This window comes from Sarcophilus harrisii, chromosome 4 (genome assembly GCF_902635505.1).
Source record: "Sarcophilus harrisii chromosome 4, mSarHar1.11, whole genome shotgun sequence".
NCBI lineage: Eukaryota > Metazoa > Chordata > Mammalia > Dasyuromorphia > Dasyuridae > Sarcophilus > Sarcophilus harrisii.
In genome coordinates, this window is record NC_045429.1 from 371828876 (window position 1) to 372085857 (window position 256982).

At 33.5% G+C, this 256982-nt stretch overlaps 2 protein-coding genes across 15 annotated transcripts; one reads left to right on the forward strand and one right to left on the reverse strand.

Moving 5' to 3' along the window:
* Positions 1-14079: 14079 nt before the first annotated feature.
* On the reverse strand, positions 14080-191954 carry ARID4B (AT-rich interaction domain 4B). Of its 12 annotated transcripts, none has more exons than XM_031966923.1 (25): positions 191869-191954; positions 190916-190973; positions 117396-117506; positions 113203-113268; positions 109035-109125; positions 108018-108097; positions 95442-95533; positions 90010-90148; positions 85682-85761; positions 82670-82746; positions 80916-81070; positions 73478-73550; positions 66809-66903; positions 66121-66218; positions 64280-64520; positions 63284-63459; positions 59073-59339; positions 42187-42271; positions 40385-40580; positions 32247-33452; positions 29440-29553; positions 26661-26879; positions 21078-21224; positions 18501-18557; positions 14080-15831 (listed from the first exon to the last, which is right to left on the reverse strand). In XM_031966923.1, the coding sequence occupies exons 2-25, from the start codon at positions 190919-190921 to the stop codon at positions 15701-15703; spliced, it is 4002 nt and encodes a 1333-aa protein (XP_031822783.1). In that variant the 5' UTR covers positions 190922-190973; positions 191869-191954; the 3' UTR covers positions 14080-15700. The 12 variants fall into 12 exon arrangements, with proteins under 12 accessions (XP_031822783.1, XP_031822782.1, XP_031822785.1 ...); XM_031966922.1 differs by lacking the exon at positions 191869-191954 and adding an exon at positions 191699-191740; XM_031966925.1 differs by lacking the exons at positions 29440-29553; positions 191869-191954 and adding an exon at positions 191699-191741.
* Positions 191955-192403: 449 nt separating this feature from the next.
* On the forward strand, positions 192404-234525 carry GGPS1 (geranylgeranyl diphosphate synthase 1). 3 transcript variants are annotated; one of them, XM_003767801.4, is made up of 4 exons: positions 192404-192834; positions 211989-212084; positions 227354-227424; positions 233276-234525. In XM_003767801.4, the coding sequence occupies exons 2-4, from the start codon at positions 212015-212017 to the stop codon at positions 234032-234034; spliced, it is 900 nt and encodes a 299-aa protein (XP_003767849.1). In that variant the 5' UTR covers positions 192404-192834; positions 211989-212014; the 3' UTR covers positions 234035-234525. The 3 variants fall into 3 exon arrangements, with proteins under 3 accessions (XP_003767849.1, XP_012403398.1, XP_012403399.1); XM_012547944.3 differs by having other exon boundaries at positions 192404-192756; XM_012547945.3 differs by having other exon boundaries at positions 192404-192730.
* Positions 234526-256982: the final 22457 nt, after the last annotated feature.

Consider the following 256982-nt stretch of genomic DNA (forward strand, 5'->3'; position numbering starts at 1 on the left):
TTTGCTGATAAACTTTTTTCAGATTTTTTAAAAAAGGATGGTCCTTGGTTAGAGGGTTGAGGAAAAGAAGACATTCAGAAATTAGGGAGATCTAGAAACAAAAGGTATTTATTAATGATTATTTTTTAAAAGATATTAAGGAAATGGGCAGTTGTTGTGGAATAAGACTGGACCCAACTCACCCCATCTCCAAGAAATCCAGACACTGATAAGCCAGCATCATTGTTCTACCTGTAAACTGCAGCTTTGATCAGGAACTTTAGAAGAAATTAAAAAGGGTCAAATTAACAGGCATTTATAAAATGCCTACTATGTGCCAGACACTGTACTAAGCTCTGGAAGCAATGAAAAAAGGCAAAAGCATCCCCTAGTTTCAAAGGAGCCCACAATCCAATGAGGGAGGCAATTTGAAAGAACCAACAGGTTACCATTAAGGATCAATTAAAAATAATCTCAAAGGGAAGGCTACCAAGAGTAAGGGAGATTTGGAAAGGTTTCCTGATAGAATTTGAATGGAGAGGAAGAAAGGCAAGGGGCCTGAGATGAGCAGGGAGAGAATTTCAGGCAAGGGTAGAAATGAACAGAACTCACAAGTAGAATATATAGGGTGAGGAACAAAAAAGAAGCTATGCCATATGTAATTAATGAGATTTATTTCTAGTTGGGAAATCACTCTGTTGTTTCTTATTTGCCATGTCAACCCCATTTATTTTGCCTAGTTTCCAATATCATCCAACTGAAAACTATTATCCAAAATTACCAATGATCTTTTTTTTTTAAGTATACATTTTTTTAAATTACTTTTATTTTATTTTACTTTTTTGGTCAATTTACAACTATTACTTTTTTTTCCCTCTCTTTTTTATAGCTTTTTATTGACAAAACATATGCATGGGTAATTTTTCAACAATGACCCTTGCAAAAACTTCTATTTCAACTTTTCCCCTCTTTCCCTCCACCCCCCTCCCCTAGATGACAGGCAGTCCCATACATGTTAAACATGTTAAAGTATATGTTAAATACAATATGTATATACATAATTATAGAGTTATCTTGTTGCACAAGAAAGATCAGATTTAGAAAGAAGGTAAAAATAACCTGGGAAGAAAAACAAAAATGCAAGCAAACAATAACAGAAAGAATGCAAATGCTATATAACCATTACTTTAAACAAATTAAAAGAAAAACTCTCATAATACATTTACATAGTCAAGCAAACAAATTTTTCATGTGGATCAAGTCCAAGAATCGCCATCATTCTGTACTCTGATCCATCCCTGTCAGGAGATAGGTACTATATTTTGTCCCATACCTCTGGAATCTTGGATAATCACTGGATTAATCAGATTTCTAAATCTTTTTACTACAGCGAAAGTATGATAGATTTTGTTCTAGCCCTTATTTTAATTCTTTGCAAATCTTTATTGTCATATTGTTGAATTGTGTCTTCTATGCCATTTTGTTATCCTCTTCTGTTTTAATGGTGTTATCCCATTCCCATTCAGTTATGATTGTTAATTCTTTTTTCCTCCTATTCTTTTATATTTCATATTCTCTGTTTCCTTCCCTTCTTTATATAAAGAAGAGGGTGCTGAGAGAAAAGGTGTGTGCTTGGCACCAATATTATAGGTTTGGGGAACTCGCCTTCTGCTTCTCTTTCTCTCACCAGGAATGCAGTAATCTTATTCTTTTATTTTTAAACTCCTTTTTGCAACTGAAAAAGGAGTGGATGCCCATCAACTGGGGAATGGCTGAACAAGCTGTGGTACATGAAGGTAATGGAATATTATTGTTCTATAAAAAATGATGAACAAGCTGATTACAGAAAAGCTTGAAAAGATTTACATGAACTGATGCTGAAACAAGCAGAACCAGGAATACATTGTACACAATAACAGCAAAACTGTGTGATGATCAACTATGAAAGGCTTTGTACTTCTGAGTGGTTCAGTGATCCAAAGGAATTCCAATAGACTTTGGACAGAAAATGCCATCTGCATTCATAAAAATACTAAGGAGAATGACTTTAAATCAACACGTGCTATGTTCATTTCTTTTTTCTGGTTTTTTTTTTTTTTATCTCTCATGGTTTTCTCCTTTTGTTCTGATTTTTCTCTCCCAACATGATTCATAGAGCAATGTATATTAAAAATAAACTTACTACAATAAAAAAAAGTTAATAAAAAAATAAACTTTCTCTTTGCAATGTATCCCTCTGAGTTGGAGTTCATTTTGTTTAGGATTAATCCTTCCCTTAATCTGTCCTCTCTCTTATTCTTCTCTTTAACTTCTCCCCTTTCCCAAATTCCCTGCTGAAAGGTATTTTTGTACCCAATTCTTGTGTGCAGTTCAGATGAAGGTGAGGTTCAAGTGTTGCTGACTTCCCCCACCTTTCCTTTTTGTAGAATCCTGTAAAAATTCTATGTAAGAATATCTCATATAACTTCAAACCCCAATTATATGACATACTTTTCCCCCTCCTTTCTCCCGCCTTGCCCCTCAGTATATTCCTTTTCCTTTCCTTTCTTTTAAGATAATCAAAAAATTAAAAACAAAAATCTTTCGGCACCTCTAATTAGGCACTCTCTGTGATCCTTGATGATAGAATTCTGAGGGTACAAGAATCATCTTTCCAACTTAAAAGAAAGGAATAAGCATTTATTAAATACCTACTATGTGTCAGGCACTATGCTAAGTACTTTACAAATATTATCTCATATTAAAATATAAACAGTTCATTTAATCTTTTATGATTGTGTACTCATGTTTTGACTTTTAATGTTTCTTTTGGTTCCTGTGTTAATAGTTCAAAGTTTCCAGAGAGAAGCTAAATCAAGATGACAAAGTAACAGCATTTTTTTTTCCCAATTCACCAAGCACACTTCCTCCATGACAACCTAGAAAATGTATCAGACTGAATTCGGATCAGGAAAACCAAGAAAAATTCACAATAAATCATTTTTCTATTCAAGGATTCTAAGGAAGATAAAGAGGATGAACATTAGGACAGAGGATGGCAGGATGCAGAACAGAAGGAATAGGGACAACTTTAGTGGTCAGGAAGTTAAAGAGACTGAAGCTGAACACCGGGACAGAAAGTATCAGGGTATAAAAAGATCCCTGCATTAGAAACAAGTGCCAACTGACAACTCTGTCAACCATTAGTCAGTTCCAGGTTACAGTTCCAGAGTGGAGAGTAATGATCTCAAGGGATACAAGCTCGATCTGTAATTTTAAAAATCAAATGAGAGCAATAAAGGGGAAATGGGGAAATTAATAAGAGCTATACATGTTATGAAAAGAGCATTAACAGCTTAATAAAAGAGATATATAAAATAATTATGAAGAAATTAATTTCTTTAAAGTTACAATTGGCCAAATGGGAAAAAATTACAAACTTTATTGAAGAAAATAATTCCTTAAAAATTAGAATTGGCACCAGACTAGGTGGTGCAGTGGATAAAGCACTAGCCCTGAAGTGAGGAGGACCTGAATTCAAATGTAACCTCAGACATTTAACACTTCCTAGCTGTGTGACCCTGGGCAAGTCACTTAACCCAATTGCCTCACCAAAAAAAAAAAAAAAAAAAAATAGATTGGCCAAATGGAAGCTAATGATTCCATGAGACATCAAGGAACAATAAAACAAATTGGTTTTGTTTTGGTTTTGGTTAAATGACTTTCCTAGGGTCACACAGCTAGGAAGTGTTAAATGTCTAAGGCCAAATTTGAACTCAGATCCTTCTGATACCAGGGCCAGTACTCTATATCGATTATATCTAGCTACCCCTCAAAGGTTTTAAAAGATTGCAAAAATAAAAGAAATATCTCAAGGCAAAACTACTGACCTGGGAAATAGTATAAAGAGTTAATTTTAAAAATCATTGTACTAACTAAAAACCATGAACAACAACAACAATAACTTATTCATCATAGTTTAAGAAATTATAAGGGAAAACTCATATATCTTAGAACCAGAAGCCATAGTGGAAACTGAATGAATCCACTGATCACCTGAAAGAAATACAAAAAAAACCCAAAAACAAAAACAAAAACAAAAAATCTCAGGAATATTACAGCCCAAATTCAAAACTTCCAAATCAAGAATAAAATACTATAAAAAAAAACAGAAAGAAAGAATTCAAGGACCATGGAGTCATAATTAGGATCATAGAAAATTTATCAGCCTTCAATTTTAAAACACTAAAGGCTTAGAATATGATATTCCAGAATGCAAAGGATCTAAGAGCATAACAAAAAATAAACCAACCAGCAAAACTGAGTATAATCTGACAGAGGGCAAAATGAAACTTTAATGAAATAGAAGAGTTTTAAGCATTCCTGATGAGCAGACTAGTGCTGAATGGAAAATCTGATAAACACAAGATTCCAGAGAAATACAAAAAGGTAAGCATGAGTAAGAAATCAAAGAGATTAAACCAAGCTTAGACATTTTTATATAGAGGAAGAAGATCTATCTCTCAAACATTATCCTGGGGCCTGGAAGGAAGGTTGCTTAGAGGGAATCGAAATAGTGGGTCTGAGTATGATTCTATTATATTAGGATGATCTCAAAAGAAGAATGGAAGGATAGGGAAGAGGAATGCACTGAGAGATGGGAGCCAGAAGAGAAAGAATGGGGAAAATTATTTCAGATAAACACAACACACAGAAGTTTATATAGTGGAGACGGTTGTGGAGTATACCCATAAAACAAAAGATAACAGAATGAATTAGAAATTAGAATCTAACAATATGTCATGTACAAGGATACTTCAAACAGAAAGATAAACAGAAAGTTAAAAATAGGGCTGGAGCTGAATCTCTATTGCTTCAAACAACAAATTACATTAAATGATTGTATATTTGTAACCTTTATCAGATTACTTACTGTCTTGGGGAGAGGGAAGGTAAGGGAGAGAGGGAGAAAATATTTGGAATTCCAAATCTTACAAAAATGAATGTTGAAAACTACCTTTACATGTAATTGGAAAAATAAAATACTATTGAATTTTTGAAAATACATTTCATTAAGATGATGACAAAAGTAAAAACATATATCCAAATATCTAGGAGATAGCAAAAGCAACTTAGGGTTAAATGTATATCTTTACATGCTTATGTCAGTAAAAGAAAAATCACATCAACAAAATAGGTGTGCAATTAAAAACAAACTAAAAAAAATTTAAAACTTGTAATTAAATATTAAAATATAAGTTTTGACAAAATCAAAAAAGAGTAACAAAGTTGAAAATAATTTTTAAAAACCCATTGAACTAATAATAAATAAAACTAGGGGTGGGAAAAATCTTAAGAACCTGTTTCTGGAAGACTCGTCATGAGCTACTGTAGAAAAATATCTTTGGAGAAGAGGTAGAACAGCATGCATAAGCAGTCTATAATTGTTTCAGATTAGCTCAATACTAGTTAAGGAGAAAACTTTGTGATTGGATGCAGAAGCATTTAAAAAAAACCAGTCAGCTTTCTTCAAGGATTTTGAGGATTCATTCGATTAATCACATTCTTTGGAAAGGGAATACTTAGGAAAATTATAAACATGATTAATCATATCAATAACAAAAATAAAACAAATTATCATATCAATAGATGCATAAAAACATTTTGACAAAATAAAATACCCATTCCTATTAAAAATACATCAGAAAGCACAGGAATAAATGGAGCCTATCTTAAAATTATAAGTAATATCTCTCAAAAACCAAGAGCATTATTTATAATGGAAATAAACTAGAAAACTTCTCAATAAAATTAGTGGTAGAGCAAGGATGAACAATATCATCACTAATATTCAATAAATAAGGGAAGAATTTATAACCAAACAAAAGACAGAGAGGAGGTTTATGGGAAATAAAATGAATAATATTACAGGAAGCTAAAAATGTTTTTGTAGAAAAGCAGGAAACTGGGGAAAATATTTTTATGCCAAGTTTTTGCCACTCTCTTGGGAGTTTTGAAAAGTGAGACAAATGATATATAGGAATCTGGTCGTCAGAGTGCAGGCCAAGTAATACAGCTAACCTGGAAATGCCTTGCTAATGAGTAACTTTCAGGCAAACTTAAGGGTGATAGCTGAGTGATAGCTGAGTCTCCTGAGACTGAGGTAGTGTAGGGGCCAGTGTATTTATTTTATTATACACATATACACATACATTACATTGTATTTTTATATTTCCCAACAAACTAAGTAGAATATTTGCATTTTTGTGTGTGTGGTTATTATGTCTTTAAATTGGATAGCATCAGCCAGTGGCATAGTAGACAGAGCACTGGGTTTGAAGTCAGGAATAGCTGATTTCAAATCTACCTTTAGACATTTACTAGTAGTGTGACCTGAGCAAGACACTTAATCTGTTTGCCTCAGTTATCTTCAGATGAAAAATTAGGATAATAGCACCTAGTTTGTAGGGCTGTAATGATCAAATAAGATAAATTTATAAAAAGTACTTATATAGTAGCTGGTATATTGTAAACATTATATCAAGTTTATTACTTTCCTCTTTCTATTCCCTTTTGAAGTAAATATCCTTTTGAAAAGAAAATTGATATTGAGGTTAAATGGAATTTGGATACTAGTCATGGACCTCTAACAATGGATGGGGTCAAAATTGTTTGGGACTTGAGCAAATAGCACTGAAAAAAGAGATCATTTTAAAACCTCAGGATGCTCTCTGATCCCCTGAAGATCAATGTAGCAGGTTTAGCTCTGGGAGAGGGGGAGCCAAGTCCGTCCTGATCCATGAAGTGCTCCATGGAATCTCTGGAGCCCTGTTAATTTCCTTTCTGAAACCTACTATATTAGGGAAATTGATAGTTACTTTTTTTTTTAAAGCCAGGCCCAAAGTTCAAGGAAATTCTTAGTGAGGAAGCTATTTCTATCAATTCATATTTAAAATGATTGTACAACATAAGGTTTAAAGAGTAGCCTATGGAATGGAAAGTAACTTACCTAGAATCACCTATTTCAGAAGTAGGAGTTGAACCCAGGTTTTTCTGACTCCTAATTAATCAATCAACAAGCATTTATTAAAGACCTTGCATGTGTCAGACACTGTGTTGGGTACTGGCGATGCAAACGTAAAGAATAAAACAATCCATACACACATGAAGCATAAATTCTGGGTAGGGGAGAGGAGTTTCCAACTCTGTGTGTGTGTATGTCTATATTTTTAAAAGGCAGAAAAAAAACCAATTACTTATTAAGTGCCTACTATGTGCCAAGCACTCTGCTATGTGCTTTACAAATATCTCATTTGATCCTCATGGCAACCATGGAAGGTAGACGCTATTATGAAGAAAATTAATTTTAATGCTGTATCATTTGACTATTAATATTAATTTATTTTCTCCCCTTCTCTATTGAGAAAACCTACTTGGCCCATTCTAGCTGAAGAATGTCATCACATTCCTGCTCTTTCAAGGAAGAGGCTAGGTCTTATTGTTAGCCCTGTAAATTAGATGGACCTTCTCAAGAGCTACCCAGAACAATTCCTGTGACCTTATTCCCACCATTAAAGTTTGGGGGAACAGCTTACAAAGGAGAAATCACACCAGAACAGAGTGGTTTCTTCTTCCCAAATTGTTGGAGGCTACTAAATCTCACAACACGATCTCCCTCTCTTAAATATAAAATAATGGGGAGGGACTGAGGACTCACCACCCACTCTGGCATTAAGTGTCTATCAATCAGGATGGTTTTTCATTTATTGGGGAGGTCCCTCTCAAAAGGAAAACACCTGATTTAAGGTCGCTCAGAGACTCTCTTTTTTGTCTTTGATCACCAAAAGAGATCTCTTGACCATCAATAATTGACTAATGATTAACCCAGTTAATAAATTGAGTTTTAATATCTGGGAATTTTTCTTAGGATTTCATATGCTACAATTCATTTTGTAGTTGAGGAAACTGAGATGGGATTAAGTGGCTTGATCAGGGTCACATGGTAAATGTCTATGGCTACATTTGAACTCAGCTCTTCCTTACCCCAGAACTAGCACTCTTCCCACTGTGACAACTACCTGCCTCAATAAAAACAAACAAACAAAAAAATCATATTAGTTAAATATAATTATCTGCATAGGAACAATAGCTATCTCTATAAAAGTGGATGAAATAAGCAAGAAAAAAAGGAGGATGCAGGCAGAGCTGAAGAGTACATACTAACAAATAGGAATGGACATGGAGGGTGATGAATGAATGAATGAAGTAACATTGATAAGCGCTTACTGGGTACAAATCAAGTCGTACGGGGTATCTAGGGAGAACTGGAGCCTCTGGGGTGAGGGATTACTGAGCCTTTTCAAGGCTCTTCATCCACTTTTGGTGTTTGTGTAGCACACACCTCTCCTCTATGGCTCTAAGAAGCTGAAGTCTGGCTGTTGCTCAGACTGTTGGTGACTGGGGGGATGCTTATCCCAAGCAGGTTAAGATTGCTCCCAGGAGAATAGGCAGATGAGAACCATTTGCTCCAATAGCCACAAAGAAGCAGGCCCTGGGGAGCTCCTAGAACACAGTCAGGCAGCAAAGATACCAATATCACTCACTAAATCACAGACCATCATCAGGGGCCTTGACTTTTGTCCTGCTCTTGGACTTTCCTCTCTCTCTCTCAGGAAGAGACTAAGGTCTGCCTCCTTTAAATCTAATTTCACATGTAAATCAAGATGTCACCTGGGATATCACTGATTCTCTTCAGAAAGTGAAGGATAAACAACAGTTACAAATTAAACAGTAGTTACAAATCACTGAGTTAAGTGTTAGGGATATGAATACAAAAACAAGACAGTTACTGTTCACATCCACATCACCTACTAAGAAGGGAAGACAATATATGTATGTAGCCTTCAGTTACAGATCGGATGGAAAGGTCCAGTGGTTCTTAGCATATGCAGCTAAGCAGATGGTCATGTATCTTCTTTAATGCCATTTCGGTCAATATAGCCATTTCCGATGCTGAACTATTTGAAAATCACCAGGTCTTTGGTGGCAAAGATTTGTTTCTAGGTCTTCAAGAGCTGTGGTGGGGGCTGCAGCACCTGTAGAGGAAGTTGACAGGTCATAGCACAAAAAGCACTGCTTCCCTAGGTAATAGTGACCAGGCTTGAAGGAAGGCAGGATTGGTGGTTTGGAAAGCTGCTGCTCCTGGGGCTCTGGGTTACCTGAATATCAGTGGCACATGGTTGGCAGTTGGTGGTGGTAGTGAGAGCTTTCTTCACTAGAATTGCTCCCCTCAGTGATGTCTGTGGAGGCCGGTGGAAAGCAGGATTGCTAAATCTGTAGGGTGCTTCAATTCTAGGACTCTGGCCCTTGAGCTACCTCCACTTGGATCTGAGGGGTAATGATGTTGATCAAGCAAAGGAGACTGAGCCAAGACTAGAGGTAGGAGCAAAACTGGGAAAAAATCATGTCACAAAAATCCAGGGAGCATAAATTAGGCAAAGAAAAGATCACAATGGTCAATAAAGAGATCATTAGTATCCTTGGATAGAGTAATTTTATTTGAGCTATGGTTGTAATGTAAAGTAATTGTTATAACACAAAATGTAATATATGAGTGATTGTTATAAAAAGAGGAAAATATTGAAGACAAAGGAAATAGATTTAAGGAGTTTATTTAGACAGTTTTTTTCTAGAAGTTTGACTGTATGTGAGGGAGGTAGTAGGATAAAGTTGTTGTTTTTTTGTTTTGTTTTGTTTTTAAATGGGGAGACTTGAACATATTTGTGGTCAGTTGAGAAGCAGCCAGAAAGATTGAAAATTGGAAGTGAAAAAAGATATGGGATAAGTAAATTGACTAGGGCTATCTTTTCATGAGACTTGAGCAAAAGAGACTTGGGGAATAATGTCAAGGAATTTTGAAATACAGACCAGTGGGAAAAGAGAAAGCTTATGGTAAATAGGTTCTATTTTCACAGAACCAGTTTGAAGGGGCCCCAAAGCCATCTAGCCAAATCCTCACTCTAACATATCCAATAAGTGACCATCCAGTACCTATTCTTTGTAATCACTTCTCTTTTGGGATATACACCAACTATCTAATGTTATAAAATGTTCCTAGGTATTTTTTAAAAGTTATAATCTCTAGTCTGCAGCCTCTGTCCCATTTTCTCTTTTAAAAATCAGGCCACTGCCCTTTTCCAATATGGTAGTACCATTCTCCATTTCCCGAGATCTTTCAAATATTATTTGTTTTCTTTTTCTTTTTTTGCTGAGGCAATTGGAATTAAGCGACTTGCATAGGGGTCACACAACCAGGAAGTGTTAAGTGTTTGAGGCTAAATTTGAACTCGGATCCTCCTGAATTCAGAGCTGGTGTTTTATTCCCTGTGCCATCTAGCTGCCCCTCTTTCAAATATTATTGAAAATGTATGCAGTCATACTAACCAGGTCTTCTGGTATTTAAGGATGTAGTTCTTTTGCCCTATGTGACTTCAATTCAAGGGCAATTAGATGCTTTTTTTTTTTTTTTTTTTTTTTGGTACTAGCTTTCTAGTTTTCTATTTATGTTAGGCATCAACTATTAGCCATTTTCCCCAGTTTCACTTCCAGTACGGAGAAAAAACAATTAAGAATTCAGCAGCTCCATATCTTTCTCATAAGTTATTATTATCCCAAATACTCCAAACGAGGTCCCATCCAACAGTGTGCTCTCTAGATGAAAATACATACACATATTGCATTTTAACATTTTCTCTATCACATTCATAAATTTATGTAACAAAACATAGATTAAACCTTGATTTGTAGTTCACCAATTTCTGAAATATAAACATTCACACAAAAATTTTAATGACTAGCTTCAACAGGCAAAGCTGGCTCCAACACTGGTCCTATCCTTCCTTTAATAGTCCTTTTTCTAACCAAGGAAATTTAAAACTTATTTAAAACCTATCTCATCTGATTTCCTATAGCTTTTATTTTTCCTTCTGGGGTGATCTTTAGAATTTCATTCTTAACCATTTTCAATCCCTTTTGGGCTGACTTCTCATTACAACAGTTTAGTCCATCGGGCCATTTACTTTTCCTTCCAAACATTTGAAATCTGTTTTTGTAAAACATCATGATGAGTGCACATCAAGACTATGCTTGGAGTAATTTCCTCTCTTTTATTACACCTTAGGTTAAGAGTAGTCCTTTTCCTTGAGAGTTTCCATCATTTATTTCCATCTCAACATCCAGGGACCAATTATGAGAACCAAATTAGGGAGAACAAATCCAGAATAGAATTTCTCCTTTCTAGTTCCTTCACATTTTGGAGGATGAAATTATCTCCAGGGCAAGATAAAATATTAGCTCTTGGGAGAGAGATGTTAGTTCAAATCATTTATCATTCTTGCCTGTGACTTATTTCCCAAATTCTTTTTTTCCACTTTCTGGTCAGGTTGTGTGTAATATACTTCACTGACAATCAGTCTTTTTCTTTCTCAATGACCTACACCTACATATTCTCTTCTATCATAATCCCTTCCCATTCCCAGATTTCCTCTCATGACGTCTTAAATACACAAGGTACTTCTCCACTCTGCAAATTCCTTAACTACCACCACCACCTTTTAAATTTATCTTGTTTTTCTGATTAAAATGTGAGATGAGAGTTTCTCCCTAAGGGGTTATGAGAAAACTCAAATGCCTTCTCATCTTTTTTTTTTCTTTTACATTCTTCAAGGGTAGAACTTATATTGTTTTAGAATCTATATAGTACAGTACTATTACTATAGTGAATATTCCATATAATACCAAAATGAAAAATAATTCATATTGTCTAGGGATTTATATTCTACTAGAAGATAAAAATTTACACAATTAAAATGCAAGTTAATTTGAGGAAGCAGAAAACACTGACAACTATAGCGGTATGATAAGGAGAGAGCTTCTAGAGGAGATGATTCCAGAAATGAGCCTTGAAGGGGGTAAAGAATTCTAAAAGATAGAGATGAGGAAGGAGTAGTTCTAAGCATGGAGAACAGTCTTTTTCAACATTGCAAAGGTAGGAAATGGAATGCTGACTTTGGGGGGAACAGCATATAGATAAGTTTGGCATGTAAATATACTACATGAAGTGAAATATGAAGTAAATTGTGAAAGGATGATGAAACCAGATTGTAAAGGACTTTCAAAACTAATTTTTCTTTGACTCCTGAATAATTAGAAAGCCACCAAATATTCTTTAAGAGTATATGTTGCTTTTTGTTTTCTCTCATTTTTCCTCCTTTTTTGATCTGATTTTTCTTATGCAGCATAAACATGGAAATAGAAGAATTGCACATGTTTAACATATTGGATTACTTACCATCTAGGGGAGAGAGTGGGGGGAAGGAAATGAAAAAAAAAATTGGAACAAGGGTTTTACAAGGGTGAATGCTAAAAACTATTTTTACATATATTTTGAAAATAAAAACTATTATTTAAAAAAAAAAAAAGGATACGATCACATTTGTGCTTTAAGAAGATTAGGGTAGCTGGATAGAATACGGTTTGGAAGGCAGAAAAAATATAAGTATTGAGACTAGTTACAAGGATTGTAATGATTCAGATGAGAGAGGTCCTGAACTAAGATGGTGGCTCGTCAAGCAGAGAGGAGTAAGGTATGAGAGACGTTGTAGAGGCAGAACAACAAAGATTGGTAGAAATAGAGAATAAATGAGAGGGAAGAGTTGTGGATACAAAGTCAGTAGAAAGGGTGTTTTTTGGTTCATAAATTTTCCTTTGGAGATTGCAGAAAAAGGAGAATTTCAGAAGAGCTAGAATGGCAAGGGACTAAATCACAGACCAACTCAATCAACTTATAGATGAAAACAACATAGGTGACTTAGCCATTGAGGAACACAACTAGTAAGGAGATGTGCCAGCACCTGAAATCAGGTACCCTGACTCCCAAAATTCAGTGTTTTTTCTACTACTCCACACTGCCCTTTATAGGATTGGGATAATCTAAAAATGAATTGTGGATGTGCAGGGAAGAGACACTTTGGTAAGGTTTTTTCCCCCCTTTTAAGTTTCCCTATCAAAAAGAATCGACTTTGGAACAACATGTTAATCCTAAATGTTTGTTCCATAGACATTTGTCACATATTATAAACTCATCTATTAAAAGCTAGTTTAAGAGACAAGGAGTCTTATCCATAGGAAATTCTCAGAAAGTGTGTGTGTGTGTGTGTGTGTGTGTGTAGATAAGATTTGGGAAGAACATGAGAGCTGAAAGTATCCCAAACAAAACAAGTTTGGACTCAATGCTGCAGAGAGCTAAAAACACACCAAAGAGAAATTATTTTAATTGTTTTCTAAGAAGAAAATGTGAAATAAAGTAGATTCTTTAAATAAATGACAGGGACATTTATAGAGCATTGTTTTAAGAAGGCTGCCCCTCCTAGACACATACAACTAGAGATAATTATACAACTAAGAATTCCTCAAAGTCATACTAATGTCAGAAAATTTTAGACACATCTAAGACTAACAAGCACAATAAATAAGCAATTATGGGAAAATTAGGGGTAGATTTATAAAACAAAGGGGAAAAAAGTAAACACCTTGATTTTTTAAAAAAAAGACAAACCACTGCTTAATAACAGAAACATTTTCACAACAGAGTTAGGCAAATGAAAAATACAGATAGGAGAATACTCAAATACCTTACTTTCCACTTATAATACAGTACTTAAATTTTTTACAAAGGCAGCATGGTGTAATGCACAGAGGGGCCAGCTTTAGACCTAGGAAGTCTTTGATTGATATCTTGCCTCTGAAACATACTAATTGTGTGATTCTAGGCAAATCACATAACTTCCCAGTACCCCATGCAAAGCTCTCTAGGATTAAAAATACAGGAAACTGCTGTTTTACATCCATGTAGGAAGCTTCCACACACATTAGGAGTTCCCTACACTGTCAAAATAACTCTGGGGATACACAAAAACTTTCTGGAGGTAGGTTTTTCCCTGGCAATATTTTCTGATTTTGAAAAACCAAATCAATTTTAGTTAGGTATATTCTATAGTTTGTCATCACTTATAGAAATGCACTAAAATTATTTAATTAAACTTTTAGAAACATAATCAGGGATTCACAAACTATGGCATTTTATTTCAGAGCCTTTGCTTACATTTGTACAATATATTACATAATTCTTCATTGTCTGAATAACCTAATATATGCTCTATAGCTTTTTTCTATAAGCTTTTCCTTCAATGTTTGTCAACAAATTTTTACAGTCCTGTACAAATCTGAGTATTTTGAAACCATTTTCAACAAAATCAGTTACTGTGAGCACACACTACAAAGACTGAAAATGCTTTTCTTAGAAAAGTTGAATGTAAAGGATTCTGACACGTTAGCATCTACAAACAAAACATTTCAAAATTCCCACATGTTGTATTGCCAGAAAAAAAAAAAAAACATGCCAGCCCCCATCCAAAAAAAGTACACAGAACTACAATTAAAACAGTAAAACAGTCTGTACAATAAAGTACTGTGTATTAACAGTGCTAGGTATTAAATAGCTTGAATGAACACTTCCGCAATATACAAATGTCTTACAAAGGTGTATAATTAAATATACAAGTGCCAAACAGAACAGATCTTGGGATCATACAACATAAAAGTCAATACAAGTGAAAACAGTTTGCGTTCATTTTTGATTTTGTACAAGGCATCTTTATCTTAGTAGACCTACCACTCAGAGAAGCTATAATTAAAACTATCATTTTGTGGTAGTGTTCATATAATCAATCATGAATTACACATGAACACAGCTTACTTGTTTCTGAAATCCTGTTGTAGCTCATAATAAAATAAGCATTACAAATGAAATATCTGTTTTAAAGAGAAAAGAAACATTTACAATAAAACACAAAAATATAACTGTTATAATCCATTATGAATAAATATACACTTTAAACTGGCTAAGTACAATTTTATACATTGTTTAAGATTTAATATAGTTTGTTAGCCATTTTCTTCCATTTTCACACAATGTATTATATCAAAATTAAAAAAAAATACTGATTCGTAGAAAAATGGCAAAGTACAGTAGTTCCATTCCAATTGATGGGTCATTGAAAACCCATTGCAAAACCATTTAACCTAATTCAAACCTGTAAACATTGTCAGTCTTTTTTTAAAAGAGAAACTTATTTGGTTACCAGGACTGATGTCTAATATCCTGTGACCTGCAGGTTTTGAATTTATTACATGTGCTTGACTTATACAATTTAAAGCCACTTTAAGGTGACTTGCATTTAAAAAACAATTAGCTTGTACAAATGAAAATAGGTTCATATTTTTCATAAATAAATGGAAAAATATCAAATGTTCCAGCTTTAACAAAATACCAGGGAATACATGTACAGTAAGTTGTTTAGACATGTTCTCGCCCACCCAATAACTATGCTTTCTGTATTGTCTCAGCAGGCAGTGAAAAGCCTCCATTTGCCACAGTGGAAGGCCTTCAAGTTACCAGACATACAATTCCCAGACAAGTTGGAAACAATTATTGCTTGAGGAAAAGCAGTTCATTGTACTTTTTCTTCATAAAAAGTGCACTTAAGTGCCAAGTCAGCTTGTCAAGAAACAATTTTTAAATATAAAATAGTGCTTGTCTGATTTTGTGTGCCACTGTGCAGTATATATAAAAAAGGGGCCCTCAACAGCCATTAAGTGCAAAGTGCTTTGGGAAGTCCTGCTGTCACCTGCACTCCACCGACATTCCGGGCTGTGATGCACTGGACATGGAGGGTTCTGCTAAAGTTAACATGACAGCAGCTGTGATAGAACTGGATGAAGGGGAGGAAGAAGATGATGAGGATGTAGCAGCACCTAAGGAGAGTAGAGGGAAAACAAAACAGGTTAACAAAAACAGGATGCAAACAATGCTAGTGGCTGACATTTACACAGCACTTTAGGGTTTTTTCAAAGCACTTCATATGCATTATTTTATTTGATCATCATGACAGCTTTGTAGGGACTACAGCTCTTAGCATCTTACAGATGAGGAAATGTGCAGGTGTGACCATATCACCACCACCCCAATCATTCAGAGTCCAGTGGCTCCTTCTTACCTTCAGGATCAAATCTAAAGCCCTCAGTTTGGCAATTAAAGCTTTTCCCAACTTGGTGCTATCTTCCTTTTATAGTGTTCTTATACTTTATTTCCTTTCCTTCTATTCAGTGCTTTAATAACAGTGGCCTATTTATTTGTTCCTCATTAGACATTCTATCTCCCAATACTATGAGTCTCCAATGAATGAAATTAGTGGCTGTCCCCCATATGTGGAATGTTCTTTCTTCTCACTTCTACCTCCTGACTTCTTTCAAGATTGATCTTAAATCCTACCTTTTTTTCAAGAGTTCCTTCCCACTGCTTAATGTCTTTTCTTTAAGACTGCCTTCCTTTTATATTGCATTATATCATGTATGCACAAACTATCCTTGGGATTTGATTGACTCAGAGGACTAAGGATTGGGTTTGATGAAGCTTACTGGTTGGCCAAATACAAAAAAAGCCGCCCCCCCCCCCCCAAAAAAAAAAAACAAACCAAAAAAACCCCATAAGTTCCTGTGGGGCCCTTAGACTTTAGATCAGTAGCAGAATGATCAACATTAATTCAGCTCAACTGCATCAATTGTATACTTCAGTTATATATTTTACTGGCTTTGAACATCCTCCTAATATGGCTAAGTAAACCAGTTTTTACTCACTGTTAGACTACTGAGCATCATTTAATTCTAATCTCAAATTTAAACTACCAAACATATCTGGTCAACTTTGACCTACTGAAAAGCATTTGCAAATTTATATAAGCCACATTTTGTGGAAAATTGCTGATAATATGATCAGATTATTCTATTTATTTTATTCCCACAAAACCATTCACAGGGTAGGTACACCTAATATATCTTTGTGGATGAAAAATGTGGATGATTTTTTTCTTTTAAGTAAGAATATTACCTGATAATAAGTGTAAATAGTAGTTAGTAAACAAGGAAATGCCAAAAAGAAACACTGTTCCTTTATCACCTTGGAAGGCTTTGTGTATATTCTTCCTTTTTGTTGTAATTGGGTGACCTATCTCAACCACATTGGAAGGGGGATGGTCACTCACACATTAACCTCCAAAGCTGATCTGTATGGAAGTTTTGACTTGCTTCATTTTCCACCTAGGCTGATTTATCCCTTTTTATGCAGTTTGGTGGTTTTAACTCTTGGGAGCTCATAATTTGGTACCAAATTGAGTGGAGTTACCACACTGTTACCTCCTGAATCTCAGAACTCTCAAGCTCAATCAATCAATCAATCTTAGCCTCCCTAGCAGAAAGAACTATAAGGACAACATCTAGCTAGCAGATTTTTTAAAACATTTTTTAAACCTATAAAAGGTGTGTTTCATGATTCTCACTCCAATAACTAAACAACAAGTTATGTCTTAGTAATGGGAAAAAGATGAGAAAAACAAGCAACTAGGGATTAGGAGTATAGAAAGATGCCTATTCAAGTATGGCAAGGATATGCAAGGTATGGGAACTAATGAGATAACTGGATTTCACTTTAAAATTGGCTTCCATTACCTTCTACTTGCCTTTGGTAGGGCAGAAATTTTCTGATTGCAAATTAAAGGCAGTTAAGTAGAGAGTGCATTTTCCCAACAAATGAAAAGGTAGGAAATATATATATATATATGCAGGCACTTTTCAGGTAATCAAGATTCTCTTTGAATTTTGAAATATTCCTTGAAATGGAAGAAGAGGAAACAAAGGAAGAGGAAGAAACGAAGAAGAGAAATTACGCAAAGAGACAGAGGGGAAATCCTAATTTATTTCAAGAGGCTGGAATAATTTTATAGAATGAAGGGAGGGAAGAAGAAGGACCAATAAAGATACAAAAGAGCTCAATTAGCAGCTTCAACTTGTATATTCCTTTTCTGGCCCATTGCTAGGTGAACTCCCATTTACTGACATCTATAGATACTCCTCATTACAATACAAATGCTTTCTGCAGAAACTATTATTTTCCCCTTTCATGAAGAACCTCAAATCTACTACTTAGCTGCAAATATACACTAGCCAAAAGAGTCAGAAATATTTTGGGAATTGAATAGCTGTCTAAGAAGGTAGCATCAGAAAATGAGATTTTTAAGCCACAGCTTGGCACAGAAGAGTTACAGACTTTTGACAAGGAATGGAATCTATCACTGGTCTTTTAAAAAAACATTTACCTAAAATTTTAGGAATTTAACTGAGAGAAAAAGGAAAAGAGAGAAACTACCCTCATAAATAAACTCATTACAGGGAAATTGCAGATACAGTACTAGAAGAGCTGGTATTCATGGAAGACAACATCCAAGAAGAAAAGCCAGAGATAAAGTCCATGGCCTTAGATGTCAACAATATTAAAAAAAAAAAAAAAAAAAAAAGCACAAAGTATGGGTCAATAAATGGTGTCAACTAGAAACCCTAATATAAAATGGCAAATCTGGCACAATAATTACCACTGAGACTTGATGCCTTGGGATTCATTACTGGAATACAGCTCTGGATGTGTATACCTTATGAAAAAGGAACAGAAAGAAGTGCATTATATTGTTAGAAGATTACTCATATAAGGAACTCAGGAACCATAAAATGAAGTCTGGAGAGTAGTTGAGTCAAATTTGAGAAATAGAAGTGAAACTGTTGTCAAAGTATACAATAACCAACTATACAAAAAGAATGAGACAAAAGAGTTAAAGAAATCACAAATCTGGTAAGAGGGCATAATATTGTAATGATGATGAGGGAAAAGGACTATCCACTTTCAATTGCTGCATTCTCTGCAGCCAAATTTGTAATCTAACTTACTTTCATCCTTCAAAAGGTGAAGGAAACAATAAAGCAAACGGTAGAGACATGATCTGGATTAACAAGGAAGAACTAGCTGTGAAGAAGAAATGATAAAAACATTGGAGAGAAGTCCATCATGGAATTTACGAGGAAGAAGAAAACTAGAAATAATTTGATAGGAATCCTAGATTTTGGGGAGGGCAGATTTCAAAGGGTTTAGATCGAAGAAAAGTGAAATCCAATGACCTAATAATTTACTGAACAAGTATCATTAGGAGGAACTGAAAATGTCTTTTTCTTCTTTTTGCAAGGCAATTGGGTAAATTGCTAGTTACTCAGACAGCTAGTAAGTATTAAGTGTCTGAAGCCAAACATAAATTCAGTTCCTCCTGACTCCACAGCCAGCATGCACTGTGCCATCTAGTGACTCCCAGGACTAACTTCTGAGAAAATTTTGAAGACACAAGTAGAAATGACTTCAATTAAGAAGAAAAAGGAGAGCTGTTAAAGTAATTACACAGGGAGTGCATGGACCAATTTAAGATTTTAAATAGCTAGTATTTATGGAGTGCCTACTATGTTCCAGCACTGTGCCCAGAGTAAGCCCTTTTCAAATATTATTCATGTACAATTATTTATCTTCTCAAGGAAAGGATATTAGAAGGCAGAAGAGAGAATTTAATTTTTTTAAAATGATTGTTAAAATTCTTTTACATGTAATTGAGAAATGTTGAATCAAATAAAAATATAATTTAAAAATTTGAAAGATATATTATCTCATTTGATCTTTCTAACAATTCTGGGAAGCAGTTATTATTATCCCCACTTTAGAGATGAGGAAACTGAGGCAAAGTGAGAGCAAATGACTTCCTCAGGGTCACACAGTTATTAGTACGTGGGTAGGGTTGGATCTGAATGTAGATCTTCCTAGTTCCAGGATAAATGGTTTATCCACTGTGCCATCCAGTTCTGCACAATAAAAAAGACATGAATGGAAGCAAGAACTAGGATAAATGCAAGAGAGATGGATGGTCCTCTAAGAATGTCAGAAGCACTAAAGACCCAAATGAGATAAGAATGATGTGAATAATCAAAAAAAAAAAAAGAAAAGAAAAGAAAAAAGGATAGTAATGCTGCTTAGCTGAGGTGGAAGTGTTGCTGATAATGGAAACAGTGAGAAGGTTGAACTCTACTCATCCTTAACCATGCTCCTGTTTTCTCTGATAAAAATAACTAACTTTGGACCTAAAAGGATAGAACAGAAATGGCTAAAAGAGTGCTGAAACTAATTAAGAAGATGTTAATGAAAACCCCCAAGTACAGTTAATGAGTTCAACTCACCATACCCACTCCAATTGTCAACATACTCTATTTCTAAGGTATATAAAAGACTGGCACATTGCTGTTGCGGACCTCTTTAATAGACACTGGAAATAATGAGAAGTGCCATGTAAAAAAAGACAAATATTGTCCTTATTTTCAAAAAGAAGATTCTTTGGACATCCGCATAAAATAAATGGGAATCCTGCAAGATTTGTAGAAAGCTCATTTCTTGAACTGTATGACATGATCATATACAATTTTGTCAATACCTACATAATACACAAAATACATTAAAATTAAAAATACATTAAATTAAAAAGTCTAGGAAGTAATAAAATTCAATAACTTTAGTAGTTACACCTCAATTTCAAAGACAAAGCACAGAGGTACAATGGCTATGGAACTACCCTTTCAGTAAAGAAGACTTAGTTCAAAATTCTCCTACTAGCATATACTAGCTATGGAGCCCTGAGGAAAATTACTTATTACTCTCAATATCTCAGGTTACTTCTTAAGACTATAAAATACAGAGCAAGAGTCAATTTACATAATTACAGGGAAAACACTGGCAGGAACAACCAAAAAATTTAAATTAAAGCACTATGTTTTTCTGGAATAACAAAAATATATTTTAGAAAATTGATAGACTCTTTTTGTTCTTAACATTACCTTTATTTTCAAATCACCCCCTCTCTGGGACATTTCCTATACTTTACAATAAACAAAAAAGACAGGGAGAAAATTGGGAGTTCAGCAAAATTAATCAACATATCAACAAAGTCTAAAAGTGAAAGTTTTCCAACTCAATAAAGACAGAAGGCAAAAGACATTTTTGTCTTTTACTTGTTTAGGATCAAACTTTGTTAATTATAATTATACAACATAATAAGACAACATTTTATTAAACAGGTGAAAAAACTCACTTTCTCTTTCCTTCTTCTTTAAACGTTTTCTTCTTCGATCAATGGAAGCCACTTCAGATTTCAATGATAGGTAATGTTTCCTGATTTCTTGTAGTTTTTCTTGAAGGATGGCAATGCGCTCTGCACTTGTCATATTTTCCAGGTCAGCTATTGGTTTAAAAGACTCTAATGAATATATGTACTTTTGGGAAAAAAAATTCTACATATGAAGGATCTAAAATAGAAAACTATATAATCTGTTCTTTATAATATAAACATATTCAATAATATATAAAAATAATACAAATATCATTTTGGTTAGAGAAAAACATAATTAGAAAATAAACAAGATATTAACAATGAAATTTTCAAGCTATTCTTATTTTTTTCTGCCTAGTGAACATCTGTAAATAATTAGTTCACAATTTTAAGTCTCACATGCTAGATATTTCAACTACTCCTTTTTTCTACATCTCTGGGTAACCAATGTTTGGATTTTAGGACTCTATCCATGAGTAGGACCTCAAACACCAGGCCCCATTTTTGTCTCAATGTGCCCAGAATCTTATGGTTGTGCCTCATTCCCCATAAATTTTGTATGATTCAAAGGACCTGGTATTTGAATGTGACATCACTGATTCAGAATAATGGAATTCTTCTCATATTCTACATCTTTAACCTACTCACTCTCTTACTGTCTAACTACTCCTAAATCTATTTTATGTCTTCATTAAAAGGGTCAACTACTCCTTTCCCTCTCTGCTTTCCTACCCTGGTTTTAAGCCTCCCCCTTGTCCTTCCTTCACAACTTGAATCTTATATTTAACCAGTTCAACTATATACATTCTTATATATCCCCATTCTTAAATTCCTTGCCCTGTTGTCATATCATCACTTCATTCCAGCCCTGGGTCACTCTTATCAGCTATCTTCTCTATATCTATTCTTGTAGAGCTTTGGGAAACAACCAATAAACAAACCACCAAGTATTTCTTAAGCATCTTATTAGGTTCCAGGCACTATGCTGAGCAACAACAGAGGGAAGGAGAGTGCAGAACACAAAACATAAAAGAATACCTGCATTTTAATGGAAAGACAAGTACATTTATAATTATATGTATATTATCATCCCCATTTCTATAGATAAGGAAACTGAGCTACACAGAGGTTAAAGGATTTGTCCAAGGTCACACTGCCAATAAATGTCTGAGGTGGCATTTCCAACTCCAGCTCCAAGAATCTGTTTCACCATGTCACTTATCTGACTCTAGATAAATAAATAAATAAGTAAAATAGTTTTGGAAGAAAAATAGTAAGGGTTGGAAGGATGCAGACAGGCTTCTTGCAAAAGAGTTTTTAAGTTGGGTTATAAAAGAAGAGGACTCTATGAAGTTATTGTAGGAATGTGGAACAGTTAGGAAAGAGGCATGGAGTTGAAAGATGGATTGTCATGGGTGAGGAACAGAGAACATACCATTTGGATGGACTGTGGAGCAAGAGGAGTAACATCCAACGAGTCTGGACACAGAAAGTGAAAATTGATTGTGTAAGGATTAAAAAACAAAACAGCAGAGTACATTTTATCTAGAGGCATTAGAAAGTCACTGCAATTGATAAAGTAGAGGAGTTACATAGTCAGATCTACACTTAAAGAAAAGAACTTTGGCAGGAACATGGAGGAAGGATTTAAGCAAGACCAATTAGAAGGCTACTGCAACACTCTAGATGAGAGATGACAAAGTCTTGAACTAAGTTGGTAGTTCCATGTGAGCAAGAAGATACTAGAGGTGAGAGATGTTTTGAACGTAGAGATGGAAGCTATGATATTTGAATGGATGTACTCATTATAACAGAGTAAGGAGCTGGAGACTATACAAAATTTACAAACATGAAAGATTAAAAGGATGATGGTGCCTTCAACAGAAATAGGGAACCTATTGAATATGAGCTGTCTCTGGGCCATACAAAGTATCTAATAGGCAACATGTAAAGAGCTGGCCTTGGTAAAAAGGATCAGTTCTTTTTCAAAATTTGAGAGAAAGGAAAAAATAACTGGGAAGTATAAAAACATTTTGAAATGATGAGAATGGGAGGCAAGGAAGTTTCTATAAAATAATCTCAATTTTCTCATTAAAGCAAAAGGCAAGATTTTCCTCTTAAGAAAAAGGAGTGATGAAGGTGTAGGAGGACTGAGGAAGGAAGAGAAGATTTGCAATAAGTTTCTTTGGGACAGAAGATAAGAGACTCAATTAAGGATGAATAAAAGGACTGCTTTCTCTCAGTAAAGATTCTAGTAAGATTAGATAATATGAATTTGTAATGTACACAATAAGCAAGGTTATGAGACTTCAGATGAATTCAGTAGCTTGTGAGTGAAAGAATGCAAATATTTAGAGAAATCCAGGGCTGAAATCCAGGACAAAAGATGAGTGTCAAGAGGACAAAGGCGGGGCAAGAGAATTGAGAGCAGAAGATAGAAGACAGTATTAAGTTAAAACAGCTATTAGGTTGACATTAGTGAGAGATAATAAAGTGAAGTTAGAGCAGGGATAAGAAAGTAAAAAGGAGTAGAAAAAATTAGAAGTCTCTGTGACATTTAAGAATAGATTTAGGAGAAGCATAGCACAGGGGAAAATATAATGAGAAGGAAGTCACAGTTACTATAAATTTACATCATCTAATCTGGGTCCTCATCGCTACACAGCAAACCTCTCTGTTCTTCCTTGATTGACTCTTTCTTATACTCCCCACAGGGGGCAAAGGAACTCATATTACTCTGTTACGAAAAGAGGCTATTTGTCATGAAATTCAACCTCTCTATTTTATACCTTCAAAATACCCTGTATATACATTTTCTTTTTTTCTTTGCTTTTTTTCTTCTTTGCTCTGTTCTCACATTTAGAGTCAGATCTTCCCATCTACTTATCACCTTGAATGCTCCTCCAAGACTGCACTCTTCCAACAGTCTCATATGCAAATTCTCTTCCTCTATGGACTTTTCCTGCCACTTAAAAATACACCAAGGCTTTCTATAGCCTTGAAAAATAGTTCACTTGTCTCATGCCTGTCAAGTTACTGTTCTTTCTCCATTGTCTGTTCCACAAACTCTCAGAAGCTTCCTATATATTAATTGCTTCTACCTTACTTTACATTCACTTTTTAACTCTTTATAATCTGGCTCCCACCATTACTCAAATTTAAATTAATTTCTCCAATTGAGTTTCTCCAAAACTCAAGACTTCTTGACCTCTTTGTAGATTTTTCATCCTATTGAGCCTCCTTTCCACCTTATATCTGACCATGGCTTTCATTATTATATTCTCTCCACATTTTCCTCCTATCTATGTGACCTCCCCTTTTCAGGCTTTTTGTTGGGTTTTCACTTATGTCCCACCTCTAACTGAAGATAATTCTCTCAAGACTTTGTTCAAGGTCTCTATATTCACTTCTTCTTTGGGATTTCATCATCTTTGGAGGATTCAGTTAACATCTTTGTGAAGATGACTGTATATCCACATCTATATATCCAATATTCACATCCAAATCTATATATTCAATTCTCATCTATGTCTTGAGCTACAGGTCTATATCATCAACTGTCTGTTGGATATCTCCACATGGATGTCCTATAAAGTTATCTTAAATTCAGTGTGTCCAAAAAAAAACTCATTATCTTCTCCCTTAAATTTGCCTCTCCTCTAAATGTCCTTATTGCTATTGAAGGAAACATAATCCTTCCAGTTACCCAGATTCACAACTTGAAAGCCTTAACCTTTCTTTCTTCCTCATCCATCATATCCAATAATTTGCCAAATCTTGTCAGTTCTTCCTTCAAAACATCTCTTGTATTCAGCCTTCCTTTGGACTATTCCATTAACCTATAAATTGGTCGACTGGCTTCTGGTTTATTCCTTTACAATCCATTTACCATTCAGCTGCCAAAATAATCCTTCTAAATGACAGCCCCAGAAACTCAACTTGGCAGTTAAAATCCTTTAGTCTAGCTCCAGTCTACCTTCTGAAGTAATTTCATCTTATTTCCTTTTATCTACTCCATGTTCAAACCAAACAGGCCCACAAATCATTCCATATCCTGATCTTATGCTTCTGTAAATGATGTCTCCCAACGGCGAGAATGTACTTCTCTCCTTAAGTCTCTTCTTGTCCCTATTGGAGGCCCTCAATAAATGGAGACATGCTGAATTATTTATATAATTTAGATTCCCTTATAACCAGAGATTTTTATATTTGTCTTCCTTTTTCTAGGATACAATAAATAGTTAATAAATGCTTGTTGAAAGAACAGAGATTGTGTGTTATTCAGTAAAGGAAGCCTTTCCAGATTGTCCCTAGTTGTTAACTGTCTTTCTCCTCAAACTGCATTTCTCTTTGCAAATGATGTATCCTATCTCCAGCATTATACAAGCTTCCCTACACAAACATACACACACACACACGTGTATATATGTATGTGTATAAGTATGTATGAAAAAATAATGTGTATTCTATACCGGCACCCTCAGTGTCTTATACAGCACATCGCCTAAGATGGATGTTCTGTTGAACTGAAAGTGAGATTTGTTTTTTAAGTGTATTTCTTCCACTGATTGAATATGTATCAATTAACAAGGTTTTATTAAGTACTTCTATATAACAGATATTAGATACTGGGGACACAATAAAAAATGAAAGTCACTTCTATCAAGGAACTTACATTCTACTGAGGAAAGATATTTTTATATACATGAACATTCACACACGTGTATATGTGTATAATAATATATAAAATGCATATATAGATAGATATATACACATATTAAAGTGACACATGCATTTTATACAATGCTTTAAGATTTGCAAAGTGCTTTACTTGTCTTTCATAACCTAGAAGTAAAAACTCTACTGAAAAATCTAACTAAATTTAACTAGCCAGCTCACAGATGACAGAGTCCATTATTATGCCTATATTCAAAGCTTTTTCAATGTGTTAAAACCAATCAATAGTTATACTTTGAGAATAAGTTCTTGTCAACTCCATTCCATAGGAGATATCACTGTAGAATTTTAGTGAAAGTTATCCCAGAAATAGAAGACCTAAAAATTCTAAGGCTACCTAGGCACATGATTTTAGTAAGCACTAAAGAACTAATTATCTTATTGTTTATATATAGTTTGAAAATGCATTAGTACTTGTAATGGGCTGAGGCTTGAATTGATGCACTGAGGTCCCAAGTACGTGAGGCTAAATAGTAATTGGACTATACTCTATTAATTTACATGATTGGATAAAGAATGGTCCCTGTCCACTCTCTGTGCAAGTCCTGATGTGTTTGTTGTACAGGAAATGACGATTTTAGTGGGTGGAGGCAGAGACAGGAACAGGAAGAGAAGCTGGGAGAGATTGGGCCTGGGTCCATTCTCCTGGCTGCTGGTCCTGTGGCTGGTGATCTAGCAGCTTCTTGACTCAGCTGCACACATTGCTATCGCCGATTCTCTTCCACCTCCGATCCTTCTTCACTGAGAATAAAGACTGACGATTTTCCCCTAACCTGAACTCCGGACTCCTGCTGATTTTAAAAATACATGGTCTTCACAAGTACTTACACATTTGAAAACTCCATTTGTAAACTTTGGGTAATCGATTACTATGTTCCTTGAGCTCAGAATCCTTATCTCCATTCTTTCCATTACACTTTCCTGGAGATTGTGTCCTTGCTGGAGATTTGGTATTATGAGACTTCACCCCAGTGGTAACAGATTTAGCTGGCTGACTCTTAGTCACACTTTCACCAGCAGAAAGTTCTTCACTATCACTACTGTTTGCTGATATACAAAAAAAAAGGACAGAAAAGTATTAAAGATAGAAAACTAACAAATTCTGCCAGTGATTTTAGATGACTAAAAAAAAAAATAGCTGTTTTAATTTATAAATGCTAATACTTAGTAATTTGTTGACACTAGTAATCTAGTGACTAAAAACAGCACATGCATGTTCAAATCATCACAGTTAAATCGTTCATCCAAACCCATCACCTTAAAGAAAACTTCTTACCTGAAATGCTTGATAATTAAGAAAAATTTTTAAACATTCTTCTACCATGCCTTCCATACTCAAAATTCACAATTATATTAAATGATACTTTAAATTAGGATCACATTATAGGATAGATTACATGAGCTTTTAAAATTGTCTTATCATTCTAGCGTTATTCCTCTTACCCCTGATTTCCCTATTCCTCTTACCCCTGATTTCCCTACTATATACATGATATAGATAGAGATCATTGCTATACACTGCAGGTCACAAAGAATGTTCAACTAAGGATCATAGAATTATCCATTTGAAACAGACCTTGGAGGTCACCTAATTTGCAGATGAGCAAACTGAGGCACATAAAGGTTAAGTGACTTGCCCAAAATCAGACAACTTATGGCATAGCTGAGATTTGAATTGAATACATTTATTATAGACTATTTATAAAATATTCCACATAACTTTAAAAACTCAAAATCTTGATGAATATAAGAAGTAATTTTTTTTGTGTCATTCTTAGACCTAATCTTGCTCAGATTTCTCAAGAAAAGACCATGTTAGCACGTTGTAAAGAAATTAGAAATCTGTGTGGGAAATGCATTATATCACCACCTGTTTGTTTCCTTACAGGGAACCTGCACACAGTTACATTATAAAAATCAATGGAAAAATTTTAACAGGCAGTGTGCTCTATAAAGGAACAGATAATGGGATCAAAATCACTTTATTGTCAAATTACCTTTACCAGGATATAAAGTGTTAACATTAGAATCCTGAAAGAGGTAATTTACACTATTAATTTATTCTCAGAGAATAGTTTACTCGTTCTGATTTACCATAGCTTAAGCCCACTGTGTATAATTCGGATAGGAGAGTGCATTCAACTGCTGTATCTCCAAATTATATGAAAATTGACTTGCTGAAGATGCGAGTCCTCTCAGGAAAGGCTACTTAGATGGTAAAGCCTTAAAGACAAAAAATCACAGTGTAGAAAAAAGTTTCAAATATCCTGTTAAATATACCAAATAGATTATGATCTATTTGGTATATATGTATTGACTATATTTACTCACATAACAGCCACCACAGTATAAAAGCCAAATCTAAGTTTGAGATCCAAAAGCCTGGATATTTTTTGATTAGCAAAGGCACATACCAACTCCTCCCCCATTATGTTTTGAAAAAAACAGGAATTCCTTTGGCCCCACCGTTACTTAATACATACCCTTGCCACATCTAGTCCCCACCCTTCCCCCCAGTGCTGCTCCTGAATCCCTGCAACTCCTGCCTATGGCTCACCACTGCTGCCACCCATGGCTTGGCCCCACTCCGATACAGTGGACTGACTCAGCCTGGCTTCACATGGCCCTGCTGAGCATTGCCACCTGGGTCCTGAGGGATGCCATATTCACCGCATGGAAGTCATGTGGGCTCAGCAGAACCTCGGGGAGCTGGCCGATTAACCCTTTCTGCACTGAAGTGCAGCCAAGCCGGCTGATAGCAAAGGTCAAGCAGTGGAGGTGGCAGGAGTATCCTGGAAAAGCAGCAGGAGGTCAATGTGGGGCACCTGAAAAAAAATTCTTTACATATTTTCTGTTTCCCATTTTGAGCCTAAAAAAGAGAGATAAAATGTGCAGCTCTTATGAGAATAAATACAGTTATCTGTATACTCTGTATGACTGTGGAGATATTTTACAGAGTTAATGTTATATAGTAGAAATACTGGTTTGGCAAACAGTAAAAAAAAAAAAAAGTTTAAAAAGGAGAAGAAAAAGACATAATAAAAAGGACCAAATAAGGCAAACTTAGGAAAGATGAAAGCTACAACCTGTAGGTCACATAGCTTAGGAAGTCAAGAATATAAGGAACAGAGTTTGTAGAATTGTAGGTTAACATATAGGTTCCTCTTAGTTGATCGCACTCTTTTAAACTGATTGTCCAAGAGAATTATGAGCAAAACAATCAATTCAGCAATGGCAAGTTTTTGGGAAGAACGAATAAAATATAGTTGTAGTGACTTACATGTAACATATACATGTACACAGGTAACTTTACAAACCTCTGGAAATTTAAATTGATATTTAAAAAAAATGTTATTTGGATACTTCCCTGTATGTATAAATCCACTATTTAATGAGAAAGGCTTACCCTAATCTATAATCTGGGTTTATAGTTGAATAAGATGAAGTTTAATATAGATCTCTAACTCCTCCTATAAATTTTCTCTATGACTCTTAAGGCATGGATCAAAGGGCATGGAACTATCCCATATTCTCAGCATGAACTTTTTCATCTGGAGAGAAATTTTATTAGCTGGTATTTTTTTTTTAATTGAGATAATCTACTTACTGGTTTTGCCTTTCTTTTTGTTGTTTACCACTGATGTTTTGTGGCTTCTTTTCTGCTTTTTTGATGAACTTCCTCCCCCCTGAGCATCTTTAACTCTTTTCTGACCTGTACAGACTATAATGGGGAAAAATTCATTAAAACAAGATAAAAACAAACTTGCCCTTAACATGCCTCAATTTTTAGTTTTAGAGACATATATTTACTAATCTCAAAACTAAAAGTGGGTTTTTAACATAGCTTACATTTCTCATAACCTATCTATAATGGGGCTGAATTTTCTACTTGCACATGTTAGCAACTGAAGTAAGGAAAAAAATCAAATGAAGAACACATATATCCATCCTAGAAAAGCCAGGTATAAACTGAAGATGGTTCCTGAAAAAGCACCTAGAACACCCGAATTTTCAAATGAAAATTAGCTACTCATTCTGAAAACAAATATGTTAAGATTCATTAAAAAAAAAACTGAATTCTAATTAGCCCTCAATAATATTAACAGGAACACTTTAGAAGCAATTCACACTTGGGAAAAAATAAACCAATGAATTTATAATACAAATTATGTGGATCCCAGGGCATTGGATAACACACATCATTTACAAACCCAATATAGTAATTTTTCTGTTTAAAAAAAGTTTTGTCTTCTTCATGGAAAAGTTTACTCAAGTCCTATATCTAAAACCTATTTTTCCTTACAAGTTCAGCCACACATATTCTTCACTGACTGAGTAGTCTATCCACTCAATTATAGCAATTACTTTCTAGTCTGCTAATTAAACTTTTAATGTAGTCAACTATGTATTTGTGTGTGTACATATATATTTAGTGTATATATCATATAACTAGACAATAAGCTCCTTGAGGACAGGGATTGTCTCATTATATCTCTTTAGATCCCGTGTATCTAAAACAGTGCCCTATGCACACTTGGCACTCAATAAATGTTTGTTGATAATACTAATTCATTTTGTTAAAAAAAAAAAAAATGAAACTCTGTACTCTGAATACAACTTCTCAGATCATGTCACCAGTGGTTAAATAAAGCAAATCTATATAGTGGCACTTTGTGCAAAATTCAACTTTTTCAAAAAGTATTTTATGGGTCACAGGTTGTTCAAAACTTTTTGTTGATGCTACAATATTACAATGTAAAGAGAAGAAAAGGTGATTTTAATATCAACTACTCTAAAACACAGTATCTTAAAATTTAAACAACTGGTAAATGTCTCACCAAGATTTTTCCTTTCATTTGGAACCTTTTCTTCTTTTAAAAATTAAGATTGAAAATACTGCTTTATAAAGACAGCAAGCAAATCTGTATGAAGAAGCTAAAGATTTACATTTTCATTTTTAGTATATAGCATAGCTCCTGCAATATTTAGTAGTCAACAAACTACATAAAAAGGAGACCATTATTTTTGAAAGGGAAATAATTTCTTAAAAAAAAAAAAAGGCCAGAAATGACATACATTTTTTAATAAAAATAGGAGCATACTATCATGCTCTATATGTTTTATATATTCAACAACAAAACCAAGAGGGTGTTGCTAATTTACAAAATACGAAGTGTTCATATATTTTTTTTTCCAAAACTAAATGATTTTCAGAAATTTAAAAAAAAAACTATCTCTCAGGAATTTAATTAATTAAAAAATACCCTTCTAATGTAATTACATTGTTATTGGAGCAAAATCTTTCCTTTTGTGTCAAAGATTGTTTTGTTTTATTTATAATAAGTCATGCTCATATCTATATGATTCAATTCTATGAGGTACTATGAATGTACCAATGTCATTAAACAAGGTAGCTATACATATAGATGTGGGGAACAGAAAAAAATCATTTATCAAAAAAAAAAAGGTATAAATAATAATTTGAGTAAGAAAATTTCTTATTTCAAGTGATCTAAGGTAGAATTTGTTTGGCCAAAATAAAATTGATAAACTAAAATTTTGTGGGTCACATATCATATAGAAGCTAGTGTGTTATCTTTTTCATAAAATTCTTCAAAACCAAGCTGTATTATACCAAATTTCAGCCCACAATACATATCTGATTTACAGATACCTGAACAAAGTGGTTTATAAGGAAAAGGATGATAGAAGTATAGCTACTGTGTCATATAAAGACTCTAAAACTTTTAGAAAGTACTGATTTGAATTTCCAATTTTGACAACTTCACTTGAGAAAGGAAAAATTAAAAAGGATTACTGTAGATTATTAACATACACATTGGTCCTTCAATTTGGGAGCTATGCATCTAAGAAAGCATCAAATTCCTTTACAAACTCACACAAGTTAGCCAGGCTTGAAAATCAGTTTGACACGGTTGTCTGAGGAAAGCAGTGCCTGGACAGTTGGTTGCTCCAAACCCCTACATACAGTATTTGGTTAAGGGTGGAGGGGTCTGTCAATAAATCAAAATGTTTGTGAGAAACTGCACATCATATCTGCAAAAAACAATGTTACAAAAATATATTCAAGCAGCTCATGCTATACAGTCAACCACTGTTTAAACGAATAAGCAAATGAGTTTGGTTTTGGGGTGCAATTTCCAAGATTCATTCGGGTGCACTGTGAATTTCATGGACTGCTCAAGAAAAGAACATGAAAGCCTTCTTGGGCCATTAACTATATTTTGTTGTCCATTAGTAATACACCTTTCAATTACCAGTCTTTCCATGTTCACACTAGTACTTCCCTTAAATGTATCAAGCTATAGCAACAATTATTGCAAAAGCATTAAAAATTTAAGAAGGGAAATTCTAAATAAGTTAGCATTTTCAGCTCTCAGTTTTCTTCCTCACCTTTTCCAGGATGTTCCAGTTCTGGTTGATTACTACTGCTGGAGCTGACACTAGCATCAAAGCCTGTTGGAGAGATATTTCCTTCAGACTGGAGGTCTTGGAGCTCCCCTGCAACACTATCCACCTCAATTGTGCTATCAGTTTCACTCTTGATACTGCGTACCTCTTCTTGATTTGGGGCCAATGTTTCTGACACTGTCACAGTTGATTGCTGCCTACTGGTTTCTGTTACAGTTACAGATGAAGGCGATTCAGGTGTTGTAGGAGGGGTATTTAGCACTGAATTACTCCCACTGCTTGGAAATTCTGATTTCTTATCATTCACTTCAATGTTTTTTTCCTCCACAGGTTTAATATCTAAATTGACAGGTAATGGTTTTTCTAACTCAATACCAAGGGAACCATTCTCTTCTTCTGCCACAGTCTGTAACTGCTCCTCTGTGGCCACATCTTCAGAGGAAGCATGTGGAGGCGAAGCTGCAGCCTCTGTGTCAGAGTCTGAAAACAGTTCTTTAAGTGTCTTTTTAGGCCATTGTCCTTGAATACTTGACCAGACATCTTTTCGATCTTTAGCTCTGCTGTTCTGAAGTCTTTCATCAGAGTTATTTAGCAGTTTTATCCTCTTTTCTGCCACTTCTGAAAACCCTGAATAGAAACCAGTTGTCCTTAAATTTTTCCTTTTGTCCTCCAAGCCATTGTATTTCTTAGTTGGCGTCACTTTTGCTTTGGATTTATCTTCATCGTCATCAGAAGAGCTGTTACTACTGTTTTCTAAACAAAGGGATTCTTTGCTCTTAGATTTCTCCTCTTTTCTGCTCGGTGACCCAGGCTTTAAGCATTCTTCGGTATTGCAATGCCTTCTCTTACCACGTTTTACTTGAGGCTTTGATGCTTTATCTGTTGTCTCCTTTTTGATTTCCTTTCTTTTTATTGTGACTTCATCTTCATAATCAGTATCTTCAGATATGTCTTCTAGGTCTTTTCTTAATCTTTCTGGAGATTTTGATATTGACTTGGATATTAATGAATCTGTTGGAATTCTGTTTTCTTGTGGCACAGATAAACTGCTCTGTTCCTCTTTTGGACTAAGCTCATTTTTGTCATGGCTTACAGTGTCAGCCTTAGACTCTTCCTTGCCATTATTATCTATGTCCTGAGTCCTTGCCTCATCTTCCTGCTCACTGTCTTCAGCAGAACTTTCAGAAGCTATTAAAATAAGATGACAAGACCAGTTATACGAACACACATAACACAGATATATTAGAAAACCATTCATTTTTATTCAATATGAAGAAATATTTTTCAGAAAAAAAACTAGTCTTATTACAAAATAAAAGCAAGATTAGTGGTTATATTCCATTTATTTTTTACACAACAAAATTCTATCCAAAGATAATGCAAATGATGGATTTCCATTACTTTATTTTAAAACTTCAAGTTTAGGATTATTAAAGTTTATAAGAAGCCTGTGGCTAATATAAAATGCCAGGCTATCTCCGAAGGGAGAGTAATGTAGTTATTAAAAAAAAATTATAGTTGGATTCCTGAGGCTTTGGATAGATTTTGGCTACAGAATTTATTTATGGTATGACTCTGGACAAATCATTTAACTTCTCTGAGCTTTAGTTTTTAAATGAGAATAATAATACATTTATAAATTAGAAAATGTTTTATATAAAATATAAAATGTAAAATGAGGATAATAATATATTTATGCTACTAACCATTGGGACGATATAAAGTTCAAGTCAGATATTCATAAAACATTTATTAACTATAAAATACCATACAAACAGTAGCTATTCTAGAACTTTATCTTAAGGCATATTATGATGCAAACCTAATGAAGTATTTTAAATATAACAATGATTTTATTACATATTACATATATATGTAATATATTGAATCACACTTCTTCAACATTTACTTTTTAAAAACCATTATTTTAAATGCTAGAGAAATACAAAAAAGCAGGAGTTGATGAAATGTGGTCTCATCCCTCATGGACCAAACCTACAATATAAGTCTGAAAAATAACTGTCCATGGAGCTCCCCATTTCCTAAGAGAATAAGGGTGAAATTGTAGACCTTAAAAAAACCAAAAATTTTACATTGCACAGGAAGCTTTTCTATACAAAATTATTATCTACTAAAAATATTTGATAGAACCCTATAGAAAATTCACTGGGGAGGAAAAAAAAAAAGGTGTGTATATATATATATATATATATATATATATATATATATATATATATATATATATATATATATATATATAAATATAAAAGCAGGTAGCTTGATGGTCATAAAAATTGAAAGTCTAGACCTTAAAAATGATAGCTATTGGTTCATAAACTAATGAATTCATTAAGTTAACCAAAATGTAACAAGGCTGGTAATTTGTGTTACACTGAAGATACATTTACACAAATCTTTTTGAGTTATTGAAAATACAAAAATTCTTTGAGAATGGAATTCTTTTACTTTATTTGATGATGCAACTGTCTTAACACATGAATTTGTCCCAGTTGCTATCCATCTTCCCAAGATGGGTTGTGGAAAAAATTTAGAAATCACACATAGGCTTATTTACTTATTGAATATATACACACATTATAAATACATACATAAATATATAGTATGTGTGTATACACATATATGCTTAACAAATAACTATGTTTAAAACTTTTAATACAGATCCCAAAAGAATATTTTAGGGTCAGCTCTAGGATAGTAATAGAAGTAGATTTTCATTAATCCAAACATCCATTTGTTAAGTGGTCAATCTATAAAAGCCACTATTCAAACTGTTAAGGGAGACACAAAGATAAATAAAACACAGTTCTTGCCCTCAAGGAGCTTACAATCTGATAGGACATTGTGAACCATGGAATAGAGTAAAAGCAAAAGGTAACTAGTTGCTGATTATCAGACAAATTATATCTCCTAACTTTGGGTTTTATGATGTTCTTTTATCATTTTATGGATTGCCGTATTCTCCCTAATTGGGATTCAATAATTATATTCATTTTAAAATAATTGATCAATCATTTAAGGCTGGAAAAAGGCCTTTCTTTTTTGGAAAGGATTTTTTGATGCCAGAATTCTTCCTCTTAGTACCAGAATCTGTCAAATTGTTACCAGTTAGCCATATAGTTACCTTCTGAGTATCAACCCCATCTTCAAATCCTATTTCCTCGATTACCCATTATTTAATAAAGACAATTCTATGCTTTCTTTCTTCTCAATATTTGGCACAAAGAACAAAAAGGAACTATTCCATACATCTGATTAATGTTATAATTTGTTTTGTCTTACCAAGAATGCATCTACAAAAAATTTAACACTTCCTACAGCATTTATTAATTTCTCAATAGATTTTGATTTCACAGACAGGGACACCATCTATGGCTCATACTATAATCCTAATTTGACTCCAGGAATCTAAGCTTTTTCTAAGTCTGCATCATAACATTACCATCAGAATCACAGCAGCCATAAATATTTATCACAAGAAATTTCTATTATAAACATTGTGTACTATCCCTCTCCTTTTTACCTTATATTTTAATAACTTGAAATTGCTATCAGATGAATGGGATGTATAGACTCTTGGGAAAGCTAAAGAAAGATAAGCAGCCTCTTCTGTGCTGGTGACAGAATTTTAATACCATGAACCTGAAGTAGCTTTAAAAAGTAGTTGGTTAATTAAATTAAACTCAAGTCAACAAACATTTATTAAGCACCTGCTATATGCAGACACTAGAGATACAAAGATGAAAAAAGAAAGTCACTAGCTTCAAGGAGTTTACAATCCAGTAGAAGGAAAAAAGACATATATATAGACACAACTATAATACAAGTTAGATTATAACGAGTACAAAGGAGGGTCAAGAATGGAGGGAAAAAAGTTATTTCTTGGTGGAAGAGATAAGGAAAGACTTAATTGTCAAAGGTGGCACATAATCTGCGGTTAAAAAGAATAGAAGGAATTCAATGTATGAGGAATACATTGGATACATGTATGAGGAAAATATTCCCAGCACAAGGGGAAAAAAGCATAAATGCATGAGCTCAGGAAGGGAGTGTACTGTGAGATTAGGGAATGGCAAGGAGTCCAGTCTGGTAATAACACTGATTACATGAAGGAGAGAATATGAAGAGAAGGTTAGACACAGATTGTGGAGGGGGCAGAAAATTTGGCTAATGGATCTGTATTACATTTAATAGGTGCTATGGAGGCACTGAGTAGGAGAGTAACTATCCAAAGTATATGTTATTAGGAAAATAATCTTGATAGAGATGTAAAGGATGCCTTCTATAAGGGAAGATATTGAAGAGCAGGAAAACCAGTTAGATTGTCAGTACATTAGGTTCAGGTAAGAGCTAAATAATAAAAACCTGAGTGGTGGGCTGTGTGAGTAAAAGGAATGGACAGATACAAAAGATATGGTAGAATCAAAAGGATTGGGTCCTCAATTTTATGTAGGAAGTGAGAAAACAAATGTCACAAATGAATTCAAGTTTTCAAGTATGAGTAATGGGAAAAATTGTGGTGCTATCAACAGTCAAATGGAAGTTAAGAGGAAAGGCAGGTTTTATGGGTAAGATTATAAATTCAATTTATATTGTGGGTATGTAGTGTGTAACATCTATTTGATAAATGTAAATTTAAACTATAAGTTCAACAGAGTAAAGGTAAGGCCAGAAATAGTTTTAGGGTTTATTGGCATAGAAGAGACAAATGAAGTCCCAAGATAGATGTTGAGAGTGATGAGAGGGCAGAGAAAGAGGAGAAGAAAGCAAAGAACAATTAAGAGAAAAAGAAGGAACCAACAATAGAGTAAGAAGGAGTGACTAAAATGAAAGGAGGAGAATTTTAAGATAGTTGTGTCCAGGAGCCAGATGGTAGGCATATCAGCGAAAGACTAGTCAGTCGTATGGTCTCATAAGGAGAATTGAGAATTGAGAAAAAGTATTAGAATTGTTGATTAAAAGACCACTGTTGGATTTTGGAGAAAAAAATTTCAGTAGAGTTTTGAGAAGCAAATCCAGATAGCTGAGGAGTATTTAGAAGGGGAAGTAGCATGTATAGATAATTCTCAGTAGAAAGAATGCTTAAACATTATATTAACTAAAGGTCAGTATATCTGACAAACATTTTCCACATTATTTACTTTAAAATTACTAAAATAATTCCACCTGCTAGTGCAATTTAGCTAACTACTTAGGTGTGTATTTTGCTACCTCATCCTGCCAAGTTAGTAAAGATGCAGTTCCTCTCAAAACATGTTATACTAAAAGGCCCATACTGATATTCTTGAATGATCATAGTGGGTAATTGCTAACAACTGTACTTAATATTTTTTATATACAAAATGTCTCTTCTATGATTTACAGAGTTACCTCAGTCTAGTGCTTAAACAGATTCAAAACCTATTTTGAGAAAAACTTCAATCACTACAGGCACCTACCTACATATAAAGAATGCTCCTCTATTTGGATGAGAACATACAACAAGCTTTCACCAAAGAAAAGCAATTTCCATTATGTACATCTGGTAGCAAAAGCAAATAGACTCTTCTTTCATGAACAATACAATATGGCTGTTTCAAAAAATTTAGTCATGAATTGACTGGATTGTACCACATGCCCAAAACTAGTAAGCACTGGATATTTCAGATAGACATACTAATGGATAGCTTCACCATCGGTTTATTTCTAAGCACCTATTAATTGAGTCAGAAGGCTCTATAAAGGATGGTATTATGTTACTTCCCTAAAAAAAATGCTTTTTGTGAATTAAGATTATTTGAAGAAAGTTTCCATACCATTTGCAAAATTATATTTGGAAACAGAGTACAACATGTTATTCAGTATCCATTATGTAAAGATTCGTAAATGCTATCAGTCAGATGACCTGGGTTGTAGGTTTGGTTTTATTATTTTTTATTAATTTGGGCAAGTCACTTAATTTCTCTTAGAAACCTCAATTTTCTCATGTATAAAATGGTTATACTACCAGCCTCATTGGATATTGTGAAGAAAGTAATTATTAAATGTAGAGCTAAATAGAAAAGATGTCTCAAAAATTTCCATGCAGTTTGAAGCTTTAAAAACTTCAATTTTTTTATACTTTATTTACTTTTGTGAATTCCAAATAACATATTTTAATTTTAACAAGATGGGGGACTCATCATTATACATTGTTTTGTGTAATAGTTTCTGGATAATGCTTTCTCAGACTGGAGGAGATCCTGTTCCTTGGCCATCTCAGTAACCTGATCTATTTCCTTTTTTTTTTTTTGTGGAGTCATATCAACAGTGTCATATATATATATATAAAATTTGCTCTTTATATGATTTTAAGGTTAGAATTACAAATATAATCCTTTCAATCACTGGTTCAATATATAATCTAAGATTTTAATTGGAAACATCAATATTTAAAATTTTTAAATAATTAATCTTTCAAATATTGCTTTAAGTAGTTTTATAGCATTTATGCAGCTCACCTGAAACTTAAAACTAAGATTTCTGGGACAGATTGTATAAGTTTAAGTTATTATTATTCATGTTATAACTCCTCCTAAAACAAGAAACAGGGAAATGTGGATTTCTCTTCAGATGAATTCAAACGCTTTCTTTCATCAGATAAGAAGTATATAATTTTTTCATTTAAGTTGCCAAAAAATTCAGAGTTAAATTTTTAATTGATATGTAACATCTTAAATTTATCATACATCCATTTTCAGCTTCTTTTAATTATGCTATTTTCATTTTATGTAGAGGGCTGAAACTCGAGTTATTGCATTGAGGTCGGTTCAAGCACTTAGGGCTAATTACTGATTGGACAATACTCTATGGGCATATGCTTGGAAAATGGTCCTTCCCATTATCCTGTGCTGGCTTAATGATTGGTGTATACAGAGGATTGTAGGAGGGACTAGAGGGTGGAGTAAGACCAGTCAAAGTCACTCTTTGCGGTAGACGAGGAAGAAGGCGGTTGCAGAGATTCTACTTCCATCCTGTTCACTTCTACCCCTAAAGACCAAGAATAAAGACGAAAGACTTTTGCTTATCCTGACTCTGGATGATTCTGGGGTGTCCTGGGTGCTAGCGTGATCATCACAATTTTAAGTGTCCTCTTTTCTAGGCATTAAAAATTCTAAATTACCAAAAAACAAGTGGGGCATGGGTCATATAGAAACACAGCAACATATTAGCTCATCAAAGACATACCAGACATGTTTATATATCACAAAACTATAGAATGGAAAGAGCAATGAACCTGGAATCATAAGAAATAGATTCAAATTCTAATGCTGCTAATTGATGTCTGTGTGATCTTGGGCAAGTCAATTATCCTCAATCAGTTTCCTCATGAAATAAAGATGATACCTGTATCCCTAACTCAAAACTTTTCTAAGAAAAAAGAGCTATCTAAATTTCATCCATTATTGTCATTATTATCCCTGATCATTATTATCTTTTTTTACACCTTCATGGATTTGAAAATCTCATTAGTGTGAATAATTTATATAATAATGAAGTTCATAACACATCTAAGTTGTTTGACCCTTTATATTTTTTTGTCCATGTACTCATAAATCTAAACACACTGAATATATTGTTTGCAGTTACAGGTTCTGCACACTTCTGCCCAACTCCCTGCCCTAAAGTTCTAGTTTTGAAAAAAGCTACAATATTTTAAAGAAAATTAAAATATCCTCGTCAGAAAAGTAAGTCAAATTTTAGTCTTTTTTTTGGCTGCTTCAGATACTTAATGAAGTCACAAACACATGACTGTGTATATCCCAGTCATTGGGATATACTTATATATCATTGTACTACTAAGTCATGCCAAATCAAAAATGGTCTGGATAATCTCAGAAATGACCGGATACTAGAAGAAATACAGTATCACTGCTGGGATTTTATTTCTTAAAATTTCCTGATTACCTCTGATTTCTTTATAACAAAAACAGATTTAAATCTTGGCCAATATCTCACTTATTTCAAATGATATTTGATGCAAATATATTTAGAACAATCCCTCAAATTACCTTATAGCAAAATTATATAATTGAACAGGATATATATATATATATATATATATATATATATTTTTTTTTTACCTTGAAGTCCATTTAGGATAGAAGTAATTTCTACAGATTTAACTTGAAGTTGTTCAGAATTTTTGGTTTCAGTATCCAGTTTAGATGCTATTTCAGGTGGTGTATTCGCTGGAAAAGGTGATTTTGATAGGCGGCGAAGCTTACAGTTTTTTGGAGAATATTTCTCATCTTTCTCTTTTTCTTTGTCAACTTTATTCTAGGTGAAAAAAAATTATTAACCAAATTGTGACTTATTTTATTTAAAATTAAGTTTGCTGTAAAATATAATTTAATTTTTAAAACATAAAAATATAGAAAACAAAAAATATGGTTCAACTTTAAAACAAAAAATTTCTTGTCAACAACAGTCTTTGGTAATCTTTGTTCTTTCATGGGTTCAGTAGTTTCATAAAAGATGGGAAAAAAAGATGGGAAACTTTTGAATTTTATCATTTCCATTCACATAAGGAAAGTCATATTAGTATCAATTCAAATTACTTTTTAGAAATTACTTTTAGTGTATTACTTCTAAGCAATCTATAAAAACTGAATTTGTAGTTTCCTCAACTGCAGAGTTTAAAAAAAAAAATCTTAATCCTTGTTATTTAGTCTACAAAGTTAGCACTTAAGGTAAGAATGCAGATTATCTATGCCCTTGTCTTTTTTCCTATTATAAAGTCTTTTAATACTACTAATAATAGATAGAATGACTAAGGCTATTGCTTTTTTTTTTTCAATATAGTTTTAAAAGCAAAGATATTTTGTGCTAAGTAAGCTATTAAACTGGCTTCTGACTCCTGTGATCAACTAATCAATTACTATTTTATGACATCCAGAATAAACCAATAAGTTGGACACTGGATTATAACGATTGGCATATTATTCTTCCAAAAGTTCTTATATATTCTTAACATCAGTACACTATATAGCAGTATTTCTACACTTAACATAGCAAGGATAAAGATGGCTGGGGCAAAGATTCAAGTCTGAAAGTCTCAATTACCTTGTGATAGAATTGTAAAATATTTGTTTGCTAAATACTAAGGGAAAAAAACAAAAAACAAAACAAACAAACAAAAAAAAACCTGGGACTAATTTGACACTGAGAAAAAAGTACTTGATCTTGTTTGGGAAATACCTCTACTATTTCAGGTCACTGAAGCATTGTTTAACATACTAAAAGGCAAGTTACTAAAAGATCTCATCTTGAAAGTGAGAGACCAAGTACTTTCTACTGAAAGTTTCAAAAGAAATTATAAACAATTAAGGCAACAATAACACTGAATAACAATGATACCCAGAGTTATTTTTAAAGATAATGGTCATATTAACAATTTAGCCCAATTTCTTAAAACTTTAAAAGAACTCAAGAGAATCATTCTATTTTAAGTATGTCCCAAATAGTAAATTCTGAACATAGTCTAAATAATGGACTATTATAAAAAACAAGAATCTGAACCAGTAATACAGGTAAAGATAAATTTATGTTCCTCTGTCACTTTTGCCTTTCTTTAACATTTGTACACTAAAGTAAATAGGGATAATTTTATCTAATTTCAAAGCAACTATGTTGTGGTTGAAAGACCTTCTCTGAGGATATTCTTAGTGGCCAACTACTAATGGGCAATGTTAAGGAAAGGGGAAGACTACCATATAAAATGACAAAATTAGCAGAAGAATATATTTTTACAAGATATCACATAGTCTATGAAGACTGAGATACAAACCCATCATTAAAAAAGGTAGGAAAGATAAAAATTTCTCTGATTTAAGTACTACAATTACCAGCAAAGCAGAATTAATTTGGAAAAGTATTTGCTTACCTTTATTTTCTTTCGATGTTTTATTTTTGGTACATTTTTGTCAGCAGGTCTTACTATCTTATCTGCCTTAATCCATTCATCATACCTAAAAGTAAAAGTAATTTGTTATAAATACACAAAACCCAAGTCCTTGGAAGCACATATATACAATATCAGAAAAGAAACTAATTGGAAACAATCATGATACTAAGCTAGAAAGCTAGTTTGTGAATCAATTACTTCACCCTAAAGTCCAGGATTCTGAATTTGACAGAAATTTTGCGACCCAGTGACATTGTTAGTATTAGATGCAACAAAGCAGTTTTCCAGGCCAAAGGATTCTTGGCCTTATCACTTTGAGGACAAATTACTTCATATAATGCTAGACACATAGTAAGGGTTAATAAATGTTTTTGAATTTATTCACTAATTAATCCTATATCAAGCTTCTGTACCTTGTAGAAAAAAAAGAAATAAACCTTTTCGATGAATGGCACAATTGTTTACATACAACATTAGTAAAGTTGTACATATCCCCTTCTATGATGTTAATTATAGTCCTACCTGAAAGTAAATTTGATATCTAATAATCAAAATATATTAACTTTGTTTTTTAAAAGACAAAAAAGTATGACAAATTAAAAACTAAGAAAATAAATTGCTTCTTTTGGGGGGTAAGATTTTTCTACAATTGAATTTCCTTAAAAAAGTTTCTGTAAGATGTAAGTTGTTTAATAATTAAACACTTCTCTCTCCTTACCCCTTTCCTTCTCCCTCCCTTTCTCTCTCTGTTATGTATGCACCAGGGGTTTCTTTCCCAAGTCCAGATTTTTCACTTTGCATGCATTTCCTATGAAAATGGTAGAATTGGGTTTTCAAAGGAACTAACAACACAACAAAGTGGCTTCGTTAACAATCACAATGAGATAAAGATTTTTTTAAAAAGCTGATACATGTAAAATAGGTGCTGTATCTCAGTGCTTATGCGAAATAAGGAAATGGTTGAACAGAAGTTAAAATAACTCAAGCTCTCAAATCAGACAGTTATTGCCTTAGTAACTGAGTTAATAGATTATTTTTACTCTTTCAGGCTTGAAACTTAGTCAGCATAACACCTTGAAGGGCTCATGTGGGGCACAAGTGGAAAAAAAAAGACAGACTATAAAAATGTATTTAAAGGTTCTACTAAAACCTCAACTCTTATTCTTTAATTAATACTATATGTATGGAAAAAAATACTATATGTATGCTCATTGCTATTTTTAGCTCTTCCATTAAGATTAAAATCCTCTGAACTTCATTCCACTAAATTCCATTATACAAAAGAAGAAAATTTTTTATTTTTCTTCTTAAAATTTGGAAGAGAAGGAAAAAAAAGAATTTAAAAAATGTATCTCAAAGGTTCAAAGTAAACTCCTGAAAGCTTATTCACATGAATAAGATGAAAAAAAAAAAAAATAGGAATTTAAAACATGTCACAATAGACTCTGCCCTTTCTTATTTAACTAGAATTTATTTAATATCATTTATTTAATGTTAAGGGACAGGTCAATTCTCCGAGAGCCTCCACAGAATTGTCCCTTAACAATTTAATATTATTAATATTAATAATAATTATCATTACTGATCAGCATTGAAACTCATCCAATTAATTTAGCTTCATGACCCAAGTAAGATTTGAGCAAACATGAAATTCTAATATATGGATCTACTAGTTTTCAATTTATCTACAATTGCCACTATGCCACCAATATAATATGCATTAAGCAAAAGATATTTTCAAGAGCTTCAAACTCATTCACTATAGTTAGAATTAAAATATTTATTGGAAGAGAAAAAAACTATAGTCCAGTGAAACAGTTAACAATATTGGCTATTGCTCTGCTGGACATGGCAAGGATCAACGGTCACTATCAATGCCAGGGTACCTTAACCACAATGAAGATGCCACTTGATATATGTCCTAAGAATTCCCCATTTAGAAAGTTAAGAGGACTAATCAGAGGAAAGTATATCGTGGGTGATGGGCACAAGGTACTTGAATTTAAGAAATTTTAGGGAAGACATTGTATAAATAATCTTATAAATTTTAAGGATATTAAATTTCTCCTATACAGCTAGGAAGCATTCAGTATCGAGGCCAAATTTGAACTCAGATCCTCTTGACTCAAGAACCAGTGGCCTATCTATTGTACCATGTAGCTGCCCATTAGATGACTTCTTTAAAAATACAGCAATATAAAAAAAGATTCCATAGGGAGGGATACCAGAAATTCTTGACTTCATAGAGTCATATGAAATACATGCTCCTTCTAAATATACAGCCCTTTAAGTTTTTCTTGTCCAGGCTTTTCATTTGTAATGCTATCCATCTAGCTACATTTTATCCTGCTCCTTTTCACATTTTAAAATACTTTATTTTATTGCATGCATTGTTTTTAAACCATAAAGCTTACAGGGAGTCATATATATCATTCTTGAAATAAGATAATTAGAAAAAGGCTTTTTAGTTAAAACTAATGAAGCAACAAAATACTTGGAGTACAGTGTGGTAAAAAAAAATTTAGTATAAACATTAGCAAAAGCAGATCAGCAATTAAAAATATCTTGTAAAAAATGTGAAGTACAAATATTTTCACAAACACATATTACAATGACTTTACCAAAAAAGGTCGATTTTATCCAAGAAAACATTAACTTTTATGGAAAATAAAGTTATAACAAAGTGTGTTACTCTACATTACAGATAGCATTTTAAATCACATTTTGCACAATAGCTATACAAAGAATAAGAAGAGCACATTTGAAAAAGGTATGAAAAGGTAAAAACATGCAAGAAAATCTTAATGTTTCTTGAACTATCAATGGGTATCAGAAAGACAGATCTAGTTAATTGACAAGAGTACAACTGAAATTATAAAAAATATTATGGACAGTATTAACAAGCTTGATATCATGATCAGTATTTCAGCACCAAAGCACTAAGTAGCAATGATGAAATGTACATGGACATTTATAACTAATAGAAAATACTACAGTATAATTCTTAGTCATCTGCTCAGAACCAAGACTTTTTTTAAGGAGACGAGGTCACTAAAAAAAGCCAGTTTAAATCAATTTTAATTTAGGTATGGACAAACTCTGGCCTCAGGGAAAACATGTTATTTTTCTCCACCTTATAAGAATTTTGTTGTTATGTATGATAGTGACTGAAATTACAATTAATGAAGAAGATTCTGATTCAGTAGTCAAAGAGAAGGGAATGCTACCAAGAATCAGAATGCTAACTCTAAATCCAAAGTTTAGTGTTTCTGAAAATCTGAAATCTATTTTCAAAGTATCTAATAATGACAAGTGTTAAAAGTATAGCCAGAAAACAGATTTAGAAATAATATGAACATTAGCTGTACTATCAAAACTTTTAGAGTTGGTTCTGAAGATATGTGTCTTGGTTTCCTGAGCAAATCAACATATTAATGTTGCACTTGAAAATTTTCTGCCTGAAATATATAAACAATTTTAAGACACATACATATACAACTAAACAAATATTAGTTACGAGCCTAAGTTACCAAATTAATTTGAAATCTATGTCAGAAATGTAACATATGCCAATAACATCAATTGCATGGGTGCATAATTACAACTCATTGCAGGCAATGTCCAGATATAGCCAGTAAATAAAAGTCTCATCTTCTCATACGATTAACTTTTTTTTTTTTTAACCAGAATTAACTATTTTATTTTAAAATTATATTTCACTTTTTCCAATTAACCCAAATATTCCTTTTTCCCTTTACCCCACTTCAAAGAAAGTAGAAAAATCAAATTATTGAAATATATAATCAAGCAAAATAAACTCCTCCATGGGGGGGGGATCTCTCTCTTTCCCCTCTCCCCCACCTTCTCTATATTGTGTGTGTGTGTGTGTGTGTGTGTGTGTGTGTGTGTGTCTCAAGCTGCACTCTGATTCAATTATCTCTTTCAGGAGGTGGGTATTTTGTTTCATTATAAAAACTGATTTTCTTTATGGTTTCCCAAACAGAAATTCATACTATAAGACAATTTGAAGTGTTTTTCTCAGAAACTGATCAGATTGGGGGGGGGGGAGGGGGAGGGGAAGAAACTTCTAGTAGAAGAATATAAAACATCAAAATGGAGGTTACAAAAGGAAGAAAATTCAAATAATAACGAAAAGCAAAATTTTAAGAGTGACTTATTAGCAAGATTATATAATGATTAATTCTGATGGATGTGGCTCTTTTCAATAATGAGATGATTCAGGCAAGTTCCAATGGTTTTGTGATTAAGAGAGCCATTTGCACTCAGAGAGAGGACAGTGGGAACTGTATGTGGATCACAAAATAGTACTTTTACTCTTTTTGTTGTTGTTTATTTGCATTTTTCCCTGATTTTTCTTCTGCAACATGATAAATGTGGAAATACATATAAAAGAATTGCACATATTTAACATATACAGGATTATTTGCTATCTGGAGAGGACTCGAGGGGAAGAGAGGGAAAAAATTTGGAACACAAGGTTTCGCAAGGGTGAATATTGAAAATTATACATATGTTTTGAAAATAAAAAGCTTTGATAATAAAAAATAAGAAACTGATAGTGAGAATTATAGATTCTTGTAAATAACCATTTTGAAAATATTCATCCATATTTTTAAAAAATGGTTTTTAACAACCTTGCATTGAGGTTGCATGTGAAATTTTATTTATTTGTTCTTGAACTCGAAAATATTGAAATTAATCTCTTTTTAAAATGTTATTAAAGCTTTTTATTTACAAAACATATGCATAGATAATTTTTCAACACTGACCCTTGCAAAACTTTGTTTGAAAATTTTCCCTCCTTCCCCACATTCCCTCCCCTAGATGGCAAGTAGTCCAATACATGTTAAATATGTTAAAATGTATATTAAATCCAATATATATATATATTTATACAGTTATCTTGCTGTACAAGAAAAATTGGCTCAAGAGAAGAAAAACAAAACTGAGAAAGAAAACAAAATACAAGCAAACATCAACAGAAAGAGTGAAAATGCTATGTTGTGGTCAACATTCAGTTCCCACAGTCCTCTCTGGGTGTGGATGGCTCTCTTCATCACTGAACAATTGAAACTGGTTTGAATCATCTCACTGTTGAAGAGAGCTATGTATTGGAATTAATCTCAAGAAAAAATTTACTTAATGTATATCTTGTGTACAGCAGAAGTAAAAATTCTGATATATAAGAGGAAAAAAAATGATGGAAAAAAGAAGAAAAAGAATAAGAAGCTTATTAGTAGTTTACTATTTTGCTGGAGGTTGTGGCAAATGCCTACAAATCCTGCCACTAGACAGACTAAAGCTAGTGAGCTTGAATTTAGGAGTTCTGAGCTGGAGCAGATTAAAGTAGATTATGCTATGTAGACTTAAATCTCACCAGTATGGTGGGGACCAGAGAAGAGTGGATTTAGGGTAGGGTGAAGGAGAATAGGGGTTACTGCATTATTTAAAGATAGGGGGAACTCAATCAAGTTGGAAATGGAACAGATCAAAGCTCCCATGACAACTAGTTGAGGGCCTGGGCCTGTGAGCAACCATACTACTTCTAGTCTAGGCGAAACAGGAAGACTCGGTCTCCCCCCCTCCCACCTACTCAAAGATAAAGAAAAAAAGAAGAAAAAATGTACACATTATTTTTAGCTCATGTGGCAATGATGAGTATGATCATTAAAGAGAAGCAAATATAACATGAATTAGAAATATCTAAAATGAATATTGCTATTAGATGGATTTAAAGAACTAGTGCATACATGTATTGACTCATAAGCAAAATGTGACCTATTTGAAAATGAACTTCCCAAATTCTAAACTGTCAAATGGGAATGAATAAATAAGAAAAATTTTGATGTATAATTTACAATAAAGCAATTAAGTTATTCTGTAATGATAAAAATGATTCCCTCAAAAAGCCAAATTTATAGGAGATCAAAAGAAATAAAATATTTTTGCAGTGGAAAAAGTTTTAGAGTTTGTACTATTTTAAAACTCACAATGTCAAAAGCTATTTTAAAATATTAATTTAAATATTTTTGTATTCATTTATTTTTAAGTTCTAAAAAACAAGTTTTTGGTTGTTATTTTTTTTTAAATAATAGTCTTATTGCTCCAAATTTTTCATTTGCAAAATGAACTATTTTCCAGAATTGAAGCTTTACACAGATCATTTTAACTGCATTATATAGTATTTTCAAACTCAGATATGCTGTTAAGATGCAGTTAAGTGGGTTCAAATCCTGCCTCATACACTAGTTCCGTGACCCTGAGCAAGTCACCAAGTCTCTATTAGTTGAATTTTCCTCACCTGAAAATAAGGAATTATAGTAACACCTATCTCATAAAACTATTGTAATTACCAAATGAAACAATAAATGTAAAGTACATGTGAAACCTTAAAATGCTACATAAATATTAGCTTCTGTTATTATAGGATGATCAATAAGCTGAAATATACTTGGAAGGCAGCTAATACATTTAGGTGATTTACAAAAGATAAACAGAAAATTGGGTTATCAAAGGAAATGGGAAAGGAAACAAATGGCATGGGTGATACAAAAGAAATGGAAATGGATTGAAAAATGAGAAATGGTGCCCCAAAGAGTTGGGGCCATATTTCAAAGAAATATTGTGGCCTTGGTTGCATCTTAATAATCTTATTTCAAAAACAGATTTGGATTTTACTATCTCCATGATCCCAAGGAACTCATTTAACAAAGTTTCTGTTTCCTCATCCATAAAATGGGGGATACTAACACCTCACAGGATTATTGAGGATGTCTATAAAGCATTTTGCTACTTAAAATGCTACATTCATTATAAATGTAGGGTAGCAAGGAAACACAGTGCCCAAAGTGCTGGGCCTGTAGTCAGAATGATCTGAGTTCAAATCTGGCCAAAGCTAATTAGAGCTATGTGATCTGGGCAAGTTATTTAACCTCTGTTTACTTTAGTTTTCTCAACTATAAAAGGGGAGAATAACAGTACTTACCTCACATAGTTGTGATGATCATATGAGATAATTGAAAAAGGTGTTACGTATAAAAATGCTTATTCTCTTCTCATTTCCCCTATTATTATCATTATAATTCTTGAAAACTAACTGAGGCTGTTAGATTCAAATCAATCTCCTCTTTTTCTTCAGAGAAAACCAGCTACTCCTCTATATGAGGGAAACTAAACATTACTAAGGACATCAAGTGATAAATAAATTCAGTGTATTTGTTCAGGTCATACTACACTTGACTTCCAAAATGGCAATTACTTTTATAGAATTTCAACAAATTCTCCATTTTCGTTTTGTGAAAGGTTAGTGTTAAAGACAGAAAATGGCTGAGGAGGTAAGGATAATAATTATCAAATTCCTGTGACTGTTATCTTTTCTTATCAGAAGGAATTTAAGGAAAATTTAAAAGTAATGGTAGTTCTGCAAGCATGGTTGACAATTACCAAGGGAATCAAGACGTTAGAAGGAATCAAATGCAACAATAAAGAATTATAAATAGATGAACATATGAAGTTAACTAGAATTCTGAGCAAGGAGATGTCTTGGTTTAATATAAAGAGCCAGGATTTGGGACTAGAAGACCTGGGTTCAATACATCAAGACTAACTATGATGAGACTATGGGTAAATCACTTAACCTGACTTCAGTCACCATATTCTTTTTTGGGAGGGAGGAGAGGGTAAACTCATTTTTTGGGAGGGGATAACTCTAGTAATCTAATTTGTATACCTTATTTTATTTTAAAGTATATATGAAAATTTATTTGGATAATACTGATGCTACCCAGCTTGTTTGCTTCCCCTCCTATACTTCCTTCTCTAATTTTTAAAAATGTTTCAGAGAAAGTAGCACTTGGACTACTTTCATTAGAGGGTCAGTGTAAGGAAAAGTACCTTGTAAAACAGTGATGTGTTTTAGTGAGTTACTAGTACTGTTAGCTATTATTAATAACCATTTAAATTATAAAATTAATGGATTACATTAATAATTCATTGGTATTACCAAAAATGCAAACAATAAAACTGGGTAAACACATTTTAATAGTCAAACGAGAACAAATCAAAGAGTTTAAAGCTAGAAAAAAGTTGAGCAACTATTTTAAATGAGGGAAAAAAGGCAACAGGAAGGAAAAAAAAAACATTGGAAAAAAATAATAACAGCATATAAACAGTAGTTTGGGTATACAATATCTGCATAACTTTCTTTTTCTTTGAAGTAACTTGTAATAATTGCATTACTTTGTCCCTTTTCTTCTTTTTACCACTGTTTATAGCAACAGATTGAAGTCACAGAATATTAGAGCTATTAGAACTGTGATTCTGGGAACTCCCAGATAGAGCATCAAAGCTCAATGAGATTGTAAGAGATCGCATCTCTCCCCTATCTTATGTCTGAGACTCTTATGATGGCCAGGGAACTAAAGTGCCTGCTGTTAGGTCATACTGTTCAATCAATACAGATATGACTAGAAAATGAATTTTCCGATTACCAATCCATTTGTGGTTGTTTAGTCAATTTCAGTTGTATCCTGTGTCTCTGTGACTTCATTTGGAGTTTTCTTGGCAAATTTACTACAGTGGTTAGTCATTGCCTTCTCCAGCTTATTTTAAGAGGAGGAAATTGAAGCAAACAGGATTAATGACTTGCTGAGAATTGCTGCACTACTAGCAACTTCTATCAAAGATTAAATGGAGGAAATTATTGCTCAACTCCTTCCCACAAATACCTGGAAACTGGCTGCCAAAGAATTAAAGTCATTAAAGGTTTTGATCATATCCCTTTTCCAACGAAAACCTTTCAATGACTCTGTTATAAGAACAAGTTTAAACTTTATTCTACAAGTTAAGACTTTTTAACAATTTTGCCCAATCTATTTTGCTATTTCCAGATTTATCCTCTGATATTCCCTTTTTCAATTATCTCATATGATCATCACAACTATGTGAGGTAAGTACTGTTATTCTCCCCTTTTATAGTTGAGAAAACTAAAGTAAACAGAGGTTAAATAACTTGCCCAGATCACATAGCTCTAATTAGCTTTGGCCAGATTTGAACTCAGATCATTCTGACTACAGGCCCAGCACTTTGGGCACTGTGTTTCCTTGCTACCCTACATTTATAATGAATGTAGCATTTTAAGTAGCAAAATGCTTTATAGATATCCTCAATAATCCTGTGAGGTGTTAGTATCCCCCATTTTATGGATGAGGAAACAGAAACTTTGTTAAATGAGTTCCTTGGGATCATGGAGATAGTAAAATCCAAATCTGTTTTTGAAATAAGATTATTAAGATGCAATTGTAAGTTGTAAGAGATTTTAACATAAACTGATGTCTAGCTAAGGTATTCTCCAATTCTAGAACCTCAGTACCTCTAACTGAATTTTTAAAAATTAAGCACCTATTGTGTACAAGTAAATATAGTAGGTGCTGGGGTTCAAGGACAGAAATCAGAAAGAGGGATACAATATCTACACAGACAAGGTAATACAAATATACAAAGTAATTTGGAAGAAACCTAAGGTTATTGACATCTAAAGTTCAGAAAAGATTTTGTGTAGGACAACAGGGCAATTGAATTGGACCCTGAAAGGATTTTAAAAGTGGAAGTGAGGAGAAGGGCCTGTGCAAAGGGAAGGAAAGGGATATTATATGTGGTACTAACAAGGGCAGTCTGGCTTGAACAGAGCATATGAGAAGTAGTAATATGAAATTAACCTAAAAGTTAAGTTGGAGCTAGTTTTGAAGGGCTTTAAATGTCAAATTAATAAATTTATATTTTATTCTTAGTGAAAAGAGTGAAACCACTGTAGCTTCTTAAGCAGATGGAAGTGATACGGTCAGATATATTTTAGGAACATGAATTGGGGAGTTGACTAGAAGATTAACTATAAAAAAAGAAGACTGGCCAGGAAGACCAACTAGGGAATTATTTTAACAGCCTAGTTGAGAGGTGATAATGGTCCTGATCTAGAATGGAGGTCAGGTGAATGAAGGGAAGGAGACAGATGTTGGAAAGTTAGAAGTGACAAGATTTGATGACTGATTGCAGTGGAAAAGGATAGAGATTAGGGTCAAGGATTATTAAATGTTAACTGGATGAGCAATGATGATGATATCTTCAACTTTAATACAGAAACTACAAGGAGGGGAGGGGTTAGAAGGGAGGAAGATGATGAATTCTGTTTTTGGGTATTTTGAGCTTGAGATGAATATGGAATATACAGGGAGAAATGTCCAATATTTGTGATGCAAGGAAGAGCTCAGGAGAGAGATGAGGATTGGATATGGGAGTTATCTTTAAAGGGTAATGATTAAGCTCATGGCAGCTGATAAAATCAACAAGATAGAAAGAAGTAAGGGGAAGGAAGAGAAACAAGGAGAAAGGGAGGAAGAGGGAACCAAAGTAAACCTTCCACTTATGCCCAAAAACCTTTATTGATTTTTATTGATTTTTTTTTTTACTGCCTATTGATTAGGACTTTATGATATAGCTCCAACAAAGCTTTTTAAGGCTCAATTCATACTAGCCTCTGTGCAGGTTTAGAATATCCTTTCCCAACTCCATCTCTTGACATTCTTTCTAAGATACCCCAAAAACTATTTTTTCCACGAAGTTTTTCCTCCTGCTGTAATTAAAAGTGATCGCTTCTTTTTGAATCTTTTGGCCTAATCTTTTAAACCTTTCTTAGGTCCTTAACTATTTTTAACATATTACAGTTATATGTTCATATATAGGAATATATAGGGTGTGGGTGGTTGGGAAAGGGGAAAAAAAGAAAGCCAGAGAGAGGCAGAAAGAGCTATATGTCACAGAGCTAAGATGCTATAGTTTTTCACTTTTATATCTCAACTGCCCAGTAGTATCTTATTAATAGCAGTCATTTAATAAATGTTTAACTGAAACTAAACTTTTCTGTCATAAATGCTTTTCCTATTCTTCCTGCCCATCTAAATCATACCCAATTTAGATAATCATTTCTATGTAGGTAATTCTCAAATCTATTTGTCCAGCTCTAAAGTTTATCCTTATCTCTAGTCTCACATTTCCAGCAGCCCAGTAGACAACTCAAAACAGATGTTCACACACTCTTTAATTTAATGTCCAAGATAGAACTTACTATCTTTCCCCCCATTTCCCCTTTACCCAAACTTCTATATTGCTGTCCAGTGCACAACTACCCTCTCGGTCATTCAGTCTCATAACCTAAGTATCATCCTTGATTCCACATTCTCTCTCACCTACTATATTCAATCAGTTGCACAGCCCTGTATATTTTATTTTTATTATATATCTTATATATGCCTCCTTTGACACTGGCATCACAATGGTACAAGCTGTCTTCACCATATAGCTAAACTAATGTAATAGCCTATTGGTTCATCTCCCTAATCATAAATCTCTAGCCTCACTCTAGCCCATCCTCCCCTCAGCTGTCAAACTGTTCTTTCTCAAGCACAAGTCTGACAAAGTCAAACTGTCCCTTCCCTCATGCAATAAGCTCCAGTGGCTCCCTATTACCTATAGGAACAAATATAAAATTTCCTATTTGGCCATTAAAGCCCCTTATAACCTGGCTCCTCCCTACTTTTGCAGTCTTATTACACAATTTTTTCCCATATATAGTCTGAATCAATGACAATGGATTGACTCTGGTATTCCTCATCCAAGTCACTATCTCCTTACTTGGCATTTTCATGGTCTGTCACACAAGCCTAGAACTCTTATCTCCTCATCATTACCTCATGGCTTCCCTTGCTTCCTTCAAGTTTCAGTTAAGTGCCATCTTCTGCAAGAAGCTTTTCCAAGTTCTTAATCTTAGTGCTTCTCTCTTGAGATTATCTTCAATTTATGTCAACTGTATCTTGTTTTTGTTACATAGTTATTTACACACTGACTCCTCCAATAGACTATGACTTAAGAAGAAGGACTGTTTTGGGGAGTTTTCTTTGAATTACTAATGTTTAACATACTGCCTGACACATAATAAATTAATAAAATGCCTGCTGACCTGATCCACTTCCTCTAAGAAACCTTCTTATGACAATTTCAGTTAAAAATTATATAATCTTTTCAATTTATATAGTATTTATGTGAAGACTTCTATTGCTGGTTATCCATCTGTGTGTTTATATCTTATCTCACCAATTAGAATGTAAGTTCCTTTAATGTAGAGACCAATTATAACGCTTCTTCATTGCATATAAATTATTCAATAATAAATTAAATTATTAAATGTGTATATTTAAATTAGTGGTAGGGGCTACAGTTAGTATGCACCAAATATTAATTAACAAGAGAAAGACCATATAAATAATTTTAAATATTTGCCTATAATTCAAAATTAGTGCCAGCATACAAGGGTCATAATTCTGACTAAATCAAGTAGAAGGAGAGTTATTTTAATTTTAACTCTGGTAACCTTAGTTTCTTGTTGTCTAGGACTTTGATTGCATTGATTAGGGTGAAGTTCTGATACACACAACTCCTTTCCATTAGCAGCAACTCTTCTGAAACATAAAGAGTTGACTAGATAACTTAGAAGTTAACTGATTTAACAAGTCACAAGCTAATATATGTTGAGTAGCAGAATTTTAATCTAGAACTTCAAGGTCAGCTATTTTGTCTCACTTGGTAAGTTTTAAGGATAAGAAAATTTATCATTTCAAAGAGAGCAATAAATGAAATTTCACTCTTACATCATTGAAGACAATCTTTTACTTTATTGTACTAAAAAAAAGTATATAAGTCAATCATCCTTAAGCCAACATTGGCAGATTTTAAACAATTTGGTTTAAATAAAACCCATCCTTGAAAGAAAGATTTTTTTTTTTTAACTGAGGCAATTAGGGTTAAGTGACTTGCCCGGGGTCACATTAAAAATGTTGTGTCTTGAGGCCAGATTTGAATTCGTTCTCCTGACTTCAAGGCTGGTGCTCTATCTACTGTGTAGCCTAGCTGCCCCGAAAGAAAGAATTTTAAATTAATTTCAAAGTTAAATATTCTCCAAACTTAAAGCCTGGGTTCTTGCTTTCATGTTTAGGGTATCTGAAAAAAACCAGAAACAAAAAAAATGTTTTTTGCCTTAACTGTTTTAATGTGTCACAAGAGATATGCTTGAAATGTGAAAAGGTCATTTATTAACAATATGGCATATCTTACAATTGTCTGTGTCTCTGCTGTCTCTCTTGTAGAGAAGATTATTCTTGATTCAACTCTTTCTAAACAGTTCATATTTCACCACAGATATACCAAACAGCAAATTTTAGCTAATAGTTTCAAGCACTCTTTCAAGATTCTGACTATGAATACAAACAAAACAAAATTATTACATCAGAGAATAACTTCCCCCATTGATAGAATTTCTATGTGATAGGGATATACACAAAGGAAGGTAACAAAAGGAATAAGCAAGTGGGTGAGAGAGGAGGAAGACAGAGGTAAAGGATATTTGATTTCACTGGCATTCAAATTCCTTTCACCAGAGAAGACTGGCAACTCATCTGATTAATTTATAATTTAGACTCTTTGAGAGTTGCTTGGAGAAAGAGAGATTAAAAGATTTGCCCAGAATCATAGAATTAATATGTGTCAATCACAACTTTAACCTTCTTGATTGCAAAGCTGCTTCTTTAGCCATTATGCCCTGTTGCCTTTTTTACATTTTTAAATCTTTAAGAATGTTATTAATAACCATTGATTTAAACAATGTATCCTGGTGTCATGTTGCTTAGAACATTCCACAACATCTACTATGTTCAAACAAAGCACTTTGCTATTATACTCACAAAGGAGCCTTAATTTATATAGGTCTTTATACAAAAATTCAACAGTTAGGTCAATTTATAAACTCTGAAATCTTACTAGAGTACTCAAAGTAAAATCACAAATCTTATAAACTGAAGAAAAGAAATATTTGCTATTTATACTTTGTATAAAGAACCTAACAACTTTATCAGGCAAAAAATGGACACAAATTAAAATGATAGCAACAAATAGCAGTATTAAAGTTACTTTCTAGAAATTAGGAAAAAAACCAGCCAATTAACTTGGAAATATATAATTATTATATAATCACAAAAACCATAATCAATTAAAAAATCCAACCTTACACTAATCAATCTATGATTTTTATATTCAGATTAGAAAACTACAATTTTTAGGTATGACAGAATCTCACATGTACATGACGTCTCATTCTGTAATCTCTAACTAATATTTCCTTGTTCAAGTTAACAACACAACACCTTCAGTGAAACTCAGTATTACGAGGAAAGGAGATCCATAATTTCTTATTTTACAATGTTCGTACTTCAAATAGATGCTATCAAAGAAACATCAACCACTTGTACCTTCACAGAAGAGGTCCATATTTCTGATTGTCATCTCTTTCTATATATATATTTATAAACACTATCCTAGGCCCCCAAAATAGGGGAAGAAATTGAAAAATGGCTGGAGAGCTAATGAGATTTGTTACAGTCATCACTAGATATGATTAGGAAAAGGAATGGCAAAAATCACAAAATGATAACCTGTTTCACTTTATATTCTAGTTACTACTGCATAGAAGCAAATGATTTTTTTCCCCTAACAATATATGATCAAAACCTATTTTGTTGAATCCTGAAATGTTTCTATATGATGTTGAAAGAGCCATCTACCCAATGTTCCATTTTATTTTTCAATAAAAACCATGCTTTAAAAAAAATTTAACTGATTATTAAAAATGTCCTATCATCTTCTCAGTGATGAATTACAATAAAAGGCTATCTTGTTGAATTTTGTCCTAACTTAAAATCTTAAAAATACTCCAACCTTCTCCATATAAAGGAATAAATTGTACATTTATTTCCATTACCTTAGCATGTTCCAAATCACATTTGAGAAGAATAAAATTTCTAAGCTGAAAAATTGTTATATTAACCTTTTAACTGCTATTCAAAACTTTGAATATTATGATTCATTACTTAATGAATCAATATTTAAATAGCAAATATTACAAATTATACCATGTAAAGGTTAGAGAGCCCTCTAACTCCTCTTATCTTCTTCATTAAATTAAGGACCAAGATACAGGGGAGACACAATTTTTTATTATAATTTAACCACTAGTGAAAATTTAGGATGGGGGTTGAGAAGAGAAAGAATGAAATGCTTGAGAACTGACATGAGTGATTAGATAATACCTACCTATGGCTATCTTGTATATGATATTTAGCAATTTTTATTTCTGGTAGTTCAATTTAATCTTCCTGGTTAAACCCAGTATTTTATGGTTGGCATGACAGAGAAGCTAGTTACATTTAATTGTCTTTATAAAGTCCACTGTTTAAAATGATTAATTATTAAAAATTGGTCAATGTATTGTTACAACATCTATCAGCTCTCAAGGAAGACTTTCAGAAACCAGCCTTTCATTTCTGTCTGAAAGACAGAATGCTGTCTTTCAATTTAGACAGCATTAGGACAAATAGTGTCTAAATATCTGATTTATATACAGTGTTGAACTGAGAAACTATTATTTCAATATCATCTGAAACATCCTATGATTCTGTACAACTAATGCCATTCTGTTAAATCTGTGAATTGACGTAGGCACTTTAAATTCCGGAAATCTTCTTAGTTTGTAATGAGCAGAATGAATCCCAGACAATATTCTTGAGGTTTTCCTTAGCACTGGAGTTGCTATGGTATCCCAAACATCAGGATGGATTGAAATTATAATTTTCACAGAAAGAAAACAGTAAGTGGATTAGGCAGTGCCTCTAATCCTTTCCACTTCTGGAACATGACTGAAAAAACCTGCTTTTAAGAAGTCGAGAATTTTAGATGAGGTCTTCCTGACAACACTGCCATTAGCCAGAACCATACTCTACAAGGAAATGAAAGAATGACAATTCTCTTTGAAGTACCTTAGAAAGGTATTCCTAACAATTTCTATCTATATTACTAAGATGACAATATTTATATTACTGGCTATATTTATGTTCTAAATACAATAATGAACATTCCAAGAGGAGTCCATTGGTTAAGCAGACAACTAAAGTGTCGGATCCCAAAATCTACTGTCTATTTAAGTTTCATAAAGGTTGTATTTGGAAAAAGGTTGGCTATATAAGCCCAAGAGACTACTGGTTCAAGATAAGAATTGTAGCATAAACCAAGACTGAACTTCCCAGGTCAGTGGCAGCTGAAAAGTGCCATCCAACTATTTCTTTGAGTAGAGTTGAATTCTTTCAGTTATGATGTTTGCCAGTGTAGGAGATGGTCCAAAGAAACTTCTGTTGCTGCTGAAATGAAGTTATAATGCAAGGCCTGTTGATGAGGAGATAACTGGAGAACAAGGGCCTTCTTGAAGAAGGTAAAGTTTTCAGAATCTCATCCCTGACTACTGAACAAATGAAATAAAGATGACTTAAGAAGATTACGAAGAAGATAATGCAGCAATGCAGTTGAATATGCAAAAAAAGCAGATGACCTGATAACTGGCTTGGAGATATTGAGAAGTTCAAAAGTCTTTACCTTTTCAAAATTATCTTCTATCACTGTACCAATAAATGTTGTTTTTCTTAAGTTACAGATGTTACCATAAAAATTGTCAAGACTTAATTATTTTTCTTTATGCTATAATCTAAGGTGGAGTATTAAAAACATTAAGAACTCTATAGAAAGTCACTAAATGTGGAATTTACATGCTAAAAATCTAAATATTTTTGATATGGTACAATGACCTTAATAGAATATTAACAAGTCTGTAATTCAACAATCAATTCGTTTTTAAAATAGAAAAGTATTTTAGAAGTATTTTTAGGTAGTAATCACTAGCTAAAACTCAAGTTACCTCACATTCCATCCGCAGTAATGCACCAAGTAAAGGACCTCTCCACCTTCGACATCAGAATCTTTAATACTAGCTTCATACATTTTCTGATTTTTCCCTCGTCCATACCGCACTTGAACTTTCATGCCTGGTGGATAGCATTCAAACTCCTCTTGCTCATTGTTGTCATCGTCGTCATCTTCCTCTTCCTCCTCCTCCTCCTCCTCCTCCTCCTCCTCCTCTTCTGCTTCTTCCTCATCTTCATCTTCCTCCTTATTCGTTTCATCTCTTGAAAGGTTTAAAAAATTGCAGAGTTAATAAAAGACACTTGATAAGTTTTTCAGTTCCAACCCACATATACTGATAAATATTGTGGATGCGATTGTTCCTGGGAACAGCGGGTTCCAAGTGCATGAATTTTTCTGATTTTCAAATTAATATTATCACTAAAAATGGTAGCGAGAAGCTTTGACAGAAAGCGAAGAGGCAAAAATGGCTTCTTTTAAAGAAATTTCCATCAACAGCTAGAAGAACTGAAGTGGTGGTGTATACAAAAGAACTAGTGAGATTGACTGTAACAAATTTTATCTTTTTCAAATGTTTACATATTTTGTTTAACATTCATTAGACTCCACAGTCATTTTTTTTTGTTACATATTTCCCTTTCTCACTTAGATATTTCTTGGTTTAGGATAAAGCAAACCTATAATCAAAGCTTTCACTGACAATTCTTCTAAGATCTTTTAACCTTAAAACTTCTGCTTTGGTTGTAGTCAAATATGTTAACCAACAATGTATTTTTTGATCTTATGCAAGCAAACAATTACTAATTTCACTAATTCCTCTATGTACTGTCTTACATTTAATTTCTGGTTTATCTATGCCCACTTTGATGTAAATTACGCTTTTATAGAATCTACCAAACTTAAAATTCCAACAAAACACATACATTGAAGATTAATTCCAAAAGTCACTCCTTAAAAATGAAACAGCTATATACAAACATAAAATCAGTTTGAATATTTTCAGCAATGTACTGTTTTTTCAAAAATATTCCTAGCTTTTACAGAAATATCTCTACAAATCACCACATAAAAAACATATAGAAAATACCTACATTAGCATAAAATATCACTACTATACTTATTTCAGAATTAACAGGAAGTAAATTCAATATGAATTTAAAACTACACTAAATACTTCATTTTTTAGTCTTCTTTATAACAATACTACACTTAAAACAACTCATTTCTCTCAAAGAGAAACACTTTCAAAAGACAAATAAAAGCCTAAATAGGAAAATCAACAACACATCTATTCCAGACATCCTTATAGATACTGTGAATAAAATATTCTTCTGACAAACACTACTCTAGAGATAATTTCAATCTTACTGCATTATAGATAATACTTAACAATTAATCTATGGCTGTGTACATCGTGCACCATGTATGGAACACAGAGATATGAACAAAATGGATAGAATTTTTTTGGTTCCTTTCCATTTCCATCCATTTTCTAAAGAAATTCTTAAATCAACAGGATTTATCAGTCTTAGTAATTCAATGTTCACAAAGCACCATTCTCAATTCTGTTATAAAATACAGCCTAAGTTTCACAGCTATTTTTTTCTTTCACAAAGTCATTCACCAAATACTATGTAAGTCATAAAACAACAACGACAGCAAATTGAGTTTTTTCTCTCTTTTTAAATAAAAAAAAGTACCCAGGACCTTCCAGTGACAGTATTTATAACAAAAAATTATTAAAGTAGTTTTATTTCACACATTAGGATTAGGATACTCAATGACATTTCTTAATGTAAAAAGTTAAAATCAGAAAAAGTATGACTTCCATGAATACTAGCTAAAATACAAAAGTGTGCTTTAGAGTACACTTTGTTACTATACATAGAAAACTCAGTGAAATCATATAAAGTCCTAAGTACAAAACAGATTTTTTTTCCCATTTATTATCATTCGAAGTGAAATACAAACCATTTTGTACACTGCCCACCATTTGATTAGGAAATCAAAACATAGGAAGGAGTACTTGAAGTGGCTAAAATACTCAAGAAAATGGCAGCAGAAATAATGGTGGGGAGGCACAATAATTACTGACTTAAGATTATATGCATGGAGAACAAAATAACAATCCTAAGGTTTCTTGTATTGTTGAAACCATTTGATTGGAATGCTAAGATTATACAGCTGTACTTCACTGATGACAAAGTATATCTGGTACAAAAACAAGTTTAATCTTTGAGCAACAAATATCCTGTTACTAGATCTCAGCACCATTAAATTAAAAAAGGAGGGTATATAGTGCTAAGTCCAAATTCTTCTTAACAAAAACAGCAAATTAGATCTTACATACTACTGAGCATACTTGAGGTATTCCACAAATGTTAACATGAATAATAACAACAATAAAACAAAAACCATAATGATGTTTAGGAAGCAGACTGGGAAAAACTCTTACTGGTTGTGAAACAACTATTAATATTCTATATTAGTCAAGCAAGTCAATCAAAATGAAACATGAGATCCATTTAACGTCAGATAGAGATACAGACCGAATGAATTTCATTCAAATAACTCATGGAAGTGAACAAAAGCAAACATGACAATTAAATTATTGGAAACCAGCCAAATTTATGATTTCACTGCTGTATCCAACAATGCAGTGGGAAAAATCAAAAGCTAGAGAAATAAGAAGTTGAAAAAAGACCAGATGCCCCAAAAGACAATGTTTTCAAATATAAAATGAATTGCAATAAGTAGGTTAAAATAACAGATACATATATATATATACACATATGTATATACATACATATATGTGATATATGTTGATACATACATATATTGAGTAACACTGACCTATATTGAGATACATTTCAATGTCATTTGATATAATACATATGTATATGCATATTCATTTCAGTTTATTTTCTTTAAAAGTGCCACATTTTGGGTCAAGAGAAACACAAAATACTCCAACAGATCTTTCCCAAATCTGAACCCAAACTCTTAATGTTTTTCACTTCTTAGAGAAAGAATAGATAGAAAACTAGAGTTAGTAGCCAATTCCATAGGCAACAAAAGTTTAGAGAGAAAAAAAAAACAAAAACTAAAACTCAATAATGCTTTAAAATTTTGTTTTTAGATAACTTATCAGTAATATTCATTAATATAAAATTAGTGAATTCTTTATATTATATATGTCTATAATATATTATATATAAATGATGTGTAATCGTTTTCAAATTTTATAATTAGCTTTCTTTAAAAGTAAGAAAAAGAAATCAGCAACATATTTAGTTTTAGGGTAAAACAGCAAGAATACATATTGGAAAGCAAGAATAATAAGAAATTGAAATGGCTACAAGGACAAAAATCTATGAAATTTTTTTAAGGAAATCCTAAACATATATATGTCCCAATGGAAAACTTCAACTACATTCTTTTTCTGCTACTTTATCCCATCATTTCCCTCATCTTGTGTCTTTTCATGTTGGAATTTTGGCTCAGTCTCTCATGTACAGAGACTGGAACTGAGATCTTAGAAACAGAAGAGTCCAAGGCAGACAGTTTGGACACTTTGTGGGCAAAACACTGACTTGAAGGCCTTTACATACTAACAGGAATTCCTAGATTATGCTAAAAAACAAGAACAAAAACAAAAACCCACCATCTTTTGGAATAGACATTATTGCCCATTACCTCATCAGCATTTTAATAAAGAATTAGGATTTTGTATCTTCATTGTTGGATTATGGTTTCAGAATTCAAGATATCTAATTCCTCTCATTAATTTTAATCCAATAAATAAAAATTTGGGCCACAACACATAATCTACAGACATCTAGTTTCCAATAAACAATGGGATTGTATCTATCACTATCTAGCAAGATGTAGTCAATAAACACATTAAGCAATAAGAAACAATTTCATCTTTGTAAAGTTTCTCATATTTCTGAGCCAAGAACAAGAGAAATAAATCAGAACATTTCCTATTTCCTTGCCATACAATGACATTTGGGAAATGTAGACCATGCAACATTTCTAACAATATGAATCCAAATCAGGCAATCATTCTGTATTTGCTCTTATTTCTCTCTTTTGGACAAACTAAAATACATTAACAACTTGGAAAAATGAATCCAACCATTTATTTACATAAAACTAACTTAGCTTTTCAAAATTATGTTTTACCAAAAACAAATGTCTTACCCAGATTTTGCTTTTTCGTCTTCTGCCTCTACCTTTGTGTTGAGCATTTCATCTACCTTAATTGTCTCATCTTCTTTAACTTCTAGATTTTCATTCTCTTCTGTTTTTTTATTGTTAAGTTCTTTTTCCTGATCAGACTGTGTATGTGTAGGTTCTGACAAATTCTTTTTATTACCCTAGGAAAATATTAGAGAGACTAAGCCAAAGTTTAAAAAACTAACATATATATATATTTATATCCATGGTCTCTGAGAATAAACCCAGAAGAATGTATATTCCTTATGAGTGGGGAATAGTGGTCCTATTTATCTTCATAATCTTAGAGCAAAGCTCATAGTTGGGGATTAATAAATGCTTGCTCAATTGGAATTAATCTATAATTACTAGAACCTATAATTGCTAGCAACATAAAAGCTTTTAGTATTATTAATTTATTACTTAACTTCATAAATACAAAAAAAAAAATGTGAAAATAAAGCCAAGGAAAGAAGTGAGATAAGGCAAATCATATTTTTATCAAAATGTCATATGTGCATGGCCTGCATTTTATGCCAAGAAAGGCAATTCTGGGTAAATACAGCATGTAGGCTTTTTGTCTACATTTTTTGGGGGAAAATTGTTACATAGCAGTATATAGACATACTATTGATGTTTAAACAACATTTAAATTATCCATTAAAAATATTTTAATAGAGTTTGACATTAGTTCTTACTCTATTAACATACCAAGAAGTCATTACTTTAAAAATAAAAAGGTAAAATTCTGAAACTCAAAAAAACTTCAAACCAAACTAGGCAAAAATAATTAACTACAACTTTTTGTGATACAAAATATAGTTAAAATACATAAAATTAAAGAGCATATTGGTGAGGAAGCATCAAATCACAGTAATGGAAGGTCTATTTTGTACTGTGGAAACTTTCTACAGTTTCTCATTAAGGATTTTAACTCAAAGAATCTACTAACAAGTACAGCACAGATAGAATCTAGTTTACCAGACAAGGTTTGATATTTTCTTTTCTTTCAATTTCATCTTCAGCAGGTTTCTCTTCTTGTAATATATTATCTCCCTCCTCTTTAACCTCTGCTTTTATCTCTGACTCAGGTTCTTCCTTGTTTTTTGTTTCTTTTGCATTTTCACATTCCTTACAAGGCTTGTTAACCATCTTCTCTGGCAATGCCATTTGAAATTCAATGTTGGCTGATCTACAATATTCTTCAAAGCCATACAAATATCTGTAAATAGTAAAACAAATTATTATTGATAAAAAGACTCAATCTCTTGTTATGCAGATTCATGTCACGAATACAATGGTAGATGGCTTATGAAAAGTCATTCAACTCTCAATCTGTGATTCTTAAACTGGTGAAAACTGGATATAAAAATATGTCTACTCATTTAATTCTTAAAGTACAAAAATACAGCTTCATAGCAGCTAAGTGACACAATGGAGAGAGTACTAACATGAGAGACAGCCAGGGAAAATGTAGTCAGGAGACAGAGGGCCTTGTGTGAGTTATGTGAAAGATAATAAGTGACCAATGGAGCAGTAATGAACTGAACCAGCTATGCCCAGAAAAAGAACTCTGGGAGATGACTAAAAACCATTACATTGAATTCCCAATCCCTATATTTATGCCCACCTGCATTTTTGATTTCCTTCACAAACTAATTGTACAATATTTCAGTGTCTGATTCTTTTTGTACAGCAAAATAACGTTTTGGTCATGTATACTTATTGTGTATCTAATTTATATTTTAATATATTAAACATCTACTGGTCATCCTGCCATCTAGGGGAGGGGGTGGGGGGGTAAGAGGTAAAAAATTGGAACAAGAGGTTTGGCAATTGTTAATGCTGTAAAGTTACCCATGCATATATCCTGTAAATAAAAGGCTATTAAATAAAAAAAAAAAAAAAAAAAAAAGATAATAAGTGAGGAAGGACTGGAAAGGTACGAAGGAGTCATGCAATAAAGATAGTTAAAATTTAAATGGAAGATTTTATATTTGAACTTGGAAGTAATTTAAAGCTAATGAATGAGTAAAAAGGGTAATATGGTTAAATCTGGGCTTCAAGAAGATTGTGATAGTTGAACAGAAGTGATACTGGAGTGGGAAAAGAGACTTGAGGCACAGACACTAACTAATAGGTTAGGAATGAAGTGATTAAGATGTTGTGAAGGTACAAAGGAAAAGACTGGACAATTCAGTAAATACATGTGGTGAGAGCACATAGTCAGGGCTAATATCCCAAACAAATTGAAAACCTTAGTGACTAGAAAGATAGCAGTGTTCTCAAATAGTAACACAGAAGTCTGGAAGACGGGTGGGTTTAAAGGGAAAGAAGTGAGGAGATCTAAGAAGCAGATCACATCTATATTGGTCTACTTAAATTTTGTATGATTCACTATTCCACCAAAAAACAATTAGTAAGTTTAGGTTGTTCTCTTACTTCTTGATCCCTCTCTAGAGGAAAAAGTACACCACCAGAGGATCAACTTTCCAAGGTGATATGTTGAGGTAGGAGGAAGTAGGGTGAAAGTGAGGGAGTTTTTCCACTGGTACCTGCAAAGTTATTGCTATGGGCATTGCCTGGATACTGGCATGGTTATAACTGCCCTTATGGGCCTATACCCAGCAGAAAAAGGAAGGTTGGAAGCTACTGCAGTACAGGAAAGAAATTGAGGGAATTGAGGGAATAATAGTGGTTGTACTAGAGGTAAAGCCCACAACACTTCCTCTTCTATTTTCCTACTCTCTGATAAGTTGATCACATTCCCATGAGATCAAGACAAAGTCCCCTTTTGGGAGACCACTGCTTTTAACACTTACTTTTTGTAAGCACATTTAACATTGTATCCTGCAGCTGAATTTAAAACAGGAATTCCAAGATCTTGATAGACTTGCTTCCATACAGCTCCACTTTCAATCTATAATGAAAATATAAAATAAAAACTTGCATCAATGAATTAGAAAAGCACAAATTTTAAAAGAAAGTATATTTTTCCACAAAAGAAATAAAATTAAGAATTGGAAGTGATTTTCAAAAAAAATTACTTGATAAAATTCATTTCTAACTAAAAAGACAAAATTTTACTATCATTCTCTTCTAGAAACTACCATTCAAGTAAGATATTTTAAATTTAAAAGAAAAAAATAAATAAATCTAAAAATTAATAAATTAAGCATTAAAATTTGTCATACTTAAAAAAATCAGATCTGCTCAATTGAACTCACCAGACATACATTTAAACAAAGTATTTAAAAGATATGATTGGTTTTCATATCAAACTGAAGGTAATTTCTAAGGTTATGAAATTTACTCAGAAACTTATGTTAGTAAATTTGAAAGACTGAATGAAAAAATAGTACAACCTTGAATTCTTAATAAAACCACAAATATGGTACATAATAGTGATACTCTGAATGTAAAAAAGTAACCATTCTTCTTTTTTTCTTATTCATAACTTCTCAGTCCTTTAAAGTTTTGCCATACTTCACTATTATTTTTAATACTTACATTATCAAATCCTCCAAGTTTGTGTACAAGTCTAAATAACTTAAAGAGATTCAAATTTCGGTATCCGAGTACAGGTCTTTTATTAATAGGTGTGCCTATTAGCAAAACAAAAATTATTTTAGAGACTTTTTTTCAACCACAAAAATTTAAATTTTTGTGAAGTTGCAATTGTTAATAGAAAAAAATTAATAAACTCTTTTCAAATCATACTCTAGAAGGTACATAGGCAATATAGTAAATCAAATTAACATTCTTCCTAAACCAATGCATTTGCCATTAATTAATTCTATTTCTACTTTAAGCACTTTACATTAGTAAAAACTAGTTAAATTTCTAACACAGCCAAAAAAATTCAAATTTGAGTATGATTAAAAATAGAATTTCTGATACCATGCATTGCACACAAGTGATACAATGTTCTTGATCAAGATATTTCTGAGAAGACAAAGTGCAAAAAGTGCTAGAACTGGGAATCAAAGAGCTACTGGTCAAAACTTGCTTCTAATACTGGATAATCTTGGGCAAGTCATAACTTTAGTCTTATCTCTAAGTAAAATGAGGAGGCTAAAATAGATGACTTCTAAAATCTCTTTTATTTCAACTGATTCTATGACCCGTTAGATCCTACATGAGTACAAAACTTCAGAGAATGTCTTATTTTTTATATGTAATACTGAAAAAATATCATAGATGAGTCTGTACTGTACAAAGTCAGGTACAAAGAAAAATCTTTTAATAATTAAGTATGGAGAAATTACACAATATCTATTTCAATTCACATTTCACTGTGATCTATGTTTCAAAAGAGTTTTCAGGGATCTTTATTAACAGTTATTTATTTTCTCAGAGACCTGATATCTGGAGGAATAGCAGAAGTAGGTAAAAATGAGTAGTGACAGGACAGCTGATGGGCAAGAATACAAAGAGTGGTAGAAAAGAACAACATAAAACAGCAACCATATCCTTTATCAAATTATCACTCAAAAGTGTTTCACTTTTATGATCACTATAAAATTCCTTTATTTGATCAAAACTTCCTACTCATCCAAACCACTTCCCAGGGATCACCAAGAGGAATTTGAGAGAAAACAACAACATAGAACTAAACTGGTTCACCAAGGATGGGGAAAGCCATTGACGGGAAGACTGACTGGGTAACTGAGATTTGGAGGGAATGAAGGACATATTGAAGACAAAGAACCACCAATGCCCCTCTTTCTACTGTCTTCTCAGATTAGTATGTGGTTTACCTGTATTTGTATCCCCAGAGTTTAGCACAGACCTTGTCACACATTAAAGCTTAACAAATGCTCTCTGACTTGAGCTATTTATCTACCCAAATCATTCCATTTCCCTATGCCTCTTCCTAAAATCATTCTTCCTTCTCAGTGTGAATTCCATCCCTTCCATACCTCATATTAATAAAGTCACTAAAATTTGAGACATCTCTAATCTCAGCTGATCCTTTTACATCTTCCACTTTGATTCCACTTTTGATTCACTATCACACTTAAAAGAGAGACAATCTAAGGCTCTTACTATACCCACTTTTCCTATCCAATGAGCACAGGACTTCATTTAATACAAAAGGAAATGGTGAAGGAAATGGCAAACCACTGCAATATATTTGCCAATTTCAAATGGAGTCATGAAGAATTGGGTGACTAAAAAAACAAAACAAGGGGCCATTTGCTGTGAGTGATTTCTGCATTTCAAAATGCCTTTATTCTAGTCTGATGAAGAAATGAAGAATTTCTCTTTGGAAAGCCAATTCTATTACCTTTAAAATATATTTTTAGTTAACTTTGATTTCAGTCTCCAATGAAGTAAACATTTTCTCTCTGGAAGGCCAATCCCATTACTTTAAAAAAATATTTTTATTGAACTTTATTTTAAAATCGCCAACTTTTCTAAATGTATCCCACTAATCCGAGTGCCATTTATTAGGACAAAGAGAAAGAAAAAAAGCAGAATAAAAATAAACAACATATTCCCCCCCCCCAAAAAAAAGTTTGCTATTATATCAAGTATTCCACATCCATAATCCCCCACTTCCATCAACAATCAATAAAAATGTATTAAAGTGCATTATATGCCAGGCACTGTACTAAGCACTGGGGACACAAAAAGAGGCAAAAGACAGTATTCTGCCCTCATGGAGCTTACAATCTAATGGAGGAGGCAATATTCAAACAAATATACGCAAAGCAAGCTATTTACAGGATAAAAAGGGGGAAAAAAACTGAGAGAAAATACTGTATAACACAGATTAGGGAAGGTTTCCCATAGAAAGAAAGCCAGAAAGGTCAAAAGATGGAGAGAGAGAGAGAGACTTCTAGGCATGGGAACCAACCAGAAAAAATGCCCAGAGCTGAGAGATGAATTGTTTGCTTATTTAACAGGTTATTTAATGTGGATTGAAGAGAATGTCAGGGACTGATCACAAGAAGGCTAAAAAGTCATGAAGGGGTTAGTTTATAAAGATTTTTTTAAAATACCAAACAGATCATTTTATATTTGTTCCTGGAGAAAATAGGTTACTAGAATTTAACAGGTGTGAGAGAGTTGGAGCATTTACATGGTTTACATGTGCTTTAGGAAAATCATTTTACTAGTTAAAAGGAGAATAGATTGCAGTGGGCAAAGAGTTAAAGCAGGAAGATTCACTAGCAGGTTACTGCAGTAATTGAGGTGTGAAATAATAAGGGCTGCATTAGAGTTGTGGAAGTTTCAGAGGAGACAAGAGGATGTTATTTTGAGAGACGTTGCAAAGGTGAAGTCAGCAGGCCTGGTAACAACTTGGATACAAAGGCTGAAAGATTATGAGGAATCTAGAAAGAGTCCAATGTTTTGCGCCCAATGGACTGGGAGGTTAGTTTTGTCTTCTACATTTGTAAAGAAGGTAAGAGATGAGAAGGGGCTTAGGAGGAAAAACAAGTTCTGTTTTGGATATGTTAAGTTTAAGATATTTACTGGACATCTGTAGAGCAGCTGGTAGTTCACTGAATACAACTCTGCCCCTAGAGTTAAGAAAACCTGAGTTTAAATTCAGCTTCAGATACTTCCTAGCTGTGTGACTTTGACTGTACTACAAAAGGATCTGCTGAAGAAAGAAAAGAGAATCTACTCAGTATCTTTGCCAAGAAAACCCCATGGACAACTATGGTTTATGGGGTCCTACAGTCCATGAAATCACAAGAGTCAGACATGATTGACAACTGACCAGTTACAAAAAACGGACATCTTGAGATGAAAAAAAAAAAAAAAATCTGGAGATGCAAGCTTGGTGGTCAGCAAAGAGATGGGGCAGGAAAGGCAGATCTGAGAATCATCAGCATATAAATAAATGATAATTAAATTCATGAGAACTGGGTATCATCAAATGAAGTAATATATACAGAAAAAAGAGTTCAGATAGAACCCTATCTGATGCCTATAGTCATTAGGTGTGATCTGGGTGAGAATCCAGCAAATGACTGGTCAGATAGGAGGAATGTGTCTTGAAAAATTAGACAGAAGATAATATCAAGTTGATGTTGATGGTTATGAACAGTGTCAAAGGCTGCAGAGAGATTAAGAAGAATGAGGACTGAGAAAAGGCTGTTGGATTTGGTAACTAAGATTGTAATAATCTTGACAAGAACAATTTCAGTAGAATGAATGATAAATTGAATTTTAAGAGATTAAGAGAAAATCTCAAAGGCACCTATTTTAGCTAGTCTTTTCAAGGAGTTTATCTATAAAGAATAGAAAAGATACAAGATATTAGGAGAGGTGAAAGGATCAAGTGATGTTTTTTTCAGGATTAGAGAAACATGGGAATATTTATAGGCAGTAGAAAACAAGCCAACAGATGAAGGAAAGTTACTGAAAATAAGTTAAAGAGCGGAAATGACCAAAGGGGCAATCTGTTGGAGGACACGGGATGGAATAAGGTCACTTGAACATTTATAAAGAAATGGGAGAGGGGAAGAGTGCATTCCCACATCTCTTCGTTAGGATCAAAGTCATTAAAATTTCATAGCATTCATTAATTTACTTCAAAATTTTTCCCAGAAGCCTGCCCTCATAATCATTGCCTCCTAGAAAATTTTTCATTTTCTTATCAATTACACTTCATTGCTACTGTCTGCTTAACACACCCCAGTCTGTCCTTCCATTGAATTCACCATCTCTTTAAATTATCTCCCTATATCTCTCATTTGCCAATCTTAATTCCCAGAAAACTATCTAGTCTAATTACCTCCATTTTCTCCCTTTTTATTCCTCAATAACTAACAATCTGGCTTCTGACCTCATCACTTAAACCAAACTGCTCTTTCCAATGTTACTATCCTCTTAATTGTCAAATCCAATAGTCTTTTCTCAAACCTCATCCTTCTTGATTTCTCTATGGCATTTTATACTATTGACGACCCCTTCTGGATATTCATTTCTTTCTGTTTTTGTAACATTGCTCTCCTTGCTTCTCTCCTGTTATTTTGAGGCTGCTTCTTCCTTCTGTCTTTTTTTGCCATATAATTATCTATATTCCATCAGCTAACTGTGAGTACCTACCAAGGCTCTGTCCTGCCCCTATCTCTTCTCTCTATATGAACTTTTTGGGTGAACTCATCATATCTGGAAGTACAATCTCCTCATTTCCTTCCCTCTTCTTTTAAACACAGTTCAAATAGCATTTCTGTATCAAACCACTTTTGATTCCGATAGTGCTTTCCTTCCCAAACCACCTTTATATTTACATAAATAACTATTGTTTCCCCCATCACAATATAAGCTGCTTGTGAACTAGACTGTTTCATTCTTTATATCTGCCTCTCAGGAACATAGTAAGTACTCAATAAAGGCTTACTGATTAAGTGATATATCAAAACCTTATCTCATTCCTGAGCTCTAATTCTGAAAAACTCTCTGGATATTCTCTACCATTCCATAGAAGCCTCTTTACCCTGCTAGTTCACTCCATTTCAATTTTGCTCACAATGGCAGTACTCCTCACTCCTCTTCAATTCCTTCCTCTGATTGATGGGTTTCTCCCATAATCTTCATTTTAAGGCGAACCCATAGGTCAGGGTTAACAACAATCTGGACTTTCTCTACTATGTTCCCCTCATAGCCTACTACCACCTACTACTTCCATTTCTCAACTTTCTGTTTTGTGCTATGTTCCTCCTCCTCCTTAAAGGGAAAGGACTCTCTCCCTCTTTTTCGTCTTGCATTTTAATTTAAAGAGTTTAGAATCGTCCTTGCACATGGTAAAAGTCTAATGTTTGTCAACTTGTTGACCTGAATTATTATCAAAAACTTTGAACTAAATATTCTATATGAATCTTGAATTCAATGTGTCTTAAAAATTTTTTTTCCTTTCAAATAGATTATTTTCTTGTACTTATTACTGTAGAATATACTTTAAAAGAAAACATTCTTTAATTTAAGTTTATAATCTTGGAGTATCCATCTCTACATCTCAGCTGTTTACTTCTTTCCATTCATGTAGTCACCACCTTAGTCCAAGCTCTCATCACCTTTGACCTGCACTACAGTAATAGGCTCTTAATTGACCCCTCTACCTTAATTCTCTCCCCTCCCTAATTCATTCTCCACAGTTGTGATATTCTTAGAGCACAGTTTTGATCATGTTAGTCCCATGATCTAATAACACCCATGGTTCTCTACTACTTCTAGGACCAAATACCAATTCTTCTGTTTGGCATTTAAAGCCCTTCAAACATATTTTCAACATAACTTCCAAGTTTTATTATGATTTACCCTCCTTCACATGCTCTATAATCAAGTTAATCTGATCTTCTTGCCATTCCTCAAACACATAGTATTTCCACTTCCATTTTCCAAGACTTCTCACAGACTATCCCTTAGACCTGCAATGCAATCCTACCTCAACGTCACATCTTAATCCCAAGCCTCCTTCAAAGATCAGTTCAAGTAGCATCTTCAACCAAAGGCCTTTCCTGATTCTATAGATGTTCGTGTTTGCGTTCCCAAATTACCTTGTGTTTGACTTAAAAAAAAATTTTTTTTGCATTTCATTATATATTTATATATTGTCTCCTCCAAAAGAATGCAATGTTTTTGAAAACAGCATCTATTTCCTCTTTTGTTTTTGCAGCCTTCGTAAGTTTTTTCCCCTCAAAACTATAAGAAAATGGGGCAAGAAAGAAGAAAAAGGACTGAAATCAGTGTGGAGGCACTTTGATTTCAGTGGGTGATCCGTGGGTCTACTGCTAAAAATTAATTTCTGAGGTGATTATGTCATGATTATTCTATAATTCTCTATTATATCTGTTCTAGTTTGCATATTTTCCCCTTTCTCATCTGAGAGACAAAGAAGTTCTATATGGGGTTTGAATAAGGATCCATACATGAAAAGATATATAATATAGAAAATTCAAAGCATTTTAAAGTATAAAAAATGCCTCCATTCTAGTGATTCAAAATCAGAGCAGAAAAAAGAAAAACGCAAACTTTTAGATAAGAAATGTACAAACAGAAATCTGGAAAACAGATCAATTTACAAAATAGTATAACTTTACATATCATGAAGTATGAATGTATTTTTAAAATTGATCAAAATCAACTTTTAATAACTAGTGATTTGATTATCTGAAAAAAAATTTAATTGGAGATTAATTGAAAGAAAACACACTTCACCTCTGTCTTCCATAAATTTGTAAAGCTGTTGAAGAAAGTTCTCTCGTTCCTCTGGAAAAGGTTCTATTTCTTCCTAATGAAAACCAAACAAGATTAAAAAAAATCACAATTTGTCCAATTACATATTTAATTAATACAAGATGGTTTTATGATCCCTCCAAAACTGTATTATCACAAAGTGCTTAATTAAAAGGGTGTTTTACTATTAAAATATCAAGTCTTAATAAATACTGTTATTCAGAAGCCATAAATGCCACTTCCAAAATCTTTAGTTTTTAAGTTAGAATTTTCTCCAAAAAGTAATCCAATAAGTAAAATACCAAAAAGAAATTCCATAAAGGGAAGTAAAATTAGAAATAAATCCTTCAGAAACTCATGAACAAGTCTTTTTCCTATACCCATAATTCATTTACAAACTAACATTACAGTCCCAAGACGACCTATTCTTAAACCGAAATAGGCAGTAACAATAACAACAAAAAAATTTGTTTTCCATAATACACAATTTTCCCCCAAGGTCAGCATAATTAGAGATATCCTTACACATAACCCCACAGTGCAGCTATTTAAACTTAAATAGAAGTTTAACTGAGTGGGGCCCAAACTTGGTTTAAAATTACCTGAAGACTCAGAGTTAGGGAAATCTTCAGATAATAAATTTGTTTTCCATTACAAGGAAGGGCCTATTTTCTTGCTGTAGTGACCAAGGGTTGCAGCACTGGTAAGTGAGTCCCAGAAAAACCTATAGAGAGCAGGGTAGTTAATTTAGATATATTAGGGGCAACAAAAGACCCCATTTATCCAGTGGCTTGCATTTTATAATGGGAAGGGGGAAGAAATAAAATTGACAAATGGAACTTTACAGTTATCCTGTCTGTAATGTACTAAAATTCAATGGAGGGGATGTAAAGCTATTTTCTTTGAAATGGAGGTACTAAGTTTATAAATCACTAGCAGGCCCAAGATATACCACCATTTTCAATTATAGAGAAAAATCATTAAATTAGATTAGTTATGGGCAACAGGGGTATGCTTAGGAGAAATACTCAGATGACCTGTATATCTAGATTCTTTTAAGGACAGCAGTAAATAACAAAAAATTAAAAAAAAAATAGCAGAAGCAATATTTATTCATTAAAATTCATTTACTCATTAAAAAGGATAAAAAATAATAGCTGATCTTTATATGGCACAAAGTACTGCTAATGTATTATATAATTTGAGGCTAATAACAACAATATTTACTCCTTGTGACAAATGGTAATATTAACAGATAAAGAGAGGGGGAAATAATCATAGCTAGCATTTATATAGTGCTTACTACATGCCAGGCACTGTGGTAAATGCTTTACAATTATCTTATTTGATCCTCACAACAATCCTGGATAGAACTTGGAAGAAGAAAATTAAACTATCCCTCTTACTCTGTTTATCTTCTCCTATAAGAATAATTTTCCATTAGAAAGGGTACAAAAAAGTTCAGAGATATTTGAAGACCAAGATAGGCAATGATATAGGAAAGAATTCAACTGCTTAAGTTCAAATCTCTGGAGTACTAATTTCTAGTCTAATTCCCTGTTGGGATAATGAAATAATTTATAGATGGAATTATAGGAACACTGCTGATAATCTTTGTGTAACTATGGAGAATGAAAGAAGTACAAGAATATAGGAGACTGTCAGATATTATCCTGATCAAAAAAGAACAAGAAGTAGGATATGACAAATGCAACATGCTGAGTTTACAATAAAATTCTAGATAATATTATAAAACAGATCCTTTATGAGCAATTAAGAGAGAACTAAGATTACCTAGAACAAGTTATACAGAATTGATCTCATGTTCTATCTCTCGATAGAACATTAGGCCAGTAGAGAAAGGGACTGTCATAGACACAAGCAAGCAATCTGATAATTTCAATAATTTTACTGTTGAGAACAAGATGGATTAATGAAATCTGAATGACCAACACAGTTAAGCATAATTATAGCTAGCAAATAAATATACCCAAGAAAGTTAATTAATGAGTGAATACAATTGTCTCTAACAGTGAGACAAGGGTCTCTGTTCTTAGCCCTGTTCACTTTAACAACAGACTGCATGCTAGGAAAGAAATCACACTTATAAAATTGGCATGTGACACAAAACTGAGAATATAATCTATAGCTATCTACTCGATAGATTACTAGCTGAAAAATACCCTAAAGATCATCTAATCTAAAGCACTCATTTAACAAAATGAAAGTGCTGTCTAGTTGGAATGATGGAAATTAAATTACAAAATGAAATTAGGGCAAAAAACAAAACCTGCTTATTAAATGTTTCAAAAATAATGCTTTTCAGTTCTTTATGGAGAAATATAGTTCCAGTAGCTTCATTTCAGAAACCAAGATACTGGAACATATTGTTGCTGTTCAGTCATTTCAGTTCTGTTGGACTCTGTGACTGCATTTGACATTTTCTTAGCAAAGATAGTGGAGTGGTTTGCTATTTCCTGTTCCAGTTCATTTTTATGGATAAAAACTGAAGCAAAACAGAATTAAGCAGAATTTCTTCTCAAAATCCTGGGATGGCTCAATCCTGAAGCTGAACCCTTAGGTTCATTGATTAATGAATTCATACCCCGTTAAGCCCTTCCCTTTCCAACGCTTCCAAACCTTAGCTGTCAAGGTTTAAACTCTGTTTTCTATCCCTCACCAACTTGCTCCATGATTCTCCCCACCTTAAATATCCTATTTAAAGGCTACCCATTCTACCATTGGTGTTTTTTTGTAATATCTGTTCCATAAATAACAAGCTTATTTTCTTCTTAAACCTTTTTCCTTTCCCTCTCCCATCCATCTTCTAATACTCGCTGAGATATGGTTTCCTTCCGATTACAAAGCTTCTCTGGCCACTCCCAGCATTGGTTGCATTTTCACCCAAACTTTTCCACTTATTAACTGAGCTGGAGGAAATGGAATACACACAAAGGCCACTTTTAATTTCTCTTCTACCACCATGACTCAGTAATCTTTTCTCCCTCTTTGAAGCTTATTCGGTCTCTATCTGCCACCCAATTAAGATTCTGCTTGGTATTATCTAGCTGAACCCCAGGACATTTCTTTCCTCAAAAAATTCTGTCTTTCTCTCCTCCCTAATTCCTGCGCTCATACTAAGGAACTTCAAAATATATACTAATATTTCCTCAATATTTTCTTTCAGTTTCTCAACTCATAACTTATTCCTCATGACTTAATCCTCTACTCCACTGCACCTATACACATCAATGTTCATATCCCTGACCTTGTCATTACATTATGCACACTTTCATGAACTGTGAAATTCCCCTATCTAGTCATAATCTGTTGTCATACCACTTCTCTTTCTATCTTGAAATCCTAATGCTTTTGTTGTCCTTGCATGATCTGCTTTCTTAGATCTTCACATTTGCAGAGCTAAACTTTCCTATCTTCCTTAGCTTTTTTGGTGAATCAGTTCAACTCTACACTCGTCTGCTTCTTTCAGGTTCCTTGCTCCCTTATCCTATTAAAGATCTTCTTGCCAAGTCTCAGCCTTAAATTACACTCACCATTTACTGTCTCAGCTCCTACTCACATGCTGCTAAATAAAGCTGGAGAAAACCATTTAGGGGAGGAGGGAGGGAAGGAAGTGTTGATTAGATCCATGACAAATTTATGTTACATAATCTCAACCGGGCCCTCCTTGTGGAAAGGCAATCCTTTTATATTTCCCTGATTCACCAATTTGCCACAATGAGTCTCCCAAATTTTTTCATCCTTCTTCATCCCCTTCAAACATCCCATGTCTATACACTATCACCCCATGTCTTATAATTTCATTGAAAAAACTGAGGTCACTCACCAAGAGTTAAATTTGCTTTTCTCCACTTCTCTATTTATTTTATGATTCCGGTGCCTCCTAACATAATTATCTCCTTCTTCCCTCTCATGTGAAGAAGTGACCTTTCTCCATGCCAAGTCAAAACTTTCTATACACAAAAGTGATTCAATTATATTCCAGCAGATTGTCCTATCAAACCTATTCTCTATTTTCACTCTCTAGAGCTTGTCTACTGATTGTTTTCCTGCTACTTACAAACACGCTGATGTCTTCACTATTCTCAAAAGAAATCTTCCATTGATTTTTCCCTCCTCAGTTTCCATGGCTAAAGTTATTAAAGCTATAAAAAAACTCTCTGCATTATGGCTTCAAAATTCATCATTCAATTGAAACTGCTGAAGGTTACCAATGATGTATTAATTACCTCATCTGATAGCCTTTTCTCAAACTTCATTCTTTTTGACCTCTCTTCCCTGACACTGTTAATCACTCTGTTCTCCTTAACTGTAGGTTTTTCTGTGACACAATACTCTTACTTTTTCTTATCTGTGTGACTGCCCTTCAGATTCCTTCACTAGCTATAAAGGGCAGAACTCTGGAGAAGTATACTTGAAACAAGGTGTTAATTCAGTGGAATTAAGATAATGATTCTCTAGTTTACATGTACTTAATACTTAATATAGTTAATAAGATTGAAACCTATTCTACAAGATTGACACCTATGATGATGTACTTATCATAGAGTATGTAATAGCCAACAGAGATATTCCATCTCTCACCATTTTGGTGGCTGGCCTGTCCTCCTGTATTTCCTCTACTGAAACCAAGATGCATTCCAGAGGAAGGCCTCCAGAAAACTAGCCAAGCCCCAGGCAAAGAAAACAGACCGTGAAGAAGATAATAACAACTTTGGACTTTATTCCTGACCATTCTCGTGGTGATTATTCTGCTGAAAACAAGACTGGTTTGGAGACTTCCAGAAAGCTTAGTAGAACACTTCAACTAGTAACTAACTAAAGTGGAAGCTCCCCAAAGCTCTTTTCCCTTAAAGCTTTTTTGCTCAATGATCTTATTTGCTCCAATGAATTCAAACATCATTATTATGCTAATGATGCTGGGACTTATTTATCTAATCCCAGTATCTAATCTAAAATCTCAACCTGCCCATTAGACATCTCAGTCTGGATATGGTACAGATACCTTAAATTCAACATATCCAAAACAAAACTCATTCTCTTTCCCACAAACCTTCCCCTCTTTTGAATTTCCCTTTTCCTTTGAGGTTAATATCATTGTGCCAGTCACTCAGGGTTACAACTTGGGTTGTATTCTTAATTCTTCACTTTCTCTCACCATCATGTATTCTATCCACTTCCAAATCCTGTTAATACTTTTCTCACATCAACTGTACTTGTCCCTCTTTTCCTCTATTAGCATCCTGGAGTAGGATTCATCAAATCATGACAGGACTGGCACAATAGTTTGCTGGTTGGTCTCCTTGATTTATGCCCTATCCTATTCCATTCCAAGCCCCACATAGAGATCAAATTAATCTCCCTAAAGTACAGATCTGACCATACTACTCTTCTGGATTCAACAAGTTCAAGAGACCCTTTATCATCCCCAAAGCCAAATATAAAATTCTGTTATATGTTTATATCCCTTCACAAGCTGTTCCTTTTTTTACCTTCCAGTCTTTTTACTCCTTACTCTTCCCTCCCTAGTCAATTTATTTTACAATGGACTGATACTGGCCTCTTTGCTATTCCTCAAAGACATTCCATCTCCTGATTTATGGGCATTTTCCACAACTTCCCCTACCTGAAATTCTCTCTCTTCTCATCTGTCTCCTGACTTTCCTTATGTTCTTCATGTTCCAGCTATAATCTTATTTTCTACAAGAAACCCTTTTTGAACTTATTTAATACTATTGCTTTTTTTCTGTGATTGTCCCTCATCTATCCAGTATGTATCTTATTTGGTCTGATTGTCTCCTCCAAAGGACTGTGAGCTACTTGAGAGCAAGAACTGGTTTGTTTGCCTTTTTTATATTTCCAGGTCTTAGCACAGAATTTTTGAAATAAATGTCCAGTTAGTGGTAACTACTCAAGGCTTTTACATTTAAAGTATAAGTCATTCATATTTATAGATGGCCTCAAAACCATATGATCCTGAATCTCTTCTGACGTTTTTTCTGTCCTCAGCCAATGCTACTGAAGAAGAAAAAAGGTGCAACAGAGAAGATAATAAAGGTCATTTTCTATTTTTCTTTTGTTTTATGTGTTTCCTAGTCAGAAAATCCATCAATTACTGGCCCAGCTATTAGTGAAGGATGAGCCTCTCTGTCCATAGCCAGATTTTTGGACAGCAATCTATCATGAGGAATGTATCTGAAGCCTTCTTAGCAGAGTAGAATCTGTCTATTTACACTACCAATGTATAGTCCTCACCAAGCTCTCATATATCCATCATAATGGGGTATTTAAGACTTGAACTCTGTGGAGCTCTAAAACTTAAGCTTTAAAAAAAAGTCAACTGCACTACCAAAATTGACATGTATGCATGCATACATATATATATAAACAATTAAGTGTTTTAATTCACTTCAAGCTTAAGAATGAAATTAGAGTGGGATATCTCCGCTTAAATGAATGAAAAATGATTTATTAAGTACATGCCATGTATCAAGCAGTGTATTAAAACAAGTTTTTAAAACTCCATTAAGTATAGGCTATAGAATAAAGAAACTAATGTTCCTAAGTTCTTTGCATTAGTAAAAGAACACTTGGGGTAGAATATTAAATTTGGGCTTTCATGTTTTTAAAGTGACATAGACAAACTGGAGCATACCCAGAGGAGTGTGAGGAGGATAACTGGTGAGTATGGAATCACATGAGAAGAAACTATAGATATGTACTCTAAATAAGAGACAACCTATTCAAAGAATATTATGTTGAAAAGAAGACAATTTATGTAATTCCATAAACCAGACTTAATACTAATGACTATATAGTACAGCAAATAAAAACTTCAGCTCAGCATAAGGAAGAACTTCAACACAATTAAAGCTATTAGAAATGTAATTAGCTCCCTGGTAAGACAGTGAGTTCTCTGTTACTAGAAATTTCTAAACTTACATGAAACAGTCATACAAAGAACAATTAAGCATTTGAATTTACCAAACATAGATTTTATTGGTAAGTAAATGATATATTGATGGTAAAATAATCACAAAAAATTTTACATTAAAAATCTTCATTTCAAACATGCGGCAATCAGTATGTAGGAGGAATTTAAATATAACTTTAAAATATACTGCTAACTTTACAATGTTATTAATTTTATAGCTATATAATTATAACTATAATTATAGTTATAATTAGTTATTAACGTGTCAAACAGCAACAAAACTTGGTAAACAGCAATAAAAATAATAATTCACATATTCAAGTTAAATACTATTTATGTAAAATGAATTCACTGCTTACTGAATCTCTTTGAAGAAAAAAGTGAAGGTTCTTTATGCTAAATACTGCTGGCAAAAGGAATACTTCCTATTATTTACAGTTAGAAATGCTATCAGATTTTACTTGCCTCCTCTTCGCTACTATTATCTTCTTTTTCTTTTTCATCATCTTCTTCCTCCTCCTCTTCCTCTGCTTCACTGCTAGAGCTATCCTCTTTCAATTCAGTTTTCCAGTTATTAGGAACAGTTTTACTTTTATGAAATTCAAGTGCATGATCAAAAGCTATAATTGAATCAGAAATAGTGAAAATTTTTAAAAATCATAGATAATATGCCATAATAGATAATATATTAAAAGAGTAATTTCTTTAATCCAAGGATAAATTAGGTTTAAACACATATATGAGTTAAAAGTTATTTTCATGCTTTTGTATGCTTATATTATTTTAAGAAATAAAAAAATTAAGAGGAAATACTATTCAGTCTGACACTTTAAACATTTTATGAAAGGAATATATGATAGCAGTTTTAACTTTTAGCGTATAAACATTAATTTATTCACATTGTTATCAGAAAATTACTGAATTCACTAGCAATTTTAGGAAAGATAATTAAATTATTAGTGAAGAAAGCAATTTTACTCATACATACTCATATATAAACATACAGACATAGTTATACACACACACACACACGCATATCATCATCAAGTTTGAATTAAGGTTATGCTAACAGCTAGTCCAAAATGAAACAAATATAGTTATGACTTTCCATAAGAAAACTAACAATTTATGAAATGACTTTCTGAGCTTTTCAGACAAACCACATATCATGTTATTAAACTAATAAGGAAGACAAAATAGATGTCCATTAACTGGGGAATGATAAAATATATTTTGGTACATGAATTCAATGGAATATTACTATGCTGTAAAAAATAAAAATATAATAAATATCAAAAATCACAGAAAAACTTACATGAACTGATGTGGGGAGAAGTAAGAAGTCTACAACAATGACAACTAAAAGCATCACACACTACACACACACAAAAAATCAAAAGTGAATGTTGCAAAACTACAAATAAATCTGGCTCAAAAGAAGAGATATAAGAAGTCACCTTGCATCTTCGCAGGGAAGGAATGTTCATGAATGTAGTATACTATACACATATGTATTTGCAAACTTTTTCAACCTTCTGATTAGTTTTGGTAATTCCCCGCCCCCCCCCCCCCTTTGACTTTAAAAATATTATCTATTATATGGGATAGCTCTCTGGCAGTGGGAGGAAAGACATAAGGGAAAATTTTTGTGATGAATAAATTTGATAAACACAAATACAGAGAAAATTATTACCAAAACACTCAGAACAAATAAAGAATTGGTTGCTACAAACTGTTTAACTTTCAATGAAAATTACTTTTTGTAGCATTTCAGAAAGGCACGTACTAAATAACAAATCACCACTGCATTTCCCTACGTTAAGAATACTTTTAAAGACTCTGGGCAAAATCGGATTTTAGTAGTATAGAAGATACAATGAAGATTTTCTTTACATCTCCCCCTATTTGATAGATTATCTTTCCTAAATTTGAGAAGTCACAAAAATGTAGAAAGCATTTTGGAGAGTTTTGCTTTAAAAACAAAACAAAAAACTATGCATATAAAATCAAATTATACTATTTTAAAAACTGTCATAGTCAGACATTTATCTGTATACAGATATATGTGTGTACATATATATATATATATATGTGCATATACATAAATTTTCAAAGATAAGAAAGTCATTTTAAAGTAAGTCAAAAACATTTCATCTTTTAAAATATTCTCACTTTTAAAATTATAAAGCAATATATAGTCCAAGAGTACTATTACCTACCTTGTTTTAATACAGCATCAGGTTTTGGTGAGGATTCACTGGAAATTTCATGGACATCTTTTCTGGGAACTGAAGTACTATAAATATATATATATATGTATATATATATATATATAATATATATATGTAAATATATATTTTAAATAGAGAAAAATATACTGGTTAGAGTCAAGAAAATTTAAAAGCTATAGAGAAAAGTAAAAAAGATAGACATTTTTGACATTTACAATGAAGGTGTGTATAAAGACTTTCAAATCACAAAGTCGTTTCATCTTGATAATTTGGAAAGAAATGTCAGAAAATAGCTGAAGCTTAAAGTTAACAAGAGTGAACACAAAATAAAGTACCTAAACCACCTAAAAAACTTGGAGAAACCCAACCTCAGAGATATTTTGTAGTAGATACATGCTACTGATAAAACTATAATGAATGATTGCAGATTCTATCAAGGAAGTATTAATCCAGGGAATGGAAAGTAGATCCAACTTCAAAGACTGCTGCTCTGGACATCAATATTTTCTTATTTGAGTCCCTTTTTTAAAATGATGATTTGATACTCTATCAGGCTAATAATAGAATTAAATATATATGATTTTAGACATTTAAACATGCTAATAATAAGTGCTTATGGTGGCATCGAATGCTTATGCACTGAATATATTTTTTAAAAAACATGAATTTTTTTCTAATGCTTCTCTACTACTGTGTTTAAGAGAAAAGTAATTTCAAAGATTACTGTTTATTTGCAGTGGACTTCAAACTTTTTGGAAAGTGCACCTATAGTTATATAAACATTTTTGGAGCATATATTCCCAATACTAAATATATTTATTTATAAATTACACATGCACATATACACACACATTACTATGCAGTTCATTCTCCAATCTAAACAAATGGAGGTGAGTCTTTTATCTACTGGTTACTATCCCAGAGTGTAGAACTCAATCTCTAAGAGGTACTTGGCCAGCCACAAGGAGATATGAGAGATGAGCAAGTTGGGAAGTAGACAGAATTTCCAAATGCATCTGCTCAACTGCATTTTAAAGACAACCAGAGAAAGTAAATTAGATTTTTAAATTGGCAGAAGAAGTCAGTGCCTGTGTATATGCGCATGCAAGAGCAAGAGGAGAGAGACTGGGGAGGTGGGGAAAGGCCAGGAAGAGAGAGAGGGAAGGAGGGAGGGAAGGAGAAAGAAGGAGAGAGAAAAGGAAAGAGAGAGGAAGAGAGAGATAAGGGAGGGAGGGAGAGGAAGAGAGGGGAAGAGGGAGAGAAGGGAAGGGAGGGAAGAAGAAGGAGAGGAGATGGTGAAAAAGACAAAGAGAGAGAAAGGGAGAGACAGAGGGAGGGGGGTAGGGAGGAAGAAGGAGAGGGAGAGGCAGTTAGTTAGTTCACAAGCATTGATAAACTGTAGTTTAAGTGCCAAGAAGTATGCTAAGTGTTAAGATACAAAGAAAAACAAGACAGCCCTCTGACCTGGAGGAACTTATAAATAGGTAGGAGATAATGAATCAAGAACAGGTGTAACTACATAGGATATAACCCCAAGGTTTAGGGACTTGATCATCTTCCTCCCTTTTTATCTGGTAGTCCATATTTCTTTGGGCTATCCCACTGAGGGTAGTGGGAATGGAAACTAGATCCAACTTAAAAGACTGCTACTGCTCTGAACATCAATATTTTCTTATTTGGTCACTTTTTTAAAAAAATGATGATTTGATATCCTAACCACAACCTAATTTAACTTCTATCTTGTCAGCAGTATCTACTTGAAATTTTTTTATGCTTTTATGCTTTTCATTCAATCTTCAGTTTTTAATTCTGTGACTTGAATGGAACAATCTCTTGATTGCAAAGCATGTTATATTCCTCTTATTTATTCTAATTGCTATATTTATTAGTATATATGTTTTAATTATTAGTTTTCTGAGGAAAGAACCATAATTATTTATCTTTATATTTCCAGCATTGCTTTATTTATTATCAATCTGTCTTATGGAGCTTAATTATTACTGGATGAAGCAATTTTTAAAAATCAAATTTTTGAATTTGCAAACTAAAAAAGACTGCTTTTACCAAAGTTTAGATAGGTTATATAAGAATTAGTCTTAAAAAAAAAAAAAAAAAGCTAGATCTCCTAAACATTTAATACAATTGTTACTAATGTTTTAAACAGCTAGTTAATATATGTCACTTCACAACAAAATTCTCGTGAAAGTTATCTCCAAAAAAAAAAAGTTAAGGAAAATGCTAATAAAGTTCAAGTGACACCATGTCACTATCTTTGAAGCTTAATTTAAAAAAAAATAAGAAGCATACTTTAAATTTAATATTTTGAAATCAATCTATAAAACTTGTAGTTGGTTATCTTCTAGTATTATCTTTATTATATTGTTATAGTTACTATGCACAAAGTTCTTTTATACAACCATCTAATTAAAACAAGCAAATACATAAAGATTCAAAGTTCCACTATGAAAAAATTCTACATGAAAAATCATTCACAAACTAATGCATATCCTAAATAAAAGATAATAAACCTGACTGCAGAAATATCAGTTTAGCAGTATACTTCAAATATTATAATTTCAGCCAACAGATGTCACTATAGTTACTGAAAATAACTTGAGTGATTATAAAGTCTTATAGTGAGATATTTTATACAAGAAAGAAAAAATTTTATTTATAAAGACCATATTAAAAATTTCAGTCATTCAAGATAGCTAATATGAAACTACTTTTAGAAAGGAAAATTAAAATCAAGATAGGCAGAGAGACAATATACCTTGTGATTATATTAGATTAACTAATGAATGTAAAACGCTACATGATTCTAGCAATTCTCCTTTACTGCTCTTGAGTTAAGTGGATAAAGAGTTTTTAAAAATCATTTTTGCTAAACTTGAAATGAAATGTCACCCAAGATGGTACTATTGTTAAAAACAATTCATCATGTTAATGCTGTAAGAAATTGGATGTGGAGATTTTTGAATGTAAAACACTTTTACTTACAATTTGCCATCTTTGAAAGAGCGAACTAGAATATTGTCCTTCTTTACTGCAATATCATCACTGCAATCTGGGCAAACCACCTTTAAAATATATCGCATAAAATATTAGAATTAAAATATATTAAAATTTTAAATTTACATATAAATATGCCAACTTGTCAAAGAAATGATCATTGATTTTTAGGTAAAGTCACTTTTGATATTCATTTATCTGACTCTATCTTTCTTCTAGAGCTCTGATTTATTCAGGTTTTGGCCCAGGGCTTTCATGAGAGGGCTTCAGAATGAAAATAGAAACAAGAGCTCAAGAAACAAGGGCTCAAGGTCCATACAAGAACAGAGAATCAATTGAGTTGGAACTGTAACAAGGGAGGAAATAGATACATGAGGAATTCAAAACAAGGTTAGAAAAGGGGGAAAAAAAGTAAAAGAAGAGAGATCAGAGAACGGATCATCTAGGTAATACAGAATATCAGATTTTTCATTTCATACTCTGAGTCATAAATAAAAGAAAAAGAAGCTTCCACTAGTCATATATGTATTATGGCCATGAATAAACATACATACGTATGTAAATATCTATATCTATGTATCTATATGTATATACATATTATCTGTATATAACACATTTATGTACATATTCATATATTATGTATATATCCATATACATACAAATGAAAAGTTCAAAGTTAATATATTCCAGACTTTCAGTAATACACTGGAGACTTTTTTTCATAAAAGCGTTTGCATGTATATGCATACATATACACAACACAATATATACCTCAAAGCTGTCTATGTTTTAAAAAATATATATTTAATTTCCTGTGATTATGATGTTGAAATTAAGGGACTCTGTTGAAGCATGTAGTAAAAGGATTAAGCTGAATTTTCTGTCCAATTGGTTTTTAACATGTAGATCAATTTCTTTAAAACAATTGTAGATTTTACTGTAAGCTTTGTAATACTTTTCAGGGCCCAAAGAAATAAGCACAGAGTTCTCTAAAATGAGAAGATGGCTATCAACTATGAATCTTTTCTTTTATTAGACTTCAAATAAGTATTTTAAAATGAAAAGTGCTACACACTGCTAACGTGAGCATGTATCACTTGCACTTGACGTTATTTATCATTAAAAAGTATTTGGTAAAAACCAGTCTGGCTTCCATTTAAAGTTTAATTATTTGATATTAGTAGAGTTGGTTGTAAGACAATTTTACCTCAACAGTATCAACCAACAGTAAGATAAGAACCCTGACAACAGCTGACAAGGTTTGCAAAGTACTTTACATATATTAATCTCATTTGATTTTCATAAGTGTAATAGAGGCACTACTATCAATTCCTTTTTACAGATGAGAAACTTAATTCCAATAGATAAAATGCTAAGTGTCAGAAGGACTGCTAAGTGGCGCAATGGATAGAGTGCTGGGCCTAGAGTCAGGAATACTCTTCTTGAGCTCAAATGTGTCTTCAGACATTATCTGTGTGATCCATGGCAAGTCACTTCACCCTGCTTGCCTCAGTTTCCTCCTCTGTTAAATGAGCTGGAGAAGAAAATGGCAAACTCCTCCAGTATCTCTGCCAAGAAAACCCCAAATAGGGTCACAGAGGGTAGTACTCCATTCAAAAATGACTAAACCCGTGCCAGAATTGAGATTAAAATCCTTTTCTGATTCTAAATCCAGCACTCTCTACTCTCTCACTCTGCCTTCATAGCTAATGTTATGGGCAAGGTTCAAATGTACTTCTATTCTCCCACAACTCCAAGAAAATCTATTAGACATTATAAGAAACATTTTATTCAAATACATGTACTCATAGCAGCTAGTGCAGAGAATAAAGCATTAGGCCCAAAGTCAAAAAGACTTGAGTTCAAATTTGACCTCAGATGCTTACTAGTTGTCTAAGTCATTTGACCTCTGTATATCTGTTCCCTCATTTGTAAAATGAGAAAAATAACAGCATCTACTCTGCAGTTATTTTGCAAATTAAATGAGATAAAATTTTTAAAGTTTGTTTAGCACAGAATTTGGCACATGGTACAGACTTACTCCTACATTTCTAACAAGTTAAGCTTGTCTCATTAGCTAGGGAAATGACGAGATATCATTCAATAAATGTGACCAAAGACTACATATAATCACTTGGATTAAAAAATGTGACCGATGTTGTGAGGAGGGACTTAAGTTACTTAACATTTTATTTCCAAGTTTATATTATAGTTGATTATTAAAATGATAGCCTGAAAGAACCCTGGTAAGACTAATACATACATATATAAGTACTAATAGAAAAAAAAGGAAGAAAATAAAGCTAGATTCCACCAACATTCAATCTTCCATAAAGTATGGTAAGAATAGTATAAAGAGTGAGAGAATCAGTAATAAGACTGAGTGAACTTTTCTGGGGGCTTTGAGTCAGTGGAGTTTCATGAGATTTTATGAACTTTAGTTAACTTTCTCTTATAAAATTTCTCTTAGCTAATTTTCTTTTTTCAAAAAATATTTGTTCAGCAGACAAGACTCTGGCTATACCCTCAGAGGACTTGAATTCAGATCCTATTTCTGATACTTATTATCTTTGTGACCTTAAGCAAATGATTTAATCCCCCTGAGCATCGATTTCCTTATATGTTAAATAAAATGTTTGGAGCCTCGGAGTACCCCTCCAGCTTTATATTTATGGTCCTGTGATCTTTTAAAACCAACTTAAAGCTTACTATACTGATAATAAATATTAGGTCAAATAATTTAATAAATATCTAATGAATAAGTCATTAATCTGTTCATTATTAATTTTTTTTAAATATTGGAGGGGCAGAATATATTGTGTTTAAAATGTAGGTCATTCTTTTCCTAGCAAGTTCCATCTTTGCTTAGTTAATTGATGAAGACATCTACTCAGGCATTTTCTCCTTTTTTTTTTTTCCTTTTGTGAGGCAATCAGAATTAAGTGACTACCCCAAAATCACAAAAGCTAGTAAATGTCAAATGTCTGAGGCTGGAATTGAACTAGGGTTCTTCTGATTCCAGAACTGGTGTTCTGTTCACTGAGCCAACTAGGACTGCCAGAACTAAAGCATTCTGAATAAACATTTTTACAACAGGTGACTATAGAGATAATCATATTTCTAATAAAGTAAATTTTATATATAACAACATAAACACTTTTTTTGTCTTCCCTAACATATTAAAGAAATTTCCATTATCAATGCAAAATAAAGAGTGAGAAAGACTCTAACATTTCAATTGAAATTTTGAAGTTATTTATTCCTTCCAGTTGTTTTGGAGAGAATAATTTAAAATAAACTTAATGAAAAAACTTCCAGAAAGTAGCCCAGTTCAAAGAAGCCCAAAAATGAATAAATAAGCCACCTTTTAAATTCTTTATTTTGTTTGTTAAAAGGAAATTTATGTTACTTCTATGACCTTTTGAATCCCTATTTTCCTTAGCAAAAACTGAACAGAGATAATATTTATATATCATTCTAATAGCTAATACCAGAGGTTTCTGAAAGCAAAAACCAATAAATATAAATGAAGGTCAATTTTAGAAAATATTCTCAATTTCCTTAAAATGACAATTCCATATATATTCATACTACTGAAGGGCATAATAGTATTCAAAGTTACCAATGTTTTCCAAAGAAAGCTAAATGCTGATAAACGTAAAAGTACAATTCTTGATTTATGAGAAAAGATTTTAAATCTTATTCTCTAAACACTAAAGTCTAGCTCCACTTTTCTATTCTTTTGCATTTCAGAATAAGTGTGAAGAAAATTAAAGAATACAATACAGGCTTAATCACTGTTTAGAAAGCCTGTTGCCATTTAGCAGCACAACCATAAATATGTCATGAGATTTAGATATAAATTATTTTATCACTCAAAATAGACTGTAAGCTCCATAAGAATAAAGACTGTCAATTTTCTTTGTAGCTTCAGGACCTCAGATAGTATTTTATATATAGTAAAGTTCTTAAAAAATCCTGGTTGGATTAAACTGAATGATCAGACAATAAAAAGAATGGAGAAAAAAGTCATTATTTGAAATAAATAATGATTATATTTTAAGGAAATGATGGGGGTGGGGAGAGGATTCAAGTCCATGTAAACTACAATAAAATTTATAAAGTCTAATTAGTATTTTATTCTTGATTATTTAAAAATTATTATTTCACTACTAAATCAAACCAAACCAAAATAAAAGCCTAAGTTAACCAAGTAGTATAAAGAATCCTGTTCCCCACATCCTCCCAAGTGCCATTATTTCCCCTATGTATTTAGAAAACTGATAATAAAATCTCTTTACATTAAGTATACTCACCAGTGCTGGAAACCACAGAGCTTTCTTTTTATCCAAGCTTATATAGTCTACACACACAACTTTTCCTAGTAGCTCATCAATTTGTTTCCTATCATCTTCATCTTCGTCACTGGAGGATGATGAAGATTCTTCCTCTGGACTATAGAAGGAAATATCATTATATCTGATTCTTTCATATTTGATTTTCTCCCCAAGACACTTACACTTTGGTTTAAAAAAAAAAATGTATGCCCCTTCCACAAAACCAACAGAACTTCCTAAAATCCCTAAGGTTTAAAAAAAGTAAAACAAATATTTACTTTTACTGTTACTGTTATAAAAACTCCTTCAGAATTTTAAGGAAAAAAAACTTTTTTGAATCAGGAACTTAAGGGTCACCTAACTTTTAGAGTTTTTTGGCCACTATATCATCAGAAAATACAAGTCTCATATTGTATAGACTACCTTTTAATAGGCTCCTTTCTGCCAAAAGTCCTTGGCTTCGAAATTCTTCTCTTAAGTTTTTGCTTCCATAAAACTATTCTAGCTAGAGATGAAAAAAAATTCAAATTTTTTTCAAAAACGAGAAGACAACAGCCGGACAAACCAAAGAACAAAGGGCTTGATGTGTCTCCTACTTCTTGGTAGAATGTTGGATAAAAGGTGCAGACCAAAAATATATTTTCAGTCATGATTAAAGTGTTAATTTGTTGTGGCTTTTTTTTTTTTGGGGTGGGGGGAGAACCAAATTTCTTGATTTTTATCTGTGTGAGAAACCTCCAATGAAGAACACTCTGTACCAAAGCTGATCAGCATCTTTAATACAATCTTACAGAGTCTGATGAGGCTCCTGAGGCCCACAGCCACACAACAGGAGGAGGAATAAACAAGATACAAAGCCAGCCCTTTCTGATGTGAAAGTCACTTCTTTATATACTGTATCACTTATACTAATCTACTCCCTACTAAGGAGAAAAATCAGATGGAAGCGGTATTGAAGTAAACAAAAAGAAGAGCCCATTAATAATACATTTAAAAATAATGAAAAAGCTAAACTAGCTATTTTCCTCTCTCTCTGTCTCTGTCTTTTTCTCTCACACACACAGTATTATTAGACTGAAAGATGAAGGCACTCTTATATTGTCTCCTAGATTTATGCAATAACAAAGTCCTGAAAACAAGATGGCATAAATGTCTAAGTAATACTATAGGTAGGTGGACTCAGAACTTGCTGACTAATTAAACCCAAAGAATAGTCTTTAATGATTTGATGATAATTCACATTGTATTTAAGAGTGGGTTCCAGGGATCTGTGGTTGACCCTGTACTGTTAAACACTTTTATCAATGACTTTGATACAACATGAGTAGAATGTTTGTCAAATTTACAATAAATATGAAAGGAACAATTAATAAACTGTATGATCAAATCCAAAAAAGCCTAGAAAGTATAGAAAACTGGACTGAATATATTAAATTCAGAACAGGAACTAGACATGTGCCTTCATTAGTACAGAGATCTCTCAGTAAAGGTGCTTCCTTTTCCAAGAAGTCAGCATGTTCTCACAGAGATCTGCCTCTAAGTGGCCAGGCAATTTGTTCAGTCACAAAGCCCTATGGGTTTGAGGTAGAGCTTGAACTAAGGTCCTCCTTGTTCTGAGGACAGGGGAAGAAATATAGTGGGCTTCAAGTTAAATTGAAAGGGAAGTGAGAGAGGAAAAGAAAAGTGTGAGAGAACTAAGAGAAAAAGGAAGAGAAAGAAGAAAAGAAGAAAAGAAGGAAACTTCTTATGTACACAAAGACAACACACATATATATAGGTCTATACAAAAGAGACAGGAAATAACTGTGAAGACAAAGGTCCTTGGAGTAGAGGCATTAAGAAAGTCTTCATATTAAAAGAACCAAATGAGACAACTTATGTAAAGTGCTCAGTAAACTTTAAGATATATATATATATATATATATATATATATATATATATAATTGTCAACTCTGAAATAAATGTAGAAGTGAAAATTAGTAAGAAGGGAGGATACTAAAGGAAAAAGGGACAGGCTGGCTAGACAAAGGAAAAATGAAAAAGAAAAGTCAAGTGCAGTATATGACCCAGAAGACCAGCCCTTTCCTAATTTGATTTTGATTGATAGTTCCACAATTCTCAGCCAACTTTACCCCCAATCTGTGTTCAAATCCTGCCAATTTTATTTCTACACTATCCATCATATCCACTCCTTGACCCTGCCTACCTCATTATTATTACTCCAAATTCAGCCTTTTTGTCTGAATTATAACATCAGTCTCCTATTAGAATGTAAACTCTTTGAAGATGGAGTCATATATTATTTTTTTCAATTCTTTATCATGAGACTAAGATATGGCCTTACATGCAAGTGTTTAATATATGTTTCTGAATTATATTCTATTCTAAGAAACTTATCAAACCAAAAAGGGGGTAAAACAGTTACTCTGTTTAATAAAAGACTAGGATAAAAAAACTGTTTGATTTTATTTACTTTTAATTTTGAAAAACAAATATTTGCTCATTATTATTTTTAACAATATTTTATTTTTTCCAATTACATGTAAACACAATTTTAATATCGATTTTTAAAATTTCAGTTCTTAATTTTAACCTTCTTTCCTTATCTCCCTTCTCCCTGAGATGATAAGCAATTTTATACAGATTATATAAGTGCAATCATGAAAATCATAGTTCCATATTAGTCATTTATCATTTTAACAAAATATCTCAAGTGGAATATAAATAAGATCCTTTGTATTGTTAACTTGGACTGTATCAAATCTTAATTCTAAAAAATTCATATTTAATATCAAAAAAATTAAGAATTCTTCTGATCTTCTAGCCATTCTGGAGAGTAATTTGGAATTATTAATTATGCCCAAAAGGCTATATAAAACTGTGTATACTCTTTGATTTGGCAGTGTCTCTATTGGAATTGTATCTCAAAGAGGTCATAAAATAGAGGAAAGGCCCCACATGTTCAAAAATGTTTGTAGCACATCTTTTCATGGTAGTGAGGAATTGGAAATTGAGTAGAAAACTATTGGAGAATAGCTGAATAAGTTATGGCATATGAATGTAATAAAATACTATTGTTCTATAAAAAATAATGAGCAGGCTGATTTCAGAAAAGCCTGGGAAGATATAAATGAACTGATGCTCTGTGAAGTGAGAAGAACCAAAAGAACATAGTGCACATTTAAAAGCAAGATTCTATGATCAACTATGATAGACTTAGTTCTTCTCAGCAATACAGTAATCCAAGAAATTCTAATAAACATGAGATGGAAAATGCCATCCACATCAACAGACAGAACTATGGAGACTGAATGTGGATCAAAGTATACTACTTTTACCTTTTCTTTTTTTCTTTCTTGTAGTTTTTCGCTTTTGTTCTGATTTTTCTTTCAGAACATGACAAATATGGAAATATGTTTAAAATGATTGTACGTGTATAACCTATAACAAATTGCATACTTCCTTGGGAAGGGGGAAAGAAGAGAAGGCAGAAAAATTCAGAACTTAAAATCTTACAAAAATAAATGTTGAAAACTATCTTTACATGTAACTGAAAAAATAAAATACTATTAAGAAAAAAAAATTAAAGAGTTCTCACAACCCAAATACTTAAAATATTTTACAACAGAATTAATTAGTGGATGGATTTCTTAAAGGAATACTTTTTTTAAGACAACTGAAATTTCATAGAACAGATTTGTTTAATGGAATTATGTATTTCGAATCTTTAATTAGTTGATTTAAAAAGGGATATTAACTCTTATAAGGTTATAAGAATAACATTATACATTTGATTATCTGTGATATATCTAAGTATGCACTTTACTACTACTTATAGAAGGTATAAAGTTTTCACCAAAAAAAAAAAAAAAAAAAAAAGCACTGTCTTACATTAGATAGCAAATTTAGAGGATAATGTTTAAAAAAAAAAAGATTAGTGTTGTTTTTTTTTTGGTTCAATTGCTCAACTTTAATGATCCACCATGCAACTTAAATATTCCATAAGAAAAAGTAAGTTTTTAAATTTAATCACTATTTACAATGATTCTTTATAAACAGTAAACATAATAATTTATCCTCTACTCAGAATAGAAAAGTATAAGAAGATTCTGGACATGGACATATCTAATACTATTCAAAGCAGGAACCAAAATATCACCTATTGCACAAATATCAAAATCAGTTTGATGGAAACAAGGTGACTCAACAGAATCCAGAGTGCTGGAACTATCTGAGTTCAAATATGATCTCAAACATTTACCAGTTGGGTATCCATTATACAGAGAACTCAAAGAAGGTCCCATTATAAGTGAAGACCCTTCACATCTTTCCTTCTAATCCCTTTCTATCCCATGGGGCACACTTAAAGACAACAGAAGAAAGGTGTAGATAGGCAGGAGAGATTCTATGAGATCTATTGAGGATCTGTAAGATCCTCATATGAGAATATGATCATATGAGATCCTACATCTATAAGATTAGAGTTTTACTTAGTAACAGAGAAGAGGGAAAATGAGATCAACTTACCCAAGTCATCCATTCTGAAAATAGCAATTAAAGTACCAATTTTTAAAAAAAGTCTTAAAATATACTATTAAAACAAAGGACCATCTAATGTTCAGAGCTAATTTTCTCTCTTGATAGATTTCAATATTAAAATCTTAGGCCTAGAAAAAAGTTAACATTAATCAATGAACTTTGAAATTTGAGATTTTGATCTTCAAAATAATACAGCAAAGTAGTATTTTTACTACTTTACAGATGAGGCTCACTGAGGCTAAAATGATTTGCCTATGGTTATACAATTAGTAAATGTTTCAGAAAAAATTTAAACTCAGATCTTCCTAACTCCAAATCCAGCACTCTATCCATTGTGACACTCAGTTGATTCATGAAAAATAATGCCCAAGAGAATAATGAATAAGCATAATCTAAATGCAGGAAGCTACTAAAAAGGGAATAATTCAAATTAAGAATAAGTTATCTATCAAGAAAATTATGTAGCTAATAATTACAATTTTTTGGAGTTGCAAAGATGCAAGGGAACAAATTCCTGGTTTGATTAATTTATTGACAGTATTTTAAGGATAGAAGAGGAACAAATGATCAAAATAATAGACAACCAAAGTTGAATATTTCATTAACAAATGTAAGAAGCTTCCCCTTTTATCGATTAAAATTACCTTGTCATTGATAAAATTAAAATAAGAAATAATAATAAATTTATATTAATTTAGATGACAACTGAAAGCTTGTTTCTAAACAATTTTTCTAAACATTTAAATAATCATTTAATAAATAACTAGTTCCACAAACTTGCAGTTTAATAATTAAATGAAAACATAACACTATCTATGTAGAAATAAATTCAGGTATAGCTAATAGTTATAAAAAATATGAAACAAACTTACATATGATTAGATCTTCTTCCTCTGTTTGTTTTTTTTCCTATGACTGGTGTGCCAAAATGTTCAGGATTGGTAAGTGGAAGCTGATCTAAAGTCTATGAACAAGAACATAAAATGATTTGGGGAAAAAAAAAAAAAAAAAAAAAAGCAAGTTCATTACTCTGCAAGATTAGGTATCAAATTCATTTAGTGATATTCCTAAATTCCAAGATAAATGAAAATAATTCTCCTAGAGATTGCAAACTACAATTTCAAAAATGTCAAACTGAAGATATAATACATTCCCTGAAAAGAAATAGAACAACACTTAATGACTCTCTATAATAATTTACTTTGAGGATAGTAGATACTTTCAAATAAATTTTTAAATATAATTAAGTGTACACAATATACATTCCATTGAGGTGGAATCTATCAGCAAATTTCTAGTCATTCAAAGTAACCTTAAATAATAAGAAACATCTGACCTTCTCTTTTTCTACGAAAAAAAGAATGTTGTTATCATTATTATTTTACAAAGAAGTACAAATAAATTTTACTATTAACAAAATTATACTTGAAATTGTATTCAACTGTTTATATCTTAATACTTCAAGGTCTGATTCAAAATGAGTTTTTCTCCACTGATATTAGACTTTTTATATGACTAGTAAATGATCTTTGTGAGCTGCTCAAAAAATGTATCAGTTCATTGCCAATCTTGACAATAAACTTCCCAACTCACACTAGCTGGTTCTCAATCAAGAGATAAAAACTCAACACCAGATCAACATTCATATCCCCTCCACGGCCTGGTAGGGCTTGCTACACATCAGACTCTGCTGACATTTAATCTAAGTATCAAACTCAACAGCCATCTCTGAATCCTTGTGTTTCTATTATTCAAATTATATTTTAGTCAGCAAAAAATCTCTCTCCCTCCCTCCAACTAAGGATTGAAAACAAAAGAAAAAACATGTTTCAAAAACATATGGTTAAACAAAACAAATTTCCACTTTAGTCCATATTTATTTTTTTTTAACATGTAATTTGACTTTTTAAATGCACATTTCTTTATAAATCATGTTGGGTGAGAAAAATCAGAACAAAAGGGAAGAACCAAGATGGAAGAAAAAAGAAACAGGGGGAAAAAAAGTGAATATAGCATATGTTGATTTACATCCAATTTGCATAGTTCTCTTTCTGGATGCAGATGACATGTTCTATCCAAAGTTTATCGGGATTGCGTTGGATCATTGAACTGCTGAGAACCAAATCTTTCACAGTTGACCATGACACAGTCTTCCTGTTACTACATACAATGTATTCCTGGTTCTGCTTATTTCACTCAGCATCACTTTATATAAATCTTTCCAGGCCTTTCTACAATCAGCTTATTCATCGTTTTTTAATAGAACAGTAAGATTCTATTACTTTTATATACCATAACTTATTCAGACTCACATTCTAATTCTTTGCCACCACAAAAAGAGCTGCTACAAACATTTTTGCACACATGGGCCCTTTTCCCTCCTTGATGACTTACTTGGGATACAGACACAGTATGGTACTGTTAGGTCAAAAAATATGCAAAATTTTATAGTCCTTTAGGCACAGTTCCAAATTGCTCATTATTACAGTTGGATCATTTCACAACTTCACCAACAATGCATTAGTATCCTAGTTTTCCCATAACCTCTCCAACACTTATGATTATCTTTTCCTGTTTTTTTTTAGCCAATCTGAGAGATGTTAGGTGGTATCTCAAGAGTTGTTTTAATTTGCATTTTTCTAATCAATGGTGATTTGGAGCACTTTTTTTTTTTTAAAATATGACTAGAGACGGCTTTAATTTCATCTTCTGAAGATTGTTCATATCCTTTTACCACTTATCAATTGGGGAATGACTTGTATTCTTATAAATGTCACAGTTCTTTATATATTTTAGAAATGAGGCCTTTATCAATACTGGCACTGGCTATTAAAGATTTTCCCCCAGTTTTGTACTTCCCTTTGAATCTTGTTTATGTTGGTTCTATTTGTGAAAAAACTTCTCAATTTAATGTAATCAAAGTTGTCCATTTTACACTCTATAATATTCTGTAGTTCGTCTTTGGTCAGAATTTCCTCCCTTTCTCCAAAGATATTAGGTAAACTTATCTTTTGCTCTCCTAATTTGCTTATGATACCATAAGCATCATTTACATAAGGATACCATCCTTTACATCCAAATCATATACCCATTTTAACCTTATTTTGGTATGGGGTATAAGATAAAGGTCTATGCCAAGTTTTTGAAATATCATTTTTCAGTTTTCTCAACACTTTTTTGTGAAATAGTGAGTTCTTATTCCAGAAGCTGGAGTCTGGGGGTTTATCAAATACTAGATTACTATAGCCATTGATTATTGTGTCATGTGTATCCAACCTATTTCACTTTGTTTCTTAATCAATACCAAACAGTTTTGATGACTGCTGCTTTATAGTAGAGTTTTAGGTCTTACCTAAAGATTTATCATTCTTTGTATTTTTTTTCATTAATTGCCTTGACATTCTTGCCCTTTTGTTCTTTCCAATGAATTGTTATTATTTTTTCTATCTGTATACAATAAATTTTTGGCAGTTTGAACAAGTGGACCAATTTAGGTAGAATTGTCATTTTATTATATTAGCTCATGAGCTAATTGATATTTTTTCCAATTGTGTAGATTTGACTTTATTGGGTGAGAAGTCTTTGGTCATTGTGTTCATATAATTCCTGAGTTTGTCTTGGCAGGTAGACACCCAAATATTTTGTCTACGGTTATTTTAAATAGAATTTCTCTTTCTATCCCTTGCTGCTGAGCTTTGTCAGTAATATATAAAAATGTTGATGATTTGTGTGGGTTTATTTTATATCCTGCAACTTTGCTAAACGGTTAGTTGTTTCAGTTAGTTTTTTTGGATGATTTTCTAGGATTCTCTAAGTATATCATCATTTCATTTGCAAGAATGATCTCATTGCCTATTTCTAACTCCTTTAATTTCTTTTTCTTTTCTGATTGCTGCCACATATTAAAAAAAAAAAAGTCTCATTCTGCACCCCAAGTCCTTATCTCCCATCAAAAGGTGGGCAGTACTTTTTCATCCTTAGTCCTCTGGAATCATGGTTGGTCAATACAGTGATCAAGTTTCCTAATTCTTTCAAAGTTCTTTATCTTACCTTTACAATATTGTTGCAAATGTATTAACTTCAACTAGTTCTCTTTACTTCACTCTGTATCAGTTCATACAAGTCTTCCCAAGCTTCTCTTCATCATTTCTCCTAACACTAAAGTATTCCATCATAGTTATATACTCTAACTTGTTCATCCATTCCTTAATTTATAAGCATTTCTTCAAATAATCATTCTTTAACACCTCAAAAAAGATATATTTTGTAGTTTGTTTTACTTAAAATTCATCGCTCTTAATACTTCTTCCTTTCCCTTTCTCCCCTTTTCCCTGATAGTACAATGTTAGGTGTGGTGTGGTGTGGTGTGTGTGTGTGTGTGTATTATTTCCTTATTTGACAAGTTCAGATTAAGAATGAGGTTCAAGAAATCAGCCACTCCCTTAACAACCCCATTCTTTTACAATAAAGACTGCAAAATCATATGTGAATCTAACTGTAGTTTCTAAGTACTTGATTTCTTTTTTTCTGGCTACTTTTTATTATTTTTTCCTGTAATCTTGATGCTCTATATTTGTTGATGATGCTCCTAGGAATGTGCATTTGAGGGTTTCTTTCAGAAAACAATTGGTAGATTCTATCTTGACTTTGCTCTTGGTCCTAAGAGATCTGGGCAGTTTTCTTGTGAAGTATATTGAAATAAGATGTCAAAGCTCTTTTTTAGTCATTGTATTCTGATAACCCTGATGATTATTAATTTCTTTTGACCTTATTTGCCAAGTCATTTGTTCTTGCTAAGATAATTTAATTTGTCTTTCTTTTACTCCTTTAATCTTTGGACCTTGCTTTAATATTTCTTGTCTCATGAAATCTTTGGTTTCTATTTGGTCCATCCTAACAGTATTGACTCTGAAGTCAGGAGGACACGAGTTCAAATCTGGTCTCAGAAACTTAATATTTCCTAGCTGTGTGACCCCCCAAGTCACTTAACCCCAATTGCCTCAGCAAAAAACAAAAAACAAAAAAACCAAAAAAAAAAAAAAACAAAACCCAACCTTTTTTAAATTTTTTAATTCTTAAGCTATCTCTTCCAGAAATTCTAGTTTAATTTTTTTGCCCAAGACATGTTTTTAATATATCTTTTTCTTAAACATGTTTTCTTCATGGTGACTTGAATTTTCCATAAAGAAATTTCCCATCAAATTCTGAGTTAATTAATTTTCAGGATCTAAATACCTCCAACACATAGCAAATGATCTTCCTCTAAAATTCACTCTCTCAAAAAAGTATGACCTTTCATACATTACTGCATTCCCTTGCCAACTCCTAAACTTTGCAAAGATTCCCCAATTACTTTGTTGCCCACACCAGAGAATACACTTTGGGAGAATACCAGTCCTAGGGTCCTACTCTGAGACCATATTTTTACTTTCTCTATAATCTTTTCACATACATTACTTTTCCCCAGCCCCATCCTCTACCTTCAGCTCTAAAATATAATCAGATCAACTCTTCCACTGCTGCTGCAATCTACTCCCTGTGGCCACCATCTTTACCTCAGTAACTTTCTGAATCATTGTACTTTCCTTGAGTTACCATTCCCCTAGAATAATCTTCCCCATTCAAAGATAAACTTCTTAATTTCAGAAATTGCCTTTGCTTCTGTGTTTGTATCTGGGCTTGGTGCTTAACACAATATTTAACAATATTCTAGATTTAATAAATGTCTACCTCACCATCTCCCCACTTTGTAACTTCCTTGAAAACAGGATCTATTTCCCTTCCCTTTTTGTGTCCTTGGCACTTATGAATGGTGTCTAATAAATATTAAGCATTTAATAAGTGCTTAGAGATTAATTTTAAAAGTGTCCTAATTGGTTTCCTTAACTCATATTTCTCTCTTTTCAAATTAATCTTCCACAAAACTACTATGCCCAGATATTCAATAACCTCCAGTGGTTTCCTATTATCTCTTCATTTAAACATAAGCTCTTCCATCTAATATTTAAAACAGCATAATTTGGCTAACCTACTTTTCCAGACTAATTATAAATTAACTCTCTTTTCATGCTGTCTTTAGTCTACTCAAACTAGTCTTTCTTTTGTTCTTCACACATGACACTTCAGGAATTTCCATGCCTATAAATTCCATGTAAGCCTAGAATTTATTTCTTCCTCACTTTCACCTCTTAGGATTTTTTGTTTCCTTCTAAACCATTAAGTATCCATAAGTAACAGATTCTTATATGTGTCCTTTCTTGATTAAATCCAACTTCCAGAGTTCCCTCTTCTACCTTATATACCTTTAATAACCATATATACCTATAAATTTACATATTATTTCCTCTGAAAAATGGTTTCATTTATGTTTTTGTATCAAACACCTACATGTAGTATTGATATATAATAAACAATAATTTGCACACTAGCAAGCAATCGGAAACTTTATTCAAAGTTGTTGAATTATACAGCATTGGTAATATCAATGCTTCTCAACATTTTCTGCAAAAGTTCTCTCTCGCTCTCTTTTTTTTTCTTAACTAAGCTTTAATGATACTTTTCCTCATTATCATCATTTTCTGAAATATCATTTCGCCACCACAGGATTTTTCCCTTGGAATAGAGAGAAAGCTAAACAAAACCAATAAAATGATACCATCAGACAAGGCATGCAATATTCTTACATTTACCATCTTAAATCTGTATTAAGATATAAGAAATAGAATTAATCATTTGATAGGATGAAAACTGGTCACTATAATTACATTGTGTTATTTTAATTTACATTATCATAGTCATATAACTTAAAATGTTATTCTGATCCTGCTTATTTCAATTTATATAATTTCAAACATGTGTCCTCTTTTTTCCCCTGAATCCTTTATATTTTGTAGCTTCTTAGAGTGTAATAATATTTTATTACATTTATGTATAATAGTTAATGGGACAATTAGATGAAACAGTGCACAGAGTACCAGCCCTAGACTCGGAAAACATCTTTCTCAGTCAAATCTTGCTTCAAACATTAGTTGTGTGACCATGAGCAACTCATTTAACCTTGTTTGTCTCACTTGTCTCATCTACAAAAATGAGCTAGAGAAGAAAATGGCAAACCATATAGCTTTTAACATGTATTTTGACTTTTTAAATGCACATTTCTTTATAAATCATGTTGGGTGAGAAAAATCAGAACAAAAGGGAAGAACCAAGATGGAAGAAAAAAGAAACGGGAAAAAAAATGAACATAGCTGCCCCTATTTCATTTTTTCAATATCTCTTGAATGTACCCCTTTCTTTCCTCTAACACTGCTACCACTCTAATGTGAGCCCTCATCACATCACCACATGATTATGTGGGTTGCCTGTCTTAAGTCTCTTCCCCACTCCAATCCCTTCTCCTTTCAGCTAGCCATTTTCCTAAAATGTAGTTCTGATTATGTCATACCCCTTCCCTCCCTCAATAAATCTTGATAGCTTTTAACTGTCTCCAGGAACAAATATAAAATGCTCTGTTTATCACTCAAAACCCTTAAACATTTAACTCATCTTTTACATTTCCAGTCATCTTATACCTTAACCGCTGACAGGACATTCTATCCAATAATACTAGATCCCTAGTTGTTCCAAAAACAAAGACACTCCATCTCTAGGCTCCAGGAATTTCTTCTCAATGTCTCTCATGCCTGAAAAACTCTCCTACCTCCACTCCTACAAATGACCTCTCTGAATTCCTTTCTCCAAAAGTTTCTCCTAAAGCTCTTATTCCTAATGGCTTCTTTCATTTCCTTTTATCATGTGATTAGCTTGCTTTGTATAAATTTGTTTGCATGTGGTTCCCCTATTAGATTGAGTGTAGAAACTGTATTTTGCCTCTTTTTTTTTCCTATCTCTAGTGCACAGCACAATGCATGACAGATGAGTGGTACTTAATAAATATACCTCAATTGATCTCTCTAATACTATAATCTTCATCATTTTTTATAGCACAATAGTATTAAAACATTCTTATGCCCTAATTTTTTTTAGCCATATCAATAGCTAACTGATGGGCACACAGTTTCTGTCCAGCTCTTTGCCACTATACATACAGTTGATTTTGTCTATATATAGATCTTTTTCCTTTTTCTTGGATTTCTTTAGAGTTATAGACCTAGCAATAGTATTACTAATTTTTTTTCAAATCTTTATCTATTTATTTAGTATTTTCCCCCAGTTACATTCAAAACAATTTTTTTTTACATTTGTTTTAAAGATTGAGTTATAAGTTCTCTCCCTTATCCCCACCCACAACTAAGAAACCGCATATTAAGCTTAATATAAACTTTGCATAATTATGCAAAACATTTCCATCTAAGTCAAGCTGTGAAAGAAAACATAGATCTCCCATTCTAATGAAAATAAAAATCCTCAACAAAAAAGAAAAAGAGTGATAAGAGAAATAGAGAATGTTTCAATCTGTATTCAAACACAATCTGTTCCTTTTCTGGGTATGGATAGGATTTTTCATCTTAAGTCCTTCAGAGTAGGTGTGGATGATTGTACTACTGAGAAAAACAAAGTCATTTACAGCTGGTTATCCCAGAATATTGCTATTACTTTGTATATAGTACATTTCACTTTGTTCAATCTGGACTTTCCAGATTTTCTTTATTTTAACCTGAGTGCATCCTGTTCATTATTTCCCAGAGAATAATATTCCATCACAAACATATACCACGATTTATTTAGCCAAACCTCAATTGATAGGCATCCCCTCAATTTCTATTTTTGGGTCCTGAGAAGAAAGCTGCTATGAATATTTTTTGTACATATAAGGTAATTTTCCTTTTTTCTGTTTTTTTTTCTTTTGGGGGGAGTAATTTCTTTTGGGATTCACACCTAGTATTGGTATCGTTAGGTCAAAGGATACGGATGAATTTGCAGCCTTTGGGCAAAGATCATATCATTTGTTCATTTATCAATTGGGGTATGACTTTTATTTTTTATAAATCTGACTCAGTTTCTTCTATGTTAGAGAAATGAGACCTTGTCAGAAAAACTTACTTTGAATTTTTTTTAAATAACAGCTTATTTTCAAAATATATGCAAAAAGTTTTCAATATTCACCTTTGCAAAACCTTGTGTTCCAAATTCCTGCCCCCTTCCCCCAATCCCTGCCCCTACACAAGTAACTCAAAATATATTAAACATGTACAATTCTTCTAAACATGTTTCCATATTTATCATGCTGCACAAGAAGAATCAGATTGAAAATGAAGAGAAAAAAACAAAAAGCAAGAAAAACAACAACAAAAAAGGTAAAAAAAAAAAAAAAAAAAAAAAAAAAAACTAATATTCAGTCCCCTAGAGTCCTCTCTCTGGATGCAGAAGGCTGTCTCTATTACAACTGGCCTGAATCACCTCATTGTTGAAAAGAGTCAAGCCCCTCATGGTTGATCATCACATAATTTTGTTGCCATGTACAATATTCTCCTAATTCTGCTCATTTCAGTTGGCATCATCAGTCCATGTAAGTTTCTCCAGGACTCTCTAAAATCATCCTGCTGATTGTTTCTTATAGAACAACAACAATATTCCATAGCATTCCTATATAATAACTTGTTTAGTCATTCTCCAACTCCAACTATCCACTTAGTTTCCAGTTTCTTGCCACTAAATTAACGATTAGGGGCACACAGTTTAGTAACACTTGGGGCATGGCTACAGATATTTCAAGAAGGCTGGATGAATTCTCATCTTAATGAATAGTGCATCAGCGTCTATTTTTCCAAAAACATCCCCTTTTAACACATTTGTCTTTTTTTTTGTCAGTTTTTTTCAGAATGTAAAATGGAATCTCAGAGCTAATTTAATTTCCATTTCTGTAATCATTAGTGATGTGGAGCATTTTTTCATATAGATGTAGACAGCTTGACTTTCTTCCTCTGAAAACTGAATGGCCTATTTCATAATTGGTTTGTTTTTTTTTTCTTTTTTATCTTTTTATGCTTCTTCTGAATCTTGTATTTAGAGATCAAATTTTCTGTTTAGCTCTGGTCTTTTTATCAAGAGTAACTGAAAATACCCTTTTTCATTGAATATCCATCTTTTCCCCTGAAAGATAATGCTTAGTTTTGCTGAGTAGTTGTTTCTCGGTAACAGACCAAGTTCCTTTGCCTTCTGGAACACCATATTCCAGGTCCTCTGATCCTTTAATGTAGAAGCTGCTAGGTTCTGGATAATCCTGATTATGGTTCCTTGATATTTGAATTGTGTGTCTTTCTGGCTGCCTGCAGTATTTTCTCCTTATCTGATAATTCTGGAATTTAGCTACAATATTCCTACTTCCACTAACTCTGAGTCATCAAAACCCAAACAATAAGCAAGTAAGGCTTGGGCTAGATAGAACCATTTATTGGCTAATCAAAACCCAGACTAACTTGGGTTTAATGGTACAGTGAAGTAGCTCCTTTCAAATCCCAATAAGCTTTATCAAAGCCTGGTTTTCCAGAGCTTTATTTGAAGAAATCACTAATGAAAACTACACAAGACAAGAGTTAATTATCTTGGTTTTTCAAAAAACAAAACCAAACCAAAAACTACTGACAGAATAAGTAGGGAAGAAAAAGAAAAATTAAGCTCTCAAACCCCAAGACATGCATAAGCAACCAAAATTTATATTCCTTTGGACAGAGCACTCACATATAAGGGTATGAATCCCTATGTGAACAGAGGAAGAAAAGGAAATGTAAGGGGAAAAGAGATAAAGAAGGGAGGAAGAGAAAAGAGAGATGAAATAGCAGCCTTAAATAAATGAAACTAATCAGTTGGATCCTTGGAGGAGGGGGCAGTTGCTACTACTGCTGCTACTGCCCTAGAAGAGGATCCTCTGGAAGAAAAATTCAGCAGTAGCTGTAATATTAAGAAAAAACAGAAGATAGCCCCAGACGTCCTTTACTCTAACTGATCCAACAGGAAAATTCTTAGCTGTCTTTGAAAATAATGAAATTGAAGGTAAGCAACAAAGAATGGAGAGCAGAAATACAGACCTGAATGATGGATATGTAGAATTTTGTTAAAGCTCACTTTTCAGTTTTTCCAAAATTTAATGGATTGTAGCAATAGGGAAATAAAATCAGATGTTGTTACATGGAAATTTAGACCTGCTTTAGCTTATAATATCATGGCCAAGTTGACAGATTTCAGTCTTCTGGTCAGGCAAGAAAAAGCACCTCAGACTGGTAACCTCTTCAGTTCTGCCATTTATACTCCACTTCTTGAATCATATTTCTTTCAGTGTTCTGGCAAGAAATCCAGCCCTGACATGAAGATTATGTGCTTTCTCTCTTTGTTGATGGGAAAGAAATCAAAAAACCAAGTTCAAGAGTCTTTGAAAATAAGAGACTAGGCTAGTTTCTTGTAACTATTTATAATAGACTGGCTTCTGTCATGCTTTCTGAATTGAAAAATGCTACTGCACATCAAAAATATCAATTTGTAACATCTGTAATTGTTATGGACTTAATGTTTTGATAATTACCATTAAATTTGAATCAAAGGAAGTTTCTTTTTAATTATATATTTTCCATAATTCTATATACTTCTACACTGTTTCTATATACTTCCAAGAAACCTATGTGAAGGATGAATATAAAAGCAAGAAATAAATTATTTATCATTTTTCCTTGTAATGGAAAAAAAAAGGAAAAGATACTTGTTCATATCCGGACCATTTGTCATCTGGGAATGGCTCTCATTTTTATAAATTTAATTCATTTATCTTGGAAAGAGACCAATAACAAAGAAACTTTCTCCAAAGATTGATCCATCTACTCCTCCTCTTTTAACTCTTTTCCTTTGAATTTTAGTTGCACTGATTTTGTTATGTAAAATTTTGCAAATTTTATATAACCAAAATTGTCCCCTTTAATATTTGGGGATTTTCTCTATCTTTTGTTTGATCATAACTTCTCCCATATCCATGGTAGTAAAAGGTATTTATCTTACTTGTTCTTTTAATTTGTTTGCGATGTGATCTTTTATATTTAAGTCATGTAGCTATTTGGAGTTTATCTTTTTATACTGTTTGGAAGTGCTAGGGTAGACCTAATTTTAGCCTGATTGCCTTTTTTTTTTAACCAGGATTTTTGTCTAATAATTTTATCTAATAACTAGGATTTTGTCAACACCTAGGTATCAAAAAATTAAGAGGTATATATCATTTTCCCCACTTCTGTCTTCCCCATTTCATTGAGTTGTATAATAATAATGAGAATTTATATCTTTTAAATCTTTTTAATTTGTAAGTTTCCTTATAATACCTTGTCTAAGGACACACCAATATAATGTCTGAGTTAGAATTAGAACCCTGATATTTCTAAACTCTAAGTCCAAAAATCTTTACCCTATATTGCTATTATTTACTCTTTTAGTCCTAACATATTATGAAAATTTTTTACATATTTGATATAGATAGATGTACGTATATATAAACATATATATTTATATTACACATGTCTACCCATAAAAATAAACATACATATATAGATTATATTATGTACATATATACACACATACACACATATGCACATGTGAAGCTAGAAAAGATATTAAATTGCATTTCACACACACATACACACACAAAATCAAAGTTGGATCATATTAGCTCTGGGGAAAAAACCTGGGAATTTGTTAACTGGTGGTTAAATATAACTATGCTTTTTTGAACAGAAAATGTAACTTGTTTCCAAATACTGCCTCTGAACTCTACCTATAACTGTTATTTTTATCATAATCAGAACCCAGGCTAACTATTCTTCCTCAAAACCTGCTCATAGTCATAATAAAATATCAAAATATTGACATTAGAATTTTAACACATCTAAAACTACTTCTATCAATTTTTTTGCTGAGGCAATTGGGGTTAAGTGACTTGCTCAGGTCACACAGCCAAGTCAGGGGTCCTCCTGACTTCAGGACTGTTGCTCTCTCCACTACACCAACTAGCTTCCCCCCTATCTATCAATTTAAAAAGATATCTCAGATTATGAATGTAAAAGGCAATTTCTTATAGAGGTTGCAACAGTGTCCTAATTGGTCTCCTCGCCTCAACTCTTTCCATTCCATTACACTTTCCATCTTCCCCATTCCAATCCATCTTCCAAAATAACACACAAAATAACAGATAGTAGGTACAACATAATAACAGCTCAAAAAAGGGGGAATCACAATATCTAATACTGAAGAGTAACTGTGTTTATAAGGTTTTCTTTAACTTACAAAAAGGAATTAAAGGAAACAAAAGGAAACATACTTTCTGTCTCAAATTAAGCTTTACAGATTATGCTACTTTATGAATTTTTTTCTTATTCAAGTAAAGAATTTGGTAGCTCAAGCAGAGAAAACAAAAAATTCAGTTTCAAGAATATTAGAGATTTAAAACATTTTCATCTGTTAAAACAATTACTTACTTCACTTTCAGCAAAATGTCTTTCTCCTTTCAGACATAATGAAGATCTTCGAAGTGTCTTCTCATCTCCATCATCAAAAACTGTTAAAAGAAAATAGGAAGTGGAAGTCATCATAAGGATCCTACAACCATAGCAAAAACAATGACCCAAAACCTTCATACTTCAGCCAAACTTAGATGATGGGCTATTTAAGTCCAAAGAATATCAGAATTCTGCAAAGATGCTTTCCTTGTATACCCAAAACATATATTAAAAAAATCAGTAATTCATACCAAGAATCAACACATTTTCCATTTGTGAAAAGAGGCTGTGGCTAAAATTTTTGTTGCAGTGATTAGGAAATGTAGCTTACTATATGAATTCACTTTAGAGAACATAACATTTAAGAAATTGGGTCACTAAATGTGAAAGCAGAAGCTACTTAACATGCTGAAAAAAGTTATCACAATTCAGATAGATAATATATGCATTACAAGTAAGCAGGGTTTGGAATAGGGGCTAAATAATACTCTCAATAACATTCTAAACACCGCTAGATTGGAAATCCAATTCTCATCATCTTCTCTCTGATTGAACAACCTAACCTCAAGTGTGGTCTATTAAAATATCCTGTCAACATTTCTAATCAAAATAATTATTTTCCCAATGTTGACCCCTCCTTACACCTCTAGTAGAACTCCATTTCAATCATACTGAACAACTTTTAAGAAGAAATGCTATAAGTTTTTGGCCTAAATCTTATTTAAATTTTTGAATTTCAATTAATTAATATTATTATTGCATAATTATTTTTCTTATATTTATTCTTCCCTAGTTAGGTGTTAAAACTATTGTTTGTCTTATAAAATTGGTAGAATTTTTTTATTTCTCAATTTTTGAGAATAATTTGTATATTACATAGCAATAAATATTTCTATAAAAACTGAATTTCCAATAAGCTCAGTCTTTTATTAATTCTTTAATATTTAGTTTAACTAAGCCAGAAATTTTTTTAAAAGAAGAATTACTTCCTCTTACCTACTGTGTACCAACTTGCATCTGTTAATTTATTGATAACTGCTTCTTGATAGGCACCATCAGGATTCTTTACTTCTACAATTGCTCCAACCTAAAGCATAAAAAGAAAAACTTTTTTTAAAAGTTTAATAATGGATAAATGATTATTTTAATATTTTACTTTACATAACAATTTCTACTTGATTGTCAAGGTAAAAAAAACTTAAGATGTTAATTTTACTTGATATAGTTGCCTATATCAATAGAATAATAGATGATAAGAAGAATCTATTTCCGGAATTAGACTCTTGGCTACCACAGGAATACATTCTTTTTTTTTTTCTTTTTGTTTTGCTGAGGCAATTGGGGTTAAATGACTTGCCTAGAGTCACACGGTTAGGAAGTGTTAAGTGTCTGAGGAAGTGTTAAGTGTCTGAGGCCAGATTTGAACTCAGGTCCTCCTGACTTCACGGCTAGTGCTCTATCCACTGTGCCACCTAGCTGTCTCTAACACAGGAATTATAATTACTGATAATCTACACTATCTAATTCTAAGCTCTGCAAACTTCAAGCTTTCAAAAAGCAGATAATATAAGCAATGATGGGGGTGGGGGAATGAAAAAATAGCAAATTCAGGTAATAGCATGAATTTCATTATCAACTAATCAAACTGAAAATATGTATTTTTAAAAGCATGACTATGTAATTATTTCTTTTGAAATCTTAAGGTTTTAAAAAATTCCTCTTTCTTACTTTTTTTTTTATTTTGGGGGCTTCTCTTCCCAAATAGAATTAAAAGCCATTTCCCCCACAAGTGATATAAATATTAATCAGAGAATCTGAGTCAGTAAGCAATTTCACTCCCCACCCCCCCACACACACCCTTTCCAAATTTTCTTAAAGAATCATGGCTGTATCTATATCCAGAAAGAAGACTATGGGGACTGAATGTGGATCACATAGTATTTTCACCTTTGTTGTTGTTGCTTACTTGCTATTTTTTTTTCTTATTTTCCCACCCTTTTTGATTTGATTTTTCTTGTGTAGATGTTTAATATGTAGAATGTATGTTTACATACATGTAGTAATGTAGAATATGTTTATATGCAGAAATATGTTTAAAAGAATTGCACATTTTTAACCTGTATTGGATTACTTGCTGTTTAGGAGAGGGGGATGGTCATGGGAAGGAAAAGGAAAAGAAAAACTTTTAAAAAAAGATTTTTAAAAAAGAATGTTGAAAACTTACTCTGCATGTATTTTGAAAATAAAAGGCTATTAAAAAATTTTTTTAAAGAAAAAAAAAGACTCATGCGTAATTTCAACAGGTATGTGTTGAAACCTAGATACTTGAATTACTTTCCATCAAAGATTCCATCAAGTTTAAGATACTTCATTGATGAATACTTAAAACTTCTTCCAGAAGATGAAGAATACAATATATAACCATATTTATATCATTTATGAAAGTGAACAGCACTTTCATGCTGATCGGGCTTATTCTGCTTAAAATTCTATGGAACTATTGAGGGGGGGAAATCAGATGAACTAAAATAAATTTAAATGATATGACTAAAGCTTTAAAATAGCATCATTATGAAGTGATATTTATTAATTTGTTTACTTTCAACTTAAATGAACTGGGTATGACTTAAGTTAACATTAATCTGTAATTTCTGGAAATGTACACAATTATAAATAATTAAATTCTTTGGTAGAACTAAAATTTTTAGTGGCATTTTAACCAAAAATCACCAACTGCCATCACCGAGCTGAAAGGAAATGAATATTCCAATAAATCTAATCTATCAGTAAAATCGTTGCAACAATAATTTTTAAGTTTGCTGCTCTTGTCTGGATCAAAAAATCAATAGTTTGACCTTTGGTCACATTCAAAGGAATCAAAAATAAACCAAGAGCATACTTTATAAGGAAATAAGAAAACTCAAATCACAAAGAGAATGATGTTGAAGAAGCAACTGTCCAGGCAAAAGGTAACCTGAATAGATAATTTTCTCCTCCCATTTGCCCCATTCACATCCCACCTCTCAGTTATTTAGAGTTGACCTTGAAAATCTGTAGTGCATCATTATGCCCAACCAGAAAAATAATAAGTGAATTAGAGAATTAAAGAAGAAGAATGTTGGTACACTTAACACAAATGCTATTGTTTGTTCTTACATGGTATGTGTGTACATAAGTATGGGGAAACAAGATTAGTATGAAATGACTGATGAAAATCAAAAATATTTATGTTTGCAACTTTACAAATATTTACTACGGACCTACTATGTGCAAAGAACTCTATGATGGTGATCATTTTTTTTTTTAAATCCTAGTTCCAGAATTTTTCCTTAAGGGCAGAATGTGCTTTAGCATTAGGTACAATTAAAATACAAACTCCAAGCATTAAAATTGCTCCCCAAACTGTTTGTGCGCTGACAAACATTTTTCTAAAAAAAAGATTTCATTTAAGGATTTCATTTGAAATTGGGAATACTGATACACTGACAGATGAAATTCATGTTGATAACACATTTTTAGAGATTTTGAAGGGATGAATTTTCAAGATGTAGTCAAGAGGTAATTCTCCACCTCATATACACCCTGAAACAAAGTAGATTATGGGCATTACCATTACCAAAGATTACTGAGAAAATATCAGCAATTAGTAATCGAATATCTTATTTATAATCTCTAAAAAATCTTTATGGGGATAGTTTATATAGATGTGAATAATTACCTCAATAATTACACATGCTCTACTTACATAGTGCTCCACAAGCACCACCTCAACTGACTCTAGCAATGACTATGAGGTTATAGCACAGGTATCATTCAGATGAAAAAGATGCTACTTGTCTTATCTATAGACATATTTAATAAGTGTCAGAGGCGAATTTTAAACCCCAAATATCTCTTTGCCTCAACTATCCTTTTTCTATTGTATCATGGGAAGGAAACACTTTCACAGATCATTTTTTACAGCACACCACATTTTCATATTCCATATAACTGAGATACTTTGCAAATGTAAGATTACACTATTACTTGCTGATTCCAATAAAACTTTTTGACTTATAGCAAAATGTAGCAACAAGATGCTTCCATATATTAAATTCATAAAATTTTCTACATCAAATATGATCTCTCCTCTGTGATTTGAGTATAAACCACACAGCACAAATCAGGGAGAAAAATGTTCACCAAAAGCATATAACCATGTCAAGTAGATGAATGTATATACACGCACATGTTTGTAACATATTTAGATTTGGCAACTAGTTAACAATTACAGTGGGAGGTTCAATTACTTGCCAAGAGCTAACATGTGTCTGAAGCAGCATCTGAATTATGGCTTCCTGACTTCAAGGCCTATCCTCTATCTGCAATGCCACAATGTCATCTGCAAACAGGAATATCCAGAGAATTTCAACATTGATTCTTTGTGCAGCCATAAGAAATTGGATGGATAACAAATCCTCTGTTCTGTTTCGATTTTGCATGTACATACATTCACCTACTTGACAGATAAATACTGTGCACATGGACAATAAAATGGCTCAGATCTGAGTGGCAGAATTCAGAGATCAAGTCTATATAATAAATGTTACTGAGCTTTCCAATTATGCAAAGGTAATTTAAAAGCCCATATCTCTTTTTTCCCTAAAACATCAATAATGTTTTGGTCACAGTGTAGTCATGTATTTTATATTTTTGAGCTCAGAAAAATCAATGCCACAACCTCCCCCCCAAAAGCAAGTAAATGCAATAGGCTACAGTATATCACAAACAATAACAGGCATGCAAAAAGCAACATAAATATCATATGTCCAGAATATGTGATGAACAGAAGTGCTTATTTTGTAATATTCCAAATAATCTTAAAAAGAGAAACATCCGTTCAATTATTTTATTTTTCTACATATATAAGATGATCATGCATTTTACTCCATACTATTTATGTTAACATTAATTCCTACACATGTAATATGATTATATATTTCTGGCTTTATATTATTTAATATTCAGTATATGCACTTATTATTTTCCTTAACCTTTTAGTAAACATTATAGAATCTAAGCAAATATTCAAAGCACATATAGGCATTGGATTGAGAACACACTTTAAGGAATCTGACATTTCCCAATCAAGATTATTTGATTAGATACCAAATAAGTGAATTACCTTTAATGGACCCTTTATGTGGTCATCTTGTACTTCCATTGTTGAAGAATCATGCCTAAACGTTACCTAGAGATTACAAATTTAATTAGTCATCAATTACAAATAAATTCTAGATCATCAAGCTCAGTAAAAAAAAAAAAAAAAATTATTTGCTTTTATTAAGTGATTTAAATTTTTATTCATTCAATTTATAATAGGGTTTCAGTTTACTTAACATTCCAGTTTGGAATAAATTAACCAAAAATCATGCATTTAAAAAAAGTCAAGACCAAGGGAATTTTACTACTCAAAACCCTCCATGATTTCATCTTTAATTTGCTCCATGGTTAAGGATATAACATGTTATTCTTTGCTCAATGACATTATCACTTTGTTGTTTTGTTTTATTTAAATTGATAATGAAAATACCTCCTCCTATTAAGCACTTTGTGACTATAAGGGTTAAGATTAGTTCACTGAATAAAGCTTGCCCCAATGATGTTAAGAATGAAAAGATATTAAGTAAGGCCTTTAAGCTCTACAAGTTTCATATCTTTGTGATACCCTTTTTGCAAAGTATATAATGTCAAAGTCATTATTCTATAGTTTCTACCCAAGTAAGGTACATTTGATTCATAATCAAAATGAATTTAAGATAAAAATGCTAAATATAAAGGATATAATAATACTGAAGTACTTGGGAGGGAGGGAGGGAACTCTATGCTACTTTCAAATCTTTAATATCTCTTTCCAAGCCAAACACATAGCCCATGAGAAGACTGCATTCCTGAAGCAAAAATAACTTAAGAAAACTATTCCTGATTCCTTTAAAAAGGTTTTGTTTGGAGCTAGGAGATTTTATGATAATTATCACCAATTATATCATCAATAACAATAGCTTGCTATTGAAATATATAATTTGGAAAAATATATAATAATAAATATATAAGTGATTTACAATTACTAATACATCAGTAATGAAATTTCAATAAACCTTTAAGAACTACCAAAGTTATTGATATACCACTTTTTTACCTCTCCTCCAGTGAGAAAATATATAATCTCTAACTGTTTCATTCTAAGAAAGGCTGATTAAATAGAATATTTTCCAGTCCTCAATAGAGATTCATTCATTAAATCAGATAGTTTCTAAAGATAGTTTCAGTAACATACATAGGAGGGCTGAATTGACTTTGAAGGACAAAAGTGTCTTGGTATGAACACTACTAGATTTCAAGAAATTTTAAAAGCCAATTTTTTCATTAGAACTACTTTTTTCCTATAAAAGCATAATAATGCCCTTTATAACCATATTATTTTCCAGAATCTAATGCATTTTGTAAATTCTCTTACAGTCCTAATGTAGATTTAAAACAATTAGTCCCATGGACAATACAAAATTTGTGCTTAAAAAAATTGGGAGTTTGGAAAAAATGGTCTCTTAAGTGGGTTTCATTATATTAAAGAGACTTGGAACCTTGTTATAAAATAAACTGATTTTTTTTTGGCCCAAATATGCATATTGTTCACAAAGTGATAAAGTGGTTATCTTTAAGTCAATTAAATCATATAATGTTAACAAATTTCAGTGTTCTGATAAATAATCTATAGTGATATCAAACTCAAATAGAAAGTATTCCTGTGGGCCACATACTAACTTAGAAGACTAAGACTTCACACATCATCTATGTTATATTATATTTATATATTTTGTTAAACATTTCCCAATTACATTTTAATCTGGTTCAGCTAGCTAGGTGAATGTGTCAAATTCATAATAACTTCATCAATTTTATAAATGAGGAAACTGAGGCCTCGAGGTTAAATAAGGACATACAAGATTAAGTGGGAGGCCTAGATCCTCTGATTTCAAATTTAGCAATTTATAAATGATGACAAACTAATGCCTGTTAGAATTGAGGACAAAATTCAGTTCTTTTGATTTTTAACTCTACTCTTCCTAATATAAAAATGCTATAATTCATTTTTCTTCATATAAAATTTAGTAGTACAGTACATACATAGATCTATTACCATAAAATCATATCCTCAAGAAAGAGATCTTGGTAAAATAAACCTCAGAAATTCTGGAAGAAATTCCATCTTTATATATTTATTTATATAAATGTATTCATATAAACATTTATTTATATAAACTGTCACACAAAATTCAAGAAGTCATAATTCTACATGTTATGTCCAATTACTAGTATACCTTAAAGCAATGGCATTCAAATTCAATATTCAAAGCATTTCATGTTATATTTAAATACAGAAAAAAACAATCTAACAATATTCCCACTTAGGGGAATCAGAAGAAAAGTTTGAAAAAATTGCTTTTCCTCTCTTGCTATTTTGTTCTCTAGACTAAGTAAGCTCTCATACAATCTGTTCATTCTCATTCACATCTACATTCAGATGAGGAAACTTCCTGTATCAATCCAAGTTAATATTGTCTCTGTCATATATAACTTTAGGGAATTGCCTACAGCACTGAGAAGTTAAGTGACTTGGCCAGGATCACAGAGCCAGTCTGAATCAGAAGTGGGACTTGAATTCAGCCTTCCAGACTTCAGGCACAGCACTTTAGCCAGTACATCATGCAGCCTTGGGAAAACTGCTGGAACCAGGATCAGTACAAACGTGAGATAGCAAATTAGCAAATTATTAGGTTATTACAAATAGTAAGTAGTTCCCTGTAGTTTCTCCATTCTCTGGAAAACAAGGAGAATACCCAGGAGATGCAAAAGTTGTAACAAATAAGACTAGAGAGGAATTCAAATAAAGTTTATAAGAAGTGGCAGGAGAAGATCCTCTGATTTCTAATCTAGAAATTTATCAAAGATGACAAGCTAATTCCTAGTATAATTAAGGCTACAAATCCCCTCAAGGAACTTACATGAGAAGAAAAAGATACAAAAAATATAGAGAACACACAGAATAATACAATATAAATTGCAAAAGAACACTAGTGAGTGATGGAAATGAAAAAAAGCTTCTCATAAGAGTTGGTGGCCCTGAGAGGGCTGGAGGAAAGTCTAAGTATTCCAAGAAGTGGTGTCAGTCAGGCAGCCTATGCAAAGAGAAAAAGAAAGGAAAGGAAAAGTTGACTTTGGGGAACAAGTTATATCAGTCTGGCTGGAAACTAGACCATGTAAAGGAGACTACAAGGAAATGTGTGGAAAGGTAAGTGGTGAAAAAAAGAATAAAGAATCCTATTTATTTTTCCATACAGGATTATAACTCCAGTCTCCTATTGTTTATAAATAAAGGAACTGTAAAATTGGTGGATTACTCCTTTTTCATGGTCTCCATTAAGGCAGTAAATTTCAATTACAAGATTGATTACAGATATGTGAAGTCAAACTAGGAAAGGATTCAGAGGCTTCTTCAACAATATTAGATTATAAGTACAATATAAGATTATAATGTACAACAGACTATTAATGGGAATTATAACACCAGTTTTTTTTTGTTTTTTAGTAATACATATAATTATGTGTGTATGGATGCATCTGTAATTATCTTTCAGAAGACTATATTGATCAACTTTAATACATTTTATTTAACCAAAGGTTTGAGGGGTTTTATTTTGGAATCCATAATTGGTTAACAAACAAAATTAGCTACTATAATACATTACTTCAGAGTGAAAAACTAACTTACATAATGAATCTAGTTTATGATTAAAATTAATGCCAGGTCTTTTTTTTTTTTAACATAAGTACTTAAAAAATTTTTTTTATACAATCATAGAGTTCTTGTGCAATATTCCCAACAAATAGTCAGCCTAGCATCTAAAGATCTGAAAACCTTCACAGATGGGGAAGAAGTTTAACAGGAAAGGTTAGTAAAAAACTAAATCTAATCCTACTGGATTTTCTCTATCAGTAAAATAAGTAGGTTTATACTACATGATCTTTAATGTCCTCTTCTAGTTTTAAAATTCATGATTCTAAATATAAGCACCAAAGCTGAATGGAAAATGGCAATGCTACATTAGATAATTGTAACAATTACTTAATTGCATTCCAATTATACACTGAATTGCTATTAATGATGTTTTATTATGCTTTCTTACAGTGATTACTCTTAAGAGATATCAGATTATATTCAGTAGGAAAAAAGCTCTCAAATTCCACAAAAGTTAGAATTAAATCGTATTCTGGATAACCAAATTCACAGTATATACATAGCTAAGAAAATCATAATACCTTGACTTTGACAAGTCTCTTTGTGGTCTTGATCTTGGCTTCACAGAAGGCTCCTCTGTATTTAGCACTCACATCAGTTCCCACTGTCAAATAAGGAGGCTCGTCAATGGCCTGAAAAAGGAAAACATAATGAATTTCTCCAATTCTTTCTTACCAATCATTTCCCAAACTAGTAAATGTAACTGCTATTACTAAAAGAGAAAACACAAAATAGCTTAATAAATTCACTATCAAGAAACATATCTAATAAAATGGCATGGTTTGTTTGAAAAATAAAGTTCTTCCCACAAAACTTAATGTTAAATGAGCTAAATTTTGACATCATATTTATTTTATAAAAACCAGTTATTAGACAAAATAAAGCAATAGAGATATTAAATTCTACAGGATCAAGGGACACAATCAGGAAATTTCCAAAGAAAAATACAAGCTATCAACAATCACATAAAAAAGCCAAAACTAATAATCAGAGAAAATAAAATTAAAGCAATTTTGAGGTTTCACCTCGTACCAATCAAACCAACAAGTATAACAGAAGAGGAAAATGGCAAAAGTTGGAGATCAACTTGGTGATGCAATAGATAGGATACTGTGTCTAGCATTGCGAAGATTTGCATTCAAATTAAACTTCAGAGGCTTCTAAGTGATGTAATTTTCAATTCACTTTACCTCTGCCTGCCTCAATTTCTTTAACTTAAAATGTATATAACAAGAGCACCTCACTGGTCCCTGAAACAATCATATGAGAGGGGCAGCTAGGATGCACAGTGGGGAGATAGAGCACCAGCCCTGAAGTCAGGAGGACCTAAGTCATTTAACCCCAATTGCCTCAACAAAAAAAAAAAAAAAATCAGATGAGATATTTGTAAAACCTTAGCACAGTTAATACAACATAAATGCTTAGTCCTTCTCCATTTCTCCACAGTCCCACTTCCAACCACTATGCACTAGGGTAAAGCTATGAATTGGTCAACCAGTCATTGTGGAAAGAAATTTTGAACTATATCCATATAAAGGTACCAAGCTATGCATACCCTTTAACTCAACTATACCAAAGCTTCCTACATTATGGATTTAAATATGGAGTCATGTAAGTGAATATGTGGGGGTCACAAAATTATGGTTTATCATCAATAAATGTTTAATGTATATACCTATATACCTAAATATCGTGTAAAAATTTCTTGGGTGAAAAAGGGGTCACAAGTGGAAAAAGTTTAAGAAACTATACAACTGCACTATACAACTACTGCACCTATGTTCACAAGAATTCATAGAAAGAATTAAAAGATAGATATGTACAACAACATGTATAGCAGTTCTTTGGAAGTTAGTCAAAAATTAGAAACTAAGAGGTATCCTCCAATTGAGGAATTGGATTCAATAGCTTTTAGAGGTATCAAAATCTCTGCAATCTTTTTTCTACTACATCTATACATTTTTTAAACTTCTCTAATAATCTGTTAAAGGGAATAAAGTTTGCATGAGTTAATGCCATTGGGACACAAGATTTAACTAAAATAATCCACTGTACTCCACCACTAATGATAGTATAGCTGTGTTTGATTGAAATAGAGTATAATGATATTACAAAACAGCATTGAGAGGAGTCCTGTTATACATATTATTCCTTACTTCCATTAGCAGAAAAGAATCTATTAGCTAACAGATAATCAGGCTTGCCAAATATGACAGAAACCATCTCAGGGGAAGTCCTGAATTTATTTGTTTAAAAAAAAAAAAAGAAAAGAAGAAAATTTCTTAAAAGAAATCATTTCTCCTAGCTGTGTGACCCTGTGCAAGTCCCTTAACCCCAATTACCTCAGGGGGAAAAAAAAGTTTCTCCTCTGTCACTAACAGGGAATTAAAGAATATTATTACTTTAAAAAAAGGAAATAACTTCAGTACTTTTCTAAATTTTTGGAAATAACTTGAAATTCAACAAATTTTGTCTTTTTCTGTATTAATGAACGGATGCATGAGGGCAAATGTACTTGTTTTAGTGAACTATAGGCACAATATTTGTGAGAAAGGATATCTTGTAGAAGAAAAAAAAAGATATCAAGGTTAATCACATAATATACGTAGTGCTAGTGAAGTGGGCTACAATTTCATAATAATAAAAATTAATTCAGTGCTCTAAACCAAACAATAAGTGTATTACATGTATTTCCCTCATCTAACACAATTTTGTGAGATGGAGTGATAATACAAAGTATTATTATCTCCATTTGAGAAATAAAGGAACTGAAATTTAAAAAGGATAAATAATCTGTTGAAATAGCTAATGGCACAACTAAGCCCAAAAATCAAATTCTTTTCACTTCTTCTAGCTAATGTTTGTTTATATCCCTTTCTAGTTCTGCTTTTAACTTTCAGGACTTGCCACCAAACCTCAACTGCCATTTCTCTGTGGAACTCCCTACGATTTTCTCAACCTAACACCCCTTTGGCAATGAGGCTTCATTCTCCTCCAGGATCTGTTTCTGACTTTAAAAATTTTGACACCAAGGGTACAGTATGGATAACTCTGTATCCTTACCCTCTTTGCTTCTTTTTCTTTTTTTTTTAATGTTTTCTCTTCCATTAGAATATAAGCGCCACTGGAGAAGGAAATATTTTTCCCTTTGCTTCTAGATCTTAGCACAGTGCCTTGTCTCATCATTGCTGTTCAACATGTTCAACTAAAGGTTATAATAATTTGAAGATTTTTTTCTCCCAAGAATCTATTATTGTTTAAATAAAATTATAACAACATGAAAGTTTTGCAATACTATCAAATGCAAGAAAAAAACAAATTTCTCTGTTTAGTGAATTAAAATCTGGCCTCAGATACTTACTAGTGCTTGTCCCTGGCTTTAACTTGTCAGCCTTAGTTTCCTCATCTATAAAATAGGGATAATAATAGCACCTACCACCCAAGATTGTTGTAAGGATCTAATTAGATAATATTTGTAAAGTGCTTTGCAAAAACCTTAAAGCACTATATAAATGCTGGCTTTTATTATTTCTTATTAAACAGAACTTAAGCCATTCACATGCATATGTCTGTTATGTACATATATAGGAGAATCATAAAAAGTCTGTTAAAAGTATTTATAATCTGATACTAAAAGAGAAAACATAGGTTTAGATATAGTCTCAAAAAGGTGTAAAGTTTATAACTGACCTCTCTAATATTATCTGTAGCACTATCTTTCATGTTTCACATAACAATGATGTTCATGGATATACATTTGAGTTTATTATTTAACCTGATATTAAAAATATGACTACTAAAACCATACATTTAAATAAAATTAGAATTATAATATTAAAAAAAAACTTTCAGAGAATAAATTTTATATCTAAACCAAGAATCAAACAGGCAACATTATACTTACATGGGCATGCCCAACCTAAATAAATTATTATAAAAATATCAAATTTCCCTAACTTGTACCATCTATTCTTTTTATCTGTCGTTCAAAGATCAAGAGATGAGTCTAAAGTGGCTTTACAGGTCAGCTAGTTCAACCTATATCCTTCCACAATTCATTTTACAAGTGATTATGTAACCTCTGCTTATAGTCCTTCAAAGAGAATGAACCACAATTTAGTTTGGCTGTTAAATTCCTCTTTATTATAGCTGAAATTGTTTGGAAATTTTCCTTCACTAAACCTGTCTTTTTTGCAGCTTCCAAACACTGTTCCAGAGCTGTCCACTAGGGACAAGAACTATTCTTATCTCTTTCACTGGATAGCTCTTCAAATATTCATTTTCTAGAATCCCTACAACAAAACTAATCAAACAAACTCAAAACTAGATTTACCAAACCAAGCAAACTCACCTGCTCCCTTACCTTCTTTTTCCTCATCTACATTTCAAGTGAAAAAACATACCCACCAACCAAAAGTCCCACCAAATCCCATTAGAAGTTAAACATTTTTACAATAAATATATAAAAGTTTAAAAATATTTATTGCACAAAATATATGATACTGCTTTTTTTAAAAAAATGATCGATTTATTAGCAGACGGTGGTGAAAATTAGTTCACTCTGCTATCTACATAATCTCCTTTTAATCTTTTACAATCATGTTTCATTATTTCACTCTATATTTTGAGGCTTGACAATCTCATCCACAGACTCACTTCATTTTTTCCTCTATAAATGAGCCTTTAGGTATAGAAAGAATTCTATATTCTCTAGCTGAGTGAGGACTCTGCTTATGCAATATCATTATATTCAATAAACACTTATTGAACACCTCCACTGTCCAAGGAACTAATGGTCAGACAATAAATGGAGATACAAAAATGGGTGCAAACATACCTATATATCTCTAGAGAGCTTACAAATTTGTAATAAGGATAATAAAACATACGCAAAAAATGATAACCAGAATATGATAAGTAGATCAAATAAGGTGTTTTGAGAAGTCTATCAGTTAGTTATGCTATTATCTCCTCTGCCTTCCCTGAAAAATTTATCCACAAATTTTTTTATTACAATCAATACTTCCAATTTCTCATTTCATTTGCGCTTAATTTCTAAGGGTTTCTAGATTAATTTCTAGACTCTTCACTCTATTCCCACTCCCAATGATCCTGCTAAAACTGCTCTCACAAAAGTAAGAAATAACATATTACACTGGATCTCTTGCTTTCCCACCAATACTTCTATGTCTCTGACTACTCATTTTCTTCTGTTGACCTTAAGGTTATCTATCCGTGGTACTACCCTTAGATTTTCCACTTCTTTCATCTTATTTGACAATTTCATACTCAATTTATCTCCTCTATGAATATTTTGAAATTTGCGTCTGCAGTTCTGACATGTGTTCCAAGTTTCATCTGCCTAGAGAATATTTCCAGTTGCAAACATCATCATGCCTTAAGTTAAACATTAATTTTCTCTTAAACTTTAATCTATCTGTAACTTCATTATTTTTTCACTATTTTTGTTAATGAAAACACCATTTACTCAATTTCAAAACCTTGGAATTATTACTGACTCACTCTGCTTTACATGTACTCATTTTCTATACAACTGAGTTAGTAAGAATTTATTAAGTGCCTACTATATACTTGAGGCTGTGCCTAACTAAGCACTGGGGATAAAAAGAAAGGCAATAGATAGTCCCTACCCTTGTGGAGCTGAAAATGTAATGGTGGTGGAGACAACATGCAAACAGCTATATACAAACAAGCAATACAAGATAAACAGTTAATAATCAAGAGGTAAGATAACAAAATAGGGGTGGATAAGACTTCCTACAAAAAGTGGGCTTTAGCCGAGACCTGAAAGCAACAAAGAAATCCAGGAGGCAGAGGTGAGAAGGGCATTATACATATGGAAAACAGTTACTGAAAATGTTCATGAAAATGTTCAGAGTAAAGAAAGAGTATCTTGTGTGACAAACAGGAAAGAAGCCAATGTCACTGGATCCATTGAATACTTGGAGGTATAAGAAAGTTAAGGAAAAGAAAAGTTTATGAGGAACTGTGTCAAATGAATGCAATGGAGTTTACTGAGTAACAAAGGTGAAATAAGTGGATCTGCTCTTTAGGAAAAACACTTCAGTGGGTAATTGATGGATGGACTTATATGAAGAAAGACTTATAGAAGAAAATTGCAATAGTCCAGGAATAAAATCATGGCTTCCTCTAGAGTAGTGGCAGTATAAGAAGAGAAAAAGGTTCATTCAAAGGTGAAATGAATAGCCATTAGCTATCCATTTAGGTAAAAGGAGATTGGATTTAGGGAAAAGGAAAAAGCTGTGAGAAACAGAGAGGAATCAAGGACGATATCTAGGTATCTAGCCAGAAGGACTAGAAGCATGTTGCAACCCTTGACAGTCATAGGAAAAATGAAAGATTTTGGGGAAAAGATTATGAATACTGTTTTGGAAATATTCAGTTTGAGATGTCTATTAGATATCCAGTCTGAAAAGGTAATTAGAAATGTCAAACTGGAGGTTCAACAGAGATACTAGAAGTGAAAAAGTAGATTTGAGAATAATCAGCATAGAGATGGTAGTTAAATCCATGGGATCTAATGACATCACCAAATGAAATAGAGGGAGGAGAGGATTCAGGGAAAAGCTCTGGAAGGTATTCAAGCTTCACTGGCTTGATTTAGATGAAGATACAGCAAAGGAAACTGAAGAACAGTCAGATAGGTAGAACTCACGAAGAGTAACGTGTCCTAAAAAGCTAAAGAAAAGAAAGTATCAAGGAGAAAAGGTGATCGAAAACATCAGAGGCTATAGAGAAGTTAAGAATGATAAGAACTAAGAAAAGACCACTAGATACGGCAATTAAGAAATCACAGGTAAATTTGGAGAGAGTAATTTTGTTTGAAGATGTCAAAAGCTAAATTGTATAAAGAACAGAGTGAGAAGAGAACTAGAAATACCCATTGCAGATGGTCTTCTCAAGGAAGTGGGCCACAAAAGCCTGGAGAGAGAGTTAGCAGAAACAGATCAAGTAAGAATTCTCTGAGAAGTGGAGAGATAAACATGTTGGTAAGCAGTAGGGAGTAGTAGCAGCCAATAGCAAGAAAGAGAGTGAAGATAAGTGGGAGAATAAGGATGACAAAGGAAGTTACCTGCTAAAGGAGATGGGATGGGGTGGGATCACTTGTGTATGTAAAAGGTAACTTTGGCAATCCAAAGGGACTGGAGAATAAGGATGACAAAGGAAGTCGACTACCTGCTAAAGGAGATGGGATGGGATGGGATCACTTGTGTATGTAAAAGGTAACTTTGGCAATCCAAAGGGACTACCTTTGCATATGGAACATAGTGAAGGAAGAATTGGTGGCAGCAAGCATTTGAGTGATGAAATAAGGAGGAGGGGAAAAGATGGAATTCTCAGTAAAGTCTCAATTTTTTTGTCTAAAAAAATGAGGCAAGGTTCTTCCCTGAGAGGGTAGGACAGAGGAAGTTTGAAGGGAAATGAAAAGGTTTTGAAGAGCAAAATGTTAAAGTGACTCTTTAACTGAGGTGAATGTTAAAGTGAATTAATTGGGGAGGCTTTATAAAAGGATTACCCAGAAGCAAATAAGGACTAGTTGAGGCTATATAATGTAAATGTGTTATGGATCCAGTCATAACAATTGTGCAACTTTCTTCACCTTCAACAGTATGTGTGAAGAAGCAAATGCAGCAGGTGGTGGAAATGACCCAAGGCTGAGATTTGGAAAGGCACAGATACTCCATTTAAAAACAGCCCCCAGAATAATCATCTTGTTATTTCCTGCCCTGCTGCACTTCTCTGGACTTCCAAGATGCTCCCAATAGCATCATCATCCTATAAGATCACATATAAACCCTGAAATTCACACCCTACCAGTAATTTCCAAATGAGGTATTTTTATACATTGCTAATTGAGAGCGTCTCTCCTCTCACTACTTTTAATATTTTAGAATGTATTCATATGCATACATGTTGTTTCTCCCTATAAAATGTGATCTCATTAAAGATAAGGGCTATTTAAGTCTTTCTATCTAGTGTCTCATTATGCCTTGTTATATGGTAAGCATATACTAAATGCTTGATCAAATGATTTCCTATTTTTAGGGGACAAACTGATGAAATAGAAAAAGCACTCTACAAGGCGGGAATTAGGTCTTTCTAACGTAGTGTGACCTTAAGAAGCCACTTAACCACTCAATTTTTCTCATCTTAAAAAAAAAAAAAAGATAAATTCTGTTTCTGAGGGTTCACAGGCTGATTGTGGGCATCAAAAAAGAGGCTGTGTGTAAAAGTGCATATCACTTTGACTGTAATGAAGCAGGGAGTTCAGAAAGAAAAGTAAATTATACTTCAGTTTCAAAAAAGAAGGGAAAATCTTTGTGTAAAGAATAGAAATTCCAATAGTCTTGTCATGGAAAGATCCATCTGTATCCAGATAGAGAACTCTGGAGAATGAATATGGATCAAAGCACAATATTTTCACCTTTTTTGTTGTTGTTTTTTTGCTTTTTTTTTTTCTTTCACCTTTTGATCTGATTTTTCTTGCACAGCATGAAAAATGTGGAAATAGGTACATAAGAACTAAACATGTTTAACCTATATTGGACTGTTTGCTGTGGAAGGGGGTGAGAGGGAAGGAGGGAGAAAAATTTGGAACAGAAGATATTGCAAAGGTGAATGTTGAAAACTATCTCTAAATGTATTAGGAAAAATAAAAAGCTATTTAAAAATTCAAAAAACAGCCATTGATAATAATAATAATAATAGCTTTTCTTAAGACAATATAAAAACTTCATTATTACAAGAGTTCCATTCACATAAAAATCAGAACAATTACACTAAATTAGGCATCATTTATACAAATAAATACAACTTCTCTCCAATTTAAAGAAAATACAGTATCAGAATCCCTCAAAATGGTCGTCTGCTAATGAATGCCTTGGATGGAAATTTTTTTTTAATATGATTATGACAATTTTACTGTGTCAGGATAGACATAAATCCTTCTTAAAAGATTATCTTCTGTGGGCAAAGATCTAAGTCATTTTAGAGGCTTTGATTTTTAAAAAAATGTAAAGAAGATTCTAAAGGGACTCTCCTCTTCTAAAATGATAGTGGAGAAGACCTGAAAATTTGCTAAATCATCTAATCGAGTCATTTGCTGATTTAATTGGCATCAAGTGTTGCTGCCTGGACAAGCCAGATGGTAGGACATCTCATAATTATATGCTCCAATTAATTCCTTTTTTGTCACAGAAATCTTAAATGTGGCAGCATGAAAAAAAAATCTTCCAACCAATCAATAAAAATACCAGATATTAATGTCTAATTAGTCTTAAAAAAAAAAAAAGCAAGGTAATCAAGACAAAATAAATAAATAAATAAAAACATTTGAGAGTTTCTTTTAAAAAAATGGAAAATTCAGTTAGAAAAGAAAATAACAAAGAAACAAAAGAAAAACTACATTAGGGAAGAGATAAATATTTAAGAAACTATGAACATGGGCTATGTATTTGTTAAATTGTTATGGAAAGAAAATCATTAATGTGACTATATTAGAAGTCTATTATATTCAAATGTGGTAACAGCAATATTACAACTATATGAAAATGCACGGTAGTTAAATTTCACATCTTTTCTTAAAATTCTGCTACATAAAAAAAAGTTAAACCAAATAAATTTATATTAGTTTCACATTATTGTAATCTAATGAGAAGAAAACATGGAGGGTGAAGACCTGAGTTCTAGGCCTAATTTTGCCATCAATTAGTGACCTTCTGTTTTAAATATCTCAACAATAAAACAAAATTACCATTTATCTTACTTCATAGGGTTGCAGTAAAGATGCAATGATATGAAAAAGCCATCTTTTACTCTACCCTGGAAATAGCAGTTTTTAATGCAATTATACTGAGGCTCTCTGGAGTTGTCCTAAGCTCATTTTCAATAAAAAATGTAATTCCAGCATAAACAGCAATAACAATGCCCCTCCCAGCAGCCTCAGCAGCAGCAGGTCAAACAATCCTGCCAGCCACCTCCCATCAAGGGCCAGGAGCCATCCACTCCTAAAACAAAAGATCCCTGTGCTCCTCAAACCAAGAACCCATGCCCACCCAAGGGCATAGTGGTACCAGCTCAACTGAAGTGCCCATTTGCCCAGCAGCCCAAACAGAAGAAAAGAGCACTGGGATCCACATCTAGCTATACCCTCTCTCCTTGGAAACCATCTATGAAGAGAGAGATCTCTCATCCTCCTATTTCCTTTTGACCCTCCCATTCCTTGTACTAGAAGGCCAGTGGCTCCAATAGGTTCCCCTATTTTAGCTCCAGATCCAGGGATTGTAAATATGCTTACTCCATGTTCTCTAAAACCAGGAGCCCTGACTTAGGAGAGAAGAGCTGCCTCAGCTTGACTTTCCCTATCTTACCCTTTCTCTTTCCTGCTCATTGACACAACACAAGCTCAAACAGCCTAGCTCGTGGAGAGTGCAATGATTTCAATCTCAAATTCCAGTGCCCTAATGGGAAAATGTAAAGTTTAATGTACAACTGCTCCCTGATCCAACCCAGCATCCTCACTTTCTTGACCTTCATCCAATAAAGCTGATGTCACATTAAAAAAAAAAAAAAGATACAATGATATAATAATCAAAGTCAGTGTCATAAATTAAAGAGCTAGAAAAGACCTTACAGGTCACCTTCTAGTATAATCCTTCATTTATAAAGGAGGAAGCCAAAGCCAAAGAGAAATTAAATAACTTGCCCAAGATAACATAGGTGTAGCAAGAAGCAATCTTCTTTTCTTATCTTTTAATATCTTCACCAGCTCCCACTGGCTCAATATCATCTCTAAATACATGACTTAACACAATCCACATACTCAACCTTAGTATCTCTCAGCTCTCCTCCTATATCCTCAGCTGTTGGTAATTTCTGACAGGTTATTTGGTAAGCATCTCAAATTTGGCATGTCCATAAAAAGAATTAAATCACTCTTCAAACTGATTCCCTTTTCCTAATTTCCCTGTTTATCACCATTCCTCCACTAACTAATGTCTGTAAACTTGGGAATTATCTTCAATTATGCATTCTATATGTTTCTCAAGTGCTTCAACACATTTCATATCACATTTGTTTGGGATTTTGTATGTGTGAGTGTTTTTTGGTAAAAATATTTCATTAGAAACTAGGACAGTAATACATTATTGGTGAAGTTGTTAACTGATTCAACCATTCTGGAGAACAATTTGAACTATCTCCAAAAGGCTATAAAACTATGCATATCCTTTGATCCAACAGTGTCTCTGCAACCCAAAGAGATCATTAAAAAAAGGAAAAGGGACGCACATGTGCAAAAATGTTTGTAGCAGCCCTTTTTGTGGCAAGAAACTGGGGAATGGTTGAATAAGTTATGGTATATGAAACTTATAGAATATTATTGTTCCATAAGAAATGATCAATAGGATGATTCCAGAGAGGCCTGGAGAGACTTACATGAACTGATTGCTAGGTGCAATGAGCAGAACCAAGAGAACATTGTATATAGCAATAATAAGATTATGTGACTTAGCTCTTCTCAGCAATGTGGTGATCTAAAAGACTTGGGATGGAAAATGTTACCTATATCTAAAGGGAGAACTATGGAGACCAAATGTGGATTGAAACATACTATTTTCACCTTTTTTGCTTGTTTGTTTGCTTTTTCTTTCCCATGGTTTCTTCTCTTTTGTTCTGATTTTTCTTTCATAACATAACAAATATGAAAATATGTTTAAAAGGACTATACATGTGTATCCTGTATCAGATTGTCTACTATCTTGGGGAAGAAGAAAAAAATTTGGATCTCACAATCTTAAAAAATGAATGTTAAAAACTATCTGTATATGTAACTGGAAAAATAAAATATTATTGAGAAAAAAAAATTATTTCATCACAATAGTACCTGAGGAAACCTAAACTGCTATCATAACATTAATGGAAAAGTGAAACTTTCTTCAAAGTCTAAAATAAATCATCAGAAATAACTGAAAAAATGACAAAAATATTTTAAACTTGGCTTAAATTCCTATTATTGTTTAATCAATATCAATGAATATAAGTACCCTATGAAAAACAAACCATTCAAATGTGATATATTTAAAACACAACGATATCAAAAATATTTAAGGAATATTCACTTCTCATAAAAGTCAATGTACAAAGTAAAGAACCTCTTGGAATGTTATTTCTGTAAGAAAATTAATAAAACTATACAACATTAAATTCTTATACATGTTCGTTCTCTCTCTCTCTCTCTCTCACACACACACACACAACACACACACACACACACACACACACACACACACACACACACACACACACACACAACTTGTATTTAGTCATCACCAAACTAGAGGTCCAGTGACTGTAGGTTAACAGCAACAGTAATTGCCCTTTATAAAATGTTTTAAGATTTTCAGAATGCTTTTCATTCATTACTTTACTTGAGCCTCACAAATGCCCTATGTGCATCCCAACAATCAGTTCTCCTGATTAATGAAAATCAGATATGGAAGAAAAAAAATTTTTTATTCATTCCTCAATCTTTTGAAGGGTGAAATCATCATTAAGGTAAATCAAGAAATTATTAGCTGATCTTATTTTTGCAAAATATTCACAAAGACATCCAGATATTTGAAGTACTTCATCACTACTGTACCTTGCCTCTGTTCAACACTTCTGTATTCTTTCCTAAATTCATCTACTTCCTATTTTCCTTAGGTTGTTTACAGCATGATCCTATGACAAAATCATTTGGTTTTGTGCTTGTTTCAGACATACATAATATCATAAACATAAGAGATAGAAAGAATGGCCTTAGAGGCCATCTAGACTTGAGGCACTCTCCATACCAAGGTTCCTCTCTGAAATTTCTAATTTTCTTCACATGAACATAACATTTTTTTATTATAACTTTTTATTGACAGAACATATGCATGGGTAATTTTTTACAATATTATCCCTTGCATTCATTTCTGTTCCGACTTTTCCCTTCCCTCCCTCCACTTCCTCCCCTAGATGGCAGACAGTCTTATACATGTTAAATATGTTATAGTATATCCTAGATACAATATATGTGTGGAGAACTGTATAGTTCTCTTGTTGCACAAGAAGAATTGGATTCAGAAGGTAAAAATAACTTGGGAAGAAAAACAAAAATGCAAGTAGTCCACCTTCATTTCCCAGTGTTCCTTCTCTGGGTGTAACTGATTCTGTCCATCATTGATCAATTGGAACTGAATTAGATCTTCTCTTTGTTGAAGATATCCACTTCCATCAGAATATGTCCTTATACAGTATTGTTGTTAAGTATATAATGATCTCCTGGTTCTGCTCATTTCACTCAGCATCAATGAACATAACATTTTAATAAACAATGCTACTACCCTACAACATTCACCTCTTTCCCTATCTTGATTCTTTTTAGTAAAATGTACCCATCTAGAGCCACACTTAAGTGATAAGTTTCTTCCTACCAGCCTCAGGGATACCTACGAGATGATATTCACTTCCTTATGCTACAGCTTTATTTTAGCTCATTTTGCTTCCTTTCTGGCCACTTATGAACGCTGTTTTCACTACTGACTACTTGCTTGGATTTTGTCTACTTTTGAACGTCTCAATTGCTTCTTCTTCCTCCTCCTTTATGAAAATGAATTTGATACATAGGCATTTCCCCTCCTCCATTTAAATAGAAACCAGCAAATAGGCTCTTGCTAAATTTGCTAAGTATCTTCTCCCTCTAGAACTCAGTTTTTATTCCTCTAATTCAATATTCTCAAAATTTTTGCTCCAAAAACTCCCTTCAACAACAAAGTATTTTGAACTCCAATACTATTCTTAATATTCTTTAAGAATTCTTCATTAAGTCTTTATAATAACTACATTTTCTTTTATCCAAAAGCTTGAAATTAAAATTTACATTAATTACAATTATAGAACAGGAAATTTTTTTTATAGATCTAAGTATAAAAACTCTTAAGCATACCTGATGATAAAAATAGTTACAAATATTTTATGTGGGATATAAAGAAATGAAAGAAGTAATCTATAAAACCTTATAAATTATATATATATACTCATATATAATATTCAACAAAATTTATAAAATAAATTAAATCATTTATTTTATAAATTTTGTTGAATATTAAATGTCATTTTAATAAAATAAACTACAACCAGGAAGATGTCTGACAATGTAATAATCATAAACTAATTTCGATAATGAATGTTTAAATTTGAAAAGAAGTTTTTTTTGTTTTTTTTTTATTTAATAGCCTTTTATTTACAGGATATATACATGGGTAACTTTACAGCATTAACAACTGCCAAACCTCTTGTTCCAATTTTTCACCTCTTACCCCCCCACCCCCTCCCCTAGATGGCAGGATGACCAGTAGATGTTAAATATATTAAAATATAAATTAGATACACAATAAGTATACCTGACCAAAACGTTATTTTGCTGTAGAAAAAGAATCAGACTCTGAAATATTGTACAATTAGCTTGTGAAGGAAATCAAAAATGCAGGTGTGCATAAATATAGGGATTGGGAAGTCAATGTAATGGTTTTTAGTCATCTCCCAGAGTTCTTTTTCTGGGCATAGCTAGTTCAGTTCATTACTGCTCCATTAGAAATGATTTGGTTGATCTCGTTGCTGAGGATGGCCTGATCCATCAGAACTGGTCATCATATAGTATTGTTGTTGAAGTATATAATGATCTCCTGGTCCTGCTTATGAAAAGAAGTTTTCAATATTTAGCACACACAGTCTTAAATGTGATGCCACATGCAGCTTACTTATACATTTTGATATTAAAATAAAGTAAAAATGCTCATCAAATATGTGGCAGAAAGTGAAAGGATAATATTATAAGCCCTTTTGAGATGAAAAAAAAAAAAAAAAACTAACCAACTGATGAAAATAAATGGCCAGTCATGATATGTGTAAAACAATTACTTTTCTAAAGGTTTGTGACTATTAATATATTATAAATGTGTTTACTGTTGCTGTCTGTTGTTTGTTGTTGTTCGACCTTCATCAGTGCCAAAGTACTTGGCACTAATTCCATCCCAGCAAAGATATAAAGTTAGGGATCACTGCTCATCCAGGAGCTGACTGACAACCTCCAGGTTATATGACAAGAGGAGGCTATCCCTGATATAAGAAGACCAAAATGGCATCACAACATTAGGGTCAAGGCAGAGTATGTTCAGATATGGTTGATCCAATTAATATAAACTAGGAAAGCTCTACCACAGGTAAAGTACAAATAAATGGTCCATTTCAGCATGTGAGATGGAAATCTTTAAATTTATGCACCTCATGTTTTTTGGGGGGGAGGGCTACTCTGATTCTGCTTTGCTCATAAACACAGCACCGTCTTTGATATACCTATATAGTGTGCATAGACATAACTATGATCATACTATATAGTCCTGTGCTAGCATCTACCATGTCTCACAATCAAATACTAATATTCTTCAGAGAGACCTTGTGAGTGTCCTTGTTATTACTTCTTCTAACCTCCATGTAAGTTCTTGTCTCGTGTTAGTTCTCTGTAAAAGCCTTTTTAAGTAAATATATGTTTAGCATTTGGACTATGAAGCACATGGAATTGTGCTCTCAGCAATAGTTAAGTTTTTTGAAATTTATTTATTTATTTTTAAAATAATTATAACTTTTTATTGACAGAACCCATGCCTGGGTAATTTTTTATGTTATCCCTTGCACTCACTTCTGTTCTGACTTTTCCCCTCCCCCTGTTCCTCCCTCTCCCAAATGGCAAGCAGTCCTATACATGTTAAATATGTCACAGTATATCTTAGATACAATATATGTGTGCAGAACCGAACAGTTCTCTTATGGCACAGGAAGAATTGAATTCAGAAAGTAAAAATAACCCGGGAAGAAAAACAAAAATGCAAACAGTTTACATTCATTTCCCAGTGTTCTTTCTTTGGGTGTAGCTGCTTCTGTCCATCATTGATCAATTGAAATTGAGTTAGATCTTCTCGCTGTCAAAGAAATCCACTTCCATCAGAATACATCCTCATACAGTATTATTGTTGAAGTATATAATAATCTCCTGGTTCTGCTCATTTCACTTACCATCAGTTCATGTAAGTCTCTCCAAGCCTCTTTGTATTCATCCTGCTGGTCATTTCTTACAGAACAATAATATTCCATAACATTCATATATCACAATTTACCCAACCATTCTCCAATTGATGGGCATCCATTCATTTTTCAGTTTCTAGCCACTACAAACAAGGGCTGCCACAAACATTTTGGCACATACTGGTCCCTTTCCCTTCTTTAGTATCTCTTTGGGGTATAAGCCCAGTAGTAGCACGGCTGGATCAAAGGGTATGCACAGTTTGATAATTTTTTGGGCATAATTCCAGATTGTTCTCCAGAATGGTTGGATCTGTTCACAACTCCACCAACAATGTATCAGTGTCCCAGTTTTCCCACATCCCCTCCAACAATCATCATTATTTTTTCCTGTCATCTTAGCCAATTTGACAATTGTGTAGTGGTATCTCAGAGTTGTCTTAATTTGCATTTCTCTGATCAATAGTGATTTGGAACACTCTTTCATATAAGTGGAAATAGTTTCAATTTCATCATCTGAAAATTGTCTGTTCATATCCTTTGACCATTTTATCAATTGCAGAATGGCTTGATTTCTTATAAATTAGAGTCAATTCTCTCTATATTTTGGAAATGAGGCCTTTATCAGAACCTTTAACTATGAAGATGTTTTCCCAGTTTGATGCTTCCCTTCTAATCTTGTTTGCATTAGTTTTGTTTGTACAAAGGCTTTTTAATTTGATGTAATCAAAATTTTCTGTTTTGTGATCAATAATGGTCTCTAGTTCATCTTTGGTCACAAATTTCGTCCTCCTCCACAAGTCTGAGAGATAAACTATCCTATGTTCCTCTAATTTATTTATAATTTCGTTCTTTATGCCTAAATCATGGGCCCATTTTGATCTTATCTTGGTATACAGTGTTAAGTGTGGATCCTCAGCAATAGTTTGAATGCTTGGTGGTTCATCTTGAGAAAGGATTTCAGTATCCAGTACCTTTCCAAGTAATCTTCAGAATTTTCCTAAGAAAATTCAAATGGAAACAGTTCAATTTTCTAACATAACAGTGGTAGAATGTCCAGGTTTCACAGGCGTACAATGAAGTTGGCACAACGGCTTTGAAGAACTTTAGTTTGGTGTGCAGCCTAATACTTCTCCTCTCCCACACTTTCTTTCGGAGTCTCCCAAATGCTGAGCTAACTCTGGCAATGAATACATCAACTTCATCACCTACATGGACATTGCTGGAAAGTATCCTGCCAAGGTAAATGAACTATCCACAACATTCAAAATTTCTCCACTTGCTCTAAATGATTATTCTACATATGAATAGGGCAGTGCTGGCTGGTAGAGAACCGAATAGTTTTTTTTGTCAGGCCAAAATTAGCACAAGTAATAATCAATCAATAAAAATTCTATTGTCTCTCAGTTTCAGAGGCTGCATTGAGAACAAAATCATCTCTTCCTCCACTTTAGTCATGGCCTTGTAGCTTTTCAATTTAAATAGTTTACCATCAGTGTAGTAGCTGAACTTGATGCCATTTTCATCTTAATTGAAGGCATCTGATAACATCATGGAAAACATCATGCGAAAATGCATGGGAGCAAGTATATAGCCCTATTTTACTCCACTGATAATTGGGAATGAGTGAGGACATCATCCATTATCATGATCTTCTATAAGCTCTCATGACTGACAGTATCAAAGGCTTTGATCAGATCAATGAACATTGTGTACAGACATCTATTTAGCTCCTGGTATTTCTCCTGGAATTTAGAGGCAACAAATATCTTGTCATCTATTCCTTAATCCTTTCTAATCAGTGTTACCTCTCAGGCAAAGTCACCTTTCAGATGAAAGATCAATTAATTAAGGACAGCAAGAACCTTGCTGGCAATGATTAAGAGAGAACCCTTCCCCCAGTATTACAACTGAGCAACCTATCCTGAAAGTTATTTAAGGGTCAAAGATCTTTGGTGAATATCAACTACTTAACATCAGTGGAGCCAAATTGATCAGTAATAAAGACATGATCACTTCTATAGTTTTCTCAATGTACCATTATCAGCCAATGCTGACGCCCCTGACCCTATCTCAAGTTGAAATCAATCCCTCTTTAGAACTTCCAACTAAAGAAGAGGTACTAAATGTCAGCTTGTGTGGCAAAGGTAAAGTACTTAGCACTGATTCAATCCCAGCAGACTGATAAAGCTAGGGATCACTGCTCATCTAGGAGCCGACTGACAACTTCCAGGTTATATGAGAAGAGGAGGCTCTCCCTGATGTAAATACACTTAAAAGTACAATTCTACATAGATTTGTTTTAATAGCATTTATGTAATACTTTAATGTTTGCAAAATGCTTTACAAACATTATCTAATATGATCCTGAGAACAACCCTGGGAAGCAGGTACTATTATTATCATTTCCATTTTGTAGATAGAAAAACTAAGGCATACAACAATTAATGACTTGCCTTGGATCACAAAGCTATTAAAGTGGTTGAGGCAATATTCAAACAAGTCTTTCTGATTCCAAGACTAATTATTAATCCACTAAGTAGTCTCAACAATGTTACATATATAATCAAACTTTTGTAAATTAAATATCTCTTCAGATTCTTTGTGATTTTGATTTCTCTTTTACCACTGGCATATCAGCTAGTCTCTCATCAAAAATACTAAATGACTGACCACTACTGCCAAGGAGATCATTTCAAAATATTCCAGATAAAAGAAAAGCAACATAAATGGAAAATAAGCTCAAATTGGAAAGTGCTCTTAATGCTAAAAGGAAAGACAACATAAGGTTTGTTTTTGCAGAACAATCGTTCTATTTGATGATTTCCAAGGTGGCTTATAATTCCCAATGTGTCCAATAATCATTGGCAGCTTGGAAACAATTTGATAAGTAATTATTGGGAATGGAAGGAAGGGATTAGGAAGAGTGGGTTGAGAAATTGAGTTTGTACAACATAAGGAGAACAGTTCAGAATCACTGTGAAAGGGAGAGCATGATAAAGTAGGAAAATGCACAATCCCTCAGTGACAAGAAAGAGGTCCACAGAGTTAGGAAAATGATTAAGCTGTTCAAAAGCTTCCTTAAGATCAACTTCATAGCAGCTGGTGAAGTTGTAATCTACTGTGTGACAGGTCCAATACACAGGAACTGGCAACTTGATGTGGGCCTAAGTGAGATAACAGCTTCCAGAATAGTGGAGAAATCCCCTGGGGTAAAGATAAGAGGTCTGGATATCTACATCTGGGGACAACACAAGGTCCCCAAAGGGCTCTGGAGTCAAGACAGAGGCTATGGATACCTAGATCAGGGGATGACAGTAGGTAGGCTCAAGAGCCCAGGGGCTAAGATAGAAGACCAAAACCAAACTAATTATGGCCTCTATCAATCTTTGTGTACTTTAACACTATTTCAAGCTGTGAAACACAGAAGAGATATGAAATTCAATAAACCTATCAATAAGCATTTATTAAGTGCCTCAGACTTTGTGCTAAGTACTGAAGCAAAAAAAGTAACAGTAAAAATGAAATTAATTTCATTAGTAGTGAAAAAAGCTTGTTATAGAAATGTAGATACCTTTTCCATTTTCACTCTTTATTATCCTCTAAGTTTAATTCTTACATACTCTTAGAATGACCCATATTAATAAGGTTTTATGCTAAGTTTCCCAGGAATTCCTCCTGTCTATTTCTTACTCCTATCAAGAAATACTTTTCATTCTCACAATTTTCTTCTTCCATAAGATTTTATTACTGTGTTAATCTTCCAAATAGTTCTTTCCTTATCAGACATAACTACTCTGCTTGGTGAGGAATTCAAGTATTTGCGAGTGAAGGGTTGCTATATTCTTTTACCCTCCTCATCTTGGTGACTACTTTACATTGGTTAAACTTCTATAGATAAAAGTGACACCCTAAATTGATCCCTGCTCCTTTATGTTGCAATTTTTCAACACTGATAACTTGTCATTTGGAGCTCTTTTGATTGTATCCATACCTTCTCATATAAAAATTTATCTTCTTGATGCTTCTCCCTCTTTTTGAAATTTAGTTACTATGCTTCTGTGTAATTTACAAGCTTCAGGCTTCTTTAGTTTCTCACCCTGAACTACATTTTCTAACATTTTTCACCATCCTCCACTATTTACCTTTATGATACAGTTCTTTGCAGTAGATGTTGGTGCATAAGCTTCAACATTACCTTTATAACAATCTTTTTTTTTTAATGTCTAAACTAAACAATGAAAGGTCAGAAAATCTGCCATCCCACGAAAATTATGTTTCTTGTAGCCTTTGAATACAATGCCAAAAACCCCATGAACTATTTTATTTATTTCTTCAAGAGTAACTTATTACACAGAATCTTTTATTGAGCTGCAACTTTCATTTGTTTCTGGTTTCATTTATATCAATAACATTAAGACTGAATAATTCAGTTCTCTCAGTACTACACCAAGTTCTTGAACAGTAGACAAGGATCTCACTGATCGCATACCAACAGTTACTATGATTCTTTGCATTCACTCTTCTTTTTCCCACCACTTTCCCTAAAACAGTGGAAGGGAACCATACAACTATTATAAACGGTTTTTTTTTCATAATTGCCAAAGCCAAAAACTTATCACCCTGAAGTCAAGCATACTGCTAATGAACTTCTCATACTTAATAAAGCTGATGTAAAAAAATAACCTGCCAACAGACAAATCTGAAATCTTTCCAGTATAACAGAACATGGTTTTTTGTTAATATAGCCTTCAAGAACCCAGAGTCCCTTCCAAATTATAATAAGATGGTGGGGTAACACTTCTGTGGGGGAATAAACATGCACTATGAAAATATTAATACATACATATGTAAAGATGTGTGTATTCATACATATGAATGTATGTATATATGTGTATATTAATATTTTCATAGTGTACATATATGGGCAGTAATGGGGACTCAGAGACAAAGGTAGCAAGTGAATTACTTGGGACCCTTAATTTCTTAGAAATAATACTCTGAAAAGAATTATTCAAAAGAGGCATGTAAAGAGATGTTAATATAGCCAGAAGATTTAGGTGAATAAAATAATGCCAAAATAAATAATAATTTGAAGAATCGAACTATAGACCAAGAAGAAATATGCAAAAGAGATTCATTGTAAAAAAGGTACACATAATGTATCTGATACACATTACCAGAATACCAGAACAAAAAAGGGCTTTCCCATGATGAAGAGAGACTACTTGCACTTAATATTGCTCTCAAACTAAAAGTTTTAAAGTACCAAAAAAACCTAGAAACTAAGAAAGGATAGTAAAATATTTTTAAATGTCTCTCATAAATACTCATATTTGCTTATCTAGCTGATTATTTTTCAACTACAAAGAAAGTAATTACAGGAGAGATTATCACTTTTATACATGTAATAAAATTCTAGGATTGCATCAGTTTAATCTGACTAAAATAATATTAACATCACCATACAAAAATAAGATCTGCAATAAATGCTTTTTTATTTAATTAACAATGAAAGCTTAATTTTAACTAAAATAGATAATAGAAAAATAAGTAGAGTGATATCAAACAAACTTAAATTCAATGCCAAGTACTATGAAGCACCAGGGATACAAAGGAAAAAGTAAAAACAGTTCATATTCTAGGAGCTTATACTTTAAGAAAGGAGATGCCACATACACAAATCAGCATATAGAAGATAAATAGAAAATAGAAAATAGTCTTGGAGGAAAACACTAATAGGAGAGAATTAGGAAAGGTCTTTATTTGGGGGCATTTGAATGTAGTCTTAAAGAGAGTCAGGGATTAATTAAGGTGAAAAGATGGGAGTATTTCAGTGCAAAGGAAAGGATACAAGAGAAGGAGTAATAGATAAGTAACAAGTTGTGTCCAAAGGTAGTAGACTACATGGAAAGAAGTGATGGAAAAAAGACTAGAGGATAAGAAGGGCCCATTTTGTAAATAGCTTTAAATAACATAGGTGTTCATGTTGGATCCTCAAACAGATCTACAACTAGAATTTATTGAATATGGGGAGCGGGTGTCAATCAGCAAGCATATATTCAATACCTATTACGTGCCAGGCACTGTGCTAAGCTCTAAAAATAAGGGGGAGGGGGGAGAGAAAGGAACAGTCTGCTCTCAAGAAACTCACAATCTAATGTTATACAAACAAGATAACCTGAAAATAATCACAACTAGCATTAAGGGGGGATCAGGAAAGGTTTCTTGCAGAAGGGGGGATTTTAGTTGAGATTTGAAATTCGGGAACAGAGATGAAGAAGGACAGTTCTAAGAAGGGTGGAGGAAGAACACAGTGGTGCTAGGAATAAGACTGGAAAGGTAAGAAGGAAACCATCAAGATTATTGAGGATTTTAAAAAACCAAATAGATATTTCATATTTGATCCTGGCAGTAATAGAGAGTCAGTGGAGTTAAAGAACACAGTTCAACTTGTGTTTTAGGATGATTAACTTGATAGTGAAGTGAATTAGATAATGAAGGACAGACTTTAAGAACACAGCAAACACATGTTCATGTTCATGTACAGTCATGAAATGTAGAAAGAGGTTACAAAGTAAAATGGCAAAACATCTCAAAAAATTTTTCATAAAAGGGGAAACCTATTTCACACTGACGAAAGATTCTGAATTTCTAAATTCCTGAGGATGAAGCAAACAAAGAGCAAAGGAAAAAAGGAACAGGGAAGGGACCTTTATTAAGTGCCTATTACATGCCAGATGCTTTACAAACATTATTCCATTTGATCCTGACAAAACAGTGCTATTATCATTCTCTAGTTATCATGAAGGAAACCAAGGCAAAGAGAAGTTAAGTGAGCTGCCCAGGGTAAACAAACAAACAAACCAATCAACCAAACAAAAACACTATGGCAAATCTGGACATTATACTTAAAAAAAAAAAAAAAAAAAAAAACAGAAACCTCACCTTGCCAACAAAGGTCTGTATGTTCAAAGCATTGGTTTTCCAGTTGCAATGTATAGTTGAGAGAGACAATTAGACTATAAAAAAAGCTGAGTGTCACAGAATTGATGCTTTTGAATTGTGCTGTAGAAGACTTTTGAGAAATCCCTTGATTAGTAAGAAGATCAAATCAGTAAATACTTAAAGAAATTAATTCAGGCTATTCACGAAGGTCAAATACTGAAGCTGAATTTTAAATACTTCAGCCACCTAATGACTAGATACGGCTTACTGGAAAAGATGCTAATGTTAGGAAAGATTGAAGGCAAAGAGAAGGGGGCTGCAGAGGATGAGATGGATAGATAGTGTCATGGAAGCAATAAATGAGTTTGGAGACACTTAGGGAAATAGTAAAGGGATAAAGGGGCTGCTGTGCTTTGGTCTAAAGAGTCATGAAGAGATTGGACATGATTGAATGAATGCAAAATCTATTTCTGTTTTAGTCCAAAAGGAAGGAAGAAAAAAGAGAAAAGGAAATGTTTTACTTTATCCTCTGAGTCCACCAGCTTTTTATTTGAAGGTAGATAACATGTTTCATAGTAAGTCCTTTGGAATTATTGTTGGTCATTGTGTTGAACATAATGCTTAAGTCTTTTAACTCTGATTATGATTACATTATTGATGCAATTGTATAACTTGTTCTCCTGGATTCTGCATCATTTTATGCAAGTCTTTTAGATTTTTATGGAACCATTACTGAGGTTATTTTAGAGGAAAAGTTCTGAGTACAGATATACTCACTCTGCAGCCAGAGGAATTTGCCATAGTGTTTTTGTTTGGTTGATTGGTTTTTTGTTTGTTTGTTGCTGTTGTTTTGCTGAGGCAATTGTGGTTAAGTGACTTGCACAGGAAAACACCTTACAAAGTATTAAGTGTCTGAGGCCAGATTTGAACTCGGGTCCTCCTGACTTTAGGGCTGGTGCTTTATTTACTGTACTACCTAGCTGCTTCCATAGTTTTCTTTCCAAGGATCTTTTCGTTTCATTACAACAGTCTCCATTTGCAATGATCTTTGAGCCCCAAAATACAAAATTTGACATTCTTCCATTTCTTCTGCCACTATTTGCCAAGAAGTAATGGGATATTTGTCATGATTTTTAGTTTTAGTCTTTTTTTTTTTTTTAAATATTAAGCTTCAAGACAGATTTCCTTTTCTCTTTCACCTTCATCACAAGGCTTCTTAATTCTTCATTTTTTGTTTTGCATGATTATACATATTTGTAATGGATTTACTTTTTCTAACCTTGGGGGGGGGGAGTTTTAGAAAGTAAAATTAAAATAAACTTTCTAAAACCAAAAAGTAAAGAACCAAGGGCACCTTAAGGGACATCATTACCCGCAGGTTTTACAACAAATTAATTATCTTTAATATTGCATGTTACATTAGTATTTTAGTCCAAAGTCTTTAACTGGCAAATAAAGCATCTATCATTTATCTAAATGAATGAAATGGATATTTTAAATATTTAATCAACCAGAGAAACTAAATTTCAGAGAAAAACTCTGATCTTCCTGAAGGTAGAATGAGCTTGGTGATAGGGAAAGGCAAAAGCCCTTTCGATTAATTCAAATAAAACTAGGACTCCTTTTTTTATACCTTGACTGGATTAGGGAAATGATTCTACAAGGGACACCTGACATTAAGCTATTACTGTTATGTTTGATAAATCAAAGAATTGATAACCAAATTCTCAACCTTGGCTTAATCTTAACTGAGGAATTTTTTTCTTTGTTTCTGAATATTATAAAATTTACCTTTTATGGGGAGAAAGGATTTCAATTAACACAGACAATTGCTATTTTAATCTCTTTCCCAGTAATAATATTTATGAATCGTAATGTTTACATATATTAAAGATTATGCAGATTTGAACCCTAATAAGAGTACAAAAGTTTTTTCTCAACAGTTATGAGAAGTAGAACTTAGAGGATTTTAAAAGGGAGAAATCTATTCTTCAATTTCAACTAATAATTAACTAGGACTTTTTCTTTCCTAGCATACACTTCATGAATAGCTGCTATTAAAAAAGGCCAAAGGGTTTCTTTAAGCTAATTCAAAAATTATTGTCGCATCTTGCAAATTCATCTTAACTTTTATTATACAACCTTACCAGAATCTCAAACTTCAATCCCAAATTTCTATTCTAAGCAAAATCACAACTTGAATATGCAGGAATTTTGCTCTAACAATTTTATTTCCCATTTCTTTTGCTTTTCATGCAGATAAGTTGCAGATTCTGGCAAAAAGAATAAATTGTGTGGCACTTAAAATGACACTGATGAGAAAATGATTACTTTAGGAATCTGTTATACATGTAAGATAGGACAGTACAGTAAGGAGCCCCAATTTGACATAAAATAGAAATCATATAGTGCTATGAGCCTACCCTGTACTACTGAACAAATTAAGCATTCACCCATCTCTAATCCAAAGTACTGTAGATTCACAAAAGGCAAAGCTAGAAAGGGGTTTCTCTAATTGAGTCTACCTTATTTTATAAATGTCCAAAGCAATGTTGCATACTACTAGCCTAATCCAAATCACCTAATTCATAATTTCACTCATTTTTCACAAAATCTAACATTAAAAATTTATTAATACCAAATCACATTATCTCCAATGTATTCTAGTCTCTTAGTCTTACTTTTCCATTTCTTAGCTTGGTTTCAATGTAAATTATATCTATTTTATTCTGGTATGGCTAGCTTTCAGTGAATGTAACAATGAATAAGTATTTATTAAGTGCTCCCTTTTAGAATGCTTAAAGCACAGAACCTTTTTAGTTGCTATGTCAGTCTGAAAGAATTTATGCGGATAGGACACATAGCCTGCTGGTAATTTAAGTTCCCTTTTCTACCAGTACAACCAGGGAAGTAGCAAGGATGAATTTAAAACACCCTGGGAGAAAACCTGGGCACATACACAAAAGTAAAAAAAAAAAAAAAAAAAACAAAAACAGTAGAAATGTGGCACAAGCATGATAGAAAAAAGGGAAACCAGGAAATTGAGATACCTCAAATGGGCCAGCAGAGCATCTTTTTTTTTTTTTTAATTAAGGCTTTTTTATTTACAAAGCATATGCATGGGTAATTTTTCCAACATTGACCCTTGCATAACCTTTTGTTCCAAATTTTCCCCTCCTTCCTCCCACCCCCTCCCCTATGGCATGTAATCCAATACATGTTAAATGTTAAAATACATAGTAGATCTAATAAATGTATACATATTTATACAGTTATCTTGTTGCACAAGAAAAATCAGATCAAGAAAGAAGAAAAAGAAAAACTGAAAAAGAAAACAAAATGTAAGCAAATAACAACAGAGAGAATGAGAATGCTATGTTGTGTTCCACACTCTGTTCCCATGGTTCTCTCTCTGGGTGTCGATGGCTAGCAGAGCAACATTTTAATATATATAGCAAGAGATTGCCAAATCCTAACCTGAGATACTTTTCTGCTAATTAACTAGAGCTACCCTTAACAGCTGGTTACTAAATGGCTGGTAAGTCTTGGTTTTTTACTCTTTAATATAAGAGAGGTTACTATTTCAATTTTTAATCAGATTACTAAACACCTAATACAACAACAAAAACAATGTTCACTGTAAAGAAGAACCTTGAAATTGAAAGAAGGAAACAAAAACTACTTCTAAAAGAGTTAAAAATCAAAGATCAATAAGGAAGGAGAGAATACCTACCTGTTCTTGAAGAGTTTAATTCACAAGACAAGGTCATCTATCCTTTTTTCCTATGTATAAGACAAACTTATGATTTTGCATAAGTTGCACCCAACCTGATCATATTCACTCTTCTTCTCCCCCTCTTAGGAAGTGACCTTCCTTAAAAAGTCCAGCTAAAGTATGATCTCCTACATAGGTCCTTTCCAGTGTCCTCTCATTACCTTATATACATTTGTGTATTTGTGTGTACACGTTAGTTTCCCCAGGAAAAGAAAGGCTTCTTGGGGACTAGACCTATTTTGCTTTTGTGTCTATATCCCTAGATTGGCACATAGCTTAATTAATGCCAGCTGAATAAGTAAATCCCAGGATACTAAAAGAAGTATGCCACTTCCTAACCTGATAGAGACCAAAAAGTTTCTATTCAGACCCTCATCTCCACTTTTTCTCAACTTAATAAGATTCTGTTTATGGATCCATGAATTTTTTTTTTCTTCAAGGTCCCAAGCTTTCATACCACTTCCCTACCTTTCCCTGATTGCTCTATGCCAGCCTATTGCTCCACATACAAACCCTTTCTTACAACTCTCCTATGAAAACAGTTGTCTTTTTTATATTTTTATCCCCAACACTTAACACAGGGCCTGGCACATACTGTATGAAGTATTACTCTATCTAAATGTAAAATTTTCAATGATTATCAAAACATCCTGGACAATAAGAAAATGGCAAATATCTCAATTTCAAAAAAAAGTGGGGGAAGAAAATATTGACAATAATATATAAACCAGCAAATGTACATTCCTCATGAAATTTCCCAATATATTACTAAAGAGATGATTAGTGAATACTTAGAATAGGGAAGAGAAATCACAGGAAGTATGGCTTTCTCAAGAACAAATTTCATCCATTCTACTTTCTTTAATCCATTAAACACTTATTAAGCATCTAATATGTGTAAAACACTGTACTATCCTGGTGATGGGATTAACAAAGAACAAAACATTTTCAAAAACTTTTCTGCCCTCAAGAGTTTAAGTTCTACTACAGCAAAGGTTCTTAAAACATTTTTTGCGTCATAAATCCCTTTGGAAGGCAGGCCAAAAAAGTTTGGAAGGGGGTGAATTTGGGGGATGGGAAAAATGAGCTCAGTTTAGAACATGTTGATATTTAAGATGTCCATTTCAAAATATATAAGAGGCAGCTGATGATGCAGGACTGGAGGCTCAGGAAAGAAGCTAAGCCTGAATGTATTTGTTAAGTATTTATTAGTAAGTCTGTCTACTTATTAGAGTGTAAGTCAGTTTGTTTCTTAGTTTGATTCAAGTGGAGTAAAGTGAAATTAATCTGGAAAAGTATGCAGGAAGCAGATTACAAAGAATTTTACACACCAAAAGACTTTCGTTTATCTAGCCACTTGAGGATTTCTAAGAAAGAGAATTAACAGTCACACTTGTGCTTCAGAAAGGTCAATTTGACATCTTTAAGAAAGATTAATTTGTAGAATGAATGAAGAGACTAGAAACAAGGAGTCCAATTGAAAGGCTGGCTGCAACACAATCCAAGTGAGAGGTGATACGTGCAAATGTGAAATTCTATACTTAAGAAGTTGACTTTTTGAACCAGAGTACAGAATAGAGAAGGCATGGGTGAACAATGGTCTGTGGAAAAGATATTAGTAGGATTTCCGGTGACCAATAAGCAGAATTCATACAGGCATCTGTCCCATTTGTCTATTAAAATACTCACCTAAGTTCCTGGTCACCAGAGACTTCTTCAGTGAAAGTAGGATCCTTGGGCCCTATGTTGGGCGCCAAATGTGATGACCGTGTATTTTAAAATCAGCCTGAGTCAGGAATTCAGGTTAAGGGAAAATCTTCGATCTTTATTCTTTGTGGAGGTGAAGAAGGATGATGATAAGAATGTGAGCTGCTGAGACACAAATCTGGCCAGCAGTCTCTCTGCCTCTCTCCCTGCCCCTCTCTCTCCACCCACCAAAATCGTTCCTATGTCATTTCCTATACAATACATCAGAACTTGCACAACAAAGAGTGGGTGGGGGCCATTCTTTCTCCAAGCATATATTAATAGAGTATGGTTCAATTACTATTTAGCCTCACATGCTTTGGACCTCAGTGCATCAACTCGAGCTGTAATATATGTAATATGCCCATTACATATGACATTTATACCATGAAATCTAACATAAGTACAATATGAGTCAAATTGATGCCCAGAGCTGGAATGATTTGCCCAGAGTCCAAACAACTAGTCAGCAGTAGCGCCAGTACTCAAACCAATTTCAAATGAATCCAAATCTATCATGCTTCCCATTGTACTATATTGAACCAAGTGAAGAAAAAAGAAAACAGAAGCAATGAGTACCAAAAGCTTTTCTTAATTTCCGTAAATCCTGGCAGTTGGGAATTTCCCTCTTTTTTTTATTATAACTTTTTATTGGTATCCTTTTTGTATTGATAATTATTGGTATTATCAATAAAAAAAACTTTTATTGGTCAAAGCAGACTTGAGTCAAAGTAGGGCTTAAGGGAGGTACCAATAGTTATGCACTGTAATCCTTTTTACAGAAATAATTGTGTTATTTATATGTTTTCCTAAACATTTAATAATCCTTTATTAAAGAATCTTATTTAATCATTACCCTAAATTCACAACAAAACACTTGGCAAACCTTAAGGTACTTTATAAATGCTATTATTGTTGTTGCAGTAAAACTTAACTGTTGGTTTTCTAAATATGAGAACTTTTTACAGTGACCAACCAGCAGTTATACCACTGGAGAAATTCAATCATATTGAAGAGAAAATCCCAAAACTCTGAAAATCCTTAAAGGAGAAAACCACCTTCAACTCTGCCTCAGTGAGGGGACTCCACTGGAAGCACAAATAGTTTCATCTTTGTTATCTGGGTGGGATTGGCTCACACCGAAAACCACTGAATTCAATTCAAATTCTAGCCCTAGCTGAAACTCCTTGCAGAGGTTCCAAACATGCCAGCCCTATGATTGGCACTTACAGGAGCTTCAGCCCAGTGGAATACTGTTTCCAGTGCCCTCTTCTCTTTAATTTCACCTATTTCTTAACCAGACTTTAACCTTACTTCCAATCCCCATAATAAACCTCTTTTACCAATCTAGGTTTTTGGGTCTGTAAATTCCTTTACAGAGAATCTTGCACCCCTAGAAGGGAATCCCCAAAACTCCCTACCCTTGCGCCACCACTAGACCTTATTTAACTCCCTGACCACCAGAAAATCCAATTTCAATTGGGTACCCCAAATCTAAACCTCATCCTAAATGCTAGGAATACAAAAAAGGGAAACAAAAAACAAAACCAGAAAACAAAAGGAATCTGCAGCTAAATAAAAGGGCAATTCACTGGTTCTTCTTAGAAGAGCAGAGATGGATTTAGAGTTGATTTTAACTCTTATGTTAGGGCCAAACTACACTTCTAGATTCTTTCTTACTACTGCAAAAAAAAAAAAAAAAAGCTATCATAATTTTTTTTTTTTTTTTTGCAAAATGTACAGAATGATGGGATTCGGAGTTGGGAAAGATGCCAGCAGCCATCCTGTCCACTGCATTAAGAAAAGGAATCCCCATTATTACATATTTAAGTAGAATGGGAAGCAAATAAGCATTTAAATAGCACCTACCATATACCAAGAACAGTGGTCATGAAGACCTTGAAGGAGGGAGGAACCTTTCACCTCTCTTAAGTAATAGATTCCACTTCTTAACAGCTCTAATTGTTGGGAAGTTTTTTTTTTTTCCTTTGGAGACTTATTTGTAACTTCCATTTATTCCTTCTGGTTCTGTCTTCGGAGGCTAGAGCAAGTTTAATCTTTCTCCACATGACAGTCTTTCAAATATTTGATTACAGCCATCATGTACCCCTGAGTTTTCTCTTCTTTAGGATAAACATGAATAATTCAACCAATGTTCATATGATAAAAATTCACAGTTCTTTGCTTTCCAGGTTGCCTTTCTTTGAACATTCTCTAGCACAATTAGTCAATATTCTTCTAAAACTGTAGTATTCCTTGAACTAGACACAGTACTCTAGACACAGTACTCCAGATGAGGTCTAATGAGGACAAAGTACAGAGTCTATAGACATCACTCCATCCTTAGTAATTCTAAAAGTAATGTCTGGCAATTCAGTATAACAACCCAAGACTGAATTAGCTTTTTTGGTTATTATATCACACTGCTGACTCATATTGATCTCATAATACATTAAAACTCCCAAATCTTTCCCAGAATGGATATCTATTCAGGCTTTACCTTGTATTGTACTTGTGGTTATGGTTTTTCCCCAAGTGTAATACTTCACATTTCTCTACTGAATTTAATCTTACTGGATTTACCACCACACTATCTAGCCTTTTATACTCAGGCTCTGTAATCCAGTTCAGTGGCTATCACTACCACATTTCTCTCATTAGAACTTCATCTACATCATTTTCTAAATGACTAATAAAAATGTTAAGCAGCAGAGGACTTAACACAGATCGCTGTGGTACAGCACTGAAGACCTTTTGCCATACTATCACATTGTGTGATTAATACAAATTCCCTCAACATCAACCCTTTCTCACACCATTTTTTTTTTGGTCTCAATAAGTAAAATGAGTCAGTGGATAGAGCACTGAAGTTGTAGTTTAGAAGGACTGAGTTCAAATTCAGCTGCAGCTACTTATCTTTTGTTTAATTATTATAACTTTTTATTTACAAGATATATGCATGGGTAATTTTTCAGCATTAACAATTGCAAAATCTTATGTTGAATTTTTCTCCTCCTTCCCTCCACCTCCTTCCCCAGATGGCAGGTTGGTTGACGAATACATGTTAAATATGTTAAAGTATATGTTAAATACAATATATGTATATCTCCATATAGTTATTTTGCTGTACAAAAAGAATTGAACTTTGAAATAATATACAATTAACTCGTGAAGGCAATCAAAAATGCAGGCGGACAAAAATAGAGGGATTGGGAATTCTATGTAGTGGTTCATACTCTTTTCCCATTGTTCTTTCGCTGGGTGTTGCAGCTATTTATCAATGTGACCCTAGACAAATCACTTTCCTTCAATCTACTTCAGTTTCCTCATCCATAAAAAAGGAATAATAAAGAGCAATTACTTCAAAGAGTTGAGAGAAAAAAAAGAAATATTATCCTAATTATTATCTAAACCATAATGTCTTCTCCACAATAAGATATTCTATCAAAAACTTACTTAAAATCTAATTCTAAATACTAAAATCTAATCCACTTGTCTCTAATTCTTTCAAAAAAAAATCGGGATCAAGAAGAATAAAAAAAAAACCCTGAGAAAGAAAACAAAATGCAAGCAAACAACAACAGAGAGTGAAAATGCTATTTTGTGGTCCATACTAAGTTCCCACAGTCCTCTCTCTAGGTGTAGATGGCTCTCTTCATCACTGAACAATTGGAATTTATTTGAATTATGCCAATGTTGAAGAGAGCCACATCCATCAGAATTGATTATTGTATAGTTTTCTTGTTTCCATGTATAAATGATCTGTTGGTTCTGCTCATTTCATTTAGCATCATCAGTCTCTCTAGGCCTCTCTGAAATCATCCTGCTGGTTGTTTCTTACAGAAAATAGTATTCCATAATATTTATATACCATAATTTATTCAGCCATTCTCCAATGGATGGGCATCCATTCGCTTTGCAGTTTCTAACCACTACAAAGAGGTCTGCCACAAACATTTTTGCACATGTGGGTCCCTTTCCTTCCTTTAAGATCTCTTTGAGATACAAGCCAGTAAAAACATTGCTGGATCTAAGGGTATGCATAGTTTGATAACCCTTCCAAATTGCTCTCCAGAATGATTGGATCCGTTCATAGTTCCACCAACAATGTGTGATAAAAATTTTTAAACCTCCTTGCACCTTATCAAGTTTCCTAGATGTAAATGGGGGCTCTATCATACCAAGTGATTCATTTAATCAAACACTAAGGAAGTATCTATTAACATGCAAGACACTGTGCTATGCACTGGAAAGTCACACAAGAAACTATCTTTGCCCTCAAGTAGCTTAAGATCCTCCTAGAGCAGATAGATATTCATCACCTTTAGTATATGATGAATTCATCTTTGACACACTAGATGCCCGTGGATGCCTTCTCAGAATCATATTTATTGGATAAATTCACAATTAAAGGAAATATTAACTTTTCAGCAAGAAGATAGTACAAAATAAAAATGTAAATTTTAAAAAATTTTTCTCATCTAAATTCACGGAGACCATAAAATCTATAGAAGAGCCCAAATCTCAAATTAAGAACCTCTTAATAGGGGAAGAGGAGATGTATCTGTAATTTAATTGCTGAGGCTGAAAGAAGGTAAGAATTCCTAAAAGTGGAAATGGAAAAAGAGCACCTTTCAGGAACAAAGAATAGTTTGGAAACAACAGATGAAATGTCAACTTATAGGAAAGCTAACATAAGATTAGACTGGAATGCAGAATAAACACATCAGAGCCACTAAATCTGAGTCAAAGTGATTCCAGAAGCTACTTGCTCCAACCCAAACCTGAATGTTGAATCCTCAATATAAAACACTTATCACCCAAACATTTATTTAAAACTTCCAAGGAGAGAAGACAGAGCCAAGAAGGCAAAGTGAAGATAAGGACTTGTCTGAGTTCCCCTCAGACCTCTTCAAATACTTTTAAATAATGATTCTAAACATATTTTAGTACATAGCAACCCACAAAAAAACAGAGTAGGACAATTTTCCAGCCAAGGTAACTTGTAAGATTGGCAAGAAGTATCTGTTGCATCAGAGTGGATCTGGATCGCAAATGCAGCGCAGCTGTGCCAGCATAGCCAGGCTTCATGAAACTAGGAGTTGGCAGTGGGGTCTCTTGAATGTGCAGCAGTGGCAGCAATATCCAGACTTCTGAGCCCACAGAGGCAAAGAACAATTCAGTAGGAAAGGTTTGGGGCACTAGGGTATGAGGGGAGTTCTAGCTCAGAATGGCTTTGGGAGCCACTGAATCAACAGCTATAGTAGCAGCACAGCAGCAGTAGCAGCACGGCAGCAGTAGCTTCCAAAGATCTCAGGACACAAGGTGGAGGGCTGGACCAACTGATCAGAGGGAGACTGACAGGGCTTTGCTGAAACTGTCATAGGACTCTGTTGCTTTATCCATATTCAGATTTGAGTAGCAGTGCTATTTCACAGTACAGTTCCCTAGAAGGATCTCTGAAAACAGCTGCACAAAACTCCTGAAGCTTGAAACAATGCACTCTCCACCCTGGAAACCAGGCTCTACTTTAACAAAGAGTTCAAAGCCTAGTTAGGCTAAGGAAAATGAGCAAATTTAATTAAAAAAAAAAAAAAGATTCTGACATAGAAAATTCCTATGGTGACAAAGAAGATCAAAGTACACACTCAGAAGATGAGGTCAAAGCTCCTACATCCTTCAAGAAAAATAAGAATTGGTCTCAGGTCATGGAAGAACTCAAAAGGGATTTTGAAAATCAAGTTAATAAAGATAAAGGAAAAATTGGGAAGAGAAATGAGAGTAGTGCAAAAGGAATTTTTTTTTTAAATGAGAAGAATGGTTTAAAAAGTAAAATTGGCCAGATAGGAAAAAAAAACAACTAACTTGGAAAATTAATTCAGGAGAGATAATTTAAAAATTATTGATCTATTACATGAACTGATGTTGAGTGAAGTCAGTTGAACCAGGAGAACATCGTACAGAGTAACAACAAAATTGTGTTATGATCAACTGTGATGGACTTGGCTCTTCTCAACAATGCATTGATTCAATTCCAATATATTTGGGATAGAAAATGCCAGTCACATCCAGAGAGAGAACTATAAAGATTGAATGTTGATCAAAGCATAGTATCTTCACCTTTAAGTTTGTTTCTTTCTTTCTCATGTTTTTTTTTTTCCTTTTAGCCTAATTTTTCTTACATGACAAATATGTTAATATTTTTACAAAGACTGCATATATTTAATCTATATCAGATTGTTTGCTGGCTTGGGAAGGGGAAGATAAAAGAGAAAGAAAAATTTAGAATACAAAAGTTTTACAAAAATGAATTTGAAAACTATCTTTACGTGCATTTGGAAAAACTAAATATTACTGTAAAAAATTAAAAAATAAAATAAATCATTAAAAAGTTATTGTTTTCCCTTAAAGATATGATAAAAAGGGGGGAGGGGGAGAAAAATTACCAAGAAAAATTGTCCTAATATTCTAGAACCAGAGAGTAAAATAGAAATTGAAACAATCCATCAATCATCTACTAAAGAGATCCCAAAATGACAATTCCCAGAAATATTATAGCAAAATTCTAGAATTCCCAGATCAAGGAGAAAATTTTACAAGCATCCAGAAAGAATTCAAGTATAGTGAAGTCACAGTCAGGATAACAAGATTAAACAGCTTCTACATTAAAGGATCAGAGGATGTGAGATATGATATTCCAGAGACCAATGGAGCTTAGAATTACAACCAAGAAATCACCTACCTGGCAAAACAAGTATAATCTTCAAGAGAAAAGTTTCAATGAATGTGGTGTTCTTTTTCCAAAACACAGCCAGGTGATAAAAGAGTTCAGATCTTTTGTTTTCTTCAATATAGCCCAGTTAGCTCAGAGACCTATCTCTCCCAAGAGCTCTTGCAGCTTTGTCCTTGGCTTCTGCCTCTGCTTTCTTCAGCTTCCAGCCAGCACCAAGGTAGAACATACTCTCTTGCCTCAAAGATAGGGCTTGTAGGCATTCTTGCAGAGTACTCCTCTCCGACTCCTGGGAATGCTCCCAAGTAAAAATCTCTCTCAAGAAAAACTCCCTCCAGCTCTAAGAGCTTCCTGTATATATATGATCTCCCAAAGGTTAACTCTGCCTTCTGGAGGGAGAGGGATTCTGGGTTATCTCCCAGAGTGCTCTCTGGCCCTAAGGGAGGTGTGAATTTGGATATCTCTTTCTAAACCCTGAACTCTCTCAAGCGTGTGAACTCCATTGAGTACTTAGATACTTATGAGTTCTCTAAAGGTGTGAACGCAAGCATTGTTTCCATCAGTTGTACTTAGTACCTTGTTTCAAGTTCTAACCCAAAATACCTCTTTCTAAGATCAAATCAATCATATTGAACTATGCCAAATTAGATAATTATTGTCTCTATCAACTCCAATGGCTTAACAGTTTGTAAAGATTCCAACAAATGAAATAGAGAACTTTCAAGCATTTAGGATGAAAAGACCAGAAGTGAATAGAAAATTTGATTTTCAAATACAGGACATAGGAGAAGCATAAGGAGGTAATCAGGAAAGGGGAAATCATAAGAGAATTTAACAAGGTTTATCTGATTACATTCCTATATAGGAAAATGATACTATAATTCATAAGGACTTTCTCATTATTAGGACAGTTAGGAGTATGTGTGTGTGGAGAGAGAGAGAGAGAGAGAGAAAATGAGAATACAGGTATGAGCTGCATATGATGAAGGGGTAAACATCTAAAAAGTCAAATCAAGGGGTGAGAAAGGGAAATGGGTGCAATGGCATAAATTATTTTTCATAAAAGAGGCAAAAGAAAAAAACTTACCCAATGTAAAGGAACAAAGCAGGGAGGAGAGTGAGTAAATCTTTCATCAAAAATGACTCGGAGGAAAAACAAGAAAGGAAGGGAAAGGAATACAAGAAGAGGGGAGGGTGATAGAAAAGAAGGCATATTAGAAGGACTAGTTAGAAGCAAAACACAATTGAAGAGGAAAAGAGTGAAAGGAAAGAGAGAATGGAACAGGGGAAATACACTTGGAGATAGTAATTAGGAAAGAATTTTGAAGTAAGTTTCTCTGAAAAAGGCCTCATTTCTCAAATGTATAGAGAACAGAGTCAAATTAATTTAAAAAAATAAGAGCCATTCCCCAATTTATAAATAATCAAAAGATATGATCTATGCCCAAAGACATATCCTTTGACCTAACAATACCACCACTAGGAATGAAGTCTAAAAGGCTAAAATTATGTATAAAAATTATCTATAGCAGCTCTTTTCTCAGGTCAAAGAATTAGAAATTGATGGAATGCCTATCAATTGGGGGATACCTAAATAAATTGGGGCATAGGATTATGAAGGGATATTATTGTTTAATATTAAAGTATTAAGAATGATGAACAAGGTGCTATTAGAAAATCCTGGAAAGTTTTCCACGAACTCAAGCAAAGAGAAATATATCGTGTACATAGTAATAGCAAAAACTATGGCACGATCAGCTGTGAATGACTTTGCTATTCTCAGCAATACAATAGTCAAAGAACTCTGAAAGTCTTATGATAAAAAAATGTTATCCACAGGCAGAAAAAGAACTGATTATGTTTGAGTTCAAATTGAAGCCTTTTTTTAAAACTCTTTTTTGAGGGGTTTTTTTTTTGGGGGGGGGTGGAGATCTGTGTTTTCTTTTTCAACATGACTTTTATGGAAATACTTTGTACAACTTTACATGTGCGTTCTCAGTGGGATAGGGAAGATAGCATGTTGGGAGGAAGAAGAATCTGGAATTCAAAAAAAATTTTAAATGTTTAAAAAAACTGTTTCACATGTAACTGGTAAAAATAAATATATTAAAAAAAAAAAAAAAAAAAAAACAGTGTGAACCACAACATAGCATTTACACTCTGTTATTGTTTGCTTGCATTTTTGTTTTTGTTCTCAGGTTATTTTTACCTTCTTTCTAAATCCGATTTTTCTTGGGTAGCAAGAATAACTGTATAAATATGTGTGTGTGTGTGTGTGTGTATACTGAAATTCAAGGAAATTCAGTGTATTTAAGTATAATGGAAAAAATCCTGACACTGGTCAGAGGACCAGGATTCATATCCTACCATTTCAGTCTCTAATACCTTTGTGACTTTAGGCAAGTTTCTTAACTTCTCTGGGCCTCAGTTTCCTTATCTGTAAAATGAAGGTATCTGGATTGATAAACTCAGATTTCTAACAATTACGATCAATTAAGTGTGAACTATATGTCAGGCATTGTGCTATGTCCTTTATCATAGATGCTAAATGCAGGCAAACAAAAGCAAACTAAAGACCAACCCAGGTTTATTTGATACAAAATAAGATATAGGGTATGGACAAGGAAGCTAAGAAAACCAAAGTGCCAGATTTCCAGATTGCTATCACCTACTCAAAGGCCATTATGTAATTCTTTATGACATCCATCACTATAGTAATTAGGCATTGAGCCAAAGAAGTATACAACACTATAGCAGGAAGAAAATTCCTTACTTCTTTCTCCTCACTACAAAAGCAGCATATATGAATTTTATAATCCAGATTCCACAATGAATAATATGCTTTAGTCATCAAATTTATAAGAAATCAAGCCATTCTCCAATTGATAAATGGTCTAAGGATATGAACAGACAATTCAGATAAAGAAATTGAAACTATTTCTAACCATATGAAAAGGTGTTCCAAATCATTATTGATCAGAAAAATGCAAATTAAGACAACTCTGAGATACCATCTACATACCTCTCAGATTGGCTAAGATGACAGGAAAAGAGTGATGAATGTTGGAGGGGATATGGGGAAACTGGGGCACTGATGCATTGTTGGTGGAATTGTGAACAGATTCAACCATTTTGGAGAGCAATTTGAAACTATGCTCAAAAACTTGTCAAACTATGCAGTGTTACTACTGGGCTTATATCCGAAAGAGATATTAAAGAAGGGAAAGGGACCTGTCTGTGCAAAAATGTTTGTGGGAGCCCTTTTTGTAGTGGTTAGAAACTGGAAATTGAGTGGATACCCATCAATTTGAGAATGATTGGGTAAATTGTGGTATATGAATGTTATGGAATATTATTGTTCTGTAAAAAATGACCAGCAACATGATTCCAGAGAGGCCTGGAGAGACTTACCATGAACTGATGCTAAGTGAAATGAGCAGTACCAGGAGGTAATTATACACTTCAACAACAATCTTGTATGAGGATCAATTCTGATGGAAGTGGCTATCTTCAACAATGAGAGGATCCAAATCAGTTCCAATTGATCAGTAATAAACAGAACCAGCTACACCCAGCAAAAGAACACTGGGAAATTAGTGTGGACCACAACATATCATTTACACTTTTTCTATTATTGTTTGCTTACATTTTTGTTTTTCTTCCCAGGTTATTTTTACCTTCTTTCTAAATGCGATTTTTCTTGTGTAGCAAGACAACTGTATAAATATGTATATATAGATATAGTATTTAACATATACTTTAATATATTTAACATGTATGGGACTCCTGCCATCTAGGGAAGGTGGTGGAGAGGAAAAGTTGGAACATAAGTTTTTTGCAAGGGTCAGTATTAAAAAAATTACCCATGCATATGTTTTGTCAATAAAAAGCTATAATAAAAAATATGCTTTAGTCAATTTTTAATGTTCAAAAACTATTTGGCAAATATTGGTATTAACCATTTAACATCTTTATTTCCATTTGTTTTATCCTCAAGCCTTTTCAATGAGGGTCAAAAGATTTATTAAAATTAGATCAACAAGCACACAGTTACAAAAACACTTCATACAAATGAAATATCTGAATTATTGAAAAATATTAATTATTTATGGGTAGTCTGAAAAAATGACAATAATAATAACTTAATTATTCAGTGCCAAACTACTTACTTTATAGAGCTAATTTTTTTTCATCTGGAGAAACCAAAGGTCAAGATTATCAATAGAATCAAAGAAAAAGAAATGTAAAGGAAGGGGGCTTAGAGTACTAAATCGAAACCATCCTATATAGCTGTAATCACAAAAACAATTGGGTACTGGATAAGAAACAAGAGTCAGATGATCAATGGAATAACATTGAGTACACGATATACAGAAACAAATGAAACCTAACTTATTCAACAAAAATTTCTGGGAAAACTGCAAATTGTCTAGCAGAAATTGGATCACACCATATACTCAGATAAGCTTTTGGGTATTAATTTAGACATAACAGGTGATACCATAAGCAAAATAGTATGATATGGAAGAGATTACCTATGTATTTTTGAATAGGGAAAAATTTCATAATTAAACCAGAGAGACATTCACGGGAGATAAAACAGAAAATTTGATTATATAAAATTAAGGTTTTTGCATAAAAACCCAAATACTTGCAAAATTAGAAGGAAAGCATGGTGGGAGATGAAAGTTTTTGCAGCAAGATTCTTTGATAAAGGTTCCATTTCTAAAAAGGTCTTTTGATCGCTTCACTGTAGCATAGATTTTAGTTAGTTGATCTTCCTTTTAAAAACTAATGATACTGTGTTTCAATTTTTATTTTTATCCATTTCCCCTTATTTAGTAAAAGTAGTTTGTTTAAATAAATAAACTTAGATTTGCCTCAAGTTTGGTACTGATTTTGATCTTAGATTTTTTTTTTTTCCTCAATAGTATTTTATTTTTCTAAATATATGTAAAGACAGTTTTCAACATTCATTTTTGTAAGATTGTACGTTCCAAACCTTTTCTCCCTCCCTTCTTTATCTCCCCCCCTCCCCAAGACAGCAAGCAATCTGATATAGGTTATACATTTACAATTCTTTTAAACATATTTCCATATTTATCATGTTGTGCAAGAAAAATCCAACCAAAAGGAAAAACAAAAAAACAAAAACAAAAACATGAAAAAGTAAAAAACCAAAAGATCAAAAGAAAAAGAAAAAAACTACTAGAGGAAAAAGCAAAAAAACCAACAAGTAAACAAAAATACTATGCTTTAATCTACATTCAGTCTCCATAGGTTTTTCTCTTGATATATATGGCATTTTCCACCTCAAGCCCACTGGAATTGTCTTTGATCATATCTCATTGCTGAGAAGAGCTAAGTATATCATAGTTGATCACCACATATTGATCTTAGATCTAACAAGTGATTAATTCAGAAATGACTCATATATTAATACTAATTTACTCCTGCAAATAAAATATAATCAATTTAATCTTTTGTGATGCTATTATTTGGTACATGTCACATCTTGTGCCTCCCAAAATTTCAACTGAAATACTCATATTATTCATAAAAACCTTTGATATCTCACTTTTTATTCTTGAACTCTATTTTTCAATATTATCTTGCCATTCTGTCTATGAAAGCACACTATGCCTACCCTTATCCTATCCCTATGCTCTTTTTAAAATACTAAGAAAATAATATTATAAAAGTACCTAGTTTCAAGTTCTTTTAGACTCTGCTCAATAGAAACATTATTAGTCTTTCTTCCACTGCAAATGGAAACTTTTAAGAAGTTTCCAATATGGAAAAACAAAAGGTCAAGAATTTCAAGGGAATTAATGAAAAAAAAAAATCAAATGAAGGTGGCTTAGCTGTACCAGATCTAAAATTATATTATAGAGCAGCAGTTACAAAACTATTTGGTATTGGCTAAGGAATAGATTAGTTGATCAGTGGAATAGATTAGGTTCAAGGGATAAAACAGTCAACAAATATAGCAACCTAGTCTTTGACAAACCCAAAGATCCCAGCTTTTGGGATAAGAACTTACTGTTTGATAAAAATTGCTGGGAAAATTGGAAACTAATATGGCAGAAACTAGGCATTGATCCATACTTAACGCCGTACACCAAGATAAGGTCAAAATGGGTTCATGACCTAGGCATAAAGAATGAAATTATTAATAAATTAGAGGAACACAGGATAGTTTACCTCTCAGACCTGTGGAAGGGGAAGGTCTTTATGACCAAAGCAGAACTAGAGATCATTACTGATCACAAAATAGAAAATTTCGATTATACCAAACTGAAAAGTTTTTGTACAAACAAAACTAATGCAGACAAGATTAGAAGGGAAGCAATAAACTGGGAAAATATTTTTACAGTCAAAGGTTCTGATAAAGGCCTCATTTCCAAAATATATAGAGAATTAACTCTAATTTATAAAAAATCAAGCCATTCTCCAATTGAAAAATGGTCAAAGGATATGAACAGACAATTCTCAGATGAAGAAATTGAAACTATTTCTAGTCATATGAAAAGATGCTCCAAGTCATTATTAATCAGAGAAATGCAAATTAAGACAACTCTAAGATACCACTACACACCTGTCAGATTGGCTAAGATGACAGGAAAAAATAATGATGATTGTTGGAGGGGATGCGGGAAAACTGGGACATTGATGCATTGTTGGTGGAGTTGTGAACGAATCCAACCATTTTGGAGAGTAGTTTGGAACTATGCTCAAAAAGTTATCAAACTGTGCATACCCTTTGATCCAGCAGTGTTACTACTGGGATTATATCCCAAAGAGATTATAAAGAAGGGAAAGGGACCTGTATGTGCACGAATGTTTGTGGCAGCCCTTTTTGTAGTGGCTAGAAACTGGAAACTGAATGGATGTCCATCAGTTGGAGAATGGCTGAATAAATTATGGTATATGAATATTATGGAATATTACTGTTCTGTAAGAAATGACCAACAGGATGATTTCAGAAAGGCCTGGAGAGACTTACACGAACTGATGCTGAGTGAAATGAGCAGGACCAGGAGATCATTATATACTTCAACAACAATACTATATGATGACCAGTTCTGATGGATCAGGCCATCCTCAGCAACGAGATCAACCAAATCATTTCCAAAGGAGCAGTAATGAACTGAACCAGCTACGCCCAGAGAAAGAACTCTGGGAGATGACTAAAAACCATTACATTGAATTCCCAATCCCTATATTTATGCACACCTGCATTTTTTATTTCCTTCACAAGCTAATTGTACAATATTTCAGAGTCTGATTCTTTTTGTACAGCAAAATAACGTTTTGGTCATGTATACTTATTGTGTATCTAATTTATATTTTAATATATTTAACATCTACTGGTCATCCTGCCATCTAGGGGAGGGGGTGGGGGGTAAGAGGTGAAAAATTGGAACAAGAGGTTTGGCAATTGTTAATGCTGTAAAGTTATCCATGCATATATCCTGTAAATAAAAAGCTATTAAAAAAATAAATAAAAAAGAAGTTTCCAATAATAAAAATTTTTGTAACATCTTTGTCCAAGGCCTAACTATGGGATTACAGATCAGTTCAGGAAGGAATCCTCCCTGAAACTGATTAGTATATTGATCAAATTAAAAATTAAAATGTCTTTTAATCAGCTCTATTAACTGAAGAATTGAATACACCTGTGACCAGGAAGAAAGGAAATCCTTAATAGGGAATAAATAGTTTTTGGGAAATTCATGGAGGGATTGAATGGCTTTAGGAAAATTAATAAAGAGGGATTAAATGTTTCAGAAAAATTATTCTCTAGTTTTCCAGAAGTTAAGAAGCTATCATTCTGTCTAATGAAGTAAAAATTCTAACCTAAACTTTGTATCCTTAAATCTTGACTGTAGACATTTATTTTTATTCTAGAACCCCATTATATTTCAGTTCTCTTTCAGTATACTCAGAATACCATAATTAATACTTTTGTTTGACAGATTTGTGACAAATTAGCAGTGTACTAAGGCTTCTAACCCCCCTCTTCCCATATGTTCACGCCTGACTTTACAATAAAGTTGCTTGAAAATACTAATTGAAGGTCTTAGAATTTTTCTATACATCATCTCTAACATGAGTAACATTTTATATTAGTGGTGGTCTTTTTGTAAAAATACATCATAAGTAACAAAACAATAGATAATCAAATGCCCCTTGAAACAATGTTTCTTCTTTCATCTCATAAAATTAATTAAACTCTGCCAAATACCTTTACTATTTCTCTCCTGTGTAGTAAGCAGGCAGATATTCTCTGTGGATCTCCTTCCTCAGAGCTGCCTGATGCAGGCCCATTTCTAGCAGCCCAACAATGGAATAAGACCTATTGTGCTGTTCCCCGGGGCCTTCTTCAAGACAAGCAAAGAGCCCCAACTATCTGAAAACATCCCTATACCTTTATTTTGTTCACTTATAAGAGATCTTTGAGGCCCTTCACAGGATAAAACATCACCACTTTGCCACCAAAATAAGCCCCAACGGAATAAATCTAATCTCATACTTTCCTCAAAGAACCTCTCTATCACTGATTCTATACAGGAACTCACTCTTCAAAGGTTAATATACTCCTAATTCCTTTTATTTGCCCTATTCCAGTGATTCTGAAGATTTCACTACTGATGTAGCTAATGATTCCATTTCCTTTCCCCAGCCTGACACTCCTTCACAGCTAACACCTCAACTTAACTCCACCCCAACATTCCATTTGAAAACTTCCTGTCTTTTTCCTATGTCCTTTGGAACGCCTGCCTTATTATGAAAAACTTTCTTTCCTCTTAATCTCCTATCTCACTTCTGTCTTTTGGCACCACTGAGATGTAAATCTGCCATAGAAACCGTGTCTAATGTCACATATTCTTTCTCTCATATGTTCCCCTGAACTCTGACTTATTGGTTGTGGTGACTCTTCCTTCAGCTAAAAGAAAATTCTTTCCCCATTTCCTCTCCCGCATTCTTCTAAACACTCTTCAATAGGTTTCTGACCTCATAATCCAACTGAAATTGCCCTCTCCAAAGCTAGTGATGATCTTTTAATGGTCAAATTTCATGACCTTTTCTCAATCTTTATCCTTCTTGACCTCTTAGTTGCAGTTGACACTGGTGATCCCTTTTTCCTGAATGTTCTTTTCCTTACAAAATTTTCATGATAACTCTCCCTCCTGGTTTTGCTCCTATCTCCCTTGCTGGGTTCTTTATCGATGTTACGCACATTAACCATTCATGTCTTTCTAAGATCTTTTCTAGACCCTCTTCTTTCTTCTATACTCTCTCAAATGAGGATCTAATCAGCCTCCATGATTCTAATTATCATCTCCATTCAGATAATTAGTTCCCATTCCTATATATCTCCAGTCCTAGTTTTTCTCCTGAGCTAGAGTAATGTATCTTAAATCCAATGTTTCACAGGTCTCACACTCTACATGTCCAAAAAAAAAAAAAAAAAAAAAAAAAAAATTAACATCCACCTTCAATCCTCTCCTCTGAGGTTCTCTATGGGACTGAGACTGTTGGGAGCACTACCATTCAACTAGTAACTGGGACTCACCTGATATCATCAGAAGCATTAAAAGTAGCTAGGAGGTACAGTGGATAGAGCTCGGTTCAGGAAGACTCAGTTCAAATGAGTTTAAATGTGGCTTCAGACATTTACTAGCTATATGACCCTGGGCAAGTCACAACCTCTGCCTCATTTCCTCAACTGTAAAATTAGAATAGTAGCACCTAACTCCCAGAGTTGCTATGAAGATCATATGAAATAATAATTATAGATTACTTAGCACAGTGACTAGCACATAGTAGGCCCTTAATACATATGTCTTTTCTCCTCCCTTCAACTTTTCACCCCACTTGCCCTTCCCCCAACTGCTTGCCATTTTCAGGGTACCTTCATATAGTCTGTATATATCTTATATCTTCAAAGTTAAATGCTGCCTCTCCTTATTAGAACACAAGGACCTAAAAAGTAAAGACCATATTTTTTCCTTTCATTGTATCTCAGCATTTAGCATAGGGTTTCACATAGACCAAGTGTCTAATAAAAGATTACTGACTTAACACAGCTTACATATAACTAAAACTGTTTTCTTTTAGATGATTAGAACAATATATTTGATAACTTTGGAAAGGATAATGAAAATGTTCTCAAACAATAAAATATTTTCTGTGTATCAATATGCTTTTGTCTACGTCAAACTATTTTGTGGTTGTTCAGCTGTTTTCAATTGTGTCTTTGATGAACCCAATTGAAGTTTTCTTAGCAAAGATTGTGGGGCAGTTTGACATTTCCTTCTCCATATTTTTTTTTCAGATGAGAAAACTGAGGCAAACAGGTGACATGACTTGCCCAGAGTCACACAGTTAATTAGTGTCTGAGACCAGATTTAAACTTAGATCTTCCTGATACCTATTTGGAATTTTCCCATTACAGAGAATTTTATAAAATCTTCAAATGTCTTTCTAAGCTTTAAATGTCTACTAAAAAGGAAGACATCCCAGAACAAAGAACAAAAAAGCATCACAATTTCTCTAAGAGAAGCAATAAAAATAATCATGCCCTCATATTTCTTTAAACAAATGCACAGAGTATGTATAATAAAAAAAGAAGGCAGCATAGTGCAGAAGAAAGAACACTGGTCCTAGATATAATAGAACCTCACTTGATCCTCCCAACAACACTATGCAATCAGCTCACAACCAAACAGGGAATAGACAAGATCTTAGAAGATTAAAAAGTACAATTTTGATTACATATAATTAAAAAACTTTTGTACAAGCAAAACCAAAACAGTTAAGATTATAAGGTAAATAGCCAATTAGAAAAAATCACTTCGCTTATTCAAGATACACTCATACACACACACACACACACACACACACACACACACACACACACTTCAAATTTATAAGAGCCATTAATTAATAGGTAAATGATCAAAGGATAAGAAATAGGAGTTTTCAAAAGAAGAAATCCAAGCTATCAAAATCACATTTTTAAAATGTTTTAATCACAAATAATAGGAGAAATGCAAGTTAAAGAAGCAACTCTGTAGTTCTATCTCATATCCATCAGATTAGTAAAAATGACAAAAAGAAATATGACCTTTGTGAGAGTGGATATGAAAAAATAAGCATATTGATGAACTGTTGGTAGAATTTGAAATGATCTAGACATTCTGGAAAACTATTTGAAACTATTGCCCCAGTCACTAAACTGTGCATGGCCTTTGACTTAGTGAAATCATCATATATAGTGATATATTGTCCCAAAGATAAACAAAGTTTAAGGAAAAAGAAAATCTCATTTTGTTATAGAAATGAAAACAAAAGGTGATATCAAATTGGGAATAGTTGAACAAACTATCATCTATGTGGATGTAATGTTACTGCACCATAAAAAATGAAAAAATGGATAATTTCAGAAAAAACATGGAAGAAATGTAGTCAGCAGAACCAGAAGTACATTTTCTATAATAACAACTCTACACTGCAAAAAGAAAAAAAAAAAAAGAAAAGAAAATACACTTTTTGAAGGACTTAAGAATTCTGATCAGAGCAATAAGGAAGCAGGTTTCCAGAGGACTTACCAATGATGAAGCGTGCTCCCTGCCCTCATGACAGTGGAGCAAAGGACTACAGATGTAGAAGACATACAATTTATTCAACATGGAAAATAAAAATATTTTGGCTTAACATTACATATGTTATGAAATTTTGTTTTTCCTTTTATTTTCCAATTTGATAAAGTGGGAATGAAAAGTGGGCCTCAGGTTAGGACAGCCCCCCCCAAAAGGATTAAAAAGACTGCTAAAGTACTTTTTTAATACATATAAAACAAGAAGCAAGAGTGATAGCTTTGAAAATTAATAACAATTTATTATATATTTAACAAGAAAAGCAAGATGTATATGAGATTCTGTTTCATATAAATTCCTATTTTTTAATATACTATTTATATTGAAATGCTCATTTCATTTGGCATTTGTAAGGTTGAAATTTGGACCTATTTTTTAAGCACTTACTATACTTGGCCACCTACAGGATAAATTATCATTTAGCAGTCAATGTTGATATAGTACTTTATTACCAAAAGTACTTCGATTCTTTTTAAGGACGCCTACTTAATTAAAAACTTGCCCCTTCCTCAATTCACTTCAAAAACATTTAACCTCAGTCAGAAGAATCAAAGAGAGACAAGTGACAGAAAAAGGCACTTAACATTAATAATTTAATTTAGATTCCCATTAAAATTGACTACTCAGAAATATATTTCATTCATTACAAATGCCAAGACTTTCATTTTTGTTTTTATTTTCTAGGACCTATTCTAAACATATATTTTATACAAATTAACATATGCAATTCATTTTTAAAGTTTCTTCACTAGAACTCTAGGGTATCTTCCAAAACTCCAAAATGCCTTCAATTCTGTAGAACATAATCCATTCATAACTGCCTACTTTCAGTGATTCTTATCTTCATCCTCCCATAAACCCACCTATTAAAGTCCACATCTTGGACTTGAAAAATGATGTACTCAGCTTTTTAGGCAGGACTGCTGTTCTCATTTGTAATCCTAACTGTTGTAAGATGTCTCTTCTCCACAGATTGATGGGTGCATTTTAAACTATAAAAGGGGTTAAAAAATCCTGTTTATCTTCAAATTTCCATCTCAAAGGGATAGCACTAAGTTCAGCTGCTATTGATCCTCCTATGCCAGACATATGGGCGTCTGCCTAAATCTTTAGCCAGTGATTGGGCTAGCTGGCACCTCTAATGACTATATATGATCTGCACCCATGTCTACCAATCCTTTCAATGGTATGCCATTTATATAGATAGTAAGTATAGGGCGGTCAGCTGTTAATAGCTGCAGTCCAGATTATTCCTAGATTGTTGTTGGGAATAAAAATCTGAATAAATATCACCAAATTGCATTTCAGGAGTATGTATCAGAAGGCCTGATGCTACTACTTCTCCTGGGTGATAGATAGTGATAGCCCTTACCAAAGTTTCCCACTTGTCTATTTTTGTACTCACCCTATTTCCAGGTCACGGAGACTTCTCCACTGAGCTTACAATTGCATCAGTTGAGCTGCTGAGTGTAGGGCCTCAAGTCCAGAGCCTCATATCTAGGACCCCATGTTTAGTGCCCCAAATTGGGATGCCAAAATATAGTGTCCGGACTAGCTTTCTGGAGGATCTCAGGACCAGACTTGCTCTTAGTGGAGGAGTGAATTAGGCAGGAGAGCCATCAGGAGGATGGTCAAACATGAAGTGTCTTATTTCCAGTCCTCTCGGCCATTAAATACCTCAGAATGATTACATAATTATTGCACACTAAGCATACGTGTACTAGAGAACCATTATATCATCAATCACACTGAGCAAGTGCTAACTATAAGCACCCTACTACTGTAAGTATCCCTTGTTTCAAGTAGAATACAAGTGGTCATGCCCTCCTTGACTTCTAAGGGAAGGTGAGAACACCAAAGGGAAATGAGGCCCCAAATCAGACATTGTCAGCAGGTTCCCTCGGGTCTAAAGGGTCTTATACCTTACCCAGAGTTCTCCCACTATCTGGGGCCCTCTACATACAGTAGCATTTCTTGCTGGTCAGCTAACAATAGTTATCTGAGACAAGGGAGGGAGATTGTAGAACTGAAGGAACACTGCTCTGATATTCTAGAACAAGAGCGTAAAATGGAAATAGAAAGAATCAACCAATCACCTTCTGAAAGCACATAATGAAAACTGTCAGGAACATTATATCAAAGTCTCGAGTTCCTAGGTCAAGGAGAAAATACTACAAGCAGCAAGAAAGAAATAATTCAAATACTATGAAGTCACTGTCAAGATAACACAGAATATAATAGCTTCTACACTAAAAGATCAAAGTACACAGATTATGATATTTTTGGAGGAAAAAAGAGCTAGGATTTACAACCAAAAACCACCCACCCAGAAAAACTAAGTATAATTCCTCAGGGGGAAAAATAGACTTTTAAGAAAATAGACGACTTTTGAGCATTCCTGACAAAAAGATCAGAGCTTAACAGAAAATGTCTTTCAAATATAAGATTCGAGAAGAACAAAAACAATTAGGAAATAGAAATCATAAGGCATTCGGTAAGAATAAACTGATATATTGCTACATTGGAAGATAATGATTGTAATACCTAATAGTTTTCTCATTATTAGAAGGAACATACATTGACAAGACAGAGGGCACACATCAGAGTTGAATATGATGGGATAATATCTAAAAAATAAAATTAAAGGGTAACAAAAAGGAATGCACAAGGTAGAATGGAGTCTCACATAAAAAAGAGGTAAATGAGCTTTTGAAGCAGAGTGAAAGTTGAGGGAAGGAGAGGAGGAGAATGCTTTAGCCTATTTTCATTGGAATGGGCTCAAAGACAAAGATGGAACAACATACACAGTTGAGTTTAGCAATCTAGCTTGTAAAATAAAAAATAAAGGTATAAGAAAAGGGCAGGGCCACTGATAAAAGGAAGAACAGATTGAGAAAAATGGTAGTCAGAAGCAAAGCACTTTTGAGGATGGATAGGATAAGAGGAGAGACAAAGGAGGATAAATGGCGGGTGGGGGGATAGAGGGGGGAGTTATTACCCAATTGATAAATAGTCAAAGGATATGAATTTCAGAAGAAATCAAAGCTACCTATAATCACACATGAAAAAATGCTCTAAATCACTACTGATTAGAGAAATACAAATTAAGACAATTCTGAGATACCAGTACAGATTAGCTAAAATGACAGGAAAAGATATTAAGAAATGTGGGAGGGGATGTGGGAAAACTAGGACACTAATAATTGCTGGTAGAATTGTGAACTGATCCAACCACTCTAAAGAGCAATCTGGAACTATGCCCCAAGTGCTATCAAACTGTGCATATCTTTGATCCAGCAGTGTTTCCATCAATGTATCCCAAAGAGATAATAAAAAAGGAAAAAAGGGACCCACACATGCAAAAATGTTTGTAGCAGCCCTTTTTTGTACTGGCAAGGAACTGGAAACTAAGTGGACATGTATCAGGTAGGGAATGGCTGAATAAGTTATATATAGTATATAAATGTAGTGAAATATTATTGTTTTAAAAGAAACAATCAGGAAGATGATTTCAGAAAGGCTTGGAGAGACTTACATGAACTGATGCTAAGTGATGTGAACAAGACTTAGAGAAGACTGTACACAACAAGATTATGTGATGATCAACTTGTCTCTTTTCAACAATGAGGTGATTCAAACCAATTCTAATAGACTTGTGATGGAGAGACCATCTAACCCCAGAGAGAGGATTGTGGAGATTAAATGTGGATCACAACATAGTATTTTTACCTTTTTTTATTGTATGCTTTTTTTTCTCTTTTTTTCCTTTTTGATATTTTTCTTGTGCAGCATAACTGTGGAAATATGTTTAAAAGAATTGCACATCATTTAATCTATATTGGATTATTTGCAAGGGAATTAGGAGGGAGGGAGAAAAATTTGTAAGTATCTCTCCAGATCTCTATGGAGCAACAGACCTCTCTGTTTCTTATAGAACAATAACATTCCATAAAATTCATATAACTTATTCAGCCATTCTCCAACTGATGGGCATTCACTCCATTTCCAATTTCTTGCCACTACAAGAAGGGCTGCCATAAACATTTTTGCACAGATGGGTCCCTTTCCCTCCTTTAACATTTTGGGATACAGGCCCAGTAGAAATACTTCTGGATTAAAAGATAGGCAGTTTTATAAACTTTGAGCATAGTTCCAAAATGCTCTAGAATGGTTGGATCAGTTCACAACTCCATCAACAATATATTAGTGTCCCAGTTTTCCCACATTCCCTCCCACATTTCTTAATATCTTTTCCTGTCATCTTAGCCAATCTGTGAAGTATGTAGTGGTATCTCAGAGTTGTCTTAATTTACATTTCTCTGATCAATAATGATTAGAGCACCTTTATATATGTTTAGAAATGTTTTCAATTTCTTCATCTGAAAATTGTCTGTTCATATCCTTTGACCATTTATCAAATGGAAAAAGGCTTAAATTTTTATAAATATGGGTCAATTTTCTATATATTTTGGAAATGAAGCCTTTATCAGAACCCTTAAATGTAAAATTTTCCCCCCAGTTTATTGCTGCCCTGATAATCTTGTCTGCATTGGTTTTTTTGTACAAAAACTTTTTTAACATAATATATTAAAAATTATCTGTTTTGTGTCCAATAATGAAATCCCAGTTCTTCTTTGGTCACAAATTCCTTCCTTCTCCACAGATCTGAATAGTAAACTATCCTTTGTTCTTCTAATTTGCTCACATCATCACTCGTTATGTCTAAATCATGAACCCATTTCAACTTTATCTTGGTATAGAGTATTAGGTGCAGGTCAATGCCTAGTTTCTGCCATACTAATTTCCAATTTTTCCAGCAGTTTCTGTCAAATAGTGAGTTTTTATCCAAAAAGCTGGGGTTCTTTGGGTATGTCAAACACTAGATTACCATAGTCAATGACTATTTTGGAACAGGAATGTAAGAACATTTTGAAAGCCAAATTTAGCAACTGTCACACTATGGCAAAGAAAATAAAGGAGGAGGAAATTTTTTATTTCCAAGTGTACTTATATCTGCTCATAATTATTTGTGCTTAAAGTACATTTACACAAATATCTTTCTCAAATATATTGTAATCATTTGTTTGAGAATCCTTTTTTGCATCCTTTTTTCTCTCACATTTAGCATAAACAAATGAAGCAAACATAAATAGTCATAGTCCAGCATTTTGTAGGGTCACAAATATGGCACATTTTGACTGAAGGAGCATTTGTGTTTTCAACCATGACTGTGCTAACTTCCAATTTGCCACTTTGGACCATCTCCAATAAACTCTTCACCTGCCTATGGAGTTAAATTTTGATGGCTAATGTTTGAATCACAACCTTTTTAATAAAGTATGCATCATCAACAGATGATGGACCTATATAGATTATAGAAAATATGCATTAGTCACTTCCTGCTTGCTGCTTTGACTGATGCCATTTGCTCAAGAAAATCTATTCCTACCTTACTCTATTTGTAAAATAGGGGAGTATCTGGTTTTTGTTTTGTTTTGTTCTCCAAAGAGAACAGTATCTGGCTTTTGCTTTGCTTTGTTCTCTGCTGAAATCTGAACATCTGAATGGAGGGTGTTCATAATAGCTACTGAATTAGATCTTATACTGTTATAAAATCACTATCACTGTAGGCTCCTCTGTAGCTTTCAAAATGAGAATCATGTAGTAACCTATATGTCTTCATTGAAGACATAAGAATTAGACATTGTAGAATTCATTAATATTGGAAGAGCTCAATAGTTCTGATAAATGATCCCAACTATGCTACATTTGGACTTACAAGTCTCAAGTAAAAATTAAGAGACATAAAACAATTGCCATAGGACACAATCTTTTTTGAATAATGGTTTTATGAATTTCAACACTCTATAATGCAGGTACATTGGCATCATTGATTCTAGTACTGTTTTTCCCAAAGTAAAATAATTCACTAGACTAGTATTTGTTTTCTCTATCTACTTTCAACCAAAATTTCAAACCAAATTTATTTGACATTTAATACATAATGAATGACTATAAAATATGCCTTGCAAGGTACCAATTGTTCACTGGCTATTATATATACATCAAGAATTGCTCTCTATCATCATCATTGATATATACTGACATGGATTTTGTCAGAAGGAATAAGTTTTCAACAAAAGGACAATTTTCAATTTTCACTTCAAATTTTCAACAAAAGGATTCCACAGTGCGGACGCTACATAAAATCTGTCTAAAGACAGATTTTGCTTTCTTTAAGTTTTCAGGTAAAAGGAAATATACCTTATTTTATCTAGGAATCAATTATGTGGCGGTTTTATAGGACACTTTCAGAAGGCATTTCACATACTTTTTGTGGTTAGGTTTCTTCCACTTAATACTGCCATAAACAATTGTAACTGACTAGTTGGCATTGCTGGTTATTTGTTGGCACTCTGCATTTATACATTTATGGAAGTTTCTAAGCATTGGCAAACTGACTTAAAAAGACTGTCAAATATGCAGTAGAATCCATATTGAAGTGTAAATTAATAATATTTGATTGCTACATGCATAATCTTTCTAATCTCTCTTATTATGACCTTGGGTCTGAAGAGGACAACATTGCTCAAGATATCTCCATTTAGATTATCATCCTCCATTTAGAGGGAGGACCTTCACTGGCAGTCTTATTCATCAATGGAATTGTCTACATCATGAGTGGCAACTGTAGCATTCATACCATCAAATACACTATCTGAAAGTTGAGTCTCAAATGAGTGAGATGGGATAGTTTTTATTAGTTGTTCATCAGAGTTCAAAGATTTTATCACTAAGGATATAAGGATATATGAAAAAAAAACATAAATACCAAAAATTTGAAAAAAAAGGAAAATTTTAAAACTAGCAAAATATTAGAAAAACTACAAGCAAAGATTAAATTTTATTTACTATATACATATATTATTCACAAAGTTTTATAATTACTTGAGAAATTCTACTGATGTTCCAAACAGAAAAGATTAACATGGGCAAATAAATGAAATAAAGGTAGGAGCATATCCAGTGGCACCCAGATAGAATAGTGGGCCCTACATTCAGGAAGATCTGAGTTAAAATTTAGTGCAGCTTGGTGATGCTGAGCAAAACACTTAATGATTGTTAGTCTTAGTTTCCTCAATTATAAAACGAGAATAATAATAGCACCAACCTAATAGAGTTAAGAAGATCTGAGTTAAAATTTAGTGCAGCTTGGTGATGCTGAGCAAAACACTTAATGATTGTTAGTCTTAGTTTCCTCAATTACAAAACGAGATAATAATAGCACCAACCTAATAGAGTTAAGAACATAAAGTGTGATATTTGTACAGAGTTAAGCACAGTGCCTTACATATAGGAGGTATTATCTTAATGTTTGTTTACAACTTTAAAAATGTGAAATGCTGAATTATATATCGTTGACATATCTAGTCCTTATAGAACTATAATTTATTTCATCATTTACAAAGGTTTTTTTTTTTTTTTTAATGATATGGTACATTGATAACAAAGATAGAGAAAAAAATCAAGAAATATTCAGCAAAAATACATAAGTCTTTTCAAATGTCTCAGAAAAAAATTTTTTTGCATCAAATGACATACCATGTCTTCCTATTGTTAAAGGACTGAAAGTGAATTTTCAGATTGAAAAAGAATTCAACAAGTAAAAAGGAAAAAAAAATACAGAACTAGGAGAATGATTTATACAGTAAAAACAATGTAAAAAAAAACAACTTTTAAAGAGTTAAGACATAATTAAAACAATAATCAAAAACCATTCTGGGGAAGTACTGATGATTAATGCCTGCTGCTGCTATTAAGCACCAAAAAAAAAAAAAAAAAGGATGGAAACAAGGTACAAAGTGAAACATACATTTTTGGATACAGCAAAAATAAATAAGTAAATAAATAAAAAGGCACTTATTCCGTTTATTTGCTATGAGGGTTGTTTTTTTCTCTTAACGGTGGGAGAGAGAATGGATGAGAAAAGCTAATAATATTTTCCAAAAGAAAAAAATCACTGAAAATACTTTTTAAAATGCACAAAAGAGAAGTTCAGAAGGAAACCTATAAAAGCAACTTTCAAATTATGTTGAATTTATTATATGTAAGTTATAAATAAAAATCAAAGCTTCCCATATAATATTTTTTCTATTTTCCTTTGTATGTAGAATTCTTTTTATGTATTCATTCAATTCAGAATAAAAAAATTAATTTTAAAAGTGGTTTTTAAAAGAGGGGGAAAACAACTAATTACAGTCAATAAAAAGTATGAAGATGAAAGAGGACAATATATATTATGGGACAGAAATACAGAAATAGAATTGTAAATATGAAAGAAAACTCTTACCTAGAACCCTGGGAACAACAGCAACCCTCAAAGCACAGGTTCTGCTTACTTCCATCAGGGCTCTCCATCTTCAACACCATCAACACCAACCACCTATCAGCTATCGATGATGAGACAGGCAACTACCTGAAGCAACAATACTTTGGGGTATTTTAAGCCTATAAGACATGATATACTATAGACTCCAAAGAAACAAAAGTAAGCTGGCTATAACTTATTGCAAACAGGAAATTATGATAGAAAAGCAAAAGATGTCATCAAAGAAATATGTGGGAAAAAAAACAGCCTAGTTACTTAGCAAGAATAGGGAAATGAATGAATAAATACATTAAGTGCTAGGTATTAGGGATACAAAAACAATCCCTGTGAGACAAATCTGAAGTTCTCTTATGGCTTCTATTAACAATTATGTATGAATCATCTATTAAGTGTTATGCAGTGTACTAAAGTGTACACAGACACAAAAATAAATCGGTTTCTTGCTCTCAAGGAGCTTACATTTTAACAAGTACATGCAAAATATATAAATGTAAAATTGATATATATACAAATAAGTACAAGATAGGCAAATATAGGGTAGTTTGGGAGGGAAAGCACTAACAGTTGGGTGGAATCAGGTAGAAGATAGTATCTGAGCTACATATTAAAGAGCTAGAGGTAAAGAGGGAATGCATCATAGACAGAATGAATAAATGGCCAATGTAAAAGCATTGGAGGGAGATGGAGATACTAAAATTAAGAAAAACAGAGTGGGAAATTACAACAAAAAATTCTGAGATGAAGAAAAATAGGAGAAGACAGCACATGTCAAATGGCCTCAATATTTTTTTTTTTCAAAAAAAGACATAAGAAACTAAGAGAAATGAAGGATGTGGAGGTATGGGGGACATGAGAAAGGCAGAAAAATCTTAGAATAGCTTATGTTGGGAATAAAATAAGGAATCCAAAAGGGAGGAACATAAGGAATTCCTTGTAAAATAGATTTAAGGTCATTTGAATTGAGAATGCATATTAAGTACTAGAAAACATTTTAAAATCAATAGTATTTCAAGAATAAAATTATACCACTGAAATTATGCCTACCCATATTCCTCAAAATATATTCTCTGAAAAGAGAAATGAAGGCAGGAGAAATCAATAATTTTTATGACTATAAATGATAAGTATAAACCATATTCCTGGGATTCACATAGCTAGTCCCACCTGGGAATAGAAGCCAGGTCTTCCTGGCTCACATACTAGCCCAGCAAATAATCCTTTGAGAAAGGGACAAAAACATAAGCAAACACCTTGAGGCAAAACAGAGACAGAGTACCTTCCTAGAAGGCAATAATGTTCTAGAAGTCTGTATGTTGCTATGAATACCTCTCCATATTATGTTCTTTCTATCCCTGGTAATAAAGTTTTTGACAGTGATGTGTATTCCTGGAATACAATCTCTTAGTTAATAAAATGTATTTTTTGCATTACATTTTTGGAAACAAAACTGGGATGCAATCTGAAAAAAAGTAAACCCATTCTTTTATAAATTTAAAACATTAAATTGCTTATATTCCAGATATATAATCATATAAAACATTTACAGAAGAAGGAATTCAAACCAATCTTTATTTACTTACTAACAAACCATATTTAATCAATTGGTACCTATTAAAAACAAGCATGTTATAATCTATGATGAAAGGAATATTTGTACAATCATAGCACTGAGAAATCATTTCAACTGCTCGCTGAGGCAAATTTTTAACAAGCCTGAACTAGCAGACAAACCTTGCTTTCTCAGCAATACGGTGAGCAGGATGACCCAACCAATGTTAATTTGTATAAAAATTCTCACTACAGTGAAATAGTTTTCCCTCAAACTCCATACTCTTGGGACAATATTCTCCAAACTAAGAACAAGGAAACACAATTATCCCACAAAGGGCCCTTCCCTTCTAGGTCTCTTCCTAGAATACTAAATTTTTAGTGCTCAAATTATCTTTACACATCAATATCTAGTTCAACTCCTCTTTCATATATTATGAAACTAAAACTCAAGAGATATGAAATGATTTATCCAAAGCCACACACTAATTAAAGACAGACCAAAGAAGAAAAACCTGGGGGAAAGGGAAGGAAGGGAGGAGGCAAGAAGAAAACAACTGTTTTAAGTATTTAAAAGGGCCGAAAGTAGAAGAGAGATGGCTTAGATTTGTTTTGTTCATTCCTCTGTTATGGGCCAGAACTCTGAACTTGAAACAATAATTCTTACAAGGTACTAAGTGGAATTGATGAGACAATGGTTATATAGTTTAGCATGGTGCTTAATAACTAAATTCAATATGACTGATGTAATCTTACAACAAATAATGGTTTCTTGGTAATATAATGATTGGTTTATACTCAGTCTAGAGTAGAAGTCCTCAAACTATGGCCCCGGGCCAAATGTGGCCTGCTAAGGACGTTTATGCCGCCCGCTGGGTTATGGCAAAATAAGACCGGAAATGACGTTGGACCTAAACTTGGTTACCAATACACACTTCTGGCACTGGCTAAAGCAGCGGAGACAGAGTGTGAGGTGATACCAAGGTGAGGTGAGTTCCCAGGCCAGTGTGTGTGGTGTGGGGAAGGGAGAGAGATGGAGAAGATGGAGAACTGACGGCCCACGGCCTTGTACAATAATGGCAGCCACCACAATAGACAGGCGTGGGAGATGTACAATGCATGCTATGTATGTCATGGCCACTGCAGGGGGAATTCACTGCAGCAGTGAAGGTTGGAAGCAGGAGCATGAAGAGCGGGAAAGAGAGTGTGAGAAACGGAGGCATCACAGCGCAGAGGCAGCTTGGAGGAAGTTAGGCATTGCAGTCTGTATGTCTCTGTGTGGGCAAAGTTATTGCTGGTATATTGTTTTTGTAGCGCTGTATCTTATATTTATATATATATATATATATATATATATGTGTGTGTGTGTGTGTGTGTATGTGTGTGTGTAGGTATTTTACTAATAGCAATTTGGAATCCCCTAGGAAATAATGATGTCAAGAAAAAGAAAAATTGACTCGGAGTGTAGGATATTCAAAGAACAGTAGATTTATGGTTACTTTTTCATGCAGTACAAGGAAAGAGCTGTATGTCGATATGCCAGAATATAATGTCTGTGTTCAAAGAATATAATTTGCATGGACACTATGAAACTCAATATAAAAATAAATAGGATTGTTTGGTTGGAGAAGTGAGAAAAGATAAAATGTTAAAACTGAAAAATACATTAACAATTCAGCAAAATACTTTTGCGAAGCAGAAGCAGCTAAATATTTCATCACTACAAGCAAGTTTTCAAGTTGCCAAGCTAATAGCATACACTGGCAGACCATTCATGGAGGGAGAATTTGTTAAAGAATAGCTTCTTTCTGTTGCCAAAGAGATATATCCACAGAAGGCCAATTTATTTAGTACATTGAGTCTTTCAGGATCTACAATTACATGGAGGATTGAAGAAATGGGAGACAATCTGCATCAGCATTTGCAAAACTCCATAAAAAAAATTTCATATTTTTCTTTGGCACTCAACGAAAGCAATGATGTTCGTGATTCTGCACAACTTCTAATTTTTATTTGTGGGACATATGATTATTTTGAAGTCATAGAAGGGCTTGCTGCACTGCAAAGCATCAAAGGAACAACTACAGGAGAGGATATCTATGAAAAGGTTTGCCAAACTATGAATGGTTTGGAGCTGGACTGGGCAAAACTAGCCAGCATGACAATTGATGGTGCTCCTAGCATGGTGGGGTCTAAGAAAGGAGTAATTGCTTGCATTAGCCAAGAGATGGACAAACATAACCATTCTCATCCAACAGCCATTCACTGCCTCATCCACCAACAAGAGCTGTGTAGTAAATCACTGGAGTAGGACTCTGTTATGAAAATTGTGGTATCTTGTGTTAACTTCATTAGAGATAAATGTACTAAATCACAGACAATTTCAGAAATTTCTATCTGATCTAAATGTTGAGTATGAAGATGTCCTATATCACACGGAAGTCCATTGACTGAGTCAAGGGAGTTTTGAAACGTTTCTATGACTTACTTCTAATGACATTGAAAACCCAAACCCAAAAAACAAATCTGTAATTATAATAACCAGTTAAAAAAAAAGAAAGCAATAGCAGCATAGCTTCACTCAATGTGAAATACCCGAGTCACTAATATCTTGCCCTAATATTGACTTCCAAGCTAAATTCAAGTTACTGACCCGAGTTTACCAAATTTCCTCAGTTACCTAAGAGACCAACTTCATGAACCTACCTAAAAAATAAAATTAGGCTAATTGTATTTTTAAACAACTTTGAGTTCATTCCTATTATAATGTTCTCTTTGATGATCCTACATGTAAAGTTAAACAAAAATATTTATTTTTTTAAAAATCCTCAGGCATTTGATGGATATTAATCTATTTATTTTGCAGTTTTGCAGAGTACCTCCAAGATCAAATCTAGCCTCAGATACTTATTACCATGTGACCATGGATAGGCCACTTTGTTCTGGTTGTCTCTATCTCCTTAGCGATAAAATGAGATGGAGAAGTAAATGGCAAACCAGTCCAGTATCTTTACCAAAAAAACTTCACATGGGGTTACAAAGCGTCAGACATGACTAAACAAATGTGATTAGATGGTTTTATGTGCTACACTGACATTATATACTATAATTCAATGGTATTATGATTATTTAAAATCATACTACTATCCATCCTAATTTATATCCACCTAAATCATTTTCACATCATGTTAACATCCTTAGTTTAAAATCTTTCTTTTTCTACAACTTATGCTACTATTTTAAAATACAATTTTTCTGAAAATAGTATTTTATTTTTCCAAATACATGCAAAGATAGTTTTCAACATTCACCTTTGCAAAACATTGTGTTCCAAATTTTTCTCCCTCTCTTCCCCCAAAAAGCAAGCAAGCCAATATAGTGATTAAACATGGCCAATCCTAAACATATTTCCATATTTGTCATGTTGCCTAAGAAAAATCAGTCAAAAGGAAAAAAAACAAGATGAGAAAAATCAAGCAAACAACAACAAAAATAAAATACAATGATAGCTAAAATGGAACACCTATTGTTCTACAGTGATTGATAGTAAGACAACAAGTATTTATTAAGCTCCTACTATGTACCAGGCACTGAGATAATCTCATGGGATACAAATAAAGGCAAAAAACAGTCCCTTGCTCTCCAAGAGCATTCTATATGCTTTAGAGGGTTTTCTTTCACAGGTGTAAAGAGGACTAGCTTGCCACAGAAGTACCTTTAATCTCCAAAAAGTTGTGATTTTTATTACAATCTTTATTAGGGGATAACAACATACAAGCAGCTGTGTTACAAATTATATATATATATATATTATAATCTTTATAGACTTACCTGATATTTCTTTATATATTTACCTGACTTTTGAAATAATGGATATGGAATATAACAAAATCTTTTATTGAAAACTCATGGTCATCAACTGAACATTTTTAATATAAAACTTGCTTGGTTTTTTGTTGTTGTTGTTGTTGTTGTTGTTGTTTTTTAGTATCTATCTTTCCTTAAATATCAGAACTCAGCTTTCACTTTTTTTCATTCTCCTCTGGTTATTATAATTTCAGTTTATTGTTTCTAATAAACCATAGGCTGAAAAAAAAAGTCAGATAATATACAATTCTCAAGAAATTTAATCTCAAATTTCTTTTGAGTTGTCAAAGTTCTCAAATATCAAAATTAATCTCAAGTCTCAAAAATGTCCCATGAATAAATGGAGAGGAAGACAGTTTTATAATGACTGTTAAATATAATGATTATTTGAGCCTCCTTATAAGTTAAATTTCAAAATATGGCATTATTGTAATAAGGAAAACATCAGAAATTCCTGGAAATGTAATAAATATTTGTGTGCACATAAATATTATGATAAAAATAGTTATATAGGTTACAGATACACAAGAAGTTACCTTTTGTCATCAATTATTATCAGAAAGACAGTGAGACACAAAGCCTTGAGTTATGGAAGGACTTGGGATCAAAACCTACCTCTAACACAAATGACAGAATGGTGCTGAGCAAGTCACTTAAGTTCTTAATGTCTTAATATTAGAATAGCACCTTAGCTACTTTCTAGAACTTCAAGTTGCAGAGAAGGGGCTAACCTACCTTAAGAGGACTTTACTTCTCAACAAGTTCCCTACCACAGGTCCTCTTCCTATTCTTACAGATTCTAACTAATTGGTATGTTTACCAAGTCAAATCAACATTATTTATTAAGCGCCTACTATATTCTTGGAGGCAACTAAGTGGTTCAGAGGATAGAGCTCTGGCCCTGGCTAGAGTGGGGGAGATCCAGCCTCAAGACATTCACTATCTGGGTGATCCCGGAAAATTCACTAACCTCTGTTTGCTGAATCCACTGGAGAAGGAATTAGCAAATCACCAAGAATACCTCATGGACAGAGTTGGTATGCTATGGTTCACAGGGTCACAAAGAGTCAGACATGACTGAACAATATACTAACCACTTTGTTCAACACGGGATGCAAAGAAAGGCCAAATAAAACAAAACAGTCCCTACTCTCAAAGTCTAATGGGGAAGGCAACATGCAAAATATATACAAATAAAACATTCAGGATTGAAAATGATCAACAGAGGGAAGGCATTAATACCAAGGAGGAACAGGAAAGATTTTATGTGGGATTTTACCTGGGACTTCAGGGAAGCCAGGAAACAAAGGTGAGGAAGGAAAAGATTTACAGACATTAGGGATAGCCAGTGAAAATGCAGTCAGGACACGAAATGTCTTATGTAGAGCAAGGAGGCCGGTATCACTAAATCACAGACGATATGGAAGAGAAGAAACTGTAAGAAAACTACACAGGGAGAAGGGAGACATGTTTGGCTTTGAATGCCAGAGACCTTTATATGTGATTCTGAGGGTAAAGGGGAATCATTAGATTTTACTGAATGGGGAGTAATATGGTCAGACCTGCATTTTAGGAAGATCAATTTGATATCTGAATCAATGGAGGATGGACTGGATTAAGAGGTGGAGAGGGGAACCTAAGGGTGAATGTGAAAAGAGTCAAATCAGAAGACTACACTAGTCTAGACATGATATGATGAGGAACTGTACCAGAATATTGGCAGTATCAGGATAGAAGGGGACATTTATAATGGGAGGAAGAATCAATGTCTAACTGGACCAAGAAGGAGATGAGAAGGGGTTTAAAGAGAGTATAGAGTTGAAGATAATAAATAGGTTTTGAGTCTGAGTAACTGAGAGAATGAACAAGTGTCATAAGAAAGTCAAGAAGAGTAGAGCCTTAACGTGTACAAGAATAAATTCAGTTCTGGACATGTTAAGTTTAAGATATCTATGTTTAGATGTCTAGACATACAAAGATGTTTCTGAGTACAATAATGGAGATCAGGAGAGACACTTGGCTGGATAGATCTGTGAGCTGTCAGCATAAAATTCATGGGAACTGAAAAATCAACAAGAGAAATAATATGAAGGGAAAAGTAGTCCAGCTTTTGGTTTTACCAAATTAAAACTCACCACACTTTCAGGCTATATCTGATTAGAGAATTTTAAAGAAGGAGGGGACTTGAGAGATTTTATATCCCAATATCTATCAATATCAGAAACTGAAGCCCAGAGAAGTGAAGGGACTGAATTGAGGTCACACAGCTAACAAATAATAGTACTGAGACTCGAAGCAAGGTCTTATGAATCAAAGTTAAATATACTAAAAACTGTGGCTACATTATCAAGAATTCTATTTATTTTTTGACAAAGAGAATGTATGTGGATATGTTTTTTGAAAATTTTTATAATAAAGAGAAAAAAATGAAATAGTAATGTCAAATCCAAATAAGTAAAAAAGATGATATATTTAAAAGATTTATGACCTTAACATAGAAAGATGTTAAAGAAAGAAGGACTGAACATTAAGAATGTTTAGAACTAAAAAATAAATACATAAAGATTTAAGAGCTGAAAGGATTTTAAGAGAAGACTAAATAGCTCTCTGTCCTAGATGTCATTTACTTTTCTAAATAACAGGTCTGTATGATCTTGATCTCTGACATTATATGAATATGTGTAAAAGACATATCTCCACTTCTTTAATGCCTGATTCCAAGATTTCTTAATAATTCAAGACCATTAAATAATATTCTCTTCTAACCTTAAAATTTGCAAGCTAGGATTTTTCATTAAGGTAAAATGCTTTATGTAAACTATATAAGTAATATTTATTAGTTACTTTTATTATGTAATCATGTGGTTTCTTCTGATTTTTAAGAAATCAACTGAGAAAATGTTTACATAACATATGTGAATAATTTTTTTCCTTAAGCATTAAACTAGGCAGATAAAGTAAACATTAAATGTTAAAGATTAAGTATAATTTTTTAAATTTAAAAATATCTTTAAAATTCCATTCATTTTACAAAACTAACATTTGACCCCAACAAATACTGTGAATTATTAGAAGGTCACATTCACATAAAATACAATAGTAATTTGCCAGAGAGGCTAGTTTAGTTTAGTTTTACAAACAGAAATGAAAATCAGAATTCTAATCCTGGATTTACTGCCGGTTAAAGGTCTATGAGCAAAGTACTCAATCTCACTGGATATGTTTTGCATCCATAAGATTACAAAAATGTTGCCTATTCGACTTATAGGAATATTCTGTGATATAAAAGTTGTCAAGATCTTTAAAAATAAAATATCTAATTGTTGGTGGAATTGTGAATTGACCCAGGCATTCAAGAGAAAAATTTGTAACTATGCCCAATCAGCTATTAAACTGTGTATTATGCTGCTTTGATCCAGCAGTCTTTCTACTGTGTATGTTTCCCAAGGAAATCATAAAAAAGAACCCACATGTGCAAAAACATTTATAGTAGTCTTTTTTTGTAGTGGCAAGGAATTGGAAAATGAGTTAGATATCCATCAGTTAGTGAATAGCAGAATATGTTATGGTTTATGAATGTTATGGAATATTATTGTTCTATAAGAAATAGTGAGTAGGCTTCTTTTCTTGACTTACATGAACTGAGCTAAGTGAAATCAGAACCAAGAGAACATTATATAACAAGATTATGGACAATCAACTGTGATGGGACTTGGCTCTTTTCAACAATGAGGTGATTCAAGGCTATTCCAATAGTCTTTTATTGGAAGCTTTTATTAAAAAAAAAATAAATTTAGGGGTAGCTAGGTGATACAGTGGATAGAGCACCAGTCCTGAAGTCAGGAGCACCTGAGTTCAAATCTGGTCCCAGACATTAAACACTTCCTAGCTGTGTGATACTAGGCAAGTCACTTAATCCCAATTGCTTCAGGAAAAAAATTAATTTAATTTTTAAAAATTTCAAAATGCTGCCATAAAAGTGTCCTTCAAAATTCTGTCCTGAATTCTCTTCTCTTCTTCCTCTATCATATTTTACTTGTTGAGTTCAATTATTTTCTCTATGAAAATGACTCTCAAATCTAGATTCTTTATCAAATTCCAGCATTACATCATTAGCTACCTTTAAGACATCTTGAACTGCTTCAATATATCCGAAATGGAACTCATTCTCTTTCCCTAGAAGTCTTCCCCTCTTCTCAATTTCCCTATTATCATTGTGGATACCACCAATTCTCCTAGTCACACAAAATTACCGCCTCGGTGTAAACCCTTAAGTCTTCACTTTCTGTCACCCCCTGCTATCTACTCTATTCCCTAATCTTGCCATTTGTATCTTTTACATCTCTCATCTTATATTCCCCTCTTTTCACTCACCACGTCACCACTCTGGTACAGTTCTTCATCACCTCTCACCTGGATTATTGCAATAGCTTTCAACTGGTTTATCTTCCACAAGCATCTCTCCATTCCAATCTATCCACTCAATTGCCAAAGTGAATTTTCTAAACCACTGGTTTTACTCTGTTATAAACTCTATTTAAGAGCTATCAAACATACATCTCCAACTCTCTTAAATATGACCTGAACTAGATTCAAAGTTAATTGGTAAATATTTAACAAAAAAAACAAAATATAGATAATTTTAATATGTGGTTTTCTAAGTTAATACTTGGTCCACAGGGACCCTTAGGTACAGTATAGTGGCTTCCATTTCTATTTGAATTTGACATCACTGCCCTACTTAGTAAACTCCAGTAGTTCCCTATCATCTCCAAAGTCAAATATAAAGTTCTTTAGGTTGATGTTTAGAGCCAATTCTTTCCTACCTTTTTACCTCTCACAACCTGTCCATGTGATACTCTACATATATACTCTACAGTCCAGATGCACTGACCTAATTGTTCCCAACACATGAAACTTCACCTTTCAGCTTTGTCTCAATGACCAGAATGCTTTCTCTTGTCTCCCTCCTCCTTTAGCTTCCCTGGAATTTCTTCAACTTTCAGCTCAAATTCACATTTTCTCCAGAAATCCTTTCTTAAGTCTCTATATCTCACCCAGGGAAATGCAAATCTTTCATCTACTGGGTATATAGCTTTTATGTATCTACTTATTTATATGTTGTTCATATAATAAAAAATATGTGATCCTTGAGATCAGGGCTATTTGGGACCTTTTTTGTATCTCAAGTACTCAGTCCTTCTAGACCATGATAAGTATATCAATATATATTTACTGAAATGACCTACCCTGAAATAGATAATAACTAAAGAGTTAAATTTTTCTTTTTCATATGCATAATATCATGGGAAACTGTCAGAGGATGCCACTGATTGAGAGTTCTATTCCAAAATAAACCATTATAGTTTTGGCTACCCAAGGGGGCAGGGAGAATAATAACAGGGAGGAATGGAGGGATTAGGAGAGGAGGAGAGGGGAGAGAGAAAGAGAGACAGAGAAAGAGGGAGAGAGAGAGAGAAAGAAAGGGATTGAGCAGCAGGAAGAGTTAGGATTCCGCATAGAGATTGCTCAATCACCTTGTAAAATTATGACTACAATTTATTTCTTACTCCAATTTATAGTAATCCTATGACATATTAGGATCTCAAAATTTAGACCTAGGAGGATTCTTAAGAGGACAAAAGACCCTTCATTTTATAAGTTAAAAAACTGAGGCCTGGAAAAGTTAAATGATTTGCCCAAAGTCACATATAATAATGACAGATTCTAAGTCCTCTGATTCCAAATCCAGGCTTTTTCCCATCATACCATGCTCTCACAAATACATGTAGTAATGTATGAGAATGAGAAATTATAATATAAATCATGAAATAGTAAAAGCATCACAATTGGTATTCTCATTTATAATATCATGGCACTGATGAAGTGTCAAGCCTTGGTTTATGATTCTAGAATAACTTGTCCCTCCTTTTATAAATTAGAACTTTTAAAAATGATTGGTTAATTAACAATTGCTTTCAATAGAGCAGATCCTTTTTGGTTCAGGGGTGTTATTTTTTTCTTCCTTCTTGTTAGGTCTTATGGTTACATCTGTGTGGAAGACTTGTGGGTATATGAAAAATCCCTCCACAGATTCAGATTTCTTCTTTCTGTACTCATGAGTAACTTACTGTGTTAGAAAGGTACTTAGAACACCCAGTGATAAAGTAACTTATTCAAAGTCACAAAACTAGTATATATACCAAAGGTAAGATTTAAACCCAAATCTTTCATTGTCCAAAGCCAGGCTTTTGCCCACATGCCTCTCTCTCCCTCCTTTAGAATACCAAACAGAATACCAAATTGAGGGAAAACAAAAACAGGTACTATCCATATTTTAAAACATTAATCAAAACTCTCAATTCCTTTGTATTTTAAAGATTCAAAAACAATTTCCATCAACCATAAGATGATAATAGCACAGCCAGGACAACCTTGAGATACCACTATTAGCATATGCTAAGAAATATTTAAAAAGCAAGATTTTTCAACTATCCAAGCAAGACATAAGTTAAACTCTCATAATTTAACTTTGACAACAGCAGTTGCTGGTGTCTTCAAGCTAATCTGCTTTCTCCCACTCTCCTCTGCACTAGTCAAGTCTCTGCAGTTTGGCAGGGCCCCAAAAGTCACTTACCCCACCCCCACAAGCTCACTGTGCTAGCCCAGCTTCAGGTGACTCACTACCACATCAGAACATTGATATTGATCTCTTGAAGGAAGAAAATGTTTTTGCTTTATATAAGCTAGGCTAGAAACATATTAAATTAAGAAATTAATAAGAAAAAGAGGAAATAAGTTCAATGGTTCAAGTATCCCAAGAGCTAACTTTTAGACTTGGAAGGATTTACTTTACACAGTAAATACTGACATCCGGGAAACATTGCAGTAAACTAGATTAGAAATAGCAGGTACTGTAATCGTTAAAACTTCTTTGCATCAAGAAAATTTAGTTAAAAATAAAGTTTCAGAAAGTGCAAGAATGGTTTTAAGTGGAAATCAAAGTTTGTGTAAAATAGAAAATTATCACTGCTTTGCATTAAGAACTTTTTAACAAACTTCTAAATCCATCAAACACAATCACATATCCAAAATCTCTAAAAGTGCAGTAAGTCAAACCCACCAAAATTTAAAAGGAAAAAAATTTTTAAAACCTCAATATCATTCCAAAAACCTACTTTAATGTCTCAATTCATGTAGTTCCTTATCAAAGAGCCATTAGGTGGAGGGAAGGAAGAGGAGGAAGATAAGTTACTTAAAGGAGAGAAAATAGTACTTTAAATTGGTAAGCAAACTAGATTAAAGCAACTCAGTAAATTAAAAGGTTAAGTAAGACTTGTCAATACTGAACAATTCTTTTTCACTCTACCATTTATAAAGGACAAATTTTATTCAAATTTTTTCTTTAAAAAGCAAATACATGATTTTTAACTAAGTCTTAATTTACTAGTTCTTCAAACTATTATAAAGATAACACTGGGTTCTCCTCCCATGTCAGCAAGCTACACATGCAACAAAGTTTTTAATGTTATCAGGACCAGCAAGAATAAGCTCTGAGAGGATTAACACCAGAAGCTTGGCTGTCAGTTTAATTTCCTTGGTTCTAAAAATTTATGAGAATGTATCTAATTAAGGTATGGAGAGAATGTCATTTTATAATAAAGGGAAAATTCAGAGCCCTAAATCAAAGTTCTTTTAAAGCACTGAAAAATTTGTTCACTAAATGGCATTTGCTCACATGCTTACTAAGTCACAATCTTCATCTCTGACTGATAAAAGATTGTCATATAACTAAAATGATAAAAAACCAAATGTGATTTTTAATGAAAATTGATCATGATTCTACTTTTGAGGACATCTACACAATGTAAACATATTTCACTTTAAAAATATAGTATAACCCTGTGATATTATTTTTGTATACAATTTCAGACAGAAAAGGATTCAATCATGTCCCTGACAGCTATCGGGGAAAAAGCCTTTTAAACATGATTAGCCCAACACAACCACGAGTCTCATTCCCTATCATTATATACAGTATATGCTGTATCTTGAAATAAGCACTGAAGTTTAAAATCATGAGTATTGATACTTCTTCCCACAATACATAAATCATAACATATTCTAGAGAGTAATACAAGATAATATAAGTATTTCATCACCTAAAATGTCAGGATTATCAGCAAACTGGGTACTTGATCTCAAGAATAAGCCTAAACTAAAAATTTAGTACCATACCTATAGGTATCAGGAATTTCAAGATATAGATGGTAGTATCTGGATGGCATTCCAAAGTCTTAATTAGTTTTATTATTAATCACAGTTTTTTGTGCCTCATCTTATCAATTCAAAGAGTCAATTGTATAATAAGTGACACACATGGCTTCAAGGTTCACAAAATGTTTTACATTATGTTATCTTATTTTATTCTCACAAAGATCTATAGGTATAACTACCATTACTTTACAGATGAATAAAAGATAAAAGAGGTTAAAAACCTTGCTTGGTGTTTAAGTATGGAAGACATAATTCAAACTCAGATCTTGCACACACCATTTACATGAAGCCTTTCTTGAACTACTACATGCCAACAGCTGATAGTCTCCTCATTCCTTATAACAATAAAAATTACCTGGTACTTCTTTTGAACAGAATTCATATAACCTTACATATGTACATTTTGTTTTCCTTAATAGAATGAAAATGCCAGGAAGGTAGGAACTGTTTAATTTTTGTCTTTGAATCCGGTCTGAATCTAGGTACTTAATTCACTGATTGATTCATTGATTGATTAAATCCATTGCTTCTCTTTTGTAATAATTAAGTAATAATAAAAACATTAATCTTTATGATTATTTCATGAGGATCATGCTACAGCAGAGTGGCACATTGTAAGTGCTTATTATGCTTCTATTGACTGTCTAGAAAGAGTAGGCTTTGTAACCAGTTAGACCTGGATTTAGGTCCCACCTTTAACACATCCTGGCTGTGTGATCTAGGACATGTACTTTCACTTTTTAGTGCCCCTAAGGAATTCTCTAAAACTCATGTTGCAGAAAAGGGGTCCATCTGCATTGAGAAAAGGCGTTCTATTACTGAGAACTCACAGTTTCAGTTTTTTAAAAAATAACTATTTGTTTAACCATTCATTAGAAAAATGGAGTGAATTTGATGATTATTTCCCTTCTGCCATCTTCTTGATTCTAGAATTGACATTTCAATTTTGTTTACAATTCATGTATCAGAGAAACAAGATACTTCTGTAGAACACTGCACTTTTAGGAGCTCCCTGACAATGAGATCAATCTATTCCTTCAGGATAAGAACTAAATTCTTCCTTTTAAAATAAACTAACATACCATTACAATGATCTACTTTATTTAAAAATAGATTAATGTAGTGTTTAGAGATAAGATAAATATGTCATAATGTTCTTCATAACAGAAAAACACACCATCAGATATTCAACATTTTCCTTTCATATGTATATACACATTTTAAAATTAGATATTAGTGAGAAAAATGATTTGCACATTTTAGATAATATATTTAAATCTCATCTTAAAAAAATAAGCTCAATAATTTACAATCATTTCAATATTAGATGCAAAAAATGACTAAATGAAAGAATTTTACATTATACCTTACCAACTATGACAATGATAATAAACTGGATCATGAATTTATAAATATCACACAACAATCCTAACTTTTGGGGTTTTTGGTAGCCAAAAAGGTAGTATTAGTGAAAAACAAAACTTTGGAGTTCATTTCATGGAATTTGTCAAGTATCAAAATGTACCATTACTTGCCACTTAAAGTTCTTGCTAAGTTTTCCAGAAGTTACCATAGCACTATTCCTGAAATCACTTAAAATCATATGTTTGTATTTTGCTCCAACATATTTTACAAAGTAAGAGTTTACCTACTATCAATACTTCTCAAAAGTTAAATGTTAATGCCAATTTCAAAACCACAGCTCTGAGCATGAGACTACCAAGTGAGCCAACTTGGAACAAAGCATTCTGCAAAAGGTGATATACCATTTAGGGTCTAGAACTGTTCAACTCTAAACGTTCCACATACTAAAACTAATGGGAAGCCAGGGAATGTAAGGACACTAGTCTCTAGATGAACGATCACACAGTTACAAAAGTCCCAACCTCAAACAAAGACAGGGGAAGAGTATAAACATCATAAAAGCTGATAATTATAAAATGCCTTACAATTTTATAAATTGTCTTATCTACATTAAGTTGTTTGACACTTAGATTAAAGCTGAGATACTGTTATTTCCATTTTATAAATGGGGAAAATTTAAGCACATAGAAAATTATTTGCTCAAGATCATTCATAAAAGAGCTAGGATTCAAAGCCAGGTTTTCCAATTCCAGATCCTATACTTTTTACTAAAACATAATTGCTTCAATAAATTTTAACATCTTTCAGTACCCATCTTTCAATTACATCAGGTAAAAACTATCAAGATCTTCAAGGCTATAAGGCTAAAGTGCAAAAATGCATTTCTTCATTATGGACAACTCACTTCTACTAGAAGGACTCACCCAAGAGTTAGCAATTCATTGAGAGAAAAGAAAATCCAATTAATTGTATAATTACCTATTCCTTAAAAAGACATCTACCACATCATACACTTGCTTTATTTTGGACCCAAATTTTATAAGGAAACAACTAACAATGGCTCATATAGGGGCTAATAAGATAGTGAATTAACAAAGGCTTCCTGTTTGTTTTCATTCCTCCAAATCACATTTGAATTCTAATTTATTTATAAGAACCTCTTATCAGAATATGGAAGAGGGCCACATTAAGTCAATTGTTTTTTCTATAAATTATATTAAAAGGGTAGTAAGAAAGGAGTTTAAAAGTGATTAAAATACAGTTATGAGCTAATCTGTGGATTTCAATAATACACAATTTTCCTAGTCTTAGAAATTCAGACAACAAAAAATCAAACATGGGAATCAGAAAAATATAAATTTAATATAACATTTATACTATTTATTAAAATGCAAAATACTTTTGTATTATAGGTATCTGATTTCATTTCCCATAATCACACAGTCAAGTTAACATCACAAGATGGAGTATATCAGCTTATAAAAGGACTTCATTTGTTTAAATACTTCACAGTATTACAATGGGAAAATGTTTTGCTGATAGCATGTAAAACATGCATGTGTGTGTATGTGTTTATTCCAATTTTCTAAGACATTTCAAAACAAAAAGAACCAAGAATTATATATTTATAAGTGCTGCCTACAAATCTGCGGATTAGCAACGATTACATTTTTTTTCCTCTACCTTATTATAGACAAGTTATATAGTAACTGTTAGAAAGTACAAATTTATTTGGTTTCTAATGTCTCAAATGCTATTAATCATAGAAATCAGGGGCACAGATGAAAAAATTATGCGAAGATTTTGACATTGGCTTAAATCACAAGTGAAATAATAGCTAAAATCTTAACTTGCCACATTAAAAATTAGGTTGTACATAAAAAGTTAAAGTTTATATTTGAAAAAAGTACAATATTATTGGCCATGATTCTTCTTAAACGAAGGGCTATATTTTGATACCAGAAACAGCAACAAATGTAAAATTAGTGCATTTTAAATTATTAAACATTTTAACATTGGTATTGGTTAGGCAAAAACAATTTCATTTTAAAAGCAACTATAAACATCCAAGTATAATTTATTTTGTTCTAGCACTTATATGGAACTGTTTAAAAGCCTACCTTTATTTTTTTTAAGAGTGACAGTTAAACAGGAAATATTAAAATAAAGTTGCTTGTCAAAAAATTTCTTAATTATCTATTACTATTGCTCCATTCTTTAACTTAATGTATTTTTCAGTCCAACATTTCCCCAAGAAATTTATGACCATTGTGGAAGAATTGTGATTTTCTTAATATATTCACTTTTACTGGTCTCACAACACATGCCCCAGTGTCATTATTATAATCATGCACCTCTTCTTGTATATTTCCAGATAATACAGATACATTTAGTTTTATATACTCTTTATCTTAAATTATATTTATTTATTGTGTATATACATGAAATGAGAGGAAGAATGAAAACCTTTTCATACATATACACACAGCACAAACCCAAGAAACTAGCAAAAAACTGGATATACTACAAAGTTCTCAGAATTTTAAAAGGTCACAGCTTTTACTTCCTTCCATAACCTCAGAAATACAACCCTTACTTCCAATACAGCATTTTTAAAAATTGTTTTGATTTTGAACCGAATGAACTGCCTCTTAAAGTAGCTAGCATTTAAATTTTAACCTACTACAATTTGTAGCATCATTACTATAACCAATTATGAACACACCCACCCTTTTCAAGCATAGCTGAATTTTTACAGAAAAGAAAAATGTCTCCTAAGGCTTGGTACCACCAGTTGAATCTAAATGATTCAAAATTCTAATTCTTTTTTTCTCTAGTATGTATTAAGTACACATGTCAATATTCAACACATATCTACTAAGCTGAAAAGGTAAAGAAAGTAACAGAGACATCTATGGCTATCTTATCTTCAAACAAATAAGCAAATCCAAAAGGATAAAAAACATCCTGTATTTTATGGACTGTGCTTTTATTCATCATATACAAAACCCTGTGTCCCTAGAAATAAAATACAAGTCACACAGCAGTTTTCAAATCAAATTCTCACTTCATACAGTTCAAAGAATAGTTTTTTTTTTTGGGGGGGGGGCAATTATCTGTTTAAAAACCCAAATTTAAGATAAAATTTTGTTTTAGCTCTAATAACTGATAGAACAATGACAATGTTTAGTTTATAGTGAGGTAGCATTACTTGATGTGCTTTCACACTTCTCAAAAGTGTTTTCTCTCAATGCCAAAAAAGACTGTTCTTATGTAGCTCACTGGGAAGAAATGCTCCAAAAAAGATGGCTCATCCTAAGATTAAGTGAGGCTCTGCTACCGTATCCCCCAGAAAAGGAGACTCCAACTCCAGTCCCCAGGCCCAGCCTACAATGCACCAGCTCTGACCCCCATCCCCTTCCCGAGCTCTAGAGGACTCGGGCACCGAGCCCACGAGCACACACCTCTCTCCATGCACCCCGAAAGATCCCTGACTACCCCTCAAAGCCCCCCGAACGTCCGGTTTCCCCCTCACCCCACCCCACCCCCTGCACCGAGAGTTCTTGGATAAAATCTTTTTTTACCTTCATGGTGGCGATTCAGCGGCCGCGATCCTCTCGCAGACACAGAATTCACCTGCACCTGAGGTGGAAACAAAAGACACCGAATCACCACCCCAGGAACCCCATTCTCCGTAGGCGGGGGGCGAAGAAATGGCTTCAAACCTCCTCCCGCCCCAAGCCTCTCTCGCTCCGCCGCCTCCCGGAAGGATGGTCCCCCCGAGCAGGGGCTCTCGCCCTCGGCAGGGCAGGCTCTCCCTCCGGTACCCCCCACCGCCCCCGGGCCGGGCCGCTTCCCCATTGTCGGACCCGGCAGAGTTTCCCAGTCTCCGGCAATGACGCCATTTCTGTCAGAGGAGAAAGTCACAACAAACCCCGGAGTCCGGCCCCGGATCCTTCCCCGCCCCGAGCTCGAGCTCGCTGGCTCTCCTCCTCCTCCCGGCTAGCCTGCACCACAGCGGGGCCGTCAGGCCGGCGCCCCCAGAAGCGGGTTGCCCAGCCGGAGTCTGGCAGCGCGAGCGCCCACTGCGGGGTCCCTTTCCCGGAGGGGGGGGGGGGGACTCCGAGGCCCGTCGCCCCTTCCTTCTCCCCGCTTCGCCGAGACACGACGAGTCTCCGAGTCGGCGATAGCGAGGGCCGGCCAGGCAGGGCCCAGCGCTAGGGAGCTAGCCGCGGGGGTGGCGATCCCTCTACTCCCGACTGGGGAGGGAGGGCGGAGTGTGTGTGGGGGGAATACGGAGACACACGACCGCCCCGAACCGTGTCCCCTCCGGCCGCCGCATTCCCCAGCCAAGAAAATGTCCCTACCTGGCTGGGCACAGAGGCTGAAGCCCGTCACGTCCCGAGCCCCCTTCCCCTTCTCCACCCCGAAGCCTGCGACCGGGAGCGGGCCTGGGGGGCGAAATGGGGGAAGGGGAGGCCACGGGTCCGGCGGCGGCCGCGGCTCCTCCTCCTCCTCCCGCGGCGGCGGCTGGTACCTTTGTTTGGCGGCCGCTCTGGCTCCCTCGCTGGGGGGGAGGGAGCGAAGAACGAAGGAAAATCCCTCCCGGACGCTGAGTCCGGGCCCCAAATCGGGCCCCCCTCCAGAGAAAGACTGCGATGGACCTTCTGCGGCTCCCTCCCGGCACTGGTCCAGACAGTGGCCGTGACGGCGGCAGCGGCTCAGGGTCTCCACTCCGATCCGGTGTCTGAGCTGCTCACTCCGGACTCGACTGACGGGCAAACATCACTCCCCCTCCCTCCCCCGATCCCCCTTCCCCTCCCCTTGTTCCCTCCCCTCGTTTTCCCTCCCGCCCCTATCTACCCTCCTTCCTGAGACTGCCCGTTAGGAGGCCTGCGATTGGCTGGTGATCTTTAGAACCCGCCTCCACCCTTTCGTTATTGGTCCCCGGGATACAAACACCGACGCCATTTTTCACCAGTTCTATGGAAACAGAAAGTTACGCCGCAAAGCTTCCTGGGAGTTGTAGTCCAACATCGGAGGCCAAGCCCCAGCCTCCGACGGCCAAAGACTGCAAAACCCCTAATGCTCCGCGTCGGCGTGCAGGGAATAGGTGTGGAGTGGAGGACGGAGGAGGCCCAGAGCTGGTTATCACTTGGGAGGCGGCAGCGACGCCTGCGCAGTGCGACGGGGATGGCGCATTTTCTCGCACCGAGTAATGCGGCGTCGCTGGCGGCTGAAAAGGGCGGAGAGTGCCGAAGTGAAGCAGTGGGAGGGATTCGTGTTGGCGGCGGGAGGAGCCTCAATGTGAACTATAAAGGAGGAAGTTGAGGCACGGTAGTGCTGCTTCGAGACCGGCGGTGTGAAACTCTGTTATCCTCGTTCTACCCGGAGCAGAGGTAGAAGCGGTGGGGGAACCCGAATGGTGAGAGAGCAGAGGGGGCGGGGAGAGGAAAGAAAGAAGGACAAGGACCCGGATGTTGAAACGGGTTAATGTGTTTGTGTGAGTATATGTGTGTGGTTTTTTTTTCTTTGAGGGCTGGGGGAAAGGGATGCTGGAGTGTGAGCCCCGTATGAAGAGGGAGCCTAAACGGGTGATCCCGGAGGAGGAGAGAGGAATTGCCTTTGATACAATAATCCTTCAATTTGGACTAAAAATCCGGTTCTTCCTCGCTCAAAAACACTGCGTGTGCCTTCTGTCAATTTCCTGAGGACTTCCTGGAGCATTTTTTTTTAAGAGACAGATTTAGAGTCAGAGGATCCGTGTTTGCATTTAGGCTATAGGCTGTTTTGGTCATCTTTTAAAAGGAGGGCCCTGAACCGGTTCAGGATTCTTCATCTGATTTGTTCCCTTGACTCCTTTAGCAGTCTGTCGAAGCCCGTGGATCCTTCCACAGAATAATTTTTAATTCATAATACTTAGAATTATTGAAATGCACTTTTTTTTTTAAGTTTACAAACTTCCTCAACCTTTTCTTTTTTTTTTTTAATTTATTTAATAGCCTTTTATTTAGGTTATATGTATGGGTAACTTTACAGCATTAACAATTGCCAAACCTCTTGTTCCAATTTTCCCCCTCTTACCCCCCAACCCCTCCCCCAGATGGCAGGATGACCAGTAGATTCAACCTTTTCTCATATCTCTTTCTTCCCTCCCCCTCAACTCGCCCCCCCCCTTGTAATAAATTAACCATTAGACTAGAAATTTCTTCTATAGCTGTAAAATTTCCTCAGACTCATAAGCCCAAGGTTATGGGGTTGCGTTTGGAATGCTGAAAAAGTGTTCTGCTTCACAAGTACCTCATAGGAAACACCACTCTCTTAACAAAATTGTTTATTTTTAACTTTTTTTGTTGGTTTTTTTTTTTTGCAACTTGATGCTGCAGATGCTTGATAAATCATTTGCTTTGCTCTTCGTTATTGTGTTTTTTAACGACAAGTTTAAGGCAGATTTTTCCCTTGAAAGAATGAGGAATGATGTAGTTAGGCTTTTTCCAGGGAGACATTTGTGGTTTTATTTTCACCTGGACTACTGGATGTTATGTACCACAAGTGGACCTTAATATCTAAATTTAAAAGTTGAAGATATCTGCCTATTGAGATCAATTAAGATTTTATAGAATAATCTGGTTAGAATATATTCCACAGTTGGAAGGACCCCATCATACTTAATAATTGTCTCTTAATGAGCAAGTTACTTAACCACTCTAAAGCTCAGTATTTATTTCCTCAGAAAATAGGAATAATAAGACCTGTAGTAGATACCTATCTCACAGGGTTGTCAGGGATCAATTAAGAAACTGTATGTATTATGTTGGGAAGGAATTGGGAAGGGAAAGGGGAACAAATATTGTGTACCTTTCCATCAAGAAATAGCGCCCCAAATACTGAGCAAAAAAAAAAAAAAAGAAAGAAAGAAAGAAAACCACTTTCTAAATCTGTGTATATATGTGTCTGTGTATTAGTCAAGGACAAAAGGACTACTATTATTTCTCCACTATTGTTCCTCTGCCTTCCTAGAAAAGACATAGTGATAAACATCCTGCTAGACAGAGAAGGTAGAATCATAGAATGTTAAGACTAGAAATCATCTCTTTCAAACCCTTTATTTCTACAGTTAAGGAAAATCTATAGAGGTAAATGCCTTGTTCAAAGTCATAGCTAGTTATTAGTATTGATTTGCTTTTATTAAAGCCTACCATGGGCCCAATCTTGTGCTAGATGCCATGAAACAAATGAGTGGATCTGATATTCTAATTTACAAAACAAAAAACAACCCAAGACAACTGTAGGACTACTTTATGACTGATCTTTATGAAGGTAATTTTATTTGCCATCTTTTAAAAAAAATGTATTTAAATGATATTGTAACCATGAGCAAGCTTCAGTTTAGAATGTAATGTACCATTTCATTACAAATTGCAAATTATGAAATTTATCTTTATTATTTCCAAAGCTACTTATTAGATTTCAGTTATTTCTTGTGTAATGTATACAGAAGATTGATTAAGGTAAAGATAAAAAAAATCATATAACATATTTCCTGTTCTGCCATTAAATATGGGAGTAATTTAGAGGTATTTACTCTGTAATCTTGTCACGGTAGGTGAAAGATTGCTTTATGTAGGTAAGCAAATGTGTTATACGAGATGCTGTGCCTATGCAATATAGAGTTTTGATCATAATAGGATTAATCGTTATGTAGAAAGTAGTATATTGTAGCTATATGGCTTAGAATTTGTTGCCTTGTTGCCTCATTGGCTAATTGGGTCTGCTGCAGCAGGAGCTAATTAATACACAATCACAGTAACTTGATCCATTGTTTTTCTTTACTTGTATATATAAGGATGCGTACTTTATTTTGGAATTCTTTATCATTTGTCATCAAAAAACCTACTGGAACAGATTGTCATATATGCCCATAAAGCAAAACAATAACATACATCATATGAATCTGCATATTTATTTATTTTTGCAAACGATTATATGTAGACTATTAGTAGTAAAGACCTGAAAAACTTTTGTCTTTTTCTTAAACTTCAGATAATTATGGAATATAAGATTGTTTTCTTTTGTGTGTAACCCCCTCAAGCAATCTTGATTCTCAAAGCCCATTACATTATTGATTTAATACCCTGGTATTGAGGGGTGAAGGGGAGGAAATCAAGAATTATAATTACTGGTTTTTTTCCTATCCAAAAACCCATAGAGAATGAGATCACAGCCTGAGATGACTATGCTGTCTGCTCCATGAAGGTCATTAGAATTAATAGGAAGATTGAGGAAGAACAATACTGTAAGAGGGCTGAAAAGCAATCTTTAAAAAAAAACAAGAAAACTAAAAGAAGTTATCAGAGATTCAAAATCCAGGATTGTTAACTGTTTATCAGGCAACTTCTATACAACTCATTTGAGAATAAGAAAGAAAATGAAACTTTAAACATACCAAATAATTTCATAAAAGGCTTTGTACCCATTGTTAATGTAATTTAATTATAGTATGTTTACTCCTAATTACTCTGAAGTCAGTGGACCTAGATTTAAATCTTATCCCTAATGTTTCCTCCTTGATTCTGGGCAACTCACTTAACCTCCTGATCCCCAGTCTCCTCATCTATAAAGTGAAAAGTTTAGACTAGATTGTCTCTGGAGTGCTTTCCAGCTTTACTTCTATGATTTTTATACATAAAATTAAAAGATTGATCACATCTTGCCACATTTTGGCTAGACTGCATAAGGCATTTGACAAAATTTGAATAGCAGATCAATCAGCTTAGTCAGCCCTGCAGGGATTGCTTGAATTTCAAAAATAATTGGGCCATAATTTAATCAGTGTCTTTAGGACAAATAAGAGTAAAAAAGAACATAAAAATATTCTTGGTGTTGTCCTTAAACCAGCCATATAATTAATTCTTCCTACATTAAGAGAGAAAATACAAAAGAAGAAATAAGAACAAAAGGATCTTCCTCAGCTCATCCATAGTGTTTGATGCTTGTTAGTGCTTCCCTTTTGTTTATGATCGTGTTCTGTTAGCGTAGTTATCATTCTAGGATGGCATCCAAAAGAAAAATATTAACAGTAATTATAATTTACATTTATATAGCTCTTTAAGGTTCACAAAGTATTTTTGGGGTTTTAATTCATTTGAGCTTCACAAGAACCCTATGAGTTAGTTTCCTCACTTGTAAAATGTTTATCTAAAACTGGGGAAGATGAAGTGACATGGCCACACAACTAGTAAGTATCTGAAAATTATTCCCAAGTATGGTGTCGTATCTATGCCACCTCTTATTCTGTACCCCCTGTCTCTATTTTTTTGTTAGCTAGTTGCTTGGCAGTCCTCGCCGTGCAGCACGTCAGTGATTTTGACTGTGAGTACCTTTAGAGCCGTCTATCTGATATTGCCTACTGAAGCCATTCCCTTTGCTTGAGAGTATAAATGTGATAGGGTTCAGAGATGCTATAAGAGTTTGATGAGATTCTTCCGGATAAACAAGAGAAAGAATTTTATGATAGTATGGAAGGTTTACATTTGGTTCAATGACTGTAACTGCAATGACTGTTGATTAATGTTAACAGCAACCTGGAGGAGAACCTGCAGTGGTATTTTCAGGATTCAACGATCCTCAGCTTTTTTTTTTTTTTTTTTTTTTTTAAACACTGTCATTATAGATTCTTTTGAATGAAGGAAGAGGAGGAGAGATCCTTAAGTATCTTCATTTTCTTGTTTTTAAAAAAGTAGGTTTACTATGTTACTCTGTGCTTAAAATTATGTAGGAAGAAGTAAGATTCAGGTTCATGGCCAATTTGTAAACTGAAAGGAAATGACCACCTAATGAGATTAGACAAAGTCCAGTATAAACATCAGCAGAGTTCCTGAAGCAGGTTGCAGAGACTGGATGAGATTGAAAATATGTTTCTTTCATGCTTTTCCATACTTGTTTATTAAATTTGAAGTAGATAAAAAGTTAGGATAAATAGTGAATATTTTTGGATAATGCTCATTCTCCCAAAATGTCAACAAGCTATAATAATTGGATTGATGTAGAAAGGTAAACTTCTTGTAGATCCTTAGAACTTTTAAAGTAGTTACTTCAACAGTCCAGACACTCCCTGGGTATATCCTTACTGTATTTCCTATGCTGCAGCCATAATCCTCACTTTTTCCTTCATACCACTCCAATCAAAACCTTGGCTTCATCCCGGGTGATGATCTTTCTTTATCTTACCTGAAATCAGGCTTCCATCTCACTTCCAACCAGACTTATTTCCAAATCATTTTCACACCATATCACCCAAATTATACTGTTTCCTTGCCTTTTTTAAAAATTTATTAACATTTATTTTACTTTTTGTTACATTTTGAGTTCCAAGTTCTCTCATTCCTTCCTTTCCTCAAGAGAAGGCCAACGCTTGATATACATACATAAAACCATATTATACATATTTCCATATTTCACTTCTTTCTCTGAAGCTGGATAGCATTTTCCTTTGTAAATCCTTCCTACTTGATTTGACTGTTCATATTACGCAGAATATCTTAATCATTCATGGTTACTCTTTTAATATTGCTATAAATGTATATAGTGTTCTTTTGGTTCTGCTTGTTTCATTTTGCATTATTTCATGATCTCTAATGAACTTTCATGAAAGTTCCCTATCATGCAAGTCTTTCCATGTTTTTCTAAAATCAACCTGCTTATCATTTCTTATAGCACAATAGTATTCCAATACAATCACACACCACAATTTATGCAGCTATTCCACAATTGATGGACATCTAAGTTCTTTCAGGGCAGAATGTACCATTGTACCTTCTTTTTTTGTGTTTGTCCCCAGGGCAGGAAACAGTCTTCGAGGTAAGAATGATTTTTATATTTTTTTTAATAAAGTTTTATTTTTCTTGGCTCGAGCTATACTTTGCCAATACCTGGAACAATAAAGGAAGAGCTGGAAGCCCTGGGTTGAAGCCCTACCTCTAGATATATACCTGCTTATGACCCAGGCAAATCATTAAAGTCTCAATTCTGGGCAACTCAATGTAATTGCAAATTGCAGAGAAAGGCTCAACCTAAGTAGTGGGAGTTCCCTATATAAGTGAAATTATAGATCCCATAGTTCAATAAATGGTTTTCATGAGTTGCTGGAAACAGCAATTTCTCATAATGAAGAACTGTATGATGAGCCCCTCTCTTAAGTTAACTAGTTTGTTTGGTCATCAGACAAAAGACATAACAGCCTATTCCTGAGCCAGCATTTAAAGTCTTTGCAACTTGCACAAATCCTACACGCAGGACCTACTATTATATATTGGCATAGCCTTGAAGAATCAGGATCATTGCCATGTCACAATGAAGTACCAGGGTAGGACTGAAGAAAATAAAGATGAATAGGGATAAATACAAGCTTCTGTATTTTGGTTCAGAAAATTACCTCTATAAGTTTAAGTTAGAGAAAGCAAGAATTCTTGTTACCCTAGCTATTTTAATGAACTGCAAACTAAACATGAAGCTACATGTCTTAATGCAATAAAAATAGTGACCACCCTCCCTCCCCCACCAAAAATATTATTAAAGGAAGAAAACAAGTATTTATTAAGCACTAATTATATATCAGACATTGTTAAGCCCTTTATAGATAGTGTTTCCTTTGAGCTTTATAACTATCTGGTAGGTAGTTGCTGTTATCATCTGATTTTACAGTTGAGGAAACTGAGATAGACAGAAATCCTTGCCCAGGATCCCCTGACTAAAATGTATCTGGGCTTAGATTTGAACTCAGGTTTTCCTGACCTCAGACCCAGTGCTCAATCCATAATGTCATCCTCTCTCAATTTTTTTAAGTCACAAAAAATGTAAGACCAAGTAGAGAAGAAGAAAAGTAACTTGCAATATAATTCCTGAGCTAAAGAACAAAGTAAGAATAATACTTATTAAAAAGATAATCTCATGATGAATATCTTCCAGCTTCAATATTCACATGCTTCATTCTTCCTCATTTCTTCCCCAAAGTCATTACCTTCATCTAAGATGAGAGGGTGAACTACTTTAGAAGTCAATAGAGAGGAAGAGATGGAAAGAAGGGAATGATTCATGGGTGAGTTCTTGAAAGAATGCATGGATAGAATATACTCCTAATCTGTGAGTAGTACACAAAAGACAAAGAGTCAGGATATTGTCACTTCAATCTTAGTCTTAGAATAGTTTTCCCTAATAGCTATGAGCCAAATGACTGGCTTTTCACAGAGGATTTTCACTATGAGGAGCCAATATTAATGCAAGTTTGTGAGTTTGAAGGAAGCAAAAAAAAATGGAGGGGTGGAAAATAGGTTATAGCCTGGCTGACCTGAATAGAAGACTTAGGCTCTACCAATCACCATCTCTTTGTTTTAAGTTGCGGCAAAGAAAAATAAGCTGCATCAGGAGGCAGGCAATAAGTTGTCCACCATTGAAACTGCTAATTAGGAGACTTTATGAACATTGATGAGAGATATTGGTTTTTCTGGGGAACTGATTTGCCTAGATGATAATCTGAAACCCTTTTCATCTCATAAATTGTGTCAGCAATGTGACATAATTTCAAAAAGTTGCTAATATTAACCTATAGTTTTGTGCCTGGTCACTGAATGATTGTTCTCCATGGTGATCCAACCAGATTATTATAAATTCCATGTTTTTAGGTGGGATATTGATGAGCTAGAACTCATCCTTATAAATCAGCAAATAGTCAAACAGTGAGCATTTATTAATGCTATCTTCCAGACATCTTAGTCAATAGGAATACAGTATTAAAAATGAAATCTTCTATCACTAAAGAGCTTTGTAATCTATAAGAGGGAAATGTTAGGAAGAGAGGAGAGGAAACGCATCCTGAAGGGAGATCGGTAACCATAGAAAAGACCAGAAAAATCCCCATGTAGAAGATGGCACTGGAGCTAAGCCTCGAAGTAAACCAAGGATTCTAAAGAGGTGAAAGAAGGGAATTAAATCTTTGGGGGTTGATGAAATAACCCTTTGAACTAGTATATAGAGAAAAGAAAAGAGAATCTAAGGCAAAACCTTAGCATAGATCTGCAAGGAGTATCATTTATGTGTAATAAGTCAGCAAAAGAGACTGAGAAGGAGCAGTGAGACAGAATAACAATCAACAGAGTATTCCGGAAGAGAATGTGGTCAACTGCATTAAGTGCTGTAAGAAACCTGAGAAGAATAAGGATTAAGACAAGCCATTAGATTTGACAATTAACAAGTCACAAGTAATTTAGGAGTTTACAATTTCAGTTGAATAATGAGGTTAGATACCACATTGTAAAGACTCTTTTCCCCCCTCAAACTTAAAAATGCTAAACACCATATAAAATTAGCATTTTTACATGCAGAATAGAACAGGATTGAACATGAGGAAGTAAAGTCATATAAAGTTTGCTTTTTCTTTTACAAATATAATAAATTCAATATTTTACTTGTATTCCTGTGCTTGACTTCAGTTAAATTTTGGCCTTTCTTCTATTCTCTTTTGTTCGTTTGAGAAAAAAGATTCACTGACCCTCTTTTCTTTCTTTTCTTTTTTCTTTTTTTAACAATTCTTTTCCTACCACACTTCTTACTCCCAACTCCTCCAGTACCTCTCATTGGGGAAAAAAGAAAAATCTCTTGGAACATGCAAGATTCCAACAATGTCTTATTGTGATTTTAAGCTAAAAGCTTTAAGATACATGAAAATATAGCAGCTTTTCATGGTAGCAAAGAATTGAATATAATTCAATAAATATTTACAACTTATTGAAATAAAATTTCTAAATGTCTATTGGGAGCTAGATAAACATTTTTAACATGAATGAAATATAATCTTATTGTACTGTAAGAAACAATGAACTTAATGAATTCAGAGAATCATGGAAAGCCTTACATGAATTTTTGTCCAGTGAAGTAAGCAAAGGCAGGAAAATAATATACACAAATGACTACAACAACATAAAATTAACAACAAAAAATGAAAATTGAGTGTTGTAAAATTATGAAGAACAAGTTTAGCCCCAAAGTAGAGATCTGAAACAAAACCTAACAAAACTCCTTTGCAGAGGTTGGCGTTCACCAGAGTGGAACATAGCATATGATGCCAGATTTTTCAATGTACTGATTGCTTTTGCAGAATTTTTTTCCCTCTTTTTTCACTTTAAAAAAAATTCTTCATTAATAAGAATGTTTCTCTGGGAGGGGAAGGGGAAGCATATAGTGGGAAATCTGTGTAACAGGAAAAGAAAATATCTATTTTTTAATGTATTGTCAAACAATAAATTCTCACATTGGCCATGTCCAAAAATGTATGTCTCATTCTCCATTTTGTGTCAATCAGTCTTTCAAGAGGAAAGTAGCATGCTTCATCATCAGTTTGATAGAATTATTGTTGGTCATTGCATGGATCATAGTTTTTAAATCTTTCAAAATTGTTTTTCTTTATAGTGTTTTTATTATTGTATATATTGCCTTAGTTCTTATCCATTTCACTCTGCATTCATACAAATCTTCCCCAGTTTCTCTAAAACTGTACCTTTTTGTCATATATGTTATAATTTATTCAATTATTTCCCTATTTCATGTTTCTTTTTCTTTGATATAACAAATAGAGCTGCTTTTCAGTAGAGTATATGCTTCCCAGACATCTCAACTCCACTCAGACCATTATCTCCTTGTTCTTAGTATTTTCATTAAGGAACCAGGGATTCTTAACACTTTTTGTTTGTTTCATGGACCCCTTTGGTAGTATGGGTAAATGTTTTCCACAATATTTTTAAGTGAATAAAATAAAATATATGGCATTCCAAAGAAGACCAATTATATTAAAAAAATTTTTAATGGATCCCAAAAAATCTGTGGACCCAAGATTAAGAAACACTGCTTTAAACTCTAAACCTATTAGAATTAGTATTAGTAGCTATTCCACTTAATGGACTAGATTAAGAGTGTAGTGTTGCTTACTGAATTGCTTTGTCCATCCATTTTGTCAGACTTTGCCTTTGTAAGAAAGGAGGGCTTGGGCCTGGGAGGGAGGAAGGAAGGTATTAGAACATGAATGTGATACCAGAAAAAAAGGCAACAAAACTTTTTTTTTTTTTTTAAGTAAATTTACTATAACCAGTTTCACAGTTTTGACTCCATTGGATAAAGGACCCTAATAGGCGAGACAAAGTTGTTATGCCACAGCTTGAGTCCTAAGCCAGCCATCTTGAAAATGTTTGCCTTTATAAATAAAATAGAATCTGCTGATACAATATAGATCAAGGCTAACAATAACAGCAGTACTTTGTAATTGATTTGCTTTTTTTTTTTCCAAAATGTTTTCGTGATTTGGATCTGAAATGGACCTTGAAAGAAGTCATCTATTCCCATCCCTCTCATATTACAGACGAGGAAATTGAGGTCTTAATAGACTGACCTCCTTATGGTTATATACAGCTGGTAAATGACAAATCCAAGGACTTGCATATATTTTGACTCCTTTTGCTGTCCTACATAGCATTGCCACCTTTTATCTAGCTAGCAGCAATCTCTAGCTCCTCATTTACTAGTATTAAATTTAAAACTTTTCATTTTCCAACACTTACTTGGAAGAGTATGCTTCTTATGCTAGCTCAGACCTTTTGCATTAAGGAGAGACACAGAATTGAGGTGGTAATGATTGATTTGACAGTAGATGACATGTCAGGTTATAATAGGAAGAAATCTAGGAAATCAGATCTAGGCCCTGATCAGACTTCTAGATGTAAATATTGGTATAATCAGAATTGAAATTGGGGGTTTTGAATTAGTTGAACTTTTGACAGCAAGTGGGCAGAATGGCTCTAGTAGGTATAGAGAAGGAAACCTCCAAAAGAAGTATCTTCTTGAGCTTGGGTAGACTGTTTACTGTCAGTCATCTCCTAGCTCCAAGTCTCTGTATACTTACCAAAAAACCATTTGTTTTTCATTCCATTTCCATATATGTTTCTTTGTTGAGGAAAGAAAGAACTAATCAAGTAGCATCAGTAAGTTTGGCCATTATGAGTTTTTTTGTGTATAACACACAAGCAATTTAGTGTCATAAGATAGGGCTTCATAAGCTAGAATACCTATGTCATTCAGTTTCTCCATCTCTCAGTTTTGGTATTCTCCTCAAATATTTACTTTGATTCACTGCAAGTATCCAGTCCATTGACAAACCTTGTCATTTCTATTTTCACAATATCTCTTGTATATGTCCCCTTTTCTCCATTCACCCAGTCATCATCCCAGTTCAGGCATCTGATACCTCTCTTTAAAGTAATGTTGTGGCCTCCTAATTATCTCCTTGCCTCTCTTCATCTCACCTACTAAAGTGATTTTCCTCAAAGGTAGGAATTTTTACCTCTATTCCCCTCTGCTTATAAACTCAAGTGGCTCTCTAGAATCACAGAATCACATAAAGCCTCTGCTTGGCATTTAAGCTACTTTACACCCTGACCAATTTCTACTCTTCTAGTCTTCTCATGTTTTATTGTTGTTTCTTACATGTGACACTCCATTTCCTATCTCTGGGCCTTGGCTCTGACTAATGCACTCTCATCAGATTTTCTCTCAGAGCTTTTCTCTCTTAAGGACACCTTCTAATCTCTATGTATCGTGTATGTAGCTGGTCTTAATTTTCACGTCAACTCCTTTAGAGTAGGTAAGCTCCTGGAAAGTAGGGGCTGTTTTTTTGTTTTGTTTTGTTTTTGTTTTTTTACAATTTTTGCCTTTCTTTAGCAGAATGCTTGCTACATAAATTTTTTGATCAATTCATTATCTCTGAATAAGCTGACAGTCAGAATTACAAAAGAGAACCTTAGAGACCAAATAGAGAATTAAGAAAAAAACTTGAGGTCTTTTCTCCTGGAACCATCCTATCCCTTACTATGATAGTGTTCATTCAGAGTTCATGATTTATCATTAGTAAGACCAAAATGGAAGCTTTAAACCTGTTTTTCCTTGACATTTTCCCTGAACCTCATTAAATGTTTACAGACTAGGCTGAAATAGGCAGTTCATTCTCATTCACTCATGTAATGAATTGTCTTCTAAGAAGATAAATATGATAATTGACACTTATTAACATGACTAGAGTATGACAGGAACAAGACTTTACCACATTCAAAAAGAAAATATTAAATGTGACAAGGTAACATTGTATATGAGTGAACATTAACTCATTTGTGTAAAAAGCTACAAACCTAGGGGTGTATATTTAAAGATATAATATTTGAATGAAGATCAAAGAAATGAAAATGGAAGTGATGTCAGAGTGAAAATACACTATAAACAGCCAAGGCATCTGGAGGGCAACTCAAGGCTTTTGAAAAAGCTATATATAGTCATGCTGGAGGACTTCCCCTATTTTTCTTTTTTAAAAAAAACCAAATCATCTCCTCTGTCTGACATTTGGAGTCTTCACAATCTGGTCCCAGCTTACTTTTCCAGGCTTATTTTATATTACTTTCCTCAGTGTATTCTGCATTTAAACCATATTGGACTAATTCCGGAATATGCTGTTTCCCACATGTAGCATTCCTTCTTCCATCTTCATGATTTTGCTCATTCTATCCCATTCCCTGGAATTCACTCTCTTATTCTGTCTACTCCCTTAGAATTTCTGGCTACTTTCAAATTTCAGCTTAAGTGCCACCCTCTCTACAAGAGATCTTTCCTGATCTCCACTTCCTCTAAATTATAGTTTGTGTTGTACGTGTGTATATATATAATTATTGATATAAATGTACAGAGGCTATATACGTTTGTATATTTTATTTTCTCCCAATAGAATTTTCTTGAAATTAGGGATTGTTTAGTTTTTTCTCTATATTTACCCCTAGTTCCAAAGCACTTTTCATTTCACATATTAAGCATTTAATTAAGAGCTAATGGCTATATTACCTAATTCCATCTGTCACTTCAGCTCCTGAACTCTAAACCCATATTGTCAACTACTAGATGTCCCAAATTCACCATGTCTGAAATGGGATTGATAGCCTCTCCTTCACTCAACTGGTCCCTCATTCCAAATTTCCTAATCTCTGTTTGAGATCCTCCTAGGACCCCAGATTTGATACCTCAGTGTCATCTCTTACTTTTATTTTTTTCCTCATCCTCATTTATTGGCCAAGTCCTTTCCATTCTACCTCGTTATTATTACTCTTCTCTTCTTGTATATGGCCACCATCTTCATTTTGGCTTTGTTTCTCATCTATATTGACTTAATCGTCTCCTTGTTTCTAGTCTCTTCTGTATATATACAGTTCATCCTCTCTTATGTGGTACCAATGAGATATTTCACTTGCCCAGGATTATAGAAATAGTCTGCCTGTCCTTTAAGGATTGTCTGTCCATTAGGACATGAGGTCTTTCAACACTGCATAAACATACAAAAGAAAAATCACCTCCATTTTTTCATGTATTATAACAAAAAACTAGATTTATTAGAAGGAATTTTTACAAATTGAGAAAATATGCCAAATATTTGGGAACTATTCTACTGAGAATCACTAAGAAATCTATGAAAAGACATTAAAATGATTGTGATAAAAATAAAGAAAAAAAATGAAATTTTTTTAGTTTGCTAGACTGAGCCAACAGAGCACAAATATCTGTATTTCGCCAATTTATGAATATGTCTTTTAAAAATATTTTATTGATGTCTTTCTTGGCATCACAGTCATTTCAGCCCTCTTCTCTTCCATATTGAACTGTCTTTTATAAGAAAGAAAACAATTAAAAACATCTCGGGCTGTGATCATAAATGACAATCTATTCAATCCTTTATTCTAGTAGTCCCTTCTCTCTTGGCCCCATCATTGGCGGCCTGTTTCATTTTCTGCTCTTTAGAATCTTCATGGGTTTTTCAATTACTCAGAGTTTGACATTTTTAATGGTGTTTTCAATTACACTGAAGTACAGTTACACTGTAGTCACTGAATAGACTATGCTCATAAATTTAATTCCAGAAGGGACCTTATAAAGGTTCTGCTTCACTATTTTTATAGATGAAGAAACTGAGGCCCAGAGAGGTCAGTTGAATTGCTCAAAGTTAAAAGAAAGTGGCAGAGTTATGATTTGAACCCATTTCCTTTGCCCATAAATCTGGTGCCCTTTCCACCACAATATTCTTGACTAGATTTTATAGATGAATGAAATGGTTTTCCATTGTCACACAAGAATTCAACTGTAGCTTCACCATACTATGTAGACAACTCTGAATAAAACTTTTGAAATTCTGATCCTTGGGAGTTTTTTGTTTCTTTTTTGTTTTTGTTTTTTTAATTCTAGAATTTTATCTCATGAAAAATATCTTATAATGAGTAGCCAGGGATATTGAAATAAATTGTTCTTGGATGAAATACTTCTTATTGACTATTGGAAGAGAATAGCAATTCTGAAAAAATTGATATCCTTGTACTGATTCTATAAAAGATATTGATCTAGGGTCTGTATCACAACAAGATAATAAAAAAAGGAAAGAAAAGGTAGCATATGTAAAATTTCTAGTAGTGCCCCTTTGTTGTAGTGGCAAGAAACTGGAAATTGAGTGGATGCCCATCTGTTGGAGAATGGCAGAATAAGTTATCATATATGAATATAATAGAATATTATTCTATAAAATGGCTGATTTCAGAAAAGCCTGCAAAAACTTAAATGAACTGTTGAGTGAAAAACAGAACCAATATTGTATACATTAACAAGATTATGTCATGATCAACTTTGATGGACTTATCAACAATGTAGTGATTCAAGGCAATTGCAATAGATTTGGGATAGAAAATGCCTATTACATCAGAGAGAACTATGGAGACTGAATGTGGATTGAAGCACATCTTTTTTGTTTATTTGTTTTTTTCCTTTCTCATTTTTTTCTTTTTGGTCTGATTTTTTTTTCACAACTTGACAAATATGGAAATATGTTTAAAGGAATTGCACATATTTAACCTATATCAGATTGCTTGCTGTCTTGGAGAGGTGATAGGAGAGGGAAGAAGAGATAAAATTTTAACTACAGAGGCTTATGAAAATGAATGATTAAAACCATCTTTATATGTGTTTGGAAAAGTAAAGTACTATTGGGGGGAAAGACGTTGGGCTATCATTTCTCATTTTCCTTTTTGTTCATTTTATCAGTCTGATGAATGTAAGGTGGAACTTTTAAGTTGCTTAAATTTGCATTTTTCTGATTATTAATGAATTGGAACACTTTTACAAATGACTACTGAGAGAGCCTGAATTTTGTTATCAAAAAACTGCCTGTTTATATCTGTTGGCCATTTATCAAATGGAAATGGCTTTTATTCTTATAAATTTGAAATTTGAATCAGTTTCTTGTACATCTTGGAAATGAGGTCTTTATCAGAAAAAAATCACAATAAAGATTTTTTTTCTCAATTAGCTCTTTAATTTTAGCTACATTGATTTGTTTGTGTTGACAAAAAACATTTAACATAGAATAAAATTGTTCATATATCTTCTATAAGCCTCTTAGTTTTTTGATGAATTCCTCTTTCTTTCCAAAGATCTGAAAAGTAGACTTCTTTTCTTTTTTACACATTCTTTTTTGTTTTTGATGTCACCCTTTGTATCCAAATCTTGTATATGTTCTTACACAGTATGAGGTGTAGGTCTATACCTAGTTTCTTCCATATGATGTTCCAGTTTTCCAAATAATTTTTATCAGATGGTGATTTCCTACTCTAGTAGATGAAATGTTTAGCAAACAATAGATTATTGTGCTTAGAAATCATTTGCTTACAAATCCATTCAGCAGATTGATTAATCAATACCTTGATTATTGTTTTGTAGTCAAGCTGAGATTTAAGTTATTGAGATATTTGTAATTTGTGAATGTTTTTGTATTTACAAAAAGTATACCTGGGAAAAATTTTCTTCCAGTGTTGTTTTTTAATTTGTTGTTATTTATTCTTTTTTTCCTTTTATTCTTAACTCCTTTTAATTGTTGCTAATGATCAATCAAAAAAGATACTGCTGTCCTTTTACTCTGGCAGTTCTTCCAACAATAAGTGTTATGGGCCAGAACAGGGTGCTAGGTCACTGGAATTGATAAAAACAATGCTTACATACTTGGTTCATACCTTTGGAGTTCACACCTTTGGGAGAGTTCACACATTAGAGTTCACACCTCTCACATCGTTAGAGTTCACACCTTCAAGAGATCATATATAACAAGATCCCATCAGCCAATGAGAGACTTCGGGAGATTCACAAATCAGGATTCAGTGGAGGAGATTCACAAGTCATAGCTCCCACAAGCCCACTCTCTCAGAGGAAGAGTCAGATCCATTTGCTGTTCCACCATTGTGCTGGCTGGAGGCTTTGGATTCAAAGGGAGCTGGAGGCTGAAGCTAGCAGAGGCAAAGGACTAGCAACAAGAGCTCTCAGAACCAAGGAAAGCTAACTGGGCTATTTTGGAAGAGACATTAAAGGACTGGACTTTAACAGCTGACTGTATTTGAGGTGATTATTACTCGGAACTGAAATGAAGGTTACTTCCAGAAGCTCTCCAAGAAACCTGCTCCCAGAGAACGATTATATTTTAGAGAAGAGAACATTACAAATAAGATTTTACAGCACTGCTTTAAGTTTCTATAAACATTTTTTTATTTTGCAAATAAAATGATACATTTTTCAAAGTAAAAAAAATGAATTTCATTAATTTTTTCTAGCTCTATAAATTGATCCTTTGATAAGAAATTCATTCATGCCTATTAACTGGCATTAAAGGTGTTGAATTTTCATATCAGTTGTGCAACTAGGCTGAATCTTCATATCAGTAGCACAGCTAGAAATTGATTAGAGAGCAATACCGTGTTTTAGTATGGAGACTGTCAAACATATATGGCACTCCATTGAATTAAGAAGTAATTGAGTATGTAAAATACAGTAAAAGAAAAAAATGAAGAGACTCAAGATTCAAGAAAAGTGAAAGCAATCGAAGGATGGAAAAACTATATTCATTTATTATCAAAATAAAATCTTTCATTTAAAGTAGAATCATAAAGTGAAAGAGGAACAATTTTTTTCCTCCTCCACTTAAGCAAGAACCTCTCTCATATGCAAATCTTTGCTTTAAAAAGGAAAATTCATTACTTCCTGTGGCAGCCCATTCCCACCCCTCAAAGACTACTTGGCAGCCAGATGGAGTGGTTTGAGCATTGTCCTTGGAGTTAGGAAGACCTGTATTCTAATCCTTCCCCAACTTCTTAGTAGCTGTGTAACCCTCATCTGTAAAATAAGGTTAATAATGATTAGTTCACAGAGGTGTTGTAAGAAAGCATATGTAAAGTTTCCTGTAAACCTTAAAGCACTATATAAATGATACCTATTAAGTTTTTTTCCTTACCTTAAAGCTTATATGTGCCTCTTGTTTTTTATTTTATCTTCCTGTGGCCAAATAAAACAAATCTAATCCTCCAGGTGATCACTCTTTAAGATACTTAGATAGCTTTCATGTCTCTCTAAAGTATTTTTCTGGGATAAATAAACATGAACAAGTCCTTCTGCCAATTCAGAGCCTTAATAAAGGCATTGCTTTTAATGAAAACATAGTTGCATATTTTAACTCAGAGAATCTAAATTGAATTGACTGGATGGTCCCCTTTCCCCCCCTATTTTATAATAGCTTTTTATTTAACCATACATTCAAAGATAGTTTTCAATATTCACCCTTACCTTATATTCCAAATTTTTTCCCCTCCCTTCCCACCTCCCCTTTCCCGTTGTCAGCAAGTAATCCAGATATAACTTAAGCATGCATAATTCTTCTAAATATATTTCCACATTTATCATGCTGCACAAGGAAAATCAAATCAGAAAGGGGAAAAAAAGTGGGAAAAAAACAAGCAAGCAAACAAAAAAGGTGAAAATACTATGTTGTGATCCATATTCAGTTCCAAATGACCTCTTTCTGGATACGGATGGTTCTCCCTCCATCACAAGTTTGTTGGAATTAACCTGAATCATTTCATTATTGAAAAGAGCCAAGTGGACAGCCCTTTCTTAGTTTGAAAAAAGAAAAAACTTTTCTTGAGCATGTAAAATCATGTTTATTCATTTCTTATGTATGATTTGTTTAGTGGTGTTTAAAATTTTGTTCATTAAATCATTCCTACTCAAATTACTTTAAAATTAAAATTACATCTGTAAATAGACTGGGAAAATATTTTTACAATCAAAGGTTCTGATAAAGGCCTAATTTCCAAAATATATAGAAAATTAACTCTAATTTATAAAAAAATCAAGCCATTCTCCAATTGAAAAATGGTCAAAGGATATAACAGACAATTCTCAGATGAAGAAATTGAAACTATTTCTAGTCATATGAAAAGATGCTCCAAGTCATTATTAATCAGAGAAATGCAAATTAAGACAACTCTAAGATACCACTACACACCTGTCAGATTGGCTAAGATGACAGGAAAAAATAATGATGATTGTTGGAGGGGATGTGGGAAAACTGGGACATTGATGCATTGTTGGTGGAGTTGTGAACGAACCCAACCATTCTGGAGAGTAGTTTGGAACTATGCTCAAAAAGTTATCAAATTGTGCATACCCTTTGATCCAGCAGTGTTACTACTGGGCTTATATCCCAAAGAGATCATAAAGAAGGGAAAGGGACCTGTATGTGCACGAATGTTTGTGGCAGCCCTCTTTGTAGTGGCTAGAAACTGGAAACTGAGTGGATGCCCATCAATTGGAGAATGACTGAATAAATTGTGGTATATGAATATTATGGAATATTATTGTTCTATAAGAAATGACCAACAGGATGATTTCAGAAAGGCCTGGAGAGACTTACATGAACTGATGCTGAGTGAAATGAGCAGAACCAGGAGATCATTATATACTTCAACAACAATACTATATGATGACCAGTTCTTGGATCAGGCCATCCTCAGCAACGAGATCAACCAAATCATTTCTAATGGAGCAGTAATGAACTGAACTAGCTATGCCCAGAAAAAGAACTCTGGGAGATGACTAAAAACCATTACATTGAATTCCCAATCCCTATATTTATGCACACCTGCATTTTTGATTTCCTTCACAAGCTAATTGTACAATATTTCAGAGTCTGATTCTTTTTGTACAGCAAAATAACGTTTTGGTCATGTATACTTATTGTGTATCTAATTTATATTTTAATGTATTTAACATCTACTGGTCATCCTGCCATCTGGGGGAGGGGATGGGGGGGGTAAGAAGTGAAAAATTGGAACAAGAAGTTTGGCAATTGTTAATGCTGTAAAGTTACCCATGCATATAACCTGTAAATAAAAGGTTATTAAATTTTTTAAAAATTACATCTATATATTGATATGTTGATTTTATCAATATATATTGATATATTTTAAGCACCATTTAAAGATAAGTTAAACCTGTCTATAATGAAAAGGAGTCATAATAATAATCTTTCAGCCTTTACTTTCATATGAATAAAGTTAACAAGCTGAACCCTGAAACTCATTGAGGAGTAATGCTAAGAAAAGGACCAATAAGAATTTAATTTTTCATTTAATTTTTGTATGTCATTCTCAAGATAATTTGAGGACTAACATTATCACCATGGTTCGAATAAATAACAGTGGTTTGTTCTTTTAACAGATCAGCTTGTTTGAATTCTACAAATTATGGAAGAAGCTCAGAAAACATCTGAAAGAATACTTTTAGAACCCTATAGGTACTTACTTCAACTACCAGGTAAACTGTTCCTTTACAACATATAGTAAAGTTTTCTTCTGAATTTCTTTTGTGTTCTCCAACTGCACATTTTTTAAATGTTTCAGTGCCTTTTATTTTTTCATCATCATTACTAATCTCACTTCTCTTAACTCTTTACCTTTCCATATCCCCAATTAAAAACCAAGAAAAAGAAAAGAGAAAAAAAAACTCTTGCAAACAAGTCAATCAAATATATCCACATAGTAGTCATGTCCAGAAATCTGTGTTCTTTTTTGCCTTTTGTGTTATCACCTCTCTGTCAGTAGTAGAGTAACATACTTAATCCTTGGTCTTCTGGAGATGTGATTAGTCACTTCATTGAGTTCTTAAGTTTTTCAAAGATGTTTTTCTCAACAGTGTTGCTGTCTTTGCATATGTCCTTCTGGTTCTGCTTCTTTTGCTTTGTATCAATTCATATAACCCAGGATTTGCTAAAATAGTCTCTTTCATCATTTATTTATTTGTTTGTTTGTTTGTTTGTTTTCTGTGAGGCAATTGGGGTTAAGTGATTTGCCCAGGATCAGACAGTTAGTGTTAAGTGTCTGAGGCCTTATTTGAACTGAGTTCTTCCTGATTTCAGGGCTGGTGCTCTATCCACTGCGGCATCTAGCTGCCCCTCTATCATCATTTTTTTATGACTCGGCAGTATCCACAATTTGTTTAACCCACCCTCAATTTTCTAAGAAGTAATATAAAAAACCCGTTGGATTCTAATTCTTCCAATTTTTTTCTAAAAGACAATTTAAGGTACTTTTTTCCCCCTTTCACTTCCCTTTGGAGTTAATATTCTCCTTAATCACCAGCAAATATCCCCAAACCCCTCATTCTTGCTTACCAAAAAACTGTCTTTCTAGAGAGGTGTGTTGGAGAAATTATACTTTGGTTTTAAAGTTATATATACCTTATAAGTTTTGTAATCATTTGGACCAAGGGGAAGAGGGGAATGTGTTTTGAAGGAATGCCCATCAATAGAAAAATTAGTTCTGGAAAAAGATGAGTGGGAAATTAGTAAGTAGCTTTTTATGAGATAAACAGGATGTTAATTTTAAATTGCTTATAAGTACTTATAAGTTTTCTGCAAACGTGCCTTAAGTTTGTTTAAAAACTAAGGAAATTGTTTAAGTTTTTAGCTCACCTAGTAGCCATATAAATTCCCTCCACTCCCCATACTTTATCCCAAATGCTTCAATATATCCATTATTTCATCACTTTGGACTTTTCCTCTAATAATGCCAGTTATAATTGCTCTGCCCATTAGTCATTAATCAGTCATTAATAATTATGTATCTTTAATATGTCATGTTCTGTATTAGGTGCTAAAGATAAAAAAGAAAAAAAAATTTAATTGAATATTTCCCTTAGAGAATATATTCTTTTGAGAACAGTTTATATATAAAAAATATATTCAAAATAATATTCAGAGAGAAGGCACTAGCAACTGAAATAGTCCTATATGCATTAAGAAAAAGGAAACCAGCATGAGTTAGGTAAATCAGCCTGACACCTATGAGTGTTCTGATCAAGTATGCTCCAGAAGTATTGGGATGAAGACTTGTAAGACTTTCAGCAATTTGGGCCCAAACATAACAGAGGAGGTGGAAGCCAACAAGGAAATGAGAGATAGGACCAAAAAGGGTCTAAACCAGGGTTTCTTTTGACTCCTAGGGATTCAAATCAAAATTTATTGATAATAATTCATAAAGAAATTAATTTTAAAATAATTCTTTAGTATACACATGTTACTATTTATTAAAGAGGAAAGCAAATTTATATATTAATGAAAGGGACATACTTGTTTGTTTTTACATAAAGAATTAATTCTTGGCAAAATTTATTGTTGACAAATTTTTTGTGATTCCCACATTCAGTTATGTGACCCCCACATGAGGTTGAAACTCACAATTTAAGAAGTTTTGGTCTAAACACCCTAAGAGTACAGGAGAAAACAGTGTGTCCCATGGCACAAAACCAGATAATGAGCCTAAAGATGATGTTAAATAGATGAAAATATGCAACACAATGAAGAAATACTGGGGGATCAAAGAGATGCCTGAGAAATAAACCCATAAGAAAGAGAATCTCACAACACCTATAAGTAAGGCCTCAGAGGGGGAAAAAATCTACTAAAAGAATACCTAGAAGAAATGAAACAGAAGATTAAAAAGTTAAATAAGAGCCCTGGAAAAGAAAAAAAAAAAAGGAAAAAGCTTAGAACAGAAGATTGAAAATCTTACCCAAATAGCACATTCTCAAACAAATAGAACAAAGAAAATGGAATTTCTTCACTTGAAGAAACAAGAGCTATTGGAACAACATAAAAAGATTGGAGGAAATAATTGAAGAAAATGCAAAGTATCTGTTATCATAAAAACTGACCTGGAAAACAAATTAACAAAAAATAATTTAACCATCACAAAACACCCTAAAAATCATGACCAAGATTATCATTGGCATCCAAGGATGTATTGGAAAGAGGGGACAAAATCAATAATCTAACCAGGATTTGAGCACTTCAGCTAGGCTAGTATAAGAAGAGAGAAGGGCACCCACTCAGCAATTAAAGGATAGTTAAGAATGGAAACAAAAGATGGTCTTGCTTGCCTTCACAAAATAATCTGGAAGGGGAAAATTCTCAGTCTCTGGCTAGAATAGAAACTATTACTTTTTATGCTCATTCTGAGCTATCAAAACACACAGTGAGCACATGAGGCTTGGGCTGGACCTATTGTTGATCTGTGAGATCCAGAATGATTTGGGTTTAAAGGCATAGTAAAGCAGTTCCTTTTGAGTATTCATTGGCTTTATCAAAACTTAGTTTTCCAGAGGTACTTTCAGGAAATCATATCAGGAAAACTATATGAGATAAAAGTTAATTGTACTAGTTTGTTGTTTTGTTTTGTTTTCAAATGATAGAATAAATAAGTAGGTAAGGAGGCGGGGAGAAAGTTTAGTTCCCAAACCCTAAGGTACCTTGCAGAGTATAAGTGATAAAAATGTATATTCCTTTGGACAAAGAACCCGCATATTAAGGGCATAAATTCCCACATGGACAAAGAGAAGAGGAGAAAGTAGCAGCATTGTCCACCTGGAATTAAGCCCTTGGGAGCATCTACTACTAGGCAGAGTAGTCTTATCTTTTGCCTCCATTCTTTTTTTTTTTTTAATAGTTTTTTATTGACAAAACATATGCATGGGTAATTTTTCAACATTGACCCTTGCAAAAACTTCTGTTCCAACTTTTCCCCTCCTTTCCTCCACCCCTTCCCTGGATGGCAGATAATCCCCAAAATGTTAAATATGTTAAAGATATGTTGAATACAATATATGTATACATATTATACAGTTGTCTTGCTACACGCTACACAAGAAAAATTGGATTTAGAAAGAAAAAATAACCTGGGAAGAAAAACAAAAATTTTTGCCTCCATTCTTCCTTAGGTTTTGTTTTGTTTTATTTGCTGAGGCAATTGGGATTAAGTGACTTGCCCAGACTTCAGGGCTGGTGCTGTATCCACTGCACCACCTAGCTGCTCCTTTACCTAGGTTTAATTACTGAATTTAAACCTTAAAATTTGTCTCAGACAAATTGAGACCCAAAAAAACCCAGCTCAAAAAGATCAAGGTCTCCCAGCAGAGCCAAGTCCAAGTCATCCTGACCTATATCTTTGTCACTGAATTCTGATGACTCTGGAAGGAAAGAAGGTTGATGACTTTGTACAACCCTGCCTCACTCAAATCCAGTTCACTTGAAGTCAAGACATTACCCTCCTAATGTCCTTGTACCTATATATCAAGGATTGAGAATACAAAAGCAGAGAAAGTCTCTACTCTCCAGAAACTTACATCCTAATAAGGACAGACAGCATCCCTAAGGAAGTGATTGTCAGAGAAAGACACTTTGAACCAGAAATTTCCTGCAATGGTGAGTAGATCATAGGAGAGTAGATTGACACACCCCTTATAGTAATGGTGGCAGAATTGTTTTAATAATGGTTCTAATATGGGGTCTGAGGAATGGAGGGAAGAATCAAAGATGTATGCATAGAGAAAAGATAAAGATAGCCAGGCATTAAGTGAAGCGTGTCTGAGGTTTGCCTAAAATAATGGGCAGGGTAGAAATCTGTCTTTGTCGGGGAAAATATCTGGGGAGTAGGGGTTAAGATATGAGCTATTTATTTTATCTACTCGATTTTATTTTGGAAAAGTGATTGGATATGAGGGAAAATAAGAGAATCAAATTCTCCATGACAAGGAATCAAATCTTGTTCATATATCAACAACTGCTTTTTCCTCATCCTTACTTCAGCCAGATGATTTCTATCTGCAAGTCCTAAGACTTTCAAGCTGAGGGAAGTTTCTGTCTTCAGACAAGTAAAATCTCATGCAATAAAGAGGTGGTATATCAAGTTCTTTTTTTGCCTCTGCTTACCAGTCTCTTTTGTACAGATATCTTGTCTAAGTTTCTGATTCCTTCTTGATATTCCGTTTTCTAATCCATTTTTGTCCCACTTCTTGTAGCTTCACATCACATTCCCTGTGAGCAATACAAACTTCTGAATTGTTCAAACCACCCATTTCATCTTCTTGCTTTTAGTAAATGATCTACAGTTTTACTGAGGTGTTTTTTTTCCCCTAAACTACTTAGTCTTCTTCACATCTTAAGTTTTCAGTCCTGTTTTTATACCTTTTTCTCCACCACCCTCCCTCTACTACCAATTCTCAATTGCTTTTGATCTCTAATGAGTATATAATCCCCAAATTCAATGGTCTCTCTTCATTACTTATTCTCCTTGATCTCTTGTAGCTTTAGACACATATAAGTAGCATGGTTTAGTAATAGATTGTGTTTAAACCTAATGACCCAGTCCTTGTTTCTCTCAGCCTTTTTTTGGTATTTGGGAAAAGCTATTTCATCCCTTTTTATCTCTAAAGGACCTTTCAGTTTCCTGAACTATGCAATGAAATCTGAGATGCCCTCAAATTTTTATGATTCTATAGTACCTGCCAGCTCTTCTTATCTTAGTTTCTTTATTACCACATTGACTCATAATTCCCCATCCTCCGTGACCATCTAGCTTTTAGATTCTTTGACAAATTAAAAAAAAAAAAACTGAAGACTAATTGGTACTCAGCTATAATAGTATTCAAAATAAATAGTATCTAAACCAGAATTGCTGGTGAGCTCTTCAAATTCCTATTCCATATGACCTCCTTTTATCTTAAGTGTGGATTCTTGGCCCTCCTCTCCTTATTATAACTATTTAAATAAGCCATTTAAATTCTGACCTTCAGTTTTTTTTTCTTAGAAAATGAAGTGCTTTAATTAAAAGACATAATCACCTACATCCATTCCCATGGTTTCCACTATGAACCTATGCATAATTAAATTTATTTTTTAAAAATATTCAGAAACAGATTGAAAGATGCAAGATTTCTGCTTAGCTCTACTAATCTAATCTAATACCTCATTTCTTTAACATTTTCCTTTCTACCTAAGTGAAAGAGATGAGATATAGTTTAATGATTTGAAATTTGCAAAATCATGTTGTACTTCAGCAGTTCAGTATTAAGATCATTTTCTACAGAGTCCATTTTCTAGGTCTAGAAATGCTGTTAAAACAGGGGGAATGGAGAATGAAAAAAGAAAGGTAAATAAGGAAGTAAAGGCATACTTGAAAGGATACTCTCTGTGGGACAGTACTTTATAAGTAAAGGTTATTAGGAATAGAAACCTAGCAGAAGAGATCAAAAGAGAGAGAGATCACCATAATAATGAAATATTGTATAATTTAAAAGGCAAGATCCTAGATGAGATGAAAGGGGATAGAAACAAGGGGACAAGTTAAAAAAAGCTAGACCTGTAAGACTTGTGGAAGCTTCTAAATGACCTCAGCAGGGAAGATGACTGTATGCTCAAAGCTTTAAGTAAAGGAGAGAATAGGAGATTTTTAGGAAAATATTTAATTTCTCAAATAGTAGTCCAAATTATTCAGAAAAGAAATAATGAAGTTACTTAAAAACTAGACTAAGGAGAGCCCTAATCAGGAATTTATATATCATTTCCAAGTGGTGGGAAGCCACTAGAAGCTTCTGAGTAGAAAATTTGGTAGAAAAGTTATAATTAGAAGTTAATTTAGCCAGTATTGTGAAGGATGGAATGGAAAGAGGAACGACTAGAGGCAAAAAGTCTAATATTATTTATATAGTGCTTAAATTTATGTAGTACATTTACATAGTGCTTAAAGCCTTGCAGAATATAGTTGCATAACCTTTTACAATTTACTAGACAAGAAAAGATAAGGATCTAAAGATGGTTGAACCAAAAGAACATTATACACAATAACAAGAAGATTATGTTATGATCAACTCTGATGGACTTGGCTTTTTTCAACAATGTAGTGATTCAAGGCATTTCCAGTAGACATGGGATAACAAAAGCTATGTACATTTAAAGAGAAAACTATGGAGACTGAAATGAGGTTTGAAACATAATATTTTTACCTTTTTGTTTTCTTGTGTTTTTTCTTCTTTTGGTCCTATTTTTCTTCCACAACATGACAGATAAGGAAATACATTTAAAAGAATTGCATATACTTATAACAAATTGTTTGATATTTTTTTGGGGGGGAAGGGGAGGAACGATAAGAAAGGACAAAAAATTTGGAACAAAAAAGTCTTACAAAAATGAATATTGAAAACTTTTTATAAATATTTGAAAAAATAAAATACTACTTTAAAATAAAATAGTATGATTTCAGTAGAATAAAAAGGACCGAATGAGTGAAAGGATTACAGAGATCAAAATGATGGAAGTGCTTATAGAACTTTTTCAAAGCAGACCATTTCAGATCTAAACTTTTTAAAGATTGAAGAACTCTTGAGGAGCCATGAGTACTTTTTATTAAAGAATTTAAATTTGTTTCTATTGCCTTGTTCTTTCTCATTATATTATCTACTCTTAAGATCTTAAAGTTTAAACAGGGTTTTGCTATGAAACATGAGGGTGACGCGAATAAAGTCTTGGATCATTAGAATGTATACTAATTTCTGATAAAATTTGCTTTATTAGAAATTAGGTACCAATAACTTTTGAAAATTAAAGGTAGAACATAAAAAAAACTTTTGAAGTTGAACATAATGTTTGAGAAACCAGAGTTTACACAAACTATGGGATCTTCTAAACAGGAATTATAAAGAATATACATACTTCTCAACACCACAATGATGTTTTACAAAAAATTAACTGTGTATTACGAGACAAAAAATATTACAAATAAATATAGAACCAATAACATGACAAAAATAGTAATCATTTCATTAAGCACAAACAAAAGCTACAGAACCAAATAAAGTTTTAATAGTGAAATCCTAAATTATAAGTGGGTCAGAGAATTATAAAAACAATAATTACATAAAAGAATTATGTAAGTTACTTAAAAGCAATTTTATTGATACAACAACATCCCAAAAACTTTGGAATCAGCTAAAGCAGGTCTCAAAGGAAAACTTAAATTTTTAAAAATATACATTGACAAAGAATATGTTTTTAAAATTTGAGAAGCCAGCATATAAAATTGAAACATAAGCACATGCATAACAGGAGGTTCTAAAAATTAGAGGAGAAATAGATATAAACAAAACTTAGGTGGTTCTTTGAAAATATAAGCAATATTGATAAAACTTCAATGACATGATTAAAAAAAGAGAGAGCAGAAAATAAATCCTACAAAATATTAAATAATCTAAATGAAATTACAACAAAATGAGAGAAAAAAAATTATCAGAAGCTCTTATGCATCATTTTATGCTAAAAAGAAAAAAAAAACTTGGGAGGCAGAGCCAAGATGGTAGAATAAGTCAGGGACCCAACCAAGCTCTCCCCAAAATCCTTCCAATTATCCTTTAAATAATGACTCTAAACAAATTTTAAAGCATTGGAACACACAAAAAGATGGAGCAGAACGATTTTCAAACCAGACAGCTTAGAATGTCAGCAAGAAAAGTCTGTTATACCAAGGTATAGGAGTCCAGTGTTCAATCTTGGCACAAATCGCATCACCATATCCCCAGCCCGACCTGGGTGCCAACAAAGCAGGAGTGGGCCTTGGGTCTTCTGACTCAGCAAATGCACCAGCCATTTCCAGACTTCTTAACTTCTCTAGATCACCAAAGAAGACTTGGAAGTTCAGCAAGAAAGGTTTCTCAGCAGGATGAGAGGGCCTTGGGAAACAATCTACAGTAGTAACAACAGCTGTGGCAGAAGTAGCAAAAGTGACAACAGCAAAAGTAGCTTCTGGAGCTTCAGCTCAGAGATGGTAAGAAGGTTGAACAATTGGTCAAAAGGAGATCTCTTTACTAGCACTAGAGAAGGACTCTGTTGCTTTAGCACTCTAAAACTAACCACCACAGTGGAATGGGGAAGGAGGGAGGGGAGAAATGACCCTCCTCATAATTTCAGGGCAGAAAAGAGTGCTTGTGGTCACTCAAATACACTTTCCCTTAGGAAAACAAAAATTTACAGGTACCTAAAAGAATCTCTGAAAACATCTGCACAAAAACTCTGAAACTTGGGACAGTATCCCCTCTGTCCTAGAAACAGAGCCCTACTTTGACAAAGAATTAAAAGTTGAGTAATAAGCTGGGAAAATGAGCAAACAACAGAAAAAAATTCTAACCCTAGAACGCTACTGTGGTAATAAGGAACATCAAAATGCACATTTAGAAAATGATAACAAAGTCAAATCTCCTATATCCAAAGAATATAGAAAAATGAGAATTGGTCTGAGGCCATGGAAGAGCCAAAAGGGAGCTCAAAAGTAAGAGAAGAAAAATTGGACAGAGAAATGAGAATGATGCAAAAGGAAATGCAAAAAGCTAATGAGGAGAAGAATAACTTAAAAAGCAAAATTGGCCAAATGGAAAAGGAGGTACAAAAGCTCACTGAAGAAAATAATGTCTTAAAAATTAGAATTGAGTAAATGAAAACTAACGACTTTATGAGAAATCAAGAAACCATAAAATCAAAAAAGAATGGAAAAAGTAGAAAACAATGTGAAATGTCTCATTAGAAAAAACAGCTAACTTGGAAAATTGATCCAGGAGAAATAATTTAAAAATTATTGGTGTACCTGAAAACCATGATCAATAAAAGAGCCAAAACATCATTTCTCAAGAAATTATCAAGGAAAACTGTCCTACTGTTCTAGAACCAGAGGGTAAGATAGAAATTGAAAGAATCCCTCGATCATCTCTTGAAAGAGATCCCAAGATGAAAACTCTCAGGAATATTATAGCCAAATTCCAGAACTCCTGGGTCAAAGAGAAAATATTGCAAGCATCCAGAAACAATTCAAGTAGAGTAGAATCACAGTCAGGATAACACAAGAGTTAGCAACTTCTACATTAAAGGATCAGAGAGCAGTGGAGGTAAGAGTACAACCAAGAATCATTTATCCAGCAAAACTTGAGTATAATCTTTCAGGGGAATAGGGCAACATTTAGTGAAATAGAGGACTTCCAAGCATTTGTGATGAGATCTGGTTTTAAACCAGAGCTAAATAGAAAACTTGATTTTCAGACATAGGGCTCAACAGAAGCATTAGGAGATAGCAGAATGGGGAAATCATAAGGGACTTAATAAGGTTTATCTGGTTATATTCCTAAATACAAGGATGAGACTTGTAACTCATAAAAACTTTCTCATTATTATGGTAGTTAGAAGGAGTATATGTAGACAGGGCACAGGTATGAGTTAAATATGAAGAGATAATATCTTTAAAAAAAATAAAATTAAGGCATGAGAGAGGAATGTACAAGAGAAAGGGAAAGGGAGAAGTAAAATGGCATAAATTATCCATCATTAAAAAAAAAAAAGGCAAGAAAAAAGCTTTTATAGTGGAAGGGAAAAAGGGAGCAGGAGGGAGGAATGAGTAAACTACTCTCATCAGAATTGGCTCAAAGAGGAAATAACATACACACCCAGTATGAGTATAAAAATCTCTCTGACCTTACAGGAAAGTAGAAAACAAAGGGGATATGAGAAAGGGGAAGGTAATAGAAGATAGAAGATATTGGGGGTGGGAATAATCAGAAGCAAAAACATTTTTAAAGAGAGATATGTGGTGAAAGAGAGGATAGACTAAATGGGGAAATACAGTTCATAATAATAATTGTGAAAAGAATTTTGAAGCATATTCTTCTGATGAAGGCCTTCTCAAATGTATGCAGAAGTGAGTAAAATTTATATAAAAACAGGATCCATTCCCCAGTTGATAAATGATGAAAAGATATGAACTGTGCCCAAAGAGCTATAAAAGTATGATTATCCTTTGACCTAACAATACTACTACTAAGCATTAATTCCAAAAGAGACTTAAAAAAAAAAAAAAGGCAAGGGACCTATATATATAAAAATGTGTATAGTAGCTCTCTTCTCAGGGCAAAGAATTGGAATTTGAGGGGATGCCCATCAATTGGGAGGTGGCTGAATAAACTGGTGTGTGATTGTGATGGCCTATCATTATTCTAAGAGAAATGATAAGCAGGATAGTATCAGAAAAAATCTGGAAAATCCTCTATGAACTCAAGCAAAGTGAAATGTACTGTGTACAAAATAATAGCAATGTTATAGGATGATCACCTGTGAATGACTTTGCTATTCTCAGCAATACAGACATCCGAGACTTCTCTGAAAGACTATCCATACCTAGAGAAAGAACTAATTTTGTTTGAATACAGATTGAAACATACTTTTTTGAGTGGAGGGGGAGGGGAATCTTTTTTTCTTTCGTAACATGACTTTTATAAAGGAAATGTTTTGCATAGCTTCATATGTGCCTTCTCAAGGAATGTGAGAGTGAGTAGGGAGGAAGGGAGAGAATCTGTAAAACAAAAGTAAAAATTTGTTTTATATTTAACTGGGGAAAAATATTAAATAAATTGACAAAGAAAAAAAAACTAAGAACACAAAAGAAAGATTGCAATACCTTCAAAATTATAAAATACCTGGGCCATTAGGTGGCGCAATGGAGAGAGCACCAGCCCTGAAGTCAGAAGGACCCAAGTTCAAATGTGACCTCAAATACTTAACACTTCCTGGCTGAGTGACCCTGGGCAAGTCACTTAACTCCAATTGCCTCAGCAAAAAAAAAAAAGTGTGTGTGTGTGTGTGTGTGTGTGTGTGTGTGTGTGTATATATATATATATATATATATATATATATACTCAACAGAAGATTAAAAAGATAGCTTAATTCAATTTCATGAAAGGAAATAGAATTCACTATAACAACCAAAGTAGGGGGAAAAACTTCCTGGTCCTAATGGATTCATATGAGAATTCCATCAATTAAAAAAAAAAATGAGTACCAAAATTATATAAAGAATGCTCAAAAACTACGAAATGAAACTCTACCATATTCCTTTTCTGATACAGACATAACCCCTAAACCTAAATCAATAAGTATAATGTACAGAGCAAAAATAGTATATCAATATCATTAATGACTATCAATTCAAAATTTTTCTCTAAAATCCTATCAAACTTAATACAGCAGTTCATGGGGAAAAAATCATGAATTATGACCAAGTTGTATTTATATCCCAATTGGCACAATGTTAGGAAAACAATCAACATAATCTGTTTTAACATGATTAAATATCTAAAACCACATGATTATCTCAAGAGTTGCACAAAGAAATCTTTTGTCAAAAAAAAGCATGTCATTTATGATGAGAATTTTTAAAAAGTTTTGGCTAAATAGTGGGATCTTTTTTTACTATCATAAAATGTATCTCAAAACCAAAAGCAAGCATATATGCAACATTAGAATCTTCTAGAAGTGATAGAAATAATTCAACAAAAAGACATTACAGACAGAAAAAAGGCAAAAAGATAAAATTCTCCCTATTTGCTGATGGCATGTTGATTTATTTAGAAAAGTCTAGGGAATCAGCAAAGCTATTGAGAGAATAGTTCCAGCAGAGTTTCAGGCTACAAAATAAACTTACCAAAATCAGCAGTGTTTCAATACAATAACAAAATTCAAGAAGTAGCAAGCAGTAGAAAGGAAAATATTCTATATAACCACAAAACTCAGAAATTTTGGAGACTAACCTACTGAAGTTCACAAAATACATGTATAAATTTGCTTTTAAATTACTCCTTAGAGAAATAAAAAGCAACAAATAACTGAAGGAATATTCAGTTGTCATGACTTAGTCACTAACAAAGTTAATTTACAGTTTTAATGCTATACCAATCAAACTAACTGATAGTTTATAAAACTTGTTTCAAAAAATATTTTGGAGGGCAAAAAAATATATAGAATATGAAGAGAAATAATGGGGGGGGGGAAAAGACAAAGATGAAGGAAGACTAGCACTTCCAGACCTCAAACTATATTTTAAGGTATAAATTTAATATTGGTTAAAGAAATAGAAAGGTAGATAGATGGAGCAGACTAGACAAGGGAGAATTCATTCAATAAATTACTTAGGCAAGAATTTTCTACTTCATAAAGCCTAGGAAAAACCTGGAACTCAATCTGAAGAAATTAACCTTGGATCAACATGATCAACATCATATTCAAAATAATTTCAAAATAAAAATTTTGAATCTCTTAATATTAGAGATCATATTAAAAGATAAATTAGGGGGAAAAAAACTACCTCTCATAACTGTGGGCCAGAGATGTAATATTCTTTTTTTTAACATGATAATTTTGTTCTATATTTGAAAGGAATTGCAAGTTGTACATGGTAGATTTTCAGTTTCATGTACAATCATCTTTTTTTGTTGTACTGTATTGTATAGAAATGCTTGTTTTATTTCATGAATTTAAAATAAAATAATAAATGACTATTATCTTGCTTTTCCCACATATCATTTCTGTAAGTCTGTCCTATTGACTTCACCATTCATCTTACATGTGAACATCACTCTTGGAACTGCCTCAGTTGTTTGGTCTGGCCATGCATATAGATAACACTTTGGGTAATAAAATCACATTGTGGATGTCAGCATTTTCCCAGAGCCCAGGGATTTATTCTTAACTTTAATTTACAAAGGAGAGAGACTATTAGAAATTAGAAAATAAGTAATTTTGATTACATGAACCTGAAAAGTTTCTGAACAAACAAAACTAAAGCACCCAAGATAAGAAGGGAAGCAGTCAAATGTGAAAAAAATTTAATCAGGTTTCTCAGATAAGGCTTTAGTATCCAAGATAGCTAACATGTCTGTGAACAAAAATCATTCCCAATAGATAAGTGATCAAAGAATATGAATAAAGAGTTTTCCAAAGAATTGCAAACAACAACCCTATGAAATTGGAAAGCTGTTTGAAATTATGTAAATAAAGATGTAAACATCCTATGACTCAGAGATTCCACTACTGGCCTTATGTTCTGAAAAGGTCATTGATAAAAAGAAAATCCTAGCAGAATTTTTTTGTGTCATTAAACACAAAGTATGTATCCTTCAATTGGAGTATAGATAAACTAAGTATGATATGTGACTAATGAAGTAGCACAAGATGAATGATGATGATGATGATGAATGATGAATACAGAGACACATAAAAAGATCTACATGAACTGATACATGAAAAAAAAAAAGACCACCACCATGCATAATGACTATATTAGTGTGAATGAAAAGAAAAGCCACAGAAACAATCAAAAACAAATATTACAAATAACAAGCATGGTCTAAAGAAAGACAACTGAGAAGACACTTCCATTTACTCTTTTGCAGAGATGGAAATCTATGAATGTGGTACATTATATTTTCTTTTCTTTTTTTTTTTTTTTTTTGGATATATCATTCAGTTAGCTGATTTTTTTCCTTCCTATTTTTTTCTTCAAAACAATATGGGTATCTGAGAGGTAAAGGAAAAAGTATATTGGGAATAATTGTAATATAAAAATATCACTTCTTGAAATACATTTTTAATTTTCTTTTTCTTGCTTTTATTTTTGTAATGTGATTAATAGGGAACTTTTTCCCATGTAGCTTTGGGTAAGGAAAAGGTGGAAAGGAGGAGAAGAATTTAGAACTCAAAAATTGTTTTAAAGAATGCTAAAAAAATGATGAATATTTTTGATACACATTGTTGTATGAATCATTCTGGGAGAGAAAAATCAGAACAAAAGGGAAAAATCTTGGGAAAGGGGGAAAAAGACAAACAGAAAAAAGAAGGGAACATAGCTTGTATTGATTTATATTCAATCTCCATGAAATGATGAATTTTCAAAAAATAATCATTAAGGCCATCACAACCAGGGGAAAAAATGAGACAGACAGACTACATACTTTAGAGGAAACATTTTTCCAAATGGGAAAGTCAGCAAGCACTGTAAATGTAGAGAAGTCCAAATCCAGAGAATGAGTCTAAATATAAGTAAAATAAAACATTAATAATTTTAGAACTAAATATTTCTAAGTTAAATTAATTTTACTGAAAGGTAGAATTTATTAAACATTTCTGACCCAACTCTGCCATTAACTAAACACTGTGACTTTGTCCAAATCATTTACCATCCCATTGGGCCAATTTCTTTTCTTTTTTTCCCTAGTAAATTTATTTATTTTTAATACACATTGCTTTATGAATCATGTTGGGAGAGAAAAATCACAGCAGAAGAAAAAAATCATGGGAGAAATATTAAAAAAAAAGAAAAAAGAAGTGAACATAGTGTTGCCTTACATTTAGTCTCTCTAGTTCTTTTTCTGGATACAGATGGTGTTTTCTATCCAGAGTCTATTGGAATTGCCTTGGTTCATTGAACCTCTGAGAAAAGCCAAGTCTTCCATGGTCGATCATCAAACATTCTTGCTGTTATTGTGTGCAATGTATTCCAAATTCTGCTTGTTTTGCTCAGCATCAGTTTGTATAAATCTTTCCAGGCCTTTCTAAAATCAACTTGTTCATCTTTTTTATAGAACAATAATATACTATTACCTTCAGGTACTTCAGGAAACTTCTTCATCTTTAAAATTGGGATGAACTATTTTATGATGTCTGAAGCCTTTTCTAAAATTATTTGTTTTTAATACAGAGAAGTGGGGTTAAAACTGGTCTTCTCTTCTTTACAAGCATTTGAGACTTCATATTTTTCAGATATAGGAATAAGACAGCATAGTGAAAGATGACTTACTTGATCTGGACTTAATAATTATGAAAAACATTTATGGATTTTTCAGTAGTTAAAATACTGATTGCTAACAAAAAAATTATTTAATTGCAGGTAAACAAGTGAGAACTAAACTTTCGCAAGCATTTAATCACTGGCTCAAAGTTCCTGAAGATAAGACACAGGTATTTATTTATACAATTACCAATTTAATGATTTTTTTCAATTACTGGACTACAGGTATTATGAAGATCTCTTAAGCTTAAAAGGCCACATCTTTTTAAAATTCTGGTATTTGTTAAGCATGTGACCCTGAGATTTAGCCTACTAAGTAACCCCATTACGCAGACCCTTAAATTCAGAGATCATATGTAGAGTGTAATGGCCTTGGGATTGTGAAGTCATTTACTTCCCCTTTGTTGTTTATTTCTGTCATATCCAGCTCTTCCTGTTTTGGGGTTTGGAGTTGGGTTTTTTGTTTTGTTTTGTTTTGTTTGCAAAGATACTAGAGTGGTTTGCTATTTTCTTTTTTTATAGCTGAAAACCGAGGCCAACAGGGTTAAGTGAGTTGCCCAGGGTTACACAGTTTTTAAGTGTCTGGGGGCAAATTTGAACTTGGGTCTTACTGTACCTCCAAGCCACTGTACCTCCTTGCAGATCCTAATATTTGAAATGCAACTTGGCATAGTGAATAAAGGACCTAAACTGGAGTGGTTTGCCATTTCCTTCTGTTCTTATTACAGATGGGGAAACTGAAGCAGGGTTAAGTAACTTGTTGAGGTTCACACAGCTAATAAGTGTCAGGGGTTTAATTTTAAACTCTGGTCCCGACTCCAGGCTCAGCACTCTATCCACTGTGCCACTTAGCTGTCCAAATAAATGTCCACTTCTGCCTAGGTCTGTCTTTATACAGTGGATCCTGCATTAGAATGTTGTGGAAAGATCACCAGACTATAGATCAAAAGAACTTGGTTGACTACCCTCATTCATTACTTGAACAAATCATTCATTGTGTTCTTTGAGGATTAAACGAAATAAGTAATTTGGAATCGTTATGCAAATGTTAGATTGTCAATGTTAAAGAATTTTAGGAGTTACCAATAAGACAGTATACTAATGAGGACACAGGTTGTAAATTTAAATAATCTCATTAAATTTAGTAAATATATATTCAGCATCTTTTATATACAAAGCCCTGTGCTAAAGCCCACAAGCACAAAAAAAAAAAAAAAAAGGATTAGTAGTACTTGTCTTCAAGGAACTGATACTCTTCTGGGAAAAGACTATACAAATAACCAGAATCAATATTATTTTGGTGGAGAAAAAGTGCTAACAACTACAGGATGAGCTTCCTATAATGAAGTTGCATGTTAGCTGAACCTTAAAGAAAGCCATGGGTCTTGAAAGACTAAGGTTTAAAAAGTAAGCCCATTCTGCACTAATATGAAGGCCCAGAATTGGAAAATGAAGTGTCAAATTTGGACAAGAGTTCCTGGGGTGAAGAGAAGTAAAGTGAAATAAACCTATAGAGAGATTATGAAGGACTTAAATCTTTTGTATTCAGGGCTTCCAGTGAGGAGGAACTTACTGCCCCCTGAAACAATCTAATTGTTAGGAAGTTGAACCTCATTTCTACGAGCCTTTCTGCAACTTGAATCCAACTTCTAGTTATATTCATTTTGGCCAAGCAGAATCCCTCTTCTATAAGTCATCTCTTCAGATAATTACAGATAACTATCACAACCCCTCTTAATTTTCTCTTCTCTAATTTAAACATCCCAGTTCCTTCAGCTGGTTCACCTCTAATTCCTTTATTCTCTTCTTTTCACCAAACTAATTGTCTGCTTCATACTCTCCAGCATGTTGGTGAACTGCCTACTTGCATTGCTAAGAGCTGAACTCAATATCTGGATGTGATCTGATGAGATCATAATTGAGCAGGATACCCTCCTTGTCACAGAGATCATTGTAGAAGATGCCCTCTTCATGCCTGGGCTTTTCTGACTGTCATATCACACTGTTGATTCACATTGAGCTTTCAGTCCATAGCAATGTTCACATCTTTTTCAGGACAGCTATGGAATCACTCTTGTAACATTTCATCTTTAAGTCAAGACCCCTTAGGACTCTAACTCATCCAACATATTAGCTATACCCACCAACTTTTTGTAATTTACAAATATAAGCATGCCTTCTAAACGAGACCAGAGCCTTAGAACTTATACTGAAGGAGGACAAAGAGGTACACTCTTTATTTCCTGACCTATCCTAGGGTTATGACAACTTTCTGTAAACCATTTTCCCTTTTATCTCTTGTAGTCAATGATCATTCTCCTACTGAAGGAGGACAAAGAGGTACACTCTTTAATTCCTGACCTATCCTAGGTTATGCAACTTTCTGTAAACCGTTTTCCTTTTATCTCTTGTAGTCAATGATCATTCTCCTGAAAAAGAAAATAGAAGCAAAATTAAATTTGAATAGTTCCATCTTTTCTGCATTGTATGTTGTCCCATTTACCCCACTCAGCAATCCTATTTGTTTTTCTGAATCTTCTCTTGCTCACAACTTAAGAAGGGAAGAGAGGATTCTGGGAAGATGGCAGTGTAGGTTGGTAAATTTCAAGTTCTTCCGATTTCCCCACAAATAGAACAAATTTACACCTCAGGATGAACATAGATGCAAAACTGAGGTCCTCCTGATACAGCCCAAGAAAATCTAAATAAAGACCTCAGGCCGGGAGTTAACCGGCTTGTGAAGTGGCTTCCTCATGTAGAGAATTTATAGAAGAACTCAAAAAAAGAATTTAAAAATCAAATGAGACATTGAGGACAAATTTTTAAAATAAAATAAAATAAAAACCATCCAAGAAAAACAAGATTATGAAAAAAGAGTTAACCAACTAGAAAAGAAAGTACAGAATCTCAAAGATGAAAATGATTCTTTGAAAATTAGAATTGGGTGAGGGGAAGCTATTGGAGACCAAGAAATAATAAAACAGATTATAAAGAAGGAGAAAATAGGACAGAATGTGAAACATCTTATAAGAAAAATAAGCAGATTTGGAGAACAGATCAAGAAGAGAAAATATAAGAATAATTAGGCTACTAGAAAGTTGTGACCAAAAAGAGAACCTTGACACAGTAATGCAGGAAATAATCCAAAAAAAAATGTCCTGGAGAGACAGAACATGAGGGGAAAATAGAAATAGAAAAAAAGTCCACCCATCAGCACCTCAAAGAGATCCTTTAGAAATATGATGAATATTTCATGTCCTATAACTTCTTTCGTCAGTCAGCTCCTTAATGATCAGAACAACAATTTTCCTTCTAACTTTTTGAAGCCTTAAATTCATAGCACTCTGTTTTAGGGAAATAAAGTACTGAGGCAGATAATTTTCATAATTGAAACTCTGCATCTTTGTTCTATCATTCTTCAAATCCAGATTTAGGATCTATTTCCTTGACTATTTCTCTTTTTTCTCCTATCTAGGTGTTTTGTAATTTGCTTCCATGACAATATAACTTAGATTTTTTTCTGCATGAGATTCTCATTCAAATTATGTTCATCATATTTCCCCTCTCCAGTCCTTAGCCTTTTCTTACATGTGTGTATCATCTCCATATACAGTGATCTTCAGCTACCCTTTCTTTTGCTGATGGAACAGAGTGAGGATCTAATTTGGGGGACTTGATGGTATGGGATTGCCATGAATAGAAATAAAGAAGTCAATAGGGAGGAATTGGTTTGATCAGTGAGCTCCTGGAAGGTAGGGACTATCTTTTGCCTTCTTCTATCTTCAGCATTTAGCATGATGTCTGGCACATAGTGATTCCTAATAAATATTTATTAACTGACTAACAGTTTGGTTCAGGATATGTAGAGTTAGAGAATATCTATAGATAGAGATGTCATGTAGGTACTTAGAAATGAATTGAAAGTGGAGACTGTAGTTTCAGCAACCATATAAGGAAATGAAAACTGCAACTTTGGATTGTTGAGAATATTAAGGGAGTGAGTCTAGAGACAGAAGTCAGAGCCTTGAGAAAAATGCTGGCTTTAGGGAAAGAAACAAGGAACTAGTGAAGGAAAAGAATGTTCATAAAAGAAAGACAAAGGAGAACCGTAACCCTTTTGGACAGAAGAGAAAGAAGAGAGCTTCAAGAAGCAGCAGTTCAACAGCATTGTCATATTGCAGCCAACACTAAGATACTTTAAAGTGCAGGAGAAAATATCAGAGAAGAAATTAGAAATTTCAATTAGGAAGTCATTGATTCCCCTGAGAGTAATTCTAGTGGTATAGTAAGAAAAGATTCAAAATTGTGAGACGCTAAGGATGTGTAAAGGAGAGACAACAAATGTAGATTCTTCCTCCAAGAAGTTTTAATAGTGGCAGGGAGAAGAAAGGAGGAACAGAAAATATCATGAGGAAAGGAAGGGTCAAAGGGCTTTGGATTTTTTTTTTTAATAGGCAAAACTTGAACAAGTTTATGTGCAGAAGAAAAGGAGCTAGAGGAAAGGGAAATTTAATAGAATGTAGTCCTTGAATAGATAGGGAGTAACAAGATCATGAAGACTAGTGTCCTTGGCTGCCTGACGAACTATTCTTCCTCTGAGGAAAATGGGAAAAATTAGGTGAAGACAGCTTTTGGAGGGTAGAGTATCCAGAGAGCTCATATTACAGTCTTTGAATTAGAAGATCAGGGTTTGAATCTTGACAAGATGATCACTGTGACAAGGTAATTTGTGTTATCTTGAACAGGTCCTTTAATTGCTTTGGTACTTATTCATACCTACATAATCCTAGAGTAGACATTGTAGTCATCTACTAGGGGCAAGAGCAAGGGTAGGCATTTGAAGAGAATGGAAAAAAACTTAAAAGATACCAGATAGAATAGGAAAAGAAAGCACGATTTAAATAGAATTCTAAACAGATCCTAGCTGAGATTTAGCTCAAATATATAATGGACATAAGCAATATAGCTTCATGATCTTGTTCACCAGCAGCCTGATGAACAGGAAGTAAAAAAAAAAAAACTGTTCGTAAATATTAACCAGATTAACAGGTATGAATGTTGGAACTTTAAGAGATCAAAAGCTTCTAGAATGGTTATCAGTCAAGTATACTGAAGGTGCCTGACAGTGTCAAGACTAGGTAGGAAGTAAGTATAAACCCCCAAAGTAGATGGTAAAATGGGAAAGCTAAAAAGGATTGAGAAAGCAGAGGTCAGTGAGGGTAAAGAGCAGTTTGATTAGGAGGAAGAGAGGATTAAAATAGGGATAGAAAAGTATGGTCAGAGGAGACAATCAAGGACCTTAGAAGAATTAAGATGTTCCTCCAATGAGTCAGTGTAGTGTCTGTGTAATAAGTTAACTTTTAAGTTGCTAAATAAATCATCAAAATGCAGCAGTTAAAATTTAATGCAAATATCCTGATAGACTTCATACCTGAAAGACATGTTCTTGATCCAATTCCAGAAGGTAGCCCAGTGGATAATGCACTAGGTCTGGAATCCTGCCCTAGACTTACTAGTTGAGTGACTGTGAGCTAATCACTTCACTTCAGTTTCTCTTAGTTTCCTCGTCTGTAAAGTAGGATAATTTATAGCACTTACCTCCCAGGATTATTGCAAGGGTCAAATAGAATAATAATGATGAAGTGCTGAGCACATTGCCAGGTACATAGTAAGTGCTATATAAGTGTTTGCTTTTTGTTTTTTTGTTTGTTTGTTTTTGATAAACTTAAATATTTCTGAACTTAACGATTATCCATTAAGTTAAATGAATTTTAAATTTATTGAATATCATTGAGAAAAACTAGCTTTAAAGAAACTTCTGTCTAGTTACAAGTCAGCCTTATAAAATTTCAGATGTGTTCCTTGTATATGTTGCACAATAGTTGAAAATTTTCTGTGCTTTTAATCTGGAATAGAAGATAAAATAGGGAAGTATAAAATTAGAGTATTGTATTACATTGTTGTTAACTTGTGTACTTCTTTGAAATATTAAAATTTTGTTCATGCTTTTTTTCTGAACAGATTATCATTGAAGTTACAGAGATGTTACATAATGCCAGTTTGCTTATTGATGATATTGAAGACAACTCAAAATTAAGACGTGGCTTTCCTGTTGCTCACAGCATATATGGAATTCCATCTGTAATCAATTCTGCCAATTATGTGTATTTTCTTGGTCTAGAAAAAGTCTTAACTCTCAATCACCCAGATGCAGTAAAGCTCTTTACCCGCCAACTCCTAGAACTTCATCAGGGACAAGGTTTAGATATTTACTGGCGGGATAATTACACATGTCCTACTGAAGAAGAGTATAAAGCTATGGTGTTGCAGAAGACAGGTGGACTGTTTGGATTAGCAGTAGGTCTTATGCAGTTGTTTTCCAGCTATAAAGAAGATTTAAAGCCACTCCTTAATACACTTGGTCTCTTTTTCCAAATTAGGGATGATTATGCTAATCTACACTCCAAAGAATATAGTGAGAACAAAAGTTTCTGTGAAGATCTAACAGAGGGCAAGTTTTCATTTCCTACTATTCATGCTATTTGGAGTAGACCTGAAAGTACTCAGGTTCAAAATATCTTGCGGCAGAGGACGGAAAACGTAGATATTAAAAAATACTGTGTACATTATCTTGAGAATGTAGGTTCATTTGAATATACTCGTAATACACTTAGGGAGCTTGAATCTGAAGCCTATAAACAAATTGAAGCTCTTGGTGGAAATCCTGAATTGGTAGCTCTAATTAAACATTTAAGTAAGATGTTCAAAGAAGAAAATTGATAGTTTTAAAACAATTATTAGGTTGGTGACTCACCTTAGCCAGAACTAATTACCTGTCACCAATTTAAAATGTCAGCCAAGCTACTAAGCCTTCAAAAAACATTGGATGAAAAATGACATGAACGAAGTATTACCCTGTTGGTCATAGATACAGTTGAGGCAATTACAAAAGCCAGTTGATTTTTTTTTCTCTTTATTGCCCACCAAGGCACAAAATGAAATAGATTAAGGAAGGCCAGATTTGAGTTAGTGATATATGGAAAAATTATAAAATCTCTGTCTCAGGTGGTAAGGTTTTGAGTGAACTTGGACTTTGCTGTGAATTTCTCATTCTTATCAATAAAGAAGAATTCAGCCTCTCTGGCTTAGGTTTTATCCCACTATTTTCCACAATGCTGTAATAATTTTTAAAATAGCCTGAATTTTTCCATTGTAATGATCATAAGGAAATCTCCAATAAAAAAAAAAAAAATCATGGTTATTTGCTACTACAGGATGGATATTGTACTTTGTGTGTGTATGTATGTATTTGTGTGATATATTTACATATATACATATGTGTGTGTGTGTGTATATATATGCCTTAAAATGTTTGTTTTGCTATAAAGACATCTAAAGTTGAATATATAGCTTGAAATTAAAGTACTTAGTCTGTAAAACAAAGGATTTAGTAGATTTTTTTCCCCCTACACAATAGGATATGGTATAAGATTATTAGTACTTCTTAAAGTTGTGCTTGATCATATGCATCTTGCCTTGTTATTGGCTGCAATAACTTTTGTGGAGTTTGAATTTTTTAAATCATATTATTGAATCAGCTTTATACCAAAAATAAATGGCAGTCATATGTTTTGTATTGTTTTTTTAAATCATGTATATTAAACTGCAACAACAAAAAAATAAGGCTAGAGTCTTATAATTTTGCCATTAGAAATGTTTTTTGTCCCCCTAAAGATCTACCTCTTTGTAAAAGACCAGAAATGGTTTTTCTATTGTAGTTAGAATTCTGTTTCTCCCTTTTTTTCCTTACCCACAGAAGAGGTAAGGAAGAAAAAAGGTGATTTAATATTTAAATTAAGGGATTTGTGCACATTTAAAAATCAGTAAATGGAAAAATGTTGATCTTTTCCTACAAAAAAAAATACTTTAATGTTGACTTTAAACAATTAAGAAAATTTTCACATGTTGATTTTATTATTTCAGTAGTATACAACTATATTTTAAAGCAACAGTTTATTTTTATAGTCTCTAAGAATGATCATGTCAATTACATTGGAAATTTAAATGCCTTTGTTAATTTGCCAATGCTAATTAAACAAGTGTTGGCAAAGTCATTCCAGCAAACAGTCAGCAGGTCAATTGGGTATTTTAAGAAGCATTTTGGTATGCTGTTTCAACTGGCTAAAAAGGATTTATTTTTGAATTCTGCGTGATTTTCAATACCATAAGCATCTTAAACAAGAATATGCATTTTAAAAGTGATAGCTGTTACAGTATCCCAACTTTTTTATTTTTGTAATGCTTTTAAAAGTTGACCTGACCAAAATATTTAAAAAGAAATTTTTTTGTATAATTCTAATTAAAATAATTTAAATATATATATATATATATTCTTGATCAGCTTTAGACACTTGAATTAGATTATATAACTGATTTATTTGCTTTTCTACTAACATAGAATGGATGAAAATTTTTTGCTTAGGATTATTTTATCTTTATTGCTGCAAGAATCAACTTCTCTTTGGAAATAGATTATCATTTCAATAATTTCTATTTAATGTATGATTGATTACTACTAACAGATTGTTATTGGTGTTAGTAGTTGCATAGTTCTAAAAGGATTTTTGCATTTATTATCTCATTTGATTAGTGTGTCTTAAAACCTCATCATCTGATTCTTGAATTTAATCTGAAATATGTTATGAAAAAATGATTATGCAGTGCTTATCTCAGAAATTACCCTCTTTAAATATTAAATTGATTCTGATACCCATATTGGGCCCTTGGCTTAGTCTATAACTGATCTTCTAAAGAACAATTAGGTATATTTGTAGTCTCAGAGGTATTTGTGACTTGGGTTTGTTTTAGGAGGATTGTCATGCAAAATAATTTTAATACTGGTTTCTCAGATTAGATAATTATGAATTTCATAACCACTCCTACTCCTGACCTTGGAATTATTAGAGAAGTATAATTTCTAGGAAATATTAGTAGACTTTATTCAAAGGACCGGGTCTCACTTGATTTTTAGTCCCATTAACAAATGTATGAAAAGACTGAGTCAATTAAATTTTCTTGGCTGTAGTGTTATTTCCCATTTCATACAGTCTCTATCCATATATAATTGGTGATTATGAAATTTGTTGATCAAACATTTATTTACTTTCTTCTCCCAAATTCCTCTTGGACTAGCTATTTTTTCCATTGTTCAGCATTCCTTTCCCTTTAACATGCTGTAATCTGGCTTCTATTCCTATTATTCTCAAACTGAATCCTTGAATATAAGTGCTATCTGATTACCAAATTCAGTTACTTTTTCTGAGATTGTATTTCCTTCTCTAGAACATTCTACAAGTATCAAAAAATATACTAATTTGGAGTCCTACTGATGACTTTTTAAAAATTACATTGGTCTTCTCATATCTCTTAATTATGGACTTTTACCCAAAGTTCAGGACTTCATCTTTTGATCCTCTTTAATTCAGTCTTCATCTGGTTTTACATAAATTATTACCTCTGTGCACATGTATTTTACATTTCCAATTATATTTGAGGTATTTTCATTTGGGTTACTTATAATTTTCTCTATCATTCTCTTGAGTTATAAAATAACAAATTTCTAGAATTGGAAGGGACCTTACCACTCCTTTAGTCCAACCCATGTACTAGTAATTCTCACTATAATGTACCTGACAAGTGGTTGTGCAGCTTCTGCCAAAAAATCAACAAGGAAAGGAATCACTGTTCTACATTAGACCATTTTTATTTTTGACTAGCTTTTATTCTCAAGGCAGAATTTTCTAACATCAAACCTAAATATGTCTCTTTGGAGCTTCCCAATTTTTCATTTTGGAACCAATCAATTAAAATAAATCCTTCAGTTACCTGAGCTAGCTATTGTTTCTTCCATCCTCCCCAATAACTTTCTCTTCGATTTAGACCAAAGATCCCTAATTATTTCAGCTGATCTTCAAAGTTCTTCATTTACCTGACTGATCTTTTTTGAAAAGTACTTTTCAGGTCATCAATGCCTACCTTAAACCATGAAACCCAAAACTGAACACAATCTGAGGAACCCTGGATTCTGCTTTCTTCACGCTGATGGGAACAGAATACAATGGTATTATCATTTCCCTGTGCCTAGAAACTATGCCTCTCTTAAAGACCAATATTCCATTAGCTTTTTAAGTGACCATGTCACATTGCTGACTTGTATCAAACTTACAGTCTGCTAAAAACCACACACAAAAAAAAAAATTTTAGGTTAACTACTGCCAAAGTCATACCCATATCATACAATAGATTTATTTATACTGTTGAAATTTAGCTTAATGCTGTGATCTGTCAGGATCCTTTTATATCCTATCATCTAGTGTTAACTCTTCTTTCCAGAATTGTATCTTCAAATTTGTTAAGTATATCTATATCTATTCAAATTTAAAGTGTTAAGCAACATAGGTCCAAACTCAGATCCCTTGAGTACTTCACAAAAGACTTCCTGTTTCACTATAAATGAACTATCGTTAACTACTCATAAAGTTTGGCTATCCAACCAGTAATCAGTTTGATTATATTTTCCATCTAATCTCTAACTCTCCATCTTTTTTACAGGAGTAATGAGATACTTTGATAAATTTTAGGCAGACTATACCTTTCATAAGTAATTCTGTCAAAAAGGGAAATGGGACTTGTACTTGATGAAGCTATGTTGACTTTGTAAACTGTCATCTCTTAATATGGTCTATGTTAGAATTATCTCAAGAATTAAAATCTCACTGGAGTATAACTTTCAGACTTCTCCCTCCCTTCCTTGCTCCTTTCCTCTCTTCTTCTCTCTCCTCTTTCCTCCCTTTCCTCTTCCCTTTTTCCCTCTCTTCCTCTCTCCCTTCCTCTCTCCCTCCTTCTCTACTTTCCTTTTTTCCTCCCTTCTTCCCTTCCTTCCTTCTTCCCTCCTTCCCTTTTTCCTTCCCTCCCTTCTTCTTTCTTCCTCCCTTCCCATCTCTCCCTTCCTCTCTTCCTCCCTCCCCCTCTCCCCCTTTCTCCCTCCCTTCCTCTCTCCCTCCCTCCCTTCCTTTCTCCCTCTCTTTTTCCCTCCCTTTTTCCCTTCCTCTCTCCCTCCCTTACTCCCCTCCTTCCTTTCCTTCCTTCCTTCCTTCCTTCCTCTTTCAGATTAGGACATTTTACCTCCAATCTTAAAAAATCTCCCATTTTCCTATTATCTTTCGATTACACTGGCAGTAATTATACCTGACAGTCTTGAGGATCCAAGGATGAAATTAATTTGGGCAGTGGTGAGTTCAGTTCAAAGGGCAGCTGAGTATTCTCTTACTATCTTCATACTTATCTTGGTATGTGCACCCTCTTGTTATTTCCTGTGTAAGTCTAATTTCCTATGTAAAAATACTTCTTTGCAGAGAAAGCAGAAACAAAGCACTCTTAAGTAAAGGTACCTTTTTTGATACTTTTTCTTCCAATATTGTACACATATGCACACATATCTTCCAATATTCACACATAAATACAACCTTTTTTTAATTGTCCCTAGCTTCCTATATTGGCCTTAGCTGATACTGAGCTTTAACAATCCTGGCACTATTTTTGAAGGATTGCCATGTTCTTCTTATATTGATATGTTACCTGGCTTTGCTTCCATATTTTTAAAAAAAAGTTTATTCTGAACTGAACAGACACCAAAAAAAAAAATGAGCATAGAACAGAACAAAGACAATTCATGAAGTGCTGGTCTCTTATTCAAAATTTGTTTTTCTTTTTAAGTTTATAATAAATTCAACCTATAGCATTCAAGGCTATGCTGTTTATGCATTTTTTCTGGTCTGCATTAAAAAAATTGTCAAGAATTATTCTTTCTTTGTATTTTATTCTCCTATTTCTATTTCTCCCTAAAATCTGCTCCTGCCCCCACCCCACCCCTTCCTTCCCTGTTTATTAAGCAAAACAAATTCTCACTTGTGCTGCTCTCAGCTGTATGATGCAGCTTGACACAAGACTGTTCCCAATTAGCATTGATCTTCTTTTCCTTGTTAATTGTAATAGTTTTGTTAATTTCTAATCCCTATGGAAGTGATGCTCTTCTTCTGTTTACTCCTACACTACAAGTTGCTTTATTTCCTTTTAAAAATCTAAAATGAGTTTCCTATGCATCCAAGTTAGTCTCCTCAGACAATTCTTTTTTTTTTTCTCTCTCTCATTGGTATTTCCCCCTAACATCCCCAGAGGACATGACCTACTCCATCTTTTACCTCCCAGAGCTTTCTCCAGGGTAATGAAGGTACTCCAGTTTCCTAGTGAGGCTTCAATTGTGACGACCACACTAGCACGCAGGACACCCCAGAATCAGCCGGAGTTAGGATAAACAAAAGTCCTTAGTCTTTATTCTTGGTCTTTAGACGCAGGATTGAACAGGATGGAAGCAGAATCTCCATAACTGCCTTCTTCCTCATCTACCACAAAAAGTGACTCTGGCTAGTTTTACTCCACCCCCTACTCCCTCCTACAATCCTACAATCCTCTGTATACACCAATCATTGAGCCAGCACAGGATAGTGGGAAGGACTATTCCAAGCATATACCCATAGAGTATTGTCCAATCAGTAATTAGCCTCAAGTGCACGGCAGTCCTGACCTCAGTGCATCGACTCAATAGTTTCAGCCCTCTACATTCAATAACTCTGGCTGCTGCTGCTTGCACTGAGATAAACCACCTGGGGCATCACAAGACAAAGCACTATTTGCCACCAGGATGAGCCTCAAGAAAGATTTGGAGTGTTTTTCTCCTGAGTACCAGTTACACCTCTCCAACTGTTTTTTGGACATTTCTAATTGGATGGCCTCAGGGCAATGGATAGGACACTTCCTAAGTCAGGAAGATTAATTTTCCTGCTTTTGAATCTGGCCACAGACACTAAATAGTTATGCAGTCATTTAACCTTCTTTGCCTCAGTTTCCTCATCTATAAAATGGAATGGAGAGAGGGATATGGCAAACCACTCAAGTATCTCTGCCAAGAAAACCTCACATGGGATCATGAAGAGTTACACAAAACTGAAATGACTGAACACCCAATTGGATGCCCCATAGGCTTTTCAAACTTAATATGTCAAAAATACAGCCCATCAAAAAATTTTCACAGTTGGTTCTGATAAAGGCCTCATTTCCAAAATATACAGAGAATTGACTCTTTAAGAAATTAAGCCATTCTCCAATTGATAAATGGTCAAAGGATATGAACAATTTTCAGATGACGAAATTGAAACTTTCCACTCATGAAAGTGTTCCAAATCACTATTGATAAGAGAAATGCAAATTAAGATAACACTTGAGATACCACTACACACTTGTCAGATTGGCTAAAATGACAGGAAAAAATAATGATGAATGTTGGATGGGATGCGGGAAAACTGGGACACGGATGCATTGTTGGTGGAGTTGTGAATGAATCCAAACACTCTAGAGAGAAATCTGGAATTATGCCCAAAAAGTTATCAAATTGTGCATACCCTTTGATCCAGCAGTGTTACTACTGGGCTTATACCCCAAGGAGATACTAAAGAAGGGAAAGGGACCTGTATGTGCCAAAATGTTTGTGGCAGCTCTGTTTGTAGTGGCTAGAAGCTGGAAACAATGGATACCCATCAATTGGAGAATGGTTGGGTAAATCGTGGTATATGAATGTTATGGAATATTATTGTTCTGTAAGAAATGACCAGTAGGATGAGTACAGAGAGGATTGGTGAGACTTACATGAACTGATACTAAGTGAAATGAGCAGAACCAGGAGATCATTATATACCTCAACAAAAATACTGTATGAAGATGTATTCTGGGAAGTGGATTTCTTTGACAAAGAGAAGATCTAACTCAGTTTCAATTGATTAATGATGGACAGAAGCAGCTACACCCAAAGAAAGAACACTGGGAAATAAATGTAAATTGTTTGCATTTTTGTTTTTCTTCCCAGATTATTTTTACCTTCTGAATCCAATTCTCCCTGAGCAACAAGAGAACTGTTCGGTTCTGCACACATATATTGTATCTAGGATATACTGTAACATATTTAACATATATAGGACTGCTTGCCATCTGGAGGAGGGGGTGGAGGGAGGGAGGGGAAAAATCGGAACAGAAGTGAATGTAAGGGATAATGTTGTAAAAAAATTACCCTGGCATGGGTTCTGTCAATAAAAAGTTATTAAATAAAAAAAATTAATAATAAAAATAAATAAATAAAAGAAAGCTACTTGGGCCCAAGGAAAAGAGATGACTTGGAAGGAGAAAATAAACGTTTGGATTTTAACAGTTGGCTGCCTTTGGGGTGATTATTACTCGGAATTGAAACTAAGGCTGCTTCCAGAAAACCTCCCCAAAAAACCTGCTCCCAGAGAGAACTATCATATTTTAGAAAAAGAAGAGAACACCACAGTTGTCTATATCAGAGATTCTGTTGCTAGGTGTATAAACTAAAGCAAGTCAATAATAAAAATAATGGCCCTATATACACCAAAATTTTTATAGCAATACTTTTTTTGGTAGTTGCAAAGAATTAGAAACAAAGTAAATACATGCACATAATTTAGAGAATGGCTTAACCAGTTGTGACTTAGTAATATAATGGAATGTTACTATCCTACAAGAAATTATGAATAAGTACCAGATACTTACTAGCTGTGTGACCCCGAGCAAGTCACCTCCTTTTGCCTCTTTTCTCATCTGTAAAATGGATTGAATAGTAGCACCTTTCTCTCAAGGTTATTATAAGAATCAAATGAGACACTTGGCATATTGTGTGGCACATAGTGAGCACTTTACATATTAGTTATTATCAAAATTATTATCTTCCTCATCATCATCATCAACCCAGGAAGGCTGAGGTTGGTGGATCTTGTGAGCTCAAGAGTGCTGAGATGCAGTTGTCTAAACTGATTAGTGTTTCATGGGATTCGTGCTTTGATCAGAATAGAACCAAGTAACCCTGTATGTCCAACCTGAATGAAATAGGAAGATTAATCTTTTTTGTTGTTTTGCTTTTTTCAACACTAGACACTTATTTAATGCAATTTTATTCCATTGTAGACAACAAAAGTGAAGCACAATATTATCTAAAATTCTGCAGAGATTAAAAAAAACTAATTTTCTTGTACCAATTGCACAACAAAAGGCAAGCATTCATTTTGTATCTTGCAAAATTAACCTTGAAAGCTTCTCAAGGTATCGGAAGCTCAAAGATCTGGCTCCTTGATGATGCAGCTGCCAGGGGCTGACATACAACCTGCTTACCAATTTCTGAGAGAGTAGGTCACTCAGGTGTGTGAGTTTAAAAAAAAAAAAAAAGAAGAATCAGATGTGTTTTTTAAAGGATCATTTACCTCAATGAGTTAAAGTTGTAAAATGAAAAATATGTACTCAGAGTACATATTTTTCATTTTACAACTTTTACTCATTGAGGTAAATGATCCTTATTTTGCCCCAAAATCATGACAATTAAAAAACACCAAGCAAACAGACCGACTCCAGGACAGAAGCTAGAGCAGACACAGACTGAGTTGCTCCCTAATTTTGAGCTCATGTTCTTTTTTTCTTAAAGAATCAGACTGGCTAATAATCAAATATTCTGAATGAGAAGTTTAAAAAAATGTGCAAGTGTGGGGTAGATAAACTTTTACATCTTGATCATCTCCTTCCTTGGTTGTTTTCCGATTTTCTCAGAATTTGTAAGAAATGAGCTTTCTGTTGAGAAAATTTAATGTAACATTCTTACAGCCAAAATTCAGCCTTGAGAAATGACTTAGTGTGCTGTCTAAAAGCCTGCAGGGACAAGGAGATGGTCAATGCACTGAGCCTTTGCTAGCCAGTACTAGGTTCCCATTTTTCTATCTCTACTTGACCCCAACCCTTAGTACAAATGCTATGATATAGTTTGTGTAGCCTAGTCTCATGAGATTCTCTCCTTGTATTCAGTAAGATTTGTTTCTAATTTTAAATAATAGCTTTTTTATTTTTACTTTTTACGAATTGGAGCTACAAGAGCTCCAATTGTACATTGGCATCTACAAGAGCAGGACTTTCTAGTCGGTGTCCCTGGGCCAAGTGGCCAGCACAGACATGGCATTTACTTCCTGATTATCAATCGGTTTTCCACCCACGTTTCAATGTCTTTTCAGCTTTATGTAGGTTCTCAAACTCTACATAGAACCTTCCAATAGTTAAAGTGTGGCCTTTTCACTCATTCATTCATTTTAATTTTTCCACAGATTCAAAACTTGATGTTATCCTTAAGAATACTTGGGTGGATTTTAGTGAAGGATTTTGTCTTTTCCATTTCTCTCCTCCTTTTGAGATAGTTTCTCTTTGGGATGAGAATTGATGCCCATTGTCATGTCTACTCAAGAAGGACTTGGAGATCTACAGGAGCTTTAGGAAGTGCTAGAACTTCTTGAATGGCTTGATGCTGAAAAAGAACTAGATCCATTGCTACAATCACAAACACAGCTGGAGATGGAACTGGAGCCAGACCTGGAGGAGCTGCCAGACTGGATGTACTGCACCTCTTTTAAGCTTTTCCTCTATCACAGTCTTTTTTATATGATTCTCTGGTGGCCCCTTTATCTTTAAATCAGTTCTTTGACTTATCATCAGTTCTGCCTTGATGTTTGGTAAGAGAGGGATTCCTAGTGCTGGATTTTAAAAATTATTTCTTTGACTCTTTTTTCGTTCCTGATACATTCATCCCCCTCTGAGGTTTTCCAAGTCCATGATTCTGAGAACTGATCTATAGTCAATTGTGATTTACTACAAAGAACAGTATGTTCCCAAGTCTACCCACAGCCCACTCTTACTACTCATTCTTCAGCTTTGGAGAAATAGTCTTTAAAAAAAGAAAGAAAGAAAAAGATGATGAATATAATGAAACATGAAAAGATTTATAAAAAGGATGCAAATGAAGTGATCATAACCAGAAAAACAAAATAAATGATGCCTTTAACAATGTAAATGAAAAAACCACGAACAACAACAATCAACATAATCAAAACTGAATGCTGTGAAATCCTAATGACCCAGTTTGGCTCCAAAGAAGTCATATGACAAGGCACTTCCCTCTACTTCTTTATAGAACTGTAAAACTATGATTGTGAAAATGCAAATAATGTCATATCATTTCATTGTGGAGTTAGTTTTGCTGAACTTTTAAAAAGCTCTGTTATAAGTGATGTTATAGCTGAGGTGGAAAGTATAAATGATATAAAAAGAAAATATATTGATAAAATGTTATTTAAAATATGCAAACAAGAGAATAGCAAATTCAGAAGGGAACACAGACAAGTAGGACATTGGAAGTATGATGCAAAATATAATCTATCCTTTAAAAAGCAAGATTTGTCTAATAGAGTTTTATAATGTCAAATGATCATCTTTTCATTTTTTGTTGTTTTCTTGTGGTTTTTCTCTTTGGTTCTGATTTTTATTTTCTAATATATGACTCATGTAGAAATGTAAAAAAGTGATTTTTACATGTATAATCTTTATCAGTTGGCTTGCTGACTTAGGAAAGGCAAAGATAAGGGAAGAAGAAAAAAATTGGAACTCAAAATCTTAAAAAAAATAAATGTTGAAAACTATCTTTACTTGTAATTGGAAAAAATAATATACTATCAAAAAAATTTAAATAAAGTCCCAAAAACGTATCTTCTTTTCAGATTGTTAATGTTTGTCAACTTTACAATAATATGCCCATCAATTGGGGCATGAGCAAATTAGGGGCACATTAATATAATGGAATATTATTATGCTTGTAAGAAATGGCAAAAGGCATGAATTAGATAAATAGGCAATAGTGTGTTTAAGTACTTTGTACGTGCCAAACATTGAGCTTGAAAACAGAGAAAGCAAAAAAGTCCCTATCCTCAAGAATCTTACATTCTAATGTGGAAAGACAACATATAAGGAAAGAAAGAAAGAAAGTAGGGAGAGGCCCATCAACATGAGGTGAAAATAACTTGGAAGTTAGTTGCCTCATTCCATACAAGGGAAGTGTAAGTTTACCTGTCAGTAGAGGATGATGTTGGGGCAGAGTCCAAGATTCCTGTAAGGAGGATTCAGGAAAAATGGTCAAAATGGGGACAGTATGATTTGGAGGATGAAAAATCTTTATTAAAAATTGTGAATTGCCTCTTTCTAATTCTACATCTCAAAACCCCTCAACTTCATCTTCCTTTCTGCTCTATCTTCCTTTTTACTCCTTTCTTTAAGTCTTGAGGAAGAAATAGCTCTTTCTTGCTTAAGATAACCAATTTCCTCCTAATTATTTCCATCCCCATGTAACATCCTCTCTTTTTTTCAGTCTCTCTGTTTTTCTCCTAGCTTATGCATAGCATTTGACACATTGACTATCTTCTTCTAGATGCTTTCCTCCCCTGGTTCCCTTTCCACCTGTCTGACTGTTTCTTCTAAGTCTTCCTTATTGGACCATAAGATATGTCTTGTCATCCATGGGTATACCTCAAGGCTCTGTTCTGGGCCCTCTTTCATTTACATACATCTTTTTCATAAATTTTCATTCAATGACATCAAATTCCATGGGTTCAATGATTATTTATAAATTAGATTGTGAACTCCTTAAGAGCTGGAACTATCTTTTACCTCTCTCTCTCTCTCTCTCTCTCTCTCTCTCTCTCTCTATATATATATATATATATATATATATATATATCACTTAGCATGGTGCTTAGCACTTAATACTTAGCACTTACATTATTAATCAGGGAAATGCAAATTAAAACAACTCTGAGATACCACTACACACCTGTCAGATTGTCTAGAATGACAGGGAAAGATAATATGGAATGCTGGGTGGATGTGGGAAAACTGGGACACTGGTGCATTGTTGGGGGCATTGTGAATACACCCAACCATTCTGGAGAGCAATCTGGAATTATGCTCAAAAAGTTATCAAACTGTGCATACCCTTTGATCTAGCAGTGTTACTACTGGGCTTATAGCCCAAAGAGATTTTTAAAGAAGGGAAAAGGACCTGTATGTGCAAGAATGTTTGTGGCAGCCCTTTTGTAGTGGCCAGAAACTAGAAACTGAGTGGATGCCCATCAGTTGGAGAATGGCTGAATAAATTGTGGTATATGAATATTATGGGATATTATTGTTCTGTAAGAAATGACCAGCAGGATGATTTCAGAAAGGCCTGGAGAGATTTACATGAACTGATGCTGAATGAAACATGCAGGACCAGGAGATCATTATATACTTCAACAACAATACTATATGATGATCAATTCTGATGGACGTGGCCATCTTCAACAATGAGATGAACCAAATCAGTTCCAATAGAGCAGTAATAAACTGAACCAGTTACACCCAGCAAAAGAACACTGGGAGATAACTATGAACCACTACATAGAATTCCCAATCCCTCTATTTTTGTCCGCCTGCATTTTTTATTTCCTTCACAGGTTAATTGTACACTATTTCAAAGTCCAATTCTTTTTGTATATCAAAATAACTGTATGGACATCTATACATATATTGTATTTAATTCATACATTAACATATTTAACATGTATTGGTCAACCTGCCATCTGGAGGAAGGGGTGGGGAGAAGGAGGAGAAAATTTGGAACAAAAGGTTTTGCAACTGTCAACGCTGAAAAATTACTCATCCATATATCTTATAAATAAAAAGCTATAATAATAAAAACAAACAAAAAATACTTAGTACTTAGATACTTAAATGTTTATTGATTGATTCCTTCATACATTTCTATATTCATCCCTATATGCTCTTGAGCTCTAATTCTACAATAGCAACTGATAATGAATATATCTATGGATGTCCAACAAGCATCTTGAAATCACCATATCCAAAAATGAATGCATCTTTCTACCAAAATTCATCCCTTTCTCTAATTTATCTATTTATTTTGAGGATACCATAATTCTCCTAGTTACCTAAGTTTGCAATTTAGCTTCCCTCTATTTAATAACTTCTTCCTCCCTCTTATATCAAAATTAGTTGCCACAACATGTTGCTTTGACTCCTATCAGTCCCTTTTTCTTCACTTACACAATTATCAACTTATTTCAGACCCTCATCTCCTAAACTAGTGGGTTACAATAACCCACTAATTGACATTTCCCTTCTTCAACCTTAATAGCTGCCAAAATTTATTCCTAAAGTAAACCTTTCCTTGAACATAAAGTAATAAATATTAATAATAATAGCTAACATTTATAAAACATTTTAAAGTTTGCAAAGTGCTTTATATATATTTCAGTACTAGGCATTGTACTAGGCATTGTTAATATAAAGAAAAAAATGAAATAATCCCTGCCACCAAGACAGGTACTCTTTTATCAGGGCAGGTTGCCATTATGAACACAAGTATATTCAGAATTATAGGTTTTGGCATAGGGTATAAGTTGACATGTATTAATGCCTCAAACTTTTTCTATATGTTGTGCTTCATTTAAAAATTTTTCATTTTTAATGTTTACAATAGCTGTTTTTGTAGTGGCAAGGGACCGGAAATTTAATTGATGCCCATCAGTTGGGGAATGGCTGAATAAGTTATGGTATATGAAGGTAATGGAATATTATTCTATAAGAAATGATGAGCAAGTTGATTTCATAAAAACCTGGAAAGATCTACATGAACAGATGCTAAGTGAAGTGAGCAGAACCAGGAGAACATTGTACATTGTAACAAGATTATGTGATAATCAACTGTGATGGACTTGGCTCTTCTCAACAATTCAGTAATTCAAGGCAATTCCAATAGATTTGTTTTTGTTTTGTTTTGTTTTTGCAAGGAATTTGAGGTTAAGTGACTCACCCAGGGTCACACAGCTAGTAAATGTTAAGTGTCTGAGCCTGGATTTGAACAGGATCAGCACTCTATCTACTGCACCATCTAGCTGCCCCAATTCCAATAGATTTGGGATGGAAAATACTAATTGCATCCAGAGAAAGAACTATGGAGATTGACTGTGAATAGAAGCATAATATTTTCACCTTTGTTGTTTGTTTTTCTCATGTTTATTTTCCCCTGTTGGTTTGTTGTTTTTTTTTTGTTTGTTTGTTTGTTTTTTGGTACAACATGGCAAATATGGAAATGTTTAAAAAGATTGCACATATTTAACCTATATCAGATTGCTTGCTGTCTTGGGAAGGGGGAGATAAGGGAGATAGGTACAAAAATTTGGAACATAAAGTCTTGGAAAAATTAATGTTGAAAATTATCTTTACATGTATTTGGAAAAATTAAAAAGCTGTTGAAAAAATTATGTAAAGTGTAATTGTTAGTTAAAAAAAACCAATTTTAGTTCTAATGTCTTTAGTTTGGCTGAAGAATAAAAAGTGAAGCCCTTATTCAATAAATATTCCCTTTTTAAAAAAAAAAAAGAAGAAGAAAATTCCCTGGGCACACACTAATAAAATATACTATTTATGTCTGTGTATAGTATATGCAAAATAAATAAAAGATAGTTTGGAAAAGAGAAGACTACAAAGTGGAAGAAGTAGGAGAGGTCTTGCATAGGAAGTAGTTCTTGAGCTGCCTAAAAGAAAATGAGAGATACTTTTTATTTCCTCCTCCACAAAAATTGCATTAAGATGAAAAGAATTCAAAAGCATTCATGAATACAAGAAACTTCAAACATTTACATAGTCCACTGCTTGCATTATATCCTCACTAAAGGTAAAAAGAAAGACCCTTTGTAGATTTGCTGAACATATATTATCTATTTATGTTAGTCCTACCATATCTGAACAACTTACAGCAAGTTGTAAATTCTCAAAGGCCTTGCTTTGACTTCAGTTACTAAGTTGTAGAGGAAATGAAATCCTCCTCAGAGTTTATACTTGACTCTGGAACTCAGGAATGCCTGAAAGCTGGAAAATTGATTACAGAAGATTGCTAATTACTAAAATGCACTCAGAAAAAGAAGTAGATAGTCAAAATAAGGCACCTAAGAATTCAGTTCATCTCCAATCTTGAACTTACTTAGGCAAGCACATTTTACCCACTGCTTTGAGTTTCTGTTACAAGATACCAGTGTTGTTGGGGATGAGGAGAAATGCCTTCTGCTCCACTTTGTTGAATTGCAGTGTGTGAAAAGATTGCCAAAAAAAGAAGGGGCCATTTCTATAGCCCAGTTTTATAATCTACAGAGAAGCGTGGTTTCTCTGATAAGAGTCTGTCTCTCACTCTCCTATAATCATTTCTGAGACAGCTCTGGGCACAGGGGACCAATAAAGAGTTTCCTGTGTCAATCCAGACATGCTTGGGTGCATGTCTAGCTCCTGGAATTTAGACTTTTTAGAACTCTCCTGATCACCTTTTTTTTACTTTAAAAAATATTTCTATATGTATCCTTCACTTTCAAATAGGAAATTCTCTTTCCTAATATTTTATTTTGCTTCTCAATCTTTTTTTAATCAGTCAATAACATGTATTAAATGTCCATTATGGGTCAAATACTGTGTTAAATTCTGAAGATACACAAAGAGGTAAAAGATTGTTCTCTAAGGAGTCCACAATCTGTTGGAGGAGACAGCAAGGAAATAAATATGTACAAATAAGATGTATTTAGCATAAACAGGATACAATTAAGAAAAGGAAGACACTAGAAATAGGAGAAGTTGGGAAAGACTTCTGGCAGATGAGATTTTATTTGGGATTAAATGGAAGCCAGGGAAGTCAGGAGTTAGAGAGGAAGAATGAGATCATTCCAGGAATGGGAGTTGATCTGAGGAAATTTCCAGAACAGAGAGGTGGGGTGTTTTGTTCATGGAACAGCAAGAATGCCAGGATTATTAGATTGAAGAACTAGAAAGTAGGAGAGTGCTAGATTATAAACAGCTTTGAGTGCCAAACAGAGAATTTTGTATTTGGACCTGGGGGCAACAAGAAGCGAGTGGGAGTTCATTAAAGGGGATGAGTTTGTGTGTGTGACATGGTGGGGCATGCACTTTAGAAAAATGATTTTGGTGGCTAATTGGAGCATAGATTGCAATAGAGATTTGGGGTGTAGCTTGCACATTCTTGGTTCTGTCTTCCAGAATCAGATTGTTTACCTCTTCCCCTCAGGGTATCTGAGGAATTTGTGGGATATTTCTATTTTCTCCTGTCATTAATTTGAACCTGACACTCCCTTGTATCCTGGTACGATTCAATTGTTTTTCCGAAAGGGATATTTTATTTTACTTTTCCTTCAAAGCTATTGTAAAAATATTTCCCCTAACACTTATGGAGCCTACTTTTCTTTTTCACCACTTCTATATATGGAGGGGAGGGAAAAGGTTTAATTCAGCTCAATTCCTCTGTAGCCCTACTAAGTTCATACCTACATGCAGTATTACTATCCAATGAATCCTCTGTTTAGCTACTGTTGGCTGTGAGTAGTAGAGATCATTCATGAAAGTTACTCCTTGAGCAGAGTCAAGAGATATGGGTTAATATAAACTCCTAAGACTTCTCCAGTGGTCTCACCACACATGCCTGAGGCTCACAGTCTCTCTAGGCATTTTATTTAGCCAGAGGGTATGCTACCTGCAGAGATAATGTTTATAGTTCATTAGTGAGACATGAGGGACACACAATGATACAGGCCAGTTCCAATGGTCTTGTGATGAAGAGAGTTATATGCACCCAGAGAGAGGACTATGGGAACTGTGTTGATCATGACATAGTATTTTGTCTCTTTTTGTTGTACCTGCATTTTGTTTTCTTTCTCATTTTCCCTTTTTGATCTGATTTTTCTTGTGCAGCATGCTATTTGTGAAAATATGTATAGAAGAATTGCATGTATCTAACACATATTGGATTACTTGTCCTCTGGGGAGGAGGTGGGGGTAAAGGGAGGGAAAAAATTTAGAACACAAAATTTTGTAAGGATGAATGTTGAAAATTATGTATTTTGTATGTATTTTGAAAATAAAAAAACTTTAATTAAAAAAAGAAAGTTATTCTTTCATGATTGAGATAGCAATGTGACACTGACTCTGGAAGACTCTGGGAGAGCAAAGCATTCATGAATCATTCAAATCTCATAAAGTCATGAAGCTCTAGTCTCTTCAACTTGAATAGAAAAAAATAAATGGAGTGGTCAGTGATGTAATAAGCCTCTTCATGGGGCCATATAACCTCAGATGGAAAAGACTCCATGGTTTCTCTACTAATAGCATTTTCTCTTTATTTTTACCCAAAGGGGTAAAAAAAATGAAGCCAAGAGACTTTTCTGAGTGCTTCTGCAACCAATAAGCCTACACTTCAATATGTGCTTAGCCAGATGCAACCAATTAGAAAACATCTGAATATGAGCTGCAGTTCCTCCAAGGAACTTTTCTTAACATGTCATCATGACTGTCTCCAAAAAGTTTCTCCATATATGGAAATTGTTTCAGCCAAGCAAACTGATGGAGTCTATGCATCTATCAGTGGCCAATTACATCTTACAGTCTGGTTTATGAGGCCAGCTAAAACTTCTGTCTCCAAGATTATCAGTAATTTCTTAATAGCAAAATCCAATATTCCCTCCCTTAATCATCCTTCATAGAACACTTTATAACTTTTTTTTTTTCTGATAATCACTCCTTTTTCCTAGTTGCCATCTCTTCTAGAGTTTTTGTGACTTTATTCTCCTGGTTTTTCTCCTCCTAGTTCTCTGATAAATCCTCATTCTCATATATTTGTTCATCATTCATGTACTTGAGGTACATGTCCTTGGGCCTTTTCTATTCCTTCTATAATTCTCTTTCAGCAATCTAATCAGGATTTTAATTATCACTTTCATGCAGATATCTTCCAGGTCTACATATCTATTCTTGATCTCTCTTCAGTCCCACATCACCCTAATGACTGCTGGACAGCTCCCTGCATATCTTATAGACATTTAAAATACAACTTAAATATCACCATATCAAAGTGGAACTCTTTATTTCCTCCCTGCTTCATCCATCAACTAAGCCTTCTTTCTAACCTCTCTATTTCCTATCAAGAGTTTTTCAATCATAGGAACTTAATAAATGCTTGTTGATTAACTGGCTCATAACTCCATCATGTTATATCCAAACATTTATTAAGTTATATAGGTTCATTTTTAGATTCTCTTCTATTATTCCTCTTCTTTATACTCATGTAGGAAATTCTACATTCTAGTTCAGATGCTCATTACTTCTCACCTTTCAATGGTCTCTAAACTCTTTTATCATGAAAGCATTTTGAACATATACTCAAATATATGCATATTTGTTTATTCATAAATCAGAAGCATGTATTATCATACATATTTGAACAAATCAATGATAAAATATCATTGAAATATATAAAATCATATACATTTATACAATATATATATGTAAACCATAAAACCAAAAATGAAGTATCTTTTAAAATAATATTTTAGGGAAAACAATGTGATTGTTTTCATTTTTTAAAATATAAGTTTACTATTTTGTGATATAGCAATTCGAAGGTCTAGTTCTGAGTTCAATTTATTTTGATAGATTGTAATATTTGAAAAAGATACCTCACAAATGTGCATAGCTCTAAATAGAAGTATATTGCTGACCATTTGATAAAATGATATTCATTTTTCAATCCTACTTCCAATTATGCAAATATTTTATTGAAATTCAGCTAGCAAATTTTTGTTTTTACTGATGTCAATCACTTATTCTTGTAAATTAATCAAAAAGTGTTGCAATTTTTTATATTTTTAACAAACAGGCTCAAACTCCATTGAAAATTTTTATTTGGGAAATTTTTAAATAGGTTAAAAAAGCTGTTTTCAAACATTTTCAGTGTGTGGATATGAGAATTTTTATAAATGGGTCATTTTGAACATAAAATCATATGAAAATGTAAAGATTTCCAGATACTAACTTTCAAAATGTTTTCTCTACCACATGAGTTTCTCTTTGGAAACAGTTACTTGCACATTTGTCAAAACATCTTTACTTTTAAGGGATAGACTAAGTGGTGTGTGTGTGTGTGTGTGTGTGTGTGTGTAATATCTGCTAGTTACTACAGCTTACTACTGAAGCTTTCTTACCATTAAAGAAGTTAAGCAAATATAGAACATTTGCATTTTTTTATAAGACAGATTCATCTTTAAATCTGACAACTCTAAGCACTTTGCAATGAGGTGACCAATGAACCTCTGTGTGATATAAGTGACTATGTGGAATCATTGTCTATCTCATTATTAATTTTCAACTATTCATTTATTTGTTTATTTTCAGCTATTTGTTGTCTCTCCTCTCTAGATTGCAAATTCCTTGAGGGCAGAAACTATTTCAATTTTATCTGTTTGATCTTAGCATCGTATCTGCCATATAGTAAGTGCTTAATAAACGCTTGTTTGTTATTTATATATAAAATTAAGTACATTGATGACATTTTGTAGCACATTTAGACTACAATTTATTTGCTGTAATAGTATTCATATGAATGACATATCATATGAATTTTAGTTCTGATCCTATTTTGTTAATCTTACTCCAGAATCTTTTTATTTTAGTCAAAGCCAGTCCTCCATCAGTGCTACACATAGCTAGTTGCTGTGGTTGTTTAGGCAACTATTGATACCCAGTGGATAGAATATTGGGCTTGGTATTAGGAAATTCAAATCTGGCCTCATTAGCTGTATGAACCTAGGAAAATCACTTAATGCCTGTTTGCCTCAGTATCCTCAACTGTGAATGAGAACAATAGCACATATCTCACAAGGTTATTGTAAAGATCTGATGAGATATCTGTGAAAGTCTCTGGGCAAATTCTATCCCTTCTTCTGTTCCCTCCTTTCATCCCCAATCCTCTGTTAAATTACTTTTATTTTATAGAGAATTCACTATATTTTTAAGGGATAGCAGGACCCTTGTCAAAATCTCTCTGTTTATATATTATAATAGATCTTGGGAGGAAGGGAAGGACTTAGTACATATCTGGACCATAGTGAGTGCTATGTAAATTCTCATTTTTCCCTTCTTTCCCCCCCACCCTTTTTCCCTTTTAAAAAAGAATATTTATTTTTATTATATGTCAGGAGGTAGTTTACATATTTCACCATTAATCCTCTAGAACCATGGTTTGGTTCTTGTTTTGACGGCATTTTTTTCTGTATATAAAGAAGAGGCTATTCAGGACTATAATTCTAGGTTTGATAAAGCCAGTTTCTGCCTTCCTGCCCTTCTTCTCTTTTTCTGCTCAGAGCTCAGTTATGGATATCTTTTCTTTGCTTTTAAACTCCTTTTCTTAACCTGTCTTAGAGTTTATTTTGTAGTGATCCCTTTAAAATATTGAATTATCTTCACTTCTGTTTTTTCTAATTCCCTCCCATTTCTCAGTTAAAATGTATCTCTGCATGCAACTGAGCTCCTGTAACAAAGTATGTGCTTAGTATATATTGATTGATTATGTGTTTTCTTGCCTCTTTTGACTGGTTCATGTGAAAATGAATTTCAAGTGTTGCTCACTCCCCACACTTTTTCCTTTTTGTACAGTCATCCATCTATTCATGCATCCAAATTATAATTTCTCCTACCTTTTTTCTTCCCTCCCCCAGTGTATCCCTTACCTCTTTTCTTTTCTTTCTTCTTTTAAGATCATAAAAACACAAACAACTATTCCCAGGTTCTCCCATTAAATTCCCTCTATAATCCCTGATGATGACAGTTATCAGAAAGGACTAAATTTCTGAGAAAGGACTGTAGACTAAATCAGGTGCCTCAATAACATATTACTTGTGTCTCTGTCTAATCTACTTTCAATTCCTCTGACTGGCACAATTCTAAATTTTATCTTATTTTCTGATTAGCAAAAATCTGTCTTTTCTCCTAAATATCAAAAATTGAAAAAGAAAGAAAAAGGGAAGATTCTGGGAAAATGGTGGAGTAGGTCAATAAATTTCAAGTTCTTCAGATTTCCCTCACAAACAGAATATTGCACTTCAGGGTGAACATAGGCTGGGGAAAAATAAAAAAAGGCTTGAGGCAGAACAGGGGATCTCTTGGCACAATCCAAAAGATCTGAAGAAAGACTCTAGATGGGGAATTAGCCAGTGTGTAGTGCAAACATCTCTGAGCTAGCTCCACAGAAACACCAAGTGGAGTCTCCTGGGAGAAGCTGGGATTGGATGGCGCCTCAGCAGCAACCACAGATACTATCTCTTTGGGGACTGCTTAAGGAGTGTGGGTCTGAATCTGGGAAGATTGAGGAAACCTCAGTTGATTTGAAAACCCAGGACCAGCTGTGTGGATGAGATTCGGCCCTGCATAAGAAGGAATCCACACAGGCAGACGTAGTAGGGCAGGGATGCTGCTGGCCATGGGTACTTGCAGGAGGGAAGAGCTTTTGGTTTGGGGTTCCAGGACAGAGGGGAGAGCTGAAGTGAAGCTAGAGGCACCGCCCTTCCACCCCCCCCCCCCCCCATCATTAGAGATGCTTACACTAATACTTCTTAGTTTTTTTTAAAAAAAAAGAACCAGAAAAGAACTCAACCATAGAAACTAACTATGGTAAAAGGCAAGACCGTGTTCATCTTCAGAGGGGGACACTAAAGTTAAAAAAAAAAAGCTTTTTCTGCCCTAAAGAGTAATGTTAAATGGCTCCCTGCTCAGAGGGAATTTATTGAAAAACTCAAAAAAGAATTTATAAAACTTTAAAAAATAATAATAAGCAAAAACCATCCAAGAAAAATAAGAAAAATGTGAAGACAGAGTCTTAAATATGAAAATAACTCTTTGAAAATTAGAATTGGTTAAGGGGAAGCCAGTGAAGCTATAAGAGATCAATAAATAACAAAATAGAATATAAAGAATGAAAAAAATAGAACAGAATGTGAAACAGCTTACAAGAAAAACAACTGCTTTGGAGAACAGATCAAGAAGAGAAGATGGAATACCTGAAAGCTGTGACCAAAAAAAGAACCTTGTCACATAATGCAAGATAGAACATGAGGGGAAAGTAGAAATAGAAAAAATCCACTGATCATTATCTGAAAAAATAAAAAAATACTTTGGAGAAGCATTGCCAAATTTTGGAACCTCCAGATCAAAGAGAAAATTTTGCAAGAAATAAGGAAAAAAAATTCAAATTTGTTGGAGCTACAATTAGAATTGTACAAGACTTAGCAGTCACAATAAAAGACCACAGTTACTGGAATCATATATAGCAATCAAAAGAACAAAACTTGTGGCCAAAAATATCCTATCTAGCAAAATTATCCATGATACTGAATTAAAAAAAGCAGACATACAATGAACTTGCAGATTTTCAGGACTTTTACCTGCAACTGAACCCAACAGAAAATTTGACAAATAAGAGCCAATATCAAAGACCAATTTCAAGGAACTTATCATATGTAGACAAATTGTTTTTTACATGGAAATGTATACCATATGTTTAAGACTGACTTCAATATTTGGGTAGTTCAAAAGAAAGATTGGGTTAGAGTTGAGTATGATCTGACTCTAAAAAGCAAAATCACCCAGGAAGAAGTAAAAATAATTATTGTGTTATACAAATGAAGTACAGGGGAAGAACAGACATAGAGGCATTAGAGGGGAGAGGAGGGTTTGTAGTTTTGAAAACCTGTTCACATTGGGAATGGGAGAAGAATGAATGAAAGAGAAAGCAAAGGATGGGGAGGGAGGGATCTATGTGTAAGAGGAAGTTAAGTAGTAGCAAGGCAAGTTATGGAGC

Bases quoted from the DNA above. Each gene is read 5' to 3' on its own strand.
- ARID4B (XM_031966923.1), bottom strand. The intron at 81,071-82,669 runs GTAGGTAATAGT...ATTCAATTATAG, and splicing joins TGATGCTGTATTAAAACAAG to CTTTTGATCATGCACTTGAA. The intron at 21,225-26,660 runs GTAAGTACTTGT...TTAAACCAATAG, and splicing joins CAAATGGAGTTTTCAAATGT to CTGACCTGGAAAATATGACA.
- GGPS1 (XM_003767801.4), top strand. From the start codon at position 212,015: ATGGAAGAAGCTCAGAAAACATCTGAAAGAATACTTTTAGAACCCTAT. The intron at 212,085-227,353 runs GTAAACTGTTCC...ATTTAATTGCAG, and splicing joins GTACTTACTTCAACTACCAG to GTAAACAAGTGAGAACTAAA. The intron at 227,425-233,275 runs GTATTTATTTAT...TTTTCTGAACAG, and splicing joins TTCCTGAAGATAAGACACAG to ATTATCATTGAAGTTACAGA.